The following is a 284,722-nucleotide window of genomic DNA, read 5'->3' as shown; positions in this document are numbered from 1 at the left end:
AAGAAAAAGGAGCAAGAGAACTGGAGTTACAATATTAGCAGATGGCTAGTGGAGGCGGGGCAGAACACTGGGTGTGCCCAGCACTGCCCACCCAAGGTGAGTAGGTTGTCTTCATGGAAAATGAGATACAGAGAGGATCAGCTCACCCTGCAGCATGTTTTTCTTTCCATTTCTCTTGTGAAAGCCCAGCCAATCGCTGGCTATGTGTCACTTTGTCCATTCAAATTGCCAGGAACTCAACTCCTTAAATCTCAGCCGAGTTGATGTTGCATTCTGCTGGTGTCTGAGTTTGATAGGAGGGGATGCCTGTTGTTTCAGTGGCTATGTCACAGACCCGGAGAAGACAATGATCTTGGGATGAGAAGGCACCCCAAGAACATACCTTGAGACAGCTAAAATTATACTGAGATCAGACTCTTTACAAACTCCTGACATTCTGAATGTCTGACAGGTGGGTTCCAGCTGTGCCAGTCACTCTCAAGAAGGTACTGGAAGGTTGTCTCAGAGAGAATCTTACATGGAGGTGAGAGCTTGCTGAAGAGAATTTGGTCCACTGTCCTCCTCCCCTCCCAAGACTACTGTGTCTGGAGTACTAGTTGTGGCAGATCATGTTCCAAATAGTGCATCACTTTCATATTTTGACATGTAGGGAGCAAAAATGGCTGCTCTGATACTTGGCAAGAACAGAGCCTGCAAAGTGTGCAAGTGGCTTCTGTCAGGGCACAGATATTTGTCGTGTTAGAGTAGTGAGGAAAATCTCACTTCCTCTCTCAAGGAAGGTGTTGTTCTTCAGTGTTATTATGTACAATTAACCATCGTTATGAAGCAATTGTGGATGTTTCATCTGGATTTATTGCATTCAACAAAGCTCAGTGATATTAATGCAAGTAATGACAGAAATAAGACTTTGTCTCTGATTATGCATCTTGTATATTGAATTATTCTAATTGGGAGATTAAAAGGGATCCACTGAAGTACTCTGTTATAAAGATCTTTCTTTCATGTCTTTGAGCATCTCTGTGATGGCAAAGCTTCTCCAGGAATGGAACGGGCAAATTTCACAGCACACAGGGCATCGGAACAGGCTCTGTTAGCCGATACGCGTGTAGAAAGAGCATGGCTTTGAGGAGTCCTTCTGCACCACCTCATAGTCACAGTCTTTCTTGTTGAAAATGATTTTACATGTTTCTTTGTCATAATTCACAGGAGTATGAAAGCTGTCATTGACAAAGAAAAAGCAAATGTTAGGGAGCAATAAGCAATTCAATAATTCAGTGGTTTGGTAACTGTATCTTAAACTAGTGCTGAGTGAGAAATCTTTTGAACTAGCCTAGCTAGAGTGCCCACAGCTACAGCTTCCAGGACCTCAACCAATATCTTGCTGTACTTTGCTGTGTAGAGGTACCAATACGCTCAAAACTAGCCTAGAGATTTTCTAGCACAGCACTCTGTGGTTGGCATAAGCACAGTTTCATCGTTTATCTCTTTCCCAGTAATTTTTCATAACCTTCTGTATGCTTGGAATGTGGTTTCTGTCTGCTGACAGTGGGTGTCATCTGAGAAAAGATAAGGAACGTAATCACCCCATGTTAGCTCTTGGTGAAAGTGGAATATGAGGAAAGAAGGATGTTGGACAGGGAGAGATACCAGAGCAGAGCCATGCCACTCTAGAGTCTGTATTTTCAGGGCAGAAAAACATCCCTGGAAAAGGGATTCAGATGATCATGAGCCCTTTAGAGCATCTTAAGTGCTTTGAGGTATGAAATCCTTCCTACCCCCTACTTTCCCGGACAAGGAAAGACTTCACCACACTCATAAGTTGCTCAGCATTAAAGCCAAGCACCAACTGGATGTGTCTGAGAGGGCCTGTGTACCCTCCCAGTCAGCAGAAATTGATCCAAGGTTAAAGCACCGAGTCAGAAGCTGTATGTGGCTTGCTCCAGCTTTGTGAGGGGTGAGGAAGGGCTCTCTTTTGCCTCTAGAAACTCTTTTATTCCTAGCAGATGAAAACCTGTGGTCTTTTTATGGGCAGTGATGCCAGACTTACAGGGAGCAGCAATGCATTTCTTGTTTGCTGCAGCTGCATGTGTGGCAATCTTCTGTCCTTGAGATCTCTCCAAACGGGTACAATACTCCATCAATCATACAGCCTGTGTAACACAGGAATAAAAGATGTTCTTTAAGCCTCCATATTAGAGACGGAAAGGTTTAAAAATGACTGTATATTTTCTGAAAATATTTGTTTCTGATAATGGCAAAACAAGTCACTTTGTTCCCCTAGCTATTACCTGAATGATTTTGAGTGCATGAACTTATTTCCCCTCTACTTCTTAGAGACAATTTCATTGTTACAAACCTGGGGTGAAAGTGAGCAACCAAACTGCTGGGGCTGCCATCTAGGACCACAATGAATTCAGAAATGTTATGACTACCAGCAGAAGCTCCATGTGCAAGAATATTACTAGCAACCTAACACCAATAGTAATAATACTGCTACAACTACATCTAGTCCAGGAGAAAACTTTGTTCTTCTTCCCTAACTTTGAAAACTTGGTTCTGGAGCCTCCTGTCCAGACCATTTTGACATCTCCCACCTCCTTGATATTTTGAGCTCCTTGATTTTCTGAGTCCTTCCCAGCAGTTCAGCATAGAACTGAGCCAACAAAATACTATTGAGTGAGAGGACTACCCCTCTATTACCTTTTTCGGCCTCCCCTGGCCTGAAGAATTGACTAAAGCAGTAAGCATCACCCTTTGTCACTATGATGCCCATTGCAAGAAGGAAGGCCAGAAAGGTTTTCTGTAAAAGAGAAACAGATAATAAATTTAATTCCACTTCAATTATAATTATTCTGAAAATTTAAGTCACTGAATCTGACATTGAAATTAGAATCTTAGATGGACACTAAAATATTGGAAAAGGGAACTGTACATATTTGACAGCATTGATTTTCCTTACGTAGGAAGAGACAAAATCACATGACAATTTTGGCTGAAGCATTACTCCCTGTCAAAGTCCAATCTCCAGAAATTACAAAAAGCTTCCATAGAGGTTTATACTTAAAAGCCTTGTCAGATTCTTCTTAGCTCTTTTTTAATTGCCTTTGAGTCAGAAGTAGCTATTTCTCCTGCAAATCAGTCTGAGTAGCAGACCCATGGTTTTGCTTTGGGACACAGCAATTTGACCAGATGTGGCAGTAAGAGAGGACCTTATAGCTAATTAGATTCCACTAATAGGTGGCTGGACAGAGAATGGAGACACAGATTAGTGCCTTAGGGCAGAATATAAGTGTTGTACATTCTACTTAGTGACATTTGAACAATCTTGTCAAGCCACACACAGATTTAGGTATGGAACCGTGCATCCTCCATGCCTAGTGGTGCCAACAACTAAACAGCCACAGGACCCTTTCGGGGGTGTCAGCTGGGACCTGCTGAACATCCAGGACTTCTTCAGAAAGACCTGCATAACACTGTAGAGGTGCTTATAAGGGAGTAGAAAGACTGGAGAAGAGGATTAATTTGATGAATTACTCAAGGTGGATAACTTTAGGCAAGAGTTTAGAAATGGCCTGAGACTGAGAAGCAGTGGGGAATGTACTTTTCTTGATAGCATGTGCAGACCTACGTGGAAGTTTTGTAATACGAAAAGGAATTTCCAAGTGACTGTTCAGAACTCCAGAGGTCTCTTCTACTTGGAAGTGTGGTTAAAAATATCAGTGAGAGTCTTCGCTTTTAGACAGCTCTGCTTCCTACCTTGAGCTACTTAAATCATAAAAGTAAAAAAATAATGAAAAGTTCTGAACCGTGATGAGACAAGGGGAATCTCCTCTGTGTTGGAAGACACTTGCTATTTTAATTCTTGAAGTGCTGCTTTCTTACAGGGCTGAGGGACACTTGTGGTGTAGTGAAAGGAAGGTGGGGGAACTATGGAATGATATGGGAAGGATATAATGCTTAATGTCCATGGTGGTTCCACAATTTGTAGTTCCTGGTGCTTTGGGTTGAATAAAGCCTGCTCCACCATAGAGAGAATGAAAAAAGATGAAAAACTGAAACTGTCACACTGTAATTCAATGGTACCTGGCTAAAGGAAGATTGTGAGCATTTCCCATTCTGTGAAGCTGTATAAGAGTATGTGGCATAACAACTGGTTTCTCTGAAGGTTTTGTGTACATCTGGAGTAGAACTTTGGAGCTAATCATTTTGTGCAGCTGTCTGGGGCTATGGGAGTTCAGGGAGTTGTGGTTTTGTACAGAGGATCTCCGTGTGCTTAGGATACTGCTTGCTGTGTTTTAGTTGTCCAGAGCACATTCAGTTTGGTGGCAGCCTTCCTCCAAACTGGTGCAGGGCCCTGCAGCAGCTCAGTCCACTCCTAACAGAGGTTTGAGTGCTGTCCCTCATGTTTTCATAGCAATGACTGAAACTTCTCATTTGCTGTCCTGTGCTGCTTTCTGTGAATGTTTTATCCTTTGTTTGCTCCAGCAAACAATATTATCCTTATCTTGCTGTTCAAAGAAATGTAAATTGAATTGTCCTTATCTTGCTGTTCAAAGAAATGCAAGTCAAATGAAACTGGTCATGCTCCTCTTTCTAAAGAGCAAAGTTCTGGACACTAAGTGAATCTAAACAGAAAGAAAGGAAATTGCATGGTGTTTGATCTCTTCTGAGTTGGTCTTTTGCTGGAATAACTAAAGCAGATATGAGCTAAATAACAGACAACCAGGAAGAAGCAGGCTGAGCACAAGGACTATCAAAAGGATAAGAAAGCACTGGCAGAAATAACATTCTTTATTAAATTGGGAGATGTTATTTCAGTCACTTTAATGATAAGGACTTTTAGGTTTGTATCAGGCTTGTGTTTTTCTGGCCTTCCAAAAGCATGGTACTTCAAGGAATCTTTTTCACTTATTTACTCTCTTAAAAAGTGAATGCTACCGACCATCTTATATAACAGTCTTCTGAACTGGATTAAATGGACTCTGCAAGTGGATGGATGGATTGATGTGGAATGAGATAGCAGCTTAGCTTGAACAACTAAGTTTTTTCCACTGAGTACCATCAAACTCTAAGGAAAATTAAGCAGAGAAATAAGTAGATGATAATTTCTCTATTTCCAAATCTACATATATAACAGAAACTCTTCTCTAAAATTTACTCCATATTGTAGATTGTCAGCAGTGATAGTAATTGATGTCAGTAATTTATGAAGCTAGGTAAGCATAAATAAGAGGAAAACTGGGCCAAAGTCTTCACCTATCTATTTATCAGTATCTAACTGGTGAATCGGATTCTGCAAACACATTTGAAGCCCTGAAATGCTGAAACAGGACAGGTCTTGACAAATCAAAAGAGAAAAGCAGACAGAATACACTGTTATACACATGTCCTTGTAAAGGGATTTTTGAATTTCACATCTGTAGATTTTGAAAGCATGGTCCTAACTGCTAATAAACTTGTGAATATTTTCACAAACAATTTGGAGAAAAGGGTAACAGTGAAGAAAGACCCTGAGATATACACACAGATGTTGTGCTTTTTTTTCTCCTCAAATAATTACAAAGAAAAAAAATCATAGTGATCTTCTTAACTGTATTTCTTAGCATCTTCAGGCAATTTTTAGGGGAAAATGCATATTTAGGTGATTCTCTTAAATATCCTTCTGATTCAGTTTCAAAGTAAATAGTAATCTATACCCTCCTTTAAAAGTAATCCAAACCTTTGACTCACCATTGTGTAACGTGTGGCTTCCAGAGAGCTCCAAGTCTCCAGAAGATCTCTGCAAGTGCTTTCTGTGGAATCTGAAAGCAGATATTTTATGATGCCTTTATGTTGAGCAATTTAAGTCTAGAGAAATAGCTTGTTCAACTCAAATGCACTTATGTTGAAATTGCTGAAGAAATTGCTGAAATTTTGCCAGCTGGCAATGAGAAAATGTTTGGTTCTGTGGAGCACTGACCTGGGTAAAGAGTTGAACTCCAAACCATGTTTTCCTTGGAAGCTTTATGATTAAAAACCAAAATAATAAACAAACAAACCCCCTTTCAGATAAAATATAAATACTGATATGTCAGCTGTATACAGTACTATACAGGCTATTCCAAGTCATTTACAAGTGTGGCAGGACTTCAGGACTTCATGCTGACAATTTCTTCTCTCAGTGGGCTGGAAGACAATTGGAGGAGAAATACAGGAATTAGAGATATCTTGAGAGATCACTGGATACTCATTTTTGCTACTAATGCATGCACTGTAAGATAGTCAAAAGGAGTTGTTAAACTATTAAACTTCTTAACAATTAGATGTTGATCAAAGCAGGATCACACCACAACATTCCCCTTTACCTTCAGCTAAAAGAAGTATTTTCTCACAAACCAAGAACCTGCTGTTCTTGTGGGACTGTGCAGACTTTGATTTGAGTACCTGTGATAAAGTATGTGACCACTTTTATGAGTGCATCACAGCATTAATTAAATTCTCTTTCTCATACTACTGCAACATCTCTTCTGAAGGAAACAATAGACTACGGCCCTGCCTATCTTTAAAAAACAAAACAAAACACTTTGTTATAAATGTTAGCAAGAAATGGAAAATTATACACTCCTACAGGAGATTTAACACCAGATATCATAATACAGCATATAATTTATGATTACATTTAGAAAGTTTGGACAAATAAAACCAGTAATATCTGGCTTCATTATAAGCTAAATAAAGTTGGGCTTATTTATTCTAAGAGTCAGTTAAATAATTCACAGGGTTGTAAATACTTTGGAGTGGTGAAAAGAAAAATTATCATTCACTTCCGCATATCACATATTTCTGAGCACCACAAAAAATTAATTGAGCTTTTGGATGTGCTTATTCCAGAGAATTCATCAGGAATAACATCAACAACGAAGAAGTACAGAATTTCATGACCTTCTCAGAGAAAATGCTGAAACTGAAGTCTCTGCAGTTTTGATAATCACTTAGTAAAAAAATACATAATTTATGAGAAGTTTATAAGCATTCAATTTTACAGTCTATGCACGGCTCTTTTTGTTGCTGTCATCCTAGTATGTTTTAAATCTTTCTTCTCATGAAATTCCGTTTTATGCCACTGAGAAAATTCAATAACTTTCCTTTTTAATCCTTTGCTTTCTACATTCCAAGGGATAGTCTTTTATAATTGAAATCTTCCCCTTGTCTGTGCTTATAACTTCTTTCAGATGAGTACAGTGGTTTTAGTCTACAGATGGGTAGCACTGATACTTTCATTTCTGTAACCCATTTCTAAACATTTTCCAATTTGACAGCATCTAATTTCAAAACTGAGTAGAGAAAGAGGCCTGGAAGTTTGCCAGTGCTGTGGAAATGACCACACAGATGTTATGAAAAGAAATAATAATAAGTTTCCTGTATACCAAGTTTCACAACTGCTGTCTTAAGCACCATATTTTTCTAGTATGTTTTAGGTACATAATATTGCCTTTCCATCCCTGAATTCTTTTCAGGCTCACTGAATCTCCTGTAAAATTCCTATTTCTATAAAATGAGTAAAATCTCTAAAGCATAGAGGATTAACCAAGCACAGTTCCTGTTCATCAGGACAAACCTCACTTAGTCATTTTTTGTCTCATTAAAAATTATCTGCAAAATTTACCAACGGTGATTTTGTATTTTCTCACAGATCACAGATTCAGGGAAGTTGGACTATCTGGCCTTCAGAGGTCCTTTCCAGCTCTAAGGATTCTATGATTCTTTGATCACTAGGTACAAGTAATTCACACAAGCATAGAGAAACTTTAGACCAAGTGCGCCAACCTATGGTTTGCATCAGTTTTGTATTATTCTCTTCCCTTCACCTACCATATTCAGGATTTGTTGACCCCAGGTCACCCTGGGCTTGTCAAGGATTTTTATGCCAGTCCTTTTGTGATTTTTCATAGAGAGCTCAAAGTGAGACTAGTTTTGCTTTCAAGTCATTTGTTAGGCAGAACACCTTATTCCTCTGCCAGTGTGTTTCTTCAACACACTGGAGCCCTGCCAGACATGCTGCGTGGCGTAGGTAGGCTGGTGGTGTTCCTCTGGGTGTACCTTTGTATCTCCTGTCTCAGAATATGCAGATCTCACTTTAGAAAAATTGTTTCCCCAGCCTCTTCCTAAAGACTAGATCTAGGTATATCTCCACTGAACTGATTTTAATACATTTTTTGGAAGAATGATTGCTTTCATAATACCACGCTAACTGTCACATAGGAAGAAGAGAGACAAAACTGCCTTGAAGGTTTGCCCAAGACCACTACAAATCAGGAAATATTTTTAAAGCTTATTTGGTCTGACAACTGCTAAGTATTTACACTTGGTGCTTCACTATTTTCCCACTTGAATGCTGCTAAATATCTCTGCTCTCTTTCTGTTTCTCAGAAAGCATTTTCTCAGAAGCATTGACACCTAAAGACATATCTGAAAAGCTCATCCTGACCAACTATAGTGGTATTGTTTTTCTAGAAGTTAGGAATGCTTTTCTGGGGTCTTCCAGTATGCATCCCAGTATGAAGCAGCAATTTTGAGAAGCACCTCTTAATCCACTGTGGTGAACCTGTAGCAGTCATTCAGAATACCAGATGCCTTTGCCTGAGATCTGGCTGAGCAAGCAGATCTCGTGGAGCAGCAGGGGATACAAGGCAGCTAGCAGCTGTGGGAAGCAAGGTGGAAGGCACTCAGTAAACAGGAGCTGAATTGATGTGTGCATGATTTCCCACAGGGCTGATTTTGGTAACAGGAAGTAAGGTGATGCCATTTAGCATTGTCCCGTCCCTTCAGTCCTGCTTCACAGCCCATGGGCGTTTTGCAGCTCAAGGTGACCTGTTGTTAATGGGCCTTTTGCCAAGCAAATTTGTAGAGCTGGAGAAAGAAAATCCTTGCTCCCCTGGTTTCACTTCCAGACCATTTAAAAATCTAGTTAAAGTGATAAAAGACCCGGTGGACGCTCTTCTTCCATTTTAGGCCTACTGAACTTTATGGTTACTTAAACCTAGCACCACATTCAACGAGTAGTTTGGTAATAGTTGTTTAAGTAAACTCTTTCAGCTAAACTGCTGGAGAGATTCATTTTATCTGTAACAAAGTTTTTGCACTGGCTAAAATGAACGAGTTCAATTTCATTATGTTAAACCAAAGTAACACTAAGTATAAGGAAGAGTTCAGTTCTTGGAGGGAAACATCATATTATTATCTGCTATGGACTAGCTTTGTTGCACTGTTTCTGTTTCTCAGGACTGATGTATACACTGCAACAGCAGATCATCAGCAGAAATTAAGAAGTCCTTTAATTATCCTTTAGTATCTTTAGCTTAATAGCATCCTTTGGTATGGCCCTAGACGTACCCTGCAGCTTCATTCCCCTTTTGGCTGCTTTCAACTACTCATCTAATTCAGTGCATATTATTTTGCCATTTCCAAATTCACATAAAGCTAAATATGCTTTTCCCTACTTTTAAAATGTAAGCTGTGTTCTTACTGTCCATCATCAATGATATCTCTTTCAGCTCCTGCATAGCCAGAGGACAGACGTCCTTGTGGTGGGTGGATAATCGATGGGAGGGCAATGATTTTGCAATGTTCACTGCTGATTCCATCTACGATACATAAACCATGAAGATAAATATTTGTACAGAAGTGATACGGAGAAATAAACTGTATATACAGTGGGAATAGAGATTTTAGCTTAAATAAGACAAAGCTGGAGAAAGCTGAAAAATATCTGACAACTTCTGCATTCTTCAGATTAGATCTTAGCATTTGAATCAAGCAAAGCAGTTGGCTTTAGACACACAGGTCGTTTCATTGTTTCCAGTGGAGCCACTCCTTGTTCTCAGGCACATGCTTGTTAAAAGGCTTTGCTGGAACATAAACTCACAGCTTTCTTGCCTCCTTGTTGCTTTATCAAGTTGATAAATCAACAGATATCAAGTGTGCAATTTTATAATTTCACTTCTCCTTTCAGCTTCATATTTCAAAGTTTTCCTGAAGAGTGAAGGGGGTAACCATGGGGCTGTGATTCAGAAGCTTTTTTGTTGATTCTGATATCGTCCTGACACGTGACTTCAGGTAGCTCCCCTAAGCATGACAGTGGTGACAAGTTTCAGAACTCATGACGACTGAAAAGGACTGCAGACCCTAATAATAAGTTCATAAGTTCATAAGTTCATAAGGTTGGAAAGGACCTATAAGATCATCTAGTCCAACCATCCTCCTATCACTATCTCTACCCAACTACTAAATTAAGTCCTTTAGCACCTCATCTAAACGCTTCTTGAACAGCGCTAGGGATGGTGCCTCAACCACCTCCCTAGGCAGGCCATTCCAGTGCCTGACCACTCTTTCAGAAAAGAAATGCTTCCTGAGGTCTAATCTAAATCTTCCCTGGCGCAACTTGTGGCCATTCCCTCTCGTCCTGTCATTACTTATCAGGGAGAAGAGGCCTACCCCCTCCTCACCACAACCCCCCTTCAGGAAGTGGTAGAGTGCAATAAGGTCTCCTCTGAGCCTCCTCTTCTCCAGACTAAACAATCCCAGCTCCCTCAGCCGCTCCTCATAAGACTTGTGCTCCAGGCCCCTCACCAGTTTTGTTGCCCTTCTCTGAACACGCTCCAGGGCCTCAATGTCCTTCTTGTAGTGAGGGGCCCAAAACTGAACACAGTACTCGAGGTGCGGCCGTACCAGAGCTGAGTACAGGGGGATGATCACCTCCCTGCTCCTGCTGGCTACACTATTTCTAATACAGGCCAGGATGCTGTTGGCCTTCTTAGCCACCTGGGCACACTGCCGGCTCATGTTGAGCCGAGCATCAACCAACACCCCCAGGTCCTTTTCCTCTCCACATTCTTCAAGCCATTCTGCCCCAAGCCTATAGCATTGCATGGGGTTATTGTGGCCAAAGTGCAGGACCCGGCACTTGGTCTTATTGAACCTCATCCCATTTTGCTCAGCCCAGCTGTTCAGCCTATCCAAATCCCTCTGAAGGGCCTCCCTACCCTCAGGCAGTTTGACACATCCTCCCAGCTTTGTGTCATCTGCAAACTTACTGAGGGTACACTCAATTCCCTCGTCTAGGTCATCAATAAAGATATTAAACAAGATGGGCCCCAAAACTGACCCTTGGGGGACACCACTCGTAACAGGACGCCAGCTGGACTTAACTCCATTAACCACTACCCTCTGGGCACGGCCCTCCAGCCAGTTCTCCACCCAGAGAAGAGTGAACCTGTCCACACCACGGGCTGCCAGTTTCCTTAGGAGAATACTGTGGGACTTAGGAGAATACTGTGGGATAATCACATTTTCCCCCTCGTAACACATTACCCAATCCTATTCCACAGTAAAGGAACTCCAGAGTAATTGTCATCCTCTAAGACCATGATTTTACCTGCAGAGGTAAACTTTTGGGATCAAAAACCACATGGTTCTCCCATGGTGGGCCAACAGAGTCATGTGTGTCTAAGCCAACATTCTTTTAGAGGGTTAGCAGTTCTGCTCTGGATTTCTTTTTCCTTCTTTAGGACTTTTGGTTACCTGAAATGGGTTTATCAGCTCTGTTTCTTTGTTTTGTGTTGTTTCTTTGTTCATTTTCTTGCTTGCAGGGCAACCTACTGCAGTAAGAAAAATCCACTCCATTTGGCTCAGTGCCTGGAATCAGGTTTTACAGGTGATGGTGGGTAATGATAGTCTGCTTATTTCTGATACACAGTTTATAACTAATTATTTTGAATGAAAGGTCAGTTGATTTTGGATTCCCTGATACGAGTGGTACGTTCCATCAAGCATTAACTAGTAATGAATCCAAAGTAGATGGGGAAGTACCCCTCGGGGCTTCAGACCCCTGTGTTGGTCCATTGACTGCCCATGTATTTATTTCCAGTTATAGATAATCCTTTCTACACTGTGCACCAGACACTGAGGTATCCTCCAGCTCTGACTTCAATAGCCACTCCCAGGTTCTGGTAATTGCAGAGTTTGGACCATCACATCTCACTGTGTGCCCGTACTAAACCATACAATGCAACTTGTGCATAAAAATGAGGAGTGGCATGGAAAACGAAGAACAATGAGTGAACTGTGGTTTTGATTGTTTTATGTTGTTTGTTTTCTTTTTTGTTATTATTATTATTGCATGATAAAAGAGTGTATCTTTTTATTCTAATTCAACAGTTTCTTTTGTTTGCATCCTGTTCTAAAATTATTGAAAACATATTTACTTTGTGTTAACTATTAGGAAAGTTGGCTGTGCTATTCTCCTTTATTTTTCACTTTGTAAACATTTGCGAGATTAATCGAGTACTGTGTCTTTCAAGCTTTTGTTAACATTTCATACTTACGGTAACAGAAAGCAATACTTCTGATAAACATTTTACCCACAGAAAAAAGATCAAATGTTTTTTACTCATGCTAGTCCTATGGTATATCATTACCACGTATTATCAAGAAGGGAGAATTGAATTTAAATTTATACTGAATTTAATTTTAATTTTTAATTTTACAGGACTAAGTCTTTGTCCACAGTAAGCCACAAACTACTCACGAACAAACACTAACATGAATTTAATAGATGTTTCGTTCAAATGTTTTAAAAATCAGATCCTTCTAATAATCATGTACCAGTTCAGAATATTTCTTACTTCATAATATGTTGGTGTGTTTTAGAAATTACTCTGTCTTTAAGAGAGTTGCATATGGTCTAGAAGTGAATAAATATAGCATACACAGTGTCTCCCTTAAAGTTGGCCATGTTGCTCTGCATTTTTTGGACAAAGTAACCTACTACTTGCTTTGAGAGTCGTCATGATCTGTTCCAAATAAAAATATTTACCCTGAGTTCTGCAGAACTTGCACTGAAGCAATAAGCTGTGGTCACAGGTAACAACAACTGCCTCTAAATGATTTTCATCTTTGCATCATCTTGCATTTAGCATTCCACAGCCTTTCTTCAGCTACTGGAAGTCCTGTGCAAGTCTCATGGACCTGCAGAAATTATTGCGGATGGCACTGAAGACCAGCTGTCAGCTTGTGCAAGAATGTAAATGCACAGTTTTCTCCTTTGCTTTGAAATTGCTTCTATATTGATGCTTGCAGCTGTTTCTTTGTGAACATAAGGAATATGCTTGTGGGTTAAGACAACCTATACTTAAACAGATTTATTGATGAGTCCTACTGTGCTCTTTGGTCTGGATGTGTACAACTGTTTGCTGTACTTTTCCCACCCTTTTTTTTACTACATTTCAGACCTTGAAACTGTTTCCATATGAGGGAGGCTTAGGGACTTCAGTAAAGAGAAAGCCAACCAGAATGAGCCCCTACTGGTCAATATAACATCAGCTGATTTCATCAGTATACTGAGGAGGCAGACCTCAAACACGTACTTATACTCGTATCCCCAGTTCAGTTGGGAAATCCCAGAGTCAGCTGTCATTTCAGGCGTATTACTTGTGCCAAGTCTGTATGTAAGGAAGCCTTCACTCCTGAGCAATAACCTTTTGTTGCTATTGCTGCCAGACTGTTTTCTTCAGTCTTCTCTTGTCTTGTATTCTGGCCCACCACTGCAATCCACAAAGCCTTCCAGTAATTTTCTAATGGTTTGACTCCATCTTAAACACTTTCTTGACAGATCTTCAGTCTGCTGTAACTACTCTTTGTGACCATGCAAGAAAGAGCTTGTCGCCTTGACTGTTTTCAGAAGCCCTCTACCCTGCTCTGCAAGGCCCTAGGGAACCTGAGCAGCACAAAAACAGATCCTAGTGCCAAATGTAAAGAGAAAGCTATGTCACAGAGTTCAGGCATGCCTCTAAGTGTGGGTATCAGGCAGCTCAGCTCTATGTAATCTTACATGTTCTGCTTCTTGGTGTGCAGGCCAGATCCTGATGATAAATGTGATTTTTGATACCTTTGTATTGCACATTTATTTTTGAAGTTCTGAGGAGAACCACAACTGACTTTTCTGGTTTCTGTTCTCTCTCTAATCTCTACAATCCATCCAGTTACATTCTTGTCTAGAAGGAATTTTAGGACTGAAATGTTTTTTGGGTGCCTTACAACAATATTTAGGTTGCACCTTCTAGAAAGCAGATTTTTACTGTGCTCTTTGTAGTCCTGTTTGCTCAGAGAATGGTTTGTGTATCTCAGATAAATAATTGGCCCTAAGGAGCATTCCACGTTGCTGTCTTTTTTTTCCCAGTGGACCCTAATTCTCACAAGGCCCCCAGACTGAAACTGCCTGAGGGTAAGAACCTGCAGCATCTCAACACGTAGAGCACATAAACCCCACATTCTGTCATGTGCCAGTAGACAAACCTGCATTATCAACCAAGAGCTTGCTGGACTTCGTTCTGTATTTCAGTGGATATGGCAAGTAAGAAAAGGCAAATTGGCTGGGCTCTGGAATACTGCAGAGGAAAGGACTATGGCAAAACACTGAAAGAATAATTTTCAATTAATCCCATCTGTAGGGCTTGCTCAAGACTGTGTTGTGAAACTAGCCTGGACAAACATTTTTCCAAGTGGACTTCTTTTTTTTTTATTTATTTATTTTTCTGCTTTATTATCAACACATAAAAAATTCTTTAAACTCTTCTAAGGTTGAAGGATTGACCCAGCTCGGTAATGCTTATAAATTCGTTGTAAAATGGACTTGAAAGGAATGCGGTGATACTTTTCTTTTAGGAGTTCTTCCGGCCCTAATCCAGACATCCCTTTCGGGTGCTCGGATGCGGTCATCGAAATCAATAGGTGGCAGCCTGGATATGTCGGTGCTTCGCCTTGTTCCAAGAAATCGCCCAGTGCGCCGCTTCCTCGCAAGGCGGAGTTCAGCAAGGAATAATCGACACCATGTGTTACTACCGAGGGCTGCTCCGCACTGAGCGTTTGCATGAAGAACTTAGCTCCCAGCAGGGAGAACGCGATGTTGCTGTAATATTCCTTATTATTCAGTGTATTTGTAATGAGGGAGGTACGGGACGCAGCGCGATGAGTGCGCTCCGCAGGCGGTCGAGGCGGCACCGCAGCGCCCCCTGCCGGCCCGCCCGCCGTCCTGCACGCAGCGCCGCTCCGCTCCGGGCGGGGCGGAGGTCTCGGGGCGGGCCGCGCCGCGCAGCGCCGTGCGGCGGTCACGTGACGGCGAACAGCTGACTGCCGGGAGCGCGGCGCGGGGCGGCCCGCGGTCAGGGTGAGCGCGGGGTTCGGGCCGAGCTCGGCCGGCTCCGCTCGTTCGCTTCACCGCTCTTCTCCCGCAGATGAACGGCGCTCAGGATGCGGCGGAGCCGGCGGCTGTGTGGGAGCGGCCCTGGTCGCTGGAGGAGATCCGTAAGGGCAGCCAGAGCTGGTCCTTGGCCTCGGACGCGGGGGTGAGCGGACGCTGCGGAGCGCGGTCTCGGCTGCGTGTGCGTGTGCGGTGCGGTGCGCGGAGCCGCCCTGAGCGCCGCTTCCCGTCCCCCGCAGCTCCTGCGCTTCCTGCAAGAGTTCTCCCAGCAAACCATCTCCAGGACGCACGAAATCAAGAAGCAGCTGGACGGGCTGATCAGCGAGACGAAAGCCGCCGACTGCCGCCTTCACAATGTCTTCAACGACTTCCTCATGCTGTCCAACACGCAGTTCATCGAGAACGTGAGTACGCAGCGGAGTGTCCCTGTGCTGTGGGCGTGCAGCCGGCGTACCGAGCTTTGGCACGTTGCTACGCTTCCCTCCTCAGCTCTCGCTTGCAGCAAGCGCCTTGTCTCGAGCAGCGTTGTGCTCAGGCCGTGCGTATCTCCACTGAAGCCATCGAGCTGTTATGGGACAGACGCTGGCAGAGGATGAGGTGTTGAAAATCTGAGTTACTGGTGTTGATTTTCAGTGCTGCGATGTGTTTTCTGGCCTACCTCTGCTGTTCAGCTTAATGGCTTTGCTAAGATCAGTATCTAAAGGGGCTGTAAAAAAAAAAAAAGGACAGACTTTTTAGCAGGGTCTGTAGTGATAGGACAAGGAGAAATGGTTTCAAACTGAAAGAGGACAGATTTAGATTGTTGCACAGAAAAGGGTCCTCACTTCTAGGTCTCGATTTAGCAAGAGAGACCTGTCTCTTCTGAGGGGGTAACAACCACCTGTGTCTGAGAGATTTGGATTCAGGTTGGCAAGTTCAGGGTATGCTCTTAGGTTCATAGGTTCATTAGGTTGGAAATGACCTACAAGATCATCTAGCCCAACCATCCTCCTATCACTATCCCTACCCACTGAACTACTAAATCAAATCCCTTAGCACCTCATCTAAACGCTTCTTGAACAGCGCTAGGGATGGTGCCTCAACCACCTCCCTAGGCAGGCCATTCCAGTGCCTGACCACTCTTTCAGAAAAAAAATGTTTCCTCAAATCTAACTTAAATCTTCCCCAGAAGATTTAATTCCGCCATGTCTCGTAGTAGCTGATCCTGCACTGTAAATGGAGTTAAATGCTCAGCTAGTCTTCCACTGTTGCAGCACCATGTGTGGTCTTGAATCACCTTAGTTGTATTGAGAGGCTATGTGGTAGGACATTCATAATAACTGCAGCACATGAAGGATGCATGAAGATGCCTGGCATCATTTATGGTTTCTTTTAATATCTCATGAATTAATTTGTAATTTTATATTGATGACAATGCCCATGATTTAGCCCATGCAGCAATTTGTTGTTCTTACCTTGATTAATTTTGCTTGAATTTTTAGCGAGTGTATGATGAAGAAGTGGAAGAGCCTATACCCAAAACAGATGTTGGGGACAAAGCAGAGCAGGTAGCTAACTTCATCTTCCATGGATGCTTACAAATCGTTACCTTTCTTCTTGATGTCTTTACTCTTTAATAGTGTATGTCATTCAAACATAACATTGAAGGTAACTTTGAAGTCTCCTACAATATATGTTTATCTTTTAGGGCCTCCCTCTCCCCAGTTTTCAGTACTGTAATCTGATAGACAAGACTTGTGTTCATTTTCCAGCAACTACGTATGTTTTTTCAGGAAGAGAATTGGAGCTTTGGGATTCAAACATAGTGAATTATGGAAGTAGAATCTGACTGCAATTACCAGGGATGATTTCTATATGTATCTTATAGTCTAGGTGTAATATTGCATAACATAAAGGTTTCTGCAATAGGCTGGGAGCACAAAAAGGTGCTATGATAGTGTGGGTGTTTAGAACATCTCTGTTCACAGGATTGAAGAAGGTAAATTAAGTAAAAAAAAAAAAAATCACAGTTCCTGAAGCTCTTTTTCTTGTTTACAGTGAGAGACTTTTACCATAGTAATTTGAAATTTGATTTTTGCATGTGTGTTGCAGTGAGGCTGAGTCTTGAGTAAAATGCAATGACTGTATGCTTTTTCCCATTGAAGGAAAAGACAAGGGAACAGAAAGAAGCTGATCTGATCCCCAAAATCCAAGAAGCAGTGAATTATGGGTTGCAAGTTCTGGACAGTGCGTTTGAACAGCTAGACATCAAAGCAGGCAACTCTGACTCAGAAGAGGAAGAAAGTAATGAGAGGGTAGAACTGATACTTGAGCCAAAGGTACAGAAACCTGTTTTTGCTGGGAGCAGTGGATTTGTGTTTATCCGTATTAAACTTATTCTTCACTTCAGTCCACAGTAACACTGTTGTTATAAAATTAATGTTGCTTCCCTAAAAAGAGGATTTAGTAACTGCATCTAAAGCAGAAATGCTCCTTGCTGGACTATTCCTTGGGTTGCCTGCTTGTCTTGCAGTTGGGATAGCATTAATGAATGGCAACTCTAAAGGGATTTAGTTGAATGTAGTGAATTTGAGAAGGGAGCCCTGAATTCTGAGTGGGCTGAGAGCTTTAAATGTCATGCTTTTTAGGTATGAACAATATTTTTACAGTCAGTTTTTACTGTTCCAGTAATTAAGAATCCAAGAGGTAGAATTTGCAAGGATTTTTTTTTTTTGTTAGATGTCAGTTAGAAAACATACTGGGACTATGCAGGTAGAGACAGTTCATGTTGCTTGATAGTGTAAAGAAGGAATGAATCTCAGCTGACCCACACCACTTGAAGAATGTTTCTAGTGAGACTCTCTCAACATAAGAAGTTTATGCTAAAACAAGGGTTGTAAAACATGTCTCCATCAGCAATATAAATCGTTCCTTGCTATCAGAAAGCTTTGATGTTGTCTCTTTCTAGGATCTCTATATTGACAGGCCTTTACCTTACCTAATTGGCTCCCAGCAGTTCATGGAGCAAGATGATGTTGGGCTTGGAGATCTGACTAGCGAGGGTATGTGCTGGCAAAACTTTTTATTTCTGTTGATGTAATGAGTTCCTAATCTGAAACTTCAGTCTTTTTGTTTTAACTGAATAGCTTGTGTTATACTGCATAGTTGGTTTTGCATGTTTAGATGCACGCTGCAAATAGCTGCAGAAAAACTTGTACCATGCTATAGCAACCACTTTTCCAGTATGTGAGTGAGCTGTCTGTAGCTCTTCCCTGTGTATTTGACACTGCATGCTAGAATTTCAGCAACCTACAAAGCTCTTTGAGGCTGCTCTTTTCCACCTCATTTTTAATTCTCATCACAGAGCTTTTTATGTTGCAGTACTTATGTCTGGTAACCAGCAAGCTCTATGTACTGATGTTATGTCTGATCTTAACTTTTCTGTTTTCATTTAAAATAGAAGGATCAGTTGATAGCGATCGTGGAAGTGTTCTTGACAGTGAAGAGAAGGATGAGGAGGTAAGCACTGAAATACTGGTTACTTTGCTTAAGTGTTCATGAGTCCTAATTTACACGCAAGGCCATTAGCTGCCTCACTTTTTCATTTGGAGAATCAAGACAATATTGCAATGTCTCCTCCCTATGCCTGTTGTGGTAAATAAACTTTTTTGTTGCTATTCTTATGGAGTAATTTTCTCTGCAGCCTTTTAGAAGAGCAGTAATGTGTTATTGGCTCTAACTGTTGCTATAGTAGAATATTTCAAACTGAAATGTTTTATCCAGTTTAATTTCACTTTCTGAAGCAAAACAACTTGATTCTTGTGCAAGAATTCAAGAATTGAATTTATGGAGGACAAATTTATTGTAAGTTACTGTGGCAAAGAATGGGATGTGAACTAACAGGAACAAGTTTAAACGGGCTTTGATGATTCTCCTCCAGGCTTTGCCTCATGAGTCCTGTGCATTGGATTGTCAGGTTCTGATATGTTTTGTCTGCCTTGGCTGGAATATCTATGGTTTGTAGCTGTGCTGTACTCCCTTTATCCTCAGGTGTTTACTCTTGGTATCCTTGCTTGATTAAAGTTAAATCCCTTTCGAGTTACTCAAATGCACTGTCAGACGGAGTTCGTTTGCTTGGCTAAGTTAACGAAACTTTAGTGAGCTCCTTTTCAGAAAGTTGTTTGGTAGTGGTCAAACAATTATGTGATCTGGTTAGGGTGAGGAGATGTGATGTATCCAAACATAAGCAAGTCCAGAGCTTCTCAGCCTACTCCTTTTACCACTGGACAATGTAATGTGTGATACCTGTCTCTGGGTCTCTTGTGTTCCAGGAATCAGATGATGAATTTGGAAACCCAAGTGAAGATGACCAAAAGATGGTATGATTATATGCCCTGGTACAACCTGAAAAACTTTCTGCTTGAGAAGCAATGAGAATGCAAGAAAGAGGAGATCAGAGCTCTAGACAATTAGCAATTAAACCCCTTGGTTAAGCCTAATTTGTATAACTTTGTATGGGTAGGTTGTTCTGACCAGATGGCACTGTGTTGTGCGATTGAACCTCTGTTGGGTCTTAAAGCATGCTTGTCAGCCATCATTAGATGCAGAGCCTGTGTTCAATGGCATTGCGTGATGTGTTTTTTTTTCCTCAAGAATAACTTTGGAGCTGTGGAAGTTGAAAGAATCAGCCCCAGGAGAACTAGGCTCATGAGGGATTCCTGTGTTTAATGACAGTTCTAAATTTGTGATAGAGGAAGTAAGGAACAGTACAATCTGAGTATGACATGAAATAAAGATGAGAACACTGAAACATTTGAGAAGTATGACTATTTGGATAACAAATGAAAAGGGGAAAATAGATGCTTAGGTTGAAAAATTCAAACCTAACTTCAGCTTTTGGAAGTAGGTAGGTAGCTATCTTGCTGAGGGGAAGGAATGTGACCCTTGTTTAAAGGCATCAGTGAAAAAGAGGCTTATGCTGAGGACCCTCCATCTAAAAAGATTCAAGACCAAAAGAACAGTGTTTCAAAAAGCAACCCTTTTTTTAATCTACATGTTGATAAAACAATGTTATAAAAGCAATAGTTATGTTAAGCTGTATTGATCTGCATAGGTTAACATCATATGCATGATGTATTTTTAAAATGAACAAGCATCTTAAGGTTGTTTATGACCTAGTTCACTTCTAAGCCCTTCTCTTGGTCAGCCTTCAGCTCGCAATTTACTTCATGCTTTTTATGACACGAGTGAAGTCAAGATATGGGCATGTGTTTCTGTCATTCTGCTTTCCACTCTTGAAAAAGCTCAAAATGGTAAAACTTTTACTATCTGATTTCAAAGTTCCAGAGTAAAAACTCAATAGCCATGTCTTTGGAGAGCAGTTAGTACACTAAGGGAGGCAGGGCAAGCAAAGCAGGTTTGTGTATGGTAACAGCATGCTCCTTGTGAGCACAGCCTTTGTGATGGTGATGCAGCACAGAGGTGTACTGGAGAACATGGCTGTTTGCAGCTACAGACACTTTTCTGTTACCTCTCAAAAGTTGTTCAGTACCCCCAAAATGGCTGAATGTTTCCATCCTTTCAGCAAGTTTGCTCTGAATGTTTTATCTAAGCAGGTGGAAATTTGTGCTTGTGCTTTTGTATGCCAACTTGAGGAGAACACAACAGGGTATTCTTTTTCTTAGAGGACAGCACAGATGAGTGATGAAGATGATTATGAAGGTTGTGATCTCTTTGACTCTGAAAAAGAAGAAGATGAGGATGGAGACTTCGAGGAAACCACAAGACCAGTAAGTAATTACTGCCTCTACCTGGGGTAGGTTTTTGGCTTGTTTCATGAGAAATCTGTTGGTGGGTGTGATTATAATGGTAGCTATTGGTTACCTGAGATGGGGATCTCGTAGAGAGGACCTGTGAGAGACTTCTTTCAACGTGATTGTTCGTGCTTTGTCCCTTGAAACTAGGGGTCTCCTAAACTGACCTCAAAACTGTATTTAAGTGTCTTTAAGAAATTGTTGTATTTGGGTATGGTAAATACTTCTTTCTTGTTATATTTCATAATTCAGGTGACTTTAAAAGCTTTATAAACATGAAGGACTACAAATGACTTTTCTTCGATGCACACAATCTTCTAATTACTTTCTTAAAATCTATAAGGGGGCTTCAATTGAAGACTAAATAGGAAATTGTATAAATGAGGCTGTGGCTTACTGCGTTTATAATTGAACACTTGCAACTGCATCAAACTGGCAATGGGATTGAGTAGAATAAATATATGGTTATTTGTCCCTACCCCTCAGAAAAAGAAAAGGCCAACATCATTTGCAGATGAGCTTGCTGCACGAATCAAAGGAGAAATACCATTTAAACAGGAGGAAGAGCATTCGTGTAAGTTAAGTTTTGATGAATGATTGTGAGATGGTGGTGAGCTCCTGAGAGTGTTGGAGGGGAGAGTTTGTGTTATAATATTTGAAACTACACAAATCTATTGTTTGAGCATGTATTAGTTGAAGGCCTAATAGGGGGAATTAAAAATGCTATTATAACTGTTTTCTTCTCTGAGAAACGTTTTAGTCATAACTTATAGGAATGAATTGGAATCTGTTGAGAAAACTCCTGGCTTTCAGGTGAGACAGATCACTTCTCAGGTTCATGTTATTGTAAAGATTTTATCTTAACTCTGATTCTCCATTGGTATGTAAAACAGCTGCATGTTTGACCACATATCCTTCCCTCTGTTTAAGGCAAGTATGTGGAAGCACTGTTAGCTGTGATCTTTTTTAGAGCTCTACCATGGAAAACCCCTCAAGCAGTAGTTTGCTTTCATGGGACATGGTTTTATTTTTTTCTGCTACTGTGTTTGGCTTAAATATGCTGTGGTTTGAGGCACTTCTCAGTCCTACTGTTTTCACTGATATGTTAAATAATCACTGCATTTACTTCAGTCTCCAATGGCAAGGCCACTGTCCTGTAGTTAGTCTTACAACAAAGCAACAGTTGAATATAAATGAACTGAAACTAAGTTGCAGTGTGCTCTTGAGCTTGCTTTCACCTTGTATTTGTCTTTCATGCTCTCAGTGCTATTATGTTTATTTTTCTTGCTTGGTTCAAACTATCAAGTTAGGATTTTGGATATTGGAATATGAAACCTGACAGCTTAACTTGTTCAGTTACAGGCTAATCTTCTATTAATTGAAATATCTTTGTTGGGGGATGAGAAGTGGGGGGGGGGGGGGGGGGGGGGGGGTAGAGAATAAAACTTTGTATTAACTGACTGAATCAATGCATAATCTGTGGCTGATTCTGTGTTCCCTGTGTGGGATGTGTACTACCTGTAATGCTGTGTTTTTTCTCTGACATCTTAAGTGGCACTAATCAGTATGAACAACAGTGTTGAACCCACACTGTCTGACACAATGATGCTCTTATAATTTTAAGTGCCAGTTATAGAGCTTGTAGTATACAGAATTGCTTAACTGGGCTGATATATTTAAAACACATAGTTCAAGTTGTTAATATTAATTTTAGAGATTCTTTTTACCATAAGTCAAGCACAGACTGCAAGTAAAGATAGATTATTTCATTTACACTTTGAACTTTTCTTCTTAAAGCACTGTCACCAGAGATCAAACCAAGGAAAACTCCAAAAGAGAAGAAGGAAGTTAAAGTTTCATCAGATGGTAGGATTTTCTCCTATCTTGTTTTTTCAGTTGTTGTTTGAATTATAAGATACCACTTAAGAAAACATGATATTTGCTGTAGAAACTGTATGTAATATCGGGGGCATCCTTCAGGGTGAATACATATACAAGTCTACACAGTTCTGTGTGTGCAAAAGTGGGCCAGAAACAGGTCCAGTGAGTTTCTCCTTAAATGTAATGCTGTGGAACGTCCACATACAACCTTATAGATCTACAGCAACTTCTCTTTACATATCACTGTGATAAGAGAGATGGGATGGAATCAAACTAATTTTTGTTTTGACTGTCTCTTTGTTCCTTTTCCTGAAATGCAGTCACTACTCTTGTCTCTCGCGCTTTCTAGATGATGAAGATGACATCTTCAAGCCTCCTAAGTTGACTGATGAAGATTTCACGCCATTTGGTTCCAAGGGTGGTCTCTTCAGTGGTGGTACAGGTCTCTTTGATGATGAGGTAAGAATACTAAAGAGAGTACAAATGGAGATGTGTGAATCCCTTTAGAACAAACAAATGAACAAAAAACCCACAAACCAATCTCACAAATTCTTAACAACTCTGAAAGGCAGAGAGAAAAAACGTTTTTGTTTCTTGTTAACATTCAGATATAATGGGACAGTGTGTCTTTCTACAGAGGAAAGCTATGTAAGTGAGGTACTTGTGTTGCCTTTGGCACAAAGCCTTCTTTTCTGCAGTAGTGCTGGTAGAAATGCAAGTGTGGTTCTGGCATTACATTAGAGAGATTTTGATTCCAGCTGTGTACTGAGTACCACGTTTTTATCTGTGAATAGAAACTAAATATTGCACAGTTTGTTCATTTTAAAATAGAAGATTTCTATTACAAATTAATAAGATTGAAGGGTCTGACAGAAAAGTTGTGTAAAAAAGATGATTACCTCTGATTTTTATCATGTAGTTTATAACATGCAAATAAAAGATCATTCCTCTTCTGCAGTAAACAGACTGATAATCACGGTGAATTACAGCTCAAATTAAATTCTAGAATACAGAAAACTCCTCTTTTGAACATCTCCCCTCAGGTGAACTCCTGAGTAGCTAGGTTTAAGTCTGTATGTACTGACATACATTTGAAAAGGGAGAGGTGGTTACCTCCTGTCTTGGCTTAGAATTGCATATTCTATGTGAAAAATATGGCAAATATATTTTCCTACAAAAGTCAAATTCACTACCCCCATACTCTTTTGCTTTTTTTGTGTACTACCAGGGTGATCTTTTTGCTGAAGCACCAAAAGAAGATTCAAAAGAGCAAGATGAACAAGTTCCAATCAACACAGGTAAGAATCTACTTTTGTCTCTATGCTCCCACCTATGCTGTTCTTTATCACAGCCAGCAACTGGGACATTATTTTTCCAACTAGAATTTCTGCTGTAGCAATTGTTTTTCAAATCCGTTATTTTCTTCAGTCTTAATAGAGAGCAGTTACGTTTTCTTTGAATTTTATATGTTCATTATGATTGCTTACACACACCTGTTTTCCTGGAACTGACAAGATATCCTTACTGATGTTGGTCAGAGCTAACTGCATAACATTGGGTTGCTGTTGCTGAAGAATACTTCGTGGGATCTAGTGGTTTTGTTGGGATCAAAATTGTTCCTCACAGTTGGAATGTCTAAATTTCACTTTTGTTATATATCCAGGCTCTTACGAAGTCTGATGAGCGCTCATTCTGTACTGCAGCAGTTTTTGTTGAAACATTACTGAATTTTCAGATAAGAGTTTGGAGACTGAGCCCTTTTGTTTTGATTGTAGTTTCAAACACGTGAATGTGAACCCTTGTAAGTAATGCTGTATGTGGATGCATACTGTATCTGTGAGCTTCTGATTAATAGGCAAGTTTTCATGGATCACAGTGAGCTAGGCTGCTCTTACATGCGTCTGCAAAAAGGCAGAAGTTCAAAGAGAACATCTTAAAGACTTCTGGGCTGTTTAGTAAAATGGAGCTCAGAAGACCTCTCAGGTTCCTAATTCTGTGGTAGAGTTCTAAAGACTTCGATAGTGTGAGTGCATCCAATTGTATTGTACTTCCTGTGATTGCAGCAACCTCTACAAAATCCTTAAAGAAAGTTCCTGCAGGTGCAGTGTCTCTGTTTCCAGGTACGATTCATTCAATAGCAAATTGCTTCTTGCACAAAACGTTCTTTTCTTTGAACTGCACTGGAGAGCTTTTAAAGAAGAAAGCTAAGGAAGCTCAGCAACACTGCACTGCTTCATCATGGGCTTAATGACAAATGCAGGTGCTTCTACTGTGCTAAGCCTAACTTGCAGCATGCTTTATGTTTAATTAGGGTTCTGCAGAAGTTCTGAAGGTAGGTGCCAATGATGAGAGAGAAACAGCAGCAGCTGACACCTTTGAGTTACACTAGTTTATTCCTAGGAGTACGTATTACTTTAAATACTAATATACTGTTTATATCTGCGGTGTGCACAGTCATACCTTCGACTCGTAATCTGAGAGGGAAATGCATTTTCATCTTTTAGTTTTTCTTAGATTTGCAGAAGCTTGTGCTTTTGATGAGACGTTGCAGAAATGCTTTTAAGCATTGTTGTGACGAAAGCTGTGTGTCTGGTTCCACTTTCGTAGGAGTAACTTTTTTTAGTAGTTTTTCAGTAACACTGGCTGTGATAACTATGTGGATCCCTTTCCCCCATCTGACCTGCAGGAGGGAGTGATGTCTTCAGTTCCTCTGTAATTGTGGAAAAAGACAAGAAATCTGCAGCACAGAGCTCAGAGAAAGCTCCTAAGCAGCCTGGGAAAGTTGTTCTTTTTGATGATGATGATGACTTCTTCATTGGAACAACTAAAAAGCCTCCAGGTAGTTCTTTGTGTGAGCAGTGACAGGTTAAATGTAGAAGATGATTGAATTTTGAATTGTAGGAGACAAGCAAACAGACAGTTACTTTTGCCTGGGCTTTTGTTTGTTTATTTTGGTCTGTGTTTGTTTTAACTTTTATTCTATTAGCAACTCTTTTACTCAGACCTCTCTCTTAAGATGTTACTTATGCTTCGAAGGCAATATCCAGACTTAAATCAAGGAAATAGTACGGACTTAATTCACTTAGCCTTGAGTACCTCTGCTTACCAGCACCTCTTGGCAGGCTCTAGGCCTTTAGACATGCCTAGCCAATGAAAAATGCTATGTTGAAGGATTTAGAAGCAACCATTCAATTAGTCTCCAACTCAATCCTTATTGGTTGCATTGTCTATCACAAAAGTGCTCTCGGGTTCACTTGTTTCTCTTTAAAAACTTGCATCTTTTTTTTTCTCTTAAAGATCTCTGGTACTGGTCTCTTTAAAAAGAGAGTACAGTATCTTTGACTGCTGTCTCTTGTTAAGTAGTGTCTTTGTGGTTCTTTTCTATTCATTACATTTTTGTTTTGTTTCTTAATGCAGTCAAATCTGCAGCTGACCTATTTGATGATGATGATGAAGGTGACTTATTCAAAGAGAAACCTACCTTTCCTCCTGTGGCTGCTGGCACAACTAAAGAAGCAGAGAGTGAAAAGGAGGCAACCATAGCAAAAAAGGTAATGGAATATAAATAGATTGTATGGCCAAGTTTTAGGAAAAAGGTATTACTGTGTCTGAGAACATCCTTCCATGTAGAACCCTGTGGAAGTGCCATATTTTTATGGCAGAACTGGATTTTAGGGTCTTATGTGAGCAGAAGTCCTTAAATGCTTCAGGAGCCCTTTAAACATCTTTTGCTTCTGTAACTTTGCATTTATTCAAGGCTTTTTGCTTGTGGACAATGATCAGAGAATCTTTTTAAAGTAAGACTGAACTGGAATGAAAATGAGAAATCTTTGCTATAGTTTAAACAAACTAACCCTTAACAAGCAAGCAATAATAAAAAAAAAAATTGAAATTTGTGACTAGAAAGAAGCCAGCCTGACCTAAGAACCTTTAGTGTCATGGTTCTGTGCTGCACAAACTGTACTTACACAGACAGTTGACAGGAGCTTTACTTGTAACCCATGACTTGCATATATTTTAGGACAGGATTGTTGGTGTCACATTTCTACCTAGCATATACAAAATTTTGAGCATTCAAGAAACATCTTTTCAGCTGAAAACTCTTAAGTTACTAAAAACTTTAAATGCTGTCTGGAGGTCACATGTGTAAAGCTGTGAGATCCTAATGCACACTCAATTTTGTTTTTCAGAGCAGAGTTTTGCACACAGTGGCAATGCTCTTTATTACTCTAACAGAGACTGTATGTGTTCATTGTATACGTACTCACTGTCTAAGCAGTATGTGAACATAATGATCTACAGTGAGTCTTCTCCCCTCCACACTGAGAACCGTACAGTGCTGAGGATGTATATTGCAAATTGCTGTAGGACTGTATTCATATTGCCTTTTAAAAAGGCCTTGAGCTCAAAGCTGAAAGCCAGCTCCTGTTTCCACTGCAATGCAAAAGCAGGAGAGGTAATGGGAGAACCTCCACTGCCGTTGTTCAGATCTCATAGTACTTTCCTTTTGTGGAGGAGGGGTTGAGAACTGATTTAGAACCACCACTCTTTCTCTGTCAGGAAGTGAAGGCTATTTTATACTTCAGACTTCTTGATGGTAGTGTCTGGGTCTGGAATCATTTTGACATTAATGGCAGTATAGCTGGTGGCAGGCCTGGGCCATGCTGTGCTAATAATGGAAATGATGGCTGGTACAAACTGTCCTTTTATTTTATTTTTAAATATGGCTTAAAAATCATTTTCCTTTGACTCAATGAGGCCTCATATGAATTGCTGCACACACTTTCTGCTGAGAAGGAAGATGGTGAGGGGGTAGACCTTTGCACAGCTCTGGCTGCATAAGAGTTGCTCAAACTGCAAATGGGACTTGAGCTCATGGATGGCAAGCATATCTCCTGTCCTTTTGACTGCTGTCAGCAGCATGCCCCTTAAAAAGGTCATAGTGTGCCTGTTCTTACTGACACTAAATAAGTGCTGATGCAGTGGTTTTCTTTGTTCTTAAGAGTCAGCCATCATCAGGTGATGATTTCAAGCCTTCATCTGAAATACCTCAAAGGAAACAGCGGGGCCTCTTCTCGGATGAGGAGGATTCTGAGGTGAGTATCTCTGAAATAAATTACTGCAAAAATCTTTGGAATCTGAGTCACTCTGGCTTCATTCCACTGATATCTGGGCTTCCTTGTTTAGCTGTACAGGTGGGAACTCTGACACCCGTGTACCTGCTCCCAGCTTTTGTGAAAACTTGCTCCAAGAGTAAAATTTTTGATAACTTCTTTCCCACTGCTAGAAACCTTTACTTGTGTGGTACACACAGACATACTTTAAAAGTCTAAAGGTAGGGAAAGAGCAGCAACTTAAGAACAAGAATCACAAAGGACTAAATGCATTTAGACTTCACAGAATCACAGAATTGTAGGGTTTGGAAGGGACCTCTAGAGATATAGTCCAACCCCCCTGCTAAAGCAGGCTCCCTAGACTAGGTTGCACGAGTAACTGGACTTGTGTTCTTGATTTCCAGGCAGTAATTAATCAACAAAGCTGGGGGAAATTGCCATGAGGTTTTGGGTACTTGGTGTATCTGAAAGACAATTGATCCCAACTTCACAGATACACTGAACAATTTTTTTTTAAAGGAAAAAATATGATCTCCCATTTAGAGCTCTTAAGTGTATAGCATTACTTTACATAGTGATATTTCTTTATTTTGTGTAGGATTTGTTTTCATCAAGTAATACTATGACATCAAAAGCTACATCTCTCCCCACCAGCAAGTCCACGACAAAAGCTCCACTCTCCTTGTTTGATGATGATGAAGAGGTAAGTATAGCTTCCTGTTTATGGGAATCCATCTGCATAGCCTGTTGCAGGAAATGTTCTGATGTTTAAAAATCTGAACTCATAAACAGAGCACTAAATTTAGGGCATCAGATTGATCTTACACTCTGTAGCTGTGCTGCATCATGGAGGCGATCTGATGAGGTACTCTTGTGAGCTCATGATTGAAGTATTTTAGGCAGGGCATATCGTCTCTGAACCTAAATGCTAAGGATGTTGTCCCTCTCATGCAGCTAAAGAATGCTGAGGTACAAAGCTGATATGAGCTTGGAAAAGTGGCTTTATCTTGGCCTCTTCTGTCTAGCCATGAGTGAGTTCTTGCTTCCATTGTGTCACAGCTGGCAAATCTTTTTTTTTTCTTGCTTTTCTGTATGTAAAAATGACAACTGCTTGTGTGGAAGTTGAGATCAGAGCACGGTTTGTGCAAGAAACTTTGCAGGATTAGTGTGTGCTTTCTTATCTGTTGCATCTGTTTTCTTATCTGTTCTTATCTCTTCTTCCTGCACGCGCTCCATTGAGCTTTCAACTTTAAGTCTGTAGCTCGTGGTGAGTTAAGTTACTCTAGAGTTCTAACGTGAGACTGACAGAAGGCCTGTTCAGAGCTGGAAAACAAAGAATCTCTGCAAACTCAAGATAAGGTCCCTTGTTCAGGAAGGGGCTGCTTGAGCTCTTCCCCATATCTGAACAGAGGCTGTACAGAGTAGTAACTGGTAGGACTGTGAAACATTTTATAATGTGGTAAAAATCTCTGGATTTTAGTATATGCCAGGAAAGTTGTGTTATGAAGTTCAAGTGCATAGGTGTAGAAACTGTACCGTTATTTTAGCTGTTGTGCTGCAAAATTGCTGTGTGGTGGATTTTTGGAGAATCTAAAGGCCAAAATCAGGCTGTATGCTTACAAGTTTCTGATCTATGAAATGCTGTGTGCATGGAGTTCCCTGTACCAGTGATGTATCACTTGAGAATATCTTCAAAAAGGGTTCACAAAAAATGCTGCTTTATCTTTCATATCTGAGAAACAGGGCAGTGGCATCTTGCATTCTGAGGACTTCTCAGTGAGCTTTCCATTGTGGATTTGGATTTTCATTTTATTGCTTTGGGTTTTTTGTTTGTTTTTAGGATCTCTTTGGTGTGGTACCTGCCAAGAAGCAACAGGAAAAGCCAGTGGAAGAGAAAGCAAAACAGTCAGAGCCACACAAGAAAGCCTCCAGCTTATTGTTCAGCAGTGATGAGGAGGTACTGAAGATCAAGACTTGATTGAAATGGGTTGCAGGGTTTTATTACTGGGCGAAACATAAAATTGTTCAGGCAGGAACTACAGTCAAACTACTGTGTCCACTTGCTTTGCCTGCCTCATTTCTGTGACCAGTTTGCTGCTGAGGATGCTTACTCCTGGCTCAGGTTAGCTCAGAATCTGGGCAGCAGAAATTACATTGAAAAGAATCAATATTTTCAGTGTAGTATTTTCAGAAAGGTTGATAGACAGACACTGCTGCCAACAAACCTGACTTAAAAATACTAAGTGAACAAAATACATTTGTTTCTTTTTACTTTATTTTTTTATGAGGGAAGTTTGAAGTCCTGGATAGATATGTTATTTGGAGTTTTGTTTGCTTAGTTTTCTGTTTGTTTTGTTGGCTTTTTTTTTTTGAAATCCAGAGGTGGGAAGAACAAAGTGCAAGGATGAAAATTTCTAGTAACCAGCATTCAGTTAGAGAAAGACAAGGTGTTGTCCTACATGTTAATTGAAACTCAGAGGCTCTGTGTAACTAAAAGCTTGCCTGGAAAGTTTACACTGACCTTAGTTCTTGAGAGCAGCTGTAATAGGAAAGTGCATGTACACTATTCTGCTGGTAAATGTATGCTGCAAGGTGACCAGGCCCACTGTGAAGCCTGATCCATGTCAGATTATGTTGGCTAACACTGTAATGCAGGGGGAAAAAAACAGACAGTAGAGAGATTAAAGAGCTGCCAAGAAGCTGAACTGCTTCAGCTTATAGAGAAGATGTGAAAGTGGCTTTGGCCAAGACTAAAGAAACTTAAGGGTTCCTTATTTTTAAGGAACATTGGAATGTCTCCAAGCCACTTAAACCTCCTTCAGAAGATAACCAAAAAGAGGACCCTGCAAAATCATCTAGCACCATCAGTCAGGCTAAAGCTGTGAAGAAGACGAGCCTGTTCGAGGAAGATGATGAGGAGGATTTATTTGCAATCACTAAAGAGAGGTGAACTTCCTTTGGGGGGAATCTTTTTCAGCACAGTCCAGCACTGCCCTAAAAACCTGACAGAGGCAGGCAGTTGTAAGTGTTATCTTGTATACACTGCTGAGGACAAAGTAGAGATGCATGAGTGGGGTGTGTTGGGTTGGCTGGGCTTCTTCATCATTTTATTGTGTCTCTGGTGGATTGTATTCCTCCACTGAACTTTGCCCTTCGTTTTCCTGCTTCTAATACCTTTTCTGATCTCTTTCATCTTCACTTTTGCAGAAAGGTGTGCAGATGAGAGAGAATAATGGTAGAATTGTTGAGATAGTGAGGAGATCAAGTCTTTTATCTAGGATCACACCCTGAGAATGAAGTTACACTTCTTAAAGAGATGCAGAATATGGGCCTTGAGACTTTTGCATTGATCTTTCGCTTTTATTCTTTTCCTCACTGCAGCCAAAGAAAGCCACAGAGGATATCACTACTGTTTGAAGATGATGCTGTTACTGGAGAATCACTCTTCAGTTCCCAATCAACTCTTCCTTCAACTGCTTCACCGGTATCTTCTCTTTCTTTTAAGAATAATGCAGAATGCTTGTACAGTGTTTACATACTTTATCCTCCCTGTTAGGTAATGTAAGCCCAACTTATTTTAGACAATAGTAGTTCTAGCGAACTTGGAATGGGATCAGACAGAATTCTTACATGTAAAACTTATTACTCTCAGGCTAAGAGAGATTTCAAAGTTTTCATTATTGACCCTAAACTTGTTGTTTATGCTGAAAGCCCTTTCTGGAGATGTTTTATGATCTCTCAAGCCATGAAGTACCATAAACAAGAGTAGACAGCTTTCTGTTGACTGAAACTGGAATTACATCTGTTGTGGCATCTCAGCTCTAGCTATCTGGCCTTCAGTGGAGTACTCTCATGCTATCTCATCTTATGAGCTCAACCCACAGTGTGCTGCTTGTCTGATTGTGCTTTAGAACTGGAAGTAAGAGTTGCAGAAGTTTAATGCAGCAGTCAGTGGGAGTTGCTGCATGCATGACCCTACTCTCCAGTCTTGCCTTTCTGGTTACCAAGAAAAGAGTTACCACAAATGTATTTCATACCCCTACCTTTTTCAGATTAGATTAAGTGCAGACTTTAGGATTAGAGAAAGAAACAGGCAAACTGTTGGCAGTCTTGAGAGTGTCATGGTTTTATGACTGCAGTAATTGAACAGGATATCTGCAGCATCTGCTTTAAGCTTGCAACTGCTTCCTGGCACTCTGATTTCTAGTATTACAGACTCTTAAGACTGAACGAAAAAGTCACAAACCAGGTTGTCCTACGCAAGAAAAGGAAACAGTGTCAAGCATATTGCCAGTGTCCATGTAGACTCCTGGATAGCAATCTAAGGGTCTGCTGTCCCTGAGAAGTATGTTCTTCCAATATACCAAGCAATTCTGTGTCAATGACATTATCGTAATTTTGCAGGAGAAAACAAAGCCAGAGCAAGCACCACTCTTGTTTAATGAAGAGGAAAAAAAGGAAAAGGATGATCAATTAGATATAGCGAAGTCTAACCAGGCAGAAAATGCATTGTGGTCTTCAGAAGAGCCTGAAGCAGTTCCTGTGCCCAGAGGAACAGATGTCGAAAGGCAGGTGGCAAAGGAAAAAGTAAGAGATTTTCTTACATTTATCTGAAACTTGGCAAAGATTCAGTTTAAAAATGTAACAGCACTGCTCAGGGACAGAGTTATTATTTTTTATTCCTTTGGCTATTACTTAAGAAAGAGTAACTCAACCTCTAGCAAAATCACTCGTTGATCAAACATGCACCAAATTGATTAAATGACATTTAATTTTTTTCCCAGCTAGCATCCATGCTTTGTGTTTTGGATTATTTTTTCCCTCTAGGCTGAGCAGGGCAACTTTTTTCACATGTGTAGAGTTCTCCTTTTGGAAAAAACAGAAAGCTTGTATTAATGGATATGTTTTGTAAAGCTTGATAATTTCATTGTTACAGCTTGCTATCTGATGAATTGTAGAATTTGTTGGTATCTGTAGAGTCGAGGCTCATAAGATTGTGAATTTCTCATGGGCATTAGTTTACAGACAGAGATTTGAGTGTATTATTGAATATGCTTCAACAGAACTTAACTCCTGGGCATTCTTCTTCTGAAAGATTGTTGGGAAATTGTCAGCTGATGGGCTTCCAGTGAACTCTTGTGGTGCTTTAAGCATTCCTGAGCACACTCAGTGTTCAGGTGATGATGCTCACTTCAGGGAATCCCAAATGGCATGAACTAGATTGCTTTCAGTTGTTCTGACATTATCTGCAAGGTGAGTTGTGGAGCAAGATGTAATCTGACATAGATGGGAAAGAAACCGTTTTCAGAAATCTGATTATTGGTATTACTATGGTGTAGAGTACAGAAAGAAAACTTTCATTTTGGAGTTATGAAGTATAATCTATTGAAATGCATCCTGATAATCTGCAGTGTTGTTGTTTTGCCTGCCTAGTATGATTGAATTGAACTTAATTGTCTGCTGTGATACCAGGTTGCACAGCTCTGGCTGCTGTTGACATTTAACCAAAGCTTAGTGGGTTTGAGGCAGGCTCAGCTTGATGTGATTGTTTATTTATTTATTTATTTATTTTGCTGGAGCCTTTTGCAGCAACACCTTTGGAGCCAGATCTGTTTGCAACATCACCACCAGCTCTGGAGAAAGACACTAGTATTCAAACTAGAAAAGCGCTGAGCTTGTTTGATGAGGAGGAAGAGGAGAGATTGGAAGATGATGGCATTAAAAATCCACACAAAGGCAATGATGTGGTGAGTCTAGGGCAGTTCTTGAATACTGGGAAGTAGTACATCTGCCTCTAAACCAGTCCAATTCTAGGTTAGTTTGTAGAAGGGTTTATTTGTTTTCATGTCTCCTTTCTCTGATTCTTGCAGGTTAATCTTTGTCAATTTCTAGATTTCTTAATTTTTGGATGAGAAGTAATTCCTACGTGTACCCGTTATCCTGAATCCTTTGCAAATTTTTCCAGCCTCCTGACTCAAAAATGTTTTGGCATATGCTAGTTAAAAAAAAAAAAATTGTTACAGATTTTTTGGTGCAGTTACTTGGTGCTCTAGTATTTTAAAGAACTGATTCCTCAGTTACCCCTCAAGGTTGGAGGTATTAGGAAGTAGAGGGATATGGAGTATGAAGCCTTGTGGTTTATCCTTCTTGTAATAGTGGTGCAATCTCTTGCTGTGTATAAGCCAGCAGACTTAGCTTTAAGATGACTCTAGCTGAAGCTGTTTAATTCTGTTTTCCAAGCATGTGTTCACTTTGTAAAAAAAAGCTTCTAGTTGCCATATTCTTGCTGCCTGGCTTTCCTGATTTGGCCTATTGCATCAAGATGTGGGCTTTGAATCTGCAGCAGTGATATCTTCGAAATTATGGCTCTGTTTGTATTTCTTCTTGATGCAACTATGCCAAAACTTTTTCAGTAGACTTGAAATCATATCTAAAAGTACATAGTGTATATACTAGAAGATTACAAAAACTTGTGGTATATTATTGTAACCTTGTAAAGCAGATTTTCAACACCAAAGACTATACGCAGTCTATTTGTAAGACCCTGGTGATGAATAACACAAATTACTTTCAGACAAAATTATTTGTTTATAGCTGCCTCTGTGTTATTTGAACACTTACTTAACTGTTATATGAATGTGTTTTGTTGTTTTGTGGTTTGTTTTTGTTTGGTTGGTTTTGTTTTTCTTTTTTTTTTTTTTTTTTTTTTGGAGAGAGGGGGGCCACAGGGGAATATGGGGTAGTGACTGGGAAAATCTTAGCCCTTTTAAAGCTTTCCTAGGAAGCAATCAGAATATAGCAGTGCTGGAGAGGTTAAGGTGCTGAAATGCATAATCATGCACAAATCACAATAGATGGTTTAGGAACCTTATCTTTTTGACAGGGAAATCTGGAAGGTGCTATTGTCTTGAGTGCTTATTGTGTGTAGCATCCAGGCATGAAACTAGATGTACATCAGATTTTTGTGTATTTGTGCATAAACTGCTGTTCTAGTGCTCCGAAAATTTGATCCAGCTTTTGGTGTAAAGCCAAAGCAGGTGAATGAAGAGGCTGAGCAGTTTAAAAATAAAAATAGTATAATAAGAGTGGACCAAAAAAATGGTGTGATGATGTGCTGGAAGCTAGCTTTAGAAGGCAGATGCTGCAGGTTGGTTTGACAGATTATGGAGGACTGATTAGATGATGTGTTTAACTGTTTAGCTTCTCTGCCTCTCAGGACCTAAGTTGAAATTGTGTTTGCCAAAGGCAGAACTTCTGTTCTTTGTTGTGAGGTACTTCTGCTTTAAAGGGAGGAGGGTGAGCCCTCTATTGAAGACAGCGGCTTTAAAGACCTTCACTTTATTTATTTATTTATTTGTATGTAGCTTGGGAAAACAACCAACAGGTTCTCTTCTCCCTCACTCCCTTCTGCACCCTCATCTGAATAATTCAAAGCATGAAAGTTACTTCCTGAAATATAAACCTTACTGTGTACTCAAAATTACCATACTGGAGATCTTTTTTTCTTCCTCCTAGAGAAGCATAACAAGTAAATAATAAAAGCTGGCTTTCAAATTGGCAGAGCTGGAAGTACATTTTGCTCGATGTCTTCTAATCAGTATTTACATTGTAGGTTTTGCAAACTGCAAAAATGCAACTGGTAGTTCAAGCTGTATTTTTGTTGCCAGGGTTGTAGCCTGGCCTCAGATGATTTTTAACCTGCCCTATCTACTTGGCAAGTAAACCCCTGAAGCAGTTGCCTTCTGTAAGTAGGGCTTTTTTATTGTATGTACCTTTCTCCTCTTCTTTCAGCCTTCTGAGAAAGGTGTTCGTCCCAAAAGCACCGGCGTCTTTCAAGATGAAGAGCTTCTTTTCAGTAACAGACTTCAGAAGGACAACGATCCAGATGTTGACCTCTTTGCCAGTCCCAAGATGTCAATGGTGAGTCCAAATCCCTTCTCTGAACCTGCTGTATAAAAATAGTCTTTGAAGTGTGCGTATGCACAGACTTGGTGTCTTTGTTGAGCACAACAAAGTCCTTGATCTCTAGGGATGCCCAAGTGCTAAAATCAATTAAAGCATCATGGGCAGAAGATGTGCTTTTGATTTGTGGCACTTTTTCTATCCTTTTTCTCTTCAGTCTGCAAATCGTATGCTGAAACCATCATCTGGAGGAAGTCTTTTTGGGGATGATGATGAGGATGATCTCTTCAGTACTGCTAAAACAAGCCCTCCGGTATCTAATCCTCTATTATAAATGGCTTCTGCAGAAGACCTTGGAAATAAGCATATAGAAGAGAGTTTTTCCACGTGTGTTCCCACAGGATGTGAAATTACTTAAAAGTCTTTTTGAGAGACTAGAAATGGTCTCTTATGACTCTGAAGACATGTGGAACAAACAGATGCAGGAGTCCTCCCAGAGCTGAGATTTGAGGGTTATATTCTTTTCTTCCTTTGGTGCCATTGGGATGGACTTGTATTCTTTAACAAGAATACAGCTGAGCAGAAATCAGAATAGAAGAGCTGTTTTTGTATTATTCAAGGTCTGGCTGGTTTAATTGGTAGTGATACCTTTGGAGATATTAAAACTTTAGGCTCACCATGCCTTGTGGGAGTGGTATCACTAAAGCCCTTTATGTAGTAGTTCAGATGAACTATTGATTTATGTCATTTAAGTGTGTAGATTGGTTTAATTTAAGGTAATGAATGTGTTAGTCAACGAATTGTTATTACAGGGCTAACAGTTGCAGTAGTGAATTGGACCCTCATACCATCCATTATGTGGTCCAAGTCCTAATGTGTATTCTAGACTTCTGGTCTAAGAGTACAAGGGTTGCTCCAAAAATAACACCTCTTAATTTTTTATGTTGGTCTGCTACATCAGAGGTGAGTGTTGTTGGTTTGGCAGTGGAGGTTGAACCTTCCCACCAATATTCCATTACTTTTTGTTGCTGTACAGCAAATGACAGCAGAGGAGCAGTCAGACAAAATGTCTGAAATGTGAAGGTGTGTAGTTGAATTTCTCCTTTGGAATTGCACCTGTTGACATTCATTGACGTTTGCTGAGTGTTTATGGAAACCAAACAGTGAATATGTGCAGACTGAGCTGGTGGTGGTGCACTTCAGCAGTGAAAACAGCAACTGTGGATCACCTCTGCTGGTGCAGATTTTTATGAGCACATCACGTAAGCTCTCTTGTTCATAGCTGGCAAGAATAATGGTGACTATGTTGAAAATCAGTCTTTTGGCTGAGAATTTGCTCTATCAAACAGTGTTAACATGCTCTCTGTAGCTCTTGTAGTTTCCATGGCAGCAAATAGGAGGCATTATTTTCAGAGCAACCTATATGCACTTATGGAACTTAACTAAATTGAAGTAAACTCTGATTTTAGTTTATTTTCAGGTCAGTAACTGGAAGCTAGGCTAGAAAACTGGCAATATTTCCTGGAAACTGGTTCCTTGAGAAGTGTGGGAGGGATGGTCCCTGGTCAGTGCTTGCAGCTATGTATAGTGCCTGCTTGCTTGAAACCCTGAAAACAGTAGTGTTCCTTAGCTAGCCTTATGCTTTTATTTTCCCTGCTGTTCTGTATATGATAAATATGTATACTTTTCGAAGCTTATCCAAACTCATCTTATTTTTCACTGGCACAAACAACAGTGGCTTAGGTAGGTTAAAAGTACGAGGGAGTGGAAGGCCTGGTCATTGCTGACCAAAAAGCAATGCCTGTGCATTGCAGGCCTGAAAGATGGTGGGCAGTTTTCTTTGGAAATGGAAGTCGGATCTTGTTTTCTTCTTCTGCAGGTCATGCTTTTTCCAATTCATGTTGATTTGTGCTCTTGATGCTTTCAGAAAATAGCAGAGAAGAAAACAGTTAAGACCAGTCCTGTCGCTTCCTCGGGGAATTGTAACCTTCTGGAAAATGCTTTAGGTGCCAAACAAGGAAAAGCCCTGAAGACAGTAGCTACAGAGGCAAGTACAGAAAGCTTGTGTCTTAAACAGCATGAACAGGAAAAGGTGTTTTAAATAGGTCTTCTGAAAAGATCAAAACTAATGCCTCGATTAATTGGTTGCAAAGCTGCAGAATTGGCCGTATTTGTCTCTGCTTGTCAACAGGTGTGCTGTTACTAGCAAGAAGTTTGAACACTATTGCTAATGTTTCATACGCTGCCAACGAGGGCCAAGTGCAAGGCAGTGAAGAACTTCATGTGCAGTTTGATGGCGTGATTTGATCACCTGCTCATTCTTTGAAGTGCCAGTATCTGCTGGAGTGATTGTGGTCTTTAAAGTATATGTGAGCTTTCTCAGAAAATAGATTATGGCCCATAGTGCAAATCTGTGGCAGCTGAGAGCCTTTTCATGGAAGTTTTATGATGAGCAAACAAGACTCGCTCATCTCAATCTCACAGAGCCAAGCACTCCCCTCACAGACTTCACAGGGAGTCTGTATCTAAATTCTGGCTTGTCTCCTCACAGCTACTTATTCAATTTTTCAGCTGGAGGAGACAAGCTTTTCATTTGTGGGGGACTTTTCATTTGCAATGGGCTAAGGGGAGGTTGTTTTTTGGCTCCTGGGCTGAGGAACATAGAATAAGTATGTAGGGCTAGTAGTAAGCTTATTTTTCCTTTTGTAGGGAAACACTCTCTTCTTGAATGCCTTGCAGGTTGAGATATCCAATTTTGGAACTTCCTTGGCTTCTGTGTGGGTTTCATTAAAGTCTGTGGCCCTACTGTAGCCAATTACAGAGAGAAAATTATGGCATCTATATATATTTTAATTTTTATATAACTATATGTATAACTTATAATTCTATATATGTGTACAATTATATAAGGGTGTCAATTTGATTTGACTGGGTTTTTGTGTGACCTGGAAAGAGGAGGCAGTTGTAGAGTTATGATGGTAAAACATAGTACTGGATAGAAAAGGGTGGAATTAAAATGTTGTAACAAAGATGGGGTTGCGACATGAGGAACTGAGAATTTAGAAGTCAAATGGCTGTAATTCTGGTATTAGAATGTGTGTTGAAAACAAGATACCTCCAGAAAAAGTTGAAAAGCAGTGAGATGGTTTCTTTCTATAGATGTTTTGAAATGCAAGCTGTAGTCTGGTTGAAGATGTTAATATTAACCTTGCCACCTGTTGTTTAATTCAGTGTAATTTTGTGCAGAAATCTACAGGTCCTGTTCCCATTAAAACCAAAGAGCCCTCATCTCGGATTGGAAAGTTACAAGTAATTACTTTACTGGCATTCTGGCTTTCGAAAAAAAAAAAATTAAAAATCTTCCTTGCCTCACTGATGGCTCTCCTGAAGCAAAATCTTTTTATTTCCCTACCTTACTCTTGCACTTTTTTTTTTCAGATGATATATTCTCTAATATTAATTTTACTGTGTTGCATGTTTAACGTTATTTCTCCCCTTGCATTTCAGACCTGACTATGAGTAGTGCTATTTAACTCTATTTGGGGGCAGAGGGTGGGCTGCTTTTTGGCCTGCTATTCTTTTTAGCAATATTTAAAGTACGTTCAGGTGTTCTTAGGGATTTTGACTTTTGATTATCTCCTTCTCTTGATATGAAAGATCTATCAACTGTCTATATAACTGTTTCACTCCGAAGTCAGAACCAGTCTTGTCCTTAGACAGGATACTAGGCTACATACGTTTTTTTGTGCAAGGTACTGTGACCATGGTGTTCTTGAAGTTCTTATACAGTGTAATAGCATTGAGTACTCAAAGGTTTAGTGAGACAGAACATGGGAGATGAAGAAGTGAGTAGAGGTGAGAGAGGCTGGGCACTTTTAGGAGTAGAACTTGAATGCCTAAACACACTAGTTCTTGCTGCTTCTCTGAAGCAGTATTAACGTGGTATCTTTGTGTGTGTATGTGTTTTTTGTTTTTCTGTTTTGTAGGCTAACTTAGCTATTAACCCTGCAGCCTTACTTCCTGGTGCAGTGCCTAAGATCTCCAGTGTAAAGTCCCCCTTCCCAATTTTGGACACTCCACTGCATGAGCCCAATGATGTACAGAACAGTGAAGCCTTCCCTGCTGCAGGAAACAATGAAGAACTAGGTGTAAGCTTTGATCAGCCTATGCGAGCGGATACCTTGCACAGTGCCAATAAGGTAACCTTGGTATTTAAGATGAGAGAAAAGGAGACTAAACCTAAATCAGCATCTTCTCAGGTTTTACAACTGCTTGTTTGCTTAAATGTACAGAAAGATGCTTATAGCTCTGGTTTAAGTAGCTTAAGCAAAAATTGAACTTAATCACAGTGTGCTAGTATGAAATGAGTAGGGCATGTTAATTTGCAGTGTGGAAAAGTAAGTGTTATAATGGAACAAAGCATGGATCCTAATCTGTTCCATAAGTTGTGGGACTATTTTTGTTTCCTTTCAATATAACCCTGCTCTGTTTTCATTCTTATCCTTCAGACCAGAGTCAAGGTTACGGGAAAACGAAGGCCTCCAAGCAGAATGGCCCGCCGGCTCACTGCCCAAGAGTCTGGTGAGAGTGAAGAGGTGGACAGTGCTAAAGAACCACAGTTCTCAGTACCAAAACAGGGATCAGCAGTAGAGAATGTGAAGGAGCTTGTTGTTACTGAAGCAGAGTCCAAAGAAAATGGCTTTCTCTCTGGCTTGTCACTACCAGCTCATGGCAGCGTTCTGACAAACAAACTTCCTCCAGAATCCACAGACCAAGGAGGTGATCTGTTTGAATCAGAAGACCTTTTTGCAAGCTGCTTAGCATCTGGAGCACCTACGCAATCAAAATTGAGGGAGGAAAAGCCAGACACTGGGGCCAATGAACCTGTCAAGGGCACAGAGAAAAAGCCTGATCTGTCTGTCCTGGGTAATCAGGACAACAGTGATCTTTTCCAGTCTGTACAGCAAAAATCTTCATCAAAAAGCAGCCCTATATCATTTTTAGAGGAGGAGGAAGATTCTCTTTTCACCAGTCAGAAGACTGGGAAGAAGGAGCTGAAATCTGCTGTTCGGCAAGCTGTGGACTCTGCTGCACAAGATATCTTTGAGGTAATGGTTGAGGCTTGCTGGAAGGAGTTGGGAAAGAAAGACTGCTACCTTGGCCTTTTTTATTCCCTTGTGCAAATATTTCTATTTAAACATAGGCTGAGTGGAAGCTGTTGTAGGAAAGGGGTTGTGCAGAACAGTTAATGAAGTGTCAGTTGTATTATGCTGTTGGTCGTCAGCAACCCTTACTTTGGGTGCTCGTCTGCTTATTAACAAGAGCGGATTAAAAGGTGAAGCCTTAGCACAGAGCAGACAGGGCAACGAATGTGCTGTGACAACATACCTACGATTATTACCTTCTTTGGATTAATTATTTGGTTATTTTCTGATACCTGCTCAGTAGCTCAGATCTTTCAAAAAGGGAATAAGGTTGGCATTCTGGAGAGGTGACACTCTGTATCTCCCTTTATGACTTGTGCGCAGTCCCTCACTGGGACATCTCTGGTTCTCAGGTTTGAGAAGCCCAAAGCTGTCAGTCTTCTAAATGCCTTAGCTGTGTACAGGTAATGATGCTTCTCTTGAAGTGTGCTGTGTATTGATAATCTCTCTATACTTTTCTCCAAGGATGACATATTTGCTACTGAGGCAATTAAGCCAGTGAGCAAAGCAAAAGAGAAAATGCCAGAGACTAACCTCTTTGATGATAACATTGACATCTTTGCGGATCTCACTGTAAAACCAAAAGAAAAGAAGACCAAAAAAAAGGTGGAACAAAAATCCATATTTGATGACGATATGGGTAAGTGTCTAATGTCTTGCTATTAGTGTCATGTCTCCAAAAGTGTTTGAGATGCTTTAGAACCTTCACTATCTTGACCTATTAACTGCTCTGAAGACTGTGAACATCCAGGATTTTAATCTTGTGTGAGAAATTCTCTGCTGTTCCTACAGATCTAGGAATTTAAATGCTTTAGGAAAGTGTATAAAACCTTTCTGAGAGGTGGAATAGTTTAATTCTTACAGCAATCTTCATCTGTCTTACATCAAATTTTCATCTGTGGGAATTAGAAAGTTTTTTATCTAGAGTAAGAGAATAATCTCATGCTGTTGAAGCATTAAGAAGTTCTGTGTTTAAATTTGCACAGCTTCTTGTATCCTGTTTTCAGATGAATCACTGAGTTGAATAAATCTTTCCCCACCTCAGCTGCATTAACTTAGAGCTCTTAAGATCTTAAGATTTTGTTTATTTCAGTGTATATCCAGAGCAATTTGGAAATGCTACACCTGAAAGTAAAGCTTGCTTTGTATAATTAACTGAAAAAAAGCATATAGTAACTTGAAATGATGCAAAGCATTGTCCTTTCTTGTTCTGCCAGTGGAGGTATCAGAAGTCATTTGATCTCTGAACTGCATCTGTTCTCAAACTATTCACGTTTATAGCTCTCCTTTGGGAATCACATTTTTTTTTCCTCTAACAAGAAAGTCCCTTCTCCTCTGGCTTTGATTCCTGTCTGCCTTCATTCTGTTCTGATTTATCACTGTTTTACTTGTTCTTCTGTTAAGCACTCCGACTTGATGAAATGATCTGGCTGAAGTCTGTAAAGGTGTTAAAACTTGCCAGAGAATGAAAAAGTTGAGATTTCAAAACATTCTCAATTGATATTTAAAAAAAAAAAAGCTTACAGGTTTGCAAGATTCTTGAAATATAAACTGAATCAAGAGAAATATTTCATTCTAAGTTTACTTCAGAAATATTTTATTTTAATAGTTTACTTTTTTCTGTGTAGCTTATAGCAAACAAAAGGACTTCCCAACTCTCTTCCTCTTCTAAATACTTCTGCGCAAAAATCCAGAGCCTTGTGTTGAAAAAATTGGAGAAAAGATTGGAGAGTGCCAATTTGAAAACAGCTTGAGGGGTCATTACATCGGATCCTGTCCTTTGTACTTCTGCTTCTGTCATGTATTCTAGTGCTAGAGCTTATTGTCTGATGTCATATTTGATGTTGATACATATGAGCATCTACAGCTCTCATGTATCTGATAGACTTGATCTTCCTCTAGAGCATGGATTTCTAACCTTTTGACTTTCCTGGGCTGCACTGAGTGAAGAGGAATTGTCTTGGGCCACGTATAAAATATATAATAAAAAATAACTAGAATATATCATATAGTTAAGTGACAAAAATTTTGTTGTATTTTTATTAAGACATAAAAAAATAAGGCAGTAAAAATATTTAAGCCATGCTCGACTCATGAAAAACATCACTAAAATTCACTTAAGACCATAAACTGTTAACATTATTGTGGGGACTGCATTTACAAGCTGTCCAGGGCTGCATGTGGTCCATTGGTTGGACTTGCCTGCTCTGGAGCTTTGTTTTTTGGTGCAGCCATAGGTCTGCAGCTTCTTAGGGCCCAGAGCCATAGGCATTAACTGGAAGGCAGGGGAGATAGCTGATGGTGAAGATGGTCTGCTGGCCTTAAGGCAGTGGAACTGGCACTTCCCTGCTCTGCAAGTTAAGGCACGGATACAGCAATGTGGTAGCACTTTATCTAGGCTGAATGCTGCAAAAGGAGATCCTTTCTGCTGCAGATAAAACACTTAACTGGCTGTTGTTCAATTGCGTGGAGACCACAAGCTGCTTGCTTTCTTTGTTCTTCCACAATTTTGAATTGTTATTTAGTACATTTGTGGTAAGCTTGTGGTGCCAGTATTAGGGAAAATTCTCTTGTAGGTCTCTATCCTTTGTGCCTCTTCAGTGACCATATGGATGATAACATAAGAATCTTGATGTCATCCCTGCCCATCTAGAAGAGTCCAAGAAAAATGAAAAGTGAACTTTTTTGTGCATAGACAAATGCTGGTATTCGCGGCCAAAACTCTTCTCTCTTTCACAAGACTTGTTATAAAATGTGTGATACCTCTACTGCTGAGAGCACTCACAGTACTTCCCAGCAGACTGTGAAACGAATCCGTGTGATGGCTTTTTGCTTTGGAGTGATGCCAGTAGGGGATTACTCTATTTTACTGATTTTTTTCAAACTACTCTAGTGCTGAGATGCTATCCTGGATTATTCCTGTGTAGTCCTTACGATCAGCACAGTAGCAAACGTGCTGGAGGGGAAGAAGAAACAAGAAGAGAAAGGCAAGCATCTGTGACAGACCACTTCTTGCACAGCCACTCCTCATGGTTAGGATATTCATTGAAGACTGGAATATTAATTTTCATACTCTGGAATAGTAAATAACCGTGAACCTCTGTGTGGGGTGTTTTCTTACCCTCTTACCTTAAGAGGGTTTCCCCTTACCTCTTGTTATCCTGGGAAAGAATTCTGTCTTAATAGAACAAAGATTTTTTTTTCACATTGTAATCCTGTTTACTTTTACTAATAACAGAAATGCTTACGCTGAGGAAGGTGGTGGCAGGTCTTGATTCAGGACTGTGGACAGACTTTTTGAATACTCAGCAGAATGGTGGTCAGAGCAGTGTTTCCTGTACCTTAGCTGTGTTCTCCAGTGACATATGCTGTGTTTTTATTGTGCTGTAGGTTAAAGACTCTCTGGTATGGCTAGCAGATGGCACAGCAAGTACTATGATTATTCTTTGGCACCAATCTCAACAATTCATGGACCTCCTTAAGTTCTTCAAGCAGTAATGTTCTAGATAAGCAGAGGGTTGTCTTTGGAACTTGCAAGATTAAATTTATTGCAGACATTTAATTTGTCAAATGCTGTTAAGAGCTTGAGTATGTTGTAAAATATAAGTATTATGCAGCTTTATGGAGGAGAAAAACTATTCTTGATTTGACTTGCAGCTTGAAGCAGCTCCCACATATGTCCTTAACAAATCCATCTAGAATTGCAGCAGAAAAACACTTGTTTGTCACAGAATGTCCTTGGCAATCCCCATTGTGTGCTGGGGACTTTTCTGTACAGTGATACTTTTGTTTAGCAGTCGATTCCCATTAAAGCTATCTACCTTTTTTTTTTTCTCCCCACATCCAGATGATATATTCTCTGGCAGCCAGATCAAGATACCTACTCCCAAAAGCAGATCTTCCCAGGCAGCTTCAGAAGCAAAATCTGAAAGCAAGGCACTGAGCACGTTTGATGACCCACTGAATGCCTTTGGAGGCCAGTAGCCAATGGGAGTGTGTTGCAGAGAGGAAGCCTGCCCTGCACCCTGTCCAGTACTAATACTATGGATTTCCTAGTCCAGTAGAGCTGAAATGACACGGCTGTGGATATTAAAATAACAGCTTACCCATTTTAAATGGTTAGTATGCTCTTGTCCTGGGTCTAATTGTGCTTAATGATATATTTGAAGAGGACAGTAACCTCCTGTTATTTTTTCCATGGTGGCCAGATGAATATAGCCTGTGCAATACCTTCAATGAAGTTATCTATTATACAAAGTATAGTTTGTTTTATTGAACAGATCTATAGAGAGAATCATTGATATTGTTAAATAGTAAATTGAGTCTGTTAACTGAGATATGCTTGTATGTCTTGCTTTCCTCTTTACCACGTGCTAAGGATATCTGCATCATGACTAGAAAATAATCAAAACCACTGTCAGCTGTCGATCTCCTGAGCTAATGTTAGTGTCAAACTGGGTTCTGTTATCAGGTGCAGCTCATCTTATGTAATCTCGCATTTAAATCTGAGTGCAGGGACTGACAGGAGAGGGAGACTGGTTATTTGCATTGGCAGCTAATGCAGTCTGTAAAATTAACAATGGTTAGAACTTCTCTGGCAGACTGTGTTACAGAAGAACAATAGAACCCTAATGTTATCTTCTGTTCAAGTTACATGCCACCAATGAGGTTTTTTCACTGGGTTTGCAAAAATTTTACAGATAGCGCATCCCAGGAAGTCCATTTGCACTGACCGTGTTTGGTTGCCTCCAGGTTGGCAGGCCTGCATGCAGCCCTTATTGCAGGGCCTCACAGAGGCTTGGTTCTCCTCTCACCACCTTTCTCATGGAGGAACACCCATATGCACACACACCATAGGTGGGCCTGGTGCTGACGCTCAGTGAGCAGGAGTAGAATGTGGGAGATGCACACAAGTGGTAGCTGCGAGGAGGGTGCCTGTGTGTTATTTATAGGCCGTGCATCTGCTGCTTACGCCTCATATGTATGGTTGGAGTGCTTGTAAGCTCCTTTCTGTTTTGCTGAGAAAGGATTCAGAGACAGGGTTGGGGATAGGGGTGAGTACTTCTGTTACGTTTTTCCTTCTTTTCACCTTGGTAAGTTAAATTAGCATTGTACAGCACTGCTGGCAAGATTTAAACTGGATATAAGGGAGAGGTATTTTACAGTAACAGGGCTGAGGAACAGGTTGCCCGAGAGGTGGTGGATGCCCCAGCCCTGGAGATATCCAAAGTTGGGCTGAGCACCTGATGGAGCTGTAGGTGGTCCTGTTTGTTGCAGAGAGTTGGATTAGATTGTCTTTAAGGGGAGTCCCTTCTAATTCAAACGATTCTAAATGAAATAGAATTTAAAAAAAAAAAAAAAGAAAAGAAAAGCTTTTTCTTTTAATGTGAAAACTCAGAGGCCAAGCCCTCCATCGCACCGCGCCCCGAGGCATAGCTGAGGGACTACATGTCCCATAAGACTCTGCGCCCCCCGCCTGTCACGTGTCCGCCGCTGCCTGCGACCGGTGCGCTGCATCCGGGTCCTTCCGCGCACGCTCCGCCGCCCGGCGTCTTAGCGACCACAAGTGGCGCCAGGTTCCGCGAGCCCCGCCCCCCAAGGGAGCCGATTGGCTGCGCCGCCGGGCCTGCCTCCTTATTGGGCCGTGGGAGAACTCCCGCCGGGGATGTCTTAAAGGTGAGGTGTGCGCGAGGGTTGCCGGGCGGCAACCGGCGCTGTGGGAGGTGTCGGCCGTTACCTCCTGCTGGCGGCGGCGGCGGCTCCTCTTCCTGTCCGCCGCTGCAGGAGGCGTGCCGGGCGGCGGAAGAGGGCCGCGACGCCTCGTCCCGTCTAGCCGAGCCCTCGAGCGGGCCCGGCGGCGGCAGGTAGGATGGTACTGTGCCCTCCGTCTCCGCCTGCTGGAGCGCTTCTCTAAACGGGAGCAGATGTCCCCCGGGGCGGGCGGGGTGAGGCCGCCCTGAGGCCCGTGGGCAGCTGCTCCCGTTCCTTCGTCTGCGAGAGCCCCGGAGCGCCGGTTGCTGCCCCGCACTGAGGGCCTCCGGGGCCGGACGGGTGCGCGGTGGTGCCCTCGCGCTGAGCCCAGCCCGTGTGCTTGGGCTGTGAGGACGAGGGTCGGGCTGTGCGGGCGGTGGGAGGACGAGCCGTGAATAAGCGGATAGCAAAAGAAGCTGGAAGAAGCTGTCTGGAGCTGGAGTCCCGGACCTGACGCGGTTCCCTGCTCGACCTAGATGCTGATTTCGCAGCTCTTCTGCGCTGTTTTGTTTTCCTTCCGCGATAAATGGGAACGGCTGTACCCAGGCGTTGTCAGACTGCTTGTTTGCTTTCTAGGTGGCCTATTCCAACGTGAGCAGCGATACACCACGCCTGTCGCCGTGGCTGGGAGCTTTCTGGCAGCACTTCCTATGGAGCTGTGAGCCCTTTGTCATGGCCAACAAAAAGGAGCCTCCTTTCTTCAATGAGGCGAACATGGGACTGTTTTACTACAAGTGCCCCTCCGATGAAACCATGGAGCTCTTCATTGAAAGGCTGACGGGAACGCGCTTCGAGCTGCACGTTTTGCCCTTTGAAAAGGTGATTTCTGTGAAAGCAGAGATTCAGCTGCTGGAAGGTACTGTGCTCTTTTGTTTCAGCCAAAACTTGATCGCTTCAGAGGAAGTCTTGTTTTACAGGTTACTCTTTCGGTAGTGCACATAAGCTAGATGCTCAACTTGTGGGTTAGGTTTCAGAGTTGTTTTTTCTTTAATTTTCCTATCGCTTCATATCGTAGGCTTCACCTGAGTGGGTTTTTTCTTATTCTTTATTACTGTGTATCAGTGATAATTCATATGATGTCTACTGCAAATCACTACTTCTCTTAACTAAATGGGGTGTAACCTTTTCGGTGTTCAGCATGTTATATGACATAGAAGTCCCTTGTTAATCAGTGGGAGTTCTCAAAGCAGGGGCTGTCAAGAGTCTTGCAGCGCATCTGTATTGCAGCTCTGAGCTCACATCAGACTGGGTGCTGTGGCTGTTACCCCTTAGTTTGGTTGGGTTATGGCAGTTCCTCACCACAGTTGAAGGTGTAACTGCTCAGCAGGCCAGCTGCAAGGAAAGCATGAGGCTGCTGATGAGAGTTCTGAGTAGATGAAAGATGTTGCGGTGGTGGCAGTGTGATGAACTTTGTATGTGTCTTGCAAAATGATAACCTTTAGTTTATGAGATTGGTATGATGCTAATGGAAGGAGGAAATGCGTGGCGGGTCAGTTCTCTCACCTCTTATTTGGCATGGAAGAACGTGATTCAAAATACCTCTGTATCAATACTCCGCTGCTTTGCAGTATTGCATTCTTGCACTTCATAGTCCTTACAGAACTGTGTAGCTGCATAAGCTGACAGTACAGCAGTTTCTAATTTCAAGACAAGGGATCTTCTTTCCTCTGTCTACCTGTCCGCATTTTTCATTCTTCTGTCTGCGTGGAACCCACTTGGGAGATGTAATATGATACTTGAATCAAGGATACTCTTCTCCCTTTATGGAAATCCATGCTAATGAACTGAAGCAGAAGCATTGCGACAGTAAGGGTGACTTTTGGCTAATGGGGCTACATACAAGAAGCTCCACCACGTGCATAGTGCATAAGTAGAGATTTATATCAATGTAGCTGAATTAGTGTAGTTATGTGGACATTCTTTGATTACATGTAGTAGAACCTTAATTAAACATGAGTCAGGGAATGTGTTGAGGAGCTTCTGGAGACTAGAGGTGAAATGTAAAAAGGATTTTGTTTATTTATGTTTTTAATTCCATGGTTGGTTATAGTGGTACAAAAGCTGCAAGCAGATATGATACGGCGCTATGAGTGAAATGAAAGAAAGCGTAAGCAGCAGGAGATAAACTGTTGAGACAGTACAGATGAAGGCAAGAGCTTTAAAGGATGCACAAAGACTGGTAGGAAGACTGTGAGGAAGAAGAGTTTGAATTTCTTGTGTCTGAAACAGGAGACTGCAGCTTGGTGCACTGAATTGTATCTATAGCCTAGTATTGTAGGCTGGTTATGCCCAACTTCAGAGTGTCATAGGTTTCTTCCAAGAGCTCAGCACTTAATAGAGATTTGGCTTTTATGTTGTATGTTTTAGGATGATAAATTAATGATTTAGGTGCTCACTGTATTGACTTCTTTATTAATAATCTGGTTCTTATAGTCAAATACTTTAGTACTCCAGAACATAGTTAAAAGATCTGTAACTTCCTGGTCAGTGTGAGTTATGGAGAGGCAGAGGAAACTGATTGGTTATGTATACAAGTCTGTAGGGGGCAGACACAATGATAAATCAATTTTGTACCGCATTTGAGGCTACTGTTGTATATTCTGAAGAACAAACAAAAGCAAAAGCAAAAAACTTTTCAGTAGTGAAGTTTCTGTTCTAGAGCAAAAGTTCAAGCAGTGAGTGAATCGCTCAGGTGGAGGGAGAACTGTGAAGTAATTTTGTAGTTATGGTCTGGCATGGGAAGCAGAAAGCTTACTTTTTATTTTTATTTTTTTCCAGCAGCTATTTATTATTATAACATTTCAGCTTCCATGGAGTGTGTGAGCCTTTCCCGGTTAAGCTGTATATGTGTCTGGAGAATGCTCCTGCGCTGCTAGGAGACTCTACAAGTCCCTTAGAGTATGTGTTGTCTCTGGAGGCTGATAAATGTGTTGAGGATGATAGTGCATAAGCATACAAAAGTAAGGTTTGGAAAAATGATTTGTTTTTCTACCTGACATCTCCAAGTATAAGATCTAGAATCATATCAGAAGTGAACAGGTTTGGTAAATTGCCATCAGTCCCTCTAGTTCTAGAAGGTTAATAGTAAAAACTGAGTCTGTCAAAAACTAGACTGATGATAGCTGTAGACTGTAATAAGAAGGGATAGTATGGGCAACACATAAGGAATTTTGAAATATTTCTGATGCTGTTTGTCATCTTGGTGCCTCTTCAGTGAGCTGATGTGGAAAGGGTTTGTTCAGACAGCTGCAGTAGACATTGGTACCCTGATAAAAAGAGCTATGGGTCGCACATCTCTCATTCCAGTTAGCTTTAATCAGTGAACGTGGGTTAAAATGCATTAATGGATTCTAGCATATCTAAATTTCCGTGCACATTGGCTTGTAAATTGAAGTTAACTGTGGCTTTGGATTGGATCCAGGCATGTGTCTGAAACATTGGATATTGAATATCTGAAATATCGTAGATATTGGGATCTTAAAGTTGGACCACACGTTGATGGTCAGGGGTAGGACAGTATCTGGGTTGCAAAGTGATGTGAAAGAGTGAGGTTTAAACACATTAATGGTGCTTAAAAATAGCAGGATTTCACTGACAGAGCAAATAGCATTTATTTTAAATGATAAACACTGGACACTCCCTCAAGTGATTTCTTCTTGCTTCCTCCATTGCACAAATCGTTGTGGCTGCTGGGCTGGGTGAGCTGTAGTATTTTCATTCAGAACCACATCTTATTATATTTAATTTTATAGAAGGAATGTTCAGACAGTGCACTTTTTGTAGTAATTAATACTTTGGTCTGTAAAAGAATTGTAGATAATACATGAAACTGCATATGCTGATGTAGGCTATTATCATATAAATGAAGGCTGGTGATTTTGGCAGTTATGGAAGCATCACCTGGTGCTGTAAGTTGTTGTGAACCTTTGCAGCTCTTCCCTGGTGTAGACAGTTTAGGGGGCAGAATGGAGGCTGTCATCCCAGCCTCTGTAAGCAGGAACAAAAAGTAAACGTTTAAAGAACTCTGCAGCAATTTCAACACGGGATGAAAGATAAGAACATTGCATTTGAACTTTGAGTTTAAAATATTTGTGTTCCTAAACATAGTAACATTCTACTTACAACAGAAAATAAAGGTTGCTTTAAAATCTGTAGGGCTTTTTTTAGGGTCAAACCACACCAGTTTTTTTGAGCCTACTTTCCATGCTAGAAAAAAAATGAAGAGAACCATAAGGGTGCGTCTGAATGTCTGATTCAGAGGTGGCATCAAATCCCTCCTTCCCTTTCCTCTGCCCCCATTATCACCACTTTAATAGGTCATCTTGTCTGTTGAAATGGCTATAGACCCGTTGACAGTCTGAAGAAACTTCTGTCTTCCTACAGTTTCACCTGGCTTGCTCAATTGGTTTTTGAGCACTGGGCTTTACCTCATTGCCCTATTTTCCTCTTAATACTAACTTAGAGCAGAGCAGCGGTGCAGTCATGTGCAGCTTAAGGAGAAGGGGATGGTAGATGAGTGTCTTGTGCAGTTCTCATTATTGTTGCCAGTGCTATGCTGATCCTACATTCAAATGTCTCCTTAAGAAAGATTTACTATAATCCAGAAAACAGCTGATGCCTAACTTTGTGCACATAAACCTGTAAGCCACGTAGCATTTAATTTGTGTATACATACAGAATTCTTAGAAAGCAGCATGAAAGGGACTTAATAATACGTACTTGTCTCACCTGTTTCCCATTATACCAGTGTATAGTGTTTGCATCTGTTCATTTAATCAAAAGTACATTGTCATTGTTAGATGAGCAAAAACATGCTTCACAGCAGTGCTGCTAGTTGCAAGCCAGCCTTTTTAACAAATACTCTCTCAGTTTATCAGGGTAATTGGAAATTGCTCCTTGGAGGCTGCTGAAACCATAACAAATGCAGACTGTAATGACTGTTGCTTTGCAGTCTCCTGATCACAAAGAAAAGGACTTCGTTGCAGGCTTGCTAGCTCTTGCTGGCTCATTCTTGTTTTGCTTGTGCTGCAGACTTGAAATTTAACCAGTAGTCAGTTATTAAATAGCTGGCAGGATAATAGCTATTACGTTACTCTATTATATGAACACATCTCCTCATAAATGGCTTGTGTACTTCAGATAATATAAGACTTGTTCTGACTACCTTCCAAGTGCAGCAGGGTTGTGTTGGTCATTCATAAAAGAAAATATCAGCTGTAGTCATTGTTCCTAAAACGTTAAAAAAACATGACAGTTCCACCAAAATGCAGTCGGTCTTATACATGGGAGTGTCCACTTAGCTTGTTGAATTTCTTGGACTTTTGGTAGAATCTGGCCCCTTTTTCCTCTGCTGTTGATGGGTGGTGGTGATTTCATGCCCTTTCTCCTGCTTAGGAAAAGACTGCTTTACTGACTTTCTGCCCAACTCGCAAGATGCTGTCACAAGCTCAGAGAAGCTGAGTGCCTTTGCCAAAACAACTGAAGGACCCTGATCTTCATATTCCCATCTCACTAGATGTATTTTTAGAAGTCTATGTGGTAGAGCTACTTGCACATCCTTTTAAGTATCTGAGCATGTAAATGAGCAACAGATGACACAATCTGACATTAAAGTGACAAAGAATGAACGTATACAATAAGGTTACTTTAACCTTTTGGAGAATATATTTATAGGTTTTGCTTCCTAATCTAAGTAACAGTGTTTAGACCTTTTTCAGCAAGTAGTTTTTGGCCTCTGTGGGTTTTGTTTTAATTATGTTTTTTCAGGAGTGCACAATGAAATCTTAAATATTGATTTCAGCAGGTACATAGAGCAGAAGTACTTCCTTGTGATGCATATGGAACGATTATTTACTTATTTATTTTCAAAGGCAAAAAAAAAAAAAAAAAACTCTTCATCTCCCCAGTAGCCTTGCTGTTTCTTGTGGCCAGAGATGTCATCTTCTCATAACTGTCCTAACTTATACTATCCAAAAGTTGGAAAGATGCAGCATTCTGATAGAAATGTGTGAAGACCTCAGGTTGTACCAGCTTATACTTACTCTCTTCAGTGTGTATCATGTCTATACATAAATGAATTGATTGTGCAGGGAAAAGGAAACAAAGTTGATCATCATGTAGACTGACTGTTAAGTAAGCATGCCAAGAACTTGCTCCTTATTCCTTTAAACAAAAAAGTGGTACCATATCTGTCCCAGAACTTGAGTTGAAGATGAGTACTAGATAATAGTATTAGAGCATTCTGATGGTCTAGAAGAACACCTAAAGGTGGTAGAAGTTTGTAGTATGAATTTCTTTGTGTTGAACATATGAGCTTCAAGTGGCGATAAAACATATTTAGAGCTGTCACCAGTTACTTTAATGCAATCTTGTCTTAGCTGTGAGTAACCCAGAATATCACGGACTTTATCTGTAATAAATAATTCAGTACCTCTGTAGTTAGTTTTATCCCATTTCTTGTGTCGGTAGACAGAAAGCTCTGAGGTGCAGATAAGGGGGAGGGAAAAAACAGCCCTTCCTCAACTGATGACTGGAAAAGAGCATGCGTTCTATAAAATCTAAAGCAACAGAGTGCTGCTACAGACCAACAAGCCTGCTGAAAACATCACCCTCGTTCTTAATAACTATTCAGAAGGTCAGATGTTTTGACTGAGGGCTGCTCAAGTGTACGTCCTTGTCCTGCTTGCTTCCTTCTCTTGTGATCTCCTTTCTTATTCTTGTGCACTCACATTCTTCAAAAAACAAAACTCCCCAAAAACCCTCTCATCAAACTCCAATTAAAATCTTTTTTTTTCCTTTTTGCTCCCTTTAGGTATTCCTGTCTCTCAGCAGCACTTAATTTGGAGTAACGTGGAACTGAAAGATGATTATTGTTTGAATGATTATAAGTAAGTATAGAATAAAATTGCAAGGAATGTTTCTAAGTAATTATTAGCATAGACAATGTATAATAGAGTATGTAACAAAAATTCATTTATTGTTATTTCCAGTATTTCAGGAGGCTGCACTCTGAAGTTAGTTCTGGCTATGCGAAGTGGACCTATTAAGACTAGAAGAGGTAGGTGCTAACTTTGTTAAAAACTAATGGTTTCAACTTCAAACTGTGAACAGCTACTGTTAACTATTTCAGGCAAGCAGACTTTAGTTTCCAGTTAATTGGAAAATACTTGTGTTGTGGTTTTGATGCCGGTATTCCACATCAGTGCATCATGCAGCAGTTAAGGAGTTAATGCTGGTGGGAGCAGCAGAGGGGCGGAGCTCCGCGCCGGGCGGTGCTGCCTGGGCATAGCTGCGGAGCTTCAGCACGTGTGCTTCCCCTGCAATTCCTCCTTAACGTATGCTCACAGCTTTTGGTTTGGAAACTTCATTTCTCCCTCAATTGTTCAATTTTATTAGATTTAGTGAAGTTACCGTTCCTTCTCAAATCGTGCCGTTGTTTTTTTGTAGACCCATCTATTCCCTCCGTTTCCCCCCACCCCCCCTCTCCAGCACTCATAGCTTTGCTGCAGTTTGGTTTCTTCTGTGTTTTCTCTTTTCTCTCTCCCTTCTCGGTTTCCCTTGGGTTACTGTCACGGACTACACCGTGACAACTTGGTAAAAATATCCCTCTTAGTGCAACAAATGCACCATCTCTTTTAATTTAGTTTGCACTTAGTTTGTGTATCTTTGTTTGTATAGCATCATCAAGTCTTATAGGCAACAATTGTTCACCTGTGGGAGAAAGAAATGCTACCTTAATGTCACTGTTTAATAAGAAATGGGAATTGCTTTAGGTTTGGTTTTGTGGATTGTTAATAGAGGAATGAAAACTGCAAATGGAGAATCTCTTTAATTTTCACTGGGAAAACAGTCAGCATGTCTTTTACCTTGCAAATTCCAATTGTAAACTTATCTGAGCTCTCAAAGGTGATAAAAACATTGTGCCTAACGTTTGAGTGCTTTAATGTAATGAAGCCTTAGTTGTAATGCTGTCCTAAGTATAGTTTACCAGAGATACTTTTTATAAAACAAGGTGTATTTACATTGTAAACTTAACTGAATTGACATTTTAGGTTGTATTACTGTAGGAGAACTACGTTAGTCTTTGTTTTAAAAGAGCTCAGTACCCTAAGAGGCCTGATTGTCATCTGGCAGCAGCTGACAGTTGGGTGATTTAAGATATGACAAGTTTTCTGTAAACATTTAGCTGCTCTTCCTGAGGAATCTCCTGTTAGCTGTCCTGAGTGCTCTTAGTAATAAGAATCCAGGGATCTGCTACCTTAATGGAAGAAACACGGCTAGGGCATTCCTTTTTACCATGAAAATTGAGCTAAACTACTTTTTTCTTCTAATTCTGTAGTGATAGAATTACCCAAATTGAGGCTGTTTTTTTTTTTTAAAGGTATTCCAGTAATTTTATTTTGGACCCATTCTTCTGACTCTGAAATAGGCTAAAAACCTCTAAAACATTTTAAAATTATTTTTATCGGTTGACTGTTTTCTCTCATGTCTGTCAGAAAATCTGAGAGCGTAATGGTTTAGAGTGCCTAAACTCTAAAGAGTACCTCTGGATTGGATTTTAAATTGTGATTAGTGAACAGGGGCTTTTGGAGGGTAGATTATTTAAACAGTAGATGTATAGCAGTTAACATCTCAGCTAGTTTATTTCTAAAGACTTCTTGTTGTTTCTTAGTCTTTGCTTGCTAATAAAGAATTCACTGAAATGCAGAGCCGTAAATCTGGCATATTTAAGCATCTGACTTGAATCTGTGGAGTGCTATTTACAAAACAGCAAGAGTGTCTGAAAGAAACTGCTTGAAGTTGAATCTTTGGTTGATGTTGTCTTCCAGTGGAAGGACTTGCTATACTGTAACTGTAGTTGTATTTAGGCATGGTCTGAAAATACAGTGTGATTGACAGAAGTTGAAATAATTTGGTTTTATTCTGTTTTGTTTTATTCTTCTCATAGTTCCTGTGAAAGACCCTATAAGGGAAACAGCTGAATACATGGATCCTAGCAGAGATGAGATCAGGGAGAAAGGACCATTTAACAAACAAGCTACCTTCTTAGTATATCGAGATCAGAATTTCTTTGGTGCAGTAGAGCAAGTTGATACTTCAAATCCATTGCCTGAATCTTTCAGGTAAAGTTGGTTTTAATCTTTATATGGCATCTCCATCTTGAAGAATAATGTAATTTTCAGCTTTGTCAAAAGAATACCTGGACTATTGGGATAATAGTGTACTAAGGGATGCCAAAATGCTTTAAGTGGTTGACCTGACTACACAGTAGGGCTCCGTGGTGGGTGATCATGCTGACTGTTGTCCATCGCTGTGTGTCAGTAAAGTGAGCTAGTGCTGACCTTGTACTTGAGGCAGTTCTTGACATTGTAGCCCTTTCCCAAAGGCAGTTTTATGCAAGTGGGAGTCAACCTGTCAATAAGGATATTAAAAACTTCCATTAATTAAAAAAAAAAGTTACTACAGTTTTACACTTAATGTCATAAAAGTTGCTGTATCCTCAGTGTAAATCTTCTTTTCCATATGGAAATGAATTGTGCAAGTGATTAGGCAGGAAGATAAATGATTGTCAGTGTAAACTGGCAGAGTTTGCCTAAAGCTTTAGAGAAACTTTGTTTCTTTCTATTTTTGTCTTTTCTTAGAAAAAAAAAATACTGAAATAATTATTAATAGAACTGACCTTTAAACATAACTTGACCTCGGTTTAGCTAATGTTGAAACACCGAACTTACCTTAGAATCATAGTACTGATATTATCAAAGGAGTTAGACTGTCACTTAAGCTACTGTTTTATAGTAAACAGACTGCTAGTCTGAATCTTCTTCTGACACTATCAAAATTGATAAAATATATTGGAAAAAAATATTATGTTGTCTTTACTGGAGCTTTGGGATATAGGTTTTTTAATCCCCTGAAACACTTAATATCTGTATATTTGTAAGATAGTTTTAAGATAGATTTGTAATGCTAGCTACATTTTCTCCAAGCCTCTTTTCACTGTTTACAAAGTGAAACCAAGGTCATGTTTTTCACGTTTGAAAATTCAGTGACTGTAGTTTAGAAATTAGGTGTTTTTTTGTTTAGTTGCTCTCCAGATTGTTTTACTTTTCTTGCATTTAATTGTTAAAGCTTGTCAAAGTGTAAGTACATACAGTGATTGTTGTCTCTGGATTAAAAGAAAATATCTGGAATTGTGGAGGAGTGCTGGCAGTGTTTTAACAATATACTGATTGTCTTAGAAAGACACGTTTTGTAAGCAAGAATTCAAGAATGTTGACACCAATGGAGAAAGTCAATTGAGAAATGAGTTCAAAGTATAATGAAGAACACATCTCCCCATCCCACTTTTATAGCTTTATATTCAAATTAAAGGAGAAACTCTTCTATTAATCTTTTTTTTTTTGTCTCCATTTAGTCAGGAAATGCAAAAAAAACCCAAACCAACAAACAAAAAAACCTTTTCGTATAGAGGGGGAAAGTAAAGCATGGGGCTGTTATATCCCTCTTCTTTCAATCCTTACATTGAAGGAGGGGAAGTTCAGAGAATGGTTTTGAGTTGATGACTTAAATCTTGGCAGATCTGAGATGATTGTGTAGTGTTGAATCTTTGCCAGGAGGGGTATGTAATGTACACGCTGACCATCCCTGTACAGAGCTGTTCAGTGTCTGGTAAGAAATGACTGGACTATTCTGCTGACTTGTTTTGAATCTGCTCTTAAAAGTCTGTCTCCCATATGTGTTACCTTCTGAGTTTTGCTACATTTTAGGAAAAGCATTGGAAAAGTCGGTACAAAAACACTGGCTCATGACTAAAGATTTACAGGAGTCAGAAAAGATGCCACCTTTGGTACTGGGTTTTGGTACTGACCTACCCATCACCTTTAGTTGCTGGAGAGAAGAAATTTTTGTTTGGTATAATAAAACATTTTTATGAACAGGAGGCAATCACCTGATTGTCACGATTTCTAGATGATGGCAGCCTAATGAAAGAATTGGAATACTCTTTAAAAAGTATTATATATGGGATTAAAAAGGCATCAATTTGTAATGAATGGACATTCATAATGATTTTTTTATTTATCTGTCAATTGTTGGATGTGTGTTACTGACTAATGCTTCCTAGGAAGAAAGCAAGTCAGATTCTGATTTTAAAATGTTGAGGTTTTGCATTCTTTTGGAATACAAATTGGAAAAATATGGTGTGAACTTCCAGTGACTGCTGAATTAGACTATTTTGTCTTAGATCTCAAAGTTCTTATCCGTATGCTTTTTTCCAAATGTGAGATTCTTGAGAAACCTAAACTGATCCTTTTTTATTTTTTATTTTTATTTTGAAAAGGAGAAATAGAATATCACATCCAAATGGGTGACCCCTCCATTTCCATTTATGGTGAGAACACCCCTCGGGATGGATAGAAATTTGGACTTTCCTTCCATGCCAGTGTCTGGTTAACTGGAAAACTGGTCAGCTTGTTGTCTGAGTCAGTGTTAACAACTTTGGCCTTCAGGAGACACTTGTGGAACTGGATATTCCCTCTGTGCGGAAAATATATAGTGAATGTGAACCAACTGTACATGGTATAACAACTTCCCAGAAGTGGGACTGTGTACTGGTTTCAGCATCATCATTTTTTGTGAGCACTCTAATAAGGAATGCTTATGTTCTAAAATAATGGATTTGAAATGTCTTTGCATACCATTTTTCATAATGCTTTGTCAACAGATCAACTACGGATTTGACTTTCTAGTTGTAAGAATACACTGAAAACATAATTAAGTCAGAAGTGAAAACAATTTTTATTATTTTCAGTGTTGGTTCAGTTGATAACTTAAATGCTGCTGATGAAGATGAGACACAAGCAACACCTTGTGGCCAACAGATTTTTGAAAATGCAGTTACTATGAATAAAATGAAACTGCTCAAGGCGAAGATGAAGAACATGAATTTAAGTAAAAAGGTAAAAATGATTTAAATTCTTCTATGATCAGATAGTTTGCACTTCCCCAGTACGGGCTTTTTAGAAAAACAGATTGGATACTTTACTGTCTGGGGAAGGGGAGTGGTAAAGGGTATGTGATTTATTATCTGTTGTTTAAAAAGAAGAACAGTAACACAAATGTTCTTCTTCCCTGGGGCATTGGCTTCTCTTGAATCTGCCTTTGAGTATTCAAAGAATTCAGTGCTTGTCGTGGATGTATTTACATTATTTTTGTGGTGGTTGTTCTGCTTTCTTTCTGATACTTTACTGTTGTTTTCCAGCACTCTTCCAGTAGAGAATGAACAATGTTTAACTGAAATGGAACTTATTTCTAATTTCATTTAAGAATTACTGTAACTAAGAGTCCTGTAAATATGAGAACAAGATTGCCTAGCAGATAAAACATTAGGCTGGTATTCAGGAGATCTGGATTAGTAAAATTCTTTAACGTCAATCTTGGTTCCCTAGGTGTAAAATGAAGATACCCATTTTCATTCATTTTTTTGTCTGAGACACTGTGCAGCTCTGAATAACTTCACTGGCATTCTGGCTTCCCTTTTCTTATTCCTCTGACATGCGGTCTTTTCTGATTATAATCTTTGATCTTGATATTCTGACGTTGGTGTGAAGTCTTGGTAGTTAGCAACAGGTGAGAGAGTAGTGTGAATGATATGGTGATGTTTTCTGGCCTTATGCTGTCAGAATTCCTCAGAATATGATCTCTGCCAGGTCTCTTATTGCCTCCATAATTCAAGTACTAACTGTTCTTGATCAGTTTTTCCTATTTGTTTTTCTTTTAATAGACTAAAAAAACTGTCAAGGTGAAACCTCATCCACCAACAGCTCCTCGACCATCCAGTGGCTCAGCAGCTGCTGCTCGTCAGCGGTTTTTAAGAGTGCTCCCTCATATTGGACAGTCCTGCCTACCTCCTTCTGGGAATTCGTGTCCTTTCCAGAACTCACTTACAGCATTCCCTTCTTTGGCCACTGCTGGTAGAACAATGCCGTCCACAGCTAATGACTTTCTTAAGGAAGGTGACACCTGGGAGAGCAATTTTTGGTCTCAGTCAGTTAGTAGAATCAGGTTACCACCGAAAATACCTCAAGTTGAACTAAAACATGCAAAAATACGTACAAATAGTATTTTGACTCCTGTTTCATCTCTGCTTGCAAATTTGGAACAAGTGTCTGAAAATGTGACTTCAACAACTAAGGAGGATTCTGGTTTGTATCCAAATCTAACAAATGTAGAACTGTATGGAGCAGAAGAAAAACTTCTATCTGAAACGGATACTTTTGCTTTGTTTACAGAAGCAAATTCCCCTGAACAGTGTAGTGAGATATATGACACAGGAAAGGTGAACCCAGAACTTGAACTCTCAGATGGAGATGAGGAGTCTGAGGTTATAGAACAGCACAAGAAACCTATAGGTAAAGTACTGAACACTGCAGCAACGGGAACTGGTCTTCTCAGTACTCGTTTGAGTCCTCAGAAAAGTATGCTTTTGTTACCTCTTTGGTATTCATCACAAGTGGCACATCATAGTTCCCTGAAACGACAAACACAATCCAAGTGCTTTGAGTCTAGTAACTCGAGAGTAGGTAAGTAATGTGACTTAAATAATAATTAAAGATGACTCTTTAATCGTTCCTGATTTATCATGTGTTTGGAAGATGAAAGTTTTATCTTTGTGAAGTATGCATCTTTTAAAGTTCTTGCTGTTACACTCTGTAGTGTATTGTAACCTTTAATATTTTAAGCAATTCTTTAATACATAAATGTCATCCTGATCTTGGGTAGATAAAACTGTGACTCTTTCCTAGTTTTATTAGTACTTAATGAGTCCTGCATATTATCTTTAGATATAAATATGACTTTCTCCTCCGAGGTTTCCAAAAGACAAGACCTGTGAATGCTTTTGGGTGTACTAGAATTGGAGGGACTATTTTGATTGATAGTGTTGTCTTTAGGACTGCAGCCTGAGCCAGAAGGATTTGGCAAAAGGAAAGCAAGGAAGGCAGGGATGCTGGAGACCATTAATACCATGCTGATTTCCTCTAGTTTTTGTGACAAGCATTGATCTGTCTACTGTAGTCTAGGTAACTGTAGCATACTTAATGCTTAACATCTACTGAAAGTGGGTGTTGTTAACCTGAATTTGAATATCTGGTGTTATTCTCTTGAGAGATACTTATTTGTCTAGAGGAACACTTCAAAAAGGCTCTTAGTCCATGTGAGTTGGTCTCTAGCCTGAAGCACCCAAGCTATGTGCTAGGAAAAGAGCAGAATGATTGTGAGCCTAACTGTAAAACAATTCATGGGATGTATCTCCTGCCTCTTCTGTGAAATAATACCTGGCCAGGAGAATAATTGTCTGGATTGTGTTCAAATGCTCATTTAAAAAAAGCTAACATATTTGCTAAATCTTGATTTTTTTCATTTTTATTCCTTCCTCACTGTGCCTATATTAAATTGCTAATCACAGCGGTTTGCTTCCCTATCTTCTGAAAACCTTTTTTTTTTAGGCTCATTTTATGGTATTGACAGATTAGTGTTGGCTTTAGGTCTTGCAGACTTTGTTTTAGTGGTAGGAAAATTGTCCTAGTCAATGAGAACATTGTTTTGAGGTCATGAAAGGTGTGCTGGTCTGGTTATTTCCAGAGCTGAACCAGAAGGACAAAGAAAATACCTGAAAACCATAGCAGTTCTAAGAGGTCTGACTTACTGTAGTTTTTACTGAAGGTGGTGAGCTAACGTATTTAGTAACAACTCTCAGCACAATCAACTTTTCTTCGTATCTTTGAGTTGCAGTTTGCAGACTTTCTCTTCTTTCTCTTTTCTCTTTATGATCTTTGAGAGAGAGGCATCTAGGACATTAAGTTCTAGGACATTAAGTTCCAGTACAGAGAATGAGCTAGAAGATAACTTCAGGAAAAAAAAAGTTATGCAACCATGTAAGGGCAAAAGCTGCTAAATGAGTGGCTTGTGCCTTCCTGTCACAACTGGAGTGCAGCTTTGAATTGGCAGTGAACATTAATAAATGTTTGTCTGTAACTACTCCTTGCCAAAAGAGACAAGTCTGCGTGATGGAGATTTTCAACTTTCTATCATCTACTCCATTTTGGGTGCAGCTGTGATGAATGGACTTCTTTGGTTTGTTTTGTCAAGCAAAAATGTTTTTCAAATGTTTCAGACATGATAAAGACGCAGTAGTTGTCATGTTATGCATCCTCCTGGGAGAAAGGTGTTGATCACTTCTATAACTGACTGAAGGACAGATTCCTATTCTTAACTTAAGACCTCGGTTTTATGTCTAGTGAATTCGTCTTACAACAGCTGCTATAGTGGCTCGTGTGTGTTTTTGTGTTTATGTGTGGTACACAGTGAGGAATGTTTTCAAGCTCTCTTTCCCAAACTTCACTAACTGGTGCTTCTGGTATAGTATGCTTTTGGATAATAAGATGGGTGGCATTGCCAAACATTGGTTAGAAGTTTCTGTTCTTAGATGATGGTAGAATGATGGCACTGATGGATAGATAGGACTGCAATGTGTAGTGATGATCAGGTGTTAACTATTGCATGTAGCCACAGTGTCTCAGCTGAGAAATAACTGTTGTGATTATCAGTGCACTTCAGAAAAACCACTTCTCAGCTCATTAGGTCATTTTTTTCAGGGGAGCTCCGCAATAATGGAGTGATACAAGCACTGAAATGTGTTTGAGAGAATGTGTTCTCTATATCCTAGCATATGGTAAGCATCCCTAAGTAAAAGCTTACTTCTGCAGAAGGATAAGAGATTACTTTCTTTTATGTGCTTTCCAGTTATGAAGCAACAGCCAAGAATCACAGGACAAAAAGAGTAAAATGAGTTTAAGTTCTTAAGTCTAAGGAACATCCACAGAGTGTCTTATGAATCTATATAGTTAATCATGCACTTCTACTGCAGTCTTTGTGTGCCAGCAAGATTTTAAAATGTTGCTATATTTATTTGGTAAACTTGAGTTATTAGCTACTGCATGTGCAGTGTACTTGAATGTTCAGTCAGTTCTTCAGAAAGCTGTGGTGTGTAGTGCTTTCCAAGTTGCACTATGTATTTTCATTTTGCATTTGGGAATAACATTAGTACATGTTTTATTTCTTCTGTAACTGCTTACTTATATGAATTTTTAGCAGATGCAAATTAATAATAATGCATCAAAATCATGCGTTGTCCTGCCTCTTCCAAAGGTGTTCATAAACTTGAGATGTCTTTCTCACTTTTGGCTTTTGTGATTTTATTTTCTGTTTGGGCTTGGTGTTCCCATTTGATGTAACCTAAGAAATGCAAAATAAATTGGAATTATTGGAAGATAACTTTAACTTGTTTGTGGTCAGGAATAAATAAAATTCTTCACTGTCTCTCTACATCTGAAAGCAGGTGAAGCAACCCATCTTCCACCTTTGAATGGCTCAATTCAAGCAAAAAGGAAAATTGCAAAACATTGTTTTCTTTGTGGCAAGAAAACTGGATTGGCAACCAGCTATAAGTGCAGGTAGGCTTGGTGTATAACTAGCTGTTTAAGGTAAATAGCTGGGATAACCAAAAGGTTTTCTGTGCTGCGTGATGTTCACTAAAACCTAGCACATCAAAAAACAGGTCTAAAGAACTCCAAGAAATAAAGTTTAGAAATACTGTATCTGCTCTGCTGTGGAGGGAGAACACATCCTGCTAGGAAAATAAAGAAATGCAAGGTATCTTGTAATAGAAAAGACTGACACAGGGAGAACTTACTACGGACTTAAATTCTGATAATTGTATTAATAATAATTATACTATGACCAACTTAAGCAAAAAAAAAAAAAGTTTTTGTTATGATTTAAGAAAATCTCCCTCAGATCTGGCCCTATTATAACACATCTACGTTGTTTGATTGCTTCTTAAGAATTTCTCTTTGACAGCATTTTAATCCTTACGTGTGTAAGAATTTTAAAACTTCAGTCACTTTGGAACATCTAGAGTATCTCAAAAGCTGAATGCTAGAGTGCTGGTCCCACAAGTTATGGCTTATAGATGGCAAAAGAGAGAGAAACATTTCTGTCTTGGTCTTGGTTGTGTACAGTTGTGTTTTCCTTAAGATATTCTTGATATCATTTGCTATGAACAAGCAAAGGCTAGAAGCTGCTGCACTAAGGGCTGTATTGGAAGCTGATTGGGGTTCATGCCAGTCAGCTGCAAAATGAACAGAACTTCTGCCACTGGGGAACTCTGATGGGAAGTTTCACAGTGAGAAACTACATTCTTAATGACTCTTCTTTGGTTTTTTGAAACATCTTTGGGCTGCTGTACAATTTTCTACTGAGTCAAGATGGAACCTCTTCTAAAAGTGACTAAGCAGCTTGCTTAAGGTTAAAAATGAAGCTCAGAAAAAGATGGCTAGAATCTAAGCAATCGTATCAAGTAAACAAGACATGATTAAGCCACAGGGCTCCCAGCATGTCAGAGTTAAAAGCTTCTAAAAGCTTGTAACTTCTAATATTCTTGATTCTTCAGATGTGGAAACAACTTCTGTGCAACTCACCGCGATGCAGAGACTCACAGCTGTACCTACAACTAAAAGAATGCAGGGAGAAGGTATTTGCAGGAGACCAATCCTGTCATTAGTGCACCGAAGATTCCCAAAATCTAATGTGGTTGTGCTGCATGTGGCCATTCTGCCACTGAAGAGTTGTCTTTCATTGAGAGAAGCACTTGCTTAAACTGCATAATTTTGCCATGCTCCGTATCTGAGGATTTGCCGAGTATCAAAAGCGCACAAGGATGCATCCTAGTGAAGAATACAGTGAACACTACATGCAGTTACAACTTTTCTTCTTTGGGGAATGGAAAGTTAGTTTATAAAAACTTACACTATGATTTAATTGTTACTGCCTGTCTTGTGTTGTTTTTTGTATTTGGAAATGGTATTTCACTAGACAAGTCTTTTAAAGATGCACTTTACTAACTTAATTTAGTAATTAAGTTAGTAGTTAATTTAGTAATTAAGTTAGTAATTAACTTAATTAACTAAATTAACTTAATTTAGGGCCCCTCACTACAAGAAGGACATTGAGGCCCTGGAGCATGTTCAGAGAAGGGCAACAAAACTGGTGAGGGGTCTGGAGCACAAGTCTTATGAGGAGCGGCTGAGGGAGCTGGGATTGTTTAGTCTGGAGAAGAGGAGGCTCAGAGGAGACCTTATTGCACTCTACCACTTCCTGAAGGGGGGTTGTGGTGAGGAGGGGGTGGGCCTCTTCTCCCTGATAAATAATGACAGGACGAGAGGGAATGGCCACAAGTTGCGCCGGGGAAGATTTAGATTAGACCTTTCTTTTTCTGAAAGAGTGGTCAGGCACTGGAATGGCCTGCCTAGGGAGGTGGTTGAGGCACCATCCCTAGCGCTGTTCAAGAAGCGTTTAGATGAGGTGCTAAGGGATTTGATTGAGTAATTGGGTAGGGATAGTGATAGGAGGATGGTTGGACTAGATGATCTTGTAGGTCCTTTCCAACCCAATGAAGCTATGAACCTACAATTAACTGTATAACCAGACTTGAGGGGATGTTGTAATGAGGGTATCGTGTAACGTCTTCTGTACTTTTGCATTTTTCGTCCATTGTGTGGTATCTAAGTTATTTCACTGGAAAGATCTTCCTTTCTTCCCATTTCTCAGACTGCCTGTTTCGAGCAAGGCAGTAGTGTACTCTGCCCCCCATTTCATCCAGATTGGTATTCATACACTGTATATCCTTTCCGAAAATAACATACCGTATTAATCACATTTTTCTTAAAATAATACTGTTTGTATTACCAATTTGTTTTTTAAATAGAAAATCCCCCTTGATCATGTTAAATATAAGGAACAACTTATTTTACCTTTTGTTTTTTTTGTAATCCTAGATATTTTTAAGACTTCACAGCTTGGTTTGTGTTACTGGACAAAATTTGAATAAATATTAAATTTTATTCTGGCTTCTATTCAGAAGTATGTTCAAAGTACACAAAGTATGATCCTAAACTAAGAGCTGGGCTTTGGGAGTGCGGAGGAGGAGATATTTTTGCCTTTTCAGAAGCACTGGCTCATCTCTGTTGCCACTGAAGTTGATGTAAGAATTCCCAAACACTTCATTAGAAATGTGACCAGCAGTGTCCTTTAAATAAACCTCCTGGATGTGGTAAGCAAAGGCAGAATGGATATTCAACAAATGACATTTTAACCTGGAGCCTTTATCGCCTCCTGTTGGTACCGTACAAAGGGCAATTCAGTATTTACTTGCATGAGGCACCCTTTAATGAGCGTGTAGCTACATCGTGAAGCAATACTTGGAGCCTTACCTGCTGAAAGCCTTTCTCTTTCATTCCTTTAATGCGTCTGGAATCCTTACAAGCTTATGTTGCCCAGGGTACTCCATTATGAATCCCCACATTGCATCTGCACATTTAGATGTCACCCCTTTCTGGCTAGATTCCTTAGTTACTTGCTTGGTTTTGGTGTTAAAATGATCTATGCTGCGTTGCAAACAGTAGCATCTGATGAGCACAGCAGGTACGATTTGGGCCGATAAAAGAAAGAAGATCAGTGAAACAGAAGTAATTTGAAGAATTGTTACCCTTGGCAAGAATCCTTTCCACGTGGTCCCCTGGCAGTTTCTTCCTTTGGAATTTTTGGAGAGCGATGTCCTTGGAATACTGTTTTCAAATTCATTCTTCTGGGCAGTCATATGGGGTAAGGTGTTTGTTCCATATGTGATCTCTGGACCTCTTCTTAGAAAAAGCTGCAGTGGATAAGAAGGACTGCGTGTAGTTTTTGTTCTCTCCAACACAGGGCAGTGGTTGATGCTGAAGGAAAAGGCAAAGAAACTGGGTGTGTGTAGTAGTGATTTCCCAGCAGTTGTGATTCAGCGCCTTCAAGACAGGTATAGATGTATGTTGTTCCTTTGTAGATCTCTGATTGGGAGTGGAATTAAAGTAATGTAAGCTATCATCACTTAATCTGTTATTGCTCAAGTGTAGATGTCAGGATTTTTTCTTTTTGTAGTGCACTAGAGTGACCATACTGAGTTTTACTGAGAGTTCCCAACTGAGTCAAGTCTTGGTTGTGACTCTCCCTTTCTGCATATGCTAATTACCTCCTATGGTGCACAACCTTACTTACAGATTACTATGATGCTCTATTTTATATAATTTCACATAATTTTTATTATACATATATATTGTGTATATATATATATATGATACGGGGCTTTTTTGTGCTGAAATCTTCTGGTTTTGTTCTGGTCTCCAATACTGTATTATAGGCACTCTTCTTTTCAACCAGTAGTACAGCAGCTAGGTCTGTAATTTACACTGTTTTATTTGCCAGGTTTTACTGAATCCTGCATTAGCCTGTGCTATGGATTAATTACTGTTTACTGTGTAAACTTACCTAAATGGTTTGGTTTTTCTGAATATCACTCAGTATTCTGCAGTGCTGTAGACAACCATTTAGCTTTCGCTTGTTTGTTTGTGTAATTAGTGTATCATACAGCTTTTACACAGCTGAAGTTCAACAGTGACTCCGTGTTTCTCTACCTTCCTTTCATTTTTTTTCTTCTTAACTGGAGAACCTATGAGACATAACCAGATTGGGCTCTTGTTGAACCACCTCCAGGATTCTCGTGTCAAATTGGTAAGTTCCCCAGAGCTATCAGAAGTATTTCTGGATCTTGAATGAAAGGTTTCTTTTTTTTTTATTTCCTGAAATCTCCCATGGTGATAGAAATCTGTCTACTTGGAATTCCTATCTCTATTCAGCTGACATTCTCTTGGGATGTAATCACATTGGTGCCTCTGCTAACAATCTTGTCACAGACAAGGTTGGAATTACTAATGTTTTATATTTGACAAATGAAGTCTTTCTAGCTTTCTTACGCATGATGTATTTGGTCTCTTTTCAAGTGCGTCCAATGTTTGTAGTGAGGCACCATTTCCTGGGAGTGAGCTGTGGGCTTGGAGTTGCTTGTACCTGCAGGGATTTGCTTTTTCTTGTTGCCTTTATGTTGAAGAAGACTTTTCTTATTTTATGCAACTCAGATTCACCTTGAAATGCATTTTATATTTTCTCTAGTTAGTACTGAGCCACAGTAACTCATGTGAGAACATTCTTGTAACTAAGAAAGCCACATGCAGCTATGGGACAGGTGTGTGAGCATTCACTGCTCATGCAAAGTAGTTCTTGAGCTTGGCCCCCAAACTACAACGTATGCAATGTTTGCAGTGGATAAGGGAGTGTGAGGGGAGAAAAATGGAAGAAAGTTATCTTTCCTGTGATTATTGTCCTGGTTAAGATTACTGTCTATTAAAATCAGAAGGTGTTCTCAGTAGAAAGATGAACTTAGTCTGTTCCCTATGCAGCAGCTGTGATTGGAGCCATCGGGATTTTGTAGGCAGTAATGCGCAGCTCTTCATTTAGAGAACTACAGTTCTTCATTTTCTCTGCTGAGTTTTCCCCAGTCTCCTCTTCAGCTCTTTTTAGTTCTTTTGTTATATTTTGTTTTCTTAATGTTACTTGAAAACCACTGAATGTTACAAGTGTAACATAAGTAAAGGGATATCTCTTTTTGTGGTATTAGTTTTGAATCTCCTTTTCCATACCCACACTGAGAAAATACAGAAATGAAAGGTTTTTCATGCAAAACTCTACAGTTAGTCAGAAATGTTTTTATATGCATTTTGCCAAAGAGAATCGCTCTGAAAGATAGAATGTTGTGTTTCTACTGTGGGATGTTATTTCCTCATTGGTGAAACTGAAATTCCTTGATCAGCAAGGTGGTCTTTGTCCTCCCAGCCCTGTGTACAGTATGGGTGGATGCTTGCCTTGTGCTTCCACCCTACTTTTGGTCACTTTGAGATGTTGTGTTGTCAGCTCTTCTGCATTTCAGTCTTGGTGGTCCTAATCTTTTAAATTGGAGCCAGTCTGTAAATAAGCCAGTATGTTTGGTTTTTTTATCAGTTAGTGCAAGCATGTCATTTTATTCCTCTTATGTTTTTATGGCTTTTGTGTACATATATATCATAGAAAATATTTTGGCTTAGGTAATTGTTTACCTTTCCCATTGAACAGTTCTGTAGAAAAGAAAAAGCTTGCAATAGCAACTATTTAATAGCATATCTGCAGAACTGTGCAGAAGAGAGCTAACAGCTATTTCCCAGGTTACTCTATATTGTTATTAGTGCAGTTCAGATTAATCTGTCGGAACTCTGCTAATTTGGGGTAATCTGGGCTGGAAATGAGACATCTGTTTTCTTTATTCTTCAGTGTCTTTTAGGAATGAAGCAGTAATTTGGCCTTTTTCAGAAACAGTTATTAGCATGCAATCGAACAGTGTCTACAAGTTCAGTCCGCTAGTCTGCAGTATAACCTCCCTCTTAAGCAAGGCCTTCCTGGCTGTGAACGTGATGCTGGTGGTCTGCATGAAGCTGCAGAAGGGAGACACCAGGGGGCACTGGAGACGCTTAAGAATGGGAAAAGTTGGTTTTATCTCATGAATTTCAGGAAGAAAACTATCTGTAAGAAAGCACAGATTCTTTAGGATCTTCATTCAGCCCTCTCTCAGCAGATCTGAGGGAGGGTACCTTGCCTTGGCCTATTTCCAAAGTGTTTCAAAAATGCTCTGAAATGACTGAAACAATGCCACCAGTATATGCTTGAATGCTCTTTTCTTTACTGATGAAAACTATTACGTGAACTTAATGCATTGCTGAGTAGAGAATCCTCCTCTGTTTCTCCCCACTAACCCTACAAGTGTAAATTTTGGCAGTGTTTGCTAACTGAGTTATGCTGGGTGCTATGTACACAATTAGAAGTATTACCTATCCCCATAATTTCATTCTGTAAGGAGATAAATATTGCTGTTGGATACGGGATGTGAACAGGAAAGAATAAATTCAGTGGTATATGAGGAGCGTACACCAGGAACTGCTCAGGCAAACTCTGACCACCCCTTGCTACGTGTTGTTTCTGGCCTTGCAATCAAGAAGTTATACAGGTCTTTGACAACAGGATTTTTTTCCTAAATCACACTTCCTGTTTTTTTTCAGTTCTTTTTAAGCCAGTCTTCGTAGGACTGATGACTGTGCATCTCTACGTAAGGATTATGAATTCTAATCACAACTAAGATGGTGAATTGGTAATGAAATTAGGTGTTCTACCTGGCATCAGTATTTCAAAACAATACATAATTACTAAAAGAGTATGATTTGCATGGTATGTGATTAAGAGTGTTAATGACTTGAAAATAAAAACGCTGGGGTATTCTTAAGAGGAAAAATCAAGGATTTCAAAACAGCCTCTTCTTTTTCCTCTGTTTCTTTAAATGTGATTGAAAAATAGCAAAAGCTTTCTTTTTTTTTTTAATCTCCTTAAACTTTATGTGGGGAGAGTCTTCTCATTTAGTTTGAGTCAAAGATATTTTAAATGCTATGGGTTTTTCTTTTTCTTTTTTTTTTTTTTTTTTTGTTATTTATTTTAATGAAGCTAAATTTATGCTTAATGCTGAGTGCTGAAACTGTTGCCCATAAAGGGCCATATTTGGGCTATAGTAATGGTTTCCATAAACTCCTCTTGTGCTGGCCAGTGCATAGCTACTATACAGAGATGTATAATTAAATATCTTTGATTTTAAACATGGTCTTGAGATTGAGAGCTTGGTTTTACGAATCCTCTTAAGTAGTTTGCTTCAGTGGAAACAGAAGACCCATCAAAATAGTCTGAGTCAGCTTGACATCACTCCGGCCTGGTGTTTGTCTCAAGGAATAGAAGGTAATACACATTTCAGAAGAAGGTTCAAGAACTCTTCAGTTACCAAATGTGCAAAGCATGTTTTCAGTGCTGGATCTTATCTCCTGTGCTAGTGACTGGTCTGAGTTGTATAGAGTTTTCTATGTGTATAGTATGATATTAATTTGGAAACCTATAAAAGTCTAAAACTATTTTTGAATCTTATTAGATTCATAATCTCAATACTAATTATGTGTAGTGTGAAAAGCATTTTCTTTCACTGCAGTTTTGAATTTCCTACCTTTTTTTTTAATTGAAATTACTTTGAGCTACTGAGAATGGGAAAGCATTGTCTCCTAAATCCATTTGTTCTGTTTGAATCACATCTCCTTTTGCTCTTTTTTTTTTTTATGGTACCATTTATCTTTGTTTGTTTTTCCAGAGCCTTTATTCTACTCACCGTTCTCTGAATCCTCTCTGATTTTGCAACATGCTTTCAGAAATCCTTCCGTCTACTTCAGTTTCCCAGTGCCCATTTTCTTGTCTTGTATATGAAGCTTTAAGTTGCTTGTGGTAGTGACTGTCACCTACTAGATACTGGTACAATGGAAACTTGAAAAAACATTATTCAAATAATATCTGGTAAAACAGGAAACTTACCCATGATTCTTTGAGGGAAGGCCCTATAGAAATGCTCAGTATTAATCTATTCTTTCTGGATAGAACAGGACATAAATAGCACAGCAGTATTAGGAGAAAATGTAGGAAAGTTCTGTAAGAGGAACATCTAGCTGAGATCAGCAAAGTAACTGTGTTTATGAGGAAGATGATGTCTGGATTTTGTTGCACAGAAACAGGCTGCCTATTTTTATTCCTTCACCATGTGCATGTGCTGGATGCACGTGATCTTTATGGCAGTGGGAGAGCTGAATCTGAAAACAACTGTGAAGAGGGAGGCTCAGCAAGGACAAGTGTCTTTCCACTGTGTCTTCAGGGCTGGGAGGTGTGAGCTGACATAACTTTCTACACTCTTCAGTAGTCTGACTAACAAACCTGGAGGTGCAGCAGGCCAGTCAAGTCCTTTTTCCATTTTCCAATTTCTTATAAGTAGAGAATTGAACTAATTTTGTTTTTTGCAAAGTAAACAAAGGTGATGAGCTGTTGTCCTAGCTGCAGTACCACCTGGTCTTTGGAGGTGCACCAGATCTCACTGAGCTTCACTTTTTTTTCTTAAGTGGTGCATATCCTGCCTGTGAAAGCATTACTTTTACTGGAGTATGAAAAAGGGACTAAGTTGCAGATTTCTTCTTTCTTTTTTTCTGGATGCCAGGTGGCTTGTAGTGTAAGAAACCTTATTCAAGTGTGATGCCACAACAGTATGGATTGGATTGCTCTAGAGCTGGTTCACCCATGCCTAGACAACCAATTTTGTCTAGAGAAATTGCCATAAGGTCAGTCTGTTGCATTTGCCAGCTTCTTCCTTAGTTTTTTGAGGCTTACTAATAACAAAATCTCTGTAAACACTCCTACAGAGGGATAGCATTTATGAGGCTCAGGTTAGGCTTTATGGCCACAGCAGCTTATCTGCTCTGAGACAGATTCAGAGCTGCATCAAATCTTGTCAGTCTATAAGGGCACCCTCACATGGCTCTAAGGACTTGCTGAAGTCTCCTGGGGTGAATAGCTGTGTGCCTGTCATGTGTTTGTGCCAGCCTAAGCCTGCTGTGTGTCAGGTGGCTGCAGCCATTGTCTGCTGCATGCACAACGTACAAGGGCCTTCAGCTCTCCTGAGAGTAAGGTTACGATCTAGTTTGCAGACAGGAATGCCTTTTCTTCTGGTTGCTTTCCTAGTGAGATTTTGTTGCCACTCAGTCTCAGAGATGGATTTCAAACGATCTCATCTTAGCGATTTTCCAAGGCCAGGTTTTACTAAAGCACATTACTGCACTTCTAATTTACATCCTGCATCTGAGACAGGAGACAGTCTGGTAAGCTTCAGGCACTTAGGAATGCACTTGTACACATCTGCAAATCGCCTCCTTGGAGCTCTGGAGGTGTTTTCATTGAGAGGTGATGTGAGCCTTGAAATCCAGTGCTTCACTGGCTGAAGCTGCATGGCACTTCTGCTGTATACAGACTTCAGTGCATTCTGCTGGGTCACTGCTTGCAGATCATACAGACAATAACATATGAAAGAAAAATGGCTCGCTTAGCTGTGACTGCAGCTCTTTGGGTATGTTGCCTGTGTGTGTTTCTTTAGTAGCCTCACCTCCTGACTTCCACTCTTTTCTCACAGAGGGTCAGTGCTTTAGTGCTATGGTGCTTGCTCAGTGTGTGGTATCATTCAGAGGCCTGCCCTGCGATTCTCAGACATCATCTAAATTCTTTCATTTCTAAGCTGTTGCCCTTTACTGGAGCAGAACAGGTTTCAGACAGTGAACATCTTTGAGTTATTGCACGTATGAACTCCTGGTTCACTGATATTCTGGGCAGGCGAAGAAAGGGAGCAGTAGCTCTTCCTTTCCTGTTCCTGAAGGAGTCAGGAAAATTCTTTTCTTTGCTCTTGAAATGATGTTAGCAAAGAATTTTCATTTAAAATTGGCAAGAAAGGTGCATCTCCTTTTCTTGATGTTCTGAGGGAGAGAACAGCAAAAAAAAGTACCCTCTTCTGTGGAACAGACTAAAAGTCTGCTGTGTAAAACACATTGGTAGCAGTTTTTAAGTGATTTCAGATGTCAGTTAAGTAAAACTTGGGGGGACATTCTGTCTCATCTGGTTTAGATTGGATGTCAGGGAGAAGTTCTTTGTAGAGAGAGCAGTGAGGTGCTGGAACAGGCTGCCCAGAAAGGCTGCAGATGCTTTGTCCCTGGAGGTGTTCAAAACCAGGTTGGATGGGGCCCTAGGCATGCTGGTCTATACCAGATCTGGAGGTTGATGGCCCCCTCGTGGCAGGGGGTTTGGAACTTGATGATCCTTGGGGTCCCTTCCAGCCCAAGCCATTCTGTGATCTGTGTATGTGTCCTATTTATTTGCACATGCAAGTACCTGTGCATGCGTGTTCCTAGCAGCCTGACTGTTCTATCTGGGTGTAAGGCTTCCTACTCCTCAGGTGTTGTTGTTATTCAGACTAATAGATCCACTTCTCTGCACACAACATTAACAGCCCCTGATGGGAGATGAGATGGTTTAGAGTGTGAAATTAATGAGCGTGTGTGAGTGCATGGAGGGGCTTACACTTGCCTGTTATTTGCAAGGGGTCTTTGGGCTGAAGTGGCCAGAAGGATTGTTTGGAATTAGTCCCCCATCAGCTTGTGTAATCCCCTGCAGGACGTCTGGGGCTGCTTCCATGGTGGCTGTCACTGCAATATGTCATGTTTTTGTGTAGAACAGGGCAAGAAAATTATGTTTTTTAAGGTAATAACATGGCTGACCTGTATAGCTCTTTATGGTAGCAATAATTTTAGTTTGTGTCAGGAAACAGCTTTTCCCCAGAAAACCCGAATAACTTTGGAGACCCAAACCACAGTGGAATTCTGAAGTAATCCCTTAAGTCGTGTGGAGTTGCTATGGGAACGTGCAGGTGCTCAGGCCAAGATCGAGGAATAAGATCATTTATAATTATCTGGGAAAAATCAGCCATGCTTTTCCACGTAAGAAGTACTGTATGTGTTGTCCAAACTGAAGACAAAGAAGAGTGCACAGTGCGTAGTTTTTTAGCATTTGGGGTTCCTGCTGAAAGGAGTAAAAGTACTCTGAAAAGCACGCTCTTAAGAGCTGGGTGTCAGAGCTGTGCTGCTCCTGGAGGGAACTGGAGCCTTGTGGGCACAGGGATAATTCTGTGGTTGTGACTTTAACAAATTGTGTTTACTGTTAACGGCAGGCATTTTATAAAGGCATCATCTGTGTGTGCTCACAGTGTGCATCCTGTTAGTGGGGCATCAGGGCAGCTCCTCCTGCAGACCTGTTGCTCTCCTGGCTAAGCATTGACATGCATTTCAAGGTATCTTGCCCTGCTACAATTTTACCAGTCCCAGTGATACTCAAGCAGCTACATTGGAGGTATTCTCTTTCTGTGTGTGTTTGTTTTGAAAACATTTGTCTCTTTTTGAGACTATTAGCAAGGCTAGAGGGAAAAAAAAATGTAAGCTTTCCATTTAATAATAGAGTTCAGCTTGAATTTATTTTTTTTCTTATTTTTTAGAAAAAGTTGTAAATTTGGGGAAAAATACTTGCAAAGCTGTTTGTTTGCACTTTCTGCTAGCTTGCTTTTCCAGTGTTTTAAGTTTGGTTATTTCTTTGTCACTTTCCAGTTCACTAGCAGACTGGTGAGGCCACACCTCCAGAACTGTGTTCAGCTTTGGGCCCCTCACTACAAGAAGGGCATCGAGGCCCTGGAGTGAGTTGAGTGAAGGGCAGAGAAGCTGTGAAGGGTCTGGAGCACAAGTGTTATGGGAAGCAGCTGAAGGAACTGGGATTGTTCAGTCTGCAGAAGAGAGGCTCAGGGGGAGACCTTATTGCTCTCTACAAATCCTTGAAAGGAGGTTGTGGTGAGGTGGGGTTTGACCTCTTCTCCCAGATAACAGTGATGGGATGCAAGGGAGTGGCCTCGGTTGTGGCAGGGGGAGGTTCAGGATGGATTTTAAGAAAAATCTATTCTCCAAGAGTGGTCAAATATTGGAACAGGCTGCCTAGGGAGATGGTGGAGGCACAGTCCGTGGAGGCATTCAGGAAACGTGGAGATGAGGCACTGTAGTTAGTGCGCTTGCTGTTGAGGGGCTGATGGTTTTATTAGATGATCTCAGAGGTTTATTCCAACTTTAATGATTCTATGATTGTCAGGCCCACAGGAAAGTGTTTCCAGTAGTGCTTTGCAGCGTGGAGGTTGGTCCCAGCTGTGCAGGGCTGCTGTCAGGTCATTGCTGCAGTTTTATCTCTGGAACAGCAGTATGCTTACAATACTAGGCAGGCTTAGGGGAAACATAAGGACTACATAGTAATCACAAAACAAAGGTTGGGCTTAGATCTGTCTACAAAGGAATTCAGACACTTTGCTTCTGTTGGCAATTAAGGGTGTTGTGCTGAGGGCTTGTGGTGGCTGCTTTCAGTTCAGGCCTAAGCATATGTTATTGTGTATTTGTGGTTGTTGTGTTATCATGTTTTGTTAGTGAAGGTCTGCCCTCTGTATGGCTGTAGCACAGTGTAATCTCTGCTTCCATTGGGCTGTGCTGACAGACCCCTGTAATGGGGCAAGGGGCACGTACCCCACACATGTTACACCCACAGACACAATCCTACCTTGGAAAATAATTCAAGCAAAAGGACTGAACGTCTGAGGGAAACAAAAAGCCTCCTCCAAGTCTTCCCAGCAGCCTCAAGGTAAGCCAGCAACACAGTGGAGCATGGGTCTCGTTACAAGGCAGGACTGTGCTACACTACCTGCTGACAGGACGTGGTTATCATCACAAAGAAACATTCCTGTTCTCTTACCTTCTAAAGCAGTGTAAGCTAGGTCTGCCACCTTACTTCTGTCTGTATAGGACTGTAAGCTAGGTCTGCCACCTTACTTCTGTCTGTATAGGACTGAACAGGAGCTTCAGGCACTGCTCAGGACGATGCACTGCATGCTCAGTAGGTGAAGCATCTCACACCTCCACTGCGTGAGGTGCTGGCCCTAACGCTGAGACGGTGACAACGTCAGCCCTCAACCTCTGGGCCCGATAATCCCCACACTCGTGTTGTGTTGGAGGGGGCGGGGGGGTCGTGCTCGGCATCGGAGCTCATTCTGTGCACCTTCTCCCTGTGCTCTGCGGGTAAAAGTTGTCTTTCTGGAGTCCTGTAGATTATTGGTGTGAAGAAGTGCAGACGGAGGAAAAGCTGTGCCCACATTCAGTGAATGAACTCGCGCTCAGTCCGGCGCTCTCATTTGCAGTCCGCTGTGTCCCCGCGGCTGCTTCCCGCCGTGCTGCAGATAGGAGCGGAGCAGCGCTGCTGCCTTGCTCGCTCTTACACTTCTTTCCACTAAGCCCAGACAGCAGAGAAGATCCCTCCCTCGGCAGTTCATTGCAAAACCCTCATTTTACTTCCCCTCACCCGCCGTCGTTCACCTGTCCCAGCATATAACGCGAGCAGACGTTCGTTACCCGTTTCTGCCCTCGGGAAGGAATGACGAAACGTGCACAAGTACAGAACAGCTCCCGCGGCCGCCCCGCTGCCCTCGGCCCCGCTCCGCCCTCCTCGCGCCGCGGCGCTGCGGGCAGGGGCCGGGGCTGCGGGTCTACCCCCGTCCGGCCTCGCTTCCCCGTCCTGCTCCGGGCCATGGCGGCGGGGGCGGGCCGGGGCGGGGCGGCGCGGTGACGGGCAGCGCTGCCGGCCGCGGAACCGCCGTAAACAGCGGGCGAGGGAGCCGGGGCCGCCCCAGCCCCGCGGGAGCCCGGCCGCTCCCGGGCCCGTCGGAGCCGCGGCTCGCCGCCTGCCGGCCCCGGGCATGGGCAAGCGGCAGCAGCCGGAGGAGGAGCCGCCGGCACGGGCCCTGCGCGGGGCACCAAGGTAGGCTCGGCCGCCGCCCCGACCGTGGGGAGCCGCCGCTTACTCCGGGCTCCGGCGCGGGGTTGGGGGGGGGGGGGGAAGTCGCTCGTCTCACGCCCGCGGGCACCGCGGGAGCGCTCTCAGCCCGCGGGTGGCGGCGAGCAACAGGCGGCGGCCCTCGGAGCGGGGTGCTGCCGGGAGCGGCTCCAGGTGCGGCCGTAAGAGGCTTTCCCCGCCGCCGCCGGCTTTGTCTGCTCAGCCTGACCTCGGCTCACTGCGCGTCGGCGCTGGAGCTGTTAGCGTTGGTCGGGAGGAACCGAGAGCGATCGGCCGGGTGTGGGACAGGCGCTGGTTTTGCGCCGCGTTTGTTTCGGGGGAGGACGCGAATTTGCATGCGCGTAGCGGAGCGGAATGGAGGCGATGGGCGAGAAAACTTCACGCAAGGTGTGCTGTCAGAACCTGACCGTACGGAGCCGTGCGGCTGCGTGACAGGCGGCGAAATAGCCCGAATTCTTTCGTGCCTCCGGGAGCTGGCGAGCAGATAAAGTACTCCTCGGGTTGTTCTCGAGTGTAACGCTAACTTCAGCGCGCCGGGAGTGCGAGCCAAGCTCAGGGCAGAACGTACGTAGCTGAGCTTCGGCAGCGGGGTGAGAACGCGGCCGGTACCGCCTTTGGAACGGGCAAAGTGCGCCCGTGCCCCTGAGCAGAGGCAGCCCGCAGTAGCCACGCAGCGACATCTCGGCGGGGAGCTGCTGGCAGCCACAGCAGCTCGCTTTGAGAACGTTTGTCTTTAGTTCGAGTAGTGTCAGGCCAGGCTGGGGTTGAATCTGCCACAGAAAAGTTTTCTTTGCAAAAAAGAAAAAAAAAAAAAAAAAGCTTATTCATCAAACCAAAGTTGTTTCCTTTGGTACCTGATAATGCTGTTGAATTTCTACTTGATGCTGTGTTCTGCTGTGCTCGCAACTGGAGTGGGACTGCTGGGAACACCAAGAGTCCTGGCTGAAGGATGTGTGCCTGCTGTGGGATGTCAGGAGCTGTGACCCAGCTGTCAGTGCCAGGCTGCCCAGAGCAAGCCTGGCACTGTGCTGTTAGAGTGAGACCTTCCCCAGGATGTCATTGTGCTGCAGCTGCTGAGACTGATGGGACTAACGAAGACTGAGCAACTGTCCTTCCACTGGGGACTTTGCATAATTTTGGCTGCATCTGATGGGAACCTGAAAAGTTCAGAATTTGTTGATTGTTTGTGGTGATGGTGGTGGTGGGATGTTTCTTAGACTTGGCTTTCTGCTAGCCCTAGTCAGCAGGTATGCTCATAAAGGTAAGCCAGTGGAAAAGAAACAGGTTTTTGTTTTGGGATGTCAGGTTGGAATAAAAGCTGTAACCTTTTTCTTGTCTAAGCCTGTGTCAGAGCTGGTAGTTATCGTTCTAGCACTGAGAAATCCACCTGTCCCCTGTCTGGTTGAGCCCAGTCTGAAATGTCATAAGGAAATACTGATTCAGCATGCTGTCTGCTTCCTACAGGATGAGGGGTTTTAATTTCTGTTGTTGCAGTCTAACCCTTTGGACAGGCAGCTCTCCCATGTCCAGTGGTGAGAGTCGTCCATCTGCTGAGGCTGTTAGCACATGCTTTGGGCAGCATGCTGAACTCTCTTCTCTGCCAGCCTGGTTTGCAGTGCTGTTCTAAGCACTGTTATTAGTGGAGGAAGCAGATCAGTGTGGGAGCATGGCTGCTCCCAGTAGTACTGACCTGGGAAGGAGCAGTGGGTTCTCATTACAAGTTCTTCAGCATGAGGAAAATGAGTCTTCTGCTCTTGGTCTTTCCTATTGTATCTCTCAAAAGCAGTCAACCCTAAGATTACTGACTGATAGCCAGCTTCATAAATGGCTGGTGGAGACTCAGTCTGCTTGTGGCAGAGCTCAGCACTCTGTGGGAATTTGGATGCAGTTGGAAAGATGGGGAAGATGCTTCCCCTCTCTTTGCTGCGGAGAGGTGGAACAGAGGCAGGAAGAAGTGTAACTTATATGTATAAACAGAGACTGTTGTTTCAAGTGTGCTGCATTTTTGTCATGGCACCCTTTGGAAAAACTCTTCTGCTGTTTTTGTCTGATTCTTACTATACATTCTCAAATGTAGTTTTTCATATGTTTTAAAGGAATGCATAGGAAATGGTTCAAGTGCCAAATTCCATCAGATGTCAGAGAAAGTTACAAAGACGCATCTGAATCTCTGAAAACCTACCTCAAAACTTTACTTGCAGTATCTGTTTGCATGGGAAGGTTTGGCCATCCAGAACTTCTGCAAGCAGCGAAGCAGAGTGTAAGACACTCAGCAATCTAGCCAAATCCCCTAGTGGAAATGCTGTCTTGTTTTCTTAATTATGGCTGTTCTGGCCTCTGAGACCCTTGAACTGCTCATCCTCTTTTGAAACACTGCCTAGGAAAATAGGTCATCTCTGGTCCAGCGTTTTATTTGATTGGCTCATAGGACCCAAAGATGTTAACTGTTCCTGGATAGCTGTTTCCTGGTGCTCTCATTCTCCAGTATGCAAACCCACGAGGAAGTTCCTGTAATTCCAAGTGATTGCTCTCGTCTGGATTTCACTCCCACTGCTTCCTCTCTTGTGGCTAAAACAAATGGGAGACCAATTTGTCTCTTTGGGTAGCATGGTCCAGGCAACATAAGGTTTTTCAGTGTAAGATATGGCCAGGTAATGTTTTGTAAAAAGAATACGTGTTGAGTTTGAGGTCACTTCTATGGAAAATGACATTTTTGTCTCTTTAGGATATGCTGAATTAATTTAATCCACCTCATTTGTGTATATAAATAGTGATTAGCAAAGCTGTAGAAAGCTCAACAGAATGGAAAACAAGAAGTCTGGGGAAATTTCAAGTCTAGGTCATGAGGTGTTAGAAGATGAATTTTCCTGGGGAACAAGCTGACGTGTTACTGCCTTCTCTGCTTCTTTCGTCTCTGAAAGATCTAGTGCTAGCTGCTGCAGGAACAGCACAGGCAAACCACATAAACCACACATCTAATTCAGCATAGGAATTTCTGTAGTGAGATATGGAAACAGCTGTGTTCATAGAAGTTGTGCAGAGCTTGCTGTAACTTCTGTTTTGCTGACTTTTGCATTGGCCTTGGAGATCTGTAGCTGGACTTGAAAGGGACCCATAAGGATCATCAACTCAGGATGTTCTGTGATCCTGTGGTTTGCTGGCAGCCTTTGTGTCATGGCAGAGCCGGTGTTAGACTTGCTGGGTGGGCTTTGCTGGTGGAGAAGTCCTGCACCTCCAGGTCCTTGCATCTTTACTAAGTCAGGGCCAGTGTTACTATTTCTGTCCTTTGGCCTTTCCTGAAAATACCACTTGGCCAAAGAACTCCTCATTTCCGAAGCAGATTCTCCTTTATTGCTTACCACAATATTTTTGCAGGTCTTTTATCAAGGAATGTAACATGTAACCACATTTCTGTGAAGCACTGAGCAACCACTTAACAGATTACATTGTGTTTATTGATTCCGGGGTAGGTAAATGGACGAGATGCCCTTGCAAAGTCTTTGCTAGTACTGTTTTGTCGTTGCTTGTTTGTTTTTCTGGCTGTTCAGCTCTGGCTTTAAAAGCTATGTCGGTCTTAAACGTAATTCATCACCAGACAGTTCACAGCCACAGAGACCTGAGCCATCAAGAGTTTCCAGTGCTTGCTGTTTCTTTCCCTGTAGGCTGGGGAATGCTGGCCTTCCCTCTGTGCCCAGCTGACCATCAGGTTTGGACTGCTGTGGGGGAAAGGTGCATGCACATAGCTGTTCAATTGCCTGTCTTCTAAAATAGATTCTTCTCTGGAGTTTGCCCGAGAGACCTCCAGACAGGTAAGGAAGCCTGGCAGCACAACTTGAATTCAGCCAGGGACCTGACAGAATATCACAGCTGATTGAAAACACTGTTGAAATTTCTGATGCCAAATGTATGTCTAATAGATCGCAAAATATTAACAGATTCTAGAAACTGTGGCTGAGATATTTTTTTTCCTTTATTTTTTTTTCTTCATGAAATGAGTTGCAGTCAGCTATTATGATGAGCACTTTACTGCTCAAGGCTCATTAAAGGATCTCAGTTTTAAACCTTGCAGAGCAAGCAGCCAGCTTCAGTACAGAACATAAAGGTTGTGTATATTGGGGTGGATAACTCCTTTGTTTCCGTTCTGTACGCCTTAGTATCTGCCTCCAAAGTTTCTGCCCTTAAAGGACACTAGGCAGGCAGATACATGACAGCAGCCCACATGCAGGTGGGGCTGCTCATGGACAACTGTGCCAGTTTTCTTTTCTGATAGAAGAGGCATTGAATTTAGGAATCTCATTTAACAGATGACTGAGAATGGCTAAGGGCAGCTTTCTCCTCAGCCTTGGCCACATCTTCACCAAGATCCTCTGTTTGCACACTGCCAAGGATGAGAGGTTCATTTTGAGGAACAAAACGTCCCCAGTTGTTCTTCCCCAAGCAGGTAGTTTGCTTTTGCCCTGACTGGACGTAGGACAGGAAATCTCTTTGAATCAAGAAGGCCAGTTAGGTGAGGCACAGAGAGGAGGAGAAGGACTAAAGGAACTGGGGTGACAAATCAGAAGCCTATACGTGGATACAAGGTTACACACAACAGTGCTACTTTTTAGAAAAGCATATGGATACTTGTAGCCTTCCTTCCTCTCACCTACTTTATTTTCAGCAAGCTTTTCAGTTCTGCTTTGTTGTTTGTACAGCTGGGGAGAATATCTGTAGGAATAAAGATGGCATTTCTTAACAGACAGATAGGCTTCCCCTGGGTCTGATCTGCTGGTTCTAATGACCAGGATAATTTGTCACTGACTCACTGGCTGCTAATAGCTCTGTGCCATCAGTGCAGCTTGAGGGTGGGGACGTGCTGCTGTTCAGGGCTGGGTTTTGGGTTCCAGCCTCCTGTTACCCAGGAATGTGCACAGGTGCAGTAGTGGGGATACTCACATCACTGTATTCCCTTCTTGACTGGTCTGCTTTTTGCCAGGAGAAATTTGCCTTTTAGAGGGCCATTTGAATAATATTGTCTGAACGGGAAGCAACAAGTTTCCCGTACAAATTGCTTTATATCACTGATTAAACACTGAGGAAATGTTCAGACAACTCTGGTAGAGTGCTTCACGTGGCAGTGGGTGTGAAGCTGGCCTCTGCCTTCCTGTGGGCAGGTGATGTCACATGGTCTGTTAATGAGAGTGCCTCTTCTCCTGGTTGCTGCAAGGATTCATTTCTTTAACTTTGTTCCTAATGACTTTGAAAAGCATCTTCTGCTGACAGCACCTCCTTCAAAGCCCAGGAGGCTGTGGCAGGACAAAGGACCTCCTGTGACTGTTTATATTTGCTTTCACTGCCACTGGCTCCTCAAGTCATCCAGGACAGAGGATTAATCTCTCTGATCCATCTATTTCTAGTTGTTTAAACTATTGAGGATGATTCACTATTAGGCCAATCCTTGTTATAAGCTCTTGTTAACTGCAAATGCATTGGACAGAACAGGAAGGCTAATGAAAAATGTGACATATTTGTGGTACGTATATGGAAAGATGGATAGATGGAGTGGAACATGGAGTCATGTGGTGTAGGGTTCTTCTACACTTTCATGCTATGGGCCATGTTATAGCATGGAGTTCTTGCAGGTTCCTCATCTTGCCCTCTCTGAGAATAATTTCGTGCCTTTTTCTCCCATGGCTGCCTTCAGCAGACTGCTCTTAAGGGATTTATGCTGAACAGCTTGATGAATTCTGTTACAATAGACAGAAAGTGAAAGTTGGTGATGGCTCTTCTGCTCTTAATGAGCCCAGTAAAATCTGACATATCAGAGCAATGTGCAGAACAAGGTTGTCTTTTATGGTACGTGACAGCAGAGTGCAAAATTCACATGGGGGGGGGGGCGGGGTTGGGGATTATCAGAAGATCTTGGTTTTTCCTTCCTTTCTGGTAAGTGAAATGAGTTTTCCCTGTAGATCTGCATCCAAAGTGTTGTCTATTTAAGTGTGATTATCATCATCATAGCTTTGGGGTCATTTTTGTGTAGAGCCTGCCTGCCAAATCTCAGCTGGAGGTGCCAGGACTAGAAAGTGCTGTCAGAAGTTTTCCTCTAGCTCAGTCTGTAATCAGTCAGTTGCATTCAAACTGCTTTAATGTAAGAAGTGTGCATGAATATACGTACATATATACACACATGAAATATATAACAAGTTGATTACAAACTTGTAGAGGAACTTCTGATCTTTGATATTGAACAGGAACTCTCAATGAGAGGATTTTCTTGTTCCAAACAGCACAAATGCCTATAGAACTGGCGTCTTGCTGCAAAGAGAATGTGAGTCTGCGCAGCTCTCTAAGGAAGAAGAAAGTTCACTTAGCAGCTAAAGGTTTGTCTTGAGAGGCAGGAAATCTGAGTCTTGTTCCTGCTTGCAGCCTGTATTTTCTGGTTCAGGTCACCTCACCTGTGCCTAGCGTAGATCTCTTCCAGCTCAGGTATCACCTGGCCTGCCTAGTGTAATGCTCTTGGGGCTTTTTTAGTGACTGGTTTTCAGCCTGCTTTCCGATCAGAAGTGTGCTTGTGCAATCATAATGCTAGTAACTTCTGAACCTGATGGCCAAATGTCAAATATCTGCTGAAACAGCAGGCATCACAGGAGGAAGGGAAAGCAAGCTGCAGTGTCACAGCCAAGAGCTGCAGCCTCACCCTGAGCCAAAGCTCACGGAGGTGGTACTTTTTTAGACACAAGACAGTCCACGTGAGTGGGTGACACTTGGCCTGCTACAGCCACAGGACACCAGAATGCAAGCTTATCAGCATGCCAATCCTTCTGCCCATTGGATGGCTGCCTTTTTTCAGAAGGCGTTTTGAGAGCCTGTGAGGGAAAAGCTTAAGAATTGCTATTAAATTAGAGTTGGCACTGTGCAGCAGCCTCTTCACAAAATTAATGTTTGATAACATAAGGGGGTGGAGGGAGGAGAGGTTCAGTTGTAAAATTGCAGGAGACTTGTCAGGATGGCTTGATCTTGAGAGGTAACAAGAAAAAGAAGCATGTTTGATTAAAAAAAATTGAAGGGAGGTTTAACTTTGCTCTTGACATAAAGCAGAAGCCAATAAAAGAGATCAGATTTCAGCCTTCTGAAAGGATTGGTGTCCTTATGCAGTGTGTTAATGCTGTATTGTTGAAATCTCTCTGCTTTGGGGTATGAAAACTCTGTGTAATGGCTGTTCAGCAGTTTCTTTGCATGAGAAGTGTCATTTGCTTCTGTGATTCACATGACAGTGAGGGTCAGCTATTTTGTACCCTTTGTCCTGGGATTGGACCTGAAAGGAGAGGATAACCTCCGAGCAAGGCCCCTGAAGTTGAATCTTTCAAATATTGTGAAAACATTCACTAAGTTGCTTTCATTATAAAACTGCAAGGCTTGAATGGGCCCTGTGTTCTTCTGTTCAAGCTGCTACAAGCTTTGGCAGGTGGGTGAGAAAGAGCCATGCTCTGCTACACCTGAAGAGCTCTGCAGCTCTGAGGTGTATTAGAGGTGAGATACTTTTTTACATGTCTTGGAGTGAAGGAGAACTGCACTGTGGTGTTTTCCAGGCACATTTCTGAGCAGGTGAGATTTGCAAGACCCTGTTGTATTTGTCAAATGGCTAGAAGTTCAGAATTACTCTTTGTCTTTTCATGATCCATCCGATTGCTTTTTTTGGATTGGTCTGATGTATGCTGTGCAGTCTTTTGTTGCTTTTTCTTCTTCCTGGGCTCTGAGTCTCTCATGGTCAGCATGTGATGTTTTGAGGGGACCCTGAGATATTTGTATCTGCACTGGGCATAGGTTTTTAGTTCACCAGTGGTATTGATATCAGCTTATCCAAATACAGTGCTAAGGAAAAGAAATAAGAAATCTTTGTTCAGCCATACCCTGGCAAGAAGCAAGCACAGTATTGTGTGGTCCAGCTGATGGAGAGTCTGAGCACAAGGAAGCTGAGTTATGATCACTTCTTTACACAGGAGCATCCATCATGCAATTGTCTCTTGACTGTGGTCTCCTGTTGTGTGTGTTAGACATTTATTACGGTTGCCTGCTTTCTCTGTGTACTTGAGTTCTACTTGTCACCTGAGACATGTTTGCCATCTCTAAATGCCCCCTGGCAAGTTTTTCCATCTGCGTTTTCACACTGCAGTATTACAGGTGCTTCACTTGGTCTTGGTGAGCCTGTGATGCTAGGAGATGTCCTGCTGGTTGGCTCCTGCTAGCTCACTTTTCAGGTCCTCCGTAGCCGCCGTATGTAGGCTCAAGTCCCACATGGGTCTGGCAGAGCCACTCTTAATGAGCTGTGCCTGCTGCAGGGCTTGTGGGATGCTGCAGGTATGGCTCTGCTCCAGGGCAGTCGCTTTGCTGAGGGAAGGTGAGTTTGCCAGTTGTACTGTGGTACTTCAATGTTACCGTGCTTTCCACAAGACCTTGTGAGTGGTATATTTATCCATGGTCATTTGGTTGTAATGGTGTTATTTCTTCTGCAAAGAAGGGAAGGAAACTCCAAGCTGATCATCCAGTTCTGACTGTCCTCCTTTGAGCCGTGTCTGTAAGCCTCATGGACAGTCCTTGTGATTGATGTAATCTAACTAATGTACATAAGAGACATCTGAGTCACAATAGAGAACTAAATAAGATGAGGAAGCCATCGAGTTTCAAATCTGAAAGTGGTTTTGTGTCAGCAGAGGAGGGGAATGGAAAGCAGCATGACAGTGCATCACGTCCTGCCGAGGCCACACCACAGATGTGGGGACACAGGCCTGCTTCTCCCATGTGCAGTTAGCCCTCAGCAGCCCCTGGGAGCCAGGGCAGAGCTGGTGACTTTCTGAGCTGAGCCCTTTGTGTGCTTGTTCTTCTTCCTTTACAGAAATGTGCCAAAAAAAAGGGGAGAAAACCACTGGTAGGCCAAGTCATGATTTAGCCTGGAGAGCAGTGACAGCGTAGTGCCTCCTGAGACCCCCTGTTTAGAATATGCTGCTGCAGCATGGCAGCTGTCGGAGGGACAGGTTGCACAGCTTGTAACTGCCTTCACTGCTGTGTGAAGATAGCTGTGCCTTTCCTAGACGCCGTTATCTCCCATTGTGATTCCTTTGAGGCTTTGCTTGAAAATCCTGCAGCTCTTAAGAAGTCTCTTCTGGGCTGAGTGATAGCTGCTTTTCCTCTTTTCTGTTCCCAGCAAAGATGACTGATAGATGATGGCTTTTGAAGAGATACTGAATATTGTATTGGAAGCTGGTGCCTAAAACATAGTTCTAAGAAAGGCAGTGACTCACTTATAACTCGGTGGCCCTGGCTCAATCAGACGACTGCTAAAAATAACCCACCTTCTAATTCCACCGTTGATCTCTAATTGGAGAAGTATTCTCATTTATAACCTGCAGATAGGGCAAGATCAGAGGTTGAAGTGAAATCTCTAGTTTGCCAGTTAGGAGAGTCAATGTTTGGAGGGGGCATTCTGGGGGGAGACTAGCTCAGAGTGATGGTGCTGGCTTTGTCCTGAGCTTCTGCTGGATCCTATCCCCAGCCAGATGCTGTAGGCTGCCTTTTTTTACCATCCTTGGTACACTGTCCTAGGGAAAATTCTTTGTCCCTGAAACTCTGATCGGGCAAACTCACCCACACTGTGTATTTGTGGCATCCTTTTTGTTTTGTGCTTCAAACTGTTCAGTAGCATTGGTTTAGTGCTAAAAGGGCAACTGCCTGCTTTTGCAGTAGAAGCAGCATGTTTTGACAGCATGGAAAAAGGAGTCTTTTCAGCTGTTACGTAGCATCTCATAAGGTTGCACTTTGCTTACTTTTTAGCCTCTTTATGTTTTATTTTCTAAGTTGGTTAGTTGCTGTCCTCTGTAGTGATGCACTGAGAGCTGAACTGACCTTGCTGAAGTGTGAACCCTCTGTTAGCTTTGCAGAAAATGCAGATGTGGGATTGTACCAAGTTACTTTGACAGAGGATGGCAAAGGGAGCTTGCAAAAGAGGAATTTTTGCCATTGCCAGCTGCTGCTATTCAGTGAATAGCATCTGTCCCTGTAAACAGGAGTGTTACTTCCTGCAGGACTAATGTTTGGAGCCTTGTTCACAGAGAGCACAGGTAGTGCAGAAGCATGTGAGGCCCCTGATCACCTGTGACACAGAGGGCACACTGGTTGAGATGCTTCCTCTGGCAGCCAGAGACTGAACAGAGATCGTTGGGTTCTCCATGGAGAAATTGTGAATATTTTGGTCGCTCGTGGGTTCCATCATTTCTGAAATGTCAGCATCCGTATCCTTCATCTTTAAGTACTGTATGGAAGTCTTGGTGCTGTTGTCCATCCAGCACTGGGCAGCATGTACCAAAGATGGGACTGTCTCTGGGGTGGATACAACGGTGAGCTGAAAACAGAGGGGATTTTGTCTTGATTGTCTGGCATTATCTGTTGTGCTTGAAATCAGGATTATTTTCTTCTTTTTTTTTTTTTTTTTTTTTTAAGTCTTGTATTTGTCATTTTAAGCTGGTTGGTTAGGAAATATGACCTTATTTCTCTATTATGCTAGTTCAGCAGACATTCATATTATGATTCTGTAGTAATATTTTACCTATTTTTTGTTTGACCTCATCAGGTTCAATACTTTCTTCTTTCAAACAATATACTTTCTTACAGTAGTGATGAAATTTCAACTAAAAAAATGATCTTCTTGCCTTCAGTTTCAACAAATACCTGATAGAAATTGCTGTTCCTTCTAGTTTTTGTCCTCATGAATGTTTCAGATTTTACAGTACTGCTCATGTGCACCAGAATTGCATGGGCCTTATTCAGCACACTTGGCTCATCACGCTGGCTCCTGCCTAAACTAATTTAAAGGAAAGCACATCCATTAGGGAAGAAGACAAAAAGCTGCTCATAAATGTGATAGGGTTGGAAGATGTGACATGTCTATTGATATTGGTCATGATGCTGAATTTATTTTAAACGTTTCCCTGTATGGACAACTTCCTATATTGACTTCGCTTGCCCTGTGCATATTCCCAGGAACCCTCCCACTGGCCTGGCTCAGAAGGAAGCTGGTAGAAGGAACCTTGTTTTGTGTGACAGTTCAGTACTCCCTAATGGCCAAGGCTTCTCACCACCTTTACTTTGCTTCGAGCATCTCCTGGAGGAAAAATAAGAAGTCCTTTAAGCGGGAGAGCGACAGTGTCATGAGTCACTCGAGCTGCAAGGAGCAGACCTGTATGATTCTTGCAAACAGGCACCATTTCTGTTTACCTGAACACTTGGCTTAGTCTTTGCAGCCTTCTGCAGCTGCCTGTAGTTGATAGGCTTTAGAAATCCTGCTTCTGTGCTGGTAGTAGACAGCTGCAATACATTTTCATTGAACTGCATACAGACCGTGTAAGTGCATAGGTGGAGTTTCATAGTGTTTCTCCAAACATCTTGAAGAAATGAGGGATCTAATAAGGAATAGGAAAGAAAGGGTCAATACTCGACTGCAGAACAAAGGACAAGGGCAGAGGGTGAGGAAGTAACCAGTGGACACTTAGTTTCTTGTAAGTGTAAGAAAGGAATCCACAGTTGTGTATTCAGCTCATGATCGCATCAAGAGGCTATTTTAGGTACAGTGGGGATGAATGGGCTTTTATAGATCATGGTAAGGAATGCCTTGTCCAGGGGCTCAGTGATGCCAGCTCCTTTTCTGGTGCCACAGACTGGGCCTATGGGGGAGGACACACAGACTCAACACACGCCTTGCAGCACACTTGCATGAAATAACTGGCTAATGAAAGGAAACTGTTTTTGCTGACACTTTGGTGCTGCCAGTGCATGTTGGAGTCAGCCCTGTGTTGCATGGGGAGCTGGGGCATGGGAATCCTGTCTGTGTGTCAGCACCCTGAAATTGGCTGCCTGTGCCTGCACCAGGGACGCTCAAGATAAGAAGAGTGTGTGCAGGCTTTTTCATCTCACTGCATGCGCTATGATGAGGCTGCAGCTGGGAGAGACCATCTTGTTCTGGTGCTGGAGAGAAATTCTGTTCAGACCTGGACCCTCTCTGTAGGCTTTACACAGCTTTGCTATTTAATGGTAATGCTGTTATACAGAGAGTTCTTACAGAATCGTAGAATCCTTCGAGTTGGAAGGGACCTTCTAAAGATCTGGTCCCACTCCTATACAAAAAAAAACAGGGACATCCACAGCTAGATCAGGTTCCCCAGGGCCTGATTAAGCCTCATCTTGAAAGTCTCCAGGGACAGGGCACCCACATTTCTGGGCAACCTATTCCAGAGCCTCAACACCCACACTGTAAAAGACCTTGTATCTAATCTAAATATACCCTTTATGGCACAATTGTCATGTTAAAATTGATGAGAAATACTGTATTTGTTTCTTTAGCAGCTCTATCAAATCAAGAACCTGGTGACTGTGACCATGCAGGTGTGCATCTGGGGAGTGATTAATACATGTGCTGCTGTTATCCCTGATCTGACTGCTGTGCCTGGGGTTGTGGTGGTACCAGATGCATTGTATTGCTACAGTAAGGAGCAATGCCAGCATCACAGAAATTATGTGTGTGTGATGCAGATAGAAGGTTGGCAAGTGGAAGTACTGTTATCCTGCCGTTGCACAGAGGGGTCAAATGAGGAATTTAAGCTCAGCTGATGAGCAGACCTTTGTATTGTTGATGTTTAGGGGCAGAAAAGATGGGCACTTGTGCATATGGAGCTGTGGATCCCACAGTGTGTTATCCTTTCTGGAGCATGAGTTCTCGTGCAGCTGGCAATGCTAATCCTTCCCCTGCTGCTCTCTGGAAAGGGGGGCTCTTGTTGGATGTTTGCAAATATATAGAGAAGGGATCAGTATGGAAGAAGACTGAAAAAGCCATAGTATGTTCAGGCATAGGGTGTGTAGCTTTCCAATAGAAAGCTCTCACAGAAAGCTGTTGCATTTCAATGACCTGTATGTAGTATTCCCCTGGATTTAAGATGTATTTTCAATTTAACTTCAGGGGAGAGGAAATGACTTCAGGTAGTTAGTTTTGCATCAGGAGGTCAGGTTATTTCTAAATGTGGGAAAATGTGGTTGAAAACAAAACTTAGTGGCGTCATGCACATTTGTGGAAGAATCCAGCAGAGAATACTTAGTACATTGGCCTTCTTGCTTTATACTTGAGATATGAAGACTGGTTTGGAGCTGTCCAGTTTCTGCTTTGTGCAAGTTCCAAGGAATGTAGTTTTTAGCTACTTCCTTAGAAGGAGCTTAACAGTATGTCAAAATGATGGGGAAACCTAGATCTATTTATTTTTAGGATTTCCAGAGTAAAGACATGTTGCAACTTAAGCCTGTAAATAAAGAGTTATCTGAGATTTAACTCATGAATCATTCAAAAGAAATACATTCTTATGTGCACCAAATTGGAAATTTCTTATTCACCCAGGGACAAAGAGGCAGTGATTTCATACTTCTTCAAAATACAGAATTGTTTAGCCAATACTATGTTCTTTTTACTCTGGCTTAGGAGGAATGATTTGCCTAGCAGCAATTAAACAATACTGAAAAACGTTGCTTGGGTGCCTGTTGTTCAGAAATAGCTTTCACAAATGTTATCCTCTGATGTACTGGAAAATAAGTGATGTAGCACACATCTTCTTAGAAATGCATCATTGTTATCCATGTATAATACAGAATGTGAGCAATGTCCTCACTGAACAATAATGAAATTGTTTAGTTCCTTCACTATCTTGCATTGTAAATATTTACACTGTTTGAGAAACATAGGCTTTCATTGTCCTCGTGTAAATTTATGCATTTGTTTTTGATAGTCTTCATTAACTGTGAAGATTAAGATACAGAGCAATTTTTCCCTGAATATCAGAACTGAGTTTCATGAACCTCAAAATGATTAGAATAGAGAATGGAGATGGTCACAAGTTGTAGGTGTTGTGTTATGTCAGGTGCACTTGTATCTTAGAATAGAAATTTGTCTGTGTGCAGACTTCTTTCCCTGGTCAGTGTACGTGTGTTTGTGTTTTCACAAAAACTGAAGGAACAGTTGTGGTGCTGTTGCACTTTGCTATCAGACTGAATATTGTGAAGAAGAAAGCTATCATTCCCATCATAAGAAAATATTAGTTTGAACCATGATCAAAACAGCCAAATTCTTCTCTGAGGCATGGATTCGGTGCCAATTCAGAGGGAGGAATGTGTTCCTCACAGGAAGACATTAATTTTATAGAAAACCAACTTCTGGTTACTGTGGGAGTTAAGGGAAGGAATCGTAGCCAGGAGTGATAACAAGGCAAGCCCTGTGTGTGCTGTGACACCCCCAGTACCAATGGCTGTGAACTGCAGCAGTGCTGTCAGAGGGCGCTGCTTGCTGGCTTGGAGAACAGCAGCCCTGGCTGTTGACCTTTGAGTCCCCCCATCCTCAGGGGTTCTCAGTGAAAAGAGAATGAAACTTCAGCTTTACCTTTGCATCTTTTCTCATGTAGTAGTTAGAGACTGTTCCAAAGATTACCTCTGTTTCTGAGATGCAAATCGTGCCCACCTTCCACTGAAGACAAGGAACTGCTAAGAGCTCTGGGATTTAACGGTTTTCTTGCCTTGTTCCATTATGTAGAAATGTTTGTAGAAACAATCATGTTTGTATTTAGAGAGGAGTCAGTCAGAGCTGGCAGATACCCTTTTTTCTTTGTGCTGTGTGTAATCTGCAGCTGTATGTTCCTGTGTCTTGAGAAGCTTTTTAAAGGAACATCTGGAATATGGAAAAGGGTCTTTTGTCCCCTTTCTAACTGTTCCTTTTCAGCTAAATAACATGATTTTTAAAAGGAAATTAGAAGAAAAATATTTTTGTCTCGAAGCTCATTATTTTTAGTACACTTGCAGGTGGAAGAAAGGAGGAACTGAGATAATAAAGTGAGAAGTTGCAGCAGAGTTAGTAAACATTGCAAGATACATGTACATAGGCATAGCTGTAAATAGCAATAACTCAGAATTGGATCTGTGTAGAGCAAGATCTGAGTCCAAGGGTTCTTTTCACTTACAGCATTGAACTGACCCTGCAATGCTCAAGGTTCTATAGGGAAAGAAGTGTCAGTTTCTCTCCCCTCTCAACTTCAACTCTCTTGATTATATTTGTCAAGTTAACAAATGCATGTGAAGTGCATAAGCCTTGACGTTCTTAAATGATGCTGTTAACAAAGTACTGATTAAGCTACAGTAAAACAAAATGAAGCACAGATGCAGGATCCTCTTTTTGAAAATGCACATCTGTTATCTCTAGAAAAGGATTACGTAAGCTACATTAGTAGGGGAGGAGTCCTGACAAGCTCAAAATAAAATAAATAAAAGCTTCAAACTGGAGCCTACATGAGGTAATAGGATTGGAGATATTTGCAAATATGGAATATGTACTGAAGAGGCACAAGATGTGTATAAGCCACGGCCAGTTTGAATGTCAGGGCAGGTAAGCAAGGCAAAGTGCACACAGGGGCTTGCTGAATATTGTGTGAGTGCTTCTGCTAAATTTGAACACACAAAAAAAAAAAAAATTTTTTATGCTCATGGGACTTGGAGACTCCACATTAAGACCTCCAGCAGAAAAACAGATTCCAAAGCTGCATTAATAGATTATTTTGAATCTCACTTAGAGAAAATAAGCAGTACAGCATAATGAAAAAAGAAAACATAAAGAACAGCATAATGTTTTTCAGAGGGTTTCTATGTATTCCTGTTTGGGTTAGGTTTCAGGCTGTGTAGGGGGGTAGTTCTAGGCACTCAGGGCAGTGTTTTACCAGCCTTTGGGGCAGCACTTTCAACCCTGCAGCTGGTACATGCCCTGAGCTCCATGGCAGGGTATTCGTGGCATTGCACAGCGCTGCAGTGAATGGATTATCTGGACAGCGGTGATCTGTGTCTTTATTTTTAACTTGCACATCCCCCAGAAGATTGACCTATGTGGTACAACTCACTGTCATCAATGGGAACTAAGGGAACTGAACTGTAAGAAGCCTCGAGGCAAACAGGAATAACTCACAGGTGAAATTCATTCTAGTTCTCATGTTAGCACCTATCCTCTTACTTATGTCACAGATTATAATGTTTATCTTTCATGCACACAAAGACAGATTCTTTTATAATCCAGAGAGACTATTGTACTTAAATAGGAAAACAGCTGAAATATTTGGCTTTTTTTTCTTCTTCTCCTGTGTGCAATGCAATGCAAAGCATGTGCATGCACCTCCATACATCCACAGAATGCTTTCCTATTGGTGTGGCCTATCTGTGTCCGCAGACTGTGCCACTACAGGTTGAGAACTTCTGCTGGAGTTCTTCAGCATGTGCTGTGTAAAATGAAAATATGGTGAACTTTGAAATTTAAATAACCTAATGAAATCTGCAGTTCATATTCCATATGTTTAGATTCTTTTAGATACCAAACCACAGGCAGGAAACCATGATTTGTGTTCACTTTCCCCAGTCTAGCTGAGAATCATTGTTTCACCTTTATTTTGGAACATGCTGTGGACAGAAACGCTACAGGTGGGGACAGCAGCATGCTTTGCTGTGTCTTGGTCATTCTCACATTCTCACTGTCTCTTAGTCACATCTCCCTGCAGTAGGCCAGCAGTTTGCAGAGCATTAGGCTCCCCTCGTGGCTGACATATGTCCTGGTTTCCTCAGTGAGGCCTGGTGTGGGGTGGGTGATAGAAATGGGATTGCAATTAGTCTCACAGTTGCTTTTGCTCTGTTGAGTTTTCCTGTTGATGTCAGTTGTTCCCTTTCATGTACTCGATGCTGATGGCCCGAGGGAATCTAATTTTCTGTTGCTGTCAGGAGATGTAGTGCAGTGCTCAGGGGGATGCCTCAACACCAGGCACCAGTTGCATATTTCCCTTTCCTCCCCTTTTTCTCCTTGAGTATCATAAAAGACAGTTTATCTGTTTCCCTCTGAATCTTGCTGATGTTGTCATGGCTGCATGCTTCTGACGTAACTGGGGTCTGATGTTACAGCTTAAGTGGTTTCAGGTGTGTGCTAGAAATCTCTTGAAGGGTCCAGCTATGAAAATAAATTCAGGTTATTATCATTTGGTTATTTATTGGTCATTTATTATCAAAATGGAGCTGGAGAGTCCTTCCACCACAAGTGGGACAGCATCCACACCGGTGATCACAGTGCCTCTCTTTGTGTGGGATTCACAGACTGAGTCCTGCACAAGGAGGAGGAAGTTGAGCTCCTATCTGCTACCTCCAGGGTGTGTTCAGCAATTGTGTTAATGGGGAGAGGTGCTTTGGCAATAGGATTCCTCACTTTGTAGGAGGAAAGGCTTACACATCTAACTATGCGCTGTGATTTACAGCTACAAACTCTGAGTAAAGGGAGCACATAGGGGCTGTCCCCTTGCCTTACATTGCCTTCTGGGAAGCCTTTCTGGCAGGCCCCTGGTTTGATGTACTTGAAGCTTACTTAGATCTTTGTTCTCATGTGCTCAAGTCCTCACCCTAGATCAGGAGCCCATGTTGTTAATTCAGCTGTGGAAAAAGTCCCACAGAGCTTGTTGCCATTAGTTTTGTATGGAAAGGCATTGCTTGTCAGTATGTACTTGGCAGTGCAGATGGGTGACTCGTGTAACTTTATCCTTTAATTAGCATTGTGGAGCTAAGGTGCTTCAGATTGGGACTGGAGGCCTTAGAGTGTGTGGTTATTAGGGCCCCCCAGACTGGAGATGTACAGTGTGGCATCTGGGGTAAGTTTAGAGCTTTTCCTAAGCTGCTCTTGAACAAAGGCAGGCTTTATTGAGTGTCTGTCCAGCTGCTCTATCGGAGGAAGGCTGTTTTACATCATCTTTAAATATCTAATTGGATTATATCTTTCAAAGAATTCTAACACCACACTATCCTCAAAGTACCTGCAGAAAAAAAAAAACCCAAAACTGGTATGATTTTTTTGTTGGAATCAGAGGGATTTAGCTGTGTTTTCTAATAATTTTCCTTGCTCTCCTTACAGTAGTAAAATGCCCTTGTCTGCAAGCCCTCAATCCTTTTTGGGGGCTGCAGATGGGCCTCTGTCTTCCTTGCCCCTTGGCTCAGGCATTGCTGGCAGTAGGACAGGACATACTTTTATTGTAGCTTGATGGTCCCTGGATTTCATGTATGTTTTCTTGGGAAAATACCTTCCATTCCTGTTTTGTTTATGGCAGTTTGCTATTCCTATCTCATCCCATGCTTACCTCCCTTCTGGCACTTATGGCTTGGCTCCTTTAGAGGATGAAACTAAATAGGTGTGGAGGACTTGAAAAAGTTCAGGGTACTTTCTCCTTGTGCTAGAACTGCATTTCAGTCATGCTGGTAAGTCCCATATTTGCCTCTGGCCTTCAATAAGGAAGTGTCCTTGTTGCTTGTTCATGCTTGTAGTTGTTTCCTTTTTAAGTTCATGTCTAGAAGTTATGGTGGTGTTACCTCATGTTAAGCTGTCTTGGCATTGATGAAAGTAATATAAATCCTGACTGGATGTTAGTAACACTCTTGAATTTGACTGAGCACTCTAATGGGGAGCTAGCATCATTGGTAAGCAGAAGACATTACCTTTGGTTTTATTTTTCTCAGTGATGTTCTGTATGACCTCTGATAACTCCTTTCCCCCTCAGTAGAAAGAGGATACTGAGCCATCATTCATTGCATAAAATGCCTTGGGATAGGTATTTTTTTCCCCTATTAAATCAAAAGCAGTCAAAGATCCTGAAGTGCTACCATGGAACCTGGTAGAAATAGGGCCACACCAGCATCTTTTACATAGGCCAAGCTCCCTATGTTGATTATCTTTAAAACTTCCAATTAATTAAATATTCAAGAGGCAGTGTATACCGTATATGCTAAGGGTATGCAGTGTTGGGTTATACCATTTCCAAATTGTTAAGCAGCATAATGTGTAGGACATCTTTCTAGTCCTTGTTTTTGGCCATGGCAGGTTAAAATATGAATCAAAAGGTGGTATGTTATGGAAACATAAGAACAGTGCTTCATCCAGTTGTCCCACTTAGGTCCCGCTGTGTTAATTCCTCTCTAAAACTTTCCTTAAACACAGTTGATAGAGTCTAATTTGCAACAGGTTGTGTTCCAACTAAATGCTCCGTGAACGTACATGTTTCAAAAAGCTTTTAATCTAATAACAGGTATGGCTAATTATGCCTGTCTTTCAGATTAGTTGCCAAATTTGGCTAATATATGTCTATTGCTGTCTTTTCTATGTGTAATGCAGAAGGATAAAGTGTGTTTAGTCTGGTGAATTTCTGATTCCTAGCAAGGGATTTTGATTATAATACTCTCCAGTTGTCTTAAGAGAGGAAAAGCTCACATGATGTGTCTTCCTATTGTTGCTACTTGTTTAGATGAATGATTGGAGCCAAATGCAGTAGTTAAAAACACACAGCACTCAGCCAGGTTGAGGGCTGTACCTGAGGCAGTTTGATCAGGAGCAGTAGAGTCAGGCATTTTAAGAAATTCCTTGCCCCAGCCTTGCTCTCTGCACCTCCAGCAGCACACTCCTGCTGCTCAGCATGAAGAGCTGCTCATCCGCTTCTTCCTCTCTACCCACGGTCTCAACACAAGCCCTGCCCTCTGTCCTGCTCTTGGACCACTTCCCAAACTGTTGATAACTTACTTATTTATTTGCATAGACTGCGCTCTGGCCTGTCTGGCTCCAGCTCTTGAAAAGTCCTCTGTCTTTTTTTCACCCAACCAGAACTCCTTGTTCAGAAGGCTGAGAGAGGGCAAGAGATGCACCTTGGTATAACTGATGGCTTAACTTTGGAAATAATTGCATTTCAAAATACTGAATAGTTGTTGGGGTTTTTTAATGTTATTATTATTTTTTTTTTTTTTAGATGCCAGGCCTGACAATGGCACTGAATGAGTGCTGCCTTCAAGCCTCCTTCCTGTAAGCGATAGGACCAAACAAGGCGGTGTGATGAACATGCCACTGCATCAAATATCTGTCATTCCAGCTCAGGATGTTACCTCTTCCAGAGTCTCCAGGAGCAAGACCAAAGAAAAAGAAGAACAGGTAATGACAGATGTATTCAATTTTCACAGGAACTGATCTGAAGATAATGTGGTAGGGGTTACCAAATCAGAACTGATTCTGATCCGAAGACCCAACTTCTTGCATGATTGCTGCTCTTAGTGAGAATGACTGTTAACCTAATTTTTTCTAATTAGTGTTCTAACATTTTCTATTTCAAAGCAGCTGGCTGCAAAATGCACTGTCATGAAAGTTGTAACAGGTGTATTTTCCCTTTCTAAAAGAAGAATAATATGGGGTGTGAACTTCATGCAGCCATGCGTCCTGTTTTCCTTTGCTCATTGCAGCATCTCATAGCTGTGCTATGGTTAGTACAGACTGGGGTATCTCAAGGAAGGAAATATACACCTATATGTGTATTTACTATGCTGTTTCCTAAAGATAAGACTTGTATTCACTTGGGAGCAAGCGTGCGAGTGAAATTGTTTTGGGGTATTCTGGTAATAATGAGAAATGGAATGCAGAAATGTCTGAAGTATCTAATAGTTGCAAGTTTAATAGAATTTAATTAATAGGCTACTTAAAATTTAATTACCAAGGGCGTATTGTGTCTGGTCCTTGGATATCAGCCTTATTTGGACACTGGGCTGTGTCTCTGGTCAAGCCAAAAGGTCTTTGTGTGCATCATGTTTTACTTTACACTTAAGCTGCACTGAATTTTGCATTATCTGCCACTTCCATATAAACCATTTTGTGTTTTTGTAGCTTTTCCCCAGCACAAAAACAGGTCAAAAGGGCATTCACATTACAGAGCAACTGCAAGGGCTAGGCTTGTTCTGTGAACTAGGAATGTGTATGCAGCAGTGGTCACGTTCTCAGGAGACCCAGAGCAGCATTCTTAGAGACTGGATGCAGCTGAATTATAAGGGACTGCAAAGTCACTGTCATGTTAAAGAAAGGGATTCACTAAGACTAACTTTAGGTAGGATTACAAATGTATATATATGTTGTTACTTATGTGTTAGGAACTTCTGCTCTGACTAGCCCTTTCACCCATCAGCGGCCCAGATTGCACCTACGTAAGTTTGTGGTTTGTCAGTAAAAAATCAGTTGTGTCATAGTTGGCTTTTTGGAGCCTTCATCTCATTAAAAGCTTAAAATGGATTGTAGTCCTTTACCTTCTTAAACCTGTAATTAGTTACCTGGATTCCTGAATCCAGATAGACTGGCTTGGCATTAGTTTTGTTTGCTAGAACCAGGCAAGAAGTTATCTTCACAGTTGAGGTGCTTTGAGTTATTGAGGCACTGTGTCTCAGGATGCCACTGGAATCTCTTGCTTCCTAGCCTACAGCAAGTAGCAGCAGCCCGTGAATGTGCTGGGCAGCTCTCTGGGTAACAGTGCTTTTTTGTTGCTTCTTTTGGATTCCTCCCAGATAGAAACACTATGCTCTGAGAGAGCATGAAACAGTTCCCCTGTAAATACATGATGGTTCTCTGATTTGGCTACTCTCCAGTTAGATCATGTGAATTAGGAGGCCGATCAGATTAGAATGACCTGTGGTAACTATTTGACCATGCACTGAGCCCAGAAGTGAGAGTCCCAAGTCTCTTTCTAAACCCCTTCTTTTGTTTCTGACATAGCAACTTCAGTTAGAGGGTGCAGAAGAAGAAATTGTAGATCATCACTGGCATATTTTCAGTCATTTGAGATCACCTGTGCTGTGTATGAGGTAGATATCACTGCAAGATAAAAAGCACAATTTTGTACTGAGTGAATTTGCTTAGCAGTTACAGATGATTTTCCTGCCTTGGGTAACATCTGCAGTTCCAGAGTGAGACACTAAGTAAAACTAAGAGATAAAGCATTTGAACTGCAGTTTTGTAAGTTTGGTACACATTCAGTGTAACTCCAGTGCTTCTCTCTTTCAGTAGTGTAACTTTGCATTATGCAGCACAGCTTGCAGTTACTTCTGTGTTGTGACTGGCCTGGATACCATTCTTGCATCGATTTCTGCAAGAATACGTAATGTGCCTAAAAAACAAGTGAAGCATTTCACAGTTTGATTTAAGTACCTTAATTTTCTTTATTACACAGAAAAGTATTCCTTACTTCTAATGGTAGTAGGCACCTCAAACCATTGTATACACCGTGGTCTTAAGTTTTGAGTTGTACAAAGCTGCTTGCCAAGCTGAACAAAATCAAACATACCCCAAATCACAATCAAAGCCAGTGTGAGTTTTTAAAAGATAATATGGAGGTTTACTGTACAGTAGCAGATTCTTAGACCAAGGGCATCTCCAGGTGTGTGCTTTGTAGACTGAGTTGATTCTGTACACGTCTGCCTTGTTTATTACCAAACTTGGCTGAAGCCGAAGTGTATGAAAGGTGAATGTCAGGTAAGAGATCAAAGTTTGGCTTACTTTTATTCTTGTTTTGGTTTACTTTTCCTTTGGGAACTTGATATTTCAAACTAGACCATTAGCTTATTTGTACCTGCATAAACCATTCAGAGAAAGAGCTCAAGAAGCACAGCAGCAAAATGTGAAGCACCAATGTGTCTGGAGAGGGACCTTTGCCAGTCTGACGAAAATTAGTCTTTAATTTCTTGCCCAGAAGGAAGATGCTTTATTTCTCGTTCTGCTATCTTCTGTGAATATAGGTATGTTTAATTTTGCACATGATGTTTATAAGAAGTGCAGAGCAAATTTTCTTCAGCTGAATAGTTCAGATCTCTGACTATTTGCTCTTTCTCATTTCTGGTCAAGGTGTAGCTTTGATATGTCAAATTAAGGCTTGACTGGTATTAGTAATAGTTTTCCTTGTTACAAAAGCAAGTTTTCTGGACTAGTGTTTGGGACTGTGCAAAACAGCTAAAAATCTTTACCACTGTTATTGCACGATAATCTGTTTATCAAAACAGATGATCTGTAGTCCCCAGGCATGTGTTATGCATGTTCAATACATGTGGAAATCTGTGTCGGAAATCCTACTGCATTTTAAAAGGTGGTAAGATTTGCATAATGCCTGCCTACCATTAGGAGTCCTCAGAAGTTAGTGATATTTATTAGTGGAGCTTGGTAGATCCTCATTCAGGTTTGTGTGATTTTTCAAGGTTTGAAATAGTTGAAAACTGTTGGTAACCAACACTCTTCGATGAAACTTTGTCCATTTTCACAGTAAAAATGGGGTAGGTCATAAAGGGATTATTTCTCTTGCATTTAACTCAGATGAACTGTTAGCTTTAAGAGCTATTAATAACTGTCATTAGCTTCTTACTTGTCCTTCGCTAGGAATAGCCTCATACTTACCTAACTTAAGGGAGAGTCACTATTGCTTGGGAGGTGCAACAGACTTTGCCCTTTCAGTGGCTGTCCCGCTGACAGTGATGTTTCCTAAGGTATCCAACAGACAGCCCTCAGCACTTGAAGTGGAAATGAGGCAGTGGTGCTGGCACGTGGTTAAGGTTTTATTCTCCTGTCACAGAGGATATTTCTTATTTGAAAGGTTTGTTTGTAAAAGTATGGTGAGTGAAGCTCCCTAACCAAAGCTTTTACGCTCCTGTTTCTGAAAACATATTTGTAACTTCTCCACCAGTGCTCTGATCTCTGCGGATCTCATAAGCAGATCGGGGGTGGCCTGATTATGTGTGAATGGGAGATCATGGGGTGCTGGCGCAAACCACTTTGGGTGCACGATGGCCTGAACAAAGGAGGCAATACCAAGTTCCTCTCAAAGTGTGCATAGCGAAGATCATATACCACAAAAGAAGATAAATGTTCCAGTCAAATTTAAACTTATCAGTTTCATTCGACTGACCTAAAAATCCCTTCTGCCCTCTGTTCTAGGGCAACTGCCTTCTTGTCTCTAAGTGCTGTTAAGTGCTTATGGGCAGCATGCTCTGTGCTCAGCAGATACTTCATAACAATCTCACGTATCTCCAGGCGCTGTCTTGGGGCTGCTATGACTACGTGATTTGTCTGGATGAAATTAAGGTGAAAGATGTGCTGCGTCTTGCTAAACTTCTGCCACCTTAGTGTTCTCTTGCATTCTGTAACAGGAAAGACACTATAGCCAAGTAACTCACATAAGCAATGTCTTACCAGAAAAGCAGGACTTCAAGAGGAAGAAAAAAAGCAATGGATGCATTTGCAAGAATCTTTAATCATAGATCAATAGTGTAATATAACAGTGAATGCTTTGTATTGAATCCAGTGTAATGCCTTGAGAGCTGTTACATTGTTCTTAAGGTGCCTCTGTAGCACTCTCTGACCTCTTCAGCTCACTTTTTGGACTTTGAACTGTGTCTGTGGGCTCTGACTGGCTGAACTCGATTGAAATACTTGTGCATTTGTGAGGTGGTGTGTGTGGCTTTGCTTGTCCATTGAACCCAACCAGCCATTAAGCAAACAGGCTATGAATCCTCTGCGAGTTTCTCTCCTTATTATTTTTACACTGAGACTTATGCGTTTATATGTAGTTATGTACTATACTGACACTGTCTGGCACCTTTCCTTTATTAAATTCACTTTGTATAGTTAACTGGTTAACTACAGAAAAATTTTCGTCCAAGTATCCTGTAACTCTTCTGTGGGAAGCAGATGTCTCTTTTGCTGAACTGCTTATAAACTTGACCTCAAAGTGGGAATTGCAAGATCCTTTCCTGACAATACAAACTTTGGCTTTTACCTACCATGTTTTTCACTGGATCCTAAAGTGTTTCTTGGAAAAAGCTGATGTCACACTTCCTGCTTTTTAAAAAGTAGCAATTAGACAAATTTCTGTTGACAGAACAGGCAACAGAAGCACATCTGAGGAGCTGCAGGGTAAATGCTGCTTCTCCTGTAGTCTGTGACCAGGTAGGAACACTGAGAAAACACCATGGATGACAGGTGGTTGTAACAGCCTTCTGAATCATACCCTTGCAGTGATGCTGTCATGCTGAGAGCATGGTTTCCTTGGCTGATTTCTGTACTGACTTCTTCTGACATCTTAGTGTGTGTTTACACAGGAGCATGTGCTGAATGTGCTCCCACTCAGATTACCTTCAGCAGGTAGGTAAACAGTCTAGTGAAGAGCACTACAGGAAAATTGCTTGAGAAATTGCTTGACACCGGATCCCTCTTTTTCCTCCAGGGGTGTACTTGACTGTTTCAGCACCACCCTTCTTGTGATCTCTCCCTTTAGTTATTAGGAGAGTCCTTCCTGTGCTTGTCATGATGGCTTAGATGTCATTGCATCCAAGCCCTGCAGACATCATGGTGTTGTATATCTCTTTGCTACTACAGACATCTTGGTGTCTGGTGGCCTGAGGCACTCCTCCTGTGCTCCCCATGGGCACATGCCACTGTTCCCATTTGTTGCCAGCTTCAGGGCTTCCTCCTCCTCTCCAACGTGACATTGGCAAGGACACCACTGACTTCCTCCTTCCAGCGTGCCACCTGGAAGGCTGACAAGTGCATCGTGCACAGCCAAGCCTGGATTAAAACGCTGGTCTGGAATTTGGGCTTTGTCTCTTCCTGCCCGTTAGGTGGTATTGGGCAAGTCCCTTTAGTGCTGATGCTCTCTTTTCTCCATCTGTGAAAGTGGGCAGGCAGTACTGACTGAAGCCTTGTAAAGGGTTTCAGGTCTACACCTAAAAGATGAGGATAAAGAAGCCTTTGTCGTCAGATCCTTTGAGATACCCTTTTTGTCTGTGACCTTCCCAAATCTGCATGAATGCACTTTGCTCTTGTTGTGTCGAATGCAGGCTGAGAAGCTTGTCCCCTCCGGCCCTGCTCTCAGAAGCTGAACGCAGGAGCACTTTGTTTCCCAGAAACATTGGTGGCAGAGGAGGAAGAGAGGAAACGGGAAGTGGGAGGGAAGGGGCAGGGGGAGCTGCTCCCACTTAAGCAGTCATGACAAAGGAAGTTGGATCACACCGTTTGATTCTCTGATGCGTTTGTTTTGGAGTGTGTGCGGTATGTGTGTGTGAGGGAAGGAGCAGGTGGCTTCTGAGTGGAGATGAATTGTGGAGGTGCTTTCTGAAAGGGATTTGAAGGAGAAGAAAACCCTTAATTTTAAAAATGCAGTAGACATGACAGAAGCTAACAGCAGTCTGTACAGCAGTAGAGTTTTATTTCATATACTGATGCTTCAGAAATACAACTTTTGAAGTTCGGTTTTGCTGTTTGCTTGTTACCACGCTCATACAGCCTCTGTTTTGATTATTTTTATGCTTATTGCATGTGAACTCCTTGCTTTGGAGTCTCAGCACCAGAAAGCTGTGGTTAATTATTATGATCCATAGCTGTTGCATTAACCGGAATCCTTAAACCACCTCTCTGATATTAACACAATCTGTCTAGTTTTTTTTATCAGTTCATGTGAACAAGCTGAGCATAATTCTTAGGAAAACAAAATTTTATAAATGAACTGTTGACACTGTTTAATTGTGTGATAGCTGTGTGCATTTCCTTTGTAGTTTGTAGGTGTGTTCCTGTTTTGTGATTGTGGCATTTTTCTTTCCTGGCAAAGCCATGCATGCTTGTTCACTTTCTAAGAACAGTGTGTCAGTCAGGATCCCACACTGAGCTGTATCTGCATATGAATGTCTGTCAGAGCAGAGTGCTGCTGAAATCACTGCAGCTTCACAAAGACATGGATCAAGGCCCTAACCATACTTTTCAAGGGTTCCCATTATCTGATGGCTATACTGTTTCTTGAAAGTGATGCTATCAGGCTTCCTGCAAACTGATTCTTAAAGTTCTTTGCTAATTAAAGGTAATTTCTGTAAATTAAAGAGAGACCAGAAGTGAGGGGATGTATTTCTTTTTTAATCCTTCATGATAAGCCTAATGTATAGTGAGTGTCTTCATTTCTTTACTTGGTTGAGTTTTGTATTATTTGGAACTTTTTTGTTTTAGTTTTGCTTTGTTTTGTTTTTCACTGTTGAGAAGAAAGACTGTAAGTTCTGTGAGGGAGGAATGCAGTAGTGTAGCATCCTTAAAGTATCTGTGCTTTAGATTTTTCAAAGCTGTGTTTGGCATTCAAGTTACTGATTTTCCTTTTTACTCTCAATGTCTGTTTTCTGAGAAGTTGTATGTAGCCTTAATTGGGCACCTCTGAACTTAAGTAATTTTTCATAGCCTTTATGCTGTTTCTGAAGAAATCTTGCTGACAGGTGAAGGAGGGTTGGAAATCCACTTTATGATCTTTTAAAACTGCTTCTCTGCTCATTGCAGAAATGTAAGCACTTAGGACTACAGCCTTCTGAGTCAGTAGTCCTCACGCCTAGAAACAAAATCCAACTTTGTGATGCATTCAGCTTCTCTTGGCCCCAGAAGTGATGGTCTCTCATCTGCCTCTGAACTTCTCTTTGCTGGTTGACATTGTTGCTGGTTTAGAAAGTCATTTATGGAGATTTCATGACACCCACAAGTCAGAGTACTTCTTTTTATTTCTGAACAATTCCAATTTTTGATGTTCGTGGCTGGAATTCAGCCACTAATGTATTTCATTTTTAAGAAGTTAAGATTTCTACTGTTTTCAAAGGCAAAAATAGGATAATTTACTTGTTTATATTTAAGTTCATTCACAACCCAATTCCCTATTTTTGTAAATGAGCACTACTTTATATTAATGAAAATGAGTAAGTGGCCTTGTAACTTTTTTTTTTTTCATATTCCTGACTGTAGGATGTATCATATTCCTTGTGAACCTGACGACAGGTGGCTCAGTGGTTCATGGAGAGGATTGTCCTCAAATCTGCAGAATTTGGCCTAATCCTTGTGCTATGCACACACTGTGTGCTCCCAGCATGTTCTTCAGGGGCGTAGAATGTGTTGTGTGTTCCTAGAAGCAATAGTGTAAGACCAAGCAACTAAATGTATTGAACACTGTGCACCTGTAAGTGCAACTGCAAGTGTGCTTATTTATTTGGATATTCGTATACTCAAAATCTGAGTGTTCAAACAGTTTTTGATATAGTTTTAACATTATAACATTTTCAGTAGTAAGTTTGTATGTTAGTGTTTGGGTTTTTTGGAGACCTTATGGTTATGTTAATAACATACATCCTGCTTTTCTGTGTCTTGTTTGAATCTATATAAAAGGTGGTTGGAAGATGCAGATTTTCAGTGTGCCTTGGTATCCTGAAGAAAAATTTCCATTACTTTGCACATTAGCTAATTTCAGTCACCTTTCCCATATTTGTCTAGGATTGTTTCTAATCATGCTGTGCTTACCCTTCATCCCAGCCTTCTTGGATAAACTTCACTATCGTTTGGAAGGCAAAACATGATTAAATGTCTCCCCCAACACACACAGTTAGTATTTCCACAAGATTATCTGCTACTTCAGGGTGGACCAAACTTGTGTCCAGCCTGAGGACACGAAGATGCGGGTGACATTTAGTAAGGAGGCAGTTTGCACAGTGGGCAGTATGTGGAAGAAACCTTTTGAGATGTTATTCTCAGCTCAGGTGTGCTTTTCAGTATATAGCCCAATGATGAGCTGGAAAGGTTCAGAGGGCTGAGTTCCAAGTGCCACAGGACCTGCTCAGGGGAGAGGAGCTCCCAAGTGGCAAGTGTAAGGGTAAGTGAGATCCCATTTTTTTCTTCTTCCTGTACTGTATTTTAAATGTTACAACCATATTTTGTTCAGCATTACAGATTGGCATTGAACTGTTTGAGATTATCCTTTTTCTAAGAATTGAAGACAGGAGCCCCAAAAAAGACAGTTTGAAAGTGTGGGGGCTGTATTTGGCTTTTTTTGAGTGGCAAGAGTTGAAAGGATTTTTATTTTATTTATTTTTCTTTAAAGCAGTAAAGGAACACCCTTTTAACATAGATTACTAGCTTTTCCTGAATTGAAGGAGCCAGAGAAGGACTGATGCACAAAACCCACGTCGGTCTTAAAGTTTTTTTCTGGTAGTTGTCTGCCTATATATGTATATTTCTAAATATGTAATATATACATATTTATATGAAATACATGTATATTTCTGTCTGCCTGTGTATATTTGTATTATTTGTAGTCATTAGTCTCAAGCAGTAGATGTGTGGGGAGACGGTTTCTGGATTGAACAGTTCAGAAAAAGCAGTGTACATTTCCCTCAGCAAGTAGCTTACATGGATGTTATTTGGCTTGAGATTTTATTCACAACAGTGGAATCATTTGTTTGACCCCAAAGAATAGCCAATGGTAGGACTTTTTTTTTTCCCTTTCCCTCCACCTTCCCCAGTTCTCTTTAGTTATGCTTACTGTAATGCAGATGGCAGAAAGCACATTATTTGGATAAAGATTGCAAGGCAGGCTTGTATGCAACCAAGTGAAACATTCACTAGTTTTTGCATCTTAATTTCTCTGAGCTGGTTAATATAACAGCAGTTAAATAGATTTATTCCACATGAAATGCTGCAGTGTAACTTTCCCTTTGGCTGCCTACAAGCATCACGTACTGCAGAGCAACTTGAGTTACTGAAACATCCACAGGCAGAAATGTTGAAGTAACCCCCCTAAACAGAAATTCTGTTCTTAGACACCAAGGTTAAGGCCCTTGGGAAAAGGGAAGCACAGCTAACTGAGTACCTATAAGCTTTAAACCGTAGCTATTTGCGAATTAGAACCTGGGTACTGGGTACTTCCAGTATTATGTTGTGCTTAAACTAATATATAATAGCCTCTCCCATTACAGAACTGTTTCTGTTCTGTGATTAATATAAAAACCTTGATTGTTGTGCTTCGAGTCACCATGTAAAATATCTTGATCATCACACAATGATAACATATGTTGTCTTACACAGAAGAGGGTGAGACGTACTGGAATACAGATTCTTTTGTTGTATGAAATTTTTACTAGGTAAAGTGAAACCCAGCTATATAAAATAAAAGTAAATTAATGTATTCGTAGGTATTAGTATTAAAAGACTGTTTGTCCTTTAAACTGAAGTCTGCAGGACCTTCCATCCCCAAACCCTTTCCCATTAGTTAGGCTGAGAACACCTTGTTTTATTTTTATGGCTCATTTGAAGTTTGATGTTGAAGGCCAGGAGGAGTGGTCACATCTGACTTGCAGTAACCTCTGTTACAGATGCAATTAAGTCCATAACTCTAAAAAATGCCCTTTAGCCAAGTGGGCAGCCTTGAGCTGAAGACAAGGAGGCAGATGTTCTAGTTTGGTTGATTGTTTCCATGCTAGCCAGCTTCAGTTTACAGAAACCACACCTGATTTCTATTTTCTGTGTTTTTAATTCTGAGTTTGACTGGCTTCAACTCCCAGCAGTTGATCATTGGTGCCTCTTTCTCTTTAATTGAAACAGGCTTTAAATTATCCTCATGGACCAGTCAACATGTTGCAAACAAGTTAGTTCATCCTCTTTTTTAAAGAAGCCTACAGATGAAGTTCTTAAATCTCTTGCAGTAGGGTGTTTCCAGAAGCCTTGAAAATGCTTGGGGGCAGGGAAGGAAATCCTTTTCTCCCCTCCCTCTTATTTGCAAGGAAAGATTGGGACACTGCAGGTGAATACAAGTATCAATTACAAGGTGAGCTATGCTACTTTGCTGTTGGTGCTTTGTTGTTGCTACTGCTGTCCTCCCTTAATTCTCTATCACTTCCCTTTGGCAGTGCTGTATTTTAAAGGGAAAGCTGATCTCTCCTTGCTATAGCACAACGGCAAATCGCATTGATCAGGTTCTCATCTCCAGTTGTCACCTTACTGCAACTTACTAAATCCTTCACTTGACACGTGCTTTATAGGCTGAGTCCTGTATAAGTTCCAGCTGGTGTCACTTGGACTTGCTCAAAGTAAAGCACAGTTTGAGTTAATTTTTTTCCCTAAAAAATCAATTTTGATTGCTTGATGTCTGTGAAGTGCCTGTCAGCCTCTTCATTTTTACCTCCCTGCTAAGCTTTGTCATCTGTAAATGTAGCTGACAAAGACTTAAAGACTTTTCTGTATTATTTTTTTAATTCACATGAATTAAATCCACGTGATTTTTGGAAATATTGACTAATGCCTGGCTTAACACTGATCTTGTGGAACCAGTAGGAACATCTTTGTTTAATTGTGTATTGACAAGGCCAACTTTGAATCTGCCAGGAATTTGCTCATAACCATTTAGCAGGTTTTCTATTAGTATTGCTTTCCTTTTTAGATGGAAAAATCACATAACTTAAGGCAGTTGCAAATTTCTGCTTGTTAAAACTACCTGCGTTCGTAGCTTTAAAGAAGGATAACACTTGATAACATTTACCATCCTCCTGTGAAATCAGTTATGCCTGTGACGAATGAGTGCCCCTTTGCTCACATGCAAAGCAATGACTCGAGCCAATTCAGAGCCAAGCCATTTCACACCCTTTACATAGGGTCATCGGGCACCCCTGAAGGCTTCTAGGAAATCAAGTCAAAGTCTCACAGAAAATGGTGATCTGGACTGAATACAAATCAAGACAGACTTACTGGTAAGCATGAGTTTCACAAAAGCCTTGGACTTGATTACTCGTCCTCTTAAGGAAATATTCTTTACCTTGAACATGGCAAATCAAATCCTTTTATCTACCTTGGAAAATATTTCCAGTAACACTTAAGGCTTCCTTATAACTCCTGTCAAACAGAATCTTTGTAATTCATGCTGATAGTTGGAGAAAGCACTGCTCTTTCCCTGTCTCCTAATATTTGCAGGTTTCTGGGGGTAGCACCTCATTAAAGCAGACTGCCAAAAAACATGATGCTTTGTTTTACTCTGGGCATCAACTAACTTGAGATTGTACTGTAATTTGCAGAGAGTGAATGAGAAAGAACACTTGACTGCTGCAGATATAGTAAAGGTGGGAGTTTTGGTGCTCTAGAATAGATTGCTAGGGAAAGTTATTGAAAGACAGGAGGCTGGCAGACAAGCAGATGGGGAGAGCACATTTCCAGCAGCACTGTCCTCACTCCCTGTGGTGTCCCTGCTTCAGGAGGGCTGCTGGAGGAGTCAACACATGCAGGTATTGGAGCCTTCCTTTATCCTTTATACCACTTTTTCTATGGAGTCTGAAGAATAATGCTGTTTAGAAAGATGCTTTTTAGTAGTTAATAGAATGAACTGATTAAAGTGTCTGTACATTTTCTATATTTCTAGCAAGCAGACAGGAGCTCAGGCACATCCTGTGTGGTTGGACCATGCTGTTCTCCCAAGTATTGGTTCCCACTGAACTGTGTCCTTGCTGCGATGTTTTCTTGTTTGTTTTTCCTTTTAACCCTTTATCATCCTTAAATTTGTTTCCTTTGAATGCAGGTATAGCAAAGATCGTGAAACACTGTTGTTGCTTGTGGGCTCATGAACGTTTTCACAGCCCCCCCCCCACCTGCCACAGGTCAGGACTGGTGTCAGCTTCTTGCTGTCTGAAAGCATTCTCTGTTGTAGCCTTCTGTTCTGCCCCTGAACTGCCAGCAGTCCTCCTGCTGTCCTCACCCTCCAGCTGGAGCTGTATTTAGATCTCTAGGATTATTCAGGATGTCAGGGAAGCTTTCCTCATACGTATATACAAGTTACTGCCTGTCTGTAACTCTTGCTTGGGTTTACGCATTGTAACCATGGCTTGGCTGGGAGCTGGAGTCTACCACATCATGAAATACTTGTAAACTATGTAGTAAGGCCATTGGAAAGCTGCCCCTCCATGAGGTGGGCAGAGCCAGTGGGGATGAAACACCTGAGGACACCTGGCAAAGCGTCCAGGTGCTGCAAGGTAGTGACGGAGCCCTGGTCCAAGCACCCTGAGAGCAGTGCAGATGTGGTCAGCTGCTGGGGGGTGGACTGCAGGCCCTGGCATCCCTGTCACATCCGCAGCACGGTGTGGGGTAGCCAGCAGGAACACAGAGAGCAGATGGCTGAAGGCTACCTGTGGTAAGCCTGGCTGAGCCACCCACAGCCTCTGGGGACTACAGTGTGAAAGGAAGCAGACGAGATCAGCTGATTTTATGGCCCCGCTGTTTTTCTGTTCAGTAATTGAGATGAGTAACTGTGAAGTCTGATGATGATTTAGAAACAGGATTTTTGAGGTGTTTAATGCAGAGCCCTGACCCCAGGTCTGTTGCATCTTTTCTGTCAAAGCATTGTGCAGCTCTTAGGTGGGTTTTAGCTTTTGCTGGGTTTGAATCTATTTTGTTTTGTTTTGTTTCAGCAGAATTTCTGAGGAAGCTCTTGCAGTTCCTCTTTATCACAAAGTAATGGGTTGTTGGGTTTTTTTTCTTAGATTTCTCAAATGTTTGTGAAAGTGTCCTAACTAGTTCCTGCATGTGTGGTTTTGCTGGGCAAAAATTGTATGCAGTCCACCATTCTGAACTCAGCTATACCTACTGAGGCCAAAAAGCAGAACAAGGAGCCAAAGCTGTAGATAAGAGAGGAAATAAAACTATTCAGCAAGCTCCCATTTAGTTGTTTGGCCTTTTTTGTTTCATGTTCAATCACTCAGTTTTCTTTAGTATGAAGTGTTTTTTGTGGGTGGTTGCTTTTTTTTTTTTCCCTTCCATCTTTTAATCCTTTAAAAAAAGAAATCTATAGGCAATATTGTTCTAACACGCTCTTGTTTTGTAGCTGCATTAGTGACACCCACAGCACTTGGGTAAGCACCATTACATTGCTCTGTAGAAGTGTAATTTTACTGTCACAGGAAAAAGTACTTGAATTGGGCACAAGAGGTAGACCCAAGTCAGCTCCTACCCGCGAGTGCTGCTGTCTTTCTGCCTGCTGCATGGAAGCATGAGATTTTATGTGGTATTTGTTAATGCTTGGTAAAGAGTTTGAGTACTGATGCTAATTTCATTAAAAATAGATGTAAAATCCTTGCTTTTCTCCACTGTGAAATTCGCATAGGCTGGGAGAAACATCTGCTGTATCAAAGTCTGTTAGCTCCTCAGTGTGTTCCCTGATTTCTGAAGCTCCCTCCAGCCTTGTTTATTTGGAAGTAGTCTCAAGTAACATTGCATCTGAGCAGCCTGCAGTGTTTCATGAAGCAGAGAGAAGCGTCTTGTCAGGCATGATCCCGTGAAATTTCACAGGCAGGAAACACTTCGTGATATTTAACATCTCCTTATCTCTTCTTTCCCTCCTTGTCCTTGTTCCATTCACATTAGTTCTTCCTTTCCTCCACCTTCCTTTGCCTTGGACCAGGGGATGTCCACCAGCTGGAAGCCACAGGGTAGGGCTGTGGTTGGAGCACATGTGGCAGCAGTTGAGAAGATAGAAGTCTGCTTGCAGGCAACTCCAGTGCTGCTCTCCAAGGCTGTGCACAGACTCAGGCAGAAATATACCAAGCTAAAAATGCAAGGTGAGCTGCCCCTGGATGATGACTGCTGTCTCCTAAACCATGGCCAGGGAGGACCAGAAATGCTGCTTTGCTGGCTGAGATGCACTGCAGAGAAATGACCGCCTTGCTATCGTTATTTTGTGGATAGCACGTACCTTTTTGTACTGCAGGCTTCATTCAGAGTACTTTTTAATTATATTTTTTCACTACATTTCCACCACCACCATGTATACATCAAAGAAGTTCCAGTTGGCAGTGGAAATTTGGGTAAGGTCTGAGAAGAGGATTTATAGGAAATGAGCAGATGGTCTACTAGAGAATTTCCCCAGGAGGTGGCAGTTATTTAAAAGTGGGAGAAACTAAATAGACTATACAAAATTTGACTGTAAAATTAACTGGACAGCAAGTAGCTAAGTACTTAACCAACATGATTCAGCTTGGCCTCTAGCATAAGCATGTAATGAAATGATGTGTCTTTGAGCTGACACTGCACATATTATTTCAAGTTTCACCTAATAATTGTGCATGAATGAAAGATGATTTTGCTCTGCACAGTTCTTGTTGTGGAGAGGCCTTTCTTGCATCTCCTTCACAGCAGCACAACATCATTGTTTAGGCATGCAGATGTTACAAAATGCTCTTCATTCTAAATAAAATAAAAACTCTTCAACCAAACCCCTTTAATTTTTAAACTGCTTTTTCTAGCCTCCTAAACATAAGAATGAATATACAGTTTAAGTTCCTGTTTGAAGGCTAGCAAGATTTGGTTAAATAAATAAATTGTTTTATTTTGGGGACACAAGTCTCAAGAATGTGTGAACTCTTAGCAACTCAAAAATCACAAACTGCTTCAAAAATCCATGAACTCGTGGCAATTTGGAGTTGTTTGCCATGTGGCCTTACACTTTCCATATATGTTTCTGATTTTTTTCCCATAGTGCTGTAGCACCTCGAAATTGGGGGATTTGTGTGTATGAGTGGATTTTTGATGAAATTTTTAGTCAGATGAAAGGGTCATCTTAGGAAAAAAAACCTGTGTTCGTTATTCTTTAAAAAGTTAGGAAAGTGCTTTTTTAAATTTAAATCTCTCTGATAAAAGACCATTTTCAACAGGAAGATAGGACTGAATTCTCTCATGCTTTGTTTTAAACTGAAATACACAATGGAGAGAACTGTCTGAAATAATAAAGAGCATTTAATTACCCTTATGTTCATCTGTTTGTGCTCTGGTTTGTTTCTCCCAGAAATGCACTGCTGCCAGCCTAAGCTGTGGGAGCGGCCCCATGGGCCACGTGTGCACGTGGTTCTGGGACAGCCCTTCAGTGTAATGCTGGAGCAGAATGTGATTAAACCGGATTTCTCTTCCAGCTTGCCATGTTTAGAATTGTTTGAGTTGGAAGGGACCCTTAAAGGTCATCTAGTCCAACTTCCCTACACTAAGCAGGGCCACCTACAGCTCCATCACGTTGCTCAGAGCCCCATCTAGCCTGTCCTTGGATGTCTCCAGGTATGGGGAATCCCACATCTCTCTGGGTAACCTGTGCCAGTGCCTCACCATCCTTATTACAAATAGTTTTCTCCTTATATCCAATCTAAATCTCCTGTTTCAGTTTGAAACCATTTCCCCTTGTTCTGTCATAACAGACCCTGCTCAAGAGTCTATCTCCTTTCTTATTGACTGAGTTTAGAAACCAGCCTTCATAGCCTCTGACCTAACCTGGAGTGGTATAGTGCTATGTGGAAAAGGGAAAATATTCATAACTGAGCCTCAATGTATACTCCACTGTGTACAAAGCCTGGCTACTGTTAATGACAGATTTTTTCCTCATCCTCTGCTGTAATCCTGTTAGCCCCAGTAACTCAGAGTCTGAAAAACATCAGAACTCGAATCTAGTTTCCATGCCATAAGCACAGATGTTAAAGCAGATATCTAGAGAATGACTTTGTGGCAGTGCAGGAGTTCAGGTAAAAATTTAGACTGCAAAATCCTTGTTAGCAGTGATTCTTTGAGGAGCAAATCCAGGTATCACTCTGCATGCGTGCAGTAGTCTGCAGGGCTGGCACTGAGGGGAAGAAGGTTCTGATATTTAAACAAAATGTAGTATGAAAATAGACAGGTTTTGGACCCTAACATCAACAGAACTAATCTTGTACTTTATATTTACCGCTTGATGGTAAATCAAGTCAGGTACATAGATATGAGCAGAGCATACCCTGTTCAACAGCTCAGAAGTGTTACGCTCAGAATGATTAACTTCAGCTGTTTAATGTGCTACTGTCTGGTTATAGTGTGCAGGCTCTGAGTATGCCACATGACTGTTATCCCTAAGAAGGTGTATTCCTTTTGGCTTCCTTTGCAGAAACAGAAGATCTGTCTATAAAGCAGTCTTTCTGTCTCTGTCACATTCAGTCCAATTGCTTAGCTGGTAGGACATGATACGCAAGTCTGGGCTCACGAGCAGTTACTGCCTTTAGTGCGTGATACATCAAAGCTACATTTTGTTTACAGGAAACTAACCACTTTGAGAGAGCCTTGATAGTGTGTTGAGATGGCTCTGTCATTTGGACCCCAGCAGGTAACTGATAAACAGATGCCAGATAACTTATTTCTCTAACAGAAGTCAAAGTAAAACAAAACAGTTCTGGGAAATAGAATAGAATCTGTAAGTGGTATGCACTGACATTTGCCTACTGAAGTAATTGCACTTGCAAATTAGTCCTGTATTTGTTCACTCTGGAAGGATACTGAAAAGTAAGAGATTTTTGTAGTTTGCTTGTGAAGTTGTAGTGAGCAATGGAGTTTATTGCTCAAGAGAAGAATCACGTGAATTTATCTCCTATATTCTTCTACCCACTAAGTTCCCCTAAACAATCTCTTTTGTCTGTGAACTTTCCAGCTAGAGCAAGCTTTTATTTACCACCTTCTTTCTGCAGTATTTTTTTTTTCTAGTTCAATGTCAATTTTTACATGGCTTCTCTTATTCCCTTAGGAGTAAGAAACACTAATTTCTGAGCAACTGGATGAATTTACTGGCACTGGATAGTCCAGATATATGGTTCTGTGGTTACCATTTCTTCTTTGACTTCTAGCTGTGTGGACTTTTAATATTAAAATTCATAATACAATCACCAGATCTACAAATAAGTAGAGAAAAGAAAACTGATCTGGGAAGGACGTCCTGCTTGCTCTTCGCACACAGGGAGAATTGCTATGCTTCACAGCACAAAAATTGCTAGGAATTGCTTTTGGGAAGCAGGGAAGGGTGGACATCAGCTGCAGCAAGGAGTGAGCTGTTCTGGGAGCTCTCATGTATTATTCATCACAAGCTCCTTTCACTTAGATCAGCTGGAGGAAGTAGTTAGTCTAGTTTGAGCTACACTAGTATTACATTTAGGGGGCTTAAACAAGCCCAGGCAAGTACAGAACCAACTCTTTCTCTTCGTCTGCAGGCAAATGTAGGGCAGTCAGCAGCTCTGCTTTTACACAGCTCCATCTCTTTAGGCTGGCTAACAGTAGTCATGCAACCAAGGGAAGCTACGCTGAGGATATGTGCATGCGTTCATGCTGGAAAATGAAGATTCAGGTAGGCGAATGCCTTGTCAGCAGAGTATTGTGGCTCACAGTTTTTTGTAGGGATGCTGCTAAGTCTTGCAGAATAAATATGTGTTAGGGCAGCCTGTCAGGAGAGGCTGCTGCAGGGACTCCTCATTAGAGTAGTCCATGAATGATCCCTTTGGTCTGGTACTTTGTTCTGTCCTAATTGTGAAGCTGCATGTTTTTGTTGTCGAGCATCTTTCCTTCATTCATACTGCTGTAAGCAGAGAGACAGCTTGCTGGTTTTTGATGGTTGTTTTATTTTGTTTGTTTGTTTTTAATTCAAGCTTGCTTTTTAATTGTACTAGTATTAGCACTTTTATTTGGAGGGAGGTAATCATAAAAGGTTCTGCTATAATATAGCTGGGTGTGATAAGCCTTAAGCTCCAATTGTCTCCTTTCAGAGTGTGGGCATTTGAATGGATGCTGTATTTACTACTTTTTTTTTTTTCCCCTGACTAAAGATGCTTGGAAATTTGGTCTTGTGCTCTCAAAAAACTAGTCTGTATTTTCTAATGATATATGTTCTGAAAGAAATCTGTATTTCTTTTCCGTACAAGCTTTGTATATTTAAATCGTTGTGACTCAAGCAGCACTATTTAGTTTAGATCTAGACAAAGAAGGGGATTTTGCAAAACCTTATGGAACAATAACTCTTGAGCTCCCTTCCAACCCCTGCAATTCTGCAATTCTCTAATAACAAAAGGTCTTTGTTCTATTCTGTGAGCATTATTTTCTCTGTAATGTGTGGGTTTGTGCATGCGTGAGAATGGCAGGAATACAAACATGTAATGCCATGTGGCAAGAATGTTCAAATGTTTTTTGTTTTGTGGTCTGAAGTCTGTATGCTGCTGCTGACTGCTGAGCACACCGGTGCATGTGCATCCTGCCCGCCTGCCCTGTTTGGGGATTTGGTTTGCTTTAGGGGCAGCTTGTTATGGAGGTGTTTTGTTTTATTTTTTTGTTTTTCTTGAGAGATGCTCTGCTGGAAACTTAAAAAGTGCAGAGACCAAAGCCCTGCTACATAACTAGGACCAAACAGTGTGCACTGCTGTACAGACAAGTTGTTTTCTTTTAAAAATCGTAGCTTAAGTCTGATTCACTGTTTAGTAAATAAGCACTACTGGTGGCAGCAGAATTTGTCCGGCTTTATGTGAAATCCTCGAGGGAGATTAGCAATCATGTGCTTTTGGTGAGGTTAATTGTATGTTGCCTTGGCAGTATGTTTTCTTCCAAGATGACTTCATCACCTGAACAGAACTTGCATGTCACTAAATATCATATTCATGCGTACACTTCTGTTTACCTTTTTGCTAACAGCTGGGAGGGACTATATATTGTCACACATGATATCAGTCTGTGGTCTTGTTGGATGGGTCTCATCAATACTTGTGGGACTCCTAAGTAACTCAAACCCTGACTCCTTAAAAACTTGCTGTTCCCATGGACTTAGTGTGTTAAAGTTCTAGAAATGGATATGTTGTGCATACAGTGTGAAAGATAAGGAGGGGATAATCTAGTGTTCTTTTTTAAAACATTGTGACCATTCAGTGCATAAATGCTCATTTCATGGAAATTCACAACCAGGAATCTTTCTTTGATTTCTTGAGATTTGTGGGTTCCAGGCATTCAATTACTTGATTGAAGTCAGGGGAATGAAGAGGACTTGTGATTCTGCTATTTGAAACTTAAAGTTCTGTTTTGTTTTACATTGATAGCATATTTTACTGCTGCACTCCTTGGTTACACGTGTAGTCCAGAGCTACCTTGTTTGTCATCAGAGTGTAGGGAAGGAAGAGTTATTTCTGCATTTTCACTTGTAATGCACAGGGCTGGTGCATTGATAGTCTCTAGAAGTATTCTTGTGTTTTTCATTTTCAACTATCAACGTTCAGATTTTGCCTGATTTTTTATTTTTATTTTTTAATAATCAAATTACCAAGATTTAATACTTCCATTCTAGAACAAAGTGGCAATCACAGCCTTATTGGCACAGGGGGACCCAAGTATGTTTACCTCTGGCTTAAACCAACTTGGGCCCAGAGAAGTGTGTCATCTTTGATGTGCCTCCTGGAAATGCTCAGGTTAATGCCTGTGCTGCAGAAATTCCTCAAAATCTCCCTGCAGATGAGACTTAAGGGACCTTGTATGCTTGTTTTTCATTTGTTTGTTTGTTTGTTTAGTGGGGTGTTCGGGGGAATTAAAAAAATACATGAAAATACAAAAATACATGGTTTAGACTCAAAATCATGTCTTTAATAGTACAAAATTAAACATCTTCTCTCTGAAGTGCTGGAGTCCCCCTTGGTGGGGATGCAGAAAGCGCATCTCTATCTCACACTGGAGGGTGAAGGGGTGCCCCCAGTCTTATATTTGCCTCTCAGTAATGTTTAAAGAAAAGTCTTTGGTTGAGGTGACTGCAGACTTTCTCAACATCCAAGCTTGAAACTAACGGATGTGTCAGCACAGTTTGCAAGTGTTGGTGTATGGATGTTTGTGACCTTGGGCTTAGATACAACACAATGAATTCAGATAGGCCAGCTGGGAACTGCACACCTCTCCAAGTTCAACCACTGCAGTATTAAACCTTGCCAGAAGCTGCAGGCATTGTGACTTTCCCATGTTTCTGGAAGACTTTGTGTGAAGATAGTGAAGGGCTGGTGGCTTGAATGACACTGAGAACACAGAAGTCAGGAAGGAATTGGCAGTAGCTGTTGTAGTTGGGGATTTGGGGAATCTGTTTTGTTTTGTCCTCCTTATAGGATTGTCCTGGGGTAGTTCTACCTAACCAAGTCCCTGCGTTACAGGTGTCTGAATCACTGGTGGTGAAATCTTGTTTTCCTGCTCAATTTCTGGAGAGAGCTGTCTCCCGCATGGGAAAACAGTGTTCTCTTGAACCTGTTTGAACTAGATTCATGTCTCATGAATGATGATTATTCCAGAGAACTGACTCAAAGACCCAGATGGTCCCTTATGCTCACAGTAGCAGGAATGCTAAAGCTGTCAACAAAGTCAAAATCACATTTAGCATTGAGAGCACTAAAAATGCTGTTCCAGGTTGGACCAAAGCACTTAGTGTCAGTATGCAAAAGTAGGTGCTTGGAACTGGAATAAAAACAGGCATATAATTGCATAATATGTCTGAAAGTAGGTATATCATCAAGCTTACAGTGATGCCTCCCCAACCTTCCCAGTGATGTTTTCCCAGCCCCCACTGATTTATAGTACAAGGACTTTCCTGTATTTCTATTTAATAGTTCTATGTAGATTGCTCTCCACTAATCTCACAATCATTTTTTGAACCCAAATAAAATATTGAGTGTCTACGATCAGCTGGGTCAGAGTCCCATTGTTAATTATGGATTGTACAGAAAATTGTCTTATTTTGTCCTGAATGGCTCATGTCATTGGATGGCCTCGATTCTTCTACTGGAGAGAAGGGGGATTGTTTCCTACTTGTTTCTCTGTGACCACTGTGGTTGAGTGTGCTCTGTCATGTACACTACAATAGAAATCATTCGACCTCAGTGAGGAAACCCTGTTTGACAACATTAGAAGAGCATTTGGAGAAGGACAAAAGTAGTCAAGACTGTTTAGTTGAAGCTACAGAACAGAGCTAACTTTTGCTAAGTTAATGCAGTGTTGATTTGCTGAGAAAAATGGGACCACCAGAAAAAAAAAGGAAAAAGAAAAAAATCAAGAACTTTAACAATCACAAATCTGTAAGGAACAGAGGGAATTTCAGATTATGCTGTTCTTGCTGCCACCTCTCCTTTTTGATGTCTTTCTGTGGCTTGCTCTCCTTCCCTTTCATGTATTTTTGACATCATTACTTCTGGATATGTTGTTTTCACTTATGGATTCTTTTCACTTGTTGCTAAAACTGCACACTTCTTTTTATGGTTACGTTTGCTAAAAATATTATTCTGTAACATGTCTTAGAATCCGTGTGTTTCTTTCTTAGCAACATCCCTTTTTCTTCTGGTTGCTATACATGGATGAAAGATCATGACTAGGGTCTTTTATTTTTATTGATGTTATTAATGTTGCTAGATGCATATGCTTGTTGGCTGTTACAGATGTGTGGGAACCTTACTTCCCTTAAGCATAGATGATGCCAAACCAGCCAAACCATCAGTGCTTTGCCAGTACTCTTAGGAACTAAGATTTAATGACTCAGACAAGTTGAAGTGGCAGTCTGAAGACTTTTGTTGTGGATTTTCTCTACTGCCCCTAGGATGAAAACCTATGAGATTCATATCACTCTCATTTAACTCATTTGGTTTCTTGCAAGACTGATTGCAAAATGGGTTTGAAGGAAATAGTAATTGCCTTCTCTGGCATGGCTTCACAGTGCTTTCTTGGTGAGGATAGCTCTGAGGAAATCAGAAGAACCCAAATACACAGGTGTGGTTTTCTTTTCTTTGTTTTTTGGGTTTTTTTTTTCCTCTGTTTCATCTCTTACCTCTCTGTATGCCATTGCTGAGGGACTGCATGCCAAGGACAGAATGCCTCCAGCCCATTGGCAAGGTGCTAACCTTTTGTAGCCTTGCCTCTGTGAATGGCAGCCTCTTTTGGTAAAAATAAATAAATAAATAAATAAATAAATATATATATCCAAAATTTCAGTCTCAGTAAAGAAAATGGTAATATTTCCCTAAAAACAAAAAACATACATATTGTTGCTTCTTCCTGAGATTTAGCACTTTTAAAAGCTTAAATTAAACTGCCTTACTGAAACTGAAATGATTATTTTAGAAGAATTTGTAATTTTATCTCTGGAGTGAGTGTGGCAGTACCAGACCCATGCATCTACCCTGCATATAACTGAAAGAAAGCTGGTGAAGATCAAGGTACCTTTGGGTTTTTTTTAATCTTTTTTCTTATTTTTCAGCAAAGACTTGAAACATGCATTTTTAATATGTCTCCCATCTTTTACAGTTACTAGGCAATATTGCTGACTTATTTTTATCATGTGTATTTTAGTGCACTCAGCCTCTGTGATTGGTAATGTGCTCATACTTGTTTTTATGACTTTTAAAGAAATTTTATGACTTTGAAATTTGAGTCATATTTTGTATGTATCAGAGGTTGACAACGTTGAACTGTTATAAAAAGTGCAGAGCAGCGTAGCTCCTGAGTAGTACATACAGCGGTGCTTCAGTGGTACTTTGGTGACTTAAATTGGCATATTCCTATCAAACATTATCCTAGGTCCTAATATGTGGAGATGCTGAAATCTTTCATTTAATTTTAGTGAGCTAAAGTTCACCAGTGATAGACTGTTGTAATTCAAATGAGAAAGGTGGCACCGAAGTAGCAGGGAAGTGTTGTGAAGAGGAAGAAATGTCTTTAAAATGTTCTTCCAGGACCTGGTTTCTGCACCTTCTGTTGGGCAGCTAGGTTGCAGTCAACATGGATTCTCATGTTTTTCTTGTTTGAGGGTTGCTTTTTTTTTTTATTTTTTATTCTCAGCTAATTTAATGTCAGGTTAACCTAGCATAACAGGAAGCTCACTCGAAACAACCAATTTAAGCTCCCTTATGTTGACCTTGATGGTTGGTTGGTCTTCATACTGAGACATTTTGTGGTTACTACACACTGTTACTTCTTTCTCGTGATATTAGGTTAATAGTTTTCTTTGAATAGTTTTTGCCATTCCATCTGGCTTCTGTTAATGGCCAATTTTGTTGTTTTTTCTTGTCATCAGTTTTTCTTTTGCTGTCTAATGGAAAATCAGTATTTTATGAGTCACTGGGGTGCTTGTTTTATCTTGATTGTCATTCATTGGTTAGCATTATGACTTTGAAACACAACTGCTCCTCCCCAAGGAAGCGTTTTCCTGTCTCAAAGGGGTCAGATTGGTTTGAAGAACCAGATGTAATACCTTAGGCTATTTGAGGCACCATTTCTGCTTTCAAATCCAGGCTGGGACGTTGCTGAAATATTGATCTTTGTGTTTCCTCTTCCTGCTTTATCAAGGAACCATGCTTCTGCCAAAACATTTTTGTAATATTTTCTTGTCCCGTAATCATGTACCCATTCCAGTCTCCATGAGAGCACCAGCTATACATTGTTCTCCTAAAGATGAGCTTTGTCTCAAGTCAAGTTAATTTCCTGACTTCTGTTGACTTCCCATTTCCCAGGTTTTGGCTAAAACCGAAAAATCGAGCTAGGTGCACACAGTGATATTCTGACCCAAGGACAGACTTTTTTTTCTCTCTTTTTTTTTTTTTTAAGGTGTTTTAATGTGTTAATCAATGAACTAAGGTATTTTGATGCATATTCCAGAAACTCATTCTGGAAGAGTGGTAGGAGCTGAGGTTCTTTTGCCAAAAGATTCCTTAAAAGAAATAGTTGTAGGATGGATGTTAATGTTCTCACTTTTGCAGTCCATTATCTTGAAAGTCAACATGATACAGCAGGGACAAGGACATTCTTTGGGTGGGAACAGTTGGAAAGGGAGTTACGCATTGTCCTTTGTTATGAGATATTTTCCCCTAGCCCTAGAAGAATAGTATGAAGCAGGCCCTTGAGTCCACTTATTCTTGGTGCTTCAAACCATTAACAGTTTCTGCAACTTGTCTTTTATCGGAAAACCTACATTTCTCGTCAAAAATATCAACGAAGAAATTCACGTCATCTTGCCCTTAATAAAAGACAAACACAAAAACAAACAGAGAGGGAAAATATTTCTTTTGTTTTTCTCCTCAGTTGTATTACAGGCTACATTGCTTATTACTTGCCCTATCCTGTGGCTCAGTGGTCATCCTAACCTTTGCTCTTATTCTGGGATGCTGTTGGTAATACAAATGAGACCAACTGCCCCATCCTTGCAATTTAGCAGTCATTGCAGGGCTTCTCTTTTGAGAGAGCTTCTTGGGCTTCTACTGTACTGCATCCTTTGGGATTTGGCCTTGTTCAGTTTGGGATTTTTTTCCATTAAATTAAATAAAAATGTAGGTTATAGGTTTATCTATATATTATACACATATATGAATACATACATGTAGACATATGTTTATGCATTTATTTTAATGAATTTGATATTAAATATGCCTGGCTGCTTTTACTTATATCTAGTATACTAATGTCCATCCCTCTTAGTTTTTGTTGTCTGATTACCATAGTCATCTTTGTATTTTTCTTATTGGGTTATTAGCTTTCTGAAGCAACTCCAGCCTTTTACCACATTTTATAATGCTTAGCACCACAGAGCCCTGCTCTGGAATTGTTCTTTCTTGAAAGCATCAGTTGAATTTAGCACAGTGTTCTGATTTCCAAATGGCATCCAGATAGGATGTTGCAGTCCTGCTGGAACCCTCTGGCATTTGTAACTGTTGTTAGTGCATTTAATTTCATATCTTTCGGGAAACAAAAATCCTGCCATGGTAGTATTTGTTAGAAGAGTGTATTTAACTGGAAGCCACATCTAATGCTTTACCTCTGAGGGCTGTTGGCTAGCATAAAATAAAATCCTCTTGGATTTAAAAATGATTACAGTCATTTTTCCTAAAGCTTGCAGGACTTCCCTTGTACCCAGGATTAGATCAGCTGTGTTTCTGTCCATTCAAGTTTCTTAGTGTAGAAGCCACTGAAAAGTATTTCAAAATTATTTTCCTAGTGTGATAGGAAATGATGCAGAAAAACCAATATAGATAATTCAGAGGTGGGAGAAAAATGCTGATTCATGTGGTCAAAGCTGCAGCTAAGAAATAAGGGTGATAGAAGGCACGAGGAGACAGAGAAAATGGAAGTATGAAAGGGAGTAATTTGGAGTGGGGACAGTAGAGTAGACTGAGATGCAATTGATGTAGTCCCTGGTTCTTTTGCTTTTCTGCTTGGTGTTTCTCATTGCTGTGGAATGATACAAAATGATGCTTACTTCCAGGCAATATTTATGTGTGGGCTTTGCTGTTTCTCACTCTGTCACTCTCAGAAGCAGCTCCTATCTTTTAATCCCCCTAAGCCTCTAGTCTCTCACCAAAACATGTCCCTCCTGAAATGTAATCCTCTTACTTCAGTTCCACGGTTACAATACTTACGTATGCATGCTTGGGAGTGTGGGCAGCAAGGTTTTCATGTGCCAAAGGCTGAAAAAATCAAAATATCAACATACCAGTATATCCCACAGAACTATTATCCAAAGTAAAGTGTGTTAGGCTTGATCCTAAATCACAGCTTTTTTGAAAACCCTGTAGATGCTGTATGCTGTGGTGCTGTGATGGTTTCTCTCATGAGCCATCAAGCTTAGAGATCCAAAGGTTATTTACTGTACAGTCAGAAACATGCAAGAAGAACTGGGGACTACATTTACAAGTAAAGGAGACAGACAGTGAAGTTTCAAGGATTTACCAGATGGCAATTCCTCAGGTAGATCACAAAGTCTGATAGTGCACATGAAAATCAGTGCACTCACAGATTTCAGGTTGGAGACTTATGTTCTACCACTGAGAAAAATGAAAGGGAGAGATCTCAATGATGATTTCCTTGCCCTGGCATATTGTATGTTAAACTTACCCTGTGCAAAAGTATGATTGTGCAAAAACACAGCATTGAGCCATATGCCTGTCATGGGATGCAGCTGCTGTCTGTTATACTGAGAATCTGTGTGTGTAGGTGTAGGACAAAGAAGGCTGAATTTCTGAGGGCAACATAATTTCTGTGTACTTCAGGATTCTCATCTGCCGACTGATGATCGCATTTGCCTACTTTAGGATATTGGTGTACGAGGTCAGCAGTGTATGTTGCAAGGGTCTGTAAATTAAAATCTGACCTGATCATTTCTCTCTTACAGTTTGTGTTGTTGAGTTGTTATTTTGAGCTGCTGCCTACTGCTGCTGAGCACTCACCAACTACAGTATTCAACTTCAAATGTACAATGGTGTTTTGTAGGGAAGGTGTTAAACAGGAAGCATATTCATTCTGTGCTGAAGTTTCAGCCCTGTAGTACAGCTTTATTTTCAGTGATGATTCAAGCATGTTACTTAAATGCATACTTGTCTTGCAAGAGGTTCATCCAATTTTACATCGTCTCCTCGGTATCCTCCCCTTTGTTCCCTAATCTACTAGTAGTAGATGCTATTAAGGAATGTCAGAAGAAAAGTGTAACTTTTTTTCTAGATTGTGTTCTTAAAGTCTTGCTTTTCTAATTTACTGTTCTGTTGTACTACGTTATCTTTTGCATTTTCAAAAGTACAAGGAATCAGAAATAAATGTTTCAAAGAGGGGAAAAAAGGAAGTTCCAGTTCTGGATTGGAACCTTGTTGTAATGAGATCAGCAAACACTATGTCAATGTGGTCTCTGAAGAATAAAATCTTACAATCCAAGGATCCTACCCTTTGAGTGAATCCTCTCTGTTGGACTCCAGAGCCCATGGTGAGCCTCTTTTATCATTTCAGTATCTTGTCAGCTCCATTCCAAATGTAGAGCCTAAGAGAAAATGTTGTCTCCCCAGAGGTCTGACTTTAAAGGCATTTCTGTATGCCTTCTGAAAATACACGATCATTTAGCAGTTCTTTGAGGTTTTTTGAAAGTTACTTTTAAAAGCTACAAAATGTATTTTGATAAAATCTGTTATCTTCTAAATCATCCACAGATTTCATAGATGTTGCAATATGATTTCCACAGATAATGAATGTGTACGGCAATGAACAAAGAGAAGGAGTTTTTTAAATCTAGCTTTGGTGGAAGTAATTTTGAAGGCAGTTTGAGAGAAGCAAATCAAATAAGCTAATACACTTTTTCTGAAATCTTTGATGCAATTTCCTGTGACAAAAACTGCCCTAGCTCAAAGCTGTAGGGAATGAAGGACAGGAGATTTACTGTGAATATGAGACTTATTTATAAACCTTTCCCCTTGGGAAACAAACTTTAGAGAGTGCTATGTCAGCGCATGCAAGAATGCAGCATGGTCCCCAATAGGTCAGGCAGTGCTCTGACAGCTGCAGCTCATTTTCTGTTTCATATGCATAAATGCAAGAGGCAGAACAACCCAGTGAAATGAATTGTTTAATACTACTGACATAATACCAGTATTTTTGATCTGATGTCCATGTCTTTCCATAAAAGTTTCTAAAACCAAGTAGGATTTTACTGGAACTGGAGCATGATAGCTGGGGAAAGAGAATAAGTGAATGTCTTCAGATAAGTGGAAAAGCTTCTGTTTCAATAGGCTAATGGCCCTGAGATTTTATTTTAGCAGAAAATGCAGGCATTCCCGGGACTGCAGTGATAAATTTAGTTCTTATACAGCTGCTGGCATTTAGCTCATTCAGGCACACAAAAACTTCAGCCCTCCTGTTCGACTGTGGCTGCTGTGAAGTTTCCCAGCCATGTGAAGGGCTCTGCTCTTTGGAGGGCTTTTCTGCAGCCAGGAAGTCTTGTTAGTCTCTGCTGTGATTGCCTCTGATGCTCTTCCACTGTAACCTGACACAATTTTAGGATGAGAGTGATGAGAGATGAGGGATGCAGCCCTGAACAGGAGTGGTACTTGGAGGTGCTTTGAGCACCACGCTCAGTGTTCACACCACCTGCTCCTAAAACATCGTTCTTATTTTTGCTGTTTTCTGATCACTATGTTGTCAGCCCTAGTGTGCCAGGTCACTGGGCTTATCCCTGTTTTATTCAGCCAGCACAGCTCCATTGGCTGCATGTTGCTCAGTGTTAGCACTGCACGGTGTTATGTTCCTGCTTCTCCTTGCTGAACATCAAGCAAATGTAGGTTTCCATGCACAAGGGAAATGTGTTTTTGTAGCTAGCTTTTATTGCCATTTCTTTATTTCTCTGTTTCTCATGTGGTAAGGCAAGTGTTTTTATAAATACTCTAGGTCTCAGTCGGATAGAAGTGTGCCTATCACCAGTTGCAGTTCCTGAAATACTTTTTTAGGATTAGGATGTTGGTCGTGGCTCAGTCTGAGTCTTCCTGAACCCAGTGAGGTTTTTTGTTGGCTTCAGTGGGGCCACTACAGCTACACAGAGAGATGGTTTATTGCTTCCTCCAGGAAATAATGCTTGATAAGATTGAGCAAGGTCTGTGACTTAGCCTGCTGTAACTGGCTCACATCTTCTGCTTCTGGGTGTTCTTCTGAGGGTGTAAGACACAGCTGTGAAGGTTCGTTACTTAGCTAGATGTATTTTCTTCACTTTATTGAAAGAAAAAGTGAATAAATATTGTGCTGCTTTGACTGTCCTCATATAAAGGTTTCTCCATATTGTTGATCACCCTAGTTGTTTGTTGCTCTGAGTTCTGCATTACTGCCCTATATCCTGTTAACAGAGGCTGATCTCCTGACATGATTGGTGTTCTTGGTGGAATTCCCCCAACTTCCATAAAGTCAGGATTTAATCTCTAGAGACCATATGCAAAAGCTGTTGACTTGTCCTTGGTTTTTGTAATGTTTCAGTATTCGTTTCCACCCATCCTTTTCTTTACTGGCATTTTGTTGGCATTGTTGACTGCTGTTACATTTTGAGGACAGAAAAGATCTGGTAAGGTCTCCTTTTCAAAAAGCACTACTGCTGAATACAGAACTAAAACAGGTGTCCCTGTCAGAATAGGACTGTTTATTTTGCTTTTTATGCCTCTATGGAAGATTTTCCTTTTATCCTCTATGGCCATACCATCTTTTTTTTTGTTGTTGTTTTTTAGTTTTTCTTCTTTAATAACTTATTTAAGTAAAAAGTTGAAATGATCATCCTAACCTAGCATAAATCTGTAGGATTTTGTTTTCAGCCTCTTTTCCTACTCAGAAAAGATTAGTATAAGAGTAGGCACAGTATCAAAAATTGAAACTATTTAAATATCCTGAATGCTTGTCTTCCCTCAGTAAGATTTCTGTAATCAATTTTCATTTGTGGGCATAAGCTATTGTGACAGACATGGTAGAAAAGGTGGGAACGTGATGTATGCATATCCCAATGATCAGTATCAGTATACTGGATCACATCAGCTATTAGGTTGAGAGATTGGTGCTGAATTCTTCTGCTCTTGTATCAGGGACATATGTAATTATTGATATACAGGAAATAAAAACAGAATGTGTTAAATTTCTGCTTCTGTTCTTTTCTTTCCCTGCATTTTCATTCTTTTCCTGTCAATATCTCAGATAAGTAGTCCTGTACTCTCCCTGCTCCTGATGTATGGGTGGAAGGTAACCAGAGCCAGCAGGATTTACTGCTATAAGTAACACATCCTAAGTGTTCCTTGCATGACTGAGTGCCAGAATATCTTCTTGCAAATGAACAATGCAGTATTTCTTAGTTTGGCTGTTTCTGAAGCTTGTTTTATGACTCTTGGGAACTCATCAGTCTCAGTTCCCTTAAAGTTAGAAAATACATTGATCTTTCAAGTACAACACCCTGACTATGGCTATGAAATAAATGAGTACAGATTTTTAGGTTTCAGGAATAAGTACGTTTTCAGCATATTAAATCCCCAGTGTTTAGGGATTTTGCAGTGTTTATCACTGTGCAAACAAGAGAATTTGACCGTGAGAAATTATGGGACTTGACTCACTGTTTCTCAGACAGGACTGTTGGCAAAGGCAGGTGCTCAGGAGTGATGTGCTGCTCTCCTCTGCTTGCTCCTGGGTAGCCTCCTCAGGGCACACGTGGTGAATCATAGAATCACTCAGGTTGGGAAAGACCTCAAAGATCATCGAGTGCAACCACGACCTAACCATACTACTCTTAACAACCCTCCACTAAGTCATGCCCCTGAGCACCACATCCAAACGGTTTTTAAACACATACAGGGATGGTGACTCAACCACCTCCCTGGAGAGCCTATTCCAGTGCTTAACACCCCTTTCTGTGAAGTGTTTCCTGATGTCTAATCTAAACTTACCCTGGTGCAACTTAAGGCCATTTCCCCTTGTCCTGTCATGAGTGAGAAGAGACCAACTCCGCTGTCGCTATAATCACCTTTCAGATATTGGAAGAGAACAATAAGGTTCTCCTCACAGCCTCCTTTTCCCCTGACTAAACAGCCCCAATTCCTTCAGTCTCTGCTCGTAGGGCATATTCTCCAAGCCCTTCACAAGCCTTGTTGTGAAGACCCTCAGGAGACCAGCTGCACTCTTAACTTATACATCTTTCCTCCCAGATTAGTGTTTTCCATCACTTGGTTTGGTTTACTTATGGAAGGGCAGCAGAATGTATTGCTTCTTCTTAGATATAACTCCTTGTGTACTCTCTCACCTTACAGAATATTTTTGTTACAAACATTGTGTTTAAAACTCTCTAGAACATCGCATCTCCAATTTTTACAAGGATCTTGCTCTAACTGGTGTTTGGCTGTATAACGTCAGTGAGTACTCTGGGACCCGATTTCTCATTTAGCTAAATTTGTGCGGTTGTTTAATGCTGAGTTTGAAAGGCTGTGGGTCAGAATAATTTGCAATTTGCACAGTTAAAAATGGGAAGGTGAAATCTGAGGCAAAACAATGCTGGTATGCAATGAGTGGGTATTACTAAACAGGGCTGATACTTACTGGTTCTCTTTCAAGAGCATTTTTTTTTTCACGTTATTTTGGCCATATCATGTTAAATGTTACTAAAAATACCCTGAATGCTTTCCCAGTGTCACTTCGGGAGATTCCACAGGATTAGCAAACTGTGCAACCAAGTACAAGGGACATGTGATAGCATGCAGTCTGTTCCTTCAGTAGACAGCTGAACGTGCAAGTTGTGTAGACACTGAGAAAGTCCGGCTCCGCTGAGTTATCTGGGCTGCAGGCTTCCGATGTCTGTTGGCAGCTTGAGAAATTCCAAATTACCAGTTGCCTACAGGGAGTTTTAATCTGTGAATGTTTAAAATAGTCAATTGCTTTGGCATATTGACATGTGTAGTGTACCATGAGAATTCCAGCAGTTGCATTAAATGCATTTACTCTATGAAAGACAGAATGTTATTCCTGTTAATCTGTTCAAAATTGCTGGCTTCCTTGTTCGTATTTTTCTTTCAGCTGTTAAAAATATAAAATGGTTTGAAATGACATTTTCTCACAGGTAAGCTTAATGCATGCTGCTTCCATTGCCAAGAAAGGTGTATGGTTTTTAATAACCTTTGTAAATCGTGTAATTTTTTCACCAAGGAAAGGATTTATTTTTGTGTTGTATCCCATAGATGTGCATCCATTTTAGACAGGTTGTCTGGCAAAAGCAAGGTAAGAACTTTCATGAAACATCTTAGGTGCCAAACTCTTTGCAGTTTACTTGTTGTTACAAATTGGGCACGTGGTATGTAAGTGTGCAAATAGGTGGCAATGTTATTGAAATGCGCCAGGCAGATGATCTTATAGGGAAAGGAAAGCTTGCACTTTTACAGGCCTGGCAGACGCAGCTCAGTAGCAATAATGTCTGGAGGTAGATACTACCCACAAGCAGAGGTGGAAGGCTCAGATGCAGTTATTCTTTGATTAAATGCCATTACTGGTCCTTGCCTGACTCTTCTAGCTGCATGCTCATCAATGAACCTTGATGATATATGGTGGTATTTTGTGGATAAAGGTTGAAAGAAGTAAGGTGCAAGATGTTTGCAAAGTACATGCTTTGTAACCATCAGTATGTTGTTCTTCCATGAGCCTTGGGACTGCCAAAGAAATAAAGACCACATTTACTTGATATGACGCTAAATTTTCTGCTGAAATAATGAAATGTTGTTTTCTTTCAGTGACATAACCTTTGTAATTTAGCAATCCAATGGTGCTGAGAGATGAAGAAAGTAACTGACAAAGCCATTTCCCATTTCTTTCCCCTGATATAAGTCACTCTGGACAATTAAGTGCATGTGCTGATACTGTCAACAATAACAACCTCCCTGCCCAAGCTAAAAGTGTATGTTCTTTTCACTTTCTACATTTCAGGTATAGGATTGCAGTGCACGATTTGCATAAGCACTGAGAAGAGGTTGTTAGGAAATCTGATCACAGTTATGAAACCCAAAACAATACCTGGGTGTGTGTGGCTGCATGTCTGTGGAGCAGCCAAGCATATGTGCTTGCACTGTGGGGCACAGAGAAAGAACCGAGTTTCACTCCACACCAACTTGCAGCTGCACCATGGCAGCTCAGTCCTGAGTAGTATTGAAACAAAATACAAACCATTTCAGCAGGGTATTTTTCTCCTCCTTCCATCCTGGCAAGGACATGCAAGTCATGTTTCTTTAGGGTGTCCTCTTGCTAAGGCTGCAGTAATTCTACAGCTGAGTTTGACAGTAGGGTGGTGAACTACCTTGGTTTTGTGTGTACGTGAGAACACTTTTGGCAGCCTGAATTGCTGTCAAGGAACTGAGCAGTCCTGGCTCAGGCAGTGGGAACTGGTGTTTTGGGGTTCACATGGCTGTAAGAGTTACAGAGCTGTTGCACTTAGAGGAAAAAGGGTGTCTTATGGTACGGAAACAAGGGTAAAATACCTTGAAGTGCTGAATATAGAAGACTAAGATGAACGGGAGGGTGGAAGGGAGGTGGCAACTCAGAGATTTCTGAATTGAGGAGGCAAAAGCCATTATGTGAAGGTAAATGAGGAGTGGTGGCAGAAGGGAAAAGAGCTGGCAAGGTGGAGAAGGCAAGCTGGAAAGCTGCTCCAGGAGCAGCTGCTGCAGCTGCTGAAGGAAGGACAGAGTTCTGCTATCATAGCAGAGAGCAAATTCAATGGATAAAGAAAGTTAGGGGAGGAATTCAAGCAATGGCAAGTAAGTGTATCCGGAATTTAGAAACATGTGTGCTACAGTGGGAACTAGTAGCAGTTTTCCTGTTTTTAAATCATTTCTCCCCTCCTGCCTTTCACGTTTTTTCCCTAAGCCAGCATCTGACAGGATGTCAGAGCAGCAGCTGGCAGTGGGCGATTGTAGGGGGAAGTTAAGCCCTCCTGCACTTAGAAGCTTTTACTGTCTTTTTGTTTGTTTGTTTGTTTTTTAATTATTATTATTTTTTTAAGTGCTCACTCAGTGATTCTAGTTGAGTAGGATCCATTTTGAAAGGTAGAATTCCCATTATCCCATGCAGAAAGAGTGATTTGCTGAAGGAGAATCATGCTTTCTTTAAGTGGTGGTAATTGTGTGGTCCATGCTTACAGATGTTGCGTTTTTCTTGACCTTTCCATTGAAGTGCAGAGTCTAATGCTTTTACAAGAAAGGAGAGCTTGTTTAGAGCTGTAATTATTGGACCAGAATATGTCTTATTATGCAATAAGAACATACTGGAGCACCTTTATTTGTTGGGTACTCCTAGTAATGGAGTAATGGAGGCTTTGCCTTTCCACTCCCAACTCAGTGTTAATTTGTGAATAATCTAGAAGATTCTATGATAAAAATACTCATGATGTATATGATACGTATACTCATGATGGATATACTGTGATAAACAAGCTTTTATTTGTTTGCATTATGTCTGCCATTAAGATGCATCTATTCCAGAGGTTTTCCTGCTATGGTTTTGCAGTCCTTTTCTAACTTAATGACTGGAAAGCATACGGTATCCTTAATATGTTGTAGCATCAGAAACACCATCAGGTGCTACCTTTACTTAATGTCTTCTACAGTGTTTTTATCCCCTTATGTATAGATTTTTATTATTCCTTTTGTATAAGAGAACTGAATGCCACAGCTAGACCTCATGAAATATGTATGTTGCTCCAAAAGTAATGCCTTCTATTTATCGCCATGGGAATTTCAACAGATAGAAAGAGCACAATAACACTGTTTGTTAGAGGAATTTCTCAGCTACAAAAGAGTATTTTTCAGTGTAGCCACAACCATTAGCTATGCATATTTGGCAGTGATTAATGTAAGGACCTACATGCCACACTCATAACAATCTGTGCAAGTAGAGGTGACCTCAGAGTTCTTTTCCAACCTTTAATGATTTTGTGATTCTATGGCTCAAGTAGCCCTTATGAGGGCAGAATTTGGCCAATCTGGACTAAGGCTTCAGTAAATTTCCTGTTGGCTTTATGAACATACCAACTTTCATGTGGTAAAGGAATAGTAATATGAAAGCATTTATATGACTGAATAATTTAGAAATATCACGCATACTTTAATATGAATGCATGCACTCTCTGTATATACGGAATATTTTTTTAAGAGCACTTTTTGTTTAGAAATGATCACTCTTTCAATAAGAAACCCAACTGTTCACAAGCATGTACTGGCTGGAACCTCAGGTACATTCCCAACAGCAGATCAATAAAGATGATATGTGCATCTGTCTCTGTCATGCTGCTGGCATCCACCAGATAAGATCACAGCCCTGGGTGTGGGAAGACTAGTTTCTGTGGCATGACTGAAAGTATATTTGCTCTGTGTTGTGTAAATACAGCTCTTGTCCTCCAGCCTCTTCAGTTACTGAATTTTAGCACATCCTTTTCAGCACAGGTACTTGTGTAAGTTCAGTCATGCTGCCTCGCAGGCATCTTCTTGAGCTAGACAGCAGTTCTGGGAAGTGTTGAGTTAATGTGAAGAACCTCTGCTCTGTTTAATTTTCTATTTAGGAATTTCGCCTGGAAGTCTTTGATGTCTAGGGCTGCATTTGGGACTGTCATCTGCGTGGGGCTTTGTGCTGCTTCAGGCAGACTCCTTGCCTGCAGGTCTCCCTCCTCACCACCATTTCCCTTGTCCCACAGAGCTGAGCTTTGTTTACCTCCCACACATCCCTGCAAGGCCTAGCGAGCACAGCCTGCTTCCCCCACACCTCACACATCCGCAGTGACAAGTTGCTGTGCTTGCCAACTCGTGTTGCTCTCTCTTCGTCATAGCTTAAGAATATGTCCCTGCCCCCTTTATTCTTTCTTCTGTATTCTGTAGCTTCAATGAACTTTTTCCTGTTGCTATAGTTACAGTGTCTTTGATGAAATTAGCTGAGTCCTTCCCTTACGGTTAGAGTCGATTCTCAGCCAGGCTTTTTTTTGGCAGTAGCTTAGTCCAGTGTTAGTCATCACAGAAGCATCATGCCCATATTCTTTGGGGGTCTTTAGGTGTTTGTTTCTCTTCCAGGAATACTGATATCTAAGTAATAAAAGCTCATAGTCATCTCTAAAATCAAACTCAGCCTTGTAGGATGCAAATCTGGCATTCAAGTCAAAGATAATTTAGCTGTTCGGGACTTGCATAGATCCTTGCCAATTTTTGATTTGGTCATCAGACAGAATTTGTGAGGGTTCCTTTGCCATTTCTCCTCTGTTCTTCTGAAAGACTATTTCACTGCCTTGTAGGTACTTGAACTCCTACATGGAGAGGATTTCAGAACACCATATTTGCTTCCTCAGATTTTTAAAGGAGGAAGTGTGATTTATATCCATCAGCCAAGGCAGTGCCCATGACTGTGTTAGAAGGAAGAGCCTATCTGCTTTTGTAAGCATATGCTGAAATCTTTCCTTGCCTTTTCTTTTCTCATTGCAGAGCTCTCAAGCTCCTCAAGAAGTGTGCTGAAAGAAGGAATGTCTAGGAGCACAGGGATCCCAAAGTGTGGGTGCAGTGCCTAGGTGCTTCGCCTTGATGTGGGCTTTGGTAGCTGAATGTCGCTTGAATTGTAACAAATCACAGACATAAGGTCTCAAACCAAGAACGTTATAGCTAAGCTGATCTAGAAGTAACTGCAAGTTAATGGCTGTTTCTTTTTATTATTTTTATTTCTTTTAATTCCCCATTTGTTATGTATTCAGGATTTCTGTTCTCAGGTTCTGTCTGATCAGTCAGTGCTGATGAGAACTAGAAGAGGTTGCTAACAAAGCATCTCCTTTAGGTTGTTGAAATGCCAGATGGAATGGTGCATTTCAAGAAGGTCTTACCCAGCATGGAGCCCATAGGAAGAAGGAGTAAACCTGCCCTGTTTCAAGTGTTTAAGTCTTGAACAAATTTGTCTTTCAGCTTCACAAAAATAGAGAAGTGGTGACAGATATGTAACCAAACATTATGACTTGCTCAGTTTGTAATATTTTTTAGAAGAATGTGTTTCCTGTTGGATTTTATTCAGAAAAGCAAACAAACATTTGCAGGTAGGTTTCTAGTTCTTACCAGTGGAACAGTCATTTTCATCTTGGTACCATCGATGTTCAGAAAGCAGGAACCAGTAAATGATGAGACATCATAGTGAAACCTACAGTTTATTTTGGTAGTAGCTGAGATCGTCGTCCTTATCAATCAGGGTTTGCATACTAAAAAGTAACAGATACATTCATTACTTATTTCAGTTTCGGGAATTTCAGCTTTTCTATTTTCATCCTGTATGATATTTCCTGTTTAATTCTGAGTTCTGTGGTAGATGGGAAGTTGCTCAGTAACTCTGCTTCGTTTCCTGAAATGACATACACATGGCTATTCAGAATTGTTTCAGGACATCACTTGGATAATTTTCTTTACATCACTGTTTCCTTTAAGCAAGAGCTCTAATTTTCAGTGGTTGGAAGTTTGCCTTTGGTTGTCAGTGAGGCAGAGCTGAGAAATATCCTTTCCAAAAACAGATGGCATCTGAGGAAAGGGCTTTGCAGCACATATAGGGACGTCATTGTTCTAGTAGTTCTCAGTTTGTACTTGCCTTGCCTGTTTGATTTTCAGCAATGTAATATGTAGTTAAGCAAAATAACAGCTTAGTAAATGTGGCAAATCAGGCTGATGTCAATAGAATCAACATCCCCAAAAATCACAGCGTTAAGATGTTCTCCATACTTGGCTTCTAATACTAGCTTTAAAATACTCTCGTAACTGATTTACTCCTGCAATAATCTTATTCTTCTTCTTTCAGAATGAGAAGGCTTTGGGGCATTCCGTGAGCCGCTCTAGTAACATCTCAAAGGTATGTTCCTTGATAAAACTCAGTCCTTGATAAATGTGGGGGATATTGGAATTTCTTTCGTTTCAAATGAAGTGATAGACGTCGCAGTGTGACCAGTAGAAAACGCTGCTTATGGCTGTCTGTAATTGATAGTCACTCTGCTGAAACATTAGAATTCTCCGGTGTTATGCAGATTGTCTTTACAGGTCAAATGAAATGGAAGCTACAGGAGGTTTTCTCTTTCACACTGTCAGCCTCCTTAGCTTGCTAGGAACGAGATAGATGGCAGATCCCTGAGATTTTATCTTGGGAAAAAGGTGCTCCAAAACTATCACTCAAGTATCACTCAAGTGTGCTCTTTTTTTTTTTCCTTTTTTTTTTTTTTCCCATAAGCTGTCCAGTTTAATGTTTACCCTTCCGGGGAAGATTTAGATTAGATTTGAGGAAACATTTTTACTCTGAAAGAGTGGTCAGGCACTGGAATGGCCTGCCTAGGGAGGTGGTTGAGGCACCATCCCTAGCGCTGTTCAAGAAGCGTTTAGATGAGGTGCTAAGGGATTTGATTTAGTAGTTCAGTGGGTAGGGGTGGTGATAGGAGGATGGTTGGACTAGATGATCTTGTAGGTCCTTTCCAACCTTATGAATCTATGCTCTTTGTGAGATGTGTATTACCACGCATCTATAATACGTATCAGATACTTGCTTAAATATTATTTTATTGTCACCTTGTTTTAATTATATTGATAGCCTCATGAAGTGCATTATTAGGGCATGGCTATGTCAGTATTCTTAAGTTTTTAATACAATAAGCTCTGATCTTGTAAAGGAAGGATGGTGCACTGCCCATTCTAATCATGTTTCAGTATAACAAATGGAAACATCAAAAACACAATCATTTTATGTTGTCAGAAAAAAATATACTTTCTGTCCAAGACAACGTGTTGCAAGACCATTCTTGCTACTCCCACTTCTTAACAGACTTTTAATTAGCTGAAATCTAATGTGCTTTCAGCTTACTTTGTTGCTTACACAGGTACAATTGTTTAAAGGCTTTGTGCAAGAAACACTGTCCTGGCTGGCTAGTATTTTTCATGGGGTGCGTGAGCCTTAAGCCTTCTTTTTTTAAGGTTGTTGTTGCTGGTGATAATGATTTTTAATGACAGAGTGAGTCACTGTATCTCTGACAGGCTCAAGTCACTTTATTTCATTTTGGATACTTCAGGATATGTGAAGCTATTTGTGCCTGTCTCCAGCAAAGGAAACAGTGGCTTCTCTTAATGGCTCATATGGGCACAGGCAACTTCCACTTTGGAGCAGAAGGACAAGATTGCTGGACATCTTAAATAACAAGTAGGGCAACTGTCCAGTGCTTAAGGCATTGACCAAGCTGAAGGTGGTATTGTCATGGAGCAGTGCAGCTTTATGTTTTGTGTTCAGCTTCAGAAAACATGTATTCACACAAAGAATTTTGAAGTAAACGTCATGTCAGTATAACTTCTGATTCATGCTCTCCCAGAACAGGACTGTGTCTGTTCCCTGTTGCCTTTGCTCTTCTCTTCCTAGGGCTCCTTCTTGGATTTTCATGCATTGTTCAAAAGAAATGACAATTTTTTTCAAGTATTGTGCTTTTCCCAGAGTGTGCAAAATTCAACACAAGATGCCTTTCTGCAGCAACTGTTTCATTCCTATTCCCTCTGTTGTTCTCACAGAGGAGCCCTATCCTAGCAGAAGCAGTATACATAGGGCTGGCTGCACAGTTCATTCTTAATTCATCAAGAACTGGTGGTGCAATTGGAAGGACCTGGCTCTCTGGCTGACTTCTCCCTGAGAACACTGGCAAGTGGGACACCAGGATTTGCATTCTTGAAACACTGAAATGTTCAAAGTGATTCCTGTGTGTTACAAAAGCTAAAAAGTTCTCGAGGAGAGCGAAAGTCAGCTTTGCCTGTTCAACTTCTGAGAATTGTTGGTTCCAAACATCAATCTCCCAGAGGTACAAATGTTCTTATGTCCCTCTGTCACCTGTATCTGATCTGCTCTGTGCTGCTGCTTCATTCTGGAGATTGCTTCTAGCAAGGGCAAGAGGTGGAAGTCCCTCTGGTGAAATTAGTCAGTGATTTGCCTCATTCATCTGCATGCTGCCTTGTGCATCCAGACAATTCAGCGCTGAGTTGCAACCATTTATATTGCAGCCCACCAGTGGGGATGGCTGTCGTAAGCAATTTGTAGGGCAAACTAGGAAAGATTATAGTTAGCAGGATACTGCGTAGAAGCTTGCATACATGGAAAATGTCATTCATTCTGAAGTGTAATAGGAAAGTGCCTTTTATGTCTACCTAGAATAGTGTAACAACTGGCCAGTGGCCAGTAAGGCAGGTTGAATGCATGTAAAAGAAAATGTAAGGAAATTCTTAGCTACCTCTGTAGCCCTTTCTGCAGTCCTCAGAGCTTTTTGACACTGCTCTGTTCTAAGAGGAGCTATTTAACTGAAGTTGAGTTTAATCAGTTATGTGCTGCTTTTCCAGATCTGTTGGTGTGTATTTGTGTGTTTACAGAAGCAATGATCACACTTTCTGCAAATGACTGTTGCAGCTATTTTTTCCCACTGAAATCTAGCTTACAGTATAGCTGCTGCAAATGCTTGATGCTGGCACTTGATTCAAAGCCCTTTCTGGTGCTGATATGTCATTATGAACCCGCTGTGATTATTACTGTGCGTCTTTCCACTGTTCTCACTTGTACAGTACAATGTGAATGGAAAGGATTGAGTCAGAAATCAGCCTCTAGCCAAGAGAGGATGCTGTGTTACTTGGTGTGACTGAGGAAAGGAGCTGATGCTGTAGGGCTCAAAGTGGTCAAGGAGGGAGGCAGGCAGATGGTGCCACTAAAATGAGATCAGCTGGTGAAGGTGAGCATAGACCCCAAGTGCTGGGGCCATGTGGAGCATAAGGGGCAAAAAGGCAGTCCTCCAAGAACAGATGCTAAGGGAGGTGAAGAGATGCTGGTACATGTGGCCAGGCCAAGAAAAAGAATGTGAACATTTGGCTGGGGACGAAGGCCAGCAGTAGAGAAAAAGAAGTAGGGGATAAGATGTAGGAGAATCTTCATGTGATGCTGTTAGGTTTTATGCAGTCTGTTGCACACTGGAGGATGTGGCATTCCTCCAGGCCCTTCTTTGCTTTTTTGGTCAGTATATTTCAAACACTCCTTTTTAATCTGCTCTACAAAAACATTTTTGGATTTATGGAATCTTTTCTATATTTGATTTGGATTTTTTTTTAAGAGTGTTGACAGGAGATTGAATTGATTTAGCCATAGGGCTCAGACAAGGCCCAGTTCCAAACATCCCATTCAAGAACACTGACACTGACTGGAACATTTCTGACTGGCACACAGCTATACAGGCTGGATTCACATCTCAGCTATGTGCCCTAAGCCAGCATTTTTACCAAGAAGCCACCATTCATTAGTAAGTGTCTTCATCATACAAGCCATACAGAAATAATTAACCTTAATATGCTTCATCCTCACCATATAGATAAAATTGACCTGAAAGCACAGCTAGTCACTGAGGGTAGCTAAAAAGAGGATTTTCACAGTGTTGATAATTCAAATCCTCTGCTCCTAAATAAAGAAATTCTGCTAACAAGCAAATTAAATGAGGTACTGACAAAGCTGGTCTGTAAACAGTTAACCTCAAATTAGGGATATTGTTTAGCATTAAAGTGCCTATTAAACTGATGATGTGATGTAGGGAAATATCTTCAGGTCACCTGTGTACTGCTCCTGTCATCTGGTTTCTCTGGAGGCCTGATTTTAGTGTTCAGGGAAAGTACCTTTTAGTCTTATTTTCATAGCCCTCTGAGAGGCAAACTTTGAGAATGCTAATACCGAAATTGTAGCAAAGAAATCAAAAGTACACTCCTTAAAAAATGTAAATGCTTTGTCTTTTCTGAAGGACTGCACAGCTTTATCTTTTGAGCAGGGGCACACTATAAAGTATTAAATTATTCTTGGACTGAATGGCAGCCAGTGCAGATGCAAAGTGGTAGCCTAAGCTTGCTATGAAATTTAAAATCCATTTAGGCTGTTCATCAGCTTGGAACAGATTTAGAAAAGCATATGAATACACACATCCTCTGTTGCCTGAAGCTTTGATGGATTCAGTGAGCATTCGTCCATAGAAAAGCTGTCCAGGATTTTTAGTTGCTGAGCTGAGCTGTCCTGTCGTCTATCAAACGTCCAGGGCACACTGCAAAGGTCTGCTGCTCAGAGGTCCCCTGCCCAGGTACATGCATCTATGGGAAAGAGCAATAGCGAAAGAGAAGTTGCTTAAACAAAATAAATTTTGATGTGACTGAGATGCTCAGGAAAAGCAAGACTGCATAGTATGAAGGTGAAGGGATGCACTTTTCCCCATTCAGAAAGGCAGGTGAGCCTGTGCCAGGGCACAGTGCGATAGTGAGGACTTTCACTCCTAGTTTCTAGATGTAATTTTAATTATAGTCATACACATTATGCAGAGTATGGAACAGAGTCCTTCAAGGAGCCAGCTGCCAGTTCCTGTCAAATTGTTGCCAGAATTATTTGATGGAATTGATCATCCTGAAAATACCAGATATCTCTTTCCCACATCTTCATCAGCAGTGTTTCCTCCTACATCCTGTACCTTCATTTCAACATTGTTGAATGGAAAAATGCTCTGTTAATCTAAGATGCTGATACTATGGAGCATTTGAGACAAACTTAGGAACCCTTTTTTCTTTGTCAATCAGTGGTGGTTTTATCAAGCAATCAATGGTGACCTGTAGTGATCTTTTTTTAGTCCCTAGTGTTTTTTCTTGCCACTCTCCATTCTAATAATACATCATATTTCAGGCAAAGAAACTTGATATCAATGCACACTGGAAGACAGGGTGGCATATATCCGGTAGTGAGGAATTATGTATGCTAGAATTTACTGATATTTGATCCTACCATGCTGCTATTTAGGAAAAGCTTGTCAGCAGAGACTGACTGCCCTTCATGTCCAGTCTGCATGTGGATGGCCTCTTTGGCCATCTCGAGTGCCAGGTTGGCCACACAGCTAGTTGCTGTCATTGCCCCCATTGTTCTAAGGCATTGCTAGTCCAGCTGAAAACACACTCTGGAGACCTCAGCTGCAGTGCAGGAGCCTTCAGTCAGCTTGTACAGCCCTTGCTGGCAACATAAAATGCATGAAAACACAAATATGTTGCATCCTTGTGAAGGTGGATAGCTGGAGCAGGGGAATGGAGTAGAAGTGCCCCGCAGCCAGCAGTTGTGTGGTGTGCAAAATATTGTCCCCTTCCAGAAGAACAATAGTCACATTCCCTGGGTCTCTTTGTAAGCGTTCAAGTACCTGAAGAATTGCTGGGTTTTAGCTATGGAAGTGCCCTACAGTGGCACTTAGTGCTTTTTTTTCACCAAGCCCCACCTCTGTTTATTCTTCTGACTTTGCTAGTTGGAATAGATCCTGCCAGGGGGCAGATTTGGGGTGGTCAGTCCTGGTTTCCATGGTGTAAACTAAGGAGGTGGCAGAGCCTGGGGCTTTCACTGCCTCAGGAGATGCACTACACAAGATAAATGTCTGTTGTGTCCATGTCTAGTAGCAGCCTTGCCTTTTTAATACATGTTTAAGTGGGATCTGTGTGCGACAGATAAAATGGCTTTTCAGTAATGAGTTCTTCTGAAATACAGAGTGATAACCATCCTTCTGTCTTTCCTGTATGATTCTACCACGTTTGTCATTGTGATGTATTAATGCCAGCAGAGATTAGTCCAATTCAAACAGAGATCCCAGTGGCACTTCGCAGACCACAGCACTGTGATCTGCATGCTGAAAAGCATCACAGCCTCTGGGTTATTGGGGTGAGCTAGGTCCCTGGCTATAGTTGAAGGATAGATGACTTCAAAACACAGCAGAGGGAGATATCTCCCCTTAGTGAACAGTGATTACCTTTCTCTTCAAGCCCTCTTAGGACCTGCTTCTAGTTGAAGCTGGCTCAGCAAAGGTGGTCACTGTAGGGCAGACACGAACTGTTGCAATGGTCTGTTGGCATGCCACACACCTTGCACCATCAGTGTTTTTGACAGCACGTGCACCTTCTTAAGCTTTTCATTGCTTTTTTTTTTTTGAAGTTCAGCAAAAGTGAGTAGTTTTGAAATGGGTTAATCACTGTATAAAATTAAGGCAAACCCATAATCAAAATTCCAGATTGAAATGTGGGTTGTGATGTGTTCAGCTGCATGCTCTATTGTTACATTTGTATTTTTTAAAGCTCCTTGTGCTGCCGTTCCTCCCAAGTAAAAGGCTTAAAATTGTGCTGCTATCTCCAGCTCTTTGTCTGCCTTAATGTCAGAGGTGATCTATTATAAACTGTGTATAGTGCAGAGCATGTTAGTCGCCAAGTCCTTAGCTGAGACTTGAAGTTGTTTATCTATCCCAGATACCAGGGCCGCAGAATTGGTCCTATTTATGTGGCACCTAGAAATGGTAAGGTTTGTGATTCTGTGTTGAGGACGAACTTTCTTCACTTCCTTCAGACTTCCCATCAGTGGAGGAATTGTAATAAGACTGTTTAAATGTCTCAGGCCCTGCTCTTTAAAATGATGTATAATTACTTGTACTGAAGTACAGCTCAGGCTAAGACTACAGAAACTTTACCCAAGAAATGCCATCTCAGGTGAACAGGTTATTTAGAGATATGCTTAAGCCAATGGCTTGTTCACTATGGCTTACTTCAAAGATGATTTTATTTTCTGAGGCAGGGTGAGTGTTTTTGTTTCCAGGTGTGCTGCAGGTAATCTTCAGTAGGTCATTGGAATAGACCAAGTTTCTTTACCAAGAGATCACAGTTTGCAGAGTAGGGCAAGAATGAGAACAACCAGCTATGCCAACATAAACACACGTTTGTATATATAGGATATAAATCTTGATGGCAGCACTATAGAGAGCTGCAAGCCTCCAGGGATTGCTGCCTTCAGAATTACTGTGATTATCCAAGAACCAGAGGGGAGGGCCACACTGTGACCTCACTGAATTGCATTAGATGGGAATGTCAGTGGAAACAATTAACTAACTATTAACCTTTAGTTCGAGCTATTTTAGGCCACCAGTCTGTACAAAGTAACTCACTATTTCGTAGCTCCTAGGACTTCTTGTTGGAGGTGAGTCACCCAGAGTGACCGGAATGAGTAACCACAGAGATTCAGCAGTGATTCTGAGGTTATGAGTGTCAAATTCAAGCTTAGGATGTCTGTCAGATAATGAACATAGCAGAAACCCCCTACGATCATGGCTGCTTTAAAACCTATGTCTGCTGTCAACATTGTAAGAAGCTAGTTTACCCAAAGGTGCTACTACTTGTGAGACTGCTACTGGAGCATTAAGGATGGTGGCAAAGTCTTTGATTGCTCATTTTCCCGGCCTCTTTGAAGCTGAGCCTTCTGTGGAAGGACAGTCAGGACTCCAAGTGAGCTGGATCTACCTCTCTGCTATATTCAATCATCACATCACCTCTTTGTCATGTTCTGGCCACAGGCTGCCAGCGTTTCTTCCTTTCTTCTTTACATGGCTTTTGTGTTTGTTGGGCTGTGGGCAGCAGCTTGCATTTTACTGCACTCTCTTGTTGATGAGCTGTATCTCACCGTTAGAGGTTCACTGCTGTAACCAGCTAATGTCCTCCAGCAAACGCAGCTAGGGAAATGACTGACATTAAACAAGCTCAGGAAAATAAGTGCTTTGTTTGCTCTCACCTCGGTATCCTATCTGATCTGCAGTGCAGCTGTGTAAATAGTTTCACATGCAAAAGCATGGGAGGAACAGAGAGTGGGAGGTATGAGATGTGTTGAACCAGACATGGCTGTTAGTGGTAGCCACAGCTGACATCAACTTCAGCTGAGGATGGGACATAGCTTCCTCCAGCATTTTTTTTCTTCCATTCTGTGGTGCCTTTCCATGTGTGTTTACTGGTGAACATTTGTTGGTTGCATTTGCATTTAGTCTAAAGATAGCATAAAAGACCTCTTATATACAAGAAACAGGAAGGTGAGAGGAAAAGGAAAGTTGCTTCAGATGCTTTTTTGTTTGTTTTTGTTTTTAATTTTTGTACTTCTATGCAAGCTATCCTGAGCAGTGCTGGCATCTAGACACAGTGATATTGAAATACAAATGCAGTTTCAGTGTTTCTTCCCTGCCCCAGCTTTTTGATGTTCCAAGCAGTGAGACTTTGACATGCTGTCTTGGTGCCAGCCAGTTGGATCAAGAAACCAGTAATCTAGGTTCAGAAGGAAATTTTGGTTCATTGAATCTAGTCATCTGCTATTAGACTGCCACATTGTATGCACGTCTGTCTTTTTTGGAATGCTTCATTTCTGAAATGAAGCGGTAAAGAAAGCGGGTTCTTTATAAGCAGAATACCTTCCTTGATTTGCTCTTAGCAGAAAATCTGAGACATATATTAATTGATTTGTGACTCCAGTTCCAGCAATATATGGCTCTGTTTCCATGGCAGAATATAACGTAGTTTTTTTTTACTGGTTCAATATTTTGTTTTCAGCAGATTGCTAAATATGTCTTTTTAAATAATTCATTACTTAAGGCATATTAATTTTCATTTGCATAATTACAGCAGCAGATTATAGTGTCAGCTCTTTCACTAACCTGTCTTTCTTTTTTAAAAAGTAATTACTGCACTCTTTCTAAGAGATAGGATTTAGTCAGAGATGTGCCTGCTTTCAGGATAGGTTAAACATCAAGAAGAAAAATTCCAAACAATAGCTGAATTCACCTCACTGTATGATCAGTCCTATATCATTAGCATGCACAAATGGTGTAAAATGTAAGGATGATGCTTTCCAGGATAAAGCCCAAACTGATCTTTACATGTTTAATTTGTTTTGTCAGTCGTGACATTGTTCAGTTTGCTTTTTGGAGCAAGGTTATCCTGTTTTTTATTCTGGGTGCAAACCTAGCTGTCTGGGATGGGAAACAAGCTGCAGTGCCTTTCCGCAGGTCGAGAGGTGTGTGTTTGAGTCTTGCCCTTGGCCCCTGCCAGCCCAGCTGTAAGTGGATACCTGGGTTTTTGTACTCGTGCACCTGAGACATCCTGAGACGATGCTGGGCACATTGCGCTCTTCACTGCTGTTGGAGCACCTCTGTGCTTTGCAGGCTTTGCTTGGCAGATGAAAAGACCCATACAGCTTTGTTTGAACTGGGAAATGGGAGCAATGCTTTGCAGCAGCGGCTGAGCTGCACAGCACATCCAACAGCTGTGGAGTGTGGGAGGAATGGGTTTAGAGATTCTCTGCCCATTGCAGGGTTATCAACATGTGTCTCCTCATGAAAACCTTTGGGAAGTGTTCCCAAGTTTCAGTTTGTAACTCACAACGTACAGCAGCAAAAAGGCCTGTAATAGTTGACTATCAAGATTATATTTTACTGACTTTAGAGGCTTGTTTCTTAAGTCCCGAATAAGCAAAGGGCTTAGCTTTTTTGATTTTAGCTGAATTCTGAATTCTACACCTATTCGATTTCACACTGTGATCTTGTTGGTCCCATGAGTGTAGCTGCAATCACACCTTTTGTGCAAGGAGGTGGAAGTCCCTGTCAAGGCAGGAGCCAGGGTAAAAGACCTTGTGAAGTACAAAGAGTACTTCAGGGAAGGGTCTGGTTTGGCAGATGGTGTTCATGTGCATATACTACTACTGAAACTACCTCCCCTATAAATAGTCTGAGCTGCTAAATTACTGATGGTAATGCCTTGTGGAAAAAAAAACACAACAAGCCCCTTATCTCTTGTCATCGTGGTAAGTGGAAGGATTAGCTATTAGATGGTAGTTAAATTACGACTAGTCTGTATACACACCTCCATCTAATTATGCTAATTACTGTAGCGTTGCTCATTTCCTGAGCTATTGTTCTGTGCAGTGTCTGACAGCTGGCAGGTTCCGCTCCAGAGATGGCTGCATCTGACCTTGGGGAAAAGTGTTTCTGTTCTGATCTCTGTTTTTCCAAGGATGAGGCTGTGACAGCCTTCCTTCATAGCGCTTGACAATGACACCTCTCTTTCTTGCAACTAGCCCTTGAATTTCTGATGTAGAGTGATATCTGACTCCATATGCCGTGTTCAACTCTGAAGGTGACTGCTGTGCCTACGAAATTTCCAACTTCTGACTTGCTTTTTTTTGTGTGTGTGTGTGTTTGTTTTTGGTGTTGTTTTTTTTTTTTTTCTTTTTTCCCCTTTGTTTTCATGTCACTGCAGGCTGGAAGTCCAACCTCTATCACAGCTCCTCATAGCTTCTCTCGGACTTCTGTTACACCATCCAACCAGGACATCTGCAGGTAAATCTGCTTGCATAGCTACAGTGAGGCTTGTGTAAGGTTTGAGATGAGAAAAACCAAAAGTGAAAAAGCATGTGTATGGGGAAGTAAGCAACATGGGGTTCTGGTCTGAAGCGTCCCATTTGTTTGACTCGACTGCTGTCTAACACTGCTTCGTTGAATCCCACTGACTGGCCCGCTATGTTTGCCATTCCCACACTAGCTGTAATTCTCATTTCTTCACTTTTAATTATATGTGTTCTCTTATGTAATTGGTTTTTTACTTTCTGTGCTTTTTATTCCACTGTTCTGCATGCAGTTCCAGTGCAGTGTTTTCTGAATGTTGTCATCCAGTGCAGTCTGCTGTTGTCTTGAAAAATCCTCACTGCCAGAGCTCTCTGACACAAGGGGTCACTGTGACAGTAATCTGTCAGGACACGTTACATGCAGCAAAGAGAAGCTCCCGTGGGCAGGATCGGAGCCAGGCACTCAGGTCTGCTAAGAGTGTAAAGCCCACCCGCACTCTGAAATTCTCCAAGTCCCTCAATGACGTGGACCAGAAGGCACAGAGCACCAGTGAGTGCTTTGACTACGTGGAGCGAACATGCTCAGAAGGCAAATTGACCCCGACTCAAGAGCAGTGTTTGAGGATTAACAAATTTCATCTTAAAGAGAGGAAATCGCTGAATCTCAGGCCTCTTTCTTTTAGCAATTCTAAACACTCCTACATCCCTTCCCTTTCCAACTATTCGAGTGCATCAGGAGGAGCAGAGAACCGCAGCGCTGTACATATCCCCTTGCTGGAGGACAGAGTGGACCATGACAACTCAAGAAGCAAAAAACTGTTGCGTTACCTTTTTTCCTTCTCCCACACCTCCAGCACCAGCAGCCTGCACAAGTTCCATGAACTGGAGAGCTATTCCAGTCACTTCCAAGCTGAGAAATCCTCCAGCATGCTGGTGGAAAGCACAGACTTCTGCTCTGAGGACATGGGAGACGATGACGTCTTTGAGGACAGCACCTCAATGAAACTGAGAACAAAAGAGCAGCGGGCACCGCTCTGTTCGGTTGAGAAGGACAGTGACCTTGACTGCCCTTCCCCCCTCTCAGAAAAATTCCCCCCTCTCTCCCCGGTGTCTGCATCGGGGGATACCTGCAGGTTGGTGTATCGGAGAACTGCCTACCTTCAAGCCCTCCCGTGTGCAGTGGTGACCGTTCTCCTTTCCCTGCCTTTGTGATGTTTGTCTTTTCTTTCACCCTGTCACCTTGCTTTTAATACACGCAATGTGAAGCATGCAACCTTCTCTCTGCTTTCCTGCACCCCTCTGACGCACTTAACAAGCCTACTAAGCAAAAGTATTTCCTTGGGAGTCAAATAAATTATTTTGCAATTTGTTTCAGATTCAGTGTTCTGAGATGGTATTTTGCTTTCATCCTTGCCCAAACTGGGATTATCATGAGAGAATCAGCTACACGTATTAAAAAATAAGCCGAAAATTTCTGAACTGTTAATGAGTAATGTGTTTTCCAGACAGCCACTGCTGAGTTGTGTCAGAGGGTGGGCAATGAGGAAGAAGAGAATGCTTGAACACTGGTTATGAGATCTAGTCAATATAGCTTAAGATTGTTTTTTAACTTTTATTTCCCCATTAGTGGATGCCTATGACAAAAGGGAGAACTAAGCATTGGGTATTAGTGATGATAAGTCGGTAGTGAAAGGTCCAAAAAGGATGGGATGTCCTTGTTCCAGCTACAGAGGATTAACTATATACATAGGCGATAGGAACATGCAGCTCTGGACTGTCTTCATGGTGAACTGTCTGAAGGCCTGCCCTGTCCCAGCTCCAGAATAAATGTAGGGAGCAGGAAATGCCAAGTACAGGAGTAACTGTCACATCCTTCTACCAAGCATTTTCCTATCTTAATCTTTCTCATCTTCAACATCGCTTTCCGAAGATGACTTTGCTACTATCTGCCAGTAATTTTTTTATTCCCTCAGTACCCTGTTACCAGCAAAATCTAGTTCCTTACTGGCTTGTCATCCACAAGATGCTCTTTAAATCCACCCACTCTTTCAGTCCCACTTGCTAGCTATCAGCAAGGTCACGAGAGGCAAGATGCTACGCATCAGTGAGAGATTTCAGTAATAGACATGGATGGCAGCATGCCAGGATGTGCTTCACATATGCTTAGTAACTTGTATTCATTCCCTGAGCTCCTCACCATCCCCCTTTCAGTTTCTGGCTTCTTCCACGTGGTTCGAAGGACTCAGTGATGTTTGATGCAGCCCGAGTGCTGTGCGTAAATTGAAGCTGGAAATCAAATGCCAGCACCTGGTAGTAGCACTGTATCGGGTATCCTTGCTGTCTGCAGTCAGATGGTGAGGGAAACTGGGAATTTTGCAGAGCTGTTGCTTCCTTAGCAACTCTTGCAAAGTAGGAATTGGAAGAGCAAAGCCATTAGTCCTTTTAGAGTAGGTATATCTGGGGAAAATGGATGCTATAGCTTTGCAGCGTGGTTCTTAGTATTTGGCACTAGAAATAACCGTTTCCCTTGTGCAAAATTCAGACCAAATTAACTCTCCATGATACTGGGTTGGGCTTTTTCACAGTTCCTTTGGGAATTTTGTTTCATCGTCTGTGTTAGATCGTAATTCACCAGTAACTGTACCTCTCTGCGTGTATTTTGTCTTGGGAAGTGCTGTCTGATCTGTTTAAATGCTGTTTTCAGTTAAGTACTATTGTTCTAGTAGATGAAAGATTGTTATTTCTCACACCTTTTTTTTTTTTTTTTTTTGGGTACTCAATTTCTATCAGGATCTGTGTCTCCACCTCATCTGTTAGAAGGCAGCTGTCTAGTTAGCAGTGTCTGTGCTCAATTATTTTGTATGTGTGTGTGTATCTACTTGTGTAGCAAGGAAGTTCTTTAGTTTTAGCCCCTTTATGGAATTCCCTTGATATGTATGTCTTAGGATCCTCAACAGACAGCTGTGTGTGATCACAGATGTTACGTACCTTTTCCACATGCTTTCTGCTTCCTCTTCTCCTAATGAGCAGCTTTGCTTGTGATTCAGGATATGTCACTGTGAAGGAGATGATGAGAGCCCTTTGATTACCCCCTGTCACTGCACGGGAAGTCTTCATTTTGTGCACCAAGCCTGTCTGCAGCAATGGATCAAGAGCTCAGATACACGATGCTGTGAACTCTGCAAGTATGAGTTCATCATGGAGACAAAGCTGAAGCCTTTACGAAAGGTAGGCTTTGTACATACAAAAAACATACATCTGTGCTGAAAAGAGGCTGTCGTGGCCCACAGTCCCACAGAACCAATTTGGTGACTCCTTAGTAATTCTAGTTTCATATAGGTGCCAAAGGATTTCGGTTGTTTAACACTCAGCCTCATAAATTCAACATCAGTGGAGTCCAGCTATGAGAGGTGGCATTTTCCTGCTCTAACTGTTGTCATAATAATTCTGCTTTGAGAATTCATCAACTGCCCAAGAAGCAAGAAATGAGTCTCAGTCCTTCCTCTCTTTACAATGCCTAACATCTAACAGGAGAAAAAATATAGATTTAATACAACCTAGCAGCGCTCTCTGTAAATGTAAGCACCTACACTCACACTTGTGCATATGTGCATGCAGCAGCCTGATTTTTTCACAGTTGCTTTTCAAAGCTGATTCACAAAGGCATTTGCTTTCCAGTTATCCATGCTCTTTCTTTGGAAATACTGAATTTTGTATTAAGCCTCTGCTTAGGACTTCAACAAAGCTTTGCCATCTAAGAGTGGTAGAGTCCTAGAACAGCGCATAGAAGCTCTGAGCTGCAGTAATGGCTGCCACAAGCTCTGCTATCTGCACAGACAGCTCTGCACAGCCCATCTGTAGGACTTGAAAGAAACTGGAACAGCCCAAATAAAAAGAGTTGCCATAGGTGATGGTTAGTTGCTGACTTTTCTGTGCTCGCCCTGTCTGGAGTGGGCGGGAAGCATTTCCTGGTATTGGTATGCGGTGAGAAAAAAGCAGTTGGTCACCTTCAGAAATGTCATTTGACATCATTAGTTATATCTGAACATCCATGATAGAGAGTCCAGATGCCAAGGGTTGGGGTGTGAACCAAAAGTAGAAGGATAAGAAGGAGTTTACCTTTCAAATATGTCTGAAGGATGCTTTAGAGGTTCAGCTGCAGCCAGAAGACAAGCTGTATCTTCAGCTCATCCTTTATCGTATCCTGTCAGTCAGGACAAAACAGTCTGAAACTGGTGATTACAAACAGGATGGGACAAACGATGGGGCTTGTGCTTGTCTGCAGCGTAGAAATGGAATTTAACATCGTCAGCATCTTAAGGCTGTATTGCATCACTGCATATTGGCCTGTGATGTGTTCAAATGCTAAGTTACAAGGGGAGGAGAATGAGGAAGAGGCTGTATCACAGTGCAAGTGGAAAAAATGAGGGGAGACGAGACAAGAGAGGAAGGCTTCATTTTATAATTCAAATAATGAAAAAAAAAAAAAGCAAAACCCGAAGATTCTGTGGATTCAATAGAAATTCTGGCTTTTTTAATTGTGAAATGTTGTTTGCTGTGTCATTAGAATAATGCAGCAGGGTCCTCTGAATTCTGGTTTCCTCTCTGGGCCAGGAAAGTGTAAAGTTAGCATAATAGTTTCTCTGCTGTGCACTCTGGTCTTTGGAAAGATGAAGTGGTATGAGGTGGTTTGGCAGCTGTGATGCCAGCATATAATAAGAGTCTAGTGGAGGAGCTCTAGGTGCAGAACACAGAAGAGGAATACAGTCAAAATGCAAGTCCTTGTGGCTCTTACAGGCTCATACATGCTTACATTTTGGCAAAATAAAAGAATTAAGTTGTACTTTCTGTATAAATTAAACACCACCGTTTAGATGCAAAATCAATTTCCTATTGAAAGCATACTATCCTAAGCAAAAGTTTTGTCCAGTCTTTTTGTAGCAATAATTGGAATTGTATAATTTTCCATGACACGAGTCTAGTATATCATTGCTGGAAGTCTTCTCCTGCTGTGTTGAGATTTAGATGTCCACTGATAAAGAAATGAAGCTTGAACTTACCAAAGAGGTTGCTTGTTGTCAAGACAGGGATTATCACAAAATATCTTTTCTGTGGTTCAATCATTCTTGTATTTGCAGCAGTGGTAACAATAATTCAAGCTGTTGAGTGATCTCATTAAGGTCATCCTCATTATCTTCCACACTTTTCCTCCTTTTTCAAAGTCAACTTTTTCTGCAAGTTATTTGAGGAGATACCAAATGCAGCTCTGTAGAACACGTGGGTATGTATGTGCTGCTGTATGTATTTTGTGGAAAAACAAGGAAAACTTGTCTTAACACTGTTCCAAGAAAATGTGATCAGGGATGTGTAACACACCTGCAAAAGCTTTCTTCATACAGATAAATTGCTTTGGAAACAAAACAAAAACAAACAAACAAAAACCAAAACAAAAAAAAAAAACGGAGAAGAAAAGAAGAAACCCCAACAACAACAATTTACTGGTGCCATTGGTAAAAAATAATAATAAAGAAAGAAAAGCTGATTCTGAAAAATTTCCTGTATACTTGAAGCACCTACAGTAACTTTCTTTGTATCCTTTCTAAACTGCAGTGACCTAATGTCATGGTTTCTCCTGTAGCTGTATAAACATTACTGATAGGTGTAGGTCTGAGAGTTTAATTTCCTGCATCTTTTCAGTTATAAAATTGTCATCTCAGTTCTGCTGTATACTCTTAGGGTACATGTTCAAGTGTACTTGAAACACTGAAAATAAAATGCATGTTGCTGCTCTTAAGTAGCGCTAAATATACGTGAAGATTGAATGAAACCTCCAGAGGTGGGAGGTGAGAACTAAACAGCCTTGAGCTGAGTGCTGAACAGCTTTTGACTGCGCACTAGGGGACTCTTAACAGCTCACAGTGAGATGCTGCACACATACTGGACAATTGGATCATGTACCACTCCTACTGCAGCATGTTATTGAACGGCTGCCTGAGCAACGGCACCCTTTTGCCCTTCATGATGCTCATTTCTAGCTGTGGGTGCTTACTATTCATTGCTTTGCAAATACACTGAGGAGCAAACATGCTTGTGTTGTGCTAGGATCCCTGTGGGATAACTTGGTGTTGCAGCTTTGGATGGAGCTGTGCGCTGATGTCTCCTCCAGCACCAGGAGTGATTGTTCCCATTGTAGCAGAGCAGGCTGCCAGCTGCACATACTGTGATCAGAGCAATAATAGCATGACTTCTAAAACTCAGGAGGAAACTGGTCTTTTGTCTGCTTTTGGTTCTGATCAGTGTTTTCTTTTTATACTTTTTGGTAACTGTGATAAACAATCTCTTGTTCTGCTTCTGGATTTCTTGCCAGTGGGAGAAGCTGCAGATGACAGCCAGCGAGAGGAGGAAGATCATGTGCTCTGTAACATTCCATATCATTGCCATCACCTGCGTTGTGTGGTCTCTGTATGTCCTCATAGACAGGACTGCTGAAGAGATTAAACAGGGACAGACTACTGGTACGTTACTTGGTTATCTTCCTACTTACTCATTTGGAATAATTCTTGATTCTGAATGCAGAGAGAGAGGATGCAAAGCCTGAGAATGCAGGTAATGCTTTTACTTCGATCAGTCAGATTTAGGCTGAGATTGAGTTGGTTTAAAAGAACAGTTCTAAAGTGTTTTAGATAAATTGGTGTAAATTTGTCTGTAGGTGCTTTTAAGTCTATTACGGTCAATTTCGCACTTGTGAAATGTGCAGATACAAGAGCCAATCCACTGTAGCCAAACACAAAATTGCACTGTCTTTGCTAATTTAAGCTGGAACACTTACTGAGAAGATAAGGATGTAAGTATTTGTTTGCTGCTATGGCTACCTTTAGCTGAGTGAAATGAGAACAATTTAAAAAAGAGAAGAAGGAAGAGGAACCAAAATCCAAACCTCTGAGCCAAACTAACAGAATTACTCTTTGTATTCAGCTGTCTTTGAGACGCATTAGCACAGCTTTCCTGTGGGAGACATGTTTGACTGCAGAAGTTAAAGAGTGGTTGTGCAAGAAGTGGAGAATTTCAGGTTGATTCTTAGAATTCCAGTTCACTCAGCTGAGATGAGGTGCACTCCAATTGGTGCAGTGGTTGACACCCCTCTACACAGATGTCTTAACCAACAGGATAGCAGGTTTCCTTCAGTGGGCCAGCTGCGGGATTATCAAACTGAAATGGGTTGACTTTGGAGTGTCAGGCTGTGAATTTGAAGCTCTTACGGAGCTGTTTTTTCAGGCAGCCGAGCTCCCCCTGAAGGTGGGGATAGGAGGGATAGGCTGTGCAGTAAGGCTGGGAACCACAACTCTTAAAGCAAACTGTCCTTGCTCACAGAGCAGAGCATTGAATGCCAGCCTCATATGCAGTTAGGAAATGTCTGGCTTGGGTTTGAAGAGCTGAGCGTCAATAAACCTGTAAATCCACTGAGCTTTTACAGTCTCTGTAGAGCATAATCACACTTCAGAGAGCTTTGCTGTCATTCTTTTCAGTTTAGCTGTAGTATGATTGTTCATAGTTTCAGTCAGGAAGCTGCTTTGAATGATTGTAGTTTCTGTTCCATCCAACACCATCATTTCCACGTATGGTGAAAATTGTTCGTTCAGCGTAAGATTTCCATATGTTAAAGAAAAGCATATGCTCTCAAAGATTTATTGTATCCTCGTTATTTTATTCAATACATTAGATGACCATGACATGGAGTAGTATGACAATATAGTACTTGTTACTCTGCTTTCTTTGCTCCCTTCATTTGCATTCTAAATCTGAGGAGCTGGGTTACGTTTATGGAGTGTGCATGTGTTTATGCATTCACGTCTGCACAGCAAAGTGTAGGCTATTGCTGCCTCCACATGGCATTAGATAGCTCCCCTGTGAGTACTCATCACTAGTGGGATTTCATCAGTAGTCATGTTGCAGTGCTCTTTGGGTTTGGAGACTAAAACATTTGCATTCTTTCCTACATTGCTGTAAATTTCCAAAAAAACAGTGGCCTGTGTCTTGTAAACAGCTTTAAGACTTGGCTATGATTTTTTTACTCTGCTGATGCTCTGAGAAACCTGAGAGTAATTCAACATGGTTTCATATCCATTTTGGGATATTTATTTTTCAAGAGAAGAGAGACTGAGGAGAGAAACATCCTGTTTATAAGCAGAAGATTTAAAGCATCAGTAGTTTCTCATTTAAAAGTAGGTGATAGGGATGTAACAAGATCCAATGGCAAACCAGGCATGTTCAGTAAAAGCACTGGTGGTCATTTTTAATATGTCAAGTGAGTTTGCCAGAATGATTCAGCAGCTCCAATGCTTGCCATTTTGCATCAGAAGTGACGCTGTCATTCAATTACAAGCTGCTGAGTCTCATGCAGATAATCAAACTGTCAGGTTTGTGTCAAGAACGTCTCAAGCTGGATGGTGACAATGGATCCCTTCAAAGACTTAAGGCCATTTGTACTGTGTGATCATAGAGTGGAACAGACTCCTTAGGCCTCTGAATATCTTACTATCAAAAGGAAAGTATGCCATAGAAGCCCTTTCATAATCTGATCCAATTTTCTTCTAAAAACAGGTGTAAAAGGACCTAAGGTTTATTACTGGCATTTGCTTTGATTGTGCTGCACGAGAGCTCAGTTATAAAGGATCAATTGGTTTTGTGTTTTCTTTTCCCTTTGGTGAGCAATATGTTATGTGAACTCAACAAGCGTAGAACTCAAAGTATGTTAAACCTGAAGAGAGAGAAAAAAAGGGAAAAAAAGAAAAATGGCAAAATAAGAACTCTGTAATTGTCTCCTTAAGGAGTGTTTTTGAGAGATCCAGTATTGACATAATCTTTTCTCTATTCCTTTCTTTCTTTTTTTTTTTCCCCTTTCTTCCAGGGATTCTAGAATGGCCATTTTGGACTAAGCTGGTGGTTGTGGCTATTGGTTTCACTGGAGGACTTCTGTTCATGTATGTACAATGCAAAGTGTACGTACAGCTGTGGAAGAGACTTAAAGCTTATAACCGAGTAATATATGTACAGAACTGTCCAGAAACTAGTAAAAAGAACATTTTTGAAAAACCTGCACTAATGGAGCCAAACTTTGAAAGTAAAGAAATGCTTGGGGTTCACCATTCAGATACGAACTCTTCACATTACACAGAGCCAGAAGACTGTGCTGCAGAGATCCTTCACGTCTGATTGCTGGGTGGGAGGGGTGATTCTGTATGTCCTTGAAGATTTAAAATATCATTGTTTACTGCAAGCTGCTCTACCTTTTCAAAATCGGCTAATAGCTGAGGGCTGGTGGATGACTTTTTTTACATTTGTGTTTTGCTGGAATTTTTTTAAATCCCTTCAGCATGTCTGTCAATGTTATCATGGTTGCATACCTCTCAACATTGTGTCTCACATACTGGCTGATCAAAGAGCCACAGATATCTGGGTAGAATGAGCCTTGGCTGTGGTATCAAGCAAGCCGCTGGTGGACTGTCATCAACTGCTTATGGAGTCTGTTACTTTAGAAGATGACTGAATGATTCTGGAAGATGTGTGGAGTATGGCTTGGTTGTTTTTTGTTAGTTTGTTTTCTGTTTTTTTTCCTAAGCATAATGAAGGAGGTTGTCCCAGACGCTGCAGGAAATGAGGGAGCTAGAGTCTAATCTACCACTAACACTGCCACTAACATTTTGTCTTAAGCAGCAGGTGTAACATTATCCTTTACGTATTGTGATGAGATTCACAAAGCATATAGCACTTTTAAAAATCTTTATTTTGTAATGTGTATGTCCAATGAGAATGAAACTTGAAAGAATGTGTCATTTTTAGAACATTTCTTCTTTCTCTGCCCCATCCATTCTACTAGAACATAAGTCACTTGCCTTATTAAAAAAAAAATATATTAAAAAATTTCAACCTGTGATTTCCAACACATACCCACATTATCCTTTTAAACATAACACTAAAAATCTGCCTCTTTGGGTTTCCTTTGCAGAGCTGTTCTTTTTGAAGGATATTGCACTTGTGACTTGTGGATGTGTACAGTGTTTGTTTTCAATGAATAAGGGTTTCAGTGCTATACTTTAGGGATTGGTTTTGGTTTTTTGTTTTGTTCGGAACAGGTCAGACCATCAACAGATCTCCACATATATACCTAATGTGACTTTCATTCCAGACCATCGGTAAAGGGTTTGCTGGTACACTGGTAAAAATGTGAGCTGTTATGGAAGAAAGATAGTTAGTCAGTACAGTTGAAACTGGTGTGAATTACCCAAGAATCTGACATTGTGAGAGGAGATGCTAAGATCAAAATTCAGAAAGTAAATATTGCATTAAGTGAATGAATTAAAAAATACTTGCCTGTTTTAGCTCAGATGCGATGTGTTTTGTAGTCAGAGGATAGCTTTATCTGTTGCTTTGAATTTGGAACTGGCTATTTAATCTGTCAGCCTTAATGAAAAGAGAGACTATTTTAGAATCTGTTTGCAGAGTTTTAAGACAGATTTGTCCAAAGCCTGGGATGTCTGCTGTCAGTTCACTTGACCAGTTTGCTTCACGGAACCACTGTCCAGCTTTGAGCCTCATTCAACCAAAGTCTCACATCAGTATGACTGGGGTGGACACGTAGCCCCACTGAAACTTAGTGCATGAGGCTTCTGTGTTTCAATGCTAATTTGCTCTACCTGAGCCCAATCTAAATCTCTGTGAAGTCAATAATAATTTTCTGAATGATGTTAGTAGGAATCCCCCAGACTTCTCTGCTAGGTACAAGCCTCTACTTTCTTACTGAGACACTGAATGAAATCCCTAGGTCCAGTTAAGGTTTTACTTTATCCTTTCCAAGTACAACTTCACTGGGCATGACCTTTTCATAATAAAAGAAGTTGCTTTAACATATCCCAAAAAATAAGAGATCATTGATTTTTCTTTTTTTTTCTTCTGAAAATATTAATTTATTTCTATATTAATCTTTTTTAAAAATGCCTGAGATGGGACTAAGGTAAGAGAACACACACGATGAGCTGTTGGAAGAAAAGTGTGTGCATGCATGCCTCTGTATGGTCTCATGCTTGAAGCTTACTGGCTGTGTTCTTCATGAACAGCACGGTACCTTGTTCCTGAGATGTTTTAAAATACACAGACCTCTAGGCAGTCCTAGCAAAGCTGCAATGGCATGGGTTTGCATGCTGTGCTAGGTGTCAGGATATTCCATGCTTATGTGATATAGGCAGACAAGCCCTGCACACTTGTTGTCTACGCCTGCCATATTTTAAAGTGCAATTACTAAGACCCTTTCCTGAACTCTGCTATGAATGATCCTGTTCTGTGAACCTGGATAACATTCAGTCTTATTTTGTTCTTGGTTGGTTTTTTTTGTTTTGTTTTGTTTTGATCTGTGAAAAAGATTTACTGGATAAACTCAGGTGGGTTAATATCAGGTCTTACATACTTTCATAATTTTCTTCAGAAATGCCCAATGCACAAGGCTTTTCACATCTGCATGATGCACAGAATCAGCTGTGTGCATTCTCATCCAGTCTGTGGCCAGTAGCGGAAATGAAAACAGGCAAGTCCTGGTGTGAAACCTGTTCGTGCTCCAGTTTGCATCTGAGAGGCAATGGTATCTGACTGATGTTCTGACAGTGCCACTATGGCATATTGTAACATGCTCGTCCTGTTTTAATCACTGTCATAAATGATTCTTGATGAAATATTGTGAAATCTCATTTGGCATTTTGGAAGCTCTGTGCAGCATATGCCAGTTAGTGTTCAGTGTATTTGGGACACTGAATGTTTTTGCTGTGGTCCTGTGTATCCTAAGAAGGAAAAACATCTCCATTAAAATCGTCTGGGGAAAAATAACTGCAGATAAAACTGTTCTAGGCAGCGTTACTACTAACCATTCCCTTTCTCCAGTAGCTCTTACCTGAAGGAAAATAATGCCTACTATTTAAATTTTCTTTACTGGTGAGGATTGCTCAAACCAGGAAGGGCTGCAGAAGACATTTGTCTGCCGGGACTTCTCATTTAAGCTGATCATACCTGAGCTGATTCTTGCTTAATGTTAACAGGGGGCTTCTGGAGCTGCAGTTCTCTGCCTCTTCATGGTGCTATCAAATGGTATAAGAAGGCCGAATGGTGCTTTTTCCTTCTTGTTTCCTTACGATTCTGTTGACTGGTGTTCAGCTTCCAGCTGCAAGGTACTTTTGCTAGCTTGGGTGGGCACCCTCCTGCCCACGTGGATGTTGGTAATGGAAAACAGCGCCCCTATCACATCAGGCATTCCAGAACTTCTTCTTGGCAGCTTTTGAAATGACTGAAACAAAATCTGACTTGTTTTGGTCCTTGTTCCTTGTCCTTCTCTGGGACAAGAATTAAAATAGGAGGGAATATGGACTTAGTAGTAGCTACTGCAGCCCTTTCCCTAGACTGTCAGAATCTTTGCTCTAGATATCTGACCAAACTCCCATGCTATTGACTTACAGCTTGTCCAGAAAAGCACTGGTTATGCCAAGGAAATCTTTCAGTGCATCTGCCAGGTCATCACCATGCATTATGTTAGAAGTACAGGTATGTGCTGTAGAAGATTGCTCCACTTTAAGAGATCATGAGACATTAAATTCCTATGAATTCTCAGGACTTTCTTTGATCGTAATCCAATATTCTGGCTAAAGAGGTGGCCAGACCTACAGACCAGTGTCATCTGGTTGAACATCATTGGGGTTGGCTGTGCTTCAGCAGAAGGGATTCAGCAGAGGTTACACTGGTACAGAGGTAACTCCCTGTCCATCCCTCCTGCCACTTCCCTGCGCTGATCAGGGCACCTGGTCTGCATGTGCTGATGCTGTGTCAGGAGCAGGTTCCTCTGCCCTGTGTTTGATTGACATAGTGGGTTACATAGTGGGACTGAGGTCCAAATTTCCCCTAGGCTGAGGCATATTAAGAGAGGTTTCTGGTATAGCCTGCTGCGGAGGTTGTAGCCAGTGCTGAAAAGGAGGTCTATGAGTCTGGGTTGGGTTCACAGCAAATATGGGATGAAACAGGGCAAATACAAAAGCATGGCTATTGCTGGCTGGGGTTTCACTGCATTATATTGGATATGCAAAGAAAACTTCTAAACAGGACTTTTTATTTTGTGATTATCTTTTAGTTTGGAGATATTGCGGTGTCTGTATATTCCAATGAAGTACTGGGAGCACTTGTCTTTGTATAGAAGATAACTGTTAAAAAAACATTGCAGCTGATCTTGTATTTAGGTAAAACATTTGTAGATAGGTTATTGTATAACGTTAAACAACTTTACACTGGCATGTGTTGTATAGTTTATACAAGACACTTCACGGTTCTGCAGGATTTTTTAGTTAGTGAATTTCTAGTAACTTAAATGTATAGTTTTGTATCCTTTGATGTATGTTCTTTTACTCAGTATTACCACTTGCAGAATTATTTTTAGTTTCTTAAACTGTAATTGGTTATTTGTGTGTGATACACAGGGTTATTGACTGCAGCAATAAAGTGTTTCTATAAAAAAAAAAAAAGAAGAAACAAAACAAAAGCAGCATAGTATCCATTTTGTTTCAAAAAGCATTAATGGCCCAGTGTGGAGCAAAGCTGAGCTCCCCATAGTGAGATGATCAAATGAAGCCAGTTACTTTTACTGCAGCAAACACGGGACTGCATGGCTGTGTACGTCAGTGTAGCATACCAACATGCAATAGGATCCATGGCAGTTTGATGTCACAGATCATAAAGGGACAGTTAACCATGAAGAATAAGTGGGTGACTCTGTTGTTGCAGTGAGAAGACATGATCTTGTGCTTTGGGGTCATGTGCAGGAATCGTGGGAGAGGTTTCTGGCTTGTGCCATGCAGGGGGTGGAGAGATGATTCCCACTGCCCTTGGAATGAATGGGTTTTCTTGCATCAATGCTGAGTGTTGCTATGAATGCTTCATGTCTCCTGTTGGTGTTCTCAGTGCACTGGTGCAGAGCAGATGATGCTCATTGCCCTGATTGATGTCTAAGAAAAAATAAGTTTGTGTTAAGTGTGGAGCAGTGGAAAACTGTGATTACCCTTCATTGCTGCCTGCATAAGCATAATCATAGTGTTACATGTGTATTCATGCCAGGACTGAGCCCTAGCACAGGAAGTCCTCGGTAGCTTTTCATGGATAGGTTTCTACCACCAATAAGTCAAGGAAAATTGCCATCTGCTCTGCTGTGAGACAGCTTGTAACAGACGTGTAAACGCCAAAGAGCAAATAAGATCTGCAAAACTGTCTGCAACAGGCGCAGTGGGTCTCAAAGAGACTCTTTTATCCTTTTTTTTTTTTTTTTTTCAATAACTGGTTTTGAATTTTAATTCAGGTAGGAAATGGGAGGGGATTTTAATGCTGCAATTTTAGAGAGATGTTTTCCATGCAAAATGGAAGGTTGTCTGGTATTTCTCAGTGAAGCCAGCCTGGTTGTAGTACACAAAGGTACTTGTATAAAGCTTGCTAAATGCACCAGCAAGACCTGCATACAAAAATATCTTCCTGGAGAGATGGTAAGATGATTTCCAGGTCCTGCCATTTGATAGACAGTCTCTGGGAGGGAACGTTGATAGTCTACTTGATGAACAGAGCCTGTGGAACTGTCTGGCCTCTGGTTAAAGTGTTCCTTATCTTGGGTTTAGGCACCTCCAGCTAATTACAAAATAGCTTCTTCCCTCTTGCAAACTTCTCTTTGGTCTAAAGGAGTCTTGCTGTCACCGTGTGAAGTATCCATCTCAAGGCAGAGCCGCAGCTTAGTGCGGGTGGCACAGCTGAGATTCCAGGAGCTGACTTCCCTAGCTGACCCTGGCAGCTGAAGCAATGTGGTGAGTAGCTACTGTCACCCAATAGGCTAGACCAAGGCTGAAAGGCTGTACAAAGCAGGAGGGCAGCAGCGGGGCTTGTAAGATCCACTGGGTGCCTTCTGGAGGCTATGGTGGTGTCAGACAGGCAGAAGAGATCACCTCTCTGCAAGGGTGATACCAGGGATCCAGGGGAGGGAGGCCAGCTGCAGCAGAGGTGGCTGTGTCCAGGCCTTCGGAGCCCACAGCCAAGGGAAGGTTGTGGAGGAGGAGCACTACATTGATCAGAAACAGCAGGCCATCTCTTGAGAAGGCTGGTAGCAGAGCACAGAGGGCTTGAGGCCGAGCTGCCCCAGGGGTGAAGCCTGCTGCACGCACAGGTCTTTAAAGACCACGTAGCTATGAGAAGCACAATGCATTGCCCATCGTGCAGCAGCTGTGCCTCCTCCAGCAGCCCTCCTGCCACAGCTGCCCTGTGGGCCACTCACCAGATTTGCCCATCCTCTGCCTGTTTACCCATAGTGCCCCTTCCCATTTGTTCTACCAAATGGAACCCAAATGTCCTTTGTCTTCTCTCCACCCCTTCCCTTTCACTGCTGTCATTGTTTTTTTTTGTGCTCAGCTTGTGTCTGGGTAAGATTGGGCAGAGAAGGCTGTGCTGAGAGGAACTGAACTTACACCAGTGTGTGATTCATTAAGATGACTGTGAAGTTCCCAAACCTGGCACTGTGCAAATAAAGCTCAGCATCAACCTGCTATCCCAGTTTTTCCTGGAAATCCTATATCTGGCTACATTCTTCAACGTGTAGGATGCTCTCTAATGTTTTGGGATTTAGAGGGTACAGTGTTACCACAGTGCAAACACTCAGAAGAGGATGTTTCTTCACAGCCTTAGGGGGGATGAATGACATCAGAAAATCAGGAAAGAATATCTCATTATAGAATAAGAATCAAACAGGTAAAAAAGCAATAATTAATCATATCCAAACTGGGGGAAGGATGTGGAAGCAACTCAGAAAGGAGGCAGGGGATGTTTTGAAAAATAAAAATGAAAAATCAGTAGGGCTCTGGATAAAAGAAACTGGGAGTAAGCTCAGTGCATTACTCAAGGCAGAATAATTGGAAATGTAATGTTGCTTAGAGGGGGTCGAGTGGTGGCAACCTTCAAGAATACTCTTTTAAAGTGTGTTCTAGGGAAAAGGAAAGGTTGGCAATAGAGGAACTGGTAGCTGGAAATAGAGAGGAGACCTTGGCTGAGAAGGTTAAGGGGTTGAATGATTTTATCTCAAAGGAACATCAGAGGACTTGAAGTAACTGAATAAAACAACCAGGAGGCTGCACTGAGCAGAGGGAGAACACCTCTCAGGGAGTGCTTGCTAAACCTCTGAGGCTCAAGGAATCAGGCTGGCTATTCCTAACATTTTAAGACTTCACTAAAATTAACCTCCCAGTCTTTTGTGCTGGGAGCCCCATGCTGTGCCAGTTTGCTCTGATACTCCCTTCCTCAAAGGCCACCTGCAAACAGGGCAGGCCAGATGGGCTTAGGAGGATTCATCACTTGGGAAAGCAGCTTTCCTTTTCAGGGGAAATAGGGGTTTGGAGAGAGTACAAAATGTCTCTGGATGAAGACTTGATCACAACTGCCTTAGGCAATGTATGTAGCACTTTGTATGTGCCTTACTCCTGTGCACCCCAAATTAACTCACAAAGCACTGTTGTTCTCTTCTTGAGGATGCACTGAGGTTCCCCTGGAGTCTGGCTTGCCCCTTGTCTTGTTCTTGTGCTTAACTTTCTGCTCCTGATTGTGCTGCGCTATAGGAGGACTGATTCTTTTCCAAGACTACAGGATTATCTAAGTCAGTGTTTCTCCTGCCAGCAAGAACATGGTTTTTATTTTTATCCCCAAAGAGTGCTTTCAGGACCATGTAACATTCATGGCCACACCTGAGCTGTTGTTACACACCAGAGAAATCAGATGAAGATTAAATCCAACTGTTTAGCAGCTTTCTGGCAGAGCTGAGACAAATCAAGCGGTGGCAGAAGTTAAAAAAGTGTTACTCTGGGGATTAGTTTGGACCAGCTTGACTTCAGATGGGATTTGATGCTGCACAAACTCTGCCCCTGTTGCTGGGACCTGAGACATTCGCAGCAGGCTTCAGTCCCTTACTGCTTTTCCTGGCTGGCAGAGCGAGGGCACTCTGCTCACCTTGTGCTCCTGGAGATCTGTGGGTCCTCCACGCAGGGATGGCAGCAGGAACTGCTGCTTTCTGATCTGGTGGAGCAGCCACAATTAGGACCCATATATTCTCAGCTATCAAGCCCATGTCCCTTAGATTATTTATGTAGCCTGGAAAGATCTGTAGGCTCCGCTAATCAACTCCATTATTGGTAATTACCATGTTACATCGTTCCTCCCATCCTTTATTAGCATGCTTCAGGAGCCATCTGCCCATCCAAATCATCTGTAGCCTCAGGGGAGCAGTTAGGAATGCAACATCCTCACAGCACAACCTTGCTTGTCACTAGCATTGCAAGGAGGTCAAGAGCGACAACAATGGCCTTCCCCTGACAAGTTCAGTGCGGTGAACATGAGCAGTGCTTAGAGGGAAGGGGACCTGTGAATAACCATCCTGTCCCACAGTGCCCTGTGCTCTCTCCCAGCCCATGCTCTGGGTCCACCAGCCCCTCAGCCCAATGCTGGACCATCATGGCAGCTCCTTCCTTTCTTTTTATTTCATGTTTCTGGGCAATTTCCCTGGCTTTTAAGAACAAGACTTACAGGCATAGGTAGAAGCAATGGAGTCTCTTAGTAAAAGGGCTGTTTGGGGTTATGTTGTGCAGGTTCTTGATAAGAAGCATTTGATAATCCTGCCAATATTAAATACCACCGAGAATAAATGACTGGAGGTGGAAGTCAAGGTAAAATCAAAAGGTACTAAAGAAATAGACTAAAAAGAGGGTGAGTTGTGAAGGCGCTGGAGAGTGTTACGTACAGCACTGAGCTTATTGAGTTTTCTTTAGCGAGTCTACAAGAGCGGCCGTGCTGCACGGCACAGCCCAGCAGGAGGCAGAGCCGCACCGGGGAGCAGGATGGGGTTCCAGCACCGCACCTCCACGCGGGATCTGACTCACAACGAAACGTGGAAAACCACCGAGTGAGGTTTGCACAGCACTTCGCTCCGTATTTGCAGCAAAACCGAAGGCGCCCAGAAGATGGCCCCGTGTCGGACAGGTGGAAGCACCACTACCTTCACAGGTTGCAGGTGACTTGCAGTGAAAGGTGAATGAGCCTAAATTTGTTGCCATCTGTGCGAAAAGAAAAGCAAAAGAAATAGGTTGGTATGGTTTCTTCAGAAGGAAAAGCAAAAATAAGGAAGGAGTTAAGAGTTTGCAGGGTGAGCGAGGCAGGAAGGCCCCTTGGTGGCTGAGCCTCGGGAGGGCAGGTCCCCCGAGCTCAGCTGCTGCAGGTGTGCCTTGTGGTGGTAGCAACCTTGCACTTCTGGTGCTATTTAAAAAGCAGCAGCAGGTTGGACAGAGTTAAGGGGGTGCCAGCATGGGGCCTTCTGTGTGCCTGATGAAAATGCGAGAGCATGGCATCAATGAGCTTGGTGCACCAGTGCCAGATGTACAGCACCAGTGCTATGGGGCTCTTTTCCTTGGCGTAGGCTGAGCGAGAGAGAAGCACGGGCAGCTCTTCACTTGTCTCAGTGTCAGCATCTTAATTATGGCAGAGGCTCGGGGTGGGGACTGTGAAATGGTGGGATCCTTACAGTGCCCTGCGTAAAGGCTCCGTGGATGTGCGCGCAGCTCCGAGGCACCGGTGAGCAGCTCGCGCTGCAGGTGGTTGTGCGAAGGCACCGGGGCGGCTGGGAGCAGCTCGGGTAATAAAGCGGAACAGAGCGGGTGGGCAGGATCGGGGCGGTGCTCGGTGGGGGCCGGGCGAGGTTTAGCGGCGGGGCTCTGCCGTGCCGTGCCGGTGGGACCGTGCCGTGCCGTGCCGTGCCGTGCCGTGCCGTGCCGTGCCGTGCCGTGCCGTGCCGTGCCGTGCCGGTGGGACCATGCCGTCCTACACCGTCACCGTGGCTACGGGCAGCCAGTGGTTCGCGGGCACCGATGACTACGTGTACCTGAGCCTGGAGGGCACGGCGGGCTGCAGCGAGAGGCACCTTCTGGACAAACCCTTCTACAACGATTTCGAGCGCGGAGCGGTGAGTGCCCGCACGGCCCCGGCTCGGCCGGCAGTGCCCGCCCTGCTGCTGCCGGGCTGGGGGTGGGCGTCGGGGCAGGCGGGCCGGGGCACGGAGCTCTCCATCGCTCCGTCGTAACTTCAAGCCAAGGTTGGAAAACAGCGCGAGTGCGCGGGGACGTAGGGCTGTGCTGGCGCGGGGTTGTCAGCGGGGCTGCTCGGACTCTCCCCGAGGTGTGCACTGTGCTGTGCCCAGCTGCCATCTCCTGTACTCTGAGCACCCTTTTAGTACGGTGTTCATTTGTTTGTTGTCTGACTTGAAAATAATAGACTCGGAATTTTTTATTTTTTATTTTAATGTGTATTTTATTTGTAGTCCTAACTCACGGCTCCCCAAAGAGACATTTAAGGAACTTCAAAAGTTTTTCTTAAAGTGCCCTTTATCTCACCATGGACACGAGCCCTGCCACTGCGCATACAAGTTCAGCCCCACCATCACAGAGCTGCCTTGCCAATAGATGTATTTTTATCCATGGGATGCACAGTGTGAGCCAGCTGTCTGGCCTTCCTCAATTGGGCACCTCAAGTACTGTTCACGTATGACAGCATTTTGAGTTAGAGTTGATGGTGTGTGTAGATACGGCCCACAAACGTACGTGGATAAACGACCTGAGAAAAGTAAATTCAGAGGCATGGGTACTTCCCTGTTGTTGCTGCTGTTGAAATTACTTTCATTTATGCTTAAGCATTCATTGCATATTGATCTGGTCTCCCAAAAAGGCATCCAGCCCTTCACAGAATCATAGAATGGCTTAAGTTGGAAGGGACCTTAAAAGATTATCAAGCTCCAACTGTCCCCCCTCCCCTTCCCACGTGTCTTATTTTATATGGTGAATATAAGCAATGCTTAACAACATTAGCAAGAGAGATGGAAGAGGACCTCAGTTTTCCAGGAGAACTAAGCCCTTTTTGGCTGAGGAGCTGAGCTCCAGATTTCCAGAGACTGGACACCCTGCTCCCATCCTCAGGCTGCAAGTGAGGGTTCAAGAGTGCTGGGCTCTGTGGGTGAGAGCGTGAGTAGCCAGGTTTTGTGCAGCCCTGCAGCAGGTAATTTGTGCACCTGAAAGGAGTACGTACATTCTCCTTGGGAACCTAGTCTGTAGGTGGATTTGAAAGTCTTAGTCTGTATAAATACCTTTACCTGTACAAAGAGCTTGCCTGATCTTCTATATAAATATTGTGTACCAAATGTATTGTTAGGTAAGCAAGCTGAGACAGTGACAATCTCTTTTTTTTCCTCTTTTTTGTCAAACTTCTTTCTGGGTGCAAAAGTCCATGACTAATCTTTGACTTTTTTTTTTTAACTATCCAAATTATTTCCATATGGAGTCCTTCCTTAGTGTGTTCTGTGAGATGGCTGCCTCGTGGGCTGGCAGCATGATGTGTGAAGCTGTGTTGTTGCAGGTAGTGTTTCCTTGGGCAGCGCCGTGCATTCCTCCAATTACCTGGACAGGTAATGTTGTGCCCAGAACACTGTGAATCTCACTGATATGCTGTGCAAAGAAGGAGAGAGAATTAAAAATTAAGATATGGAACAAAAAGCAAACAAGCAAACAAAACCCCCTGAAGCACACTGTAACACTTCCAGGTTGGTTGCTTTGTGAAGTGCAGCAGTTGAAACCTGTTCTGCCTTTAGCATCTCAACAGCATCCCTATAATTTTCCTTTTCTTCCAAATAATTAAAATGTGATCACATCTGAAAATAAGAATAAATAGTACAAACAAATCACTTTTTTTTTTCTATAGATATCCAGAATTCCACAGAACTGTCTTGTAAGGCTTTGTTACTTCCTGGTTTCTTTACTAAATGTTGGGCCAGTCTCAGTAATGCCATTATCCTGGGAATGGCTTCATTGGAATGAATGCACATGGTGAGTTTTCCTAGACATGTTAAACAAGGCCTCTGATCAGCTCTGAGCAGATCTGTGTGCCAAATGTTGATAGAAGGAAAGGGATGTGGGAAAACCAGAAGAGGCTTTCACAATAGCAGTGTAGTTTTAGTTTCAATCTGACCTACTCCAAGCACAGAACGTGGGCAGTTTAGAAAGCTGGAGCTGCTTTTCTTCACTCACTTTCTTTTGAGTAAGTTCCTGTTGGTGCAGAACAATTTCAGTGTGGGTGTCAATGTGTCCCTTGGTTCTTTTCTTCCTGATACCCTTCCATCTGCTTTTTGCTGAAACACACTCAGAAGCACTTCCAGAGGGAAAATACAGTTCTTTGTGGCTTTGGGCTTTGTGCATATAGAGCATGCTGGTTTGTTGCTCCTTTTGCAGCACTGGGCTGGTCAGCAGGTGGCTCTTCCCAGCCAGGAAGAGCTCTGAGTTTGCAAAAGGGTAAATTGCTCAAACAGGATGCTAAGGGACTTTGGACAGTCCTACAGCCTTCATTCATTCTGTTCTCTGAAGCCAAAAGTTTAAAAACTCTCAGCTTCTATGGCTCACCATGCAGACATTGGGGTGCAATGTAGTTTACCAGGAGACCTCAAATAACAAATTCAACAAAAACATTGAGCAACGAAGCAGCTGCTTCTCTGGGCCTTGCAGTGCCTGTGCAGCCTTGCCACACCTTTACTGCACTGGCAAAACTGCATCAAGTGATCTCAGGTCGGTCCTTGGCCTCTCTGGCTTGGAGGCAGAGGAGACTGGATGAAGAGTCACCTCGTGTCTGGGGTTGCCTTTAACACAGAACCATGACGGTCATAAAATGGCTAAAGCCCCTTGGGAACATTTGGTCTGACAATGACTTATTAAGCTATTTCAGGGTTCTTTTAATACCTGCAGAGTGACTGCTACTGGAGGAATGCGGTCATGCCCGAAGTTTGGCTGCCAGTATGACTCTTGGGTCAACTCTTTGGGTTTGGTTCACACTGCTGCTTCATTTTTAATCCTAGATGTATTTATGTGAAGTAAGATTTTGTAAATTTTAGAAACTATATAAATAGGTATGGGTAAATGAGAATTTTAATTATTATTTTAATGGAAGCTAGCTAAACATTTGAAGAAGAGAAATTTTAAAAAGGGTAGTGGATTTTGTTGGTCAAGATATCAGATTACACCCTACAGCCACTGCCTGCCATAGTGGAGGCTTATGGCACTAGTGTGGTGATCTCTGGGAAAAGTCAGTCAGTACTTTTCAGTCTCCAGAGCTGGTTTAAACTCTTGAATCACAAAGGGAATGAATTTACATGTGGATGTTATCCTTCTAGCTGTTCTGGGATTGTGTGTGCAAGGGGGTTGGAAGGGTTGAAGATTCAGCATCATAAACTCTTAACATGAACGTAAGTGTTGACTATTGAAAAAAACTATTTCTATTCTGCTTGGAGATGCAAGGAAAAGTCAGAGACACCATTTTAATACGATGGTTGAAATCTGAGCACTGTGATTTTCAACTCCAGTCCTGTCAGGCGGATGCTGTTTTTGTGAAGCACAGTTCCCACTACCACCTTGTGTGGATGGGTGTGCTGTTGACATCAGCACTGCAAATTCCGAGTTAAGACCCAACGAGTCTCCTTTTTGAAAGAAGCTGTTTAGTGATTTTGGCTTTAGTAGGAAAGTGGGAATATAGCTCAGACTGAGATTAGTCTGTTAAATCTCACTGGTAAGTGATATCTAGACTGATTTTAAATGTTTGAGTTTAAGTGAAATTAGAAGAAATTTGTGTCCTTTGTTGATAGGAAGCAACCTCGTAGGAGATGCAGTGTATCAATCATAGCCTGAACAGTTTCATAGTTGGTTGATGAATGTCACTGGGGGAAGATGAGCAAAAGCAGGGTTTTATTATCTGCAGCATGGATTTCAAAGCCTTTTTTTTTGTTTGTTCCTTTTTCATTCACTTTTGTGAGTCAGATGAGCCATGAAAGCTGGGGTTTCATGTGATGCATTCTGAGAGAACTGAGGTCTACCATCTCAAACTTTGGTGGACACATAGATGTCTTCAACCTAGAATGATCACTACAGCTAGTAATTTGTGCATGGCTTGTAGAGAGGGTACTTTGCATCGATAACATGGGAAAGATGTTAAAATGAGAAAGGAAGGAGTGCTGAGGGATTCTTCTTAGCATGTGTTCTTCTAATCATATAGATGCAAGTTGCTATGGGTCTTTCTTTGCCACCTGGAGGCATTTTAAAATAGGTATTTTTTCCTTTCTCCTATCTGGAATTTAGTCTTGCATCACTTTTCAGTTTTGGTTCTTATTTGACATAGCCTTTTTTTCCTAGCAAATAAGACAATAGCAGTGTCTACCAATTGTGCGTACCTATTGCCTGCGGAGTGAGGAGGAGCAGCAGATAGTGGTGTCTGAGCAGGGAGCCAAACGATACAACTCACCCAGTCAGGAGGGTCTTGCAGACACTGTAGCATTTAGAGGAAGTGTATCTCACCCTTCGGGTATCAGCAGCTGGTTACTGTTTCTAAGGTTGTTGTCTTTGCTGCGGAAAACCACAAGAGAATACAGTCCCTTCTGGTAACCATTTTAGGCTTAGCAGGATCCTCTGAGCAGGCAGGCTATGGTCACGGTTGTCAGGATTGCTGCGGCAATTCAGCCTTTACAATGGGAGCTTGACTGTTCTCCTTTTCCTTGAACTGTTCACCCTGTTTGAAATGGAGAGTCAAATGGAGTTCCTTAGCACTGCATTGTGCCTTACTGGCCACGTGCAAAATGATTACTCATTTCTTACTGTTCTGATGTTGCCTGGTAGTGCAATTGCCACCAGAACTGCATTTTTCTTGATGCTGTCCCTGCATGCAGTAGGAGATCATGCAGGTCTTTTGTGGTTTTATGATATTTGTTATATTATTGTTATTCCACATCATAACATCATGAAGTGTATTGGGAGTTAAAAACTGGCTTAGAACTGGTTAGAGTGCCAGCTCCTAACCACTAGACCAAGAGCTTTAACTTTTTAACTCCCAATACACTACATGATGTTATGATGTGGAATAACAATAATATAACAAATATCATAAAACCATAACAAGGTCCCAGAAAGGTTATCCCTAGCCTCATGATGGGACTGAAGTACCAGTTCTTGAGTCATGAGTTTGCTATCCAATGTGTTAACCACATGATTATCCTTCCGGTGCAGCAGTGTGAATTCACTTGCCCAATCAATACCTATTTTGGCTATTGCAGTAGCAAAAGCTTTCATGCTCTGCAGATTTTTCTCAGTCTTGCAAACATTCAAATGAGGGGAATACCATCTTTGGATTAGATACAAAATGTTCCCCCATTTTTTGGAGTGTTTTATGTGGTCTTATTTGTTTTGTTCATCTTTCAGTTGTATTGCAAATCTATAATTCTCTCTGTCCTTGTACTTGTTCTTCTCCCCAACAGAAATCAGGAAAATTTCATTGCACCAATGCCATACTGGCCACAAGGAAGGCTGGGTGTGCTTGTATAGTGCTGGCTTTGCTTTCCATGTGTGCAGTGAGTCACTGACTATTTCTGCTCTGTAGGTTGACTCCTATGATGTGACGGTGGAAGAAGACCTTGGAGAAATTCAGCTAATAAAAATTGAGAAACGAAAATATTGGTACCAAGATGACTGGTACCTTAAGCATATCACTGTAAAAACACCACTGGGTGATTATCTGGAATTCCCATGTTACCGCTGGATTACAGATGAAAAAGAGGTTGTCCTTCGAGATGGAAGAGGTGAGCACCATAAGAAACCTCCTGTGCAGCACCCAGAATTTTCCCACCTCTCCTTCCTCTTTCCCCATGTACATCCCAGACTTTCATGATATTTGCCTGACATTCAGAGTATGGTGAGATGAAGAACAAAAGCGAGTGAAACCCGGTTGGTACCTTAAACAGCCAGCTGGAAACTATTAGCCACATTAGGTATATATTATCAGTTGTATTACCTCCAATACTTCCAACCCTAAATAGCTATTTACATAAAACTTCTGCTGACTATATCTGCCTTTCCATTTGCCTATGTAAAGCAAGTCACGTACTTTGTGCTTTCTCCTCATCAATAAGGAAATCTCTATCTTATTTAGCAGTATGGTGGATACGTGGTCAGAAGAGCAAGCTGTCTGGAACTGAAGCTTCACTGGGTTGTCTTTCTGTTCTCATGGCTGGAAAATGTGCTTATAGCCTCACACTGGTTGAGGAGAGTATAGCTCAAGGAGAGAGGATGAAAGATATTTCCTAGTGTTGTAGTTTAACTTACAACATTGTCCCAGACAATATTATGATTTTTTTCATTGATGAAATTTCTCCTTGATGCTGAAATATAAAATTAAGTCCCATGACTCTTCTGAGGCCTTTTAACACCAAGTGTCTGCCTTAGGATTTCTGATTTTATACAGAGACCAGATAGCCGTTCTTAGCTTAACCAATTTGCCCCTTGAAGCACCACATTAGGAACTTGAGGTACTACACTGGGTTGTGTGAGCATTTCCCACAGAAGATTTGTAAAGGTCTAGGACAGAAGTTTGAAGGCTTTGAAACACTGATGTCATTCTCAAGACCTGACTGATGACAGAGGAACTTCATAACCTTGTCTCTTTCTCCTGATCCACAGCAAAGCTCCCCCGGGATGACAAGACCCAGATACTCAAGCAGCACAGGCGCAAAGAGCTTGAGAATCGTCAAAAAATGTATCGGTGAGTCTCTCACAGCTCCCCAAAAGCCCAGGGCCTGTTGTCATCAGGTCAGGGGTTGGCAGAGTGCATTCAGACAATCATATTGCTCTAAATACTGAACTGCTGGTAAAACAAAACCAAAACTTCGTGTGTTGGCTATATATGCATTTTTTACTTAGATGGGATTCATTGTAAATGATGTTCATCCTGCTGCATGTGGCTGCATTACAAGATAGTTGAGTCCCAGATAAGCCTGTCCAGAAGAGGTAAGGTGAAATTCAGTGGTACAGTCTCTATATGAGCACTCTGACCTACAGTTGCACTTTCAAGAAAAGATGAAGATAGATTTTGTTTGTCTTTTACAAGTAGGACTCCAGTTTTGGAATGTGATATCAACATGTCAACTCATTCTGGAGCTTTTCGGCTGCTGTAGTGAGTTTTAGTCACTTCTTGAACCAGGATGTGGTGGAAGATCTGGCCTTGCTTGAGCAGACTGAAATGTACCATCAAAATACAGTGGTGTTACCCATCTGTAAGCAGTTGTAGACTTTTTCATAACTGAGAGAAGGTCCCAACAGGAAAATCTTTTATCAGTAGATAACTCTGGAAGACGTCATACATTTCCTTTTCATAGGAACATACTTTAAAAAGAATAAAAGTTTCTCTTGCTTCCCTCTCCTTATCGGGAGAATGAGAATAACAGTGTTCATTCAGAACTGATGGATTGAGGTTTGGCATATGTGTTGTTGGTATAATTTGACTAAGAAGGGATCTTGAACACAAATAATGGGAAACAGCAGAGGAAAATCTAGATGAAAAAGATAGGTGGCACAAAATTTTGTTTACACATGCAAAAAGGAAGGCAAAACCACTGGTAATTCCAGGAAGACAGCAATTTGCAATTCAGATGTGTAATTGATCATGCACAATGAATTCTATGTGTGGCAGGTAATTTGGAAACACTGTTGAAATATGCCCCATCACAAATGGCCTCCTTTTCTTTTGAGGTAAAAATGGTGCACCGTACAAGATCGTACACAGCAGAGGGCGAGCACCATGGCCATCAGGAGGTGGGGCTCAGGAGCTGAGCCGGGGTGCATGCACGTCTGGTAGCGCTGCCTTTCTGAGGAAATGAGATACATGCCTGATACTTTCTGCTGATAGTCATTTCACAGTACTTTTTTGCAAATGTGGGACAGATAATTTTCCTGCTCAGTGACTTCTGCAGTGCCAGTTGGGTAGGGCTTACCCTTATGGAGGTAGCTGTTTGAGTGTGCCTTTAGGCACCATCTGATAGCATTCAAGTCACTTAAAACCCATTTTTCTCTCTATGTCCACTGCACAAATATGATGAACAAAATGATGCCACATTGCTGTTTACTCCAAATCTCAGGCTGTTCGTTTCACCCTTTTATGGCTATGTTTTAGTTCGCAAAACTGCAGCCTCAAGAATGGGGTTGATGTGACTGAACAGTGCACACTGTACAGCTATCTTTCTCTCTGCCCCTTTCCCTTCCCAGTAAATTTGTAGTTACTACCAATTCCAACCAGTTGTGACAGACATTTGGAAATATCACAGGTATTAAGACACGTTAAGTTTTGTGACAGTAGTTGGCCAAGTAGATGCCTTCTGTTATACTTCATGTTAAGTTACTGGTAGTTATAAGTTACTGGTAGTTATCACTGTTCATAAGTTACTGGTAGTTATCACTGTGGTGTAAGTCAGATTTTTTCTCCCAGGTAGATCTGATGCAAGTTTTCTTCACTGCTGCTGTGACTCAGCTATAGACGTAAAAGAACCATGCAACTCTTATGCTGGTGAAATTATATAATTAATCCAACTTCTCTTTTCTCAGCTGGAAGGAGTGGCATCCTGGCTTTCCATTGAGTATTGATGCCCATTGTCACAGTGAACTGCCCCGTGACATCCAGTTTGACAATGAGAAAGGAATAGACTTCATTCTGAACTACTCTAAAGCGTAAGTGTTACTTCAGACATCATCAAATGTAAAGGAAAAGATTTTATTATTATTATTATTATTATTATTATTTTGTGTTCTAAAGTTTTCACTCTTGGAACTTGCTGATCCTCTGCATTCTCATTAGACACTGTTTTAGCTGTAGACAGGATGAGGGATGGCTCTGCTCAAAAGCATGGGAAGGAGAGTTATTGACACCTACTGCCTTAGGCATCTGCCTGTGCTCAGTGTTGCTTCTCTCCTCTGGCTATTTGGGAAAATTAGGCCTTTCAATCAGGTACCAAAAGATGGTGTCAATGCACCTTTGAGACCCTGCTGAAGAAAAGCTATTGCCATCAGATGTGGGTTAAGCTCATCACTTAACCACATATGAGTGTAATCTGCTACAGGCATCGAAGTCACTATCCTGCCTGAACTTGTCATGACATTGAAAAAACAAAGTCCTGGCCACTGGCTGAGCCTGAAAAGTCTTGCCCAGCAGTTTGGAATAGTACAGGATTAATGGGTAAATAGGAACCCTCTGCACTGTGGGTCTGCTTCTGAGCTGTCTCACAAGCCTGAGCCACGTCATACTGTACCAAATGGTGGGACAGAATGAGACAGGGCTTCAAGATCACCCGCAGTTCTTACATCTATGACTCTGATAACATGCTGGTCCCTCTATATTTTGGAAAGATATGCCTCTCAGTGTTTCAGTGATCAGATGGGGATTACATCATCAAGCATAGGTTGATAAGAGAACCAGCGGGTTTTACAGCCATTCTAAGAAAGCTGCAGCTCCAAATAACAGTGAACACTTTCTTACCTGAGTCCATCTAAGTGATCTGACATGGCTGAAACCTTACATGGTTACGCTTCCCTTAAAAGTTCATTTGACATTCAGACACTTAGAATCTGTCCAGGAAATCTTGCTCAATTCTCTTTTCTTCTTCTGATGCTCAGGAAAGGCCATTCTGTGCTCCTGGTACAATTGTTCTGTGTCCCTGTCAGGGCTGATGAGACCTTCAAAGAAGTTGTCTCCAGGTCCAGTCTAGATAATTGCACAAGATGCTTCCTAACATGCCTTCAGGCACCCCTACTTATCTTGACTGCTCTCTGTAGCAGCAGAAGCAGTCTGTTCTACCTGTCCCTTGTCTGGACTTAGTATAACAACAGCTCTTCTGTCTGATTTCTGGTTATGCTGATTGGAATCCTCTTTCAGAATGCCACTTGCTGTCTTTGTGGGCTTCTTGGGCTCTTCGGCCGCTTCTAATCCTGTTCATTTTAAGGTCTCAGACTTGGTTTATAATTTACAACTACCGCCTTTTGAAATTGTTTCCCCCTTAAATTCTGTTCAGGAGGATTTGCCATTTCACTGTGGCCATTCTTTGCTCTGTTAACTGCCTTCCCCATCTTAGTGCAGCATCTGTCCTTTTCTTTGCACATTTGAAGATGCTAGCAGAAGGGAAACCTGACTCTAAATACACCGTCATGTAATCAAAATAAATGTTTTCTATCTCATAACAACAAAGCTACCATTTATGTAACAGTATAAGACTTTGTTTTTAGGATGGAGAATCTCTATATCAACCGTTTTATGCACATGTTCCAGTCTTCCTGGAGTGACTTTGCAGATTTTGAGAAGATCTTTGTGAGAATCAGTAACACAATCTCTGGTGAGTTCATCAGCATTTTCTCACATGTACCTCATCAAACGACTAATTTTCTGTCTTGAATATGTCTGATTAAGAATGGAAAAGGCTGACATACACTTCTGCTTGCACACTGCTTACCATAAACAGACAGTAATCAGTAATCTTAGACTGCTGATCATACAACAACCCACAAGACCACAAAGCAGTGTTACCATAGAAACATAGATAGGCTTGGGTTGGAAGGGACTTTAAAGATCCTCCAGTTCCAAACCCCTGCCCATGGTTTGGATGCTTTTGGTGGTACAATTGGTTGTTTTGACAAAACTTGCAAGCCATCAGGCCAGTAAGTCTGGGGACATGTTGCAATGGGCTGAAATGAGCTGGGAGCTGCGACTTCTTCACCTGGTCCTGATGCAGACAAAACAGTCCATCTCTCCACAACTGGGCCAGGTGTAATTCTTCCTGGAAATGAGTCCAAGTTAGTGCTTAAAAGGGCTCACAGCATCTATCCAAGGTGTCACCTCATTCCAAAAACATGTTGGAATTTCTCGTGCACACTACAGTAAACATGGTGACATGTTTACCGTTATGTGCTCACATCTTGCCAGGGAACATAAATGTATATGTAGGCATCTGAGTTTCACTTTTGTGCCTTTGAATATTCAGTATCTGGAATATCCTTTATACTGATAAGAATTCCACTGCAGTAGTATTAAAAGACCAAGACAAAATTCTTCTTTTCTTCAATCCTTTTTGGTATGAAATCTTAGCAGTTATTTAAAAGCCAGGTAAAGGAGTAGCAGATGGAGATGGGCTGATGGAGTAATATCTGTAAAGTGGGGCTGGGAAGCCTTTGATTTGTAAGCCAAACCCAACCTGCTACTATGTCCTGCAGTTATATTATTTGAAATTATTTTACTGTAGTACTGGATATAATAGATTCACAGATGCTATTATTCAGTTAACATGTAACTTCTCAAGCATGTGTAAGTGCTCATTCTGGCTCTGCACAAGATCATACTTTTCCTTTCCGCTCTGAAGTTTTGCCCCTCTTCAGGCTGACTAAGGGCCAGTTAACAGAAATAGGAGGCATTTCTATGGTTTCAAGTATGAAGTAAAGCACACAAGGAGGCTAGAGCTTTTAAAACCAATTACATCAATTTGTTACATTTAATAAGATTGCTTCCTAAAGTGCTAGGATTAGATAAAACCTACATTTAATTTCATTGATAATGTTTCTGCACCTATGAGGAAAGCTCCAGTTCCGTGTTTTAAACTATAAGAATGGATCTCAGCTATATGAGTGTACCTCTGAACCCGATCATTAGCAAGCCTTAGCAGAAACAAATTCACGATGTTTTTCAGTCATGCAGTTTCCCTGTTGACATTAGCAGGATTTTGTTTTCTTTTAATCACGTCTTTTCTGACTCTGAACTTGTTTGAAGTGGTAATAGTGACATTAGGAAGCAGAGGACTGCAGTGTGGAAAACACACAGTACTACTAAAAATGTAATAGTAAGGAGAAGGAGTCCTCCAAACCAGTGTTTTATTCAGAAGAGTTGTTAATCTGCTTTTTATTAACAATTGAAAAATAAAATCAGCCAGTGAGCAGTGTTAGTGAGAAGCCCAAAGTCCGACATGATTATTCAGGTACCCTTCACCCAGCTCCAGTTACTGCTGTTCTTGCCCTTCCCACCTTGGGTATTCCCCTTTCCCTGCCTGTGCCTTCATATTGGGGCTTACCTGTCTATATAATAAACCCCAAGAATTTGAAGACTGAGGTTGAAGAATATCATGGAAGACCTAAGGAGGTAGCCTGCAGATGGAAAGTATATTTTTTCATAGAAGTTGTATGTTTCAGTGCAATATAACAAAAGGAGAGAAATCCTACATGTGTTGATATTGATGCTGCAAACTTGTTTTCCTTTAGAATATGTGATGCAGCACTGGAAAGAAGATTTTATGTTTGGCTACCAGTTCCTGAATGGCTGCAATCCTGTGCTGATCCGGCGATGCACAGAGATTCCCAAGAAGTTGCCAGTGACCATGGATATGGTAGAATGCAGCCTGGAGAGAAACCTGACCCTGGAGGAAGAAGTGAAGGTAGGGCTTAGGGTGAAGTTGGACTCCATCTGTTCCTTGTTGTGTTCTCTGACCTCTACTCCTTGTTCTAGCTAAGCTTCAGCCACATCTCCTCTCTTGAGCTGCAGGTGAGGCCCTTCTACAGGTCCAGTTAGAGGTATCACCAGGAAGTGAAGGGTGTACTTCACAGTGCTTTCGTCCCAAAGGATTGGGAGTGTGAGAGGGGCACCCTACCCTTTCACAGAAGCATGGTACCCTCTGTCACTCACAGAGCTGAAATAAAAGGCTGAAGAAGGACTGGGAGGATGGTACATTCCTTTTGTCTGTACAGTGAGCATGGGGTGTGGAACGGTGTGAAAATTGTTTGCACCTCAGTGTCACTGCATGAATGCCAAATGCATAGTTGCTCCTTGCTGAGATGCTTGCTGTTGGGCTCAGCAGACACAAGTCAGGTAGCCTGTGTAGAGGTGCTTGCTGTCCCAATGGCAAACATCACTCCTGAGCCAAGGGTGGGCCATCAGCTGCCTGCAGCTGCAGGGCATGAACCAGCCTCTGGCCAAGACTCTCCACCCTAAGTTCTGAGCCTTGCTGCTCATGCCTTTCTGCTTTTCTTTCTTAACCTCTCTCTGTGCTGTCTTCTTCCTTTCTCATCTGCCTTCCAGCTGCTGATCTGTCCTTTTTCTGTCCTTCCCACCAGGAACACTGTTTGCTGTATTCTTTCATCTTTCCCTCTCTCCATTAAAACACACCAAACTATTTTCTTTTCTTTTCTTTTTTTTTTTTTCCAGCAAGGAAACATTTTCATTGTGGACTATGAACTTCTGGATGGTGTGGAAGCCAATAAGACAGACCCATGCACGATACAGTACTTGGCTGCACCCATCTGTTTGCTTTACAAGAATCTGGAGAATAAAATAGTACCAATTGCAATCCAGGTGAGCTTGCTTTCAGAGAGTTTAAAGGGGCACGTTGCTTTGTCCCATCTTAAACACAAACGTATTTGGGGATCATACTGTTTCCATCTCTTTCAGCTTGGTCAAAAGCCTGGGCCAGAAAATCCCATATTCCTTCCTTCAGATGCCACCTATGACTGGCTACTGGCCAAAATTTGGGTTCGTTCATCTGATTTCCACATCCACCAGACAGTGACCCATCTCTTACGGACGCACCTAGTCTCGGAGGTGTTCAGCATAGCTATGTTCCGTCAGCTGCCTGCTGTGCATCCCCTCTTCAAGGTTGGTCCTTCTGTGAAGTGGTTCTGGGGGAGTCGGGGAGGTTTTCTTTTTTCAAAGGTATGTCCTGGTGGTAGCTCAGATGGGATGATTTGACTGGCTGCCTGGCAAGGCAGTGTAGAGCTACCTGCACTCATCAAGACTTCAAACTCTGCACATGCTTGCTGTTGAATTCAATCAAAGCATTTGCCCTCTTCCATTGTTTGTCATATTTCACAGCTGTTGGTGCCACATATGCGGTTCACAATAGCCATCAACACCAAAGCTCGAGAACAGCTCATCTGTGAGTGTGGTCTTTTTGACAAGGTAATCCTTTGCAAATCTTTACTATTTTTCATGGGTTCCTATGTGTCTTAATTTTTTAACTGTCACATACTGCACTGTTTCTTGACTTTTCTGCTAAAGCACAAACATTAACAGCATTGTCTGAGACACAGAAACAGTGCTTTGAGTTAATTTGCTTCCTGTTGTGCTAAAGATAGTATCTTTCACCTCTAAGTCACCAATTTGCAACTGTATGTTATCCAAACATCTAGATTCAACTGTAGTAGTATTTACAACTGCTCTTCATCTCCTTGCTGCACCAGAAACAGCATGCCTTATCTAGGAACCACAATGGGTTGACGCACAGCACTCTTTGTGGAAACGTACTAGCTGAAACCAGGACATTTTGAGAGGTTTCAGAAGACCTTCCATAGAGAGAGCCTCTGTCTCAGAACTGTTCCTCATACACCTCTGGCACTGGACAAATTCCAGGCTTAAATCCCAGGGTGCCTAACAGTAAATTCCATTCATAACCACCACTTGTCGTCAATCCTAAACCACTTTGCAGCAACAGTTGGTAGTTTAGCGAACGCTCTAGTCTGGTACACTCCTGACGCCCTCCTTCACACACAGACTCGTTCTGGAGCACGGAGCTGGCAGAAAGTGCTCTGGGTTCAGTATTTCTATACTTCTGTACTGTATTACTGTATTCCATAGTACTATTATAAGATGATACCTAAGATGTGCCCGTGGAATAAAAAGGGTATATGATCAGTGGTTTGTGGAAGGGATGTGAAAACTTGGAAGTCAAAATGCAGAGCTGCAGTAGACATCTGCAGTTTGGTACTTGTTTGTGTGGAGATGTGCTTCTCTCCCGGTAAAAACAAATCTCCTGGGAATTTGGACAGCCAGTCTTGGCACGAAGTGAGCCTAATTTATCTCCCACTGTTCATATCTTGCTGTTGCTCCTGCAGGCAAATGCCACAGGTGGAGGAGGACATGTACAAATGGTTCAGAAAGCAATGAAGGATCTGACTTACAGCTCACTCTGCTTCCCTGAGGATATAAAAGCTAAGGGGATGGACAGCAAAGAGGATATTCCCTACTACTACTACAGAGATGATGGCATTAAAGTCTGGGAGGCTATAAAGAGGTAAGAGACTGTAGATCTGGAAAGGGCCAATAGAGTCTTTGTCCCAGAGGCACTACTCCATTTTGTCTCTGCTCACTTTGCGCTACATCACAGCCTTGTGAATACACGTTTGATCACTTAGTGTCTTTTCTGTGCTAGTCATACTGGTTGGTGCCTGGTGCTCCTCTCTTCTGCATGTGGTTTGTGTGTTTCCTCTAGTGTGTTTGCTGCTCATGGAACTTGTTTGTAATTCTTCTTCCCTCTCTTGTCAGCGACAAGGCTAAACCATAAATTGAACAGTGTATTTTCAGAAAGGTGGGGGCTGAGGATAGAGAACCTGGAGGAGTAAAGAGAAATTCCAAGAGTTAGCACTGTTTAGGTATGGAAGAGAGGAGACAAGGGTGGAGTACTCAGAAAGATAACGTTTCATCAAGAAGAATTTTTCCCTGTGTCTGTAGACACAGGTTCTTTAGCCTTCAAGAAATCGAAGGCTAAAATGACAATAAAAAAGATTTTGGGTAGACCTCAGCCAAATTATTCTTTGATAGAGAGAAGTATGGGAACAGATTGTTTTGATAGCCTGCAGAGTCCCCAGGTGTGAGGGCTTCCAGTAACATTTAAAATAATGTTCTAAAGTGGTATAGATTGAAATGATATTTGTCTTAAGGCAAGGAATCAATGCCTTCACATGGGTGAAGGAAAGTGCTGTGAACCCATCCAGAAGAACAGTTCTTAGCTTTCAGCTCCTGCTGAGAGGTCAGGTTTTGCTGCCTCTCTCATATTTGCTTGTGTGAGGCATAACTGAACAGGACAATGGTACAGCTGATAACATGAAAAACAGCCTCTTACCTGCAAACTACTGGCTACCTTCTGCCTGGTTTTGAGCTCAGATAGTGTTTGAGCCCAGCAGTCATGCCACTAACATTAATTTCATCTGAGGAGAAATATATAGTCAAGCATATGCTCTTGATTTCCTGCCTTTTCTGAGCCTATGCTCTTGTATTATGCATTTCAGAAACCCCTGTATAAGTATGTATTCCTCTACAGGATGTCACTTGAGATGTCCTTGTTCATTGCAGAGGAGGTGGACTCTTCCAACTCAAACGATTCAATGAATTTGTTCCCGCAAAGGGAATTTAATTAGCCTTTTTTAGATATGCACAAACCAAGAGAGAACGGAGCAGCCTGAGGCACCCATGTGAGCTCATTGGGGTTTTTGTGGAAGTGGAAATGTTAAGTATGGTTTGCATGAAAGAGCTGTGTTTTGGAGCCCAGTGAACTAAAGCATTAACTGATTTGAACTAAATCTTTCTTAAAGAGCTATAAAATTGCAAGGCACAGATCTAGCCAGGAAGGGCAGCAAGTTTTTATCTGGAGAGGTCTTGCAAGACTGAAACATAGCTCCTCTTCAGAAAATGGGATGTTTACAATGCAAAACTGATGTCAAGAACATTGGTTATATCTTTGTCTCCTGTGATTTTGGAGCAGGGAATATCTTGCCGTATTTCCTACAATTACTGGTGCCCATTTGAGAGAAAATGAAATTATAACTTTTCTGTGGCTGGTTGATTGATGTAGTTTCCCTGCCTGTGTATGCTTATTCCCACCCTCCTTCTCTTTCCTGTGCTTTCTTGTGCTAATTGAGATAGGATATCTTTTCAAATACCTGATAGCAAACTCAATTTTGTTTGACTGTTTGCTAGTGTTAGCTGGAGGAGGACTCAGACTTGGCTGAGAGATTCATCGTAAGTAGTTGGTTTATAAATGGTGTGGGCAGTGAGCTTCTGAGTGCTGGATGTCCTCAGACCTGAGGCCACAGCCTCCTTTTCTCTAAGGGGGTGCCAGACTCTGCTCTTTGATGAAATGACTTCTATCCCCAGCATTGCTGCCTGGGTGGTCCAAGCTCAAAAAGCTAAGCGTGTCCTTCCAGAAACACTGAGGATCACCCAGTGGACTTTTAAACTTCTCTCATGTTTTTTCCTCTGCTTTTTATTTCCAAACTAACTACACATCTTGACAAATATATTTCATCCCAAAAGGCCACACATGTACTTGATATCCTACTTTGTATTTGCATGGAAAGAGGGCTAAAATACTGCTGCTGTGTAGGAGAAGGATTCCCTTCTGCATGCAGTTGGTACACGTACCAAGGGATGGAGGCAGAGCTTAGGCAGAGTCACTTTTTCTCTGCATGTTGCAGGTTTTTCTTTTTGTTTGGTTTCTCATTAAATCAAAAATTGCAAAAACCTTTGATGTGTATGCAGTTATTCATCTGTCTGCTTCAGTATTAATATTTGGTTTGATTGGTAAACAGAAATTGCACTGACAGATTTGCAGAGGTCTCTGAATTTAAATTACTGGATAGAGAAATCTTAACTGGACAACAATTATTAATTCCACTGGTAAGCTTCTGCAGCTGAATGTTTCACTCTATAATTTGTTGTCATAATATTTGGCAAGAGATTGTAGGTACCTGCAGAGCTAACAAAATGTCTCCGCATACTTCATTTAATCAGTCATTAAGTCATGAGATACAAATCCACATGAAATCAGGCTTTTCTGTTCTCACTGCTTCTAGAACTCTTTCTATTATCTTCATGTTTTCAGACCCCTTTTTTTTTTCCAAGGTGAGTTAGCCTGTGCTGCGTTTATAGAAGGAGGGACTGTGAGAAGAAAAACTGAACAGGGAGATGTCTGCTGCGTTCAGTGGGCATATTGAGAAGCTGTAGACTTGTTATAGCCAACAGTAGCTTCCAAGGCCACCCCCACTTAGGAGCATGCCACTTAGGTTTTATGGCATGTGGTAGGAGGGAGTGAGCTGTCTGAACAGTATTCAGGAGCAGCTTTGGAATGTCTCATGTGCAGCAGGTCTTCACTGTTTGGGAACCCCTGTTCCCTGTGGGTGATGTACAGAGGGAGACTGAGCTAAGTGAAGAAAAGGATGTAGATGTGAGGGCAGAGATCTGGGGAGGAGAAACAGCTCAAAAAATAGACTAAGGAGCACTGGGACTATCCAGGAGATAAGAGAATGTCTGAATTTTGGGGAGTCATGTGTAGAGTCAAGAGTTGGATTTGATGATCCTTCTGAGACCCTTCCATCTTGGGATATTCTATACTTCTATGAGCGTGATCCAACGTACTTTTGGTGGTGGAACGGGGATTCTGCATTTAGAAATGTTTGCACTCCCACTTTTTATGGAGGGTTTTGAGCCCCACTCTTCTTCATGCAGTGTGCCCTCTCTGCAAGCTCAGCAGAAGGTCTTCAGTAGGATTTTTTTCTGCTTTTTTGTTTTGTCTTTTTCATTTGTTCCTCTGTCTGCAGTTTTGCCGAGGATGTGATTCAAATCTACTATGAGAGCGATGAGGTGGTGTGTGAAGATGTGGAACTCCAGGCCTTCGTCAGAGACATTTACATGTACGGGATGAGGGGTGTGAAGGCCTCAGGTAAGGTATGATGGCCTGGCCAGGTCTGCAGCTTGCCTGGCCCCTAGTGATGGCAAGGCTGTGTGCACTTCGTGTTTTAAACTGTTGGTGACCCCCTCCCTTCTTGGACTGCAGACTCAGTTTTATGGATTAGACCCTGGGTCAGGCCCTTCCTCCCTCAGGAGACCGCTCCTTTTTCTGCACCCCTCACCACAAGACTGAGCAATGCATGTCGTCTCTGTACATTGGGGGATCAGACCTTTGATTTTTCTATGCTGAGGCTTTAAGCTTGTTAGGAAAGAGGCTGTCTTTATCTGTTGCTGGCACCAAACAGATGGTGCTAGAAATCCTTTGAATCCTGTCCTTCAAACCTTGCATCAAATAACAAGTGAAAATCTCCCCATCAATATCATACTGCACTTTAACATACATGTCAAGTTTGAGCTGTTCTGCTCTCCTCAAGAGAAGATATTCAGAACTCTTTACAAGAAGTGTTTTCCTTTTCTCTATTTCCTCTTGCTGCCTTTTATTGCTGGAAAACTACTATTTGGCTGTATGAACTCTTACCTCTAACATAGTCCTATTCTCCCACATAAGTTAAGGGTCTCCTGCCTTTTCCTAAACACATTCTTTTCTTCCACACACATGTTGTGTCCAAGAGAGTTTTAGGAGTTTTTACAGGTGGGTGGAGATTCTTTGTACTGACCTAGCAGAGTTATTTCTGGAAGCCCCTTCTGGCTAGAGCTCGATGGCAGATTGCTGTGACACTGCCTGTGTGCATATTTGTGTCTGTGAAGTCCAGGCAGAACTCTGATATTTCCACTTGTTATAACAGTGACAACTTCATGTTTGATGTAAGCATTTTGATTGGGAATGAGTACAGTGCCTTTCAGCCAGGATGAGACACTACAAGTATCACCAATGACAGGACTGACCCTATAGGCTGGAAACCTGCCCAGCTGCTGTCACCTCTCCACACTGCTGCCACAGGGCTGGGGTAGAGTGAGAAGGATGACCTGGGTTGGTAAATAGGAAGAGCATAAGTGGGGATGCTGTTGCACAGTAGAGCCTGCCAAGTTCCTTTACAAGGAGGAGAAAAGGAGGGTGCAGGAAGGGGTGTGCATCCTCTCCTCTTAGGGCTTGGTGCCTGACCAGAAATAATGTGTCTTCTTGCCTGTGCCAGGTTGAGTTTTGCGTCTTCATCAGATTCATGGTACAGACGTGGCAGCAGCTGGCACAGAGGTAGTTCACTCTGAGCTGCTGTCAGCTCTCTAGGTATCCTGGGATCTGTCAGTATGGTGGATTGCGATGGGGTTAGGGAGAAGAGGGCAGGACTGTAATGCTGGGACAGGAAAGATGCAGGCACAGATGTGCTTTGGTGACAAAATATTTCCCTTGTCCCTGACTATTCTGCTCTTTCTTTAAATAGCTCTGTTTGATTACGCCCCCTCAAAGACTGCTTGATGCAACTATTTCTGTTCCTCATTCTGTTGTTTTTTGTTTCAGAAGTTCTCATTTCCTCACTTACTGTTTCAGCAAATAAGCTCTCCCCACAATTGTTCACACAGCATGCTTGATTGTTGAGCCTCAGACATTTAAATGTAAGCAGACAGCCATTTGCTCTTTGGCGTGAACTTTCCCTGTTTGCATTGCATTAGGAAGAAAAAGGGACTCTCTGGATTCCTTGATGCACAGTAGGTAAGGTGTGAGGACAGAGATGCCTCATATTTTAAAGGTATAATTATGCTTTACCTTTCTCCTAAGGAATGACACCTGCTTGGCAGACGATGATGATGCCTTACAAATCTGTATCAGGTAAAGCAGGATCATCTGCATCTATGGCTGGGCATCCAAGACTCAGAGTTTGAGTAACTCCTGTTATAGAACATGATGGAACCAGTAACAGGGTCAGAAAGAGAATGCCCTGCTCTTTGGTGACGGTTGCACAGTACTCCAATTAGCACCTTCAACCGATGTCTACTAGGTAACTGAGTTACTTCATGGCTGGTTAGTTATTCTTTTCTTCTCCTTCATTCAGGGTTTCCCAAGGTGATCAAGACACGAGAGAAACTAGCAGAATACCTCACAGTGATCATATTTACCACATCAGCCCAGCATGCAGCTGTGAATTTTGGTCAGGTAGGAATTTCTGGGACGACTGCTCATCCTTCTGGGCTGGGAGATGCACCTACCAGGGCACTGTCTGGGAAGTGCTGTTTGGAAGACAAGCAGACATTACATTGCTCTTTCTGGCATGGGGAATCACAACCCAAATAACAGGGATTACAACCAGATCTGAGGATTTTAAGAATGGTGCGTTATGACTGGAGAATAGCAAACATATCCTCCAAACACAATAAAAACTGCAAGCATATTTTAGTACTGCAGGCATGTTCTTAGAGCAGGTTTTGCAGAACAGAGCAGTTGGAGAAAATGAAATTGTACCACTTTTAGTGACTTCATCAGAGATGACCTCAGACTGTGTTTATTAAAGTAGCTAAATTCTTACCCTGACTAATGAATCTGGGCCTGTGGTCAGCAGAATAATTGCTCCTATGAAGATGACCCCACTCTCTCCATTATGACATCCTTCTGGGAAAGACAGTAGAGACTTTCTTACCTCAATAGCATCTCTCTGTCCTTTAGTTTCATTAGTGTCTTCTCTTTCTGAGGGACTAATATTACACAAACAGACTCCCAAGTGCCAAATTTCATAATTACCTTTGCTGTGTTCCTGAATACCTTCTGTTGTAGCTTTTTGCTGTGCTTTCTTGCCTTGTGCAGTATGACTGGTGTTCGTGGATTCCCAATGCCCCACCGACGATGCGCTGCCCTCCTCCAACAGAAAAGGGGACAGTCACCATTGAGCAGATTGTGGAGAGTCTGCCAGACAGAGGGCGTTCCTGTTGGCACCTGGGAGCTGTCTGGGCCTTGAGCCAGTTCCAGGACAATGAAGTAAGTTGACCTCCTTTTTCCAGGTGGTAGGGATGTTGGTGAGACGAGAGCTACGCTAAGACCACATTGACTCATGAGGTTGTAGTGACCATGTTTGACTTGAGCATTCACGATTGAGAAGCAGCAGCCAGAGATGGAGGGCGGACAGAACACATTTTTCCTTGGCAGTGCTAGTGTAGGCTAGCTTGAATATTGATTGGACATAACAGTAGCACTCCTAAAGCTCAGGGTGTTGTTATTCTAGCAGAGCCTAGCATTGAGACAGAACAGTCTTTTCTCAGACAGATCTCAAAGTGTGATTTCTTGGTGTTGTGTTTTTTTTTCAACTAGCTTTTTCTGGGCATGTACCCGGATGAACATTTCGTGGAGAAGCCAGTGAAAGAGGCTATGGCAAAATTCCGCAAGAATCTGGATGAGATCGTCAGCGCCATCACTGAGCGCAACAAGAACAAAAAGCTCCCTTACTACTACCTGTCCCCAAATCGCATTCCCAATAGTGTTGCTGTTTGAACAAGAAGAGCTCAGAGGAGTATAAAGCCAGTGAATGTTTTCCTGTTTCATATGGTTCTCATCAGAGACCTTCCAGAAATTGGTAAAATAACAAACACGCTCTCTCCATCAGAGCTGACCCATGGTCTATTTTGGCCTTCAAAGCGAATTAACTATGACAAATCTTGCACACAATTTAGATGGTTACTCCTTAGGTCAAATTTGTTACAAGATTACATCACCAAGATTTTTATATCAGTCTTAGAATCAATACCTGCATTTGTGTTAGCTTTCCTTTTCCCAGTCAAAGCAAAGAAATCACAGAAATTGCATTGCTTTCAAGCTGAGTACTGCCACACTGTATGTGAGAATTGGACAGTAACAGTGAAAAGGTACTGAGCAAAGACTGGTGTCTTCATATTCCTCATTTTGCACATCTGATTCAATGAAAATAGTATCAGGAGCAATAAAAAAGTCACATTTTTAAAATCCTTCCTATTTTTAATAGATGATACTCATGACATGAATTCGTAGTCTTTAAAGTTTGTGTGTTTTTTATAATCTGATTTTAAAAATGTAAGTTAAATATTTTCTCTACAACTTTGCCCCAGTCAGGATGAAGGTAAAAGCAGGACATCTTTGTAATGCAGACAAGCTTTTTATATCACCTTGAAATCACTTTCTATCACAGTGGAATCACTGTTGTCATCTGAAATGAGAAAATCTGATTTATAGGAGATGAATTCTTTTATCTATTTGTACCTATATATTTTTCACATAAAACTAGTAAGGTTTGTCTCAGCCTCTGCCAGAAGAGTTTTCTGTCATTGATATGCATGGGCAAATGTCTTGCTTAGCACAATAACAAGTACAGACTTAGAGCAGCAGTTATTCTGTTTCATTGCTGGGAAGGCTTGGGTTTTGTGGGTAGCTTCTTTTGTTCTGGGAGAGAAGAAAGACTACCTTGTGTAAAGAATATGGAGAAAGATCAAATGATGGCTTATAAGAGGAATCTTGGGATTTGGTTTATTAATCATAATCTGTTCCACCTCAGAGATATCAGAGTTGTCTGTTGTATTTAGAGATGATTGGGCTCAAGTATCTGGGCTTTGGTTTAACACTGAGAGAGTCACAGAGATAACTAAAGGGAAAAAACGAGGTTTGGGAAATTTAATAACTCCTTTGGCTTATTTTTCCCTGATTTTGTTCCTTGTGCTAGTAGTGTAAGCCTGCAGTGTTTGTTTCATTGTTTATTTTTTAAATAGATAAGAAAGCTGCTTATGCTAATAAAACAGAACTGAACAAGAAAATCTAGCTTTTATTTCTTAACCCACTTTCTAGTGCTGTATGTTTTGATAAACTTGATAGGAATCTAAGGTATACATAAGAAATTTAGGAAGGTAAGGTGCTATGTATCACAGAATCACAGAATTACAGGGGTTGGAAGGGACCTCTAGAGATCATCTAGTCCAACCCCCCTGCCAAAGCAGCTCCCTAGACCAGGTTGCACAGGTAGGAGTCCAGGTGGGTCTTGAATGTCTCCAGAGAAGTAGACTCCACCACCTCTCTGGGCAACCTGTCCCAGTGCAGTCTAAAGAAATGAAGCTCCTGTACACTGAGAAAATATAGTTATTTCTGTCACTCTTGTGAGTTTCAGAAAAGGCTGGTGTTAAAGTGTCCTTCATGTTTCATATGAAATACATAATTGGAAAGGACAACTATTTTAGACCCTTGAGGGTAGTCTGATTCCCTTTTTCTTCTACCAGCGAAAGAGCTTCACCAAAAATGTGGACAGTGAGACCACTTCCTTCTCTTGAGGAAGTACACTTATGACTTAAGCATTTTCCTCTTACCGCAACCCATGAGAAGTGGTGTCTGCAGACACCAAGGCATGCATTTGTGAGTGGTGCTGGAAGAGTGACAGAGGATCAGAGACCATAGCATGCAAACCACAAAAGAAAAATAAATAAATAAAAGAATAACTGAATTTCACAACAAACTAATGCAATATCTCATTTACCACCTTAACTCTGTTCTTCTCCTGTATATAAGCGTATATCTTATTGTCTCAGCTTTCCTATGATAATGATCTGTACAGTCAAGCACTTTTCTAGAAAAAATATTAAAAGAGAAGCTGATGGCTGCTCTCTTGCATCTGTTCCCACCCTGTGGAGCTGGGTCTGAGGGAAATTTGGGGAATTGGTTATGTAGCTTTCAAGGCTGATAGCAGCAATCTGATTTAACTGCAGCAGAGGCTGTGGAATGGGGTGAGGAGGTTACAAGTAACACCACCACTAATAAGGAAGCAAATATGAGCAAATACCTAAGTATTTATTTTTCCAGGGGATGTGGGTACACATACTCCCACCCTGCTCCCCTTTCAACCAGTCGGCATTCACCGGAAAGTCATCTTCCTGTGCATGGCCTGTGAATTGCTCCTCAGCATCCTTAGCCATGACTTGAACGGATGCATCCCTGAAGCCATGCTCCTAAGGTTCTGTAGTATCCATTCCCAAGAACATTCCTGGGCAGCAATGGCAGGATCAGCTCTCTCTGAAGTGAGCCATGCATTCAACTGTAATATTTAACAGGATTTGAAAGTCAGTGGTATGTGCCTTAGCTGGATGGCAGATGGCCGTTCCAAGAAAATGAAACCTGCCTTCTGAGCTCCAGGTATTTTATTGTCTTTCTCAGTTGTAGTGACTTTCTGTTGACTGGGAGATATCCCCTGCAAAATGTCCTGTCAGAAACTCAGGAGGCTCTGTTATCTCTGTCCTTCCTCTTGATGCTTGGTCACAGAAGAGGCCCTCCAACTGTAAAGCACCATCAGTAGTAGTAAGAATAGGAGCAATACTTTCCAACCTCTTTGGCCTTACAAGTAGAGAAAAAAACCTAATGTTTTTTCCCCAAGCAGATAACAAAAAAGGGAGAAGGCCTTGAGAGGGAGAAGGGGCATTAACAGAGGGACAGGACAAGCATGTCTCTGAATATCTGTTTGGTCTCATCGGTGACAGGGAGGAGTTAACACCCTGCAGCCATCCCTGCTTTCATCACTGAACCTCCTACGTTTTCTCCCTTTAGTAGAGCAAAATTCAGGTCAATTCCCTCGCTCTCTTCTGTGTTGCATGAGGGAAGACCCTCCCAGTCACCAGCCCAGCCAGGTCACCATCACTCTATCCCATTCCTCTGCCCAAGAGTGATTCAGTTCCCTGCTCACAACTATCCAGTTCTAGAGGGCTGATCTCATGTTCCTGTTTGGCAACCCAGAATTTCTTACTCTGTTGCAAACAGGGCAGAACGTGGAATAGCTCCCAGAAGACTTGTTTCTAAAAATTGAGTTTTAATCAGCATTCAATCTTCCCTGCCACAGGAGTATCTTAAGAAGTAATTGCACATGCTAAGATGGTAGCACAGAGTGCTTACTTTGTTTATTTGTACAATAAACAGGAATAAATATTGCACAATCAGACAGAGCTGATAAGTTTAAATTTTAACTGAGTCATGAGGGTTTTTTTTTTGTCCAGAGGATGAGGTTATGACTGCTTTGCAGCATAACACAGGTATTTAGATTTCCCTGAAGGATTTCCTTCTTAAAATTCAAGAGGCCCTTGAACTGTCTTTGCCAAAATTTCATAATATTCTGAAGTAGAGTTCACTCTGGTGCTTCACTCATCTCTCTGGTGATCTCTAGCCTGCGTGCATGCAGTTGTTGCTTCTTGCAACAGACAGCTTCTTGCAGTAGCTCTATGTGGCTGAGGATCCTTCTCTAACTGGTTCCCTACTACATCCTTCCCCTTTCCTTTACTAAACTAAGTAGATTTAATTTCCTGCAGCCTTTTGTTTTAAGGCTTCCTTTAAATCTTTTGTCAGTTCATATCACATATTTATTAGCACTCTATGCACAGTTGCCAGCCACCACTGTTGAACAGCTATTTCAGTTATTATTTTCCTAAGATGGATTTCACTCTGCCTGCAGCTATATATCTACAGTTTGTCCCTGGATTGAGATATTGCTGCCATCTGGAAAGGTGGTGCCTGCAGTGCTGGTGGATGTCATAGAATGTATGCCAGCTCTGCAGGCAGAGGGGAAATACAATCTGCAGAGATTTGGCCATAACGACCCAACAAGTTAGAGGCAGAACTCAGAGAAATAAGGGTGTCAGTTCAGTGAGCTGATCACAAGGCCTAAATTTCTTTCCCATATTGCTTGAGTTTCCTTACAAAGCCAAAGCTGTTGCTTAGGAAAAATTTCTTCCATGAAAGGGAGGTCATGTGCTGGAAAGGGCTGCCCAGGGAGGTGGTTGAGCCACTGTCTCTGGACGTGTTCAAGAAACATTTAGGTGTTGTACTAAAGAACATGGTTTAGTGGGGAAATATTGGTGGTAGTTTGAACTGGATGATCTTGGAAGTCTTTCCCAACCTTGGTAGTTCTATGATTCTCTGATTCTGCAGTTGTCCAGATGCGTGGCAGATTGATGAGTTGTAGACGAAGTACTGTTTGTCTTCAGCAATTGTAGGAGAGAAAAGCATTACCAATTAAGAAATTAAACTCCAGCAAAAGCATACTTTTATTTGGCAAATACTGGGAAGGCTGCTTGCCTTCTCTGACATAGTTATGTCTTATCTGAGGCTATTATATATTTTATATTAATGAGCTTTATGTAACCAAAGAACAACACAGCAAAGTAAAGGTTTGTGGAGGGTACTTTGGAGACTGTGAGGTTATCATTAAAGTCAGAAAATAATTTAACATCCATTACACATTAGACTATATCTGTACTATCTGTCAGTTTTAGGGTCAAGACTGCTTTAAGGAGTTGTGAATTATTGACCATTGCCACCTTATCTTCAGCAACTGTCAGGTTCTTGATGCAAATTTTTGATGCTGGAAACTAAAATGTTCTTGGCATGCTCTGCACTGGTGTAGTTAATTTGAAGTAATTCATAGTTATATGTACTAACACCCACTCAGAGCTATCTTTCATCTTTTCAGTTGTAGATGTTGTTGACTGTATCTATCCCTTCCCATTCATTCCTGGAAGCAGCACCCTTCCTTTACCTAACCTCAGCTCATAGCTAAGAATTGTGGACAGATAGTTTTCCAGAGCACTAGAGGGCAGCAATAGTATGTTAAAAATACATCTCTTTCCAGACACCATCATTGCTAGCACTAGGAAGAAGAGCCTTGCTTTCTCTTTTTAGTCCTCTGAGCTGTTGCCTTTTATGCGGCCTTATCTGACATGCCCTTTGCATTAGCATATTCAGTATTTTGATTTTGTATGCTGGGTTCTTTTCTATTTGAGGCAGTAATATCAAACATATGGGGGATTCTGAATATCATGTCAACCCTTAGTCTGGAGAGATTGTTGTCTTATTCAGTGCCTCTCCTGTTGCTGAGATTTCACAGGTGAAGACTGAGTTTTTCAGGTTATCTGGCATTCTTGCCCAGAAAGAAGAACTTCAATAGTTTCAGCTTTTTCTGTTTCAAGTAGAACAAATGAGGCAGGCAAGACCAAGACAGCAAGAATTTAACACGTTAGATGACAGAGAAAGGTGTATGTGGTTAAAGATCCTAAACTCTACAAGGGTCTGAGGATAGTTGCAGTAGGTTTCATAAATCTTGCACTTCACATCACAGTCAGAACAGGAAAAATCCTTTAAGTTTCAGCAGGGGATTCAACATCTCTACTGCTGTAACAAGCAAGACTCAAGAGCCAAAGTCATTCCTTTTTCATCTAAGGAGATTTGGTTTTGTGTTCTGCAGAAATTAGTGAAGCTAGGCAATTTCAAGGCAAAAGACAAGAAAGAGCATGGGGTAGGGAATGATTTTTAGGGAAAAGTTTCCAGCTCCTGCTGTAAAGGAGCTCTGCAAACAAGGACATGGGGGTCTTGGTGGACAACAGGTTGGTCATGAGGCAGCAATGTGCCCTTCTGGACAAGAAGACCAAAGGTATCCTGGGGTGCATTAAAAAGAGCACAGGTGGCGGGTTGAGGGAAGTGATTCCCTCTCCTCTACTTTGCCTTGGTGAGACCACATCTGATGTACTTTGTCCAGTTCTGGGCTTCTGTGTTCAAGTAAGACAGGGAACTACTACAGTAGAGGGCCTGCTTTAGCGGGGGGTTGGACTTGATGATCTCCAGAAGTCTCTTCCAATCCCTACAATTCTCTGATTCTGTAATTATATAACTGGGTTATCACCTCATAAATAAAACCAAGAAAAAGATATGTGAGAAATCAACAAACTTGATTGTTCATAAGGCCTCCTGTTCTTGCAAGACTTCTGTCAAAATCAAGGGACCACCAGGTGGCAAGTGGGCATGCCATGGTTTATTTATTACGGGAAGAAACAAGACAACAAGTTTCTTGGCATATCAGTGCAAAGTTCGTATCTCCACCTTTTCCGAGAGTTACCTGGACTGAAGCCAGGACTGAGTGAAAAACAAAACGAATGAAGCCATGCCCCGAAACACAGGTAAGCCCTGAGTACTTCACCTCAGCTCCCTGGTCTAAGCCTCAGCTGGATTTCTAGCAGACACCAACATTTTCTACTGCTTTCCTAGGCAGCTCCTGACATAAGAAAATTGGATTTGTACAGAGAAGAAGAAAAACTAAAAGGAACTGGCAACAGGAGAAACCAGGAAGGATGTTTTATTCTTTCTAGAAAATACACATTCAAGACATAAGAAAGGGAAGAAGCAGACACCCTGCTTGGGCTTGTGCACCATGTGGTAAGTAGTACCACTTCTATTTCTTGTGGAGGCAATAATATATATATTTCTGTTCTCATTACTGAATTTCTCAGTGATTTTAAAGAATAGATGTATTTGTCTTTGGCTTTGCTGGCATTTTCCCTACTTCCTTCCTGACATGCTCCCTGTGGGATGAACTGCACTTTTTGGCTCACCTCCTGAATCCAGGCTGCTCTTACTGATAGAGTTATTTGGTGACTGTAAGACAAATGTGCTTGGGAAGAATGTCAGCAAGCAAGACTAGTTGGCAGGTTCAGCTAGAGATCCTGAGGTAATCAGAATGGTTTTGTACTGGCTCTGCTTTTCTTTCTTTTTTAGCCGCAAAATGTATATGTTTTATTGTGTATTCACCTGCTCAGAGTGCTGATAGATCTATTTTACAGAACTTCCTGTCTGACCTTGTTCTCTGTCTGATCTCCAGGCTTGCCCCTGATCCCTGACAACAGTCTGGCCATTGAGTGTGATAAGTCATATCACTGTGATCTGCTTCAGGTGAACAACAGTGCCTTACTGAAAACAGAACAAGGAACAGTACAGGGGAGAGGTCAAGCACACACGTGAATGTCACAGTCATTTGTTCTGCGATTCTACAAACACACTGAGAAGAATGAATCCAAACAGTGATACAGAAATCTGTCTCCAGTGTGGAGAAAAGAAATGTGGTAAGGGTCCCCAAAACCAGTCCATGTAGGCTGCAACCTGCAGCTGCTCCACAGGCTCAGAACATTGCTATCTGAACTGGAAACAACCCAAGCTCATTATTAAAAAGTCAATATTGTCCCAGATCTGTGGGGTAGGTCAGAGGAGATGGTGGGAAGGAAATACTTGAAAGTTATCAGCCTCTTGGAAGAAATCATCAACAGGGAACTTCAGAGCAAACAAGGGTTACTCAAGTTTCAGTCTTGATGGTATAGTATGCTAATTGTACCATACCTTAACAAATATGTTAAGTCTTAATTTTCAACAAGCCAAATGCAAGAGGAACTTAAGGATAAAACTTAAGGGAAGTTTTAATCCAACACTGGAATAAATGCATAGCTTTCTAGTATTTGAAGGGACTACTTACAAACAGGAAGGGAACTGAATTTTTATACAGTCTGATAGTGATAGGACAAGGGGAAATGGCTTTAAACTAAAACAGGGGAAATTATAGTTAGATGTTAGGAAGAAACTCTTCACTCACCAGGTGGTGATGTGCCAGCACAGGCTGCCTAGAGAAGCTGTGGGTGCCCTATCCCTGGAGGTTATCAAGGCTGGGTTGGATGGGGCCCTGGGCAGCCTGATCTGGTGGTTAGCAGCCCTGCTCATGACAGGGGCTTGGAACTGGTTGATCTTCAAGGTCCCCTCCAAGCTAAGGCACTCTATGATTCTATGAGTCAGAACCTGAGTTTCTTTGGGGCTGCTCTGATCTGCAGTGTTATTGTTCTGGTTTGCTAGTAAGCACATCAACATCTCTTTGGTCTATGACTATTGAAAGCACTGGGTATTTTTAAATAGTTTAATGTACCTTTGGCATTAGTCCTTCAGAGCCTCTTCATAAAGGATCAAGGGGAAGTAGATTTCTTCTCCCAGATCTTTAACTCAATTCCAAGCTGGTTGTGTTGAATAAAATGGGAAGAGGATGACCTACTTTACCAAGATCAGATCTTGCTCTGTACTTGACCTTTTTGCTAAAGTAAAAATTGAGACTGTCCTGAAGAAAAAATGCAAAAATCCAAAATCTTTTTCATGAAAATTTTCATGAAAAATGAAATCATAAACTAATTTGATAGATACTATTTGCTTTCATTCAAAGTACAGGACTCCATTCAGACTCTGCCTGCTTATGCACTGCCCAAGTGCATGTCCAGCTGGGAAAAACTAATGCTCTTCTTCCCAGTGAAGGAGCAGTCCTTGCACTGTAAAATTAACTGAACTTCCTGAAGGGACATTCCCATGTGGAAACAATATTCCCAAATGAGTGGAGTGAGCTGTGTTTTAGTCATCTTGTGTCCTTTCAGGTGACCTCATTTTTCATAAGCTGTATTGCTATGACCTCTACATTCCATCTGCACCTGCACCGCGGAATAAGGAGCAAATAGATGTTGACAACTTCATCAATGAGAAGATTGTTGAAGTCCTGGAGAAAGATGATTACTGCTGTTACCATGGCTGCAGGAATTTTGTTGGTGGAGATACCATCATACAGGCCATACAGAAACCCATGAAGATTATTCCAGTTACACTTATACCTGTCTACAAAGATCAGTACTCCCTAACTCTTTTAGACATGCTTATAACTGCAGATAAACTGAGGAGGATCATATTGCTCTTGTTTGATGCCACCCAAATTAAGTCCAATCTATGGCAATGTTGTTTTTCAGTAGAAGCAAAAGACCCCAAACTTTTGGATAAAATAAAGAAAACTATAGATCGTCATAGAGAACAGACATCATTGAGAAGGAAACAGATAGTGTCAAGAGAAATGGACACGGGTAAGATTATAAATCTTGTCATGTTCGACTGTTGGATTAATTTAATTTGGAGTTTATTTTGCATGGGAGACGGAGAGGGGGATGACAGCTTTGGAGAGAGGCAGTTTCAAATAGGAGAGGTTAAGGATTGTGAAGCAACACTGGTGCAAATTTCTGCCACGTGTACAGTATTCATCCAGGCTTCCTCCATGGATACAAGTTGGACCAACAGTTTGTTATATAGGTACCTCACTTCAGAGACGATTTTGACAGATCCCCTTACTTTAAAATGCCTAAAGCTATACCAGTCAGACCTCATAATGATATCAAACTATCTAATTTGAGTGCAGTTCTGTGCATATAAATGTTTTCTACATAGAAATGAAGGCAGAACAAGGACATGCTCTGTCTGGTGATGGAGATATATACATCCTGAGAGTGTTACCAAATAACACCTGTATCATTTATTTATGCTCTTCTGTCTCTGAAGTCTATCTCCTTGGTCACAAGAGAAAACACATTCTACTTAAAACTGAAGGGCCTCTAAGGCAACCTGAAATAACTACTTTATTTGACCTAAAATATCTTGTCTAAAGAATTCCAAGAAATCTCAGTGATTCAGTGAATTTTGTGTATCTTGAGAAGCCAGAATCTTTTCTTTCCAACAATATGAGTATCTCATTTATATTTCTAAAGAGCCAGGGGGATGTAGAATATTCAAGCCACTGCTCTGTAGGACTGATCATAACTTCCTAGCCATCAGTTTGGTATTCTGATAGAAGACACACTTCTTGTGGTAGATTTTCAGTGTCTGAATTTGTTTGGGGAATATACTCAGCAATAAAGCTCCTGAGATGTAGACATTCACTGAGTTGTGTATATGCATCCAGAAGTAAATATACGCATGGTGCCAGATAATAAACATTCATCACACATTAGCTAGCGTGCTTATTCCATAACAGATTAAACATGATTATACCTTATGATTATTTATATTCTGTTACATTCCAGAAAAGAGCTCTCCTTAACTTCCCCCTTTTCAGATTCTACATCATTCTTGTCCCTCCACTAGCAGAGACTGCAATTATTCATAGATTCATAGATTCTTAGATACATTAGGTTGGAAAGGACCTACAAGATCATCTAGTCCAACCATCCTCCTGTCACCACCCCTACCCACTGAACTACTAAATCAAATCCCTTAGCACCTCATCTAAACACTCCTTGAAGAGCTCTAGGGATGGTGCCTCAACCACCTCCCTAGGCAGGCCATTCCAGTGCCTGACCACTCTTTCAGAGAAAAATTTTTTATTAAAAAATTAATACCGCTATTTTAATGTATACACTTCTGCAGCATGTCTGCAGGATAACAGAGATGGATTTAGCCAACTAATGTCTCTGTGTTCTGTTTTTTATTACAGCTCCTTTCAGAACACCAGATGGATCAAGGAAATCATTCAGACCATGTTGCAGACATCCCTGCACCTCTTCCTCCAGCAACTCCTTCCTGACACAGAGAATGCTTCCCCACAGAGGTACTGCTCCTGCTCTCTGCTAATACTGTCCCAGCCATGGTGCTACCCAGCACATAATACTCCCACACAACAGTATCAGGGGGAATTTTATTGCAATAGATTCTAGGACATTTCAAATTCTGCACAAAAGTCTCCTGCCTTTGCATTTGTGCTTTTGATTTGCAAACCAATGGTCATGTTTATCTGCATCAGAGTAATTACTTGTAGATGATTCATATAAGCGCAATGCCTTCTGGTTAGTAAACACTGCAGTGGAGTTGAAAAGTGGGTTCTTAATGTATCAAGAGTTAAGCCAGAAGACTGTAAAGGAAAGACTTGGTGGGGAAAACAAGCATAAATTGTATGTGTCTTTCTTATATCATTGTGTACAGCTGATCGGTGAAACTAGGTGGGAGAGATGTTATAATTCAGCTTGAGTCTCATAGGATTATATAGTCTTAATGAGCAAGAATAAGCTAAAACTTGGACTGCTATTAATTCATGTGCAGCATTACTTCAACAATGCTATGAGCCAACTTCAGACCATTGCTGGTAGTAAGATGTCACCTATTCCAATTTATCTCCTCCAAGGGGACAGTAGATTAACCCCTTCATGAAAAACACAAGCCACGAGCAGGTTGTGACTACTGCACCATGTTCAGGATAAGTATATGGCTTTGTATTCAAGGAGATTTTTGAGGAGCAATGTGTGCAAGGTTTGGCCAGGATGTCTAATAGCATAGTGATGACTTACTTTCTTCCACACCTTTCAGACTTCTGGTAGCTTGTAAGTACATTCATTGCTATGTTCCTGGTAACATCCCAAATCATATCTTCCTCTCCATGGACAAGCACACTAATGGTCCCTGTAGATTGTGATTCATCATAGAAAATAGCTAAAATATCTGAGAGAGTTCCTAATGGTATGTTTATTTTTTCTATCCAGAAACTGAAGACATTGTGAAAGAAATGACCAATATATCCTTTCAAGAGATAGATAATTATTTTGTGAAATGCTGGGATGCTGGCAATGCATGGACCAGGCAGCGAATCTGTCAGGCTTTGGTCAAAAACATCAAGAGGGACTTTCTGACCTTCTGTAGGCTGTCAAACCTGGAGAGATTGGAGATGAAAGTGAGAAGTCTCATCCAATGCAATGGTTTTGCTTCTAGTCAGGAGCTCCACATTCAACTGGAGAAACTATACTGCTGGATTCTGGCAGCAATGTTTGTTCATGTCTCTACAATGAACAATGCAAAGCTGGATGCTCTGTTGAGAGGCATGGTCTTTACAAAATGCACAGACTCTTCAAAGGAGAGGAATTACAAGTATCTGTGCTTTAGCGCCTACCAGAAAATCAGAATGGCCATCTCCACTGCTGCAAAGAAAAAAAGACCCTGGCAAAATTCCATACAGAAACACCTGAAGCACCTGGAAAGTTTCCTTAACACGCTGGAGAAAAGAGTGAATTTTGCAAATGAGAGGATCCTGCAGTTCCGATACATCCAGAAGCAACTTCAGAGAGTACCCTGGATTATAAGACATATATTCATTCTTGTTCTTACTGAAAAGGTGAGTAACAAAGTGATCCCACTATCTTGCTATTCCTTTTATAACTCCTGACTTGTCCACCTCTCCTTGGTATGATGTTAATCTGTAAGCATCATATACAGGAGCGGGGAAAGAGACTTGATTTATGCATTTTTTTTTCTTAGTCAGATGTGCAGTCACTTAATATGAAAGAAGGCAAATGGCACCAACCAAGTTCACAGTAAACATGTACAAGTGGAGCGTAGTCAACTTCTGTCTGTATTTTCCAGGTGTTTGAAGCCAAACTGCTTGCTGTCAGCCAACCCTTCTTATTTCATGTGTGCACAAAGATGGGAAAAAAGCACTGGGAGATCTTTTTGGAAATCACAGAACGCCTCACTGAACATATCCAGGCCAGCCACACACAAGGTATGGAAATGCAGGACTCACTTGGGGTGTAGGACATGCCAGAAGTTACCATCGGCATCATGTTACAGGCAACAGATAAAAAAAAGCCACCTCTCCACTGATCACCACTACAAAAAGTCTCAGTCGTCTTACTTATTAGACTGTATGTCCAACTATTATTCCTTTTTAATCTATCCTTCACCACTGATCAGTGTAAATGAGAAAAACTATGGCAGTGACAAAAGTAAAACTTTTCAGGAGGAAGCAGGACTGGGCTTTCAGTTTCTTAGATAAAGCAGCTGAGATTTTCACTATCCAGTTTTCTTGAGCTGATTGCTTTTCTGACCATTGAACTGAGCCCTCTTCTACTAAGATAAATCTCTCCATAGAGCCATAAGCCAGCCCTGCAGTTGCTTACAGATATCCAACCTGACACAGCATTTACAAGATTATGGTGACTTGGCTTTACTTAGTCACTGCTAGAGCAGGTAAACAACATTTCTCCTCTCTTCCAATACCAAATCATTGTACCATTGTGCCACATTCTTTTTAAAAATTGAAATGTGTGGTTTTATGTCTCACTGAGGCTTCTAGCCTTTAGTGAGATATACTGGCTCCTCTGATACACATTAACAGATCACTTCTCTGTCACAGGGGCAGTAAGAGAATGCCTGGATCTGCTCCAGGGCCTGTGGGAATGGTGCATGCAAACTGCCTCTGAAGAGAAGAAGAGTTTGGCAACGATCATCCTTAATCACTCCTTCCATAAGCTGCTTTACCATTCCCTGAGTGAGGTGAGGCACTGTGTTGCACCCCTGCTCTTTGGTGAGGATGGCACATATACACCCATTGCTGAGCTGGGACACAAAGCGATCCCAGCAGACCCCTGCCACGTGGAGGCAGCTCTCCAGGAATGCCTGCAGGACGCCTTCCCTGAGCTGACCCTCAAGGGACAGATGAAGACAAATGGCAGTTTTATGTTTGTGCAAGGAGTCACACATGCAGGCAAAGCAAAGGTCTGCATAGCCAAGCAGCAGAGCCTGAATGATATCTTGCAGACAAATACCACTGAGAGTGACTGCGAAAGGTTTCAGGAGGTGATCCAAATAGTGGCTGTCTGTCAAGACAGGGAGTCCATTGCCAAACTGCAAATGTCCAGTGCCTATGGAGTGCCCCCACTATATGTGATTGAAGATGGGAATCCACTCTTGACTTTTCTGCAGGAGAAGAGGAATAAGCTCACCCTATCTGCTATGATAGGCATTTTGAAAGTTATTGCTCGAGCTGTCTGGTCGTGTCACCAGAAAAAGGTTTTGCTTTGCAGCATCACTCCAGCCAGCTTCATTGTGGTCAGAGGTGAGCAGCAAGGAACAGGAGCACCTCAACTCCGGGTCAAGCTGTCTGATTTCCTCCAGGCCAGGCTGACTCCCCCTGAGGATGAGAAAGACTACTCATCTAGTGACTGCCTTTATGAAACTATCAAATCTGTACAACTTAGAGGTACAAACACATAGAGATTGTTGTTTTTAGTGGGTTGCCATTCACTGAGCTTACTTCTGTGAATCTTTTCTTTACCCTGAGGTTTGGCATACTTGGGGAAATCAAGATTTGTTTGTCCTTCCCATATCTGTGAAGGCCTCAGAGAGCTGTGATAAATGCATGCTAAGACTATTATTGATATCAATGTGCAAAAAAACAAAAAACAAAAAACAAAAAAAAAAACAGGGAAGGGAAATTGAAGAAATCTCAAAAAGGGCTTGTTCTTACCCTGACTGCAGTTGAAACAACTGAATTTGTAGAATCATAGACTCATAGATTCATAGAATAGTTTGAGTTAGAAGGTACCCTTAAAAGCCATCTAGCCCAACTGCCCTGCAACGAACAGGGACACCTACATCTCCATCAGGTGCTTAGAGCCCTGTCTAACCTGACCTTGGATGTCCCCAGAGATGGGGCATCCACCACTTCTCAGGGCAACCTATGCCAGTGCCTCATGACCCTTACTGTAAAAAAACTTCTTCCTTATGTCCAATCTGTATCTATTCTCTTTTAGTTTGAAAGCAATTCAGGTGCTGGGATCTTGCGTTGCTCTCTTCCTGATCAGTTTTCAGCTCCAGCCATTCTGAAGTGGTTATGGCTGGGGCTGGCTGGCTCTTAGGAATTATTTATGCATGCATAGTACAAGTAAGCAATCAAAACTGCTCAGATAGCTTTAATCACGTGTTTCTAATAAGGAAATGGGTTTAACAAAAATAATCAGTTCACAAAGTGCATAAACATTCAGCCAGTTTCTGTAAACAGCACCCCTTGTGTCTTTTCCTGAGCAGTTACCATACAGACTGATGTTAGATCACTGAGTTGTCAGAAGTGATAGAAAGCTTGTTCTGTAAATGATCTTCATCAAAGATTAGGAGGAAAAAACTGTCCCAGAAAGTGACATGAGTATTTAGACTTTAAAGTCTTTCAGCTCTGAAATCTGAAGCAAAAGCATACCTCCTTCAGTTCCCCGTCCTGTTACTGGAGCCATGCAAGCCTGGTGGCCCAGGAATACACTGTAAGGGTGAGTGACTGTGTGGGTTCTGGCATGTATAATACAGGCTGAGCCATGCTATGGCCTTCTTCCAATTATGATACTATGAGAAACCCCTTTCTTCACACCCATCAGAACTTCTCTGAAACCTCCATCCTTCAATCAAATGTGGTTTCAATGTTTTTCTAAATTATTAGGGTGTGATAGGGACAGCCTCACACAGGCAGAATGAAATGTTTTCCATATTTTGCTTCTTTACCCTCCTTATGAGTAACTTGTATGCTGCCTAGTATCTGTTGCTAAGAGCAGTTTCACCTTTTATTTTATTGACCACATCCAGGTGCTGTGAGGGTGGTTACTGACATTTACAAAGAGTAATCTATATCCACAGTAAGGGTATGAGATTTCTGGTCATGGCCTTTGTCCTGAATTTCTTAACACAGGAGACAGAGAGGATCCACTGCCCATATACTTCAGTGCTCCTGAGTGCCTGCAGCATCATCTCTTCTCGGCTTTCTCTGATGTGTGGGCCACTGCTGCTACCTTTTATTCTGTTCTTCTGTATGGTGCACAAACATACTTTGAGCTCAGGCACTTGCCTGTGGCCAGATTCATAGGAGAGGTAAGTGGCTTTCACAGAGGATCAGAAAAACTTCACTTCTACCTAATGGGGGATGTTTTCTTCATGCCAGAGAGTGGTGAGTTTGCGGAGGGACACTAATAATGGGCCATGAATAGCAGCCATGAACAATAATTCAGCCTAACATGCTGAAGTTCGCACTGAATCTGATCTTTCAAACCTGTGGATCCCGTCAGCCATAAAAATAGACTGTACCTATCCGACTGGCTACACATCCACGTACAGGGTCTGGATAAGCTCAGTTTTCCACAAGGTAAATGGAGGAATTAAACTGTATTAGAGCTCTGTGAAAATCACTTGTATATGAGTATTGTCTCTGAACTGGCACGGGAGTAGGGTCCTACATCCATATGCTTGAAAGATCTATGGCTGTTGTGTTGTAAACTGAGAAAAAGAGAAGAAGAGTGGGAGCAACTAGGGTATAGAGGGATATAATTACAAACTGTAGGATGCTTTCAAAGATGAAGTCATCAGGGAAAGTGCTACGTGCAGTCAGAATAGCAATGGTTTACAAACACACTTGCAATGGGGAAGTGGAACAGAGGAGCATTTCAGTAGATCAAATTCTGCTCCATTATACTAGAGTTTTCCTGGAAACCAGTAGGTGACTCACATTTCAGTAACCTGTGATGTCACCTAGAGATAACAGCGATAACCACTGCCCAAGGCTCTTTTGCTTCTAAGTTAGGCTCAACTGCAGCCACTGACTGTAGATCTTTATCTTCGTCTTTTCTTCTCAGATCTGTAGTGGACACAGAGCACAAAGACCAGGCTCAATTCCTCTGAAACTATGGGACATAATAACCCCCAGTCTGGAGTATGATGAGCAAAAACGTACAACCATGGAGGTGCTGGTAGAGTGCATGGAAAGCTGTGGGAGTACCATGGGTATGGGAAACACTGTCACTGACAAGTCTCTTGATCAATATCACTGTCCTTTCATTTATTCTCCAGACTCTCTCTGTGATCCCTCCTCTTGCCAGCAAAACTCCAGGCTGGTGGTCTGAATCTCCTTGTGCTGAGACAAGCCAGGTCTGAGGAATTCAGACAGCAGTATGCCAGTTCCTGTCATCTTCCCAGCTCACTTACCCCTTCCAGAGTGATTGTAACAGTGACCAAGCAGACTGTTTAATGGGTTAAAAATGGTGTACGGTATAATATACTGACTGGAAGGGTCCCTATTCATTACTCTAGCTTTTGTTAGCAGCAGGAACTGGACTGAAGTCATCCATTTACACGGGTTGCTGAGAAGTCATTTATTTCCTGAGCTGCTCCTTGTCTGCAGAACTCTTTATTCACTTTTCAGTACATTATTGCTCACACACAAAAAGTCACAAACATGATGTGCAGGCTAACAGTGGTCTCATGTAGTTCTTCCCTCTTATTTATTTATTTTTTTAAAACTCTCCACTTTCTGCAACTTCAAGTTGATCTTTTCCCACCTTAATGATTATATTTAGTAGACATGATGGTGATGAGTTGACCTTAGTGGTATTTTCTAACCTTAATGATTCAAGATCCATTTCCAAAGAAATCTCAGCCACTGGGTGAACAATGCTCTACTTTTCCTGAAGCCTTGGCAGCAGATTCTGTGTTCTATCCATGCTAGAAGCACAGCAGTATAAAATAGCCACTGTCCCTTCTGTGGCTGAAGTGTATAGGTAACTCACTTCACTTACTACCTGTTAGATAAGTTGCAAATAATGCCCTGCTGCTAGGACACAGCATGAAGTTCATGACCACACTTCCTGCTATAGCTCAGCAGCGAGTGGGGCTGTACTGTTTGCTTGCCTCAGACAGTGCAGTCATGACAGCAAAGGGAGCTCCATTCCCGCCTCAGGGCCATGTACAAAGTCCAGTTTCTCTTTTCTTTTTGTAGGGCCAGATCTGGACAAGCTGCATGAGGTCATGAGTCAGTTCTCTCCCATCTGTGAAGAGGACATCATAAGGGTAATTGTCAAAGTTTTTCTCAGCATCGAGCACAGAGCATCTTGTGTGCTTTAAACACAGGCAAAACATCATGCCACACACTTGTTACATACTGTAAGTCCATGCCTTTAACAGTTTCAGATGGACTTCTGTATTTATGGGATGTATAGGAGTGTTGCCTTACATTCACCTGGCAATGCATTTGTTACACATTTAAGTGCCCATTTAGCAGATTGATAGTTGGCTCCATGGTTTCAGAGATGAAGATTTTTTTTTCAATTTTAACCTAAAAGCAATGGTTTTGCACAACTGAGATATATTTTAAGACTGTGTTAGTACGTCCATGTTGCAGCAGCAGCATTTTACTGAAGGCTTTGTGCTTGGGTAATGGAAGGCCATCTGTAGGCCTTCAGCTTCCAGGATCTCAGAGGGCAGTGAGGTACTGCACAGGCTGCCCAGAGAAGTTGTGGATGCCCCATACCTGGAGGCATTCAAGGCCAGACTCAGTGAGACCATGGGCAGCCTGATCTGGTGGCTGGCTGCCCTGCCCACAGCAGGGGGTTGGAACTAGACAATCTTTAAAGTCGACACCCCCCCCCCCCCCCCCCCAGGCTAAGTCATTCTATGATTTTATGATCAGCACTACTGAAAACTGACTTTATTGGCATCATTGCATCTGATAGGTTAATGAGGGCTACCTGATTGAAACTTGGGAGTAGATCTGTCTGCCTAGAAGAAAGTAAGCGGAGATAATAACTAAGATTATTTATGTTTCTTCTTCTTTTTGTTATACAGGGCTACCTGGACAGCAGAGGTATGAACTAGTTTTTTTCAGAGCACACGAGAGAAATGTCTGTGGCAAGAGCACTTTCTTAACAGGACTTGTGTCTCCAGGGAAAATCAACACATGTAATAGGAGGAGGATGCAGCAGGCTTTGCAAAATGCAGGTGCTGGAAGCTGGGAGATCTGAAGAGAACAGGGGCAGAGCAGGCTGGGCTGCACTTGTGTATGACACAGAAGTTTCAGGGATTTTGCTGTGATGTAACCAACAAACATGGGTTTATATTCAGATGTGCAAAATGATTCAAGGGATGGAACATCTCCCCTCCGAGGACAGGCTGAGAGAATAGTAGTCTTTCAGTATCTAAAAGAGGGCTGTAAGAAGGAAGGGGACAGGCCCTTTAGTAGAGTCTGTTGTGATAGGACAAGAGGAAAAAAATCTGACTAATGAGGGGAGATTTGGATTGGATATAAGGAAGACATTTTTTTACAATAAAGGTGGTGAGGCATTACAATAGATTGCTCAGAGAGCTGGTGGGTTCCCCACCCTTGGAGACATCCAAGGTAAGGCTGGACGAGGCTCTGAGCACACTATAAAATATGAGGCCCAATCTGGGCATTTCATTTAAGTAAGGAGCAACTGTTCTGGCATTTTTGCCTGTGTCTCAACATACAGCTGCTATATGTATGAGAAAAAATAGGCTTCCCTGTTGTTTTGTCATGTTGTTTCTTTAGGCAACTTCAAGAAGAGCGATTCAGCCAGCATACATACAGAGAAATGTGAAGACAGTGTTAAGAGAAAGGTTTGGTTTCAGAGTTATCTCTATCTGCTTTATCAACTGAAATACTTAAATCTTATGGTCAAATCATGTCAAGAGTCAATAGCTAGATACAGAATCCTGAGAAATTCAGATAGTAAGTAGGACTGGTTGTAGTTTTATCATCAGTGGCATTTTCTGAGGTCAGCCTGGCTTAATCTTCAAAGACTGTGCTAGCAGTCAAATAAGCAAAAATTGTGCTGCAGAAATTCTCAAGTCAAACTGCGTTAGTTTTTCATGGCCTCATCATTTATAGATATACATTTTAATGGGTGGAGTCAGTTTAAGCAGAGTTGAGGTAGTAAGGCAAAATCCTTGGAAATCTGGGAAAGAGATGTGTTGGAGGAGCATAATCATCTGTGGCTCTGATGTGGTACTTCTTAATGATTTTGTTCATTTGTTTTCGTATATCTCGGCCAAAGTTGGGCATTTCATTATGATTATTATTACATAAATAAACTGACAGATAAAAACTTCATGTAAAACTGGGTTTTCTATAAGTGATGTGTTTTGCTGAAGAAACAAGTGGTCATTTTTAACCAAACCTAGTTAGGCCAACAAAACTACAGAATACATTTTAGATATATGTTTCAGGTTATCCAAATTTTGGAGCAGTTCCAGTTAAAGCTAGAAAAGAAATCACGTTTCTTCCAAATAATAATTAGGTTAAATCACCAAACTGTTCTTTCAAACACAGCCATCACTCACAAATCCAATCAAACTGATACATTTGGTTAATGCATCTCTTATCTCCTACAAACTCTGTAACTTCACTGATTCCTTTGAAGGGAGTGGGATTTCAGTAAGCTTTGCTCCTTGTTTCCAAAATAAGTAAGATTCAAATTCTATCCTTTCCTCCGTAAAGAAGATTGCATCTTGCTGCTGGCATTGGCTGTTCTTTTGTCTCTCTCACAGGATGGCTGCTTGTGTGAGCTGGTGTCATTCAGGATGAACCATATCACCAAGATGGCCCTTTATGCACTGGAGCATGAGAATATACTACCAATAAAAGAAATCACACACTACTCCCCCATGAATACCTCTCTGGTGAGTGCTCTGTGTTGTCAAGTAAGTAGTGGCCATGGCCTGATTTCCTGTGCACAGAGCACAGTCCCCCTGGTGTGGGACCACTCTGTGTGCAGACCTGGGGGGAGATGAGAAAGAGGAGATGTGATGCAGATGAAGGGGTATTTTGGTTTTGTAAGGTCCGATTGGTAGGTTGGTGATGATATCCATCTCTAATCAGTCTGACTTGAAATCTGACATGATTCTTACACCCTTAATACTGTGGGTTTTCCATGGGTTGTGTCTTGGTTTGGAGGTAGCTTTGTGATTGCATTTAGATAGTCTGCTGTGCTCTGGGGAACATCAGGAGATTCAAGAAAAAGAAACTGTTCACAGCAAAATGAACCTGGTGACAGATTCAGTAAGTGCATTTCCTAGTGGCTGAGACCTCTCAAATTCCTGCTGTGGATGATGGTTCAGAGTGGGAGAGTATGATGGAAGCCTTTGTATGAAAGTGGTGGGGCAGTCTCTGGGAAATTATTTCTCATCCTTCTTCCTCATGGCCTGGTAAAAGGGGGTGTTCTGGCTCACCTCTACAGTATTTATAAGAGATTATGTGTAAGCACCTGCATGTGATTTTCCTCTTTGATAGTGTTTTACTGTTAACAGCACCAGGGTCTCCTCTTTACAAGTCAGCAAGTCATGGAGTTGTCTGCAGTTATTCCTGCTGCTCCAGTTTCCCTTGGAATCAGCCTGGAACTCAGACTCAGTGTTTCCAGGAGAAGGTCATGTGTTTGGCTAGACCAGTCTGATCACCTCGTGCAGTGATTTTTCAGTAATAAGTACATAGACATGGCTTTACATGGATGACTAAAAGGTCATTGTCATTTCTCATTCCATGGTTATCAGTGTAAAAACACTGAGTCATTTTGTGTAGATAACATTCCTGTTCCAGAGGTGGGTACAGATCTTTTTTTTTTTTTTTTTTAAACTCAGTGAACCACACTGATTCCTCATTATCAGAAATCACAAAATACTTTGCTAACATTTGCTGAAATTGTCCTCCAGGTACAGTCACACAGAGGACTCTTTATTTTATTTTTATTTTTATTTTCCAGCCATAGGAGAAACATCAGACCAGTATCCCAGCAGTGGGCTGTGGCCATAGGGTGCATGCAGAGACCAGCACAGGGCCTTCAGGTCTATCTAAGCTCTGTGACATGGGTGGTCTCAGGTGCAAGGTGTTGCCATCCAACTCTATCTCTAGGTGCATCTCTAAAACTTCACAAGTGCAGATTTCTGCTGCATAGTGACAAGTGTGCATGCATTTACATGAGGCAGAACTCTGGGGAGAATTAAGAGTAAGTTTGCACCTGTAAAGGAAGGCTGTGATTGCCCATCAAAGCAAAGCAATTAGATAAAGGTCATTTTTCTTCTCTCTGAAAACAGCGATGGAGATTTCAGTAAAGGGATATTCACAGCAATAACAGGGAGATACTAGTTATCTGTGTGCTTTTTGTTTTTCCTGTAAGCAAGGGCATGAAAGTGGAGCTTCACTGCAGAATGGTTTTCAGCCTGTTATCAGTAGATTCGTTTCTCTCTACTTACCTGACTTTCATAATCACCTGAGAACTAGACTGTAGCCTGTTCTTTTCCAGGGTTTTACCTGGTCAAGACTGAAGGTCAGTCCATGATCAAACCATGTTGAGGTCTTTCAGCAGACGATGAAAACATTGCTGGATAATTCCGTTCTTACTCCCATTTTAACCTGGAACAGTTCTTCTGAGTTCAGGACAAGTTCTGCAGTGTGGTAGAGCAAAGAGTATTTTGCCAAGAGATTTTCTTGGCACATTTCCTGGTGCCAGGATTTGTCATGTCTTGACCTGAGATCCCGCACAGTTCCTCTAGGCAGACTGAGGAATGAGACTGTTACCTTTGCAGACTTGCTGATGTTTACACTCTTCCCACGAGTGCTGAAATAACTGTGTAGCTGTAACCATGTGAAGCATTTCATGGTAATGGCTTTGTGGTACACTTTTGTGCATTTTCAGGAGCTAAGCAGCAGTGCAGAGCTGCTAACTTCCACTAAGGGACTGTAAAAAGTGTTCAGCAGTGCATTTAGCCACAGCAGGGACTGAATGAGCTCCATGGAAGTAAATGAAGAAGTAAACTAAGGGATGTTTTCCAGGAAATGGACCACAAGCTCTGAGTCAGAGACTGTCCCTGTTTGTGACTTCCTGGTCATTTGCAAGGTGGAGCCCTGGTAAAGCACTGCTGCAGAACTAGATGTGATTGCTGTGCTACTGCTTGTGGTGTCTGGGAGAGTGTGCTTCTGAAATCCTGTCTGTTAAGGGTGAGATAGTGTCTCCACAGTGCCTCACTGAATGCATCTTTCTGACTTAGTTCTGTTGCCCCTGCTTGTAGAACTGCAGGCTCTGCCCAGCCAGGGAGCCTCTGCACTGCATGTCTGAGTGCAGAGTGGGCAAACCATGCACACCTGGGGCAAAATGCAGCATCTTGCAATTCACACCTTGGAGGTAGGAAGCTGCTGGCTGGGAGGAGCACATACAGCAGCAGAGCTCAGCTTTGTGATAACTTGCTAGCAAGTACTTGCCTTTTGATGACACTTCCCCATTTTCTCATGTCATCCTTTTGCAGATCTCCATGCCTCTCCATGGCAATCCACAGTCCCTAATAGAAGTTGCTGCACATCTTGGCATGGATGACAACAAAGTTCTCACTTGCCTGGAGCAGGTTGCTTCTGCCATGGCATATCTTCATTCTAGGAGGATCATACACTGCGACCTACGATGCAGTTACATTTATGTTAATGCTGGACAGAGCTACCCAGAGGTATTTTCATTTTCTGCTGCTTTTCCTGCCTCAGCTTGGCCCACTGCTGCCTGCAAACACAATCCACTTCCACCCAGATCGATCCTTGCCCAAAGTGAGCCCTCAACAAATCAGTAGAAAAGTACACAAAGAGGGATACTAAGAAGCACAGCACTATAGTCATGGATGGCTCGTCACATGTTAAATAATCCAGTTTTTGGTAAAAAAAATAAATAAAATAGTCTGTTTTCTTAATCAGATGCTATTGCAATGAAGAAGGGCACCTCAGACAAAGATTCAGCATAAGCCAAGGCAAGTTTCAAGAGCAGAGGTGCCTAAATTGTTTTCTGGAGATTCTCAGTTCTGTCCTGTGAGAGACACTGTATAAAAAACTTATATTGACTGTCTTAACTTCCAAAAGGTTAATTCAGACAAATGTCATAGCCAGGTCAATCCCTTTTTATTCATTCTTGAATCAATTGGTGCCAATTGCCATCAATGTAATACAGAAGAACTGTCTAGCAATTCCCTCGTTTTAACCACTGAATTATTGCTGCTCTTTCTAAAAAGGGGATAAATGCTGTGAACTTAAATCTTCCCTCTCTCCTTTTGAAAGATGGTGGCAAAAGTTGGTCGCTGGGGAAGAGCAGTCTGTCTGCCCCATCCAGGGACAGATGAGAATCTCTTTGAGCCTTATGTGCACAAACTTATGCCAGCTGACTCAGCCAAATGGTAAGTACATTGTTATGTTTTATTTCCCCTCACTTTTCTGCCCATTTTCCCACTACAATCTCTGACCCATCCACCTACAGCTTTAGCACCAATTTGTCCTTCTCACATGGAAAAAGGGGAAAATGAGTGTTTTCTTTTAAAGATGTGTTTTTCATTTTCTGTGTTGTACTTGTCCAAACAGCAGAATGTAGTCCTCTTCAGAGAAACTGTCCTGTTGCCTTTTGTTCAGCTGGAAAATGTGCCAAAAATTGAATGTTTCCATAAACCTGAACATATATATATATATATAAAATACTACTGTGGCTTGTGCCTTAGCCATATGTCCCATGATACACCTTTTTCTCTCAATTCTTCTTCACTTAGACATCTAACCATAGCTACTAATGCTGAGTCTCAAATCTCTGAATCCACAGTGAAAGCCATGGACAACTCTGCTTTGCCTTGCCCCCTAAGTCTTTAACATACTGAAACAAATTGGGTGAATAATCTGTTCTTTTCCTCCCTAGGGCCGCCCCAGAGGTAAGAAATTATGGGTTCTTTTCCCGAGCATCAGACGTCTTTAGTTTTGGGATTGTGATGTGGGAAGCTTTAACAGCACATATGAGCCACCTGCACATGTTCAAGCCACTGAAACCTTTCCACTTATTGAACAGCAAGGAGGTAAGGATGGTAGGGGAATTTTGAGAGCCAATTCAGCCTTCTTGTAACTCAGGCATTGCTAGGGATGGGAAGACCCATTCTCCATTTCTTCTTTTTCATGTGTGAAAAGAAAAACCTCCTTCACCCCTAGTGCAGTTGTTGCTGTTTATCAGTAACTCATTATTTTCTCCATAATTCAGTAAATAGTTGGACTGAGATATATTCCACCATGCTGTTAGTATAGGACCTGTAATGCCAGTCATGAGATTCCCTTAACCAGGAAGTTATTTTACCCATAATCTTTTCTTCTCTTCTACATTTTCCTACATGAGAGCTATACTAGGCTTCACAGGAATCTTCCTCCTTCCCTGCTTACACATTTAACCCTGTGCTGAGGGCAGGAGACCTATCTAATGGCACTGTGGCTCTAAGTCCATTGGTTTGCTGGTACCCTCACCCCTTTTTTCACCATGACTTTTCAACCTGTTGGCTGAGTGTGGTGGCTGAGTATAGATCTCAGTGCTATTAAACACCTGCAGAGCTTTTTGGATATAAATTCCCTCTGCAGAGGGAAGAAATTGATTATTGCCCTCAATAATAAAAGGCTGCAGTGTAAACTCAAGCACACTGCTAAAGGATTTACGCAATAACTACGCAAAACCTCTTCTCGAGGAGCTATTTATTCCTACTAACTTCAGTTAACACATAAAAATTGCTCTTTGTTATACAATTATTATGCAGCACAGTGCGAGCTTTTCCCTTTTTACTGCTGGAATGATGGTGGTGGGGCCAAACTGCATCCAGGCACCAGTTTTCAGTAAGCAAACACAACACTGTTTTTTGTTCTCTGAATAAATGCAAACAGGTTCTAAAATTCACAGAGTTAAGAGATTTCAGCTTTCCAAAGTTCTCCAGACTGACTGAATGCATGAAATCCTGTTGGAATTACAATCCCACCCGGAGACCGGCATTTTTGGCCATACTCGAAGTGATCACAAAGGAAAAACAAGCTATTAGGTAATAATATCCACTTTAACCTTTTTTTTTTCTTTTCTTTTTTTCACAACCTTGTAACTGGATGTTCAGTTTCACTAATGAATAATTAGTTATATCCACAAGGGCTGCTTCTACCCAAGGGAAGGTTCACAGCCTTGAGAACATCTAACAGTGAACAGTGATGTTTTAGTTGGAATAGCTGTGTTGCTAAAGAGCTAATCTATACGGGAGAAGAAGGCTAGGAGGAAAAGGGAGACCATTGTATGCAAATCTCCTCCTGTACTTCAACAAGAACTGCCTGGGTAGGCTGTGTTAGAACCATCTAGAGAAGACTTCTGTATCTAACTAAGACCCAAAACTCTTCTGCACAATGCACTGTGGAAGAAGGATAAACGGGCCAGCACAGAGCAGTGCATTACCATGCTGACTGCTTGCAGTAGAGCAGGCTTATGGTTCCTCAGACAACTGGTGTGTTGTCTCACAAAATTCACTATTAGAGGAGGAGAGCAACAAGTGTTGAGCCTTACTTTCAGATACTTTGGTATAGATCTTGGTTGAGTAGGCCCTAGGCGTCAGGGAGGCCTGTGCTGACCAACCTGCACATCCCCAGAGCCTACTCATACATTTTGAAATCATAAAATCATAGAATCATTACAGGTGGAAAAGACCTCTAAGATAATCTAGTCCATCAACACATTACCACCGTGCTCACTAACCATGTCCCACAGTGCCATATCTATGTGTTTCTTGAACCTCCAGGGGCACTGACTTCACCACCTTATTGTGCAGCCTCTTCCAATGCATTATCACTTTCTGAGAAGATTTTTCCTGATATCCAGCCTAAACCTCTCTGGAGCAACTTCAGGCCATTATGTCTCATCCTTTCACTATGTACCTGGGAGAAGAAGTTGACCTCCATCTCACTACAACCTCCTTTCAGGGAGCTGTAGGGAGCAATACGGTCTCCCCTGAGCCTCCTCTTTTCCAGATTGAACAATCCCAAGATAAATCCAGACTAAAATACTTGGATGAAGGATTCTGAAATAATCTGCCCAAAATTTGTTCCAAATTCCTGTTCAGAGGAAGAAAAGTGAAAGGGGAGTTATTCATGCATCAGCAATATAATAATGTTAGTACTTTACTGCCAGAGGTGTTGTTTTGGAGCCACACCATTTACTCTGTTTGCCTTCATCAAATTCCCCAAGGCATGGAGATATGTCCTCTGCTTCCTAAGAAGTTTATATTGTTCTTTTAGTCTATGTACAAATAATATCAAACAGTAGAAAAACAGGTGCCTGCCTCCTCCACCTGCACACTCATCAGTTGCTGCAGAGAGGGAAGACACTCCCTTCCGCTGGGCAAACCCAACTTAGTACATCTCCAGTAGAGATGTTCCTCTCTGAAGGTGCAGGGCCAGCCAGGTCACCCCAGTAGCAGGATGTGGGTGTCACTTTTTCTCTCCTCTCTCCCAAGGAACTCGGAGGCCACCATGCTTGCAGCAGAGTCTGACAGCACTGACTCAGAAGACTACGACTCTGTCTACTTCAGGAGCGATGCCTCAAATGAGGACTCCTGCAGTCACATTTACAGTGTGGTTGCAGAGTCTGACCCTGGTATTCCACACTGCACCAGTGACATGTTGGACCCTCCTAATCTCCCCTGGGACCAGCCGCTAGAAGGGGATGATGTTTATTTCTCCAAGCAAGACAGATGGGGGGAGATGGTCAATGAGTTTGAGACAAAAAGAGGAATAGAGAGAAGTCTGGCTCCTATCAAGGAGACTGAGTGGTATGGTGATACTGGTATAAGCTGGAATGAAAAAAACAAACACGGGGAAAGCAGGAAGTTGGACCCCTGAGAATCCCAGCATGGCCAGTGTTCGCCAGTAGAGGACACTGTGATCTCATTACACTCAGAGCAGCCTAGCCCCATAATCCCTCGTGGGACGGAAAGTGTAAAACGGGAGGGCTGTTCCCTCCTGCCTCCTCCTGTTTTGCTCAGAAATGAACAGACTAGTCAAGCAGCTGTTGTACATCTCTCATAATAACACGGTGTTGGTTAACACTGGTTAATATTGGTAGCAGATCCTAACAGCCTTTCAGTGGGCTGCTTAATGATCATATTATTTCCAAACACTTTTCCAAACTAGTTCTCTGACAAGGAGAATACATTAGTGGCAGACAGAAGTCTGCCACCTCCATAAACTACCTCTGTGATTGTGCTGCAAAGTCTTTAATTTTGCTAAACACTTACTTAATTAAAAATAATTTTAACACATTATTGATGTTTGAGTACATGAACTTTGGAATAAAGCTGGGTGACTTTGCTTACTGAAACACCACTGTGATAACAAAGTGTTTGTTTGCTTGCTTTCCAATACGTATTGGATTTGGATGAAAACAGGAAAAAAATAAGAATAAAAATTACCTTCAGCTGGAGCTACAGTTCTGCCCCTCCCTTCCTCTCAGCTCTGTCATTAGGTGAATTAAAGACCTCCTACACTGTATAGCAACATGTTCTGTGTAAGCGCTGCTCAGCAACAACTAAAACATCCATATGCTTTTAGCAGCATTTTCATCAAAAATCCCAAACACTGCATCCTAGAAGCCCCTGTAAATTACCTCTACCCCAGCCAAAACCGTAACATCTGTGATTGCTCCTGGAGTACACTTCTGGCTGCTTGCAGCACAATCAGAAGGCAAAGAGATGTTTGATGTAAGATGGCAGCACTGAGAAAAAGTCTGAAAGATTTGACTGTCTGAATTGTTTGTCTTAGCAACAGCATGTGAGACAGAAAGAAAACTTTCTGGCTGTTATGTGTTACAGTATTTGTGCAGGCATCCAGCTTCAATGGGCACAAGATACCTCTGACAAGGTGTATACGGTATTTACCACCAGCTCCAGATGAACATCACACATATTTGCTCTAATTTTAATCGTACTGCCTAACATGGTATGTATATGATGGTTCTGCAGGCTTGGATATGTCAGATATGGCTATATGTCCCTTCTGTATGGATGTAATTGCATTTCACGTGGCTGGTTGGTTTGTACAGCCAGTAAGGTAAATAAGGTGTTCTGGGAAGAAAGAGACTCTGCATAGCACCTGAGAAATATGTTAGTCTGCAGACAGTTGGAAGAGTTTATTTTTCTTTAAGGGGAAAAATGTTGTATGGTCCTTGTGTATTGCCACGTGTCACTGGGGCTTCTTATTTACAGTTGTGGTTTATTTGGGAAGTATGTTTGGAGTCTTTAGGGAGCTAAAAGGGAAATTCTCTGGCGAGCTTTCTTCAACAGTTTTTTTCTGATGTGGACCATTTACTGTGAGTGTATGATTTGCTCTACTTCTCCTTAGAGCTGATTTCCAGCAGTGCTGTTCTGCTGCCAGATGGTAAAATGAAATAAGAACAGAATGGTTAAGCTCTGACTGATATGGTCAAATGATGCTGATTTGGTTTTGAACTTTTCCTTTGGAACTAAAATTTTAAAGAAAATGAAAAGTGAGAGAAGAGGCATATAAAGAAAGGAATGTGTTTACTTTGTTTGTTTGTTTGTTTGTTTGTTTTTACTAAAACTTTGCTTGTTTTGGCACAGCTGTAAGCAATTTATCAGATTGTTACACACAGGTAGGGTGAGCATTGAATTAAATGAAGACCAAACATCCAGGTCACCAGTAGCTGTAAAATTTCTGTGCATATCAATAAAGACAGAAATGAAAAAAACTGGCTGAAGCAAGCAATTTAAAATCCATTTTAAATGCATATACCATGGTTATAAAATGACCCAGAAAACTATATTTCTTTATATGCTTGCTTTATCTCATCTAAGTAAGTTTGTTCTTTACTCCTGATTACTCCTTATTATTAATCAACCAAGAGTTATTTTCTTTCACAATAGAGACACCTCAGAAAAGCCTCCTTGACCTTTGTATGGCTTTGCCTTCCAGCAGTACAGAGTGGGTGAGTCAATTATAGCATGAGCCACAGTTGCATAAGGAAAAAATCTAGTTAAGTTATTGAGACTAGGGCTTGGGGAAACTTGATTCAGACCTAGAAAAACACTTTATGATGTAAAACAAGGGTGGTGATGCTCCTTTTCTTCACCCCCACTTAATTTGCAGATGCTGTCAAGCACACTTGAATAACATAAGCAATTATAGTCCTTCCTTAAAAGCTTTTAATCTGAGGTTTCAATGTACCTTGCACTGAAACGTACAATGAAAGAGATTGTGGAAGTTCAGCATGCTTTTCAGCAACAGCTATGTGGAATTTCTGATAATGGATCCTCTTGGCCAATGCTTGGATGAACTGAGTTCGTTAAGAAAACTTTAACCAACTCATCTGAATTGACAAATCAAATATCCTTGCCAAGTCCTTGTGAAATATCAGAAAGACTGTACAATATGCCTGGTTAGCTTCTTGTTTATATCGTTTTGTCGGATCATCCAAGCTATTGAAGACTAACAGGACACGGTGTATTGTACTGCTATGGGTCACTGTGTATCTTTTGCCTTAGCACTAACAACAGGGAGACTCATCTGAAATTCACAAGGCATCTGTACATAACCAGATTTTGTTGTTATTGTTATTGACAACTTTTTGTTGAAAGGCAGTATTTTTCATATCTCTTGAGTGTGGAAAATAGATCATAGTAGATGTCCTCCTCTTCCACTATTTCACATGAGCTTCAGCAGAAGTACATAGGACATCCATCATGTTTGAGAGAGCATGTGTTTGGCGCAACCACTTCCAGAAGGGATTATATGTATGGTTAATGATGATGGCTAGAGAAGGAGTTGAGGAACCATTTACTCTTAGAGGAGGAGCAGAGAGCTGCAACAAAAGAATCTCTTTATTGGAGTTGTTTACCCAGTTGTGTCTTGCATGAAATGTAGTGGTGGGGAACTGAAAGAGCTTTTTGCATGCTGTAGGTTTGGGATAGAACGAGGAAATCGAGACTCAAATTATGACAGATGCCACAGAAGAGAACAGGTCAATCACTGTAATTAATTAAATGAAACTGAAATATAATTATTAGCTTAAAAAAAAATCTCACTTCAGCATAAAACACAGAGATACTTGCTCTAACAGTGTGAAAACTGGCTTTGGTTCGTTCATAAATTCATCTTTTTTCTTACCTTCCAAACCACTGCTGCTGGTGTTCAGCCAGAAGAGCCTTGTTTGTCCGTGTCCTACTCCAGTGAGTTCATGCAAGTTCTCATTCTTCGTGAGCTGCAGGTCATAAACTATCAGGCAGTGACAGCCAGTCGATCCCTGCCAGAGCATTTCATAACAGGCTCCCACTGATTTGATTTGCAGAAAACAGTGCATTTCCCAAATTCTCCATTTCCCTCTCTCACCATGCAGCTGTCATAACTCCTTACTTAGGAAATAACTTGGGATCATCAGTCAAGGGAGACAGCCGAGCTCCCTGTTTCCCATGTCTCTGTCCTTGCACCCAGTGGTCCCATTGCTTACTCACTGCTTACTTTCTGCAGAGAAAGGAAGGTCCCTTGCAGTGGATCCCCCTATGCCATCCTGGGCTCTCTGCACTTTTCTTTGATGGGTGCTATATTAAACACACTTCCTTTATTTCCATCCATAGTCCTTCTTTCTCAAGTTATTCTACATTTTCTTCCCTACTATTTAGAGGTGGGAAATGTGATCTACACTTCTAATGTAGTTGCTATATTTTGTCATGTTTAGGATAAATCCCAGCTGTTGGATATAAACACCTGTAAGAATGAAATATAAATGCCTGTGGTTTCTGCAGTATCCTCCAATCAAAAACTGAATATTTCCAGAGATTTAGAAAATACGTAAATCTCTCTGAGGGAAATTGTATGGAAGCTCAGGCAGATGAGGAGAATAGCTGGTACTACGTTCCCCTGCAGACATCTGTATTGTATCACACTTTGGGCTACTTGCTGAAGAAATTGCAATATCTCAGCTTTCTAAATAGTTGATGGGAAGGTGATGTCAGCACAATAAAGGACAGTCCTCCTGCTACAACCATGCTATGCAGGCTGTGCACTGATGGCATCACTTTTTAATGCTGTATAGTTTCCTTAGCCATTTCTTCCTTTGTCTTCCCAACTCTCTCTGCTACATATGTGATTCTGTCTCTGTCAGGATTGAAAAGTGTAGTGAAGGCACATATTATATTACCTGGTGCTCATGACAGTTAAATTTTTTCTACATGTTTTAAATGCATGATATTATTTCATCTGTTTTCTGTATTACAGTAATTAAATGATATCTGAAAGTGTAGCCAAATGTTTTGCTACTAAACGATTGCAAAACTTTTCTGAGATTTTATATTGTCAATTGGTGAATTATTCCATCAACGTTTTTCTGTGTGGTATGCACTGTTTTCAAAGCATCTACACTTCTCCATATACTGCCCTGATTCATGACTTTTTCTTCCTGGCCTGGGGAGGGACCTCTTCTATTTAATGCTGTCTACAAGAAAGAGCTAAGCTTTGTTCAAAGATGATCATCAACAGGAGCAACACAGAGGTTTACTGCAGGAGTCACTGTACTGATCACGTAACAGGTGAAAAGGCCTGAACTTCCTTGCCCTTTTGGAGATCAACACAGGGTTTAACAATTTGCTACACATTGCAAATGACTGAAGAGCACAAGTCACATCATTGGCTTGGTCTTGAGTCAGCCAAGTTGCGTTTTGGGTCCTGTGAGTTCAGACACAAATGATTAACCAAACCTTTTGTGCTGGTCTGTCAAACCGGCTTTCTGCAATAACCTGAAAAATAATGACAAGGTCTGTAACTGAAGTACTAAGGCCTGAACAACAGGCTTCAAACCAAAGTTGACCTCTAGATGAATCTCACTATAAATCATTATGTAACACTGTCATGGTTTTATGATTTTTGGTATTGGTAGTGCATTGGAAGTTAAAGAGTTAATGCTCCATCTCTGTGGATCATCGATAGTTACAGGTATACCTGTCTGAGAATAGAAGAGAAGAACTACATACCCCAGAGGACTGTGTGGCTTTGCGTTTTTATGTTTTCTGCTCAGAGGGAATGATAAAAACTGTTTGCATGTCATGAGACACAGGCTCTTCCTTTTCTGACGCAGCAGCGGGTGCTCGCTGCCGTCTCGCCTTCAGCGTTTAGCGTAACACCTTTGGTTTTATCAGACACTCCCTCTTGCTCATTTTATTTGATTTATTAGCTTCAATTCCAATTATATTGCACTATATTGTGTTATTTTGCATTCTGATGTCTTATTTAGTACATTAGCTTTCCTTCTCAGATCATTGCTGCTGTTTTGTTCTTAGGCTCATCTCCCTTCTCCTTTTTCCCTTTCCCCCTTCGCCTTCCCTGGGGTGTGGGTCCATGGGTCCCCCACACCAATCGTCACGGAACCAGGCAGAACAAGCTTGTAAAACGCTGACAATCACACAACTGTGATCATTTGCATTATGTATCTTGGATAAAATTCATCATTAGCAAAATATGTAGATTAGATCAAACATTATGAGAATGTACTCATGTTCCCTTGTTCAGAAGTGTGGTATCAAGGCTTACAAGTACACTTGCTTCCACCCTAGCTAGGCTTGATGTGGAATCCGAAAAAAGAGAATGAAGTCATGTTTCTGTACCTGAAGTTATGTAAACTTGTTTATTTAACAATATGAAAGCTGGACCTTCTTGCAGTGAAGTTGTAGCCCTCACCTACATGTGGACACACTGTGACGTACATCCAAGTTGCCAGGAAATGCTCTCCAAATTCTCACTGCAACTGGGGCACCTGAGCAACAGTGGATTTGGATGATGGTAACATATTAGGGCAAGAGGTGTTACTGTACAGATCACACGATAGGTGATAAGGCCTGAATTTCTTTGCAGTTTTGGAGACCTAGAGAGGATGTAGCAATATTTTGCATGTTCAAAATGCTTAAAGAGCAGAAATTGGCTTGGTCCTGAGTCAACTGAGTAGTGATTTGAGTCCTGTGTGTTCAGACACAAATCATTAACCAAATCATTTGCGCTGGCTGGTCAAATGGCAATACTGCAATCACATGAAAAACAGTGACGAAGTCTGTATCTTATCTGGAGTACTACCTGCATAGCATGTTACAAGTAGGCATGTTTTATAAATTGTTAAATTATTAAGGCATCATTAAATTTTAATACATCTGGAAGAAGGCATTTGCCTTAAAAGCACCATTTATATCCCAAAAAAATGCTCTGGCTTGAATTGATCTGGATCTCTGAATTCTCTGCCGTCATACAAGATTTGTTGTATCAAACAAGATTTGTTTCAATGCAGGGAATACATCAGTATCGCAAATAGTAAACACTGAGAATGAGTATCCAAGTAGCTGAAGATCAAGTTGTCAAAAAATACCCATAAAGTCTGAATTTGACTTACTTTATTTCTTCAAATGTAACAGGCAATGCTGGTTATTGATTGGTGAGGGGTGTGACCTTGCATTGCTGATGACTGTGGATCAACAGGCAGTTGTATTTTTGTGGTACATCGATTGGCAGGTAGACTATTTGTTTTGCACCTATTCTTGTTGTTATCATTGCTTCCATACTGTTTCAGTTTTCCTCATCTGCCTTGGTAAATAGTACAAGACAAACTTGTAATGATGCTCTTTTCTCAATCACAGTACCCTGCTCTCTGTACACCTCTTGAAAGGGCTGGAAGGAGAGACACCAGAGCAAGAATTGAAGCATAAATTCAGCAGCTAGGATCTAATATTTCTCCATTTTGTGTTCATTTGGCAGCATTAGACCATGATTAGTACCATATGAATGATTGCCCAAAGGAGCACAAGCTGTACATGTAAAACATTCAGACTTAACCACGAGTTCATGCCAGTTTGCTCATTCTTATCTTGAGCAGATTAATAAGTAATCTCCTATGTCAGCAGAAATAAGGAAGTGATATTGACTGATCTAATCCACGTGCTTTTGTTCTACAGTGTATAAATAATTGTGGGTTTGCAGGTCCCCATTCAGACTCTTCTGACGCTTGACAGCTCTTCCTCTGCCCACCATGGCGTTCCTGGGATTGCCCACGATCCTCGTGCTGGTCTGTATCTCATGCCTTCTCATTGCTGCATGGAGAAGTACATCGCAAAGAGGGAAACTGCCCCCTGGTCCCATGGCAATCCCCATCATTGGAAACGTTTTTCAGCTGAACCCACGGAACTTGATGGAAAGCTTTAAGGAGGTAAGACTGTCTCTTTCATTCCTGTGTTGTCTCCCTCACCTGTATTGCAGAGCCAGTCTAGACAGTCTCAGCTTAATTCAGCAGGCAATGTTGATATTGCTTGGAGCAGCTGTCACACTTGAACAGAAAAGCTTTTGTATGAAAGTTTACTTTTGACGTATTGTGCTGCCTATTGCAGTAACCATACGGATGACGAGTTGTGCACTGGTCTCACAGATGTACAGCAATATGCAATAGGTTTGCAGTCAAGGTGCTGAGGCTTTTGCCATATTCACTGCACTCCTTTTGTGCCTGTCTCCTCGCTGTTGTGGCAACAGGGCCCAGCCCTGTTTTAGGGAGGGCCTTGTTCTCTTTTGTTGCCTCTGCTCCCTGGCAGCTAGGTATAATCTGCAGGGTGGGGAAGTTGTGAGTACAAGGGCTGAATCAAAGGAGTTGGGAAATCTAAGGCTGAGGAAATACTTGGTATCACGGCACTTTGAGAAGGGCTCTTATTAACCAGATGAAGATATACAAACTTCTTTTTACACTATTAACTTTCAGATGTGATGTTCCTTGTGTTCTTCCTTCCTACAGCTCAGCAAAAAGTATGGTCCTATCTTCACAATACATTTAGGCCCCCAGAAGGTTGTGGTGCTGTATGGCTACGACATTGTGAAAGAAGCCCTAATTGATAACGGAGAAGTCTTCAGTGGAAGAGGACTACTGCCACTGATTGAAAAACTCTTCAAAGGCTTAGGTAAATCCCTGTAAACTGTGCCATACAGAGTTGATCGTGTAATTGACACAAAAATCCACCTGTGAGAGCAATGGAAATGTAACTGGTGAATATACTACATTTGTACATAAAAATAAGGAACAAAATTATTAGAAACCCAACTCATTACTCGGACCTGGCAGTAGGATGAAGCCCTGGAGAACTGTTAAGGTCCTAGGCTGGCTCCAGTGAGTTCCTGTCTATTTTCAGCACCCTTCAAATTCTGGCTAAAGCTCTGTTCACAAAATGTGCCTCTAAGACATAATTGTTCTTCTTCCATTTCTGAAAATACTGGCAAGGCCCCTACAGCTCAGGAGCCAATCACTTTAAATTTCAGAGCACAATAACAACACACTAACGTAGGCTGTAGTAGTACGAGTCACAGTCACGGTTAGGTCCTGGGCTCATTCAGCAGGGCAGATCCCAGTGCAGCATTTATTCCAGTATTTTCAGTGATGATACGATGTGTGAAGGTGCATCACTGAACATGTGGATAGTTGTGTTTTCCATCTGCTTGTGGCCAAGTTGAGTTTAGTACCTGTGGTACTTTTTATTGACAGCCCATTGTCATTTCTGTTATTCTGGAAATAATCAGTGGTGCTTTGATTGGCTTGATCAATTTGCCACCTCCAAAACTGCAAGAAAGTTAGGTTTTAGGTCATATATAGCTGTTGTGGTAGACAGCTATGCCGGAGCAGGGGTGTGGGGTGTTAAATCTATTACTACATGGAGTCTCTGTTGTTCCTTCTTGTGACAGGCATTGTGACCAGCAATGGTGAGACATGGAGGCAGCTCCGACGGTTTGCCCTCACCACCCTGCGTGATTTTGGGATGGGGAAGAAGGGCATTGAGGAAAGAATCCAGGAGGAAGCTCACTTTCTGGTGGAGAGGCTCAGGAACACACATGGTAGGACACGGATGTGTGCTGGGAAACCTTGCATATCTGCACTGAGACACTGGGGGTGTGCCACTGTACAAATCAAGGACCCAGGAATTGAGCACACAACTCCAGTTTCTGCTACTTTAACCTATACATGCATTTCTGGTAGGATATAAATTACTATTTCTTTTAAGTACCTTCCCCGAGTGTGGTACTCCCCTGGACCACAAGCTTCCTTTTCACTGACAGCCCTCCCATGGGATGCTCTGCACAGAGGAAAAAGCAGATGGACACAATAGGATGCCAAAGTAGCACTGTTTTCCGTGAGACACTGGAAAATTCATTCTGGATTCACACATGAATATCCCTGCTACCAATCTGAGAAAGCGTGCTCAGCTGCACTGCCATTTTCCTTTCATTAATGCTGCACTGTATATGCCACAGTGCAAGCATCCAGCTCCGGGTCACTTTGTTACGCTTTATACTGTGTTCTGTGTTTGACTGTGTACCAAAAGGCTTCACAAGCAAGGCACGTACAACTGAAAAGTCTGAAGCATTTTTACTCTTAATGCTAGCACTAAACACGTAGGACTACTAACCTTCTAGACTTAGGCTTAGCATTACTATGCTCACCCCTTCTGACAAGACATCTGTTGAGGCTTTGCTGACCAGGAGTCATCAGCAAGGCAGAGAAGGGCTGGCTCCACTGCTGCACGGAAGAGGCTGATCTTTAATGTTATCATTTTCTCTTGCCTTCTTTTTTTAATCATTTTATACCTTGTTATCTTGATGATTCCCATCTTCCTTCCTTACGATATACCGTACTGCTGATCTCTCGTACTTTTGACTTTCCTGTCTTTCACGGAGTCAATCTCGCCTTTCCTCACTCTTTTCTAATTATTTTATTAGAATATCCTGCTGCCATGCTATCAAAACTCAACATTTGATCTCACGTATCTGAACATCTAGGAGAGAGTTATACAGCTGAGGTTACGCCAGTAGATCTTGTAAAGAGGTGCCGTAGCCTAAAGACATGGCTAATGCAAGGTGGTTAGAAGCTTCATTGCATTTTGGTGGGATTCTGCAGGCAGTCTTAATCAACAGTATGTCCTGCCATGAGACGTGTCAGCTGAAGAGGAAACAAGCCACTCAGAACAGGATTATAGGAAGAATGGGACAAAAGAGGTACTTAAACATCTCAATCAGGAAAATCAATCAATTGCAAGTAATGAAGAACCAACTGGATAAGCCTCTCTCTGTCTTCTTAAAGGACTGCACTAATCTGGGCATCACGTGGATACAAAAATTCCTTGTAGGTGTCAGGGGAGAAGATGAGTATTGAAGTACTGAAAGCATGTGATATGTTTTTGTTATTGCAGATAAACCTTTCAACCCTGGTAAGTTCTTAATCCACGCTGTTTCCAACATTATCTGCTCCATTGTATTTGGGGATCGGTTTGACTACAAAGACAAGAAATTTCTGGATTTAATTGATATGCTGGAAGAAAATAATAAGTACCAGAACAGGATACAAACACAGGTTTGTGCAGTTCTATATCATTAATAAATATATTAAGGGTTGTGATTTTAAAAAGAATATTTATTCATATTGCTCATTGTTCATTGGGAAGATTTTTCTTTTTAATTTTATGGTTATCTCATTGTATGTCCAAAGGACAGAATTACAAAAGCTACTGATGTTACGAAGTTGGGAGGATTGGCTGACACACCAAAAGGCTGTGCTGCCATTCATTGAGACCTAGACAGGCTGTACAGCTGGGCAGTAAGAAACTGGATGAGGTTTAACAAAAGCAAGTGTAGAGTCTTGCACCTAGGGAGGAATAATTGCGTGCACCAGTAGAGGCTGAGGGATGAGCTGCTGGAGAGGAGCTCTGTAGAGAGTGACCTGGGTGTCCTGGTGGACGACAGGTTGACCATGAGCCAACAGTGTGCTCTCATGGCCAGGAGGGCCAGTGGCATTCTGGGATGCATTAAAAAGAGTGTGGCCAGCAGGTCAAGGGAGGTGATCCTCCCCCTCTACTCTGCCCTGGTTAGGCCTCATCTGGAGTACTGTGTCCAGTTCTGGGCTCCCCAGTATAAAAAAGACAGGGATCTCTTGAAAGAGTCCAGCACAGAGCCATGAAGATGGTGAAGGGCCTGGAGGATCTCCCCTATGAAGAAAGGCTAAGTGAACCGGGTCTCTTTAGCCTTGAGAGAAGAAGACTGAGAGGGGACCTGATCCAGGTTTACAAATATCTGAAGTGTGGGGGGCAAAGTGGCGAGGCCAGACTATTTTCTGCACTGTGTGGAGACAGGACAAGGGGGAACAGACAGAAACTGCAGCACAGGAGGTTCCACACGAATGTGTGCAAGAACTTCTTTACGGTGACGGAGCACTGGCACAGGCTGCACAGGGGGGTTGTGGAGTCTCCTTCTCTGGAGATATTCAAGACCTGCCTGGATACCTACCTGTGCGACCTGGTGTAGGGAATCTGCTTTGGCAGGGGGCTTGGACTCAGTGATCTCTAGAGGTCCCTTCCAACGCCAGATTCTGTGATTCTGAGATTCTGTGAAAAGTAGGTCATCTCATTGTATGTCCAAAGAAGGACAGAATTACAAACGTAGCACAAGTGAAGTATCTCCCTGAGTACAGTGAAACCACAGTAGCTTCTCATAATAACAGTTAGGGGAACAATTTATTGCAGATCCTTCAACCAGAGTATACTTTTCCCTCCTTTTATTATTACAGCTCTACAATTTCTTCCCAACCATCATGGATTCTTTACCAGGACCACATAAAAAGATAATAAAAAACATTAACAATGTTGATGACTTTATTTCTGAGATTGTAAGAGCACACCAGAAATCCATCGATCCCAGCTGCCCTCGAGACTTTATTGATGCATTTATCAACAAAATGGAGCAGGTAATGTAAGAGTGAGGAAGAGCTTTTTGGATGACAGGAAAATTAGCTCTTGAATCCTTGCATCTTCTCCCAGTTGTAGCAGTGTGCTGGGCTTTTGCAAATACAGAAGGACATTTGTCTTTCTTGGCAATTTCCTTCTATCCCCTCCATTTTCCTCTTAAAGGTTTTTAAGAGCAGCACTAACAATGGCATGCAGCACTGGCCAGAGCTAGGAAAGCTGTAGACCAATCTCATGATGGAATTCAATGCTCTTCCCATATTATCCCAAATGTCAGTAGAAGAACTGTTATTCCTGATGTCCTGAGAAGTGCTGTATTTTTGAAAAGACATGAGGTGTGTCTAACATACAGTATAGGCACAAATCTTCCTTTGTAGAAAAGCTTCTTATCATTTTTGCTCAAAAAATTCTGCTAAATTTTCCTCCAGGAGAAAGGGAACTCGCATTTCACTGTTGAGTCCTTGACCAGAACCACACTTGACTTGTTCCTTGCGGGAACTGGGACAACCAGCACCACACTGAGATTCGCACTGCTGATTCTCCAGAAATACCCAGAGATTGAAGGTAAGAGGAAAGGGAATATCCGCTTGAAAATATATTCTAATCCATGGGTTCAATGAGGTGTGTTTGCATCACTCCCACTGGTGGCAACAGTCCCTAATAGCAGAGATGTCTGTCAGTCTTCACTTTACTTCCACAAGTGAGCCATCAGTACCAAGTACGTTCATATATTCTCGGGGGTGGGGGCTGAAAAGCAAGCTTTGCTGAAAGCGTGAGGAAAGCTTTAGGGAAACAGCCATTCAATTTGCTTTTTCCCTAACAGAGAAAATACAAAAGGAGATTGACAGTGTGGTTGGCCGAGACCGAAGCCCCTGCATGGCAGACAGGAGCCAGTTGCCATACACGGATGCCGTGATCCATGAAATCCAAAGATTTATAGATTTCCTTCCTCTTAACGTTCCACATGCTGTGACACAGGACACCAAGCTCAGAGAGTATATCATCCCCAAGGTCTGTTTCTCGGAATATTCATAATCTCTTCTGTGCTGTTCAGTAATAGTTACATTTTTCTTCAGTTTCAAACACACTGGAATCCAATACAGAATCTGAATAATTTGGATTGGGAGAGGAAGTGGTCCTTTTGAGATGTTGGTGTGCATTAATTTGTAGAATGTTGTAGGCATTTCTATGAATCATTCTTCCAACTTTGTACTTGCAATACAAACAGCTGTTACTGAATGACCCACATCTATGGGACAATGTAGCTGGTTAGCTCCTATATATGAGTGGGTGGTATGAATATATGAAAAAAAAAACCAAACTTGTTTCTCTAAGTCTGTTTCCAACCACTGAATCTTTTTGCAGTTCTACCAGCTTTCCTCATGACAATTTAACACTGCCAATTCTGACTGACTGTGGAACATTAAGGGACCACAGAATGGTTAAATCAAAACAGTGCTCACGTATTCAACTCTGAGAACTGGTGGATGGGACATGACTTTGGAAAATCTCCACTTTAATTTTCTTCTCTCTATGCTATTTCAGGGCACTATGGTATTCCCTTTGCTGTCTCCCATTCTGCAAGACAGCAAGGAATTTCCAAACCCAGAAAAATTTGACCCCGGACATTTCCTGAATGCAAATGGGACTTTCAGGAAGAGTGAATACTTCATGCCATTTTCTACAGGTAAAAGAGCTCTTTCTATGTCCGATCCTAGACTATCTTCACCTAGAACCTCTTCAAGGATTTCAGGGGTTCTGACACCAAATTCTGAAAAGTGATGTCTGGAGATCTGCAGGTCACTTCCAGACAGTTCTATCCCATGTACTACAGTTTCAGTTCACCTCCTTTTCTTTCCAAATACAAGAGCTCCTCCAGTGCATTCTACAAGAAAAGGTGCATGAAGTGGGACTCATAGCCATGCACTTCTCTCTCCAAACTAGCCATAAAACAGCAGAAGTGGAAAAGCCTTTAAACTGCATTGGCCCACCTGGTACTCTCACATTGTTCAGAACACTGAGACCTTAGATTAAATCAGTTCACTTCCCCAGAAGAATGCAGGGCTGCCTGCCCATTCTGAGAAATCAGAACTTTTGTGGCAAAGGGATTAAAATAAGCTACCAGCAAAAGTTCTCCACCATCACCTCCTATTTTTTCATTCTTTCTTGCAGGAAAGCGCATCTGTGCAGGAGAAGGTCTGGCCCGGATGGAGATATTCCTATTTCTAACATCCATCCTGCAGAACTTTACTTTGAAGCCTGCCATAGACCGCAAGGACATTGATATTTCTCCAGTAGTCACCACTCTGGCAAATATGCCCCGACCTTATGAGGTCTCTTTTATTCCACGTTCTTGAAGTGAAGAAATCTCCCAACTCCCAGATTCACGAGAACTCTTCTTGAATGACAGTCTTTGCCCAGCCTGACAAGACTGCAACACTCAGATCATTTGCTAGGTTCTTTGTGGACAGAAACTTTTCTCTGTGAACCTAGAAGGAAATGCTCCAGTGGAAGACCTTCTTTACAAAACTTAAATTCTCACGTTCTGTTCACAGTGGTACATATCTGGCTGTTTCTTTTCACTCATTCATAAGAAATGTGTGATGGCTCAAAGACACAATCTAGAATATCTCCATTCACAGTATCAATGTGCTAAAAGGCTGGAATGCCCTTATTAGTCCTACAATAACAAAAACTGCATTTACATCAATGCACATTGTTTCAATAGAGAGGGAAATAGTATTGGGATCCCCATGATGCCATTTACCAGCTGAATGACAGCTACTTGCATCTTCCCACTACTTTTATGCAGTATGTAAAGGTCAGTAAGGAAATTTTTCAAACATCATGCACAGGGTTTCTTTGTGCTGACAAGCACAGCTGTATGGATGTAGGACTGGCATTTCCCAAACTGATCACATTCCCTGAGTTGTATAACTTACTGTGATTGCAGTGAGAACAGAGCTGAATCCATGCTATGCAGAACAATATAGCACTTAAACAATGAATGCCACTGCACTGATATTATAAGTAAGCAGCGAAATGTTTATTTGTTTCTCTGTATTAATAGTCTTGATATATCATGAGTAGTTTGGTTTTACACAAAGTTCAAGGCAAAAAATATCACAAAATTACAGAAATACAAATGAAAGAAAAATATTTGAAAATACCATCTACCTTATCAGTGTTTGTAAATTGGACCAACTGTTAGAAGTCTTCTTATAAGAAGAAAAAATAAATAGAAGGAGAAAGCACATTGTACTTGCCCTTCAACTTTGCCATGACTGAGAAAAGCAAAGAAAGTGGCCTGGGGGGCAACTTGCCTGTTCCAGACATCTTCCTCCATGCTGAGAGCAGTCAAGAACGTGGCCTGTGCAAAGCAGCAAGAAAACAGCTGTAGCTCCTAGAGTCTCCACCATCATATGAAGCAGGAATCTGAGATCAGAGAAGCACTAAAGCTGAGTCCTGCAAGTCTCACTTTGTGTCACCTGTGGTAAAAGCAGCAGTACAATAGCAACCAATAGCTGCTTGCTTTTCCTCTGAGTTCACCTGATTGAACACAAAGTGGTTTTAGCACCTCCTGGGAGATTAAGAATCATATGTTTAAAAGGGGAGAAGAGCTACTGAGCAGGCTTTATTTCATCAATCTTTGTTGTCTGTTAAACTGAAAAACATTAGTTAAAAAAAGTAACAAGCAATAAAAGCCTGCTTTTCCATGAAGCCATGCTGCTCTCTCTGTGTGTGCTCATGCGCAGAGTTCCAAGGCTCTTGCTTCTGCTGGGTTGGTACACAGCACATTGCATGCTTATGTGCAGAACTGAGGCAGGGCTCCAAGAATTTTCATGGCAGACCTGACACAAAGTCCTGTTGCTTAGCAACAAAAAGAGCGCCCAAACTTGATTAATTCATTCTTTGCCCTGTTGCTATTAATTCCCAGATACATCTCACAGAACATAAGAACCTCTGTAAGTTTAAAAAGTTTCTAGGAAGCTGGGAGACACCTACGTAAATGTCAGTCAGTTGGGCAAGCAGTAACAAAGGATAGAAGCATCAAGCTTCAGACCCACTAAAGATATCCCAGACAAGGAACTCAGTGAACCAATACAGGAAAAAAACCAAAGCTGCCTGAGCAGTTTCCCCCTAACAGGGCAGCAGCACTTGCCTGAGCCACAATTGTAAATTAATACAACACAAATAGGTAAATGGTGGATGTATTCCAGCAAAACTGAGACACTCCCAAGACAGGAACTTGAGCATAATGAACACAAAAGAAGAAGGAAAAAACAAAACTGAACGCTCTGCTAGTAAAAAAGAACATTTATGGAAAGCAAAGACTCTACACGATCACTGCTGAACACACTTCACAGCTTCTCAGGGGATCCAAAGTAAGGGAAAGGCAAAAGAGAGTTTGGAAACTGAAGGAAACAATTTAACTCCTTGTGGAAAAAGACAGGAACAACACGCAAGTGGAGGTGAAATACCTAGGAAAAAAATTGCAATGATGCCCTCATTTCATCTACAGCTCCCTTCACTGCGCCCTCCCATTGGAGAGGCTGGCAGGAGTCCCCCTACACAACAAGGACAACAGCAAGAGCTGAAGCATACATTCAGCAGCTAGGATCTAATATTTCTCCATTTTGTGTTCATTTGGCAGCATTAGACCATGATTAGTACCATATGAATGATTGCCCAAAGGAGCACAAGCCTTACATGTAAAACATTCAGAGTTAACCACGAGTTCATGCCAGTTTGCTCATTCTTATCTTGAGCAGATTAATAAGTAATCTCCTATGTCAGCAGAAATAAGGAGGTGATATTGACTGATCTAATCCACGTGCTTTTGTTCTACAGTGTATAAATAATTGTGGGTTTGCAGGTCCCCATTCAGACTCTTCTGACGCTTGACAGCTCTTCCTCTGCCCACCATGGCGTTCCTGGGATTGCCCACGATCCTCGTGCTGGTCTGTATCTCATGCCTTCTCATTGCTGCATGGAGAAGTACATCGCGAAGAGGGAAACTGCCCCCTGGTCCCATGGCAATCCCCATCATTGGAAACGTTTTTCAGCTGAACCCACAGAACTTGATGGAAAGCTTTAAGGAGGTAAGACTGTCTCTTTCATTCCTGTGTTGTCTCCCTCACCTGTATTGCAGAGCCAGTCTAGACAGTCTCAGCTTAATTCACCAGGCAATGTTGATATTGCTTGGAGCAGCTGTCACACTTAAACAGAAAAGCATTTGCATGGAAGTTTACTTTTGACGTATTGTGCTGCCTATTGCAGTAACCATACGGATGACGAGTTGTGCACTGGTCTCACAGATGTACAGCAATATGCAATAGGTTTGCAGTCAAGGTGCTGAGGCTTTTGCCATATTCGCTGCACTCCTTTTGTGCCTGTCTCCTCGCTGCTGTGGCAACAGGGCCCAGCCCTGTTTTAGGGAGGGCCTTGTTCTCTTTTGTTGCCTCTGCTCCCTGGCAGCTAGGTATAATCTGCAGGGTGGGGAAGTTGTGAGTACAAGGGCTGAATCAAAGCTGTTTGAAGGTGAATTGTACTGCCTAATTTCTTCCCTAGATTCTGTCATGCATCTGTCAAACGAAAAACTGTGTGTTGCATTGCCTGCAGGAGAATAGACAGAATGTGTTTGGCTGTGGTGCCTACTCCTGAGGGGACTGTGAGGAGATGATGGTTGGTGGATAGGAAATGGCCGAGGAATTACTTGGTTTCCAGATGCTTTGAGAAGGGCTCTTACTCACCAGCAGTGCACGTTCTGGGGAAACCCCACTTATACGGAGAAAGCAGGCCTGTTGGGAAGCTCTAGGTACACAAACAGTCCCAGAGAATGAATAAGATATAACAGTTGTATGAAACACAGTGACTATGTAGTGTTCTCGTAATTGTGAGATGTCAGGCAGTAACACAACTGCACATGTCATTATGTCATTCAAATATAGATTTTCCAGTGTCATTATCAGCAACCTCCTCCTCTTCATTCTCTACAGCCTTTCTTTATCTGCCCCAAGAGGCAAAGTAATACAGCAGAATAGTTGCTCAAACCACAGTACATGTGGCAGGCTCAGAGGTGTGTGCCTGGAACAGTTGCCCATTGTAGATTACATTTGCTTGAGTCAATGCGTTTCCCAGACCTCATCTCACACACTCTTCGTACTGACTAAGGTGAGGTCTGCTGAAACAAAGCATGCTCCAAACTTCTGTGTTTCTCACAAAAATGCAGTTACAGTGCTCTAGGGATTGGTACAAAAAAGAAGAGACCTTTTGTCTGTCACTGCTGTGCAATCTGCAAATGTAGAGAAGGAAAAAAAAAACAAAAGAACTTTGATATGAAGCTGCGAACTTATTTTTACATTAATAACATTCAGATGTGGTGTTCCTTTGTTCTTGTGTTCTTCCTTCCTACAGCTCAGTGAAAAGTATGGTCCTATCTTCACAATACATTTAGGCCCCAAGAAGGTTGTGGTGCTGTATGGCTACGACATTGTGAAAGAAGCCCTAATTGATAACGGAGAAGTCTTCAGTGGAAGAGGACTACTGCCACTTTTTGAAAAAGTCTTCAAAGGCTTAGGTACATCCCTGGTAACGTTGCCATGGAAAGCTGATCGTGTCATTGCTACAGGAATCCACATGTGAGGGCAGTGGAGGATTGACTGGTGGACTTCAAATAGCACATTAATGCATAAAAATAAGGAATAAAGTATTAAAAGTGCAAGTCATTACATGGATTTAGCAGTAGGTTGAAGCCCTGGAGAACTGTTAAGGTAGTAGGCTGGCACCAGTGAGTTCCTTTCTGCTTTCATCACATTGCAAATTCTGGCTAAAATTTTGTTCACAAGATGCACCTCCAATATGTTACTGTTTTTCTTCCATTTCTAAAAATATTGGCAGCTCAGGAGCCAGCAAATGGAAATTTCTAAGCACCACAACAACACGCTAACATAGGTTGTACTAGTAACGGTCACACTCAAGATTAGGTCCTAGGCTCATTCACCAGGATAGTTCCCAGTAGAGTGTTTTTCAAGATAAATGGCTATCCCATAGCACTATTTTTCCCAAAGTGTTTTCAGTGATGATACAATGTGTGAAGGTGCATCACTGAACATGTGGATAGTTGTGTTTTCCATCTGCTTGTGGCCACATTGAGATGAGTACCTGTGGTATTTTTTATTGACAGCCCATTGTCATTTCTGTTATTCTGGAAATAAACGGTGGTGCTTTGATTGGATTGATCGAAGAGTCACATCTAAAATTGCATGAAACTTAGGGTTTAGGTCACATATAGCTGTTGTGGTAGACACATATATGAGGGGCCAGTGTGGGGGAGAAAAACCCTGTTTCCCTCATGGAGTCTCTGTTGTTCCTTCTTGTGACAGGCATTGTGACCAGCAATGGAGAGACATGGAGGCAGATCCGACGGTTTGCCCTCACCACCCTGCGTGATTTTGGGATGGGGAAGAAGGGCATTGAGGAAAGAATCCAGGAGGAAGCTCATTTTCTGGTGGAGAGGCTCAGGAACACACATGTAGGACACGGATGTGTACTGGGAAACCTTGCATATCTGCACTGAGACACTGGGGGTGTGCCACTGTACAAATCAAGGACCCAGGAATTGAGCACACAACTCCAGTTTCTGCTACTTTAACCTATACATGCATTTCTGGTAGGATGTAAATTACTATTTCTTTTAAGTACCTTCCCCGAGTGTGGTACTCCCCTGGACCACAAGCTTCCTTTTCACTGACAGCCCTCCCATGGGATGATCTGCACAGAGGAAAAAGCAGATGGACCCAATAGGATGCCAAAGTAGCACTGTTTTCCGTGAGACGCTGGAAAATTCATTCTGGATTCACACATGAATATCCCTGCTACCAATCTGAGAAAGCATGCTCAGCTGCACTGCCATTTTCCTTTCATTAATGCTGCACTGTATATGCCGCAGTGCAAGCGTCCAGCTCCGGGTCACTTTGTTACGCTTTGATAACTGTGTTCTGTGTTTGACTGTGTACCACAAAAGGCTTCACAAGCAAGGCACGTACAACTGAAAAGTCTGAAGCATTTTTACACTTAATACTAGCACTAAACACGTAGGACTACTAACCTACTAGACTTACTTAGGCTTAGCATTACTATGCTCACCCCCTTCTGACAAGACATCTGTTGAGGCTTTGCTGACCAGGAGTCATCAGCAAGGCAGAGAAGGGCTGGCTCCACTGCTGCACGGAAGAGGCTGATCTTTAATGTTATCATTTTCTCTTGCCTTCTTTTTTTAATCATTTTAAACCTTGTTATCTTGATGATTCCCATCTTCCTTCCTTACGGTACACCGTACTGCTGATCTCTCGTACTTTTGACTTTCCTGTCTTCATGGAGTCAATCTCACCTTTCCTCGCTTTTTTTTTAAAATTATTTTATTAGAATATCCTGCTGCCATGCTATCAAAACTCAACATTTGATCTCACATATCTGAACATCTAGGAGAGAGTTATACAGCTGAGGTTACGCCAGTAGATCTTGTAAAGAGGTGCCGTAGCCTAAAGACATGGCTAATGCAAGGTGGTTAGAAGTTTCATTGCATTTTGGTGGGACTCTGCAGGCAGTCTTAATCAACAGTATGTCCTGCCATGAGACGTGTCAGCTGAAGAGGAAACAAGCCACTCAGAACAGCATTATAGAGGATGAATGGGACAAAAGAGGTACATAAACATCTCAAACAGGAAAATCAGTCAATTCCACGTAATGAAGAACCAACTGGATAAGCCTCTCTCTGTCTTCTTAAAGGACTGCACTAATCTGGGCATCACGTGGATGCAAAAATTCCCAGTAGGTGTCAGGGGAACAGATGAGGATTGAAGTACTGAAAGCAAGTGACATATTTTGTTATTGCAGATAAACCTTTCAACCCTGGTACATTCTTAACACATGCTGTTTCCAACATCATCTGCTCCATTGTATTTGGGGATCGGTTTGACTATGAGGACAAGAAATTTCTCAGTCTAATTGAAATGCTGAGTGAAAATGAAAAGTATCAGACCAAAATACAAGTACAGGTTTGTGCAGTCTCATTTCATTAATAAATGTATTAAGGGTTGTGGCTTTAAAAAGAATATTTATTCATGTTACTCATTTTTCATTGGGATTATTGTCCCTGTGAATTTTGATGGCCAGAATGTCAGTTAAATGGCCAATTCCTATTGTTGTTTCTCTTCTGTATTTTTAATTTATGAACATCCCATTGTTTGTCCAAAGAAGGAAATGATTGCAAAAGTAGCTCATGTGAAGTCTTTCCTTGATTATAGTGAAACCATGATGCAAAAGGCATTAAATTCTATTTGAATAACAGAAACAGTTCCAAAACATTTCTTCCTTCTCAAAGTAACAGTTAAGGGAAGAATTAATTCCAAGCACTTTAACCAGAGTATGTTTTTCCCTCCTTTTATTATTACAGCTCTACAATTTCTTCCCAACCATCATGGATTATTTGCCTGGGCCGCATAAAACTCTAATAAAAAGCATTGACGATGTGGATGACTTTATTTCTGAGATTGTAAGAGCACACCAGAAATCCATCGATCCCAGCTGCCCACGAGACTTTATTGATGCATTTATCAACAAAATGGAGCAGGTAATGTAAGAGTGAGGAAAAGCTTTTTGGATGACAGGAAAATTAGCTCTTGAATCCTTGCATCTTCTCCCAGTTGTAGCAGAGTGCTGGGCTTTTGCAAATACAGAGGGAAATTTGTTTTTCTTGGCAATTTCTTTCGATCCCCTCCATTTTCCTCTTAAAGGTTTTTAAGAGCAGCACTAACAATGGCATGCAGCACTGGCCAGAGCTAGGAAAGCTGTAAACCAATCTCATGATGGAATTCAATGTCAATAGAAGAACTGTTATTCCTGATGTCCTGAGAAGTGCTGTATTTTTGAAAAGACATGAGGTGTGTCTAACATACAGTATAGGCACAAATCTTCCTTTGTAGAAAAGCTTCTTATCATTTTTGCTCAAGAATTCTGCCAAATTTCCCTCCAGGAGAAAGGGAACTCGCATTTCACTGTTGAGTCCTTGACCAGAACCACACTTGACTTGTTCCTTGCGGGAACTGGGACAACCAGCACCACACTGAGATTCGCACTGCTGATTCTCCAGAAAATACCCAGAGATTGAAGGTGAGAGGAAAGGGAATATCCGCTTGAAAATATATTCTAATCCATGGGTTCAATGAGGTGTGTTTGCATTACTCCCACTGGTGGCAACAGTCCCTAATAGCAGAGATGTCTGTCAGTCTTCACTTTACTTCCACAAGTGAGCCATCAGTACCAGGTACGTTCATATACTCTTGGGGGTGGGGAGTGAAAAAGCAAGCTTTGCTGCAAGCGTGAGGAAAGCTTTAGGGAAACAGCCCATTCAATTTGCTTTTTCCCTAACAGAGAAAATACAAAAGGAGATTGACAGTGTGGTTGGCCGAGACCGAAGCCCCTGCATGGCAGACAGGAGCCAGTTGCCGTACACGGATGCCGTGATCCATGAAATCCAGAGATTCATTGATTTCATTCCCCTTAACCTACCACGTACTGTGACACAGGACACCAAGCTCAGAGACTATATCATCCCCAAGGTCTGTTTCTGGGAGAAATTATAACCTCTTGAAAACAGTGATGCGCTAAAATAGATGTGTTCTCCTTTAGCTTCAAACACACTGGAATGCAATACAGAATCTGAATAACTTGGTTTTGGAGGGGATTCTGTAAATTATTACATCCATTGTATTTGGAAAAAGTTTTTCCATTCTCTGAATGAAGAAAGACATCAAGCTTCCAGTTTTTGTCATACAAATGTAAACTATCAAAGTTCTCATTTATTTGAAAGCAATATTAAATAGTTTAACCAAGCTTGTTGTTAAAATCCATTACAGAACTTCCTTGCCATACTTACAGAAGGAATTTTTTATTTAATAACTGCTAGTTTTAAACTGCCTATTCGTTGCCTACTCAGACAAAACGTGCTGTGTTATCTTCCTGCAGGAGTAGTTAAGGACCATGAATCATTTATTATTAACATTATCTGTCCAGCTGTTCTCCTTTGTGTAGGCAAAGAGCACTTCTAACTTTATTCTAGTATAAGTGAACTTCACAGAGATTCAATTGAGCAGTTTTCTACGTCACCAGGTTTTTCGTAACACATGCATGTGCAGAGTTAGGTGTTCAGAGGCCGTAGCTCAGCTAAGTTTTGAGATGATCCTATCCTTCTGATCTGTGTGATACTGAAGGAGTCTGATAAAGCTGAAAAGATAATTTACTGTTCATTGTACTAGAAAACCAAAATTGCTCATACTGCATGTCTTCCAGCTTTCCTCATGACATTTTCACACTGCCAATTCTGACTGACAGTGGAACATTAAGGGACCACAGAACGGTTAAACCAAAACTGTGCTCACGTATTCAACTCTGAGAACTGGTGGATGGGACATGACTTTGGCAGATTTCCAGTTTAATTTTCTTCACTTTATGCTATTTCAGGACACTATGATATTTCCCTTTGCTGTCTCCCATTCTGCAAGACTGCAAGGAATTTCCAAACCCAGAAAAATTTGACCCTGGACACTTCCTGAATGCAAATGGGACTTTCAGGAAGAGTAATTACTTCATGCCATTTTCTACAGGTAAAAGAGCTCTTTCTATGTCCGATCCTAGACTATCTTCACCTAGAACCTCTTCAAGGATTTCAGTGATTCTGTCATCACAATCTAAAAAGTGATGTCTGGAGATCTGCTGATCTTCCAGACAGTTCTATCCCATGTACTACAGTTTCAGTTTACCTCCTTTTCTTTCCAAGTACAAGAGCTCCTCCAGTGCATTCTACAAGAAAAGGTGCATGAAGTGGAACTCATAGCCATGCACTTCTCTCTCCAAACTAGCCATAAAACAGCAGAAGTGGAAAAGCCTTTAAACTGCATTGGCCACCTGGTACTCTCACATTGTTCAGACCTTAGTTTAAATCAGTTCACTTCCCCAGAAGGATGCAGGGCTGCCTGCCCATTCTGAGAATCAGAACTTTTGTGGCAAAGGGATTAAAATAAGCTACCAGCAAAAGTTCTCCACCATCACCTCCTATTTTTTCATTCTTTCTTGCAGGAAAGCGCATCTGTGCAGGAGAAGGTCTGGCCCGGATGGAGATATTCCTATTTCTAACATCCATCCTGCAGAACTTTACTTTGAAACCTCCCATAGACCGCAAGGACATTGATATTTCTCCAATAGTCTCCTCTGTGGGAAAGATACCCCGACCTTATGAGGTCTCTTTTGTTCCACGTTCTTGAAGTGAAGAAATCTCCCAACTCTCATATTCATGAGAAACTCTTCTGGAATGACAATCTTTGCCCAGCCTGACAAGACTGCAACACTCAGATCATTTGCTAGGTTCTCTGTGGACATAGGAGTTTTGCTTTTATAGAAAAGTAATTGCATGCTGCTTTTATAATCAGCACAGCCAAGTCAAAAGAAAAGCAGAATAGGTGATTGCATAGGGAAGGTGACAATTCTCTGGGGAGAACGATAGAGGCTCTCCTTTGCACTTATGTCACCTGTTAAGGTTCCTGTTTGTTTCCTGGTGTGTCAAGGTGTGAGGGCTCTGAGAACTCTTCCGCTGCTGCTGCTGCCCTTGTCACCTGATCCACTCAACAGAGTAGGAAAAGATGCTTGCACTGTATGGATTTCGTAGTCACTGCTTCAGGCACACCTCTCTGCATTTTCAGTTTGCTTGTGACCTATTTGTAAAGGAAATCATAAAGCAGCATGGAAGCATTTCCTTCTGTCAGATTATGACCATCTACTGCATTCTTGCCCCAGTACATATCATCGCTAATAGTGTGGATCAAGTCAATCTGGTGGTTGGGCAAATAGGTCCTCTCTTCTGTAATTATAATGAAGGTCTGCAAAAATAAAATTTATACTGCAAATTAAAGAAATTATGCACCAAATCGTTTTCCTGACATACTAGGAAGACGTGCTCCAGTGGAAAACCTTTCTCCACTAAGCTTAGGACTCTCACGTGCTGTCCACAGTAGGTACATATCTGACTGTTTCTTTTCACTCACTCATAAGAAATGCATCATGGCTTTAAGAAAAGAAGCTTTAAGGACAGCAAGCACTGGCCTAAAATGATCACTGCTGAACACACTTCACAGCTCCTCAGGTGATGCAATGCAAGGCAAAGGCAAAGGCAAAGGCAAAGGCAAAGGCAAAGGCAAAGGCAAAGGCAAAGGCAAAGGCAAAGGCAAAGGCAAAGGCAAAGGCAAAGGCAAAGGCAAAGGCAAAGGCGAGTTTGGAATGTGAAAGAAACAATTTTACTCCTTGCAGAACAAGATAGGAACAGCACGCTTGCCTGAAAAGTGCTGTCTCTGTCCCTGAAATGCTTTGCCTTAAATTGAATTGAATCTGGAAATTCTCTGCTGTCATACAGGATTTGTTTCAATGCAGGGAATACATCAGCATCCTAAATAGTACACACTGAGAATGAGTAACCAAGTACACGAAGATGAAGTTGTCAAAACCTTCCCAAGAAATATGGATTTGACTTACCTGATTTCTTGTTTATTGCAGGAACCTCTGTTCCCTACTGCCATATGGCCTCTGCTTCTCCATGACAGTGTATAACCAGTGTCCTGACAATAGCAAACATTAAGGCTTCTAGCTCAGCTTAGGCTCTGTATTGGAGGGCGGAAGCTTCTCCCTTATTCTGTGACTGACCTATCAATTAACTTTACATGAGACTGCTTTCTTAAATTTCCCTATCATGGTCTTCTCACATCTCAGGTTATTATAGCCTTAATAAAGTCCCTGTGTATTAGGACAAATAACATTGATTATCAGTAAATGGCTTTCACCAGATTTGGTATCCACTACTTTGCTTCTTGGACGTGACATAAACACCTCCACCTCCAACGTTAGTTAAGCACATGCACATCTTATATTCACGTTAGTTAAGCACATGCACATCTTATATTCACAATCAAGAAAGATGGCTGCATGGACAACTTTAACCCAAGCTGAAGACAATTCCACCAGAAGGCTTCTCGAGCTCTTCTCTTTTGGGATACTAATATCTTGCTGATTTATTGCGAATTCCATAAGGGGAAAAGAGTTTCTTCTGCACCTCTTCCAGCAGACAAACTTCAAGCTCTGAACACAATCACATTCAGAACATATGGAACTGACTTTAGGGAGGAGGTGCAGTCTGAGCCATGTATGTTTGGTTGTAGAATGGGGGATATTCAGAGGTTCAAATGAGTAGAATCACTGAACCTCCTGTACGACAGAGTTTGTATCATGCAGTTAGTTTTAATCAGCTGAAGAGGGCCTTTCTGAGCTTATACATTGTCAGTTGGTGAGCTGGTTCATCGTCGTTTTTCTTTGTGTTCCTTATGAACTATTCACATGTTTATTCAGGTACAGTCAGTGAGTATTTTTCATTCCTTCGTTTCTGTTTTGTCGGCTCTAATGTGTCAGAGCAGGAAAGAATGGTGATTTTTTCTGTACTATCAGTCCTCTTGTTTCTTGGGGATTGTAAGCCTTAATACAAGCTGTGTGTGAGACAGCTCTGCATTTCGGGATGCATGCCTGGGAGCAGGTGGGCAAAGCTGCTGCATTCATTCCACAAGTTGATCTTTTAGGCACACATAAGCATAAACAAATTGGTTAGGGCACAGCCACAGGTTCAGCTACAAAGCTGAAGCAAAGGTAGAAGCCTTTGATTACTACCTATCCTGCTCCACAACTCTAGGTTTTCTTAAAGCTTTTGTTAATATATGAAAAGGAGTCACCAAAAAAAAAAAAAAAAAAAAAAAAAACCTACCCAAAGTAATTCTCAGAGGAAAATGCATGGCACTAGTGAATTATGAGAATTAGCTATAGATGAAAACCATCACAGTAAAAAAGGCACCAGGTAGTTCACAGTATATTTTTTTTCTTTCTTTTTCTTTTCCTTTTCTTTTCCTTTTTCTTTTTCTTTTTCTTTTTCTTTTTCTTTTTCTTTTTCTTTTTCTTTTTCTTTTTCTTTTTCTTTTTCTTTTTCTTTTTCTTTTTCTTTTTCTTTTTTCTTTTTCTTTTTCTTTTCCTTTTCTTTCTTTCTTTTCCTTTTTCTTTTTCTTTTTCTTTTTCTTTTTCTTTTTCTTTTCTTTTTCTTTTTCTTTTTCTTTTCCTTTTTCTTTTTCTTTTTTCTTTTCTTTTTCTTTTTCTTTTTTTTTCCTTTTTCTTTTTCTTTTTCTTTTTCTTTTCCTTTTTCTTTTTCTTTTTCTTTTTCTTTTTCTTTTTCTTTTTCTTTTTCTTTTCCTTTTTCTTTTTCTTTTTCTTTTTCTTTTTCTTTTTCTTTTTCTTTTTCTTTTTCTTTTTCTTTTTCTTTTTCTTTTTCTTTTTCTTTTTCTTTTTCTTTTTCTTTTTCTTTTTCTTTTTTTTTCTTTTTTCTTTTTCTTTTTCTTTTTCTTTTTCTTTTTCTTTTCTTTTTCCTTTTCCTTTTTCTTTTCTTTTTCCTTTTCCTTTTCTCTTTTCCTTTCCTTTCCTTTTCCTTTTCCTTTTCCTTTTCCTTTTTCTTTTCCTTTTCCTTTCCTTTTCCTTTTCCTTTTCCTTTTCCTTTTCCTTTTCCTTTTCCTTTTCCTTTTCCTTTTCCTTTTCCTTTTCCTTTTTCTTTTTCTTTTTTTCCAACACGCAATTTAGAAACTCAGAAGTGGCTCAGAATATGCCTGAGAAGGACTTTTCTGGAGAACCTGTGGATGAGGTACCCAATAGAGAGGGAGTGCATTGCCATCCACAACTGATAAGTGTCTGGACAAATACAATTTAACTCAAAAAATACACCCTTACTATTAGAAATACAGTACAGTCCCAAGTTTCTCAATTGCTGGACCAGGTTCTTCTTAATGTGCACCACTGCACCCACCAAATCCTGCAATCTCTCTCCATCTCTTCTGTAGTTTAAAGCAAGTTATTCTTCAGATGTAGTTACTACGTTTCTTATGAAGGGCAAAGCAGGTAACTTTGCTCAGGAGGCAACTTCTCTGTTTCAGACATCTTTCTCCATGCAGACTAAAAAGACAAGGAGACAAACAATGCAAACTGTAAGGAAATGGTTGTGGATCCCAAGGCTTCCGCTGCAACATGAAACAGGGATGCAGGATCAAAGGAGGGCTTGATGCTGCATCCTGGAAGTCTCACTTGGCGTATAAGGTAAAGAAACAAAACAAAACAGTCAAAAACAATCAGTAGCTCTTACTTTCTCTGGATTAAGCATAACAGTTAGCTAAAATCAGTAGATACTGGCAAACTTGGATGAACTGCTTTATCTCTTAACTTTTTGTGACCTCAGTCAAAGTTCCACTGTAATATCAGAAAGCAGGGACATACATTAATCATTAACAAATCTATCTTTAACGAAACACATCATACTATTATAGAATGTTTGTTCTCCACTTCTTGTTTGGTTTTTCTTGTTTGGTTTATTTTCCTTGTATGTTTGCTGTCCAGTGCACATATTCACACCTGTAACACTGCATATATGACATATGTAGCTGCAGGCCAGTACTGAATAACTTTTGTCCAGTTGGATAACTTTTAACATCTCCACTTAAACACAGAGTTCCAGGTTAAAAAGTATACTCTAAGGAGCAGAAGAGGTATTTTTAGCAGTTGAACACCTTGTAGTTTCCACTAGTGATTTAAGACCCAATTCTGAATTATTTTTTTTTTACATCTACACGAAGTACTATTCTGACACTTGGATCCAACTTCTGAAGAACCTGTTAGAGTAGCTGGGCAGAATTGCCTCAGGGGTACCAGGGAAAAATCCTCATCTGGATTTGACCTCTTACATTTCTGCTTAAAGAGCTATGCTTGCTGTACTTGCTAGGCTGCTTTATCCCCTGGTTAGCAGTTAACAGTTCAACCTGTCAAGAACTGTTTCAATTTCAAAGCAATTGCACAGATCACTTCAGAGCTCTTCATAGATCTTCAGAGCTCCAGGAGTTTTTCACACTTGTAATTTTAAAACAACATTGCTTCTTTCTTTTTTCTTTTTCTTCTTTTTCTTTTTCTTTTTCTTTCCCTTTTTCTTTTTCTTTTCTTTTTCTTTTCTCTCTTTTTCTTTTTTACTTTTCCCTTTTCTCTTCCTTTCCTTTTTTTCTTTTTTCTTCTTTCCTTTCTTCTTTCCTTTCTCCTTCCCTTCCCTTCCCTTCCCTTCCCTTCTGTTCCCTTCCCTCCCCTTCCCTTCCCTTCCCTTCCCTTCTTTACTTTTTTCTTTTTCTCTTTTCTTTCCTTTCTTTCCTTTTTTCCTTTTTTCCTCTTTTCTTTTCTGTAGAAAAGCAAGACTTTCAGCACAATACTGGTCCTTAGTTTTCCTTAACTGCTTTCTCTTATACAAGTTTTCTCTGCTGAAACATCGCCCTCTTGTGGCTGTCTTGCAAATCTGTCACACAAGACAAGAAGCAGAGAAATGCTGCATTACTTTTCTTTGAACATTTCTGTGCCTTGATCGTATAGATTCCCACACTCTCCAATAGCATGTAAGTTTGTACGTGGTGAAAGGACCTCACATCAACCACCAAATGCATCCATGAGTGGAAAAAAAAACATGGCTAAGTCACCGGTTCTAATAAAATATACAACTGTCACTGAAGCATATTTAAACCTATTCTTCAGCCTCACTGTAAAGACAAACCAGATGCTGGACCCCTAACTATACAGAGGTTGCACGGGGAAGGCTAGGAAGCTCCATGTGCACTCAGCACTCTCCAGGGTGAGGTAAGTGTAGAGGATGGTTGGACTAGATGATCTTGTAGGTCCTTTCCAACCTAATGAACCTATGAAACTATGAACCTAGGGAATGAGATATTACTTGCATGTGACCATATTTATCTGACCACTGCCACTGCCCTGACCCTGAAGAGTGAGAAAGAGTACCTGCTAATTCCAGCTGCATGGATGCTCTTAGAGGGCACTTAACCCAGTTTCAGCAGTGACACTGACAGCGTCCTCAGTTTTCAGACGTCTCTCTGGAGATTTGAGAGGCGTTGCTCAGCACTTACAGCTAGTACATGTGTACTCCAGAGTGGTGTTCTGCAGTCACAATCTGTTTAATCACAAACTTCCAGTTCTCTGCCAAGCAGAGGACAGACCTTACCTTATTGCACCTGAGAACATGCTCTTGCTTGGCTAGCAAGTCTATCTCCACGCGCAGTATCTTGTGCGCAAACAGGGCACAATACATATCTAAAGTCTGTGTTAGGAAAACTTCCAGCTTGGTTGCCGTAACATCCAAGGTTGGCAATGGCAGTATCACCTGCTGCACAGCCCTAGGCAACCTGCTCCAGGTGACCATGCTTGAGCAGGGTGTTAGAGAATTGACTTTGAGATCCCTCCAACCTCAACCGTTCTGTGATTGTGCACAATACGGGAAGAAAGGCTGGCACGGGGTGAGCTTTTACACTGAGCAAAGATTAAGGGTGATACACTTAACTGTCTTCTGTATTGTTTCAATTTTTTAAGCAAGACTAGTAGCTCTAAAATATTTTCTTCCATTGCATGCCTCCCCGTGGTGCCAACAGCTGCCTCACTGGATCCAAGGCAGCCACAGTAGGGAAGCACTGAAGGATGCACATAAAAAACAGAGCGGAGAGCAGCACAGTCTTTCATGGTCTGTTCAGGAGGTTAGGCAGCCAGGCTGCTAAAATGATCCTGATGACAGAGGATTCTTACAGAGTTTCAGCATTTCAAGTGTAATGAGGACAGTATGTATTAAGGAAAATGGGATAGTGACTGCAATGCATCTGAAATACAGTGGGGCGGACCTGTATTCAGTTCTGTACCCAACTTGGATCTGTGCAGTTTGTCTCCACAGGGTCTAAGGACATTGAACACATTTGAAAAGGGAGCTGACTTGCACATAATTGCCAGCATGCTGCCATTACAGTATGGAGTCTGTGTCATTTTCCATTCTGTATCCAGTACTCGATTGGCAGGTTATCTGACAGAGGACTTTATTTGTCTTGCTGCCTAGTGATAGGACAAGTCACTATTTAATATACACATACCTGCCACATCACATGGACAAGAACACAATGTTCTACACAGCTCTACATGGCAATACTGGAGTGCAAAGTCAGTACTTGTACTGTCCTCTACTGCAACCCCAGCTTCAACTAGTCTGGGTCAACAGGTATAAAAAAGACCCAAATTTTGGCTGAACATTTCTGTTCAGTAAAAAGGTTTCTGTTAAAATTTGCGATTTGAGCACTGTTCAGCTGGTAAAAGAGTTTTCTCTGCTGGGCTTGCCTCTTCAAAAATGAATAGGATTAAAAATGCAGAAGCTTCTTTGGGAAAGTAGAGAAAGGATGTATTAAGTTGTAGATGTATTGCTCTCCATCGGATATGAAATAGACACACATGTTCCACTTTCAGTTCTGCTTCTCTTCCTGTCTTTCTTCACTTACACCTCCCCCATACTACTTACAAGAATCTGCAGAACAGAAAAATACCAGACAATGTTCCGGCTGCCGATACACTAAAGCTTTGGAAAAATATCTGCACTAATCAGGGACTTCATTAAGCCACTAATTCACCAATGTCAGTGTTGTCAGCAGCCTAGCAACATGTAAGTCATGGAGTGCCAGTTTTGTCAGATATTGTAAGATAGTTTACACAAACAACACAACAGAGTTCCTTAAGAGAAAATGAAAAGAAACAGATATTTACTTGCAGGACAGCACTGCAATGCCTTACCTGTCAGTTCACCTGTTAAATAAGTGGCCATTTTGCTGAACATATCTTTACAGAGCTCATTGATGTCTGCTTCTGCTGGTTCCTTAGCTTCCCCTGCTGTTTCAACAGCAGGATCCTCTGATCAGAGTACAGACATCACAGGGTCAAGGGAAATCAATGAGTACAGACATAGATAACAAAAATTAAAGTGACCCACTGTTTTTTTTACGTTGACTAGACCTACTTCCCATACAAACTGTTTCCTTTACACTGAAAGATAACAAACGACCTGGTACTCTCACATTGTTCAGAACACTGAGACCTTAGATTAAATCAGTTCACTTCCCCAGAAGGATGCAGGGCTGCCTGCCCTTTCTGAGTAATTGGAACTTTTGTGGCAAAGGGGTTAAAATATGCTACCAGCAAAAGTTCTCCACCATCACCTCCTATTTTTTCATTCTTTCTTGCAGGAAAGCGCATCTGTGCAGGAGAAGGTCTGGCTCGGATGGAGATATTCCCATTTCTAACATCCATCCTGCAGAACTTTACTTTGAAGCCTCCCATAGACCGCAAGGACATTGATATTTCTCCAGTTGTCACCTCTGAAGGAAAGATACCCCAACCTTATGAGGTCCCTTTTGTTCCACGTTAGTGAAGTGAAGAAATCTCCCAACTCTCATATTTCGATGCAGGGAATACATCAGCATCCTAAATAGTACACACTGAGAATGAGTAACCAAGTACACGAAGATGAAGTTGTCAAAACCTTCCCAAGAAATATGCATTTGAGTTACCTGATTTCTTGTTTATTGCAGGAACCTCTGTTCCCTACTGCCATATGGCCTCTGCTTCTCCATGACAGTGTATAACCAGTGTCCTGACAATAGCAAACATTAAGGCCTCTAGCACAACTCTGGCTCTACATTGGAGGGTGGATGTTGTTCAGATGTCACAGCCAGTAAAAAGGCCTAAACTTCCTTGCCCTTTAAGAGATCAAGTGTGGACATAGCAATTTGCTGCACATTCTAAATGACAGAAGAGTAGAAGTCATGCCATTGGCTTGGTCTTGAGTCAATGAAGTTATGTTTTGGGTCCTATGAGTTTGGACACAAATAATTAACCAAACCATTTGTGCTTGTCTGTCAAACAGCATTTCTGCAATCACCTGAAAAATGACAAGGTCTGCTTCTTATCTTCAGTACTACCTACATAGCACATTACAAGTAGGCATGTTTTGAAAATTGTTGAACGATGAAGGTATCGTTGAATCTTAATACATGTGGTCATGGCACAGCTTTAGTCTTGTCACACAGAAGTTGACATTGTGATTTTCTACAAGAAGTGAAAAATAACCCTACCTGAAAATGGTAAGGTTTTATCAGCAGATATGTAATTCTCATCAGAATAGACGTGATGGTTTAGACAGGCTAATCTGCTTAATGAGAATGTTCAAGGAAATAATGTATTTTATTGTAAGGACACAGGAACCTGAGGATGGGTGCACTGCATCGTGTCAACAGTCAAGTCAGATCAGAAACCTATCTGAGATTGGCTGAAAATGAGGTCCCAGGAAATAGCATCATGGCAGCCACAGAGGAATTGCTTTTTGATTGTTCTCCAGTGCCCAGAGACCTGGGCATTTTTTAGTATCCTCAGTGGATTTTTCTGCTATGACGTTGCCTGATCACTTCTGAACACATATAAACTTAACATCTACATCCTGCCTAATGGTGTTCTGTAGCTCATGATCTGAGAAGAATGTCATCTCTTTCCCCATATAAATGTTGCCAGTCACAGAATCACAGAATTGTAGTGGTTGGAAGGGATCACCAGAGATCATCCAGTCTAAACCCCCTCCCAAAGCAGCTCCCTAGCCCAGGTTGCACAGGTAGGCATCCAGGCGGGTCTTGACCATCTCCAGAGGAGACTCCACCGCCTCTCTGTGCAGCTGTGCCAGTGCTCCGTCACTGCACTGTGAAGAAGTTCTATTGCACATGTGTGGAACTTCCCATGCAATGGCTTGTGGCCGTTTCCCCACGTCCTACCACCACACACTGCTGAGAAGAGTCCAGCCTTGTCCCTTTGCCTCCTGCTCCTTAGATATTTATAGACGTGGCTCAGATGCCCTCTGAGTTTTCTTTTTTCAAGGCTGAACGTATCCAGGTCTGTGAGCAATTCCTCATAAGAGAGGTGTTCAGTGCCCTTTATCAGTCACTGCTTAAGTGTTTTGTAACATCATGCAGAAGGCCATAAAGCTGAGGGGAGCTGGCCTGGGGGCAGTCACTGTTCAGGAGTTGCTGGCTGTTGGTTGGTGGAGGGTGTGACCTTGTGTTGCTGATGGTTGTGAGTCAGCAGGCAGTTATATTATTGCTGTACATTGGTCAGCAGGTGGAGACTAATTGCTGTGCTCCTATTCTTATTGTTACCATTGCACTTTTGTTTCCGTTTTCCTCATCTGTCTTGGTAATATGTTTTGATCTCAACCAACAAATCCTGTTCTGTCTCCTGTCTCCTCCCACATCCCACCTGGGGGGAGAAAGTGAACATTTGTGTGGTCTTCAGCAGCATGACAGTTTAAACCACAACAGGTTGTTTTTCTTTTGGGCATTGTCAGCAGTGTGTGATGACACAACAACGGGAAATGGCCACAAACTGAAGCATACAAAGTTCCTCACAAATGTGCGGGGGAACTTTGTCACAGTAATGGTGACAGCTGCATACTCCTCATGTGCATCTCCTTCCTCATTAAAGCACAACAAACACGCAGTTGTGTCTCAGCATTTGAATCTCAGTAAACGGATCTAGTTTCAAGTTCTTGTGGTATATATGGGATTGGTTAAGGTTTAATCTGTGTAAAACTGTTCTTAGACCCTTTGAAAATCCAGCACATTTGACATGCCATCATTGGCTAGGAGGGATATATTCTGAAGCTGTAAATGTTTGTATCTGGATAGTTTCTTCACTGGGCAAGATTTTGAAGTCTTGATCCTGAAGATTATTTGAAAAAAAAAAAAAACAACAATGAAAATTGTCACTTCTATATACATGAGGAAGAGGAGTGGGAAGTGTACATTTTGTGTGAGGTATCCTGTTATATTTTAAATAACTACTATGAATAAAACCAACCAATCATTCCATCATTCCCTTATCAGAATGCCATTAACTTTTACCAATCATCAGATCTCTTCTGGATCTTCCAATAGTTTCTTAAAACATCACACAGTAAAGGAGGTCACAGGCTGCTAGAGGGCTCTGTGGTTTGTGGATATCTTGTCAAATCCTCATGCAAATGCTGTGGACAATGTTGATTACCTAAAACAGATTAGGACAAGTGAAGTTTATTCCTCAGAAATCAGCATGCTTGACCTCAGAACAATGTCATTGTTCCATTCCAGAAGTGGAGGTGAAATACCTAGGAAAAAACTTGCAATGATGCCCTCATTTCATCTACAGCTCCCTTCACTGCTCCCGCCCATTGGAGAGGCTGGCAGGAGTCCCCCTGCACAACAGGGGAGACAACAACAGCAAGAGCTGAAGCATACGTTCAGCAGCTAGGATCTAATATTTCTCCATTTTGTGTTCATTTGGCAGCATTAGACCATGATTAGTACCATATGAATGATTGCCCAAAGGAGCACAAGCCTTACGTGTAAAACATTCAGAGTTAACCACGAGTTCAGACCAGTTTGCTCATTCTTATCTTGAGCAGATTAAGTAATCTCCTATGTCAGCAGAAATAAGGAGGTGATATTGACTGATCTAATCCACGTGCTTTTGTTCTACAGTGTATAAATAATCGTGGGTTTGCAGGTCCCCATTCAGACTCTTCTGACACTTGACAGCTCTTCCTCTGCCCACCATGGAGTTCCTGGGATTGCCCACGATCCTCGTGCTGGTCTGTATCTCATGCCTTCTCATTGCTGCATGGAGAAGTACATCGCGAAGAGGGAAAGAGCCTCCTGGTCCCATGGCAATCCCCATCATCGGAAACATTTTTCAGCTGAACCCACAGAACTTGATGGAAAGCTTTAAGGAGGTAAGACTGTCTCTTTCATTCCTGTGTTGTCTCCCTCGCCTGTAGAGCAGAGCCAGTCTAGACAGTCTCAGCTTAATTCAGCAGGCAATGTTGATATTGCTTGGAGCAGCTGTCACACTTAAACAGAAAAGCATTTGCATGAAGTTTACTTTTGACGTATTGTGCTGCCTATTGCAGTAACCATACGGATGACGAGTTGTGCACTGGTCTCACAGATGTACAGCAATATGCAATAGGTTTGCAGTCAAGGTGCTGAGGCTTTTGCCATATTCGCTGCACTCCTTTTGTGCCTGTCTCCTCACTGCTGTGGCAACAGGGCCCAGCCCTGTTTTAGGGAGGGCCTTGTTCTCTTTTGTTGCCTCTGCTCCCTGGCAGCTAGGTATAATCTGCAGGGTGGGGAAGTTGTGAGTACAAGGGCTGAATCAAAGCTGTTTGAAGGTGAATTGTACTGCCTAATTTCTTCCCTAGATTCTGTCATGCATCTGTCAAACGAAAAACTGTGTGTTGCATTGCCTGCAGGAGAATAGACAGAATGTGTTTGGCTGTGGTGCCTACTCCTGAGGGGATTGTGAGGAGATGATGGTTGGTGGATAGGAAATGGCTGAGGAATTACTTGGTTTCCAGATGCTTTGAGAAGGGCTCTTACTCACCAGCAGTGCACGTTCTGGGGAAACCCCACTTATACGGAGAAAGCAGGCCTGTTGGGAAGCTCTAGGTACACAAACAGTCCCAGAGAATGAATAAGATATAACAGTTGTACGAAACACAGTGACTATGTAGTGTTCTCGTAATTGTGAGATGTCAGGCAGTAACACAACTGCACATGTCATTATGTCATTCAAATATAGATTTTCCAGTGTCATTATCAGCAACCTCCTCCTCTTCATTCTCTACAGCCTTTCTTTATCTGCCCCAAGAGGCAAAGTAATTACAGCAGAATAGTTGCTCAAACCACAGTACATGTGGCAGGCTCAGAGGTGTGTGCCTGGAACAGTTGCCCATTGTAGATTACATTTGCTTGAGTCAATGCGTTTCCCAGACCTCATCTCACACACTCTTCGTACTGACTAAGGTGAGGTCTGCTGAAACAAAGCATGCTCCAAACTTCTGTGTTTCTCACAAAAATGCAGTTACAGTGCTCTAGGGATTGGTACAAAAAAGAAGAGACCTTTTGTCTGTCACTGCTGTGCAATCTGCAAATGTAGAGAAGGAAAAAAAAAAAACCAAAAGAACTTTGATATGAAGCTGCGAACTTATTTTTACATTAATAACATTCAGATGTGGTGTTCCTTTGTTCTTGTGTTCTTCCTTCCTACAGCTCAGTGAAAAGTATGGTCCTATCTTCACAGTACATTTAGGCCTCCAGAAGGTTGTGGTGCTGTATGGCTACGACATTGTGAAAGAAGCCCTAATTGATAACGGAGAAGTCTTCAGTGGAAGAGGACTACTGCCACTGATTGAAAAAGTCTTCAAAGGCTTAGGTAAATCCCTGTAAACTATGCCATACAGAGTTGATCGTGTAATTGACACAAAAATCCACCTGTGAGAGCAATGGAAATGTAACTGGTGAAAATACTGCATTTGTACATAAAAATAAGGAACAAAATTGCTAGAAACCCAACTCATTACTCGGACCTGGCAGTAGGATGAAGCCCTGGAGAACTGTTAAGGTCCTAGGCTGGCTCCAGTGAGTTCCTGTCTATTTTCAGCACCCTTCAAATTCTGGCTAAAGCTTTGTTCACAAAATGTGCCTCTAAGACATAATTGTTCTTCTTCCATTTCTGAAAATACTGCAAGGCCCCTACAGCTCAGGAGCCAATCACTTTAAATTTCAGAGCACAATAACAACACACTAACGTAGGCTGTAGTAGTAAGAGTCACACTCAAGGATAGGTCCTGGGCTCATTCAGCAGGGCAGATCCCAGTGCAGCATTTATTCCAGTAAATTCTTGTCCCATGGTATTTTCAGTGATGATACGATGTGTGAAGGTGCATCACTGAACATGTGAATAGTTGTGTTTTCCATCTGCTTGTAGCCAAATTGAGATGAGTACCTGTGGTACTTTTTATTGACAGCCCATTGTCATTTCTGTTATTCTGGAAATAAACGGTGGTGCTTTGATTGGATTGATCGAAGAGTCACATCTAAAATTGCATGAAACTTAGGGTTTAGGTCACATATAGCTGTCGTGGTAGACACATATATGAGGGGCCAGTGTGGGGGAGTAAAACTGTTTCCTCATGGAGTCCTGTGTTGTTCCTTCTTGTGATAGGCATTTTGACCAGCAATGGCGAGACATGGAGGCAGATCCGACGGTTTACTCTCACCACCCTGCGTGATTTTGGGATGGGGAAGAAGGGCATTGAGGAAAGAATCCAGGAGGAAGCTCATTTTCTGGTGGAGAGGCTCAGGAACACACATGGTAGGACACGGATGTGTGCTGGGAAACCTTGCATATCTGCACTGAGACACTGGGGGTGTGCCACTGTACAAATCAAGGACCCAGGAATTGAGCACACAACTCCAGTTTCTGCTACTTTAACCTATACATGCATTTCTGGTAGGATGTAAATTACTATTTCTTTTAAGTACCTTCCCTGAGTGTGGTACTCCCCTGGACCACAAGCTTCCTTTTCACTGACAGCCCTCCCATGGGATGATCTGCACAGAGGAAAAAGCAGATGGACCCAATAGGATGCCAAAGTAGCACTGTTTTCCGTGAGACGCTGGAAAATTCATTCTGGATTCACACATGAATATCCCTGCTACCAATCTGAGAAAGCGTGCTCAGCTGCACTGCCATTTTCCTTTCATTAATGCTGCACTGTATATGCCGCAGTGCAAGCGTCCAGCTCCGGGTCACTTTGTTACGCTTTATACTGTGTTCTGTGTTTGACTGTGTACCAAAAGGCTTCACAAGCAAGGTACGTACAACTGAAAAGTCTGAAGCATTTTTACTCTTAATGCTAGCACTAAACACATAGGACTACTAACCTTCTAGACTTAGGCTTAGCATTACTATGCTCACCCCTTCTGACAAGACATCTGTTGAGGCTTTGCTGACCAGGAGTTATCAGCAAGGCAGAGAAGGGCTGGCTCCACTGCTGCACGAAAGAGGCTGATCTTTAATGTTATCATTTTCTCTTGCCTTCTTTTTTTAATCATTTTATTCCTTGTTATCTTGATGATTCCCATCTTCCTCCTTACGGTACACCGTACTGCTCATCTCTCGTACTTTTGACTTTCCTGGCTTCATGGAGTCAATCTCACCTTTCCTCGCTTTTTTTTTTTTTAATTATTTTGTTAGAATATCCTGCTGCCATGCTATCAAAACTCAACATTTGATCTCAGGTATCTGAACATCTAGGAGAGAGTTATACAGCTGAGGTTACGCCAGTAGATCTTGTAAAGAGGTGCAGTAGCCTAAAGACATGGCTAATGCAAGGTGGTTAGAAGTTTCATTGCATTTTGGTGGGACTCTGCAGGCAGTCTTAATCAACAGTATGTCCTGCCATGAGACGTGTCAGCTGAAGAGGAAACAAGCCACTCAGAACAGCATTATAGGATGAATGGGACAAAAGAGGTACACAAACATCTCAAACAGGAAAATCAATCAATTGCAAGTAATGAAGAACCAACTGGATAAGCCTCTCTCTGTCTTCTTAAAGGACTGCACTAATCTGGGCATCACGTGGATGCAAAAATTCCTTGTAGGTGTCAGGGGAGCAGATGAGTATTGAAGTACTGAAAGCAAGTGATATATTTTGTTATTGCAGAGAAACCTTTCAACCCTGGTACATTCTTAACACATGCTGTTTCCAACATCATCTGCTCCATTGTATTTGGGGATCGGTTTGACTATGAGGACAAGAAATTTCTCAGTCTAATTGAAATGCTGAGTGAAAATGAAAAGTATCAGACCAAAATACAAGTACAGGTTTGTGCAGTATCATTTCATTAATAAATGTATTAAGGGTTGTGGCTTTAAAAAGAATATTTATTCATGTTACTCATTTTTCATTGGGATTATTGTCCCTGTGAATTTTGATGGCCAGAATGTCAGTTGAGTGCCCAATTCTTATTGTTGTTTCTCTTCTGTATTTTTAATTTATGAACATCCTATTGTTTGTCCAAAGAAGGAAATGATTGCAAAAGTAGCTCATGTGAAGTCTTTCCTTGATTATAGTGAAACCATGATGCAAAAGGCATTAAATTCTATTTAAATAACAGAAACAGTTCCAAAACATATTCTTCCTTCTCAAAGAAACAGTTATAGGAAGAAATAATTCCAAGCACTTTAACCAGAATATGTTTTTCCCTCCTTTTATTATTACAGCTCTACAATTTCTTCCCAACCATCATGGATTGTTTGCCTGGGCCGCATAAAACTCTATTAAAAACCATTGATGATGTGGATGACTTTATTTCTGAGATTGTAAGAGCACACCAGAAATCCATCGATCCCAGCTGCCCTCGAGACTTTATTGATGCATTTATCAACAAAATGGAGCAGGTAATGTAAGAGTGAGGAAGAGCTTTTTGGATGACAGGAAAATTAGCTCTTGAATCCTTGCATCTTCTCCCAGTTGTAGCAGTGTGCTGGGCTTTTGCAAATACAGAAGGACATTTGTTTTTCTTGGCAATTTCCTTCTATCCCCTCCATTTTCCTCTTAAAGGTTTTTAAGAGCAGCACTAACAATGGCATGCAGCACTGGCCAGAGCTAGGAAAGCTGTAGACCAATCTCATGATGGAATTCAATGCTCTTCCCATATTATCCCAAATGTCAGTAGAAGAACTGTTATTCCTGATGTCCTGAGAAGTGCTGTATTTTTGAAAAGACATGAGGTGTCTAACATACAGTATAGGCACAAATCTTCCTTCGTAGAAAAGCTTCTTATCATTTTTGCTCAAAGAATTGTGCCAAATTTTCCTCCAGGAGAAAGGGAACTCGCATTTCACTGTTGAGTCCTTGACCAGAACCACACTTGACTTGTTCTTTGCGGGAACTGGGACAACCAGCACCACACTGAGATTCGCACTGCTGATTCTCCAGAAATACCCAGAGATTGAAGGTGAGAGGAAAGGGAATATCCGCTTGAAAATATATTCTAATCCATGGGTTCAATGAGGAGTGTTTGCGTCACTCCCACTGGTGGCAACAGTCCCTAATAGCAGAGATGTCTATCAGTCTTCATTTTACTTCCACAAGTGAGCCATCAGTACCAGGTACGTTCATATATTCTCGGGGGTGAGGGGTGAAAAGCAAGCTTTGCTGCAAGTGTGAGGAAAGCTTTAGGGAAACAGCCATTCAATTTGCTTTTTCCCTAACAGAGAAAATACAAAAGGAGATTGACAGTGTGGTTGGCCGAGACCGAAGCCCCTGCATGGCAGACAGGAGCCAGTTGCCGTACACGGATGCCGTGATCCATGAAATCCAGAGATTCATTGATTTCATTCCCCTTAACCTACCACGTGCTGTGACACAGGACACCAAGCTCAGAGACTATATCATCCCCAAGGTCTGTTTCTGGGAGAAATTATAACCTCTTGAAAACAGTGATGCGCTAAAATAGATGTGTTCTCCTTTAGCTTCAAACACACTGGAATGCAATACAGAATCTGAATAACTTGGTTTTGGAGGGGATTCTGTAAATTATTACATCCATTGTATTTGGAAAAAGTTTTTTCATTCTCTGAATGAGGAAAGACATCAAGCTTCCAGTTTTTGTCATACAAATGTAAACTATCAAAGTTCTCATTTATTTGAAAGCAATATTAAATAGTTTAACCAAGCTTGTTGTTAAAATCCATTACAGAACTTCCTTGCCATACTTACAGAAGGAATTTTTTATTTAATAACTGCTATTTTTAAACTGCCTATTTGTTGCCTACTCAGACAAAACGTGCTGTGTTATCTTCCTGCAGGAGTAGTTAAGGACCATGAATCATTTATTATTAACATTATCTGTCCAGCTGTTCTCCTTTGTGTAGGCAAAGAGCACTTCTAACTTTATTCTAGTATAAGTGAACTTCACAGAGATTCAATTGAGCAGTTTTCTACGTCACCAGGTTTTTCGTAACACATGCATGTGCAGAGTTAGGTGTTCAGAGGCCGTAGCTCAGCTAAGTTTTGAGATGATCCTATCCTTCTGATCTGTGTGATACTGAAGGAGTCTGATAAAGCTGAAAAGATAATTTACTGTTCATTGTACTAGAAAACCAAAATTGCTCATACTGCATGTCTTCCAGCTTTCCTCATGACATTTTCACACTGCCAATTCTGACTGACTGTGGAACATTAAGGGACCACAGAACGGTTAAATCAAAACAGTGCTCACATATTCAACTCTGAGAACTGATGGATGGGACATGACTTTTGCAGATCTCCACTTTAATTTTCTTCACTTTATGCTATTTCAGGACACTATGGTATTACCTTTGCTGTTTCCCATTCTGCAAGACTGCAAGGAATTTCCAAACCCAGAAAAATTTGACCCTGGACACTTCCTGAATGCAAATGGGACTTTCAGGAAGAGTAATTACTTCATGCCATTTTCTACAGGTAAAAGAGCTCTTTCTATGTCCGATCCTAGACTATCTTCACCTAGAACCTCTTCAAGGATTTCAGTGATTCTGTCATCACAATCTAAAAAGTGATGTCTGGAGATCTGCTGATCTTCCAGACAGTTCTATCCCATGTACTACAGTTTCAGTTTACCTCCTTTTCTTTCCAAGTACAAGAGCTCCTCCAGTGCATTCTACAAGAAAAGGTGCATGAAGTGGGACTCATAGCCATGCACTTCTCTCTCCAAACTAGCCATAAAACAGCAGAAGTGGAAAAGCCTTTAAACTGCATTGGCCCACCTGGTACTCTCACATTGTTCAGACCTTAGTTTAAATCAGTTCACTTCCCCAGAAGGATGCAGGGCTGCCTGCCCATTCTGAGAATCAGAACTTTCAATGCAGAGTGGTTAAAATCAGTTAGCAGGAAAAGTACTCTACCATCACCTCCTATTTTTTCATTCTTTCTTGCAGGAAAGCGCATCTGTGCAGGAGAAGGTCTGGCTCGGATGGAGATATTCCTATTTCTAACATCCATCCTGCAGAACTTTACTTTGAAGCCTCCCATAGACCGCAAGGACATTGATATTTCTCCAATAGTCTCCTCTGTGGGAAAGATACCCCGACCTTATGAGGTCTCTTTTATCCCACGTTCTTGAAGTGAAGAAATCTCCCAACTCTCATATTCATGAGAACTCTTCTGGAATGACAATCTTTGCCCAGCCTGACAAGACTGCAACACTCAGATCATTTGCTAGGTTCCTTGTGGACATAGGAGTTTTGCTTTTATAGAAAAGTAATTGCATGCTGCTTTTATAATCAGCACATCCAAGTCAAAAGAAAAGCAGAATAGGTGATTGCATAGGGAAGGTGACAATTCTCTGGGGAGAACGATAGAGGCTCTCCTTTGCACTTATGTCACCTGTTAAGGTTCCTGTTTGTTTCCTGGTGTGTCAAGGTGTGAGGGCTCTGAGAACTCTTCCGCTGCTGCTGCTGCCCTTGTCACCTGATCCACTCAACAGAGTAGGAAAAGATGCTTGCACTGTACGGATTTCGTAGACACTGCTTCAGGCACACCTCTCTGCATTTTCAGTTTGCTTGTGACCTATTTGTAAAGGAAATCATAAAGCAGCATGGAAGCATTTCCTTCTGTCAGATTATGACCATCTACTGCATTCCAGGTTATTATAGCCTTAATAAAGTCTCTGTGTATTTGGACAAATAACACTGATTATCAGTAGATGGCTTTCACCAGATTTGATATCCACTACTTTGCTTCTTGGACGTGACATAAACACCTCCACCTCCAACGTTAGTTAAGCACATGCACATCTTATATTCACTATCAAGAAAGATGGCTGCATGGACAACTTTAACCCAAGCTGAAGACAATTCCACCAGAAGGCTTCTCGAGCTCTTCTCTTTTGGGATACTAATATCTTGCTGATTTATTGCGAATTCCATAAGGGGAAAAGAGTTTCTTCTGCACCTCTTCCAGCAGACAAACTTCAAGCTCTGAACACAATCATATTCAGAACATATGGAACTGAATTTAGGGAGGAGGTGCAGTCTGAGCCTGTTCTTTCTGTTTTGTCGGCTCCAATGTGTCAGAGCAGGAAAGAATGGTGATTTTTTTCTGTACTATCAGTCCTCTTGTTTCTTGGATTGTAAGCCTTAATACAAGCTGTGTGTGAGACAGCTCTGCATTTCGGGATGCATGCCTGGGAGCAGGTGGGCAAAGCTGCTGCATTCATTCCACAAGTTGATCTTTTAGGCACACAATAAGCATAAACAAATTGGTTAGGGCACAGCCACAGGTTCAGCTACAAAGCTGAAGCAAAGGTAGAAGCCTTTGATTACTACCTATCCTGCTCCACAACTCTAGGTTTTCTTAAAGCTTTTGTTAATATATGAAAAGGAGTCACCAAAAAAAAAAAAAAAAAACTCTACCCAAAGTAATTCTCAGAGGAAAATGCATGGCACTAGTGAATTATGAGAATTAGCTATAGATGAAAACCATCACAGTAAAAAAGGCACCAGGTAGTTCACAGTATATTTTTTTCTTTTTCTTTTTCTTTCTTTTTTTTTCTTTTTCTTTTTCTTTTTCTTTTTCTTTTTCTTTTTCTTTTTCTTTTTCTTTTTCTTTTTCTTTTTCTTTTTCTCTTTCTTTTTCTTTTTCTTTTTCTTTTTCTTTTTCTTTTCTTTTTCTTTTTCTTTTCCTTTTCCTTTTTTTCTTTTTCTTTTTCTTTTCTTTTTCTTTTTCTTTTTCTTTTTCTTTTTCTTTTTCTTTTTCTTTTTCTTTTTCTTTTTCTTTTACTTTTACTTTTCCTTTTTTTCTTTTTCTTTTCCTTTTTCTTTTTCTTTTTCTTTTTCTTTTTCTTTTTCTTTTCTTTTTCTTTTTCTTTTTCTTTTTCTTTTTCTTTCTTTTTCTTTTTCTTTTTCTTTTCTTTTTCTTTTTCTTTTTCTTTTTCTTTTTCTTTTTCTTTTTCTTTTCCTTTTCCTTTTTTTCTTTTTCTTTTTCTTTTTCTTTTCTTTTTCTTTTTCTTTTCCTTTTTCTTTTTCTTTTTCTTTTTCTTTTTCTTTTTCTTTTTCTTTTTCTTTTTCTTTTTCTTTTTCTTTTTCTTTTTCTTTTCCTTTTCCTTTTCCTTTTTTTCTTTTTCTTTTTCTTTTTCTTTTCTTTTTCTTTTTCTTTTTCTTTTTCTTTTTCTTTTTCTTTTCTTTTCTTTTTCTTTTTCTTTTTCTTTTTCTTTTTCTTTTTCTTTTCTTTTTCTTTTTCTTTTTCTTTTTCTTTTTCTTTTTCTTTTTCTTTTTCTTTTTCTTTTTCTTTTTCTTTTTCTTTTTCTTTTTCTTTTTCTTCTTCTTTTTCTTTTTCTTTTTCTTTTTCTTTTTCTTTTTCTTTTTCTTTTTCTTTTTCTTTTTCTTTTTCTTCTTCTTTTCCTTTTCCTTTTCCTTTTCCTTTTCCTTTTCCTTTTCCTTTTCCTTTTCCTTTTCCTTTTCCTTTTCCTTTTCCTTTTCCTTTTCCTTTTCCTTTTCCTTTTCCTTTTCCTTTTCCTTTTCCTTTTCCTTTTACTTTTTCTTTTTCGTTTCTTTTTCTTTTTCTTTTTTTTCCAACACGCAATTTAGAAACTCAGAAGTGGCTCAGAATATGCCTGAGAAGGACTTTTCTGGAGAACCTGTGGATGAGGTACCCAATAGAGAGGGAGTGCATTGCCATCCACAGCTGATAAGTGTCTGGACAAATACAATTTAACTCAAAAAATACACCCTTACTATTAGAAATACAGTACAGTCCCAAGTTTCTCAATTGCTGGACCGGGTTCTTCTTAATGTGCACCACTGCACCCACCAAATCCTGCAATCTCTCTCCATCTCTTCTGTAGTTTAAAGCAAGTTATTCTTCAGATGTAGTTACTACGTTTCTTATGAAGGGCAAAGCAGGTAACTTTGCTCAGGAGGCAACTTCTCTGTTTCAGACATCTTTCTCCATGCAGACTAAAAAGACAAGGAGACAAACAATGCAAACTGTAAGGAAATGGTTGTGGATCCCAAGGCTTCCGCTGCAACATGAAACAGGGATGCAGGATCAAAGGAGGGCTTGATGCTGCATCCTGGAAGTCTCACTTGGCGTATAAGGTAAAGAAACAAAACAAAACAGTCAAAAACAATCAGTAGCTCTTACTTTCTCTGGATTAAGCATAACAGTTAGCTAAAATCAGTAGATACTGGCAAACTTGGATGAACTGCTTTATCTCTTAACTTTTTGTGACCTCAGTCAAAGTTCCACTGTAATATCAGAAAGCAGGGACATACATTAATCATTAACAAATCTATCTTTAACGAAACACATCATACTATTATAGAATGTTTGTTCTCCACTTCTTGTTTGGTTTTCCTTGTTTGGTTTATTTTCCTTGTATGTTTGCTGTCCAGTGCACATATTCACACCTGTAACACTGCATATATGACATATGTAGCTGCAGGCCAGTACTGAATAACTTTTGTCCAGTTGGATAACTTTTAACATCTCCACTTAAACACAGAGTTCCAGGTTAAAAAGTATACTCTAAAGAGCAGAAGAGGTATTTTTAGCAGTTGAACACCTTGTAGTTTCCACTAGTGATTTAAGACCCAATTCTGAATTATTTTTTTTTTACATCTACACGAAGTACTATTCTGACACTTGGATCCAACTTCTGAAGAACCTGTTAGAGTAGCTGGGCAGAATTGCCTCAGGGGTACCAGGGAAAAATCCTCATCTGGATTTGACCTCTTACATTTCTGCTTAAAGAGCTATGCTTGCTGTACTTGCTAGGCTGCTTTATCCCCTGGTTAGCAGTTAACAGTTCAACCTGTCAAGAACTGTTTCAATTTCAAAGCAATTGCACAGATCACTTCAGAGCTCTTCATAGATCTTCAGAGCTCCAGGAGTTTTTCACACTTGTAATTTTAAAACAACATTGCTTCTTTCTTTTTTCTTTTTCTTCTTTTTCTTTTTCTTTTTCTTTCCCTTTTTCTTTTTCTTTTCTTTTTCTTTTCTCTCTTTTTCTTTTTTACTTTTCCCTTTTCTCTTCCTTTCCTTTTTTCTTTTTTCTTTTCTTCTTTCCTTTCTTCTTTCCTTCCCTTCCCTTCCCTTCCCTTCCCTTCCCTTCCCTTCCCTTCCCTTCCCTTCCCTTCCCTTCCCTTCCCTTTTTTACTTTTTTCTTTTTCTCTTTTCTTTCCTTTCTTTCCTTTTTTACTTTCTTTCTCCTTTTCTTTTCTGTAGAAAAGCAAGACTTTCAGCACAATACTGGTCCTTAGTTTTCCTTAACTGCTTTCTCTTATACAAGTTTTCTCTGCTGAAACATCGCCCTCTTGTGGCTGTCTTGCAAATCTGTCACACAAGACAAGAAGCAGAGAAATGCTGCATTACTTTTCTTTGAACATTTCTGTGCCTTGATCGTATAGATTCCCACACTCTCCAATAGCATGTAAGTTTGTACGTGGTGAAAGGACCTCACATCAACCACCAAATGCATCCATGAGTGGAAAAAAAAACATGGCTAAGTCACCGGTTCTAATAAAATATACAACTGTCACTGAAGCATATTTAAACCTATTCTTCAGCCTCACTGTAAAGACAAACCAGATGCTGGACCCCTAACTATACAGAGGTTGCACGGGGAAGGCTAGGAAGCTCCATGTGCACTCAGCACTCTCCAGGGTGAGGTAAGTGTAGAGGATGGTTGGACTAGATGATCTTGTAGGTCCTTTCCAACCTAATGAACCTATGAAACTATGAACCTAGGGAATGAGATATTACTTGCATGTGACCATATTTATCTGACCACTGCCACTGCCCTGACCCTGAAGAGTGAGAAAGAGTACCTGCTAATTCCAGCTGCATGGATGCTCTTAGAGGGCACTTAACCCAGTTTCAGCAGTGACACTGACAGCGTCCTCAGTTTTCAGACGTCTCTCTGGAGATTTGAGAGGCGTTGCTCAGCACTTACAGCTAGTACATGAGTACTCCAGAGTGGTGTTCTGCAGTCACAATCTGTTTAATCACAAACTTCCAGTTCTCTGCCAAGCAGAGGACAGACCTTACCTTATTGCACCCGAGAACATGCTCTTGCTTGGCTAGCAAGTCTATCTCCACGCGCAGTATCTTGTGCGCAAACAGGGCACAATACATATCTAAAGTCTGTGTTAGGAAAACTTCCAGCTTGGTTGCCGTAACATCCAAGGTTGGCAATGGCAGTATCACCTGCTGCACAGCCCTAGGCAACCTGCTCCAGGTGACCATGCTTGAGCAGGGTGTTAGAGAATTGACTTTGAGATCCCTCCAACCTCAACCGTTCTGTGATTGTGCACAATACGGGAAGAAAGGCTGGCACGGGGTGAGCTTTTACACTGAGCAAAGATTAAGGGTGATACACTTAACTGTCTTCTGTTTTGTTTCAATTTTTTAAGCAAGACTAGTAGCTCTAAAATATTTTCTTCCATTGCATGCCTCCCCGTGGTGCCAACAGCTGCCTCACTGGATCCAAGGCAGCCACAGTAGGGAAGCACTGAAGGATGTACATAAAAAACAGAGCGGAGAGCAGCACAGTCTTTCATGGTCTGTTCAGGTTAGGCAGCCAGGCTGCTAAAATGATCCTGATGACAGAGGATTCTTACAGAGTTCCAGCATTTCAAGTGTAATGAGGACAGTATGTATTAAGGAAAATGGGATAGTGACTGCAATGCATCTGAAATACAGTGGGGCGGACCTGTATTCAGTTCTGTACCCAACTTGGATCTGTGCAGTTTGTCTCCACAGGGTCTAAGGACATTGAACACATTTGAAAAGGGAGCTGACTTGCACATAATTGCCAGCATGCTGCCATTACAGTATGGAGTCTGTGTCATTTTCCATTCTGTATCCAGTACTCGATTGGCAGGTTATCTGACAGAGGAATTTATTTGTCTTGCTGCCTAGTGATAGGACAAGTCACTATTTAATATACACATACCTGCCACATCACATGGACAAGAACACAATGTTCTACACAGCTCTACATGGCAATACTGGAGTGCAAATCTGCCACTCCTCCACTGACTTCCCCTGAATCTTGCTATAGCACAGGGCCAGCTGCTACTCCGCAGTGGAGAGCAATCTCTATACATTAGCACTCGCTATGTACCTCTAGCACTGCTTTTCCAGAAAGAGCTGGGAATCAAAGAAATCACTAGGCTGGAAAAGCAATGGCCTTGTTTCGATCCCACGAGCCTATCCTGCCAGGACTTCCAATGGCTTTTCAGCTCTGGATTCAGACATCCACATGTCCAGAACCATTTGCAACCTGACATGAACTGTTTTGTTTTTTGTTCTTAGAGATGGAGAGGCATCAGGTTAAGGGAACTTGCAGGGGATGAGGAATTATGTTCAGCCACATGTGAATGCTGTATGCTGTAATGAAAATTCCAATTTGTACAGGGAGCAGAGGATCTGAATAGCACCCTCACAACAGATTTAACATCAGAAGCCAAATACCTGTGAATCTCCTCCATAATAGCAAAGAAAAGGCACAGTACTATCCACACTGGTGAGTCTGGTTGAATCATGCTCATCCCTTGTACAATCACAGGTGCATGAAACACTGGAGAAACAGGACTTCTAGACTCTCTGTCACCTTGTCTTATTGCAGTTGGTATGTTATACTTCTGAGCATCAAAGATCACAAACCACTGTCGTTCAAAAAACAGTTTCTAGGCATGGAGGTTTTCGATGTGTCACTACATTCTCTTGTCTACCAGAACCATGAATGCACTGTGAAACCTAAGTTGATGACATATCAGAATTAAAAACAGGTTGCTGTTCTGTATGGTTTGATTTTCCCAAACAAAGAAATAGCTCTTCTGTTGGTACCTTTTTTTGTTGGGCTGGAGGATAGTGCTTTGGTAACAATATTAATGTTTAATTTGCTTACACAGGTTGAAAACTCATCAGCCAACTAATTCTGAATAAAAGTAGCAGACACAGATGTATGGATATCTCTGGGAGACTTAATCCTGTTATTATATTGGTACCCATTCAAAAAAACCATTCTCAAAGTCTACATCAGGGTCATTCAAAGCAGAACTTTCCCTGTTAAAACCCAAGATTTTTTAAGTGAAGGCTCTCAAAGGACTCGCTTTACTGTTTTTAAATAGAACTAGGGAAAACTTCCAATCAACTATTTAAACAGTGGCCATACTATAACCGGCAGAATTTTTACCATATTGGCACCTGACTAATGATACCTCCAAACAGCCAGCATTAGGTTTGAACTTTATCAGTACTTGTACTGTCCTCTACTGCAACCCCAGCTTCAACTAGTCTGGGTCAACAGGTACAAAAAAGACCCAAATTTTGGCTGGACACTTCTGTTCAGTAAAAAGGTTTCTGTTAAAATTTGCAATTTGAGCACTGTTCAGCTGGTAAAGGAGTTTTCTCTGCTGGGCTTGCCTCTTCAAAAATGAATAGGATTAAAAATGCAGAAGCTTCTTTGGGAAAGTAGAGAAAGGATGCATTAAGTTAACAAAGCATGTGTTAAAGTGGTACATGTAATTTCACCAGAGGTCAGGATAGTCAACAGATATAAATGCAGGAATACTTGGCACAAGAGTGCAAAGCATGTTTTCTTCTATGATCTCCAGTAACTGTAAAGCATTTGTCTTTATTAATAGATCCTTTGAAAAATAGAAATACAACTTACACCATCTTTCCAACAGGAACTTGAGATTCCAGAGAGACAAATGTAGCAAGTTGTTTTATCCTAAATTTATAATAACTAGTCTCTCTATTTTAAACAGATAAAAATGCATACCAAACTTAAGTGTTTCCAATACCATGCTCACAACTCCAAAGGCTGGGGAATCTCCTCAATACAGAGCTCAATGAAAGAAAAAAGTAGGCTTATGTCTTGCTGCTACTAAGTGAAAATGTCTTCATAGGTTATGCAGGGCTTTTCCTAGGTAGGACGTTTCATCTTGAACATAAGACAAACATAGGGATAGCCAATATCAAGAGGCGGATTAGGGACAAGTTTTAATTTTCCACTGCAGAACTGAGGCAACAGAAACACCAGAGAAGAGGAAAACACCATTCAGCCTTAGGCCTGAATACAGCCAACTGTATTCAGTAGATAAAAAAAAAAATTACCATTTTTATGTTAGCTGTTACCAAATCCTTGTCAACATATAAAACTGTTGTTGTGCAACTCAGAGATCAGTCTGACCCACAGCCCAACTCCAACGTAAAGACTGTTGCAATCTCATCGTTTCTCCAGTTTTTTGTACTTGGCTTCTGCAGAAGGAAAAATAACAGCATTTTAGAACTGGGCAGGTAAAAGACTTGCATCTTATACTCTGCTATACATCTTGAAATCCAAGTTAATTTAGATGAATCACTTGAGGTCATTTTCTCCTAAAGGATTTGGGCAAATCTAATCGAACAATGGGATTTTTAAGAACTAGATACTTTGGGTAGACAATTCAAGTTAACATAAGCCCGACTTGGGTGCCTGGTGGAGCTTTATAAATCCCTCTATTTGCAGGACGAAATATCTGTCTTTAATATTTGTATCGGCCCACATTGCAAGTCAGAAATCAAGCCTCACTGATAAGCTGTAGTTCCCATGAGTCCATCTCCTTATAATTTTAAATATTAATCTTTTACCAACATTTGTCACTTCACATACACTTCTAATGTTCATTACTTTGAAGGTGGCTCAATACTACACTGCTTGAGCAACTCTGTCACTCAGACTTGTTAAACAAAGCAGGAGTTTACTTTGTAGTTTTCTTAAATCTCCTTACAGAGGACTACACTGCTAGGTATTAACAGCAGAAGACAGTAGTTACCAAGTTTTTTGGAATATGCATCCAATTTATATGCTGCCTGCTCCAGAGCTGCAACCTGCTCCTCAATTAGGTTGATTTGTTCCAGATATGGCTGAAGAGCAGCATCTTTAAAAACCAGAAAAATAATACTTGTCAGTTCTTACTTTCTCTTCTTTCTTCTTTTCTTCTCTTTCAAGAAACAGTTAACACTGGAAATAATTTCTCATCATGTTCTTCAGACAGAATACTTTAAAAGCTCCTTCCTTTCCCCACTCCGAAATCAGGTGGTGATACTGACAGACATATTCCAGCAACTTATGAAACATTTTGTACCTATTCAACACAAATATCAATACAATATATATATATATAAAGTAGTGTTATTTAATCCTTATCACTTCAAAATCTGGGGTAAAACAGTATGTAAGTTCTTTTAGTTTAGTCTGTGTAGCCTATAGTTGTAACAAAATACAGAAGACTGGCATTTTCTAACATTACAAAATGTTTAGTAAGTTTTTTTTCCCTACAGAACCCACTGGAAGGTAAACTATCAACACCTTTGATACTTCAAATCCCAAACAAGTGTACAGTTAATTATTCTCCTCCCTTACTTGGTTTACTTACATTTTTGATTTAAATCCTTCAGATTTCTACTGATGTTTATAGCAATATCTTTCATTTCTAGGTACTTCAAGCTAGTCAACTTGTTCATGTTTTCCAAGAGTTTGTAGTCTTCACTGGTGGCTTAAGAACAATAGAGTTTATTTTAATTAAATGTTGGTGCAGTTTGAACTGGGCACAGACTTTTCTAAAAGACAAGAGAGTTCAAAACAATAGCCAAATATAACGAGAATAGTTTAGATGGCAGTGCAGGTACTAACATAATGCTGCATATTTTGTACGAAGAGATGACATTTTGTGCACTGTAAAAATAAGTTGGACTGATGAATATATACTCACTTTTTCTCAGGCAAAAAATTAACTGACTAACAAAAATAATCCAAGAGCAACTCCAGAAAGAAGGAAACTTGTCACTTTTGAAGCTCCAATTCAGCTAAACATGAAAAAGAAGGGTGCTCCAAATATGAGAATGGTAGATTGAGCTTTGGGCAATCCCAGTACTTTCTCAGCCTCACAGACATCTTCAACTATCTCAGCAATGTCACCTTGATCAAGAAACTGAAGACATAATGCAGTGATATTCAAAGCACAAATTACAAGGTTTCTGGTTCCCTGTTCATGTAACAGGGATAACAGATTTTCTGCACATGCACAGTAATTTGGAATGACAATTGTATAAGAGATATCATCAGCCTTAAGAAGTATCTCAGCTAGAAAGGTATATGCTTAAGTGATTTAACTGACAAGTCTTTCTTGCTTTCAGCAGAAACTCAGGTCAGATGATCTGCAGGGTACCTTCCCACCTAAATAATGATGTCATTGCCCAATACAGAACCAAAGCAGTCAGACAAGACTGATCTTAAAAATGAGCATATGAAGCACCTAAGACAAACAGAACAGTTACCAAACACTATTTGTCCATGACTACTTCAATTGATAAGCAACTTAAAAAACTTTTAGAAGTTCCCACAGATCTAAAGCAGCATCAGTCTTCAGAAACTGACATTTCAGTAAACTTTCCACAGCTTATTCTAAAGCACAAATGCTGGAAAACATATGTACTAACTTTGCTCTCCATCGGATATGAAATAGACACACATGTTCCACTTTCAGTTCTGCTTCTCTTCCTGTCTTTCTTCACTTACACCTCCCCCATACTACTTACAAGAATCTGAAGAACAGAAAAATACCAGACAATGTTCCGGCTGCTGATACACTAAAGCTTTGGAAAAATATCTGCACTAATCAGGGACTTCATTAAGCCACTAATTCACCAATGTCAGTGTTGTCAGCAGCCTAGCAACATTTAAGTCATGGAGTGCCAGTTTTGTCAGATATTGTAAGATAGTTTACACAAACAACACAACAGAGTTCCTTAAGAGAAAATGAAAAGAAACAGGTATTTACTTGCAGGACAGCACTGCAATGCCTTACCTGTCAGTTCACCTGTTAAATAAGTGGCCATTTTGCTGAACATATCTTTACAGAGCTCATTGATGTCTGCTTCTGCTGGTTCCTTAGCTTCCTCTGCTGTTTCAACAGCAGGATCCTCTGATCAGAGTACAGACATCACAGGGTCAAGGGAAATCAATGAGTACAGACATAGATAACAAAAATTAAAGTGACCCACTGTTTTTTTACGTTGACTAGACCTACTTCCCATACAAACTGTTTCCTTTACACTGAAAGATAACAAATCTTGGCTGTTTCCTTAAGGGGGTACGAAGATTATCTTAAAACTCTTTATGAGGTCCCCTCCCACGGTGATTTGGGGAGTCCTTTTGTGAGATGTGGCCTCCAACGACTTAGCACACCACGCAGCTGATCTTTACTTACAGCCACTGATTTAAAACACGAGATCCGACCCCAGGGCAGCTCCACGAGGGGTGAAACAGGATTTCCAGCCACTATGAGCGCTATGCGCTGCTTTTCCCACAGAAACCCACTCCCACACCCTGCCCTCGTCCTCGCAGCCCGCAGCCCGCTTCAGCTTCGCCTCCGGCCTCATAGCACAGGCTCCCTGTTTCTGCCGTCCCAGCAACGGCCCAGAGGGGGACTACGATTTCCCTCTAGACGGACAGACGGCCCCGCCCGCAGCCAGCCCAACCTGCCTGCCCCTCCCTAGGCCCGCCACAGGCCACGGAGCAAACTCAGCCCCAGCCCCCCAGCCCCTTACGCTTGGCGGGCTGCACGCCGGCCTCGGGCAGCCCCTCCGCTGCGGTCGCCATGGCGACACTGCCCTGTCCCGCGGCGCCCACTTCCGCCGTCACCCTCGCGCCAGGCCGCGATCCCGCCCCCTGCGCATGCGCGACCGCGAGGGAGCCGGGTGACGCCGCCGCCGCCGCCTTCGCGCGCCGCTGGGGGGCGCTGTCCGGCTGTGGGGTCACCGTGTGCAGCGGCGCGAAGGACAGCGGCAGGTGCGGCACGGTGTTACTTTTTGTCGCCTGTGCGGTGGTGATGCAGCTCAGAAAGCACTCCAGCAGGTCCAGCTCTCTCGTGTATTGAGGAGTATTCATCTGGACACAGTACTCCAGGTTGGGTCTGCCCAACGCAGAGCAGAGGGGCAGCATCACCTCCCTCACCCTGCTGGCCACACTGCGTTTGTCATTAATGAAGATGATCAAGGGTACCGACCCCTGAGGAATAGCACTTGTAACTTACCTCCATCATTTCCCCTTTCCTCAAATAGTCCATCCATCAAATCCATATTTTTCCAATTTGGAGAGCCGGAAGTTATGGAGCACTGTGTTTATGCTCTGGCCTGGTGCTTGGTGTTTGCCCTCTGGCTTTGCTGCAGTTAGTACAGCTGAGCTGCATGTCTTTTTCAGCACAGCCTTAAGTCCTACCATACAGACGTGGTGCTGCTAAACAGGAAGTCTGCTAAAAAGACTTCCTACATATACACTTTGTTGTTTTTTTTTTAACAAAGAAGTCTTCAGTAGTAAAAGGTTAACTTCTACATTACAATAGTAACATATTTCTCACTCTTTGGACCCGCTGCTGTTTAGATTTCATCAGCATTCCAATCCCTGCCACCCACCAGCTCAGGCTGCCCAGGACTCCATCCAACCTGGCCTTCATTGCCTCCAGGAATGGGGCAACACAGCTTCCCCAGGCAGCCTGTGCAGTGCCTCACCACTCTCTGAGTAAAAAATTTCTTCCTCCTACTCCAGTGACACACCTTCCATGGAGAAACCACAAGAAGCATAACTGCTCTTGCCTGGCATCGAGAGCTCATTCTCAACCTGAATGCATCTCCAACACACTATGAATGGTCTCTGGCTCTCAGGTGTGCCAGGCACTCATAAGGGGAAACATATCAAAGCATGAATGTCTTCATTACCTTATATCATTTATAGTGTAGAAGCTTGCAATTTTTTCAAGCTAAATGTTTCCTTCTGCCTATTTTCTTTACAATTTGTCCACAGCAACTGTACATATTTAATCTGGTAAGTACCTAAGAGAATCTATTTCTCATAATTCCTTACCAGAAAAAAAAAAAAAACACTTATGGAATCTTACAGTAATACATTTCTTCTTGACAAACAAAATCATACAATCATACGGAGATCATGCTCCAGAAACAATGGGGCAGGATTTCCATCTTAAGTTCAGTAAAGTCAGTTGAAATCTTTGGCAACAACCAGTAGGCTCTAACAATCTTTGTAGCTTTAAGACCTGAGAAGCTGTACAGCAAGGCAATGCAGGAACTTATGTGAACTTTCTCATAAACCGGAGTTTGAGATATGCAATGAGAAGGAAGATAACAGTCATGCATAGAAGAGCCACTATGTTTTCCCACATTGCCATGTTAGTAGGGGCGATTCCTTGGCTGATCAGGTAATCTTCACCAGAGCACCTGCAAAATAGCATGGGGCAGAATTTGGTATTACTATGCTGTGCAAGATACCACAAGTCTTCAAGCAGTTACATTTATTTTCCTGTTGTACAAAGATTCCTCTACCCATAACTGCAAAACAGACATGACAGAAACAGACTGACTTAACTTATCATGGAAAAAAAGAGTAAGGGACAAATCTGTTTCCCTGGTTCTCATAACTCTTCAGCTGATCCCATAACATGCTAATTGTTGCTTACAGATAGCTAGCAGTTTGAGTAAGTTGAGTAAGCCTCAGAACCACATAAAACTGTGACTTGTACAAAAGCATTTAATTTCACACAGCAACTGCTGAAAGCTGTAGGGACTTGAGGTCCAAAAGTTGTAGAAACAGTCTTCTAGTACTCTTCCTTGCAATAACGTCAGTTCACCAGCTCTGGTTAGCATTTACAAACAAGCTCTGAAGGACAGGCACGTTTCTGATCACTAGTTTACCATTTCCCACTGCTACTGTGGTTGTATTCACGTTGCATTTCCACTGATAAGTGACTCTGGGATTCGCTTAAGAAAAATCAATAACCCAGGGCCAAGTTATCAAAAACAAAATATAATTTAGCTAATCTGCCTGCTTTTAGGAAAAGTTTCATCCCTATTTCACTCTGGGGTAAACAGCTACATAACCCTTGTATAGGGACTGCAGAGTCACAGCCTGAACCACTAGCTGAGCACCTGGAGAAAAGAGCCCGGCAGTGCTGGGAGCACAGGTGAAGGCTGTTTTTTCCAGCTGTGTGACAGGAAGGGGTGGAGCCAGGCTCCACTGCTTTTAGACCTCATTTAAGGGCTGACTGCCACTGAGGAAGGATTTCTGGTTAGAGGCCTCTCCTTTAGGAGTTCTTTCCTTGCAAGGCTAGATCCTCAGAAATGGGCAAGAATATATTTTCATTTCTTTTGTAAGATCTCCTTTTTTTGTGTTGGTCCCTCTGCCTTTACAACCCTAAAACACAATGTTTTTTAACAAATTATTGAAGAGGACTAGCTTGTGAATAGTTACCCTGTGAGTAATATAAAGTCTTGAAATAGTCTGGCTAGTTCATTGCAGTTCAGACCCCCAAGAACCCTCATGAGGTAGACTTACCTTACTCCAGAAGTAACTGGTGGACAAATGGTTGCATTTCCCACAGACGCTGTAACGTTTGGTTTATCACCACAGAAGTAGAGATCTCTAAACTCATTAACTTGAAGAGCCTAGGGGAAGGTGTCAGATTTTTACAAAGAGGTAGTGATTTGGTGTGCTAAAGCTGAAACAACTCAAAGGAAACAATAAATAGAAGACGTATCACCACCATTCTTGGAATCACATGTATCTCTTAGGTTTAAACTGAGTTGCTCAGAAAAAATTAAGAACTTTAAAATAAGGGCTGTGAACTACCTTTCTGAGAATATGCTTTAAGTTCAACATACAGGATGGTTTGGTGTCTGAATCTGTAGCTTCAGAGTTACATTTCAGTGATCTAGCCAAGGATTTCTGTCTTCCCAGCTACATGTCGCTATTTATCCACTTTTATCTGAGTTCATCTGCACTTCCAGAAAACATGGCTACATGCACACAACCCAGCAACAGCACCCTGAAGCAGGAGGGACAGTCAGCCACGGCAAGAAGCAAACGGCTCCTTTGCATTGGTGCCCTGGACTAATTGCAATCTTAAGAAGCACTTCCCCATCCGATGAAATACCTCAGTGATACCCAAACTTCTCTAAGACACAGCACCGTGATTACTTAATCCATAGGAGACCAGTGCTACATTCTACTCACAGTAAGGCCATATCGAGGGATGCTGAAGTACTTCAGCCAATTCAGCCAGCCCATTACAGAAGGGAGGTTTACAAGGAGGCCTGAAAAGATCTGAAAGAAAACAAAAGACTGAGTTACAACTCAGTTTACTGCAAACAGTGTCATTCCCGTACGGATATTACAGCTGTCAAGTAAAGGCACACCGTGATAGATGCACATCATACTGCTATTGTGCCTATGATTACAAGTTGGCAGAGGTAAGTCTATGACTACAGCAATAATAAAATTGCAGGCACGAGGCTGGTGAGCTACTGGACTGTGGATTCTCAGCATGCTTAGGGCTGGCTCAGTAGAGGAGACAGACCTCTCAGTATGGATCCTAAAGTCATCTGTGCTCTGAAAGCTGTTTCCTCATCTCCACCAGAGAAGCATGCACTCTTACAAGCTGTACTTACAAGCATAAGGACAAAACAAATAGTGATGAGCAGATTGGCCACCGCTACCACTTCCATCCCAGCACTGATAGCCAGAGACATGGCTGTAGCAGTGTAGGACACCAATACTAGGGCCAGCATGAAGAAGAAGAATCGGCCTGCTACAGCTTGGAATCCTGTCAAGAAGCAGAAAGAAAAATGTGCAGTAAACAGCCATATCACAAATCCCACAGAAGTACCCCTGGACTCCCACACAAGACATGGAAAGCAAGAAGAAAGGCTGAGTCTGGAGTTGGCAGCAGCTGTGAATGCTCTAAAGGTCCCAAAGAGCATTACCAAAAGATATGGACAAGCAGGTCCTTGTTTTAAGATTGCTGGTACCTCTGAAGGTTTAACTCCTCTCTCTATAAATTGAAACTAAACTCTGGTTAAGTCAGAAATCAAATGCATTGAAAGATGGCAGGTTCAGTGAAAGCATCAATTCATTACCAATCATCCAGTAAGTGATGCATGAGAATATGATGGCTGGAGCAGTTCTCATGGGAAGCAGATCTCCTAACATCAAGGCCAGGAAGTAGGCAGACACACGATAGTATCCACTGGTGTACTGATGGCTGTGAGGACAGGAAGGAGGGGAGTTGCACAGGTTTAGAGCTTATCTGGGAAGAAACCTCAGTATATGTGTCTGGTTTATCCTGATTTAGTTTCTGCTCTACCACTGACTCCTATATATGCAAAGTTGATTATTCTCTCTGAGCTATCACTTCCCACTCTAAAGCAAAAGCTGATCCAACACATAGGCCATGTAGTGATATCCATAACACTGTGAGGGAAATGCATGGAAAGTGAAGCTAAATAACATATTGGAAAAAAAGCTCCTAACACTCTGTTTAAGAAGAACAGTCCTGAACAGAAGAATGGGGTAAAGTATTAGATTTATTAGCTGTGGATGAACTGTTTCTCTAGTTAACTCATACAACTGTTTCCAAGAAAGAATGGCAGCCAAGAATGGGAAAACACCTTTAGGACATCAACTGCTCTCCAGTTCACAGAGCAATTAAATGCCACTATGAACACTTTGCTGCTTAATGGAGCTCATGAAAAGATTCTTCAAGTGGTAGAGTGTCAGAATCCCCAGTGACATAGCCAATAAGCAAAACAAAGCAGCTGTTAGGGAAAATGCCAAGCATGAGCAAGCTAGGGGCAGATGTACGCACATCAAAACTACCACCTCACAGAAACACAACACTCATTTTCCTGGCACAACTCTCCAGTTTCCTCTTTACTGCATAGGATATGTATCTTACATATGTATCTCTTGCTCTTTCATCCCATGAGCTGGAGGCTATTCCAAACTACATTTTTGACATACGTGTATATATTACACATTCATTTATGCATGTGTGTATTTAATATAGATGTGTGTATATATAGATAGATAGATGCAACTGATTTTTTTTAAGAGCTCTTATAAGCCAACCAGCAGCCCTCCTTTTCTGGTCATCTATTGTGAAGATTTTTCAAGAACTCTCCCAACATCTTTGCAGTCTTACTACTCTGGGATCATTGGAAAACAATGTTTCAGCCCTGCCAGCAAAAGAAGAGGCAGAGTTTACAGTCTGAAGGATTCTGAGAGACTTCAAAAACAGCTGTTACCAAAAATGGGAAAGACACTTTTCAGTAAACTATGACGCAACGAGCAAGTAAGAGCATTTGACTTTTCTCCTCCTTCCATCACCTCTTAGCTTTTCAGCTACTGTTTCACAGACTCATTTAGCATTGCTAGTGAATTCTAAGGTTGGAAGAAGAAATGAAATCTTAAGCTCTGTCAGACAGAAACCTTTCTGGTTAGCCTGTAAGATATCCCCCCACCTCTCCTCACTGCACAGCAATAGAGCATCTAAGAGCATTGCTACTTACACAAATAGCTTTTTATCTCTGATAAACAGCTCAATTGCAGAGACACTGGAAAAACACTGGTTTGTGGTGACAAAAAACAAGGATCCAACCCTAGAAAGCAAAACAGCAGTCAAGAAGTAAGTAAACAGCCAAGACCAAATAAGATCTTTTCTGTATCTACACACAGAATGGAGATATTTAATTATGCAACTGTAGATCTTATCTGCAAAGCCAGGTTTTTCCTTTGTGTATAAAGGAGATGTGTAGGGAATGACATGTGCAAGCTTGATGGAACTGTGGTCCCTTCAGGACTCATGGCAATACCATTCAAACCAGTGAACCAAACCCTCTTCTGTAGTCCAGGCAGAGCCCAAGGCCCTCCCTGTGGTCAAAACCTGTCTCCTACATGTGGGGAAATGAGCAAGATGTGGGTTTCCCAACTTACCGATTCTGAATGCCACTTTCATCCAATTTTACACCAAAAAAAATGGCCCCCACAACCAAGGCCAGAATTACAGTCACTGCAATCTAGAAGTGAAAAGAAGATGGTGAAAAAAAAAAGTCTTTTACATGGATAAATTTGAATAAATCAATACATAGTCATTAAGGTATACACATGGTTTAAGACTCACAATCATCTAAAACTTCCCTACAACACAGTCACTATTAGAAGCTTTACACCAAGTTTTCCTGGTAAATTCTTGTCCCTTTTTTCCTTCCTCTGATCTTGGGCTAGTAAAAGCTAGCAGAAACACACTAAGAACAATCCAGTTTGAAATGTCAAGTGAGCAGAAAGCTCTTCATGTGAGCCAGATAATGGAGCATTTTCCCCACTCCCTAATATTCAGGGCAGTAGTCCTGCTGAAATAGAATGGAGATTCTCTTTCAAAGGCAACAACCTGGGTGTAGTGGCACACGAGTTTCTTGTTCCCCTGGCTGACTTTGAAAACAGAAGTCTGTTCTACAAACTGCAGACTGTGGGACGGAGAGCAGAAGTCAGAGACTTCTAGTAATTGTTACCAACCTGGGCAATTGAGGCTTGTGGGTTCCTAATGAGGTTTTTCAGGGAACGCTTGGACACCCAGTACAGCTGTGTGAAGAATCCATTTGCATAGGTAATCTCATGCCCTTTCTTGGATGCTTTCTTCTTCCTTCCCTGTCCAAGTTCCACTTTCCCCAGTGCTTCCTTTGTGCTCTGATAGAGGCTAGAGTTGAGATACTTCTGGTGTAGCGTATCTACCACGCTGATGGACGTGTTCTCCTCTATTCCATTTTCATTGCTCACTTCTAAGTAAGAAAGACAAGACATGATACCCCACAAATGCTTACCTTCAGACATGGCCCATCAACAAAGGTCCACTCAAAAAGCTGGACAAAAATATAATTGGCAATGGCTACAGAATTTTAATTATTCAAGCCTTAGCTCTGAGTTTAAGAGGCTAGTTGGAATGAGGTTTCTTTACAGTTTTAATCCAATCTAGCTCATCTGCCTGTTCTTTGTGGCACAGTAATGGCTACAGACTTAGAAAAAGCCACTAGAAACCTTGACAAAGTTTTAGGGAAATCAGCGATTTACTTTGATCCATTTCCCCATCCTTGAAAGGAACCGTTACAAACACTTTATGCTCCCTTAAAATCCTTCAGTCTCAGAAAATTGAAAGCACTCCCATAAAATATTTCTCAACATTTCAGTCACTGTATTGCTAGAAGAGTTTATTCTCATACCTACTTCTAGTATCTCTTGCTGCCCCAACAATTCATTATTCTCATGCCTACCTAACCTCTTCTCTGCACCAGTTCCTTACATGACTGAAACATTTCTTCACTCAGCTGTCTCTCGGGAATAAGCAATTCTAGTTTTTCTGTCTTTCCTACATGTTTTACAGACAACTAATATTTATCATTGTCCTATGCTACTGAAGGAAGAAAAAAAATCCCTTTTAAGTTGTTCTGAGTTATTTAAAGAAGACCAAAGCAAAGAAAATGTTAGCAAAAAAATAAAATGACAGAAAAGTGTCCTTAGATTGTAGTTAACACAGAGAGTAAAACTTTGCCATCACCACATGTAGCTTCTCTTCTACAAAAGAGAATGGTGTGTTTCTCCTTGACAGGCTACCTTTTTCTGTGTCTGCAGGGTTGTAGTCTTCCTTGCTTGCTGCCACAGCTGTTGAATCACCATTTATGATATCAAGGAAGAAGTCAGCTGGGTTGTTAAATGGTTCACATTCATATCCTTGGAAAAAAAAAAAAAAGAATAAATTTTAAAAACCCACACAATGTACTATACAGCTCCTATGATCATATCTAGGCTAGACTGGAAATTCACTCCACTTTCCTTTTATTATTTCTTTTCTCTATTCCTGCACCCCCCCCCCCACTCTAACCTAACACTGTTCAGATCATTTATGTACAATCTCTAGTATCGTACTGACAAAAAAGCACAAGAGCTTTAACTAGGATGAGAACCCATCCACAGTTCAAACTCAAAGCTGCTTACCTTTGCTCATAGCACAGAAGACTTACCAATAGAACTAAAATACTCCAGGGCCTGTTTTGCAGGACCATGGTACAGTACTTTCCCCAAAGCTAGTAATGTCAGACTGTCAAACAGCTTGAATATGGAATAGCGGGGCTGATGGATAGAAAATATGATGGTTCGGCCTCTTCTAGAGAGCCTGAAATAGGAACAAAAATTCTCTTAAATACATCACACTTTGCATTTCAGAGAGGTCATACTAGCTGAAGCAAAAAGTAAGTAACCAAATCCAAGGCCCAGTAAAGCTCTACTTCCCACTTCTCCTTCGCTGTGTAAGATACTGCCTGTAAGACCTTCAAGCATCATTTCAAGAGACTGCTGCTGCAGTCCAGGTAGACAGAGTATGATTTTCTCTGCGGCTAGCAAAGGTTAAGCCCACAGCTATGTTTAATCTGTCCTTAAAATTTTTCTGTAGCAAGCTTCAACTTGACTAACAGAAGAGATCCTCAATAGCACTGCCAGGCTTTACACAGTAGGCTAGGGAAATCTAGACAGTTGCAATTTCTCTAAACTCCTCTGCTGAGGACTTACTCTCTACAAAAGTAAAAACTAGTTTTCCTTCAGGTCTGTCAGACACTCTTCCAAGTGCTTTAGCATTGATGCTCAAGAAGCATCCCTGCTGATTAAGACCTCCTATCCACAAGCAGCACAGTAAAACATTCCCTCAGGAAAATTAAACACACAAACCCAGAAGGGATGTCAGGAATTCATTCTCATTATGTGAGATTATGATTACAAGGTTTGACCTCGCAATCCACAGTCTTTGTGGCAAAAAAAAGCTGTCCAAGCTACAGCTGCTTTTTGGGCTTCAATCCAATGCTTGCTGTCAAAAGATTCCCATCAACTTTAAAAAGCTTTGGACAAGACCCACATAAAGAGTCTACTACTCCTTATGAGTCTAACAGTCTAACTGTTTTAAAAAAAACTGTACTCAGTCATAGCAGCATTTGTTCTTTATATAATAAACACGAATTCCAGCAAAGCCCTGAAGAATTGACTCTTACTTCTTCAAGAGGATGAGGACAGCATTGGCTGTGCTGGCATCAAGGCCTGTTGTTGGCTCATCCAGAAAAAGCACTGGTGGCTCTGTGATGAGCTCCATCCCAATGTTGGTTCTCTTCCGTTCCCCTCCAGACACTCCACGGATCAATTCAGTTCCTACCTATAAGCAGAAGTCAGGCATTTGCAGAGATCTGTTATGGAGTTCAGGGTACCTCTGAAAAGCAGCCCTTTGACAGTTCCACCACAGAGCCAAAGCAAATGATGGGGTTGACTCAAAGAGCACTATGAGGGACGGGGGAGCAGTAAGCAGACGTTCTCAGTTTCAGAGATGCTTAGACACTTAGACATTAGAAACAAATATGACAATGATAAGAATCATAAGAAGGCCAGAGCAGAGGTAACACTGGTATCCAGGGCTGACTTTCATGGGTAGCTCACCTGCTGAGCAAGTGAGGCAAATAAAGTTAGAGAAGAAATGCAGCTAAGAGGAATAAGGTCTGCACAGAACTTCTCCATCACAGCCCAGCTTCCCATCCCCCACAGCTGTCAGTGCTGTAAAAACAATTCCCTTGTCTTGTCCCACAAAGCCAGGAAGTCATCAAGTGGCTTTCCAAAGTGCTGTGATTAGGCAACTGCTTCCCCTCTGCTTATAAAACACATTGGACATGGTCCCAAATCTTCCTCTTTTATCAACAAATACACATACCTCTGGACTTCTTTCATGTGTGCAGTATGGTCTTGTCTGGCTCCTGCTTAGCTGAGTGCAGCTGCACTACATACTCCATGCTGTACAGAGTCAAGCAGCTTAGTTTCCACAAGTAGTGTGATTTCTATGACAGCTGTTCTCACTACTCACCTTAGCATCAGCCACTTTGCTTAATCCCAGCTCGCCAATTATCTGTGTGACTCGTTCTTCCTTCTCTTGAAAGCTGATGGAGTTGGGCAGCCTCAGGGCAGCAGAGAAGTGCAGGTTCTCCCTCACTGTCATTGTGCCCATGACAACATCATCCTGAAAGCAATATCGATAGATAGGTGAAAGCCTTGTTCTCAGCTACCTGACCGGGCACCAGAGTCCCTCTAGTGGTGGTTACTGGATAAGTTGTTTGTGGAAACTGGACTGAGTCACAACTCCTGCCTCAAAATGTACAGCACACAAAATTCAGGGTCACTCTGTAACAGCCAGACAGAAAACACAGCTCTACAGGCTCCCAGCTTGTGTCCAGCACCACCTCAGCATGCTTTTGCGCTCATGAGTTCACATGCAGATTATATCATCTCACACTGGAAGTGTGCTTTCCTTACAAGTCATAGAGAGTCAGAAGCTGTTTTCACTGCTGGTGCTCAGCATTCAGGTTGGAGACATTCAGGGAGTCATCTAAGTCTGCTCTGTTACCACTCACTAACTTACTGTGGTCACAAGTAACTGCTGAGGCCAGCTGCCAACAAGTTTTTCCCATCTTCCTCCCTGGTTCTCAGAGAATGAAAGCTATTGCAGCGAGATGCCCCACATTTTTTCCCTTTTTCAAATATCCATACTTCTTGAGCACAAGACCTTACTCCACAGTTCAACAAAGCTCCAGCAGTCACGTGCATTTTGAGTACGAAACAGATCTATCCAGCTGACAAACACATGCCTACACTAACCTGGAACAACTAGCAACAGAACTGATGCCAGTTCCATCACGAGCCCCATGCCTCCCCACTACTGAGTGGAGTCACTTACATCCTCATCTGCAAGGCAGGAGTGGAGAGACCATCAACAGTTTGATAACACATGATTTAGCAGGTCTATATGCTCATCTGCATAAAACGGATGAATGCATTTACGCCTTCAGTTGTGTTTTGACACTTTGAGTCATCCTTATCAGCAGAATCATCATTATGCAGGGAATAGTACACGGGGGTGGGAGGGGAAAGCAGCCATTTGATGTCTTGCCTAGTTGCCTATCATTTCAAAGTTCAGTTTATTTGCTTTTGACAACGGAGACACAGACAACTCAAACTGGAGCCATTTGCAAGAAACTTCTTGGCCATTTATGAAACACTGAGGATTCAGAGATCTTTGCCCTGCAGGATCAAGACTCACCATCAATCTTATCATGCGTCCTCTCAAAAGCCCCTCAGCTGGCAGCTTTCAGCTATTTCCTACCTGCCTGCAGCCAGAAGTCTGAATGGTTTTCAAATTTGACAGTTCATACAGCTGTCAAGAATCCTATCCTCAGCTCCTCCAGGGCTTTGAGGGTTTATTATTGGCCCAGGCTCCCACCCACTTCCACAGATTCAGCTGACTTTTCCTGTCCGAGTGGAACAAGGCCCTGCCCCAGCCAGCCAGAATCAGAGGAAGAACATCAAGGATCTACTTACTTCCTAGAATTATTGTCTAAGAGCTTGAAGTAGCTCTAGTTGGCAGAAGTAGCTTCAGAGTTTTATAAGAGATTTTAGGTGTTCCTACCCCCAACCTTTTTTTTTATTTAAACTTAACTTTTATTTTTAAAATCATCTCTGGAACCTCAGGGCAGAGCCAAACACAGTGACTTAGGCACACACGTGGCTTTAGGAAGACCAACACCTCCATGCTTTACTTGGCTGGAGTAAGCAGTTTGATCCTCTGCCTTTCAAATCACAGCAAAACATTAACATCTGTTACCAAATTAAGTCTGTAGGGATCATTAAATATTATCTTAACTAATAGCTCATGCTTTGCTCATCTTCCGTGTCAGAGCCCTGCCTTTCTTCTCAAGAAGCTGTTCCTGTCCCACCACAGCCCTATTGCTCACCAGAGAAGATGCCATCACCCACTCATGAAGCAGTGATCAGCTCCCGACAGTGAATCCCTCCTCTTCTCATGGAGGACATTTCTCAAAGCCTTTCCACCAAAGTCTATACTATGCTATCCCTCCCAAGGGCTCCCAGCCTCCACTGATGGCAGTTACTCACCTGCACAACATATCCTGAGATGCATTTGAAGTTTGGAGGTTGTGGGATGCCATCTATGAGGACTTCTCCAGACAGACCTGCTGGGTCCTTTCTGGCAGCCAGCACATCTAGAAGACTTCAGATAAACACCAGGCATTAGGTTTTGTCATGACAACTGCTTTACTTCAACTGAGCAAGTACCACAAGTGAGCACTGCAGTTACAGCTGCTCCAGTCCAAACACGGGGCACTCAAAGGGGCACCCTCTGCTCTGGAGCCTTCTGCAGAACTCTCATTTGCTAGGCATACCACAGCGGTTCTGAAGTACACAGACCCTCACAGCTGCCAACCCCCTGCAGACATTAGTTCAGGCTCTGTATTAGCAGCTAACCTCAAATACACACACACAAAAGCACCATATCAAGCAGCTGCAGTCTACTCTCCAGCCAGTGGAGCACAAAAGAAATTACTTTGATCTCAAGGAAATTAATCCAAATGGGTATAAACAAGACTGGAATAAAAAATTAATTTTCTAAAGTTGTTTTAATGTATGTCTGGATTCTCCTCACTGCAAATTAGACGTCAGACTGTCTGCTAGCTCAGTGAACACTGCCCTGTCAGAGTCTAGCTCTTGGAAACATCCTGGCAACGTCCTAGAGGGGAAGATAAGGGATCACAACAAAGCCACACCTGCGTGAACTCTGACCATACTCGCCTGTCCCTGACCTTCTCAAAGGAAGACTGACACAGCACTCATTTACTACGGTTATACAAGAGAGAAAACAGCATCAGTACTGGCTGGAAATAGCCTGCAAAGTATTCTCCATGTTTTCACCCAACGATTCCAAGCACGCGCACACCAGGCCACATCCAGACTGGGTGATGGATGATCTACAGCAGGCATCCCACAGACCGACAGGACACCCTACTCCTGGCAGCCATGAGGGGGGTGTACATCTGAGGAAGTCTTGCTGCAGCAGCTTCACAGGTGACAACTTCCCTCCTGCTCCTGAGAGAGCTTGCCCCCACACCAAGACAGGTCTGGAGCCAAGCCTACACCTGTGCTTAAGGTGTACTACACAGGTGTAGCACATCTAAATACGGTTCACTCTAGTTCCCCTGATATCCTAACTCAGGCCACCACCAAAGGTGACTACAGTAACACAGACCACAGACTGGAGGGGTGCGACACAACTGCAGGACAAGAACTCCAGCAAAGCTGACATCAGAGGGACAGGAAGTATGGCCAAACTGCATCACCAGATTTTTCCCCAGGCACACAGAAGTCTGAGCCTGAGGATCCCTCATCCCCTCTCAACCCTAACAGTCCCACACCCCCTCTGAACATTGACTGGCCATTTGAAGAGCAAAAGAAAGTACTCACGAAGATTTGCCACTCCCTGTTGGCCCCAGGATAGCATTCAAGCCTGGCTTCATAATGCCACTGGAAGAAGGAAAGAGTTATTTCCAAATGGAAGACTGTTCACATGTGGCTCATAGTAGAGGTAAGGTGTGAACAAAATGCTGTTGAAAGGAAAACTTCAAGATTATTAAATTCTTAAATCTGGAATCAGAAAGCATTTTTCCTTTCTTGCTCCAAACTGCCAGACAGAACAAAATTAGAGCTGTGCATAAAAAATAATTATAAAATATAGAATAGTTGTTGTATTCTTGCTGAGTTGGGTCTGGAAGAAGAAACAATTGCTCTCTGTTACTCACTTCCTCCCACCACAGCTCAGACCATAGTTAAGGAAACCCTCAGATCTTCTGGCAGAAGTGTTCACACAAGTTTGGTCCTAATTTTCTTACACCAATGACTGACACTGCTCCAGTTATATCCCAGCTTTCACGCCTAAAGCGTGTTAGCAAGTGCTCACACGAACTGCAGACTGGCAGGAGGGCAGTCATTTCTATACCAGTACAGCTGGATCTGGAAGGTGACATGATGTTACTAACTCACAGCAAGAGACAGACTTCAATCCCCTGGTATTTTAGTTAAGCAAGAACTTACTAAACATTATGAAGGATCTTCTTTTCCACAGTCTTCCGTCTACAAAGGAATCCACTGGACTGCTTAACAGAGTACTGGATGTTATGGAAACTCACAACAGAACCTCGAGGGGATCGGAGGGAATCTCGTGTTGGAAGAGATCGTTGGAAACTGTTTGCTCCTTCCTCCTCTCCAACAGAAATGACACTATGATCAAATGTGTCCGGCATCATGTCCTTGTTACACAGGTCAAACTCCACTGCCTGAGGGTTTTTGAGGTGACTGTTATTTTGAGCAGTTCCCATCTACCAAAACAAAGAACAAAAACACACAGGAAAGAAGACAAGTGAGCAAAGAGATCTGCAGAAGGTGTCCTGGAAAAGTTCATGCACACCACTCCAACCTTTCTATGTGCCAAGTTTCCAAAAGGATGGACATCCGTGCTGGAAGACATCCAGCAGTCCCCAAAGGCACAGGAACATTTAGAACAATACATACAACCTTTAGGAACAAGGCATGGATGCTCTTGAACAAGAGACACTAGCTCAAATAACATCCAATAATAAAAAAGAGTCCACCTTTGATGGTCACTGTCATGCTTAATACAGTGGGGTCCCCACACTGCTACTCTTAACCTAAAGAGACTGAAGCTCTCTTCCATCATACAGAACATGCTTACTCCCTCTCCTTCATATATCCCACAAGGAAGAAAAGCAAACTACAAACGTATACTGCAGAAAATTAAAGATAGTATTTGCCTGCATTCACAGGGAAAGGTACAAACCATCCTAATTCAGGCAGATAAGCTGCTTCTGTAGCTCGGGGTGGAGCACACTGAAGGGAAGACATGTGAACAGCAAAGGGAAGGAGCAGTTCTCCCTGCCTCTGCATCAGGCCCTATATAATAAATAGGGTATCGATATCAGTATAACCATTAACAGGCACTTGGCAATGACTCTATTAGCAGTGTCCTAGCACCATGGCTCTTTTGTGAAGGGGCTGCTTCTCTGGTCTCAGTTAGTTACAGCAACAGAAAATCACAGAATCACACAGAACTACAGAGGTTGAAAAGATCCTCAAGAGATGGAGTCCAGCCCCCTGATAAGCAAGTCACACAGCTATGTGTCCAGAAAGCTCTTGAATATCTCCACAGAAGGAGACTCCACAGCCTCTCTGAGCAACCCGTTCCACTGCTTCATCACCCTTACTGTTAGGTTCTTCCACATGTTAGTGCAGAACTTCCTTTGTTCAAGTCTTAGGCCTTGTCATATCCCTGTGTGCCACCAAGAAGAGCCTAGCGTCATTATTTTGGCTCCCATCTCCCTTTAGATATTTATAAACATTAATCAGCTCCACCCATCAGTTTTCTTTTCTCCAGACTGAACAGACCCACGTTACTCAGCCTTTCTCCTCATACAGGAGATACTCCAGGCCTTTTATCATCTTTGCGGACTTCACTGGACTCCTTCTAAGAGGTCTTTGTCTTTTTTGAATCAGGGAGCCCAGAACTGTATTGCAGACGTGGCCTCACCAGGGCAGAGTATTCATGTATATACATGTATTCCACATGTGATATTTTCCCTTCCATCTGCACCCACAGATGACACTTTTTCCATTGTCTGCACTTCTTTCCTCCAAGGAATGAGAGAATGATAACTTGAAGGATCAACCACTGCAGAAGCAGAGCATTTCTCAGAAAGCGAGATGGTCATCTTTTAAGTAACCAGAGTTCCAAAATCCAAATATATTAAAAAAAAAAAAAAAACAAACAGAAAGAAGGACTCCAAACTGCCTTTTCCTGTCATTTTAAGCTATTTGGACATAGCCCTGAGCACCAGGTAGCCCTGCCTGAGTTGAGGGGAAGGGGGGGGTGGGCAGGACCAGACAGCCTCCTGCCATCTTCAACTATTCTGTGAAAGCTCAAGAAATTGCAGAGATTTTTATTTCTGTTTAAGTAAATGAAAAGCAGCAGGGGGAGGAAGAGAAGGAAGGGTTGTTTAACTTGGATGCAATCCCATACTTGGAGGCTGGTCATTCCTGGGAAAGCCATGCTTGTGGGAAGCACGAAGGAACTGCTGGTTACATCAGCATGAGGCTGCTTATATATGAGAAAGGTTGCACAACGCATTGGGAAAAAAAAAAAAGACAGGATGCCCATGACATCAAGGGCAAAGACCCGGTTAGACCTTTGAACATCTGACTGTCTTGTAAACCTCACATCATAGCCAGGTTTTCTATTTACAACGCCATAAACCCTTTTATGTGTGCTTTTGCAAAGTTACAGATAAGCACTGACAACCCACTAAGCAGCTGCATGCAAGGATAGAAGAAGGCTGAAAGAAGAGTAGGAAAGGCCCAACAGATGCTACAGGTGGGCTCCGGCAGCCGCACGTCGCCCCCAGCAGCACCCCACGATCCGGTACCGGCACCGCCCCACTCAGCTCAGAGCCCCAGTGGGACAGCTCGCACCGTTACCTCCGGACCCCGCGGCGCTCCAGGCGGCGGACACGAGGCTGTGGCTGCGGCGCTGCCTCGCCTGCGTTTTATAAGCGGGTGAGGGCGGAGGGGTTATATAAAGCGGCGGAGAGTACCCGGCG

At 41.6% G+C, this 284,722-nt stretch overlaps 11 protein-coding genes and 1 long non-coding RNA gene across 18 annotated transcripts; 8 read left to right on the top strand and 4 right to left on the bottom strand.

Annotated features, from left to right (window-relative positions):
• Nucleotides 1-829: 829 nt before the first annotated feature.
• On the bottom strand, nt 830-5,843 carry MSMB (microseminoprotein beta). The gene is made up of 4 exons (XM_065746124.1): nt 5,731-5,843; nt 2,701-2,800; nt 2,048-2,150; nt 830-1,217 (listed from the first exon to the last, which is right to left on the bottom strand). Exons 1-4 carry the CDS (start codon nt 5,731-5,733, stop codon nt 1,091-1,093), a joined length of 333 nt encoding a protein of 110 aa, XP_065602196.1. The 5' UTR covers nt 5,734-5,843; the 3' UTR covers nt 830-1,090.
• A 9,426-nt stretch (nt 5,844-15,269) lies between these two features.
• On the top strand, nt 15,270-45,473 carry LOC136055116 (WASH complex subunit 2A-like). The gene is made up of 30 exons (XM_065746762.1): nt 15,270-15,380; nt 15,475-15,639; nt 16,717-16,782; nt 17,380-17,553; nt 18,183-18,276; nt 18,675-18,733; nt 19,546-19,593; nt 20,899-21,003; nt 21,514-21,601; nt 22,825-22,893; nt 23,258-23,367; nt 24,137-24,206; nt 24,972-25,028; nt 25,595-25,747; nt 26,326-26,459; nt 27,912-28,004; nt 28,621-28,725; nt 29,863-29,979; nt 30,805-30,968; nt 31,404-31,506; nt 32,427-32,609; nt 33,602-33,769; nt 35,814-35,942; nt 36,142-36,237; nt 37,852-37,971; nt 39,171-39,233; nt 39,911-40,123; nt 40,433-41,032; nt 41,594-41,768; nt 44,976-45,473. The coding sequence occupies exons 1-30, from the start codon at nt 15,270-15,272 to the stop codon at nt 45,110-45,112; spliced, it is 3,969 nt and encodes a 1,322-aa protein (XP_065602834.1). The 3' UTR covers nt 45,113-45,473.
• Nucleotides 45,474-47,551: 2,078 nt separating this feature from the next.
• ZFAND4 (zinc finger AN1-type containing 4) lies at nt 47,552-77,700 on the top strand. Its single transcript, XM_065746664.1, is given in 9 exon segments — nt 47,552-47,735; nt 53,691-53,766; nt 53,869-53,936; nt 55,827-56,001; nt 58,689-58,836; nt 59,661-60,459; nt 63,276-63,390; nt 64,389-64,469; nt 76,659-77,700. Coding segments are annotated over 9 exon segments (2,688 nt in total).
• MARCHF8 (membrane associated ring-CH-type finger 8) lies at nt 76,960-155,701 on the top strand. Of its 5 annotated transcripts, none has more exons than XM_065746355.1 (8): nt 76,961-77,176; nt 97,069-97,247; nt 134,814-134,864; nt 145,127-145,206; nt 145,505-146,344; nt 148,259-148,439; nt 151,579-151,726; nt 154,120-155,701. In XM_065746355.1, exons 2-8 carry the CDS (start codon nt 97,152-97,154, stop codon nt 154,422-154,424), a joined length of 1,701 nt encoding a protein of 566 aa, XP_065602427.1. In that variant the 5' UTR covers nt 76,961-77,176; nt 97,069-97,151; the 3' UTR covers nt 154,425-155,701. The 5 variants fall into 5 exon arrangements, with proteins under 5 accessions (XP_065602429.1, XP_065602427.1, XP_065602431.1 ...); XM_065746356.1 differs by lacking the exon at nt 76,961-77,176 and adding an exon at nt 93,170-93,223; XM_065746357.1 differs by lacking the exon at nt 134,814-134,864 and having other exon boundaries at nt 76,960-77,176.
• An 8,399-nt stretch (nt 155,702-164,100) lies between these two features.
• ALOX5 (arachidonate 5-lipoxygenase) lies at nt 164,101-187,381 on the top strand. Its single transcript, XM_065746142.1, has 14 exons — nt 164,101-164,265; nt 169,758-169,956; nt 170,834-170,915; nt 172,751-172,873; nt 174,422-174,528; nt 176,438-176,610; nt 177,378-177,524; nt 177,621-177,824; nt 178,041-178,127; nt 179,060-179,238; nt 182,540-182,661; nt 184,679-184,779; nt 185,425-185,595; nt 185,926-187,381. The coding sequence occupies exons 1-14, from the start codon at nt 164,116-164,118 to the stop codon at nt 186,103-186,105; spliced, it is 2,025 nt and encodes a 674-aa protein (XP_065602214.1). The 5' UTR covers nt 164,101-164,115; the 3' UTR covers nt 186,106-187,381.
• A 6,060-nt stretch (nt 187,382-193,441) lies between these two features.
• LOC136055056 (uncharacterized) lies at nt 193,442-213,499 on the top strand. The gene is made up of 17 exons (XM_065746663.1): nt 193,442-193,496; nt 194,835-195,308; nt 196,709-196,822; nt 197,748-198,373; nt 198,622-198,760; nt 199,394-200,239; nt 201,713-201,891; nt 202,650-202,797; nt 203,789-203,859; nt 204,634-204,652; nt 205,355-205,422; nt 206,353-206,484; nt 209,101-209,295; nt 209,891-210,006; nt 210,513-210,666; nt 211,511-211,662; nt 213,115-213,499. The coding sequence occupies exons 1-17, from the start codon at nt 193,442-193,444 to the stop codon at nt 213,497-213,499; spliced, it is 3,873 nt and encodes a 1,290-aa protein (XP_065602735.1).
• Nucleotides 213,500-220,636: 7,137 nt separating this feature from the next.
• LOC136054999 (cytochrome P450 2H1) lies at nt 220,637-228,401 on the top strand. The gene is made up of 9 exons (XM_065746581.1): nt 220,637-220,850; nt 221,424-221,586; nt 222,362-222,511; nt 223,864-224,024; nt 225,234-225,410; nt 225,837-225,972; nt 226,232-226,419; nt 226,954-227,095; nt 227,581-228,401. The coding sequence occupies exons 1-9, from the start codon at nt 220,674-220,676 to the stop codon at nt 227,763-227,765; spliced, it is 1,479 nt and encodes a 492-aa protein (XP_065602653.1). The 5' UTR covers nt 220,637-220,673; the 3' UTR covers nt 227,766-228,401.
• Nucleotides 228,402-230,284: 1,883 nt separating this feature from the next.
• Nucleotides 230,285-238,379, top strand: LOC136055000 (cytochrome P450 2H2-like). The gene is given in 12 exon segments (XM_065746583.1): nt 230,285-230,510; nt 231,826-231,988; nt 232,794-232,942; nt 233,123-233,126; nt 234,307-234,467; nt 234,866-235,042; nt 235,445-235,558; nt 235,560-235,581; nt 235,843-236,030; nt 236,932-236,943; nt 236,945-237,074; nt 237,547-238,379. Coding segments are annotated over 12 exon segments (1,482 nt in total). The 5' UTR covers nt 230,285-230,333; the 3' UTR covers nt 237,732-238,379.
• Nucleotides 238,380-242,743: 4,364 nt separating this feature from the next.
• On the bottom strand, nt 242,744-245,376 carry LOC136054709 (uncharacterized). Its single transcript, XR_010622766.1, has 2 exons — nt 245,179-245,376; nt 242,744-242,866 (listed from the first exon to the last, which is right to left on the bottom strand). It is a non-coding gene; the product is annotated as an uncharacterized LOC136054709 (long non-coding RNA).
• Nucleotides 245,377-248,976: 3,600 nt separating this feature from the next.
• On the top strand, nt 248,977-256,929 carry LOC136055209 (cytochrome P450 2H2-like). Its single transcript, XM_065746919.1, has 9 exons — nt 248,977-249,193; nt 250,512-250,674; nt 251,467-251,616; nt 252,971-253,131; nt 253,531-253,707; nt 254,132-254,267; nt 254,527-254,714; nt 255,616-255,757; nt 256,231-256,929. Exons 1-9 carry the CDS (start codon nt 249,017-249,019, stop codon nt 256,413-256,415), a joined length of 1,479 nt encoding a protein of 492 aa, XP_065602991.1. The 5' UTR covers nt 248,977-249,016; the 3' UTR covers nt 256,416-256,929.
• Nucleotides 256,930-260,503: 3,574 nt separating this feature from the next.
• Nucleotides 260,504-268,004, bottom strand: BLOC1S2 (biogenesis of lysosomal organelles complex 1 subunit 2). 3 transcript variants are annotated; one of them, XR_010622763.1, is made up of 6 exons: nt 267,896-268,004; nt 267,154-267,270; nt 265,723-265,842; nt 265,111-265,224; nt 264,419-264,554; nt 260,504-260,626 (listed from the first exon to the last, which is right to left on the bottom strand). XR_010622763.1 is itself a non-coding variant. In XM_065746003.1 (5 exons), exons 1-5 carry the CDS (start codon nt 267,945-267,947, stop codon nt 264,478-264,480), a joined length of 480 nt encoding a protein of 159 aa, XP_065602075.1. In that variant the 5' UTR covers nt 267,948-268,004; the 3' UTR covers nt 263,914-264,477. The 3 variants fall into 3 exon arrangements, 2 of the variants coding, with proteins under 2 accessions (XP_065602075.1, XP_065602076.1); XM_065746003.1 differs by lacking the exon at nt 260,504-260,626 and having other exon boundaries at nt 263,914-264,554; XM_065746004.1 differs by lacking the exon at nt 260,504-260,626 and having other exon boundaries at nt 263,914-264,562; nt 265,120-265,224.
• A 1,233-nt stretch (nt 268,005-269,237) lies between these two features.
• Nucleotides 269,238-282,929, bottom strand: ABCG2 (ATP binding cassette subfamily G member 2 (JR blood group)). Its single transcript, XM_065746361.1, has 16 exons — nt 282,910-282,929; nt 282,147-282,430; nt 281,520-281,579; nt 280,158-280,272; nt 278,077-278,229; nt 277,223-277,380; nt 276,206-276,357; nt 275,799-275,915; nt 274,707-274,969; nt 274,128-274,210; nt 273,704-273,793; nt 272,273-272,397; nt 271,805-271,959; nt 271,371-271,460; nt 270,693-270,802; nt 269,238-269,578 (listed from the first exon to the last, which is right to left on the bottom strand). Exons 1-16 carry the CDS (start codon nt 282,910-282,912, stop codon nt 269,431-269,433), a joined length of 2,106 nt encoding a protein of 701 aa, XP_065602433.1. The 5' UTR covers nt 282,913-282,929; the 3' UTR covers nt 269,238-269,430.
• Nucleotides 282,930-284,722: the final 1,793 nt, after the last annotated feature.

The sequence above is a fragment of the Cyrtonyx montezumae genome, unplaced genomic scaffold (genome assembly GCF_038088225.1).
Source record: "Cyrtonyx montezumae isolate F1298 unplaced genomic scaffold, pur_monq_1.0 scaffold_4, whole genome shotgun sequence".
NCBI classification, from domain to species: domain Eukaryota; kingdom Metazoa; phylum Chordata; class Aves; order Galliformes; family Odontophoridae; genus Cyrtonyx; species Cyrtonyx montezumae.
This window is presented reverse-complemented; position numbering and strand designations above follow the sequence as displayed.

Bases quoted from the DNA above. Each gene is read 5' to 3' on its own strand.
- ALOX5 (XM_065746142.1), top strand. From the start codon at position 164,116: ATGCCGTCCTACACCGTCACCGTGGCTACGGGCAGCCAGTGGTTCGCG. The intron at 169,957-170,833 runs GTGAGCACCATA...CCTGATCCACAG, and splicing joins TGTCCTTCGAGATGGAAGAG to CAAAGCTCCCCCGGGATGAC. The intron at 184,780-185,424 runs GTAGGAATTTCT...TGCCTTGTGCAG, and splicing joins CAGCTGTGAATTTTGGTCAG to TATGACTGGTGTTCGTGGAT.
- LOC136055056 (XM_065746663.1), top strand. From the start codon at position 193,442: ATGAATCCAAACAGTGATACAGAAATCTGTCTCCAGTGTGGAGAAAAG. The intron at 206,485-209,100 runs GTGAGTGCTCTG...ATCCTTTTGCAG, and splicing joins CCCCCATGAATACCTCTCTG to ATCTCCATGCCTCTCCATGG. The intron at 209,296-209,890 runs GTATTTTCATTT...TCCTTTTGAAAG, and splicing joins CTGGACAGAGCTACCCAGAG to ATGGTGGCAAAAGTTGGTCG.
- LOC136055209 (XM_065746919.1), top strand. From the start codon at position 249,017: ATGGAGTTCCTGGGATTGCCCACGATCCTCGTGCTGGTCTGTATCTCA. The intron at 251,617-252,970 runs GTAGGACACGGA...TTGTTATTGCAG, and splicing joins GAGGCTCAGGAACACACATG to AGAAACCTTTCAACCCTGGT. The intron at 254,715-255,615 runs GTCTGTTTCTGG...ATGCTATTTCAG, and splicing joins GAGACTATATCATCCCCAAG to GACACTATGGTATTACCTTT.
- MARCHF8 (XM_065746355.1), top strand. From the start codon at position 97,152: ATGAACATGCCACTGCATCAAATATCTGTCATTCCAGCTCAGGATGTT. The intron at 134,865-145,126 runs GTATGTTCCTTG...ATGTCACTGCAG, and splicing joins GCTCTAGTAACATCTCAAAG to GCTGGAAGTCCAACCTCTAT. The intron at 146,345-148,258 runs GTTGGTGTATCG...CTTGTGATTCAG, and splicing joins GCATCGGGGGATACCTGCAG to GATATGTCACTGTGAAGGAG.
- MSMB (XM_065746124.1), bottom strand. The intron at 2,151-2,700 runs GTAATAGAGGGG...TGTGTTACACAG, and splicing joins GCCAGGGGAGGCCGAAAAAG to GCTGTATGATTGATGGAGTA. The intron at 1,218-2,047 runs GTAAGTCTGGCA...TGTCAATGACAG, and splicing joins GAAATGCATTGCTGCTCCCT to CTTTCATACTCCTGTGAATT.
- BLOC1S2 (XM_065746003.1), bottom strand. From the start codon at position 267,947: ATGGCGACCGCAGCGGAGGGGCTGCCCGAGGCCGGCGTGCAGCCCGCC. The intron at 265,225-265,722 runs GTAAGTAAACCA...TGGTTTTTAAAG, and splicing joins GAAGGATTTAAATCAAAAAT to ATGCTGCTCTTCAGCCATAT. The intron at 264,555-265,110 runs GTCTTCTGCTGT...GCAGAAGCCAAG, and splicing joins CAAAAAACTTGGTAACTACT to TACAAAAAACTGGAGAAACG.
- ABCG2 (XM_065746361.1), bottom strand. The intron at 274,970-275,798 runs GTAGCCTGTCAA...TTTCTTACTTAG, and splicing joins CCCTGCAGACACAGAAAAAG to AAGTGAGCAATGAAAATGGA. The intron at 273,794-274,127 runs GTAAGTTGGGAA...TTTGCTTTCTAG, and splicing joins GAAAGTGGCATTCAGAATCG to GGTTGGATCCTTGTTTTTTG.
- LOC136054999 (XM_065746581.1), top strand. From the start codon at position 220,674: ATGGCGTTCCTGGGATTGCCCACGATCCTCGTGCTGGTCTGTATCTCA. The intron at 224,025-225,233 runs GTTTGTGCAGTT...TTATTATTACAG, and splicing joins AGAACAGGATACAAACACAG to CTCTACAATTTCTTCCCAAC. The intron at 226,420-226,953 runs GTCTGTTTCTCG...ATGCTATTTCAG, and splicing joins GAGAGTATATCATCCCCAAG to GGCACTATGGTATTCCCTTT.
- LOC136055116 (XM_065746762.1), top strand. From the start codon at position 15,270: ATGAACGGCGCTCAGGATGCGGCGGAGCCGGCGGCTGTGTGGGAGCGG. The intron at 17,554-18,182 runs GTACAGAAACCT...GTCTCTTTCTAG, and splicing joins AACTGATACTTGAGCCAAAG to GATCTCTATATTGACAGGCC. The intron at 36,238-37,851 runs GTATCTAATCCT...TGATGCTTTCAG, and splicing joins CTGCTAAAACAAGCCCTCCG to AAAATAGCAGAGAAGAAAAC.